Source organism: Plecotus auritus (genome assembly GCF_963455305.1).
Source record: "Plecotus auritus genome assembly, chromosome: 3".
NCBI classification, from domain to species: domain Eukaryota; kingdom Metazoa; phylum Chordata; class Mammalia; order Chiroptera; family Vespertilionidae; genus Plecotus; species Plecotus auritus.
This window is the reverse complement of record NC_137772.1, coordinates 114,858,219-115,146,576: the sequence shown is the minus strand read 5'-3', so window position 1 is coordinate 115,146,576 and position 288,358 is coordinate 114,858,219. Positions and strand designations below refer to the sequence as shown.

General features: G+C 42.1%; 1 protein-coding gene and 3 pseudogenes across 4 annotated transcripts; all 4 read left to right on the top strand.

Annotated features, from left to right (window-relative positions):
* The first annotated feature begins 5,912 nt into the window (after nucleotides 1–5,912).
* Nucleotides 5,913–6,369, top strand: LOC308243622 (ubiquitin-conjugating enzyme E2 L3-like; annotated as a pseudogene). The gene has a single exon. The product of its transcript is annotated as a ubiquitin-conjugating enzyme E2 L3-like (transcript).
* Nucleotides 6,370–24,921: 18,552 nt separating this feature from the next.
* On the top strand, nucleotides 24,922–25,549 carry LOC308243861 (receptor-binding cancer antigen expressed on SiSo cells-like; annotated as a pseudogene). The gene has a single exon. The product of its transcript is annotated as a receptor-binding cancer antigen expressed on SiSo cells-like (transcript).
* A 43,548-nt stretch (nucleotides 25,550–69,097) lies between these two features.
* Nucleotides 69,098–69,609, top strand: LOC308244144 (SNARE-associated protein Snapin-like; annotated as a pseudogene). The gene has a single exon. The product of its transcript is annotated as an SNARE-associated protein Snapin-like (transcript).
* A 21,998-nt stretch (nucleotides 69,610–91,607) lies between these two features.
* CECR2 (CECR2 histone acetyl-lysine reader) lies at nucleotides 91,608–279,240 on the top strand. The gene is made up of 18 exons (XM_080658754.1): nucleotides 91,608–91,831; nucleotides 212,370–212,464; nucleotides 216,204–216,387; nucleotides 218,285–218,424; nucleotides 219,077–219,181; nucleotides 221,750–221,799; nucleotides 222,557–222,717; nucleotides 249,154–249,307; nucleotides 264,673–264,802; nucleotides 265,243–265,280; nucleotides 265,362–265,453; nucleotides 265,679–265,805; nucleotides 266,932–267,236; nucleotides 268,484–268,612; nucleotides 268,783–269,623; nucleotides 271,210–272,626; nucleotides 273,682–273,793; nucleotides 274,631–279,240. The coding sequence occupies exons 1-18, from the start codon at nucleotides 91,706–91,708 to the stop codon at nucleotides 274,634–274,636; spliced, it is 4,212 nt and encodes a 1,403-aa protein (XP_080514880.1). The 5' UTR covers nucleotides 91,608–91,705; the 3' UTR covers nucleotides 274,637–279,240.
* Nucleotides 279,241–288,358: the final 9,118 nt, after the last annotated feature.

Here is a 288,358-nt window from a genome sequence, read left to right as displayed (position 1 = left end):
AGAAAGGGAGTGGACTGACAATCTTCGGGGGGGAAAGGTGTGGTGGGGGGGTGCGGGAAGAGACCGGACAAAAATCATACACCTATGAATGAGGACAGTGGGGGGGGGGTTTAAGGGCATGGGGTGGGGTGGGAACTGGGTGGAGGGGAGCTATGGGGGGGGAAAAAGAGGAACAACTGTAATAATCTGAGCAATAAAGATTTAATTTAAAAAAATCAGCAAAGAAACATCAATCCTAAATGACTCACTACATCAGATGGAATTAATTGACATCTTCAGAACATTTCACCCCAAAGCCACAGAATATACATTCTTCTCAAGTGCACATGGGTCATTTTCAAAGATAGACTGTATATTGGGTCACAGGCAAAGTCTCTTCAAATTCAAGAAGATAGAAATCCTATCAAGCAACTTCTCAAATCACAATGGCATAAAACTAGAAATTAACTACAATAAAAACAATTTAAAAAATCAAACACCTGGAGACTAAATAGCATGCTGTTAAATAATGACTGGGTTACCAGAGAGATCCAAGAAGAAATAAAAAGCATCATGGCAACAAACAACAATGAAAACACAACAATCCAAAATCTATGGGACACAGTGAAAGCAGTCTTGAGAGGGAAGTTCATAGCTCTACAAGCCTACCACAAAAAAAAACAAGAAACAATGGTAATAAATTACCTAACCCTACAACTCAAAGAGTTAGAAAGAGAGCAACAAGAAAAGCCCAGTGTAAGCAGAAGGAAGGAAATAATAAAGATCAGAGCAGAGATAAACAAAATAGAGAACAAAGAAAACAATACAAAATATCACCAAAACCAAGCGCTGGTTCTTTGAAAGGATAAACAATATTGATAAACCTCTAGCCAGGCTCAGCAAGAAGCAAAGAGAGAGGACCCAAATAAACAAAATCAGAAATGAAAGCGGTGAAATATAACAACTGATTCCACAGAAATACAAATGATTATGAAAAAATACTATGAACAATTCTATTCCAACAAAAAGGACAACCTACACAAAAAGGGTATATTCTTAGAAAAATACAAGCTCCCAAAATTCAACCAAGAAGAATCAAAAAACCTGAATAGACTGATAACTACCAAAGTATTTCAAACAGTGATCAAAAATCTTCCAGCAAACAAAAGCCCTAATCTGGATGGCTTTACAGAGGCGTTCTACCAAGAATTCAAAGAACTAAAACCTATCCTCCTCAGACTATTTCAAAAAATTCAAGAGGAAGGCACACTTCCAAGTTTTTTCTATGAAGCCAGCATTACCCTAATCCCAAAACCAGATAAGGACAACACAGAAAAGAGAACTACAGGCCAATATCCTTGATGAACATAGATGCTAAAATTCTCAACAAAATTCTAGCAAATCAGATCCAGCAATACATTAGAAAGATCATACACCATGACCAAGTGGGATTTATTCCAGGGATGCAAGGATGGTACAATATCTGCAAATCAATAAATGTGGTACATCACATAAACAAAATGAGAGACAAAAATCACATAAGCATATCAATTGATGCAGAAAAAGCATTTGGCAAAATCCAACACCCTTTCTTGATAAAAACACCCAGCAAAGTGGGAATAGAGGGATCATACCTCAACATAATGAAAGCCCTATATGACAAATCTACAGCCAACATTATACTCAATGGGCAAAAACTAAACCCATTTCCCCTAAGAACAGGAACAAGATAAGGATGCCCACTTTCACTACTCCTGTTTGACATAGTACTAGAAGTACTAGCCATAGCAATAAGACAAGAAGAAATAAAAGGCATCCAAATTGGAAAAGAAGAAGTAAAACTGTCCTTATTCACAGATGGCATGATACTATACATAGAAAACCCCAAAGACTCCATCAAAAAATTACTAGACCTAATAAATGAATTTGGCAATATATAAGGATGCAAAATTAACACCCAGAAATCCATGGCCTTTTTTTTTTCTCAACTGAAAATATATATTTATTTTAGGAACACTAAGCACTTAATTTAAGGAAATAGAGCAGAGTTCAAAACAGGTACCTGCCAAGTAAATCTGACTGCATACTCTACTGGTGTTCTCCATAACACTTTATTTGAAGGGTAACTTTACAAAGGAATGTCAATGATGACTGGTTCCTTAACTCACCAGCATTCTCAAATCACATTCATATTCTAAATTAATTGGAATGTTAGTCTTTTATCAGTGACAAAGGTAGAGAGAAAAGCAAAGTTTGAAGGTGTCTTCTTGACTTTCCAATTCATTAGGAATTCAGTAAGATTTTAAGTATGAATTGGTTTCACCTGTGGTATTAATAAAATGTTTCCACTTAACAAAAGAATGTATTTACAGTTAAAATCCTTACATAATCAATCTAGGTGAGTAATTCAAGAGAGATCTGTTTTACATCTATAATTTTAGCCTTGGCAGGTGTGGCTCAGCTGAATGACCGTAGTCCCGTGAACTGTGGTGTCTACGGTATGATTCCCAGTCGTGGCGCATGCTTGAGCTGCGGTATCGGTCCCTGGTCCGGGTGCGTGCACGATACTGCCTCTCATTTCTCTCTCGTGCTTCTCTCTCTTCTCTTCTCCTCTTCTCTCTCTCTGTATTTCTGAGATATATTTACAGCATAGGCATTTACACAGCCATCCAACCTTTTTCCTTTTGTTGAGTCAAAGGTGGAAAATCCCATTACCTTCATCATTTCTATTTCTTCTTCTGTTTTGCCCTCTAAATCTTCCTCTTCTTTGCTCTTTGTTTCTTTATTTTCCTCATCTCTTCTTTCTTTCGGTCGAGAAGGAGGAGATGTGGATCTATGCCGTCTTGGGGATCTGGAGTGTCTTCTGTGCGGGAATCCAGAGCAGCTCCTTCTCAGCTCTCTCTCCCTGCACGGAGACTTTTCCCCACTCCTTTGTTCTCTCTCTGGCGAAGTGAACTGGGACTGCTTATGTTCTAGTTCCCTATGCGGAGAGCGGGAGCGGGAGCAGCTGCCGCTGCGACTGCAGCTGTGGCTGGGGCTACGGCTGCGATCCATTTGGAAGGTTTCTCTCTCCATGGCCTTTTTGTACACCAATAATGAACTCACAGAAAGAGAAATGAAAAAAACAATCCCATTTACCATTGCACCAAAAAAATTAAGATACCTAGTAATTAACTTAGCCAAGGACATAAAAGACCTGTACTCAGAAAACTACAGGACATTGAAAAAAAAAGATGGAGGAAGACATAAACAAATGGAAGAACATACCATGTTCATGGATTGGTAGAATCAACATCATGAAAATTTCCATACTACCTAAAGCAATATATAGATTCAATGCAATACTTATTAAAATACCAATGGCATATTTCAGGCATCTAGAACCAACTACAAAAATTCATCTGGAATTAAAAAAGATCCCAAATAGCCACAACTATCCTGAGAAAGAACAAAGTTGGAGGGATCACAATACCAGACATCAAATTATATTATCAGGCCACGGTTCTCAAAAGTGCCTGGTACTGGCACAAGAACAGACAAATAGACCAATGGAACAGAATAGAGGACCCGGAAATTGACCCAAGCCATTATGCTCAATTAATATTTGACAAAGGAGGCAAGAGCATACAATGGAGTCAAAACAGCCTTTTTAATAAATAGTGCTGGGAAATTTGGTCAGATACATGCAAAAAAAAAAATGAAACTAGATCACCAACTTACACCATACACAAAAACAAACTCAAAATGGATAAAGGACTTGAATATAAGACGGGAAACCATAAAAATCCTACAAGACTCCATAGGCAGCAAAATTGCAGACATATGTCGTAGCAATATCTTTACAGACACAGATCCTAGGGCAAAAGAGATTAAGGAGAAAATAAACAAATGGGACTACATCAAAATAAAAAGCTTTTGCACAGCAAAAGAAACCATCAACAAAACAACAAGAAAACCCACTTCATGGGAGAACATATTTGCCAATGTTATCACTGATAAGGGTTTAATCTCCAACATTTACAGGGAACTCATACTGAAAGGGCAGAGACTCCATTTTTGTGCTAGGCCCTTCATCCTGTCCCCAGAATAACCTCCCTTCCGAGAAAAACTACAAGAAAGCAGCTAGGCCCAAATTGGGCTATACCATAGCATGCTCCTTCACCCATCAGGTGCCAGGGCCAGCCTGACAGGTTGAACCGGGCTAAGGTAGGGAGGTGGGAATTGAGAAAAGAAAGAAAGACAGGAGAGCGGGATCAGGGGGACTGCAGATCATCGAGAGACTGCAGCAAGTTTATTAACTGCATAATGCCTTTTATACACAAAACACTGAATAGGAGGTCTGTCAAGAGGAATGTATTCTTTGTTCCTCTTAATCTCTAAGGGAGAGACAGAGCAGGACAAATTCTCAGTACATCAAATCTCAGTAAATAGTTACAGACTTCTTGGTAAGCTATAAAAGGTTGCTCTCATTCTACTGATAACCGCCATCCAAACAAGCCTGGGAAAACTGTGTGGGTAGGGGACAGCCTTGCTAGCCCCTTCAGGTGCAAGGACAGTGTCAGCTTACACCTGGTCTCCAATAATCAGGAGGTAGCAGGGCATAGCTCAGACCCAGGAAGGTGTTAATCATTTCCTGTCCTTTGTGCCATAAGAACCTGCTGTAAAGCCCTGGTGTAAGTCCCTGCTGTAAAACCCTGAAATAAAACCCTGACCTGGAACTGACCAATCAGGGTCAGCCAACTCAGGGGACCCGCCCCCTGCCCCAGATCCCTATAAAACCTTTTCCCGTTGAAGCTCTCTCTCTCTCTCCACCTCGCCGCTCTGCTGGTGTGTGTGTATGGGACTGAGCTCGAGCTAGCTCGAATAAAGGCTCTTTGCTTTTGCATCGGACTCGGCTTCCTGGTGGTCTTTGGGGATCACGAAATCTGGGCATAACAATACAACTTAACAAAAGGAAGATAACAATCCAATCAAAAAATGGGCAAAGAACCTAAATAGACACTTTTCAAAAGAGGACATTCAGAAAGCCAAGAGACACATGAAAACATGCTCGAAGTCACTAATCATCCAAGAGATGCAAATCAAAACAACAATGAGGTACCATCTCACACCTGCCAGAATGGCTATTATCAACAAATCAACAAATGACAAGTGCTGGAGAGGATGCGAAGAAAAAGGAATCCTCCTTCACTGCTGTTGGGAATGCAGACTGGTGCAGTCACTGTGGAAAACAGTATGGAGTTTCCTCAAAAATTTTAAAATGGAACTGCCATTTGACCCAGTAATACCACTTCTAAGAATATATCCCAAGAAAACAGAAAAACCAATCAGAAAGGATATATGCACCCCTATGTTCATAAAAATTTACAATAGCTAAGATTTCAAAACAGCCTAGGTGCCCATCAGCAGATGAGTGGATTAGACAACTGTGGTACATCTGCACAATGGAATACTATGCTGCTGTAAAAAAGAAGGAATTCTTATCATTTGCAACAGGATGAATGGAACTGGAGAGCATTATGCTAAGCGAAATAAGCCAGTCAGAGAAAGATAAATATCACATGATCTCACTCATTTGTAGAATATAATGAACAACACAAACTGATGAACAAAAATAGAAGCAGAGACATAGAAGCATCGAACAGACTGGCCAACCTATGATGGAAGGCAGGAGGTGAGGTGGTAAGAGATCAACCAAAGAAATTGTATGCAGCATATGAGAATAACCAATGGACACAGACAGTACAGGGGTGAGGGCATGTGCTGGGGGGTGGGAGAGGTCATTGGGGTGAAAAGGAGACTCATGTAATACTTTAAACAATAAAGAATTTAAATTTTAAAAAAACTTATTCAATGTATTCCAATAAACAGTCACCCTCATAAAAAATAATCTTTATTGTTGACACTGGGAACGCAGCGGCACCAGAACCAAGATGGCAGCCAGCAGGAAGCTGAAGAAGGAGCTTTCAAAGAAATCTGCAGATGTGGTTTGAAAAACTTCCTTAACATCCAGGTTTGATGAAGCTAATTTATTGATTTGGCAAGGGCTTATTGTTCCTGACAATCCTCCGTATGATAAAAGGGCCTTCAGAATCTAAATGAAGTTTTCTGCAGAATACCCATTCAAACCACTGAAGATCACATTTAAAACAAAGATCTATCGCCCCAGCATTGATGAAAAGGGACAGGTCTGTCTGGCAGTAATTAGTGCTGAAAACTGGAAGTCAGCAACAAAAACCGACCAAGTAATTCAGTCTCTCATAGCACTGTGAACGATCCCAAGGCTGAGCATCCCCTTCAGGCTGACCTAGCTAAAGAACACTCGTAAGGTCCATTTTAAAAATCTGTAAGAATGCTGAAGAGTTTACAAAGAAATATGGGGAAAAGTGACCTGTGAACTAAAATCTGCTGCAATTGATTACAGCTAGTGTGAGCAGAGACCCTGAGCAATGCATTCAGACACCCCACAAAGCAGGACTCTGGAAAATTGAAACGGGCCACCACCTAGCATTTGCTTGTGGCAGTTACTAACTTTCTACAGTTTTCTTCATCAAAAGAGGTCTTAGGGCCCTAACCAGTTTGGCTCAGTGGATAGAGCGTCAGCCTTTGGACTGAAGGGTCCCAGGTTCGAGCCAGGTCAAGGGCTGGTTGCAGGCACATCCCTAGTAGGTGATGTGCAGGAGGCAGCTGATCAATGTTTCTAACTCTCTAAGCCTCTCCCTTCCTCTCTGTAAAAAAATCAATAAAATAAAAAAAAGAGGCCTTAGGTAATCTGTAAAGAAAGAATTAAAAATTTAAGATGTTCTAAAAAAAAATTTTTATTGTTGAGAATATTACAAATGCCCCCATTTTCCTCCATTGCCCCCTCCACCTGGTTCCCACCCCTCCCCAGGCCTTCACCACCCTATTGTCTGTGTCCATAGGTAAGATCCTTGTTTAATCTCTTCCCACACCACCCCCACCCCCTTCCCTCTGAGATTCATCAGTCTGTTCCATGTGTACTTGCCTCTGGTTCTATTTTATTCATTGTGGGCTTTTTTGTTGTTGTTAATCCTCACCCAAGAATATTTTTCCTTGAATTTTTAGAGAGAGTGGAAAGGAGAAGGAGAGAGAGAGAAACACCAATGTAAGAGAGACATATTGATTGATTGTCTCCTGTATGCACCCCAACCATGTCCTGGGAACCTGCAACCAAGGTACGTGCCCTTGACTGGAATTGAACCCAGGATCCTTCAGTCTGCAAGCCGATGCTCTATCCACTGAGCCAAATTGGCTAGGGATCTTTGGTTTATATTTTTCATTACATTTCTTATTCATTTATTTTGATTGTTAGATTCAATTGTTGATAGATATGTATTTATTGCCATGTTATCGTTCATATATTTTATTTCTCCTCCTCCTCCTTCTTCTTCTTCTTCTTCTTCTTCCTCCTCCTCCTCCTCTTTCTCCTCCTCTTCTTCTTCTTTTTCTTCTTCTTCTTCTTAAAGAATAACCTTCAACATTTCATGTAATACTGGTTTGGCGTTAATGAAGTCCTTTAGCATTTTCTTGTTTGTGAAGGTCTTTATATGACCTTCAATTCTAAATTGTACCTTTGCTGGGGAAGAGTAATCTTGGTTGTAGGTCCTTGCTATTCATCACTTTGAGCATTTCTTGCCACTCCCTTCTGGCCTGCAAAGTTTCTGTGGAGAAATCAGCTGGCAGTCATATGGGCTCTCCCTTGCAGGTAACTAACTGCTTTTCTCTTGCTGCTTTTAAAGGTTCTCTCTTTGTCTTTACCCTTGGCATTTTAATTATGATGTAACTTGGTGTGGGCCTGTTTGGGTTCCTCTTGTTTGGAATTCTCTGCGCTTCCTGGACTTGTAAGTCTATTTCTTTTACCAGGTAGGGGAAAGTTTTCTGTCTTTATTTCTTCAAATAAGTTTTCAATATCTTGCTCTCTCTCTTCTCCTCCTGGCACCCCCACAAAGTGAATGTTGGTTGCTTGAAGTTGTCCCAGAGGTTCTTACACTATCTTCATATTTTTGGATTCTTTTGTCTTTTGGTCTTCTGATTGGGTACTTTTTGCTTCCTTATATTCCAAATTGTTGATTTGATTATCAGAATCCTCTATTTTACTATTGAATCCCTGTAAATTATTCTTTATTTTAGTTAGTGTATGCTTAATTTCTAACTGGTCCTTTTTCATGTCTTTAAATTTCTGACTAAGATCCTTGAAAGTCTAACTAAATCCCTTGAAAGTCTCATTAAGGTCCTTGAGCAACCTTATAACCATTGTTTTGAACTCTATATCTAGCAGTTTACTTGCTTCCATTTCATTTAGATCTTTTTCTGGAGATTTTTTTTTTTTCTGTTCTTTCATTTGTGACATGTTTCTTTGTCTCCACATTTTGGCTGCTTCCCTGTGTTTGTTTCTATTTATTAGGTAGAGCTGCTATGTCTCCTGGAATTGGTAGAGTGGCCTTGTGTAGTAGGTGTCCTGTAGGGCCCAGTGGCTCAGCCTCCCTGGTCACCTGAGCTGGGCACTCTAGTTGTGCCCCTGAGTAGGCTGCGTGCACAGTTTTGCTTTAGTTGAGCCTTGATTGCTGTTAGCTTCTCTGGGAGGAATTAACCTCCAGGACAAGTGGCTGTGAGGACTAGCTGTGACAACAGTGAAAGAGCTGCTGTGCAGAAGACACTTCTATGGAGCAGGACTTGCTTTGCTGGGGCTTTGGTATTCACTGAGTCTGCCCCTTGAGTGTGTTGCTTCTGGATGTGTATAGCTGTAATCTGGTATGGTCTGAAGATGTCCCCTGGGTACAACCAGCTCTGGGGCCTCCTGGGAGGTGCAAAGTCAGCCACTGCCTGGTGCCACCTGCAGGAACTACAGAGCCATCTGCAGGTGGCTACTACGTGTATTGGGCTTGGACGTGCCCAAGTGAGGCCAAGCTGTGAAGCAAAGCAGGCTGCTGCTAGTGTTGGCTCTTGCTAATGCCACTGCTACTTGTTTAAGAGATTTTAGTAAAGTCTGAAGCCTGAACTAGGTCAGATTGCAAACAGCTTGGGAGGGGCTGCAAACTGGATGGGTCAGGGTCTCAGGGAGTCACCCAGGTGGAGCAAACAGTGTGAGCCACACTGATGGAAACACAGATATGGCTGCTAGTCAGCTCTGCAATGGGGGATGTCCCAGCACAGGAACAATGACCCTTGTAAGCACCCCAGTCTGGGAGAAAGCTGCCCATAAGTTTTTGTCCTGATGCCAGAAAATCTTTCCCAAATGTCCCAGGTTCCTTTCAAGTGGCCACCCCAGCGCTGGAGCCCAGAGGGATTGAGTCTAAGTAAGTCTGTGTGCCAGCCCTTTATGAAGAACTGCTGGGTCTCCAGTAGCCTCCATGTCATGCAGCCACAATCCCCGCTGGTATTTATAGCCCTAAGTTATGGGGACTTTTCTTCCCATCTCTGGAACCCTGGGCTGGAGTCTGGTGGGGCTGGGACCCCTTGCTCCTCACAGGGGGCCTCCACAGCCACGATATCCCTCCAGATTTTAAAAATGCCACACGTGGGTGTCAGACCAGCCCGTTCTGTGCCTTCACCCTTCTTACCAGTATCAATGTACTTTCTTCTTTACTTCTCTAGTAGTAGGACTTCAATTCAGCCAGATTTCGGACAGTTCTGAATGATGGTTGTTCTGTATTTTAGTTGTAATTTTGATGTAGTTGTGGGAGGCGGTGAGTATCGGCATTTACCTAAGCTACCATCATGTGTTCCAATTCCAGGTATCTTTTTTTAAAACAATTTTTTATTATTCAATTATAGTTTATGTATGATATATTAGAGGAATCCACAGGCAGCAAAATCTCAGACATAAGCTGAAGCAATTTCTTCACAAATACCGCTCCTAGGGCAATGGAAACTAGGGAGAAAATAAACAAATGGGATAACATCAAAATAAAAAGCTTTTGCACAGCAAAAGAAACCATCAACAAAACAACAAGAAACCCCACTGTATGGGAGAACATATTTGCAAATGTTATCACTGATAAAGGTTTAATCTCCAACATTTACAGGGAACTCATACAACTCAACAAAAGGAAGATAAATAATCCAGAAATGGGCAATGGACCTAAATAGAAACTTTTCTAAAGAAGACAGAAGGAAGGCCAAGAGACATATGAAAACATGCTCAAATTCACTAATTATCCGAGAGGTGCAAATCAAAATGACAATGCGATGCCATCTCACACCTGTCAGAATGGCTATCATCAACAAATCAACAAATGACAAGTGCTGGTGAGGATGCGGAGAAAAAGGAACCTTGGTGCACTGCTGGTGGGAATGCAGATTGGTGCAGCCACTGTGGAGAACAGTATGGTGTTTCCTCAAAAAAAACTAAAAATGGAACTCCCATTTGACCCAGTAATCTCACTTCTAGGAATATATCCCAAGAAACTAGAAACACCAATCAGAAAGGATATATGCACCCCTGTGTTCATAGCAGCACAATTCACCATAGCTAAGATTTGGAAACAGCCTAAATGCCCATCAGCAGATGAGTGGATTAGAAAACTGTGGTATATCTGCCGAAACCGGTTTGGCTCAGTGGATAGAGCGTCAGCCTGCGGACTGAAGGGTCCCAGGTTCGATTCCGGTGGAGGGCACGTACCTTGGTTGCGGGCACATCCCCAGTGGGAGGTGTGCAGGAGGCAGCTGATCGATGTTTCTCTCTCATCGATGTTTCTAACTCTCTAACCCTCTCCCTTCCTCTCTGTGAAAAATCAATAAAAAATATATTTAAAAAAAAAAAAAAAAAGAAAACTGTGGTATATCTACACAATGGAATACTACACCACTATAGAAAAGAAGGAATTCTTACCATTTGCAGCAGCATGGATGGATCTGGAGAGCATTATGTTTAGTGAAATAAGCCAGGCAATGAAAGAAAAATACCACATGATCTCACTCATTTATGGAAAATAAAGAACATTATAACCTGATGAACAAAAAGATTGATACAGAGTCAGTAAAACATCAAATAGACTATCAAATTACAGCAGGAAGACTGGGGAGTGTTGGGGTGGGGGGGAAAGAGATCAACCAAAGGACTTGTATGCATGCATATAAGCACAGCCAATGGACACAAGACACTGGGGGGGGGGGTGGGATGAGCACATGCGACAGGGGGTAGGGGAGGCTGGGGGAAGATCAATGGGGAAAAAAATGAGATATATGTACTACTATATGTAATATTTTAAGCAATAAAAAAATATTTCAGAATGCCACAAAAAAAGATTTCTTTTTCTTTTTTCTTTTTTAATATGTGGCTAAGTCATATTTCATTGTATATATGAACCATTTGTTCTTTATATATGTATTTCAAAGAGGAAGGGAGAGGGAAAGAGGGATAGAAAAATCAATGATGAGAGAGAAACATCAATAGGCTGCCTCCTGCACGTCCTCTACTGGGGATCAAGCCTGGAAGCTGGGCATGTGTCCTGACTGGGAATCAAACCATGATCTCCTGGTTCACAGGTTGAAGCTCAACTACTGAGCTCACTGGCCGGGCCTGCACCATTTGTTCTTTATCCATTCATTTTTTTTATTTTTTTTCTTCTTCTTTTCTTTTTATTAAGGTATTATATATGTACATATCTTACCATTGCCCCCCCACCCCACTCCCATACATGCCCTCACCCCCCAATGTTTTGCATCCATTGGTTACTCTTATATACATGCATATAAGTCCTTCAGTTGATCTCTTATTTCCCCCACTTCTCCCTAACCTTACCGCTGTAATTTGACAGTCTGTTTGATGCCTTACTGCCTCTGTATCTATCTTTTTGTTCATCAGTTTATAATGTTTTTCATTATCCCCAAATGAGTGAGATCATGTGGTATTTTTCTTTCATTGACTGGCTTATTTCACTTAGCATAATGTTCTATAATTCCATCCAGGTGCCTACAAATGGTAGTAATTCCTTCTTTTTTATGGCAGCATAGTATTCCATTGTGTAGATGTACCATAGTTTTCTGATCCAGTCATCTGCTGATGGGCACTTAGGCTGTTTCCAAATCTTAGCTATTGTAAATTGTGCTGCTATGAACATAGGGGTGCATATATCCTTTTTGATTGGTGTTTCTAGTTTCTTAGGATATATTCCCAAGAGTGGGATTACTGGGTCAAATGGGAGTTCCATTTTCAGTTTTTTGAGGAAACACCATACTGTTTTCCACAGTGGCTGCACCAGTCTGCATTCCCACCAGCAGTGCACGAGGGTTCCTTTTTCTCTGCATCCTCGCCAACACTTGTCGTTTGTTGATTTGTTGATGATAGCCATTCTGACAGGTGTGAGATGGCATCGCATTGTCATTTTGATTTGCATCTCTCGGATAATTAGTGACTTTGAGCATGTTTTCATGTGTCTCTTGGCCTTCCTTCTGTCTTCTTTCGAAAAGATTCTATTTAGGTCTGTTGCCCATTTTTTTATTGGATCATTTATCTTCCTTTTATTAAGTTGTATAAGCTGCCTGTAGATGTTGGAGATTAAACCTTTATCAGTGATAACATTTGCAAATATGTTCTCCCATACAGTGGGGTTTCTTGTTGTTTTGTTGATGGTTTCTTTTGCTGTGCAAAAGCTTTTTATTTTGATGTAGTCCCATTTGTTTATTTTCTCTTTGGCTTCCATTGCCCTAGGGGCAGTATCAGTGAAAAAGTTCTTTTGGCATATGTCTGAGATTTTGCTGCCTGTGGATTCCTCTAGTATTTTTATGGTTTCCCATCTTATATTTAAGTCCTGTAACCATTTTGAGTTTATTTTTGTGTATGGTGTAAGTTGGTGATCTAGTTTCATTTTTTTGCATGTACCTGTCCAATTTTCCCAACACCATTTATTGAAGAGACTGTCTTGACTCCATTGTATGCTCCTGCCTCCTTTGTCAAATATTAATTGTGCATAGTGGTTTGGGTCGATAACTGGATTCTCTATTCTGTTCCATTGATCTATATGTCTGTTCTTGTGCCAGTACCAGGCTGTTTTGAGGACAGTGGCTTTGTAATACAGCTTGAAATCTGGTATTGAGATCCCTCCTACTTTATTCTTCTTTCTCAGGATTGCTGTGCCTATTCGGGGTCTTTTTTTATTCCAGATGAATTTTTGGAGAGTTCTTTCTAGGTCTGTGAAAAATGCCATTGGTATTTTAATGGGGAGTGCATTGAATCTATAGATTGCTTTGGGTAGTATGGACATTTTAATGATGTTGATTCTACCAATCCATGAACATGGTATGTTCTTCCATCTGTTTACATCTTCCTCTATCTCTTTTTTCAGTGTCCTGTAGTTTTCCGCGTGTAGGTATTTTACCTCCTTGGTTAGGTTTATTCCTAAGTATCTTAATTTTTTTGGTGCGATGGAAAATGGGATGGCTTTTTTAGTCTCTCTTTCTGTAAGTTCACTGTTGGTGTATAGAAATGCCATGGATTTCTTGGCGTTAATTTTGTATCCTGCTACATTGCCGAATTCATTTATTAAGTCTGTTAGTTTTTTGATGGAGTCTTTAGTGTTTTTTATGTACAATATCATGTCATCTGCAAATAAGGACAGCTTTACTTCTTCTTTTCCAATTTGGATGCCTTTTATTTCTTCTTCTTGTCTAATTGCAATGGCTAATACTTCCAGTACTATGTCGAACAGGAGTGGTGAGATTGGGCATCCCTGTCTTGTTCCTGTTCTTAGGGGAAATGGTTTTAGTTTTTGCCCATTGAGTATGATGTTAGCTGTGGGTTTATCATATATAGCTTTTATGATGTTGAGGTATGATCCTTCTATTCCCACCTTGTTGAGAGTTTTTATCAAGAAAGGGTGTTGGATTTTGTCAAATGCTTTTTCTGCATCAATTGATATGAGTATGTGATTTTTATCTCTCAATTTGTTTATGTGATGTATCACATTTATTGATTTGCAGATATTGTACCATCCTTGCATTCCTGGGATAAACCCTACTTGGTCATGGTGTATGATCTTTCTGATGTACTGCTGGATCTGATTTGCTAGAATTTTGTTGAGGATTTTGGCATCTACATTCATGAGGGATATTGGCCTGTAATTCTCCTTCATTGTGTTTCTTTATCTGGTTTTGGTATTAGGGTGATGCTGGCTTCATAGAAGGAGCTTGGAAGTGTTCCTTCCTCTTGAATTTTTTGGAATAGTCTGAGGAGGATAGGTTTTAGTTCTTCCTTGAATGTTTGTTAAAACTCTCTTGTGAAGCCGTCTGGCCCCGGGCTTTTGTTTGCCGGAAGCTCTTTGATGACTGCTTCAATTTCTTCCATAGTTACTGGCATGTTCAACTGTTTAGATTCTTCCTGATTGAGTTTTGGAAGGTTATATTTTTCTAGGAATATGTCCATTTCCTCCAGGTTGTCCAGTTTGTTGCAATAGAGTTGTTCGTAGTATTTTTTAACAATCCTTTGTATTTCGGCGGGATCTGTTGTTATTTCACCTCTTTCATTTCTGATTTTGTTTATTTGGGTCCTCTCTCTTTTCTTCTTGGTGAGCCTGGCTAGAGGTTCATCAATCTTTTTAATCCTTTCAAAGAACCAGCTCTTGGTTTTGTTGATCTTTTGTATTGTTTCTTTGGTCTCTATGTCGTTTATCTCTACCCTGATCTTTATTATTTCCTTCCTTCTGTTTACACTGGGCTTTTCTTGATGCTCTTTTTTAACTCTTTGAGTTGTTGGGTTAGGTAATTTATTACCATTGTTTCTTGTGTTTTGCAGTAGGCTTGTAGAGCTATGAACTTCCCTCTCAAGACTGCTTTCGCTGTGTCCCATAGATTTTGGATTGTAGTGTTTTCATTGTCATTTGTTGCCATGATGTTTTTTATTTCTTCTTTGATCTCTCTGGTAACCCAGTCATGGTTTAATAGCATGCTGTTTAGTCTCCATGTGTTTGATTTCTTTGGGTTGTTTTTATTGTAGTTGATTTCCAGTTTTATGCAACTGTGGTCTGAGAAGATGCTTGATATGATTTCTATCTTCTTGAATTTGAAGAGACTTTGCCTATGTCCCAACATATGGTCTATCTTTGAAAATGACCCATATGCACTTGAGAAGAATGTATATTCTGTGGATTTGGGGTGAAATTTTTTGAAGATGTCAATTAATTCCATCTGGTCTAGTGAGTCATTTAGGATTGATGTTTCTTTGCTGATTTTTTGTTTAGAGGATTTGTCCAATGGTGATAGTGGGGTATTAAATCTCCTACTATGATTGTATTGCTGTCAATCTCTCCCTTGTTTTCCTCCAGGAGTTTTTTTTTTTTTTTTTTTTTTATGTATTTGGGTGCTCCTGTATTGGGTGCATATCTGTTTACCAGAGTTATTTCTTCTTGTTGGATTGCTCCCTTTAGTATTATGAAGTGGCCTTCCTTATCTCTTGTTACGTCCTTCACTTTGAGATCTAATTTGTCAGATATAAGTATTGCTACCCCAGCTTTTTTTTCAGTTCCATTTGCCTGGAAAACCTTTTTCCATCCCTTCACCCTCAGTCTGTGTGCGACTGTTTTTCTGTGGTGTGTTTCTTGTAGACAGCAGATATATGGGTCGTGTTTTCTTATCCAATCCATTACCCTATGACTTTTGATTGGGGCATTTAATCCATTTACATTTAAAAATATTATTGATAGGTGCTTATTTGTCGCCATTCCTATTCTTTACCCCTGTGTTCCTTCTTCACTTCCTATTTCTTTTTCTTTTTTTTTTTTTTTTTTACAACAGACCCTTTAGCATTTCTTGCATTGCTGGTTTGGTGGTAATAAATTCCCTTAGTCCTTTTTTGTCTGTGAAGCTCCTGATTTCACCTTCAATTTTGATTGACAGCCTTGCTGGGTACAGTATTCTTGGATTCAGTCCCTTCCTTTGCATGACTTTGTATATTTCATTCCATTCCCTTCTGGCCTGATGAGTTTCTGTTGAGAAATCAGTTGCTAGTCTGATGGGGGTTCCTTTGTATGTAACTTTCTGTCTCTCTCTTGCCGCTTTTAAGATTCTTACTTTGTCGTTGGTGTTTGCCAATTTAATTATAACGTGCCTTGGCGTCGGTCTTTTGGGGTTCATTTTGCTTGGGACTCTGTGAGCTTCTTGGATTTGTGTGGGTTTTTTCTTCCCTATATCAGGGAAATTTTCTGTCATTATTTCTTCAAAGAGGTTTTCTATTCCTTGCTCAGCTTCCTTTCCTTCTGGAACCCCTATTATGCGGATGTTGTTTTGTTTCGTGTTGTCCCAAAGTTCCCTTAGGCTCTCCTCCTGCCTTTTAATTTTCTTTTCTAGAAGTTGCTCTACTTGGGTATTTTTTCCCATCTTGTCTTCTAGCTCACTGATGCGGTCCTCTGCTTCTTCTAGTCTACTCTTGATGCATTCTATTGAGTTCTTTACAGCAGCGATGTCATTTTTCATTTCTTTTTGGTTCTTCTTCATTTCCTCTTGGTTCTTGCTCATATTGTCGAATTTGTCTTCCATTCTTTTCAGCCACCTTATGACCATTTCTCTGAATTCTTTCTCTGGAAGGTTGCTTGCCTCCATTTCATTTACTTCCTTTTCTGGTGATGCCTGCTTTTCTTTCATATGCGGGCTGTTTCGTTGTCTCCCCATGGTCTCTCTTCTCTGGGTGTCTGGTTATGTAGTTTTCTATCTTTTCATCCCAGGCGAAATCTGACCTTTCCGTGGTGGAGTGTAGAGCTCCTCTGAACCTGTGTGTTTGCGCCAATTGGGGAGTGGTGTTCTGGGGCTCGCAGCTGTTCTGTGGGTGCCGCAGTTGTGGATTCTCAGGCTTCCGATAAGCTCCACTTTCCGGTTCAAGATGGCACAGTCTCCACGTCCAAGCCCGCAGCTCCGGGAGGGGACCCAGCCTCAGTGGGGGCTGCCAGGTCAGGGGAACCCATCTAGCAGTCCCCCACCTTCTTCTGGAGTTCAGCTGTCCCTCAACTTGCCAACAAACACTCCTCGTGTGACCCTCAGCTCTTCTTTCTTTCTGCTCCGGGACAAGGCTCAGAACACGTCTGTCTATTCCGCCGCCATTTTTCCCTCTCCTGGAATATTTCTTGCCACTACCTTGTGGCCTGCATAGTTTCTGTTGAGAAATCAGCTGACAGTTGTGTGGGTGCTACCTTGTACGTAACTAACTACTTTTCTCTTGCTGCTTTTAATATTCACTCTTTGTCTTTTGCTCTTGGCATTTTGATTATAATGTGTCTTGGTATGGTCCTCTTTGCATTCCTTTTGTTCTGGGCTCTCTGCACTTCCTGGACTTGTAAGTATATTTCTTTCACCAGGTGGGGGAAGTTTTCTGTCATTATTTCTTCAAATAGGTTTTCAATATCTTGCTCTCTCTCTTTTTCTGGCACCCCCATAATTCGGATGTTGGTGCGCTTAAAGTTGTCCCAGAGGCTCCTTACACTATCTTCATATTTTTTGATTCTTTTGGCTTTTTGCTTTTCCAGTTGGGTGTTTTTTGCTTCTTCGTATTTCAAATCTTTGATTTGATTCTTGGGATCCTCTAGTCTGCTGTTGGATCTCTGCATATTATTCTTTATTTCAGTCAGGGTATGCTTAATTTCTAGTTGGTCTTTTTTTATATCCTCGAGGGTCTCACTAAATTTATTGGCCTTTTCTAGAAAATTCTTGAAAAACCTTATAACCATGGTTTTGAACTCTATATCCAGTAGTTTGCTTTCCTCCATTTCTTTCAATTGTGACCTGTTTCTTGTCTCCGCATTTTGTCTGCTACCCTGTGTTGATAGAGTGGCTTTATGTGCTAGGTGTCCTATAGGGCCCAGTGGCTCAGCCTCCCTAATTACCTGAGGTGGACACTCTTGGTGCACCCCTTTGTGGGCTGTGTGCACAGTCTTGTTGTAGTTAAGCCTTGATTGTTGTTGGTATCACTGGGAGGAATTGACCTCTGGGCCAGTTGGCTGTGAGGACCAGTTGTGGCTGCAATGGGAGAACTTCTGTGCTAGAGACAACCTTATGGGGCAGGACTTGCTTCAGTGGGGCTTTGCTGCCACTAAGTCTGCCCCCTGAGTGTGTCTCTTATGGATGTGAAGAGTTGTTATCTGGATGGTCTCACTCTGACCACTGGGTACACTGGCTCTTCGATCTCCAAGGAGGTGAAAAATTAGCCTCTGCCTAAGGCCACCCAGCAGGAGCTACAGAGAGATATGCAGATTCCTCCTCTTTGTTTGGGGTTTGGAGGTGCCCAAATGAGGCCCAGCTGTGAAGCAATGCAAGCTGCTGTGGAGCTTTTGGGCCTTCTTTTGGATGATCTGGGGTTCTCTGACACAGCTGCAGCTTGTTAGGCTTAAATTGCAAAAGGCCCAGCCATTTATATGCAAAAGCTTCTGCACACAGCTTTGGTGGGGTTGTAAATTGGGTGGGGTGAGGTCTTAGGGAATCACCAGGGCAGAGCAAACAGCAATGGCTGCCCATCAGCTTTGCCCCGAAGAGGTCCCCAGGTCTTGGTGTCCTGCAGCATCATGCAGGAACAATGATCACTGCAAGCACCTCTCAGAGAAAGCAGCCCTAATGTTCTGGACAGATGCCAGACAGTCCAGTTTCTCCCCGTATGAGTCTGGGTCCCCAGAGTCTCACCTGGAACTGGAGTTCAGAGCAGTCAGGAGCTTGTGTCTCCCTCCCGATTGAAAAAGACAACAGCGTACCCAGTGGCCAGCCTGTTTCTGCACGCGCCTCTGTACTTCCGCACTTCCACACCTCCGCACCTCCTCCCAGTCCCAGTGCACTTTTCTCTTTACTTCTAGTTGTATAACTTCCACTCAGCCAGCCTTCCCATGGTTCTGGATGATATCCATTTTGTCTTTTAGTTGTAGTTTTGATGTGGTTGTGCGTGGCAGCAAGTTCAGGTGTTTACCTATGCCGCCATCTTTGCTGGAAGTTTTTTGATTCCTGCTTCAATTTCCTCAGTTGTTATGGGCCTATTCAGGTTTTCTGATTCTTCCTGATACAGTTTTGGGAGATTGTATTTTTCTAGGAATTTGTCCATTTCATCCACATTGTTCAGCATGTTGGCATATAATTGTTCATATTATTTTCTTACAACCCTTTGTATTTCTGTGGTGTCAGTGTTTACTTCTCTGCTTTCATTTCTGATTTTATTTATTTGGGTCCTTTCTCTTTGTTTCTTGATGAATCTGGTTAATGGTTCATCAATTTCGTTGATGTTTTCAAAGAATCAGCTCTTGGTTTCATTGATTTTTTTATTGTTTGTTTCTATGTCATTTATTTCTGCTCTAATCTTTATTATTTCCTCCCTTTAACTTACTCTGGGCTTTTCTTGTTCTCTTCCTAATTCTTTAAGTTGTAGAGTTAAATAGTTTATTGTTGCTTTTTCTTATTTTTTTTTTTTTTAAGATAAGCCTGTAGTGCTATAAACATCCTTCTCACAACTGCTTTTGCTATATCCCAGAGATTTGGGGTTGTTTTGTGTTCATTTTCATTCCTCAAAAAACTAAAAATGGAACTCCCATTTGATCCAGTAATCCCACTTCTAGGACTATATCCCAAGAAACCAGAAACACCAATCAGAAAGGATATATGCACCCCTATGTTCATAGCAGCACAATTTACCACAGCTAAGATTTGGAAACAGCCTAAGTGCCCATCAGCAGATGAGTGGATTTAAAAACTGTGGTACATCTACACAATGGAATATTGTGCCGCTATAAAAAAGAAGGAACTTTTACCATTTGCAACAGCATAGATAGAACTGGGGAGCATTACGCTAAGTGAAATAAGCCAGTTGGAGAAAGATAAACATAACATGATCTCACTCATATGTGGGATATAATGATGAACATAATTTGATGAACAAGAATAGATCCAGAGACAAATTGTAGGGGGCGGGGGTTATAGATCAACCAAAGGACTTGTATGCATGCATATTAGCATTACCAATGGACACAGGCACTGGGGCAGAGGGGTCTTGCCTGGGGTGCGAATGGCTAAGGTGGGGGGTTCAAATGGAAAAAAAAGACATATATAAAGCATTAGAAAATTTTTTAAAAAGACAGCTGCTTTGACCCTTGCTGCTGCAACTAGACAAATTGTTAGGTAATGGAATTTGGTGGAAAGCTCTTATATAGTACAGAAGATCCTCTTGAAAGCTGGGTGGTCTATAAAACCCCTTGCACTCCACAGTTTCATAGCAAACACATTTGCATTAGAGAATTCTCTAGCATTTCTACAATAGAAATTAGGAACAGGAACAGCTAGAAATAAAAAACAACATGGAAGCAGAGAATCCATAAACAATTATGTCTCCACAATTAATACCAATACCGAGAAGTAACCAGACCAGTATGCGTTGTGGTCAGCACAAAACTGCAAAGGATGAGGGGTAGCAACTTGTACTGGTATGAGCAAATTACACTGACCAGAAACCTAGCCCTAGTGCCTCTGGCTAGGGGTTAATAACATCTCGATAAGAGGGTAACATGGCCATTTTTAACTATTATTTTCAAATATTTTATTTAAATTATTTATTGTAGAAAGTAATACATATGTTTCCTTTTCCACCCATTAACCTGTCCTGAACTGCTCCTGCGCCCCCCCCCCCCACCCCCAGCACAGGTCTTCACCTCCCTACTGTCTGTGTCTATTGATTATGCTAATATGCATGCATACAAATGCTCTGGTTGATCTCTTACTCCCCCCCCACACACACACACACCCTCCCCTGCATTCCCTCTGAGGTTTGACAGTCTGTTCGATGCTTCTATATCTCTGGATCTATTTTTGTTCATCAGTTTATGTTGTTAATCATATTCCACAAATAAGTAAGATCATGTGATACTTATCTTTCTTCGACTCGCTTATTTCACTGAGCATAATGCTCTCCAGGTTCATCCATACTGTTGCAAATGGCCAGAGTTCTAACCATTACTCTGTTGACTTTCTAAAGTTCTGAATGAAATGAACCTACTGGAATAGTTGAGAGGACTATTGAGTTCCTGAACAAGACTGTAAGCTCTTCAGCAGCTGGGTGAGCAGCCAGTTCCCCCATCTGAGGAACAACAACTATGCGAGCAGCTCACCCCATCCGAGGAGCAGCAGCTGCTTGAGCAGCCCACCCACTACTGAGGAGTGGCAGCCCCATGCAGCTGGCCCCCCTCTGAGGAGCAGCAGCTGCATGCAGCCCACACCCTGCACCTGTCCGAAGGGCAGCAGCTGTGCCACACGAGCAGCCAGCCCCCTTCCAAGGAGCAGCAGCTGTGCATGCACCATGCCCCCATCTGTGGAGCAACAGCTGTGTGAGTAGACCGCCCCCTTCCGAGGAGCAGCAGGCACACGAACTGCCTGCCCCCATCGGAGGAGCAGCAGCTGTGTGAGCTGCCTGCCCCCATCCAAGGAGCAGTACCTGTGTGAGCAGCCCACCGCCTTCTGAGGAGCAACAGATGCACGAGCGGCCTCAGGGCTGGGCTGTGCCCCAGCTGGTGGCCACTTCCGCTGGGGGCGCTCCCAGGCCATGCCTGACTAATTGTGACTATTAAGCACCTGACTGGTTGTGACTGCTAAGGCGTCTGGGCTAATTAGCATATCCCTCTATTATTATATAGGATAGTCACCAGGCTATACATCGATCCCCATGTAAAACTCTTTAGTTGACTTAAGCCAAATTTAATAATTTTTTAATGATTAAATTCTGTTTTAGATTTGTTACATTCAATTCAAAGGAAAGCTCTTACTGAATCACTAAGAAGTAACAGTACATCTTGGTTATGGGAAGGCCTTCCAATGCCTGATTCCAATCCCAGATTTCAAATGCATGGCTCACCTGCTCTTCCAAAGCCACCCTGCAGGTGAACACTGACATGCCACTTTTAGAGAACAGAAGCAGGCGAGACCATGAGGCAAAGAGGAAGCTTCTCTTTGCTCTGATTTAAGTTTCCTCCACCCTGTCATGTTGATATCTTGCCTGTTTCTAGCATTTGATCATCTCTTTGGAACCAGGTTAATTGACTTTTTTTCTTTTATCTTTGCTTGTTCAGATAATAGCCTGTATCATCTTCAAAGGGATTAAGTTATTTCTTTCTCTTTCACCTAGAAAAACTTTAATTGATGAATCTCTATGGAAGTTGCATGTATGCTTAACTTCATGATCAGCCTATGACCTCTGGGTTCACACAAAAGGTCATACAAATGAAGGTCTGGAAGAGAAACAAGATAACATCTAATAATTTACTGGCCTCTTATCTCTGACTAATAACTTCAAACACTTTAACGAATGCAGCTTGTTATTAGGAAGCTCAGAGTTTTAATTAGGGCAGGGCGACTTGTGTATTAAGAGGGGATTAGTAGTTACTCTTAATTTTCTCTTCAAATAATATGTAAGGAAAAAAAATAAAAAATAAAAAAAGGCTGAGAATTATCAGACCCACTGGGTATTTTGTTGTTTGTTTGTATCTTAAGTTATTTTATTTTAAATATGTTTTTAATAATTTGAGAGAGAGAGAGGAAGAAAGAGGGAGGGAGAGAGACAGAAAGAGAGAGAGGGAGGGAGATTGGTTGCCTCCCTTACATACCCCGGCTAGGGACCAACCCACAACCTGGACGGTAATAGAACCTGCGACCTTTTGATAAAGGACAACCCTCAACCAACTGAGCCACACTGTCCAGGGCATTAAGTTGTTTTATTTTTAAATCAAAGAGCAATTTCTGGGTGACAATACCATTACTTCCTTTTAAGAGTTACCTTATATAGCAAAGGAACCACCAAACTCACATAGCACAGCAAGCTGGTTTGAAATAGTCTTTTTGTTGAGCAGTAAAATATATCAGAAAACTTAGCTGAAGAATAAAGCAGTTGCTTTTCTAATACTTTCTCTGTGGTATTCCAGAAACTGGCACTGGAAATAATTTGGGGAGCTTATAAAACCTTACAAAAGTAAGAAGCCCAAATTTTGTTGATGAAATCCCACCTTGATTTTATAAAATATATTTTTATTGATTTCAGAGAGGAAGGGAGAGGGAGAGATAGAAACATCAGTGATGAGAATCACTGATTGGCTGCCTCTTGCATGCCCCCTACTGGGGATTGAGCTTGCAGCTCGGGCATGTGCCCTGACTGGAATCGAACCTGAGACCCTTCAGTCCACAGGCAGATGCTCTATCCACTGAGCCAAACTGGATAGGGCCCACCCTGATTTCTTGAGGATGTTTCCTGGTTTCTTTCCTCTACAATCAGCCAAAAATTGCTGTGTAACAAATTACCCAAAACTGCCTGGCCAGCGTGGCTCAGTGGTTGAGCAAGGACCTATGAACAGGGGCGGGGAGGAGAGGCCGGGAGGGTGTCACGGTTTGATTCCCAGTCAGGGCATATGCCTGGGTTGTGGGCTTGACCCCCCAATGTGTGACATACAACAGGCAGCCGATCAAGGATTCTCTCATTATTGATGTTTCTATCTCTTCCTCCCTCTCCCTTCTGAAATCAATAAAAAAATATATTTTTAAAAATTTACCCAACACCTAGCTGCATAAAACAATAAATGTTTATTTTCTCACATTTTCTAAGGGTCAGAAGTCCAAGCATGGCTTAGGTGGTGATTCTGGCTCAGGGTTACTCATTAGGTTGTAGTTAGGATGTGAGCTGGGTTATAGTCTAATCATAGAAGTGACATCCCATCATTTTTGTCCCTTTTGTGAATGAAGGATTGGAGGCCAAGGAAGATAAGTTAATTTACCTAATTGCCTCCATCTTGTCCTTGCAGACCTGCCCTGACCACTTTCTGGAGACTGTTCTGCAGGGTAGAGATAAAGTTTCTGGAGTTTGACATAGATTCCCCGTGCTCTGACTTGTTGGCTTAAGTCAGAAAACTCAAATCACTATTACCAGGCAGTGTGGTATAGTGGAAAGGGCAGGTGCTTTAGATTCAGGCAGCAATGGGTCCAAATATAGGCTTTACTATTTCTTACCTGTGTGACCTTCGTTACCTCACTTATAAATAGGGGATAAGAAAATCTGCCCTACAGTGTTGTTAACATTTAAAATGAGATCCATAATGGTGGCAGTAAAACTGTCACACCCAGTTCTATAGTTTCTTTCTTTTAAACCGCTTTCAGATTTTTCCTTCCTATTTATTCAGCCAGAGACATTCCCCTGGTCTGTTGCTCACCTGCTCAAGTCTGAGTCCCTGACACAGTCTTCCAACTGGACTCTGGCCTTAGGTTGGTTCTGTACCCTTAGCACTGCCTTTTCCTCTTCTCTCAGCTTTGCCTATGTGCTGCTAGGTTCATCTTCCTTTCTTTCACCAAGCCACTTTCCTGTTCTTATACTGCCCCCCAGGTGCCTGTGAGATTAAATGTAATTCCTCTGCAATTCATAGGTCTTAGTCTCTTTAATGACCCCCAGGGCCCACAGGATTCTCCACTCATGAAGGTCTCTTTACTGTTCTTCTACTCCTGGAGTCTTGCTTATTATTTCCCCAAACTGCAATGACCTCCCCACCCTGTCCGTTGATGAAAATCATGTCCCTACTTTAAGGCCCAGTCTAAATCCCACTCACCACAAAGGCTTCTTCTTCCACTCTAGCTTAACTAAATTTGACCTATATCTATTTTTTGATTTATTGATTTGAGAGAGAGAGAGAAAAAAAAAAACATCAATTTCTTGTTCACTTATTTATGCATTCATTGTTTGAATCTTATATGGGCCCTGACTGGGGATCAAACCTGCAACCTTGGTGTAGCTGGCTGAAACTCTAACCAACTGACCTACCTGGCCAGGGCCTCGTCTTATATTTATTGAGCAATTTTTATATGCAAAAAACTATAAAGGGGAAGTCATAAAGTTGGACAAAATATATAGCTTTTGTCTTTCTGGGGAGAAAATATCCAAAAAGTGGCATTCAGTTTAGAGCCTCTGCCAATGGGACAGGGGAGGGGCAGGTTTTGATTCTCATCATGGCTATCACACAGTTTCGGTTACTTAGTTTGTACCTGCTTAGCAACATTATTCTCATTTCTAAAGAGATTAATATGCAGATCTGGCAGAGGATGGAAATTAAGTGGAGACCAAATAACTTTGCCAACTACAGTTGATTATTCATCAGTTCCAAAACAGACAGATGTTGAAGAGTGGACTTCCTGGGATGAAGATGCTCCAAGTATAAACAGTGAAGGAGGGAATGGGAATGTCGCAACACAACAAAATGCTTTGGAACAACTGGAATCTGACTGTTTTAAGGACATGACACCAACTATAAGGAAAACTCAGAAAATCATTATTAAGAAGAGAGAACCATTAAACTTTGGCATCCCGGATGGTAGCACAGGTTTCTCTAGTAGATTAACAGCTATACAAGATATGCCATTTATTCATCAATCACCTGAATTAGGTGACTTGGATACCTGGCAGGAAAATACCAATGCATAGGAAGAAGAGGAAGATGCAGCCTGCAGAAGTTCTGAGGCAGCAGAAGATAGCAGACAGAGAAAAGAGAGCAGCAGAACAGCAAAGAAAGAAAATGGAAAAGGAGGCACAGTGGCTAATGAAAAAGGAGCAAACAAAATTGGTGTGAAACTTTCATAACAAATGTTCTTCAAATGTCATAGTGCCAGTGGAGAAATGTGCAATCCACAACCCAAGCAACATCTGTATGGATCTAAGAGTATTTTCCGAATAAAAACACACTGCTTGATTTTAATGTATTCATCAGGCCATTCAGGTCACTGGGATTCTGTCAAAGTACCTTGGACTTGTAGTGATTAAGACTCAAAAGAATACAAGAGACTTATGAGACAATATTTTCTTCAACATGTTCCATTAAAAGACAATTGTTTGTTGTAGAGAAGTTATTAAAAATGGAATATGCCGCCCTAGCCGATTGGCTCAGTGGATAGAGTGTTGGCCTGTGGACCTAAGGGTCTTGGGTTCAATTCCAGTCAAGGGCACATGACTGGGTTGTGGGCTTGATCCCCAGTAGGGGTGTGCAGGAGGCAGCCAATCAATGATTCTTTCTCTTTCCCTCTCTCTTCCTCTCTGAAATCAATAAAAAATATTTTTTAAACAATGGAATATACCAGTACCTCTTCAAGCTAGTATTTCTAGCTGAATAAATGGGTGTAAATAATTTTGTGGTGGGAAAGAACTCTGCTGTCTATAATGTTCTTCTTCATTGCACATAATGATAAAATAAATAATTTAAAATTTTTAAAAAGTGGCATTTAAGCTGGGATTGGAAAGGAGGATTAGGGATTTTATTTTTATTTTAGGGGGACGTGGGCAAGGTAGAATGCAATGGATCTGTTTGGTTGAATTCGTTTTTAGTTGCTTTTTATCTAGAAGTGCCCCTCCCCTACCACGTGCCCCACACATAGGGAAGAGTTGCAATAGCCATCTTTGCATGATGAGACCCTCCCCTCCCCCGTCATAGATCACATTTGACACAAGATGCCATTCGGTTTTTTTACCTTAAATTTGAAATGACGGTTCATAGGTGCTGGTTAGTCTCTACCTCTACAACAGAAGATTTTGAACTTGGAAATGTAGCACAGCAATCTTCTACCATGTACCCAACATGCAGAAGAGGGGGAATGAAACAAATACCTAGAGAAGAAGAGATATGGCCATAGGGCTGCTGGGAGGGCCACCTTCTCCCAGGTCCAGGTTCTAATTCCTCATGAAGCTTGACCAGATGTTATGTCTATGGGTTTTATGAGATTTCTTCATACCTTTATAATAAGCTTTCCTCCTTTTGCTTGTTTGTGTGTTTCAGTTACTTGCAACCAAAAATGTTAACTAAGTCACAGAGGCCTAACATTGGAATTTATTTAAAAAGATGTGGCTTGAGGTGTCCCCTTTGATCAGAATAGAAGGGAGAAAATACCTGGCCATCAGTCTGGAAGGGTACGTTACTGAAACACACTGTGGAGGGCCGTGAATGCCATATGTAGAAGTTGAGATAGTATTGCTTAAGTAAAGAACTAGTGAAGTTTTGTGCAAAAGAATAAGTCATAGTTTCAGAGGTGGGCTTTAGAAAGCTGAGTCCAGATGGAAGCAGTACAACATGGATTTGAAATGCAGCTAGTAAATGACAATATTTGCTATCTATGTTTCTAAAACTTGGGCAAATTGCCTAAATTCTTAACCTCAGTTTCTGCATTTATAAAATGAGAATATTGATTCTTAGCTCATAAGATATGAAATTATATGAAGTAATAATAATAGACAAATACTAAGTGCTCAAATAATAACTATTATTATTTTAATATTTCTTTTCTTGAAATTTCTGTGATACTTATTACTAATACCATACACATTACCCTTATTTATTTTTAAATTATTTCAAGTATGCTTATTTTGTCTCATAATCAGATCAAAAGCCTCCACGAAATGATGACATCTTTAACATTTTTATATCTCTCATAATTCCTATATGAGATTCTGGGCCCAGAGTATGAAACCACATACTCTGATGGATTGGTAGTTAGCAGCAGGAAAACCATTCTATTCTGACATTTAGTAGCTGATAAACATTTCCACATATTGACTCATCATGAACTTATGATCTATGTTTAGGGCTTAAGCAGAAAAATTATCGCATTACTGAGGCCACTCCCCAAATTTTGAGACTTAATGAGCCACGGAAATTTAATTCTTCTCCAAAGTGTACTTTCTGGTTTAGATTATCATTCAACAGCAGTTGTTACCACGAAATTGTTTGGAAAAATTACACACAGCTACAAATGCAATTGGGCTCAAAACACTATGATTTTGCCCAGCCAGCATGGCTCAGTGGTTGAATGTTGACCTATATGAACCAGAAGGCCACAGTTCTACTCCCAGTCAGGGCACATGCCTGGGTTGCAGGCTCAGTCCCCACTGGGGGGCATGCAGGAGGCAGACAATCAATGATTCTCATGACTGACGTTTCTATCTCTCTCCCCCTTCTTCTCTGAAATCAATAAAAATATATTTTTAAAAATGAAAGAAAGAATAGGATCTCTGCCCACAAACAGTTTGCAATCTATCAGGAGAGCCAAACCATGGAAATAAATAATTATAATAGGAGGCACTAAATGATAAGTATGATTTAAATTTAAAAAAAAAAAAACCATGAAAAATTTAATTAAATAAATAAAAGAGCTTAAGAGAACAGAGAAATCAGGAAAGGCCTCCTGGAAGAAGTGTTAGTACACTGGACTTTAAAGAATGAGTAGGATTTAAGATTTCAATAGCTGGGGTTGGGGAAAGAGCCATTTCAAGCTAAGTGATGTTAGTAAAGGCACAGAAATGAAAGAAGTCAAGGTGGCAGAAGCACAGGGAAAGAAGGGGTAGGCTCAGTTGGGAGCCAGATCCAGGAGAGTGTTAAAGGCTAAGTTACAAGTTTGGATTTATATATTAGACAAGAGGGAGGCCCTAAAAGTTTCCTAGTAGAAGAATCATGTGACATTTATTGTACAATTGTGATTAATTGATGGTGATGTGCAGGAAGGAAAAACTAGAATCAATTGGATTAGCCCAGGTGTGAAGAGAAAAAGGCTGAAATTAAGGGGCAGCACTGGAAATGAAAAGGAGAGAGATAAGCAAAGGATTATAAAGGATTTATTAACTATTTGGACAAGGACATTTGGAGACTCATCAAAGAATGTGTTTTCATGAGATGATGAGTTGGGATCCAGGAGTGTTGATTTTGGTGTTGTTAGGGTAAATGTCAGGTAGCACTAAAATAAAGCTGGAGCTCAGGAGAAAAATCAGAACTAGAGAGTGCACAGTCCTTCCCATACAAATTCTGAATGAGCTGTTAGAAGGACTACATATCTAAAAAAGAGAAAATGCACAGAAAAAAAAAAAGAAAAGAATTAGGCAAATTGGAGTCATCATCATGGAACTGGAAAGGAGCCAGAGAAGAAAACTGTAAGGGAATTAAAAGATAAAATAATAATAACTAGTGTTGATTAAGTCATTATTATGTTCCAGGTACTATTCTAAGTGTTTTACAAATATTAATTTATTTAACTTTCACAACAACATAATGAGGTAAGTACTATTACTTAAGGAAACTGAGAGTCAGAGAGCTTAAGCAATTTGCCGAAGCTCACCCAGCAAGGCTCAGAGCCGAGTCAAACACTGGCAGTTTAACTCCAACACCATGTTCTTAACCTACAATCTATTTTGCCTTGAAAGTAGTGGTATAGGAGATTAAAAATGGTGACAGAGTAAGTGGATGCTGCACAGATATGCCTCCTAGGACCAGACTGGACCTACAACTAAAATACAGAAAAACTTCCTGAATAATCAACAGAAGACTCACAGGCGAGAACCCTGACAACCGAGAACCAAAAGTGGAGACTGCATAGAGAATGATAAGAAGGGTGGAGGTATAAAAGGGCTGATTGGGATCCAACAAACAACAACTGAAGTTCTGGGGAAATAAATCAATTGTTGGGGGTTCACACTGAGAACTCTGGGGTCTAATCCCCAAGTTGGGCCCCCAAGCAGAGAGCACCAGACTGAGAATGATACCCACATAACATCTGGCTATGAAAAGCAGTGGAGTTGCTGTCTGCCAGGGAGACACAGCTGGAAATTCAGGCACCCTCTTAAAGGGCCAATGCACAAAATTCCCAGTTGAGCCACCCACTTTGTGCTCCAGCAAAAGGAGGGCAGAATGGACTAGAATTGTGTGAGCAGAAGCCAGGATCAGGGACTCTGCTGCTAGAGTTCAGAAAGCAGACACCTCGGTTTCCTGTGCTGAGTCATTCCCTGGTGCTACACAGACATTTGCAATACAGATGACCTTGCCTAGGGGGAACACAGTTGATCCCCCCTATTGGAAAACACCTTGCCCCACAGTGCAGAGTTGCTGAGGCCCATTAAGAGACTGAGAAATAACAATTAGCCTCCAGACAGAAGAAATTGCCCCACCCTGTTAGGTAAAACTCTCACCACACCTGTGGACCATTGCCTGAGGGCAATTCAAAACAAAATCCTATCAGTCTGTAGACAGAGGCATCCTCTGGAAGTTTTGAGTCTTCCCCTGATCTAATTAGTGAGAAACAGCATATGACACTGTCCTGCACTAAAGATTGAGAGGCATAGAAGATCTACTTAATATATACTCACAAACCAAACCAAGCAGCCAAAATGAGGAGACAAAGAAACAACCCTAAAATGAAAGAACAAGAGAATCCCCCAGAAGAAGAGATAAATGAAATGGAGATAAGAAATGTACCAGCTATAGAGTTCAGAATAATGATGATAAAGATGCTCAACAGCATGAGAAAAGATACAGTGACTGTGAAAACAAAAATAAAGAATGTCATACCACAAATAAAGAACACGTTGGAAGGAATACACAGCAAATTAGGGAAGCTGAGGATTAAATCTGTGAATTAGAAGACAGGGTGAAAAAAATCACTCAGAGAACCAAAAAGAAAAAACACAATTAAAAAACAGGAGGAAAGCTTAAAGGATCTGTGGGACAATGTGAAACATAAGAATATCTGAATAGTAGGTGTGCCAGAAGAGGCAGAAAGGGAGAAAGGAATAAAGAATGAGTTTGAAGAAATAATGGTAGAAAACTTCCCTAACCTGGTGAAGGAAACAGTATCACAAGTCCATGAGGCACAGAGAACCCCAAGCAAGAAGAACCCAAACAGGCCCACACCCAGACACATAATTAAAATGCCAAAAATTAAAGACAAAGAGAGAATCTTAAAGGTAGCAAGAGAGAAGCAAGTTGTTACCAACAAAGGAGCTCCCATAAGGCTGATACCTGATTTCTCATCAGAAACTCTACAGGCCAGAAGGGACTGTCATGAAGTACTCAAGGTAATGGTAAGCAAAGATTTGAAACCAATCTTACCTAATAATAGACAAACATGTAAATTGACCATACCAGCCAATCAGGAGTGATATGCAAATTAACCCAACAAAGATGGAAGTTAATTTGCATTCTCAGCCACCAAGTGACCGGGGCGGGACGCTTGCGATGACACAGGCGTTCTGCCCCAACCCCAGTCTCTCAGGGCCTCTGGTAGCATGGGAAGGAGGGGCCGGAGTGGAAAGAGGCAGCTCCCAGAGCGGAAAGAGGCGGCTCCAGGGCCTGAGCAGAAAGGGATTGGGCCGGAGTGGAAAGGCGGTGCCAGCAGCCAGGGAAAGGAAAGCCCATTCTAGCACAAATATTTGTGCATTGGGCTTCTAGTATTACTATATCCAGCAAGGCTGTCATTCAAAATAGATGGTCAAATAAAGACCTTCCTGGACAAGACAAGGCTAAAGGAGTTCATCACCACCAATACAGCATTACAAGAAATGCTAAAGGGACTGCTGTACTGAGAAGAAGAAATAGAGAGAGAAATGTAGGCATACAAAATGAAAATGGCAAAAATAAGTCCCTATCAACAATAACCATAAATGTAAATGGATTAAGTGCTCCAATCAAAAGGCACAGGGTAGCTGAATGGATACAAAAACATGACCCAACTATATGCTGTCTACAAGAGACCCACTTCAGAACAAAAGACTCACACAGGATGAGAGGGAATGGATGGAAAAACATTTTCCATGGAAATGGAAAAAAAAGCTGGAGTAGCAATATTCATATCTGACAAAATAGACTTCAAAATGAACTCCATCACAAGAGACAACAAAGGTCACTACATAATACTAAAGGGATCGATCCAAAAACAGGATATAACCCTGGTAAACATATATGCACCCAATACAAGAGCACCTAAATTAAAAAAAAAAAAACCTTCTAGAGGACTTTAACAGAGAGATCAACAACAATACAGTCATAGTAGGGAATTTTAATATCCACACTGACTTCCCTGGATAGATCTTCCAGACAAAAACCTAACAAGGAAACACTGACTCTAAAGGACACACTGGATCAGATGGATTTAATTGACATTTATAAACATTTCATCCCAAAACTGCAGAATATACATTCTACTCAAGAACACATGGATTATTCACAAAGATAGACTGCATGTTAGCACACAAAACAAGTCTCTACAAGTCCAAGAAGATTGAAATCATATCAAGCATCTACTCAGATCACAGTGGAATGAAATTAGAAATCAACTACAGTAAACACACCCAAAAACATTCAAACACATGGAGGCTAAATAGCATGTTATTAAACACCTAGAGGCCCAGTGCACAAAATTCATGCACGGGTGTGGGGGGGACCCTCAGCCAAGCCTGCACCCCCTCCAATCTGGGACATCCCTCTCACAATTCAGGACTGCTGGCTGCCAACCACTCGCCTGCCTGCCTGCCTGCCTGCCTGCCTGCCTGCCTGATTGCCCCTAACTGCTTCTGCCTGCTAGCCTGATCACCCCCTAGTCACTCCCCTGCCAACCTGATCAACGCCTCACTGCTCCCCTGCTGGCCCGATTGCCCCTAACTGCCCTCCCATGCTGGCCTGGTCACCCTTAAGTGTCCTCCCCTGCAGGCCTGATCACCCCCAACTGTCCTCCCCTGCTGGCCCAGTCACCCCTAACTTCCCTCTCTTGCCAGCCTGGTCACCCCAACTGCCCTTCCCTGCTGGTCTGGTCACCCCTAACTGTCCTCCCCTGCAGGGCTGGTCGCTCCCAACTGCCCTCCCCTGCCAGCCTGGTCCCCCCCACAACTGCCCTCCCCTTCAGGCCTGATTTCCCCCCAACTGTCCTCACCTGCAGGCCTGGTCACCCTTAACTGCTCTCCCCTGCTGACCTGGTTACCCCCAATTGCCCTCTCCTGCAGGCCTGGTTCCCCCCAACTGCCCTCCCCTGCAGGACTGGGTCCCCCCAACTGTCCTCCCCTGCAGGCCTGGTCATCCCCAACTGCCCTCCCCTGCAGGCCATCTTGTGGCAGCCATCTTGTGTCCACATGGGGGCAGCCATCTTTGACCACATGGTGGCAGCCATATTGTGTGTTGGAGTGATGGTCAATTTGCATATTACCTCTTTATTATATAGGATGAGATCAGGAAAGACATAAAAAACTTTGTGGAAACAAATGAAAATGAACACACAACAACCCAAATTTATGGGACACAGTGAAAGCATTCTGAGAGGAAGTTCATAACACTACAGGCCTACCTCAAAAACTACAATAAATTAATAATAAACTACTTAACCCTACAACTTAAAGAATTAGAAAGAGAACAATAAGAAATGACTAGAGTAAGTAGAAGGAAGGAAATAATAAAGATTGGAGCATAAATAAATGACATAGAAACTTAAAAAAAATACAAGAAGTCAATGAAACCAAGAGCTGGTTCTTTAAAAGGACAAACAAAATTGATGAACTATTAGCCAGCTTATCAAGAAACAAAGAGAGAGGACCCAAATAAATAAAATCAGAAACAAAAGCAGAGAAGTAAACACTGCACATAGGAATTTGTTCATAGTTTTTTTTTTAAACTATAGTCCGGTCCTCCAATGGTCTGAGGGACAGTGAACTGGCCCCCTGTTTAAAAAGTTTGAGGAGCCAAAACCGGTTTGGCTCAGTGGATAGAGCGTCAGCCTGCGGACTGAAAGGTCCCAGGTTCGATTCCGGTCAAGGGCATGTAACTTGGTTGCGGGCACATCCCCAGTGTGAGGTGTGCAGGAGGCAGCTGGTCGATGTTTCTCTCTCATCGATGTTTCTGACTATCTATCACTCTTCCTTCCTCTCTGTAAAAAATCAATAAAATATATTTTTAAAAAAATAAAATAAAAAAATAAAAATAAAAAGTTTGAGGACCCCTGGTGTAAGGAGCCTCTGGAACAACTTCAAGCATACCAACATCTGAATTATGGGGATGCCAGAAGAAGAGAGAGAGCAAGATACTGAAAACCTATTTAAAAAAATAATGACAGAAAACTTCCCCCACCTGGTGAAAGAAATAGACTTACAAGTCCAGGAAGCGCAGAGAACCCCAAACAAGAGGAATCCAAAGAGGACCACACCAAGGCACATCATAATTAAAATGCCAAGGGCAAAAGACAAAGAGAGAATGTTAAAAGCAGCAAGAGAAAAACAGTTAATTACCTACAAGGGAGTACCCATATGATTGTCAGCTGATTTCTCAAAAGAAACTATGCAGGCCAGAAGGGAGTGGCAAGAAATATTCAAAGTGATGAACAGCAAGAACCTACAACCAAGATTACTCTACCCAGCAAAGCTATCATTCAGAATTGAAGGTCAGATAAAAAGCTTCACAGACAAGAAAAAGCTAAACGAGTTCATCACCGCCAAACCAGTATTATATGAAATGCTGAAAGATATTCTGTAAGAAGAGGAAGAAGAAGAAAAAAGTAAAGATAAAAATTATGAACAACAAATACATGTCTATCAACAAGTGAATCTAAAAATCAAGTGAATAAAAAATCTGATGAACAGAAATAAACTGGTGAATATAATAGAATCAGGGGCATAGAAAGGGAGTGGACTGACAATTCTCAGAGGGAAAGGGGTGTGGAGGGTGCGGGAAGAGACTGGACAAAAATCTCTTGAATGAGGACAGTGGGGGGGAGGTAAGGGTAGTGGGTAGAGTGGGAACTGGGTGGACAGGAGCTATGGGGGAAAAAAAGAGGAACAATTGTAATAATCTGAACAAGACAGATTTATTAAATTAAAAAAAAAACAATGATTAGGTTACAGAACCATCAAAGAAAAAATTAAAAACATCCTGGAAACGAATGACAATGAAAACACAACAATCCAAAACTTATGGGACACAGTGAAAGCAGTCCTGAGAGGTAAGTTCATACAGGCCTCCAAAAGCTAGAAAAATGATAATAAATTATCTAACTCTACAACTTAAAGAATTAGAAAGGCAGCAACAAGAAAACCCAGAGTGAGCAGAAGGAAGGAGATAATAAAGATCAGAGTAGAAATAAATGACATAGAGACGAAAAAACAAAAACAATAAACAATACAAAAGATCAATGAAAGCAAGAGCTGGTTCTTTGAAAGGATAAACAAGATTGATGAACCTCCAGTCAGGCTCAATAAGAAGCAAAGAGAGGACCCAAATAAACAAAATCAGAAATGAAAGAGGCGAAATAACAACAGACTGCACAGAAATACAAAGGATACTAAAAAATACTATTCCAACAAATTAGACAACCTAGAGGAAATGGACATATTCCTAGAAAAATACAACCTTCCAAAACTCAATCAGGAAGAACCTAAAAATCTCAATAGGCCAATAACTATGGAAGAAATCGAAGCATCATCAAAAAACTTCCAGCAAACAAAAGTCCCAGGCCAGATAACTTCACAAGAGAGTTTTACCAAACATTCAAAGAAGAACTAAAACCTATTCTCCTCAGAATATTCCAAAAAATTCAGGAGGAAGGAACGCTTCCAAGCTCATTCTATGAAGCTAGCATTACCCTAATACCAAAACCAGATAAAGACAAAACAATGAAAGAGAATTACAGGCCAATATCCCTTTCGAACATAGATGCCAAAATCCTCAACAAAATTCTAGCAAATCGGATCCAGTATTACATCAGAAAGATCATACACCATACCAAGTAGGATTTATCCTGGAGCTGCAAAGATGTTACAACATCCACAAATAAACGTGATACATCACATAAACAAATTGAGAGGTAAAAATCACATAGCCATATCAATTGATGCAGAAAAAGCATTTGACAAAATCAAACACCCTTCCTTGATAAAAACCCTCAGCAAAGTGGGAATAGAGGGATCATACCTCAATATAATAAAAGCCTTATATGACAAACCTAGAGCCAACACCATACTCAATGAACAAAAACTAAAACCATTTCACCTAAGAACAGGAATGAGACACGGATGCCCACTTTCACCACTCCTGTTTGACATAGTACTGGAAGTACTAGCCACAGCAATCAGACAAGAAGCAGAAATAAAAGGCATCCAAATTGGAAAAGAAGACGTAAAACTGTCATTATTCGCCAAAGACATGATACTGTACATAGAAAACCCTAAAAACTCCATAAAAATTATTAGACTTAATAAATGAATTTGGCAATGTAGCAGGATACAAAATTAATGCCCAAAAATTTATGGCATTTTTATACACAAATAGTGAACTTACAGAAAGACAGATTAAAGAAACAATCCCATTTACCATTGCACCAAAAAATTAAGATACCTAGGAATAAACTTAACTAAGGAGGTAAAAGACCTGTACTTGGAAAACTATAGGACACTGAAAAAAGAGGTAGAGGAAGACATAAACAGATGGAAGAACATACTGTGTTCATGGATTGGTAGAATCAACATCATTAAAATGTCCATACTACCCAAAGCAATCTATAGATTCAATGCACTCCCCATTAAAATATCAAAGGCATATTTCACAGACCTAGAATGAACTCTCCAAAAATTCATCTGGAATAAAAAAGACCCAAATACTTTCAGCAATCCTGAGAAAGAAGAACAAAGTAGGTGGGATCTCAATACTAGATTTCAAGCTGTCTTACAAAGCCACTGTTCTCAAAACTGCCTGGTACTGCCACAAGAACACACATATCAAACAATGGAATAGAGTAGAGAACTCAGAAATCGACCCAAACTGCTATGCTCAATTAGTATTTGACAAAGGAGGCAAGAGCATACAATGGAGTCAATATAGTCTCTTCAATAAATGGTGTTGGGAAAATTGGACAGATACATGCAAAAAAATGAAACTAGACCACCAATTTACACATACACAAAAATAAACTCAAAATGGATAAAGGACTTAAACGTAAGATGGGAAACCATAAAAATACTAGAGGAATCCACAGGCAGAGAAATCTCAGACATATGCCAAAGCAATATCTTCACTGATACAACTCCTGGGCAATTGAAACTAAAGAGAAAAGAAACAAATGGCACTTCATCAAAATAAAAAGCTTCTGTACAGTAAAAGAAACCATCAACAAAACAACAAGAAAGCCCACTGCATGGGAGAACATATATGCCAATGTTATCACCAATAAGGATTTAATCTCCAACATTTACAGGGAACTCATACAACTTAACAAAAGAAGGATAAACAACCCAATCAAAATATGGGCAAAGGACCTAAATAGACACTTTTGGAAAGAGGACATAAGAAAGGCCAAGAGACATATGAATACATGCTCAAAGTCACTAATCATCTGAGAGATGCAAATCAAAATGACCATCTCACACTTGCCAGGATGGCTATCATCAACAAATCAACAAATGACAAGTGCTGGCGAGAATGTGGAGAAAAAGGAACTCTCGTGCACTGCTGGTGGGAATGCAGACTGGTGCAGCCACTGTGGAGAACAGTATGGAGTTTCCTCAAAAAAATAAAAGTGGAACTTCCATTTGACCCAGTGATCACACTTCTAGGAATATATCCCAAGAAGCTAGAAACACCAATCAGAAAGGATGTATGCACCCCTATGTTCATAGCAGCACAATTTACCATAGCTATGATTTGGAAGTTGCCTAAGTGCCCATCAGCAGATGAGTGGATTAAAAAACTGTGGTACCTCTACACAGTGGAATATTACCCTGCTGTAAAAATAAGGAATTCTTACCATTTGCAACAGCATGGATGGAACTGAAGAACATTATGCTAAGTGAAATAAGCCAGTCAGAGAAAGATAAGCATCACATGATCTCACTCATTTGGAATATAATGAACAACATAAACTAATGAACAAAAACAGATCCAGAGACAGAGAAGCATTGATCAGACTGCCAAACTTCAGTGGAAAGGTAGTTGAGGGTGAGGGGAAGGGGAAGAGATCAACCAAAGGACTTGTACGCATGCATATAAGCCTAACCAATGGACAGAGACACCAGAGGGTGAGGGCATGAGTGGGGGAGTGGGGGGCTAATGGGGGAAAGAGGACACACATGTAATACTTTAATCAGTAAAGAAAGGAAAAAAAAGCTGAAACGAGATAGAAATAAAATAGCTTTAAACTTCAAAAAGAAAAAAGAAAGAAAAGAAAAACATCTCTCAGGAAGGTGGGTGTAGAACGATCATACCTCAACATAATAAAAGCCATATATGACAAACCCACAGCCAACATCATACTCAATGGGCCAAAACTAAAACCATTTCCCCTATGAACAGTTTCAAGACAGGGATGCCCACTTTCAAACTCCTGTTTGACATGGTACTAGAAGTACTAGCCATGGCAATCAGACAAGAGGAAGAAATAAAAGGTATCCAAATTGGAAAAAAGAAGTAAAATTGTCATTATTCACAGATTACATGATACTGTACATAGAAAATGCTAAAGACTCCATCAAAAAACTACTAGACCTAAAAAATGAATTTGGCAATGTATCGGGTTACAAAATTAACACCCAGAAGTCTGTGGCTCTTTTCTACACCAATAATGAACTCACAAAAAGAGAAACTAAAAAAACAATTCCATTTACCATTGCAACAACAACAACAAAATTAAGATACCTAGGAATAAATTTAACCAAGGAGGTAAAGGACATGTTTTCAGAAAACTACAGGATGCTGGAAAAAGAGATAGAGGAAGAATTAAACAAATGGAAGAATATACCATGTTCATGGATTGGTAGAATCAACATCATTAAAATGTTCATAGTACCCAAAGCAATCTATAAATTCAATGCAATCCCCATTAAAATACCAATGGCATACTTCAAAGACCTAAAATTCTTCAAAAAGTCATCTGGAATAAAAAGAAAAGACCCCAAATAGCTGCAGCAATCTTGAGAAAGAACAAAGTTGGAGGGATCACAATACCAGATATCAAGCTATACTACAAAGCCACTGTTCTCAAAACTGCCTGATACTGGCCCAAGAACAGACATATGAACCAATGGGACAGAAGAGAGAACCCAGAAATCGACCCAAGCCATTATGCTCAATTAATATTTGGCAATAGCATACAATGGAGTCAAGACAGTCTCTTCAATAAATGGTGTTGGGAAAATTGGACAGATACATGCAAAAAAATGAAACTAGACCACCAACTTACACCATACACAAAAATAAACTCAAAATGGATAAAGGACTTAACTGTACTGTTAGACATTGAAATGGGGACTCAGAACTGTTGGACATTGAAATTGGGACTCAAACATTTTTTGTTATTATATGTTTATTTCTAGTCTGCAGAGGCAAGATTTTTTAAAGGAAAGAAATGGGGAAAAAATAGATACAGAGGCAAAGAAGCATTGAACAGACTGTCAGACTAGAGCGGGAAGGCAGGGGAGGTTGCGGGGCGGGGAAGAGGGGGCGCTGTAAGAGATCAAACGAAGAACTTGTAGGCATGCATATAAGCGTAACCAATGGATACAAGACACTGGTGCGGGGGGCAGGAAAAGACATGTACTGGGGGGTAGGGGAGGTCGGGGGGAGGTCAATGGGGAAAAAAAAGGAGACATATGTACTACTATTTGTAATACTTCAGACAATAAAAAAAAATAAATCCAAAATGGATAAAGGACTTAACTGTAAGACGCGAAACCATAAAAATCTTAGAAGAAGCTATAGGCAGCAAAATAGCAGACATTTGTTGTAGCAATATCTTTACCAATACAGCCTCTAAGGCAATGGAAACTAAGGAGAAACAAATAGGACTACATGAAAATAAAAGCTTCTGCACAGCAGAAGAAACCATCAACAAAACGACAAGAAAGCTCACTGCATGGAAGAACATATTTGCCAATGTTAATGTCCAAAACTTATAGGGAACTCATACAACTTAACAAAAGGAAGATAAACAATCCAATCAAAAATTGGCAATGGACCTAAATGAACACTTCTTTTATATATATATGTTTTACTGATTTTTTTACAGAGAGGAAGGGAGAAGGATGGAGAGTTAGAAACATCCATGAGAGAGAAACATCGATCAGCTGCCTCCTACACACCCCCTACTGGGGATGTGCCTGCAACCAAGGTACATGCCCTTGACCAGAATTGAACCTGGGACCCTTGAGTCCGCAGGCCAAGCTCTATCCACTGAGCCAAACCGGTTAGGGCTAAATAAACACTTCTTGAAAGAGGACATACAGAAGGCCAAGAGACATACGAAAACATGCTCAAAGTCACTAATCATCTGAGAGATGCAAATCAAAACAATAATGAGGTACCATCTCACACCTGTCAGAATAGCTATCATCAACAAATCAACAAACGACAGGTGCTGGAAAGGATTCGGAGAAAAGGAACCCTCTTGCACTGCTGGTGGGAATGCAGACTGTTGCATCCACTATGGAGAACAGTATGGAGTTTCCTCAAAAATTAAAAATGGAACTTCCATTTGACCCAGTAATCCCACTTCTAGGAATATATCCCAAGAAAACAGAAACACCAATCAGAAAGGATATATGCACCCCTATGTTCATAGCAGCACAATTTACCATAGCTAAGATTTGGAAACAGCCTAAGTGCCCATCAGCAGATGAGTGGATTAAAAAAACTGTGGTATATCTACACAATGGAATACTATGCTGCTGTAAAAAAGAAGGGATTCTTACCATTTGCAACAGCATGGATGGAAATGGAGAGCATTATGCTAAGTGAAATAAGCTAGTCAGAGAAAGATAAATATCACATGATCTCATTCATTTGTGGAATCTAATGAACAACAAACTGATACAAAAATAGATATAGAGACAGAGAAGCATCAAATAGATTGTCATATTTCAGCAGGAAGGCAGGGGAGGGGAGGGGGGCATAAGAGATCAACCAAAGGACTTGTATGCATGACTATTAGCATAATCAATGGACACATATACTAGTGGGGGGGTGAGGGCATGTGCCGGGGTGTGGAGGTGGTTGTGGGGAGGTCAATGGGGGGAAAAGGAGACATATGTACTATTTGTAATACTTTAAACAATTAAAAAAAATAAAAATTTAAAAAGAAAAATATCAAACAGAAAAATTGAAAAAATTATACAGTGAACATGTATATACCTGCTACATATATATATATATATATATATATATATATATATATATTCTAAAATTAACATTTTGTTCTATTTGCTTTACCACTCATCTATTCCACACAGCCATATATTAAAATTGATCTTATTTATGAATGCATTTTAAAGTAAGTTGCAGACATCAGTATAGCTCACTTATAAACTCTTAAATATGCATATTAATAACTTAAGTTCAGTAGCTGTTTATGGTTTGTTTTTTTTTCTTTAAAGGTTATCTTTTAAAAAATATATATATATATATATATATATATATATATATATATATATATATATATATATATTTGTTGATTTCAGAGAGGGAGAGAGAGATATACACATCAATGATGAGAGAATCATTGATAGGCTGCCACCTGAACATCCACCACTGGGGATCAAGCCCAAACGAGGCATGTGTCCTTAACTGGAATCGAACCAGGGACCCTTCAGTCTGCAGGCTGATGCCCTATCCACTGAGCTAAATCAGCTAGGGCATGGTTCTTTTTACTTAAGTAATTTTTTTTTTGTTAGTCCTCACTCGAGGACATTTTTTGTTGTTGTTAATCCTCACCAGAGGATACTTTTCCATTGATGTTCCATTGGAGAGAGTGGAAGGGAGAGGGAGACACAGAGAGAAAGAAACATCCATGTGAGAGAGACATTTAGATTGGTTGCCTCCCACACTTGCCCCGACCACAGTGGGGAATTGAGCCTGCAACCAAAGTACACGCCCTTGACTGGAACTGAACCTAGGACACTTCAGTCCATGGGCTGATGCTCTATCCACTGAGCCAAACCGGCCATGGCCTGAGGCCATTTTTAAAATACGTCAGAGAGAGGAAGGGAGAGGGAGAGAGTGTTAGAAACATTAATGATGAGAGAGATTCACGGATCAGCTTCCTCCTACATACTCTCTACTGCAGATGGAGCCCACAACGCAGGCATGTGCCCTGACTGGGAATTGAACCGCAATCTCCTGGTTCATGGGTTGACACTCAACCACTGAGCTACACAGGCCAGGCTGAAGACATTGACTTTTAGAGAGAGTAGAAGGGAGGGAGAGAGAAGGGGGAGAGAGAGAAACATCGATGTGAGACACGTCAATTGGTTGGCTCACACACGCACCCCAACCAAGGCCAGGGATCAAACCTGCAACCCAGGTATGCGCCCCAACCAAGAATCGAACCTGGGACTTTTTGGTACACGGGCCGGCACTCTATCCACTGAACCACACTGGCCAGGGCTCATAAGTAAAATTTACATACAGTGAAATAAACCTAAGTGTTCTAGCCAATGAGGCTTGACAGATGTATATACCTCTTTAACCCAAACTTCTATCAAAATATAAAATACTAGAGGCCCGATGCACAAATTTGTGCACCAGTGAGGTCCCTCAGCCTGCCCTGTGGTATTGGGCTGAAACTGGCTCTCTGACATCCCACAAGGGGTCCTGGATTGTGAGAGGGCGCAGGCCAGGCTGAGGGACCCCACTGGTGCACGATTGGGGCCGGGGAGGGATGCGGGAGGTTGGCCAGCCAGGGAGGGACCGCTGATGGGCTCCAGGGCATGTCCAGCCCATCTTGCTCAGTCCCAATCGGCCGGACCCCAGCAGCAAGCTAACCTACTGGTTGGAGCGTCTGCCCTCTGGCGGTCAGTGCACATAATAGCGAGTGGTTGAGCGGCCTTAGCATATTGTTAGCATATTACGCTTTGATTGGTTGAAAGGCTGACTGGACGACCAGACATATTAGGCTTTTTGAGAGAGTAGAAGGGAGGGAGAGAGCATATTAGGCTTTTATTATATAGGATTACCCTGGCCGCTGTGGTTGGGAGTCATCCCATGCACCAAAGGTTGCTGGTTCCATTCTCGGTCAGGTCACATACCCGGGTTGCAGGCTTGATCCTGGTTAAGGGGCATGTAGGAGGCAGCTGAACGAAATTTTGCTCTCACGTTGGTCTCTCTCTCTCTCTTTCTCTCTCTCTCTCTCTCTCTCTCTCACACACACACACACACACACACACACACACACACACACACAGTCAATAAAAGATATTTTTAAAAAAAAGATAGAATATTACATCCATCCCAGAAAGTTCTCTCCTCATATCCTTTCTAGTCAATTCAAATGCTCAGCCTCTCAGAAGGAACTGCTATGCTGATAATATTCCTTTAGATAAGTTTTGCTTGTTCTAGAACTTCATCTAAACAGAATCAGAAAAAAATAATTAATTAAATTTTAAATATTTTTTAAAGGGAATCAGACTGTACATATTTTTGAGTGTAAGTCTTTTACTCAGCATGTGTTTGAGATTCATCTATGTTGGTACATATTTGTTCTTTATATTACTGAATAGTATTTTGTTTTAATATTCCACATTTTGTATAGCCATTCTCCTGTTGATGGATATTTAGGTTATTTTTAGATTTTGGCCAGTATGAATAAAATTGCTATGAACATTCTGGTACAAGTCTTTTTGTAGGCATGGGCTTTCATTTCTTTTGGGATTATGGAAGAGGTATATGTTTAATTTTTAACTTTTCCCCATATAATTGTACCATTTTACACTCCCACTAATAATATTTGCGAGTTCCAGTTGTTCCATATTCTTGTCAACATTTAGTGTTCTCAATCATTTTAATTTAATGGGTGTAGAGTAGAATTACATTGTAGTTTTAATTTGCATTTCCTTAATGACTAATAATTTTCAGCATGTTTTCCTGTGTTTGTTTTTTTTATGTATTTTCTTTGTGATGTATCCCTTCAAATAATTTGTCCAGTTTTTAATTGGGTTGTTTTGATTGATTTATATACATTCTTTATCTATTCTGGAGGCAAATATTTTGTCATATATAATGTAAATATATATATATACATATATAGTTATCATATTTTAAAACTTTTTAACTTGAAATAATTTCAGACTTCCAAAATACTGCAAAAATAGCACTGAGAATTCCTATATAACCTTTACCTATATTCCCCACAGTTTAGCAGTTTACCCTACTTGTTTTATCAATTATTCTCTCGTCCCTCTCTCTCTCTCTCTCTCTCTCTCTCTCTCTCTCTATATATATATATATATATATATATATATATATATATATGTGTGTGTGTGTGTGTATATATATATATATACACATACACATACATATGTGTATATATATATATACACATATATATGTATATATATAAATAGATGGCTATCATTTTTTTTCTGATATGTTAGAAAGCAACTTGCAGACATGGTGTCCTATACTAGCAGTCAGCAGCTGTGCATCGCTGCAGGTTGCCCAGAACCAAACCAGAGGGGGTCGGACCTGCATTACCACCATTTGTCCACCATCCAGAACTGAAATATCATTGCTGACATGTACACATAAGGAACTGTTTGACATTGACTCAAAAGAACTGTTGGCCCAGAAAGAAACTCACTACAGACTGATTCATTTGCCTCTCAGCATAACCATTATTGCATGTCTCATTTTCGGTTCTTATAAGTGTATTTCTAGTATCACATGATCTCACTCATTTAGGGGAAATAATGAACAACATAAACTGATGAACAAAAATAGACCCGGAGACAGGGAAGCATCGATCAGGCTGTCAAACCTCAGAGGAAAGGTAGGGGAGGGTGGGGGTAAAGGGGAGAAATCAACCAAAGGACTTGTATGCATGCATATAAGCCTAACCAGTGGTCACGGACAACAGGGGGGTGGGGGCATGCGTGGGTAGGGGTTTGGGATGGGAATGGGGGGATGAGGACAAATATGTGATACCTTAATCAATAAAGAAATTAAAAAATAAATAAATAAATTCCTCAGTGTGTATTTCCTTTTTAAAAAAGTAAATTCTTTTACATAACAACAGTACAATTATCAAATTTAAGAAATTAACAATGGCATAATACTATTATCTAAACTTTGGCCTTACTAAAAGTTCACCAATCAACACATTAATATTGCTTATTTGGTCCAAGATTTTATCTGGGCTCACATATTTCATTCAGCTATTATATCTCTTTAGTCTCCTGTAATCCAGATCAATTTTTCAGCATTTCTTTCTTTTATAACCTTGAAACTTTTGAAAAGTATAGGACAGGTAATTTATAGAATTTTCCTCCATTTTGGTTTTGTCTGGTGTTTCCTCATGATTAGATTGAGGTTTTGCATTTTGTGGGCAGTATTACCACAGGTTAGATCCTTCTCAGTGCATCCTATCAAGAGGTCAGAGATGTTCATTTGTTCCATTGCTGGTGAAATTAACTTTAATCATTTAGTTAAGGTAGAATCTGCCAGATTTCTCCACTGCAAAGTTATTATTTTTCCCTTTGTAACTAATAGATATTAATTAGATATATGTTTTGCAGATTTATTTCTCAGTCTGTGGCTTGCTTTTCTTAATAGTATCTTTTGATGAGAAGTGTTTAATTTTCATGAAATCTAATTTGTCAATTTTTCTTGCTGCCTTTAAGATTCTCTCTTTGTATTTAATTTTTGACATTTTAATTATGATGTGCCTGGGTGTGGGCCTGTTTGGATTCTTCTTGCTTGGTACTCTGTGCCTCCTGGACTTGTGTGACTTTTTCCTTCACCAGGTTAGGGGAGTTTTCTGCCATTATTTCTTTAAACATGTTCTCTAACCCTTGCTCACGTTCTTCTCCTTCTGGCACACCTGTTATGTGAATACTATTAGGTTTCATGTTGTCCCACTGCTCCCTTTTTAAATTGTTTTTTCTTTTTGGTTCTCTGCATGATTTTTTCCTACCATATCTTCTAATTCATTGATCCTATCCTCAGCTTCCCCTAATCTGATGTGTATTTCTTCCATTGTGTTCTTTATTAGTGCGAAGTAATTCTTCATAGTTACTATATATTTTCTCATGCTGTTGAGCATCTTTGCTATCATTATTCTGAACTCTATATCTGATAAAGTTCTTATCTCCATTTCACTTAGCTCTTCTTCTGGAGAATTCTCTTGTTATTTCATTTGGGGGTTGTATTTTTATCTCCCCATTTTGGCTGCCTGTTTGGGTTTGTGACTATTTATTAGGTAGATCTGCTACACCTCCTAATCTCTAGTGCAGGACAGTTTCAAACACTGTTTCTGACTAATTAGATCAGGCAAAGATTCAAAGCCTCCAGAGACCCCGCTCTGCATGAAGACTGATTGGATTCAGCCTTGAGTAGCCTCAGGCAATCATCCACAGATGGGGTGGGAGGTTTTCCAATAGGGTAGGGCGATTGCTTCTGCCTGGAGGCTAAAGTAATTTAAGTAGGTATCTTTAATTAAAAAGCAAAGCAAGCAAATTCAGTAAACTTACAGGTCTGATTCACAAAGCACAAACGCTGCCCCACCCCCAGCCCATTCAAAATGCAGGCTGCTTGGGGCTTTTGTCTTTCTTGAAATTCTACTGCTGTTGAAAAATTTTGCTGTATTTAAGAAATATATTGTTACTTTATTTTGCCCTTCTTAGAGGCCAAAACCTTCATAATATTTAATATATGTATATAAGTAAAATACAATTATGAATTTTTATTTGATAAAGCTTTCCATGCGATTTTAAGTACCAATCGGTTTAATTAAAAATTATTTCTTTTAAGAGAGAACAGACTTTTGAAAACATTTCAGGGCCCATGAAATGTCCGAAAGTTATTCTCGATCAAAGTCTTGAAATAAACTTGGAAAGATCAAATATATATGATTTATATATATGATTTAAAGATTATATACTTAAATTATCTTAAAGAATATCAATTACATTTAAACTGGCTCACAGAATTAATCCTCTTTTTTAAATTAGACCAATAAGTAACATATTTTGAATTCCTAATTATCAGAGAAAACAAAACATTTTATTTCCTCAAAAACAAGTTTTATACTCTAGGCATTTAGTTACCACAATTTCTCCCAATTCAATCTGAACCTTAAACTTTCAGAGCTTCAAATTTTAGGTAGCAAATTAAATACTTAGCATTTCTCAAATCAATAATACTTTTACATTTTTAAGGATACATTTTGAATAAAATACAAGGCATATTCAATTAATAGATCAAATTCTATTCTCTAGACTTCATACCAGGATTATATCATTTCAATATATTTAGATATAAGTTTTTATCATTTGATTTAGTAAACTTCAAAGTTTTTTTAAGTTTCCAGCTGATAGGCCTGGCACAGCTGTTAACTTTTAAAAGAGCCACTTTTTTTCCTTTAGAGATTTGCCTTGGGAAGCCAGCCTGTATTTTTTCCGGGTCATATCTGCCATTTTTCTTAGCCTAAAACAGTCTTGGGTTTTTATTCTGTACATAGTAAAGAGTTAAGCTCAGCTCAAAAACTCTATCTAAAATGTCCAAATATTGGACAGTCCCGCTTTTGTTTTTAAACTGGCCTTTCCCTTTACACGTGCACAGAAATCCCCGATGCATTTATAATTTTGTAAGTTTTAACTCACTAGCCGGAAAAAGGCATGGCGAAGATGAGGCCTTTTAAAATGGCTTTCTCGGGGAGTGGCGTCCATATTGGATTGCCATGTGTCTCCCTTCCCCCACCTCCTTCTTGCTTTGGGGGAAAATTCAGTGATGGTCTGGCATCTACTGTTTTTATTTTATTTATTTTTTCAATTTTTATTTATTTTTATTTTTATATTTTTTAAGGAAAGAAAAGATTTTTTAAGATAAAGAAGCATAGGCAGTTGCTGAGAAATTCCTTTAATCCTTTCTACTTGTTCAGTCTAATACAAGTAGTTTGAGCCTCCAACAAAATGAAATATGAAGTCACTTTCAGCCAAGCGCCTGCATCCAGCCATAAAGGCTGGGCAGCTGCGAGCAAAACCTTTCTTATCCTGCTCACAGTGATGCTTGTCCCACTCTGCCTCAAACTCTAGCTCCCATTCATATTTAGGGGGTAAATCTTTGTCAGGCAGGCTCTTAACTACAGTTGCAGGAACAGCGGGCGAAGGCGGAGGAGGTGTGGAGAGGGGAGGTGGTATTCTTAGAGATTCGCACCCCTCCACTGCAGGCTGTCAGGCCTTGGCTACACCCTGCTTTGACATTCTTAAACTCTCCTGTGCTGGATCATGAATTAAAGTAGGAATAGGAATCTTCTCTGGACCTTCTGCTGAATATCGGTCATGCAACTTCTTTCTGACCTTTTCCCACGTTTCATCAACAAAACTTAAGAAATCAAGAATCTGACTACGCTTAACAGAGCATCCTTGAGCTTTGAGCATAGTTTTAAGCATTTGAGAATTACCCATATTTTACACCCAGCTAATTCATTCACAACAATCCACTCCTTACCTTACTCTTTAATCTGTGGTGCACACACTTCTGGAGTGACCCCCTCGCTTCTTGCCTCTGTACTCAGTCCCTGTCCCAGGGCGCCAAATGTAGGTGTTTCTCTCTTTCCGTGTCCAGCATGGAAAGAGACCGGGTCCAGTTCCTGAGAAGAGGAGCTGGGGATTGAAAAATAAAAGAAAGAAAAAGACAAGACACGAAGATAGAAGAAAAAAGCTGGGACCAGGTGGGACCACTGTCCTCTCCAATGGAGGGACAGGGACCCAGAGCCAATCCAGCGAGTTTATTTTATATCCCAAATACCAGGAAGTTTCATCAAAAGGTCAAGACAAAAGGAGATTATTTGCATTCTTGAATAGGCCCTGAGCATTCCTGGTGCTAGGCTGGATTTAGATATCAAACCTACTTCCCCACACCATGGGCTGATAAGAGTCAATATTGATAACACCCTTGCCCTTTTGGCAAGGCGTGTTCCCAGGGCATGGCTTTGCCTGTCACCTTGGGTTCAGCTGACAATAATTAAAGAATGCCCATATGCCTTCCCAGGGGGGCCTCTACGTTCCTAAAGTGTCCTTAAAAGGTGGGAGCATAACCATTTAATGCCTTCTCCTTCCTGCTCATTGGAACACAGAGGTGATGGCTGGGAGGATCATGAGATAGAAACTGTGTTGAGGATAGTGGAATCTTTTAGAACAGGGGTGGGCAAACTTTTTGACTCGAGGTCCACAATGGGTTCTTAAACTGGACCAGAGGGCCGGAACAAAAGCATGGATGTAGTCTTTGTGTAAACTAATATAAATTCAAAGTAAAGGAGCGGAGGGGAGAGCAAGAGAACCGGATAGAACAGCCAGATCCAGCCCGCGGGCCGTAGTTTGCCCAAGGCTGTTCTAGAAGGAGAACTAGAAGGATAGAGGGAGCCTGCATCCCTGACAATTGTTGAGTCTCTGAACCTATCTTCCTTTAAAGAAATAAATTTTATGTTGTTTAAGCTATTTTTGTTGTTATTGTTACTTACAATCATCTTACTCCTTAGCCTAATTTCACAACTGTACCGTCATGCCAACTTGCATATCTGTTCACAAGGACTACTTCTAGCTTATACCTAAGTACTAGATCTTGGCCAGCCAGTCTCTCTCCAATGGGGTGTGTGGGCCCTGCCTCTCTTGATTTTCTGTCCTCTATAATTCTATTATAGAATAAGACATAGTTGAGCTGATTGTTCTCTGATACCACCACCCCACTCTACCACTTTTTTTCTGACTCTTGTCCATCCTGTTAAGTAACCCAAGAGGCTGACCTCTAAATATCTATCACTTGGGCTCCCTTGCTAACTGGTTGGGTCTGGTCCCTTAGAGGCACCAGAAGATAGGAGCAGAGAGATGAGAACATTTCTTACTATGCTCTCTCCATGCTCTGGTACCTTAGCTCTTGGATGTGTTTTTCTATGGATATCACTCTGATAAGAAATTCCCTCCTTCCATTGCCCCTTCAGGCTAAAGGTGGTAATGGCTGCCTGTCACTGCTGGTTCCTGAGTGCCTCGGCATCCCTTGTTGGTTCCCCCAACCTTGACTATCCTTCTTTAAAAAGTGCTCAGTTCACCCTGGTGGTTTGCTAAGTGGTTAGAGCATCAATCCATGTATGGAAGGGTTGCTGATTTGATTCCCAGTCAAGGGCACATGCCTGGGTTGTAGGTTTGATCCCTGGACCCAATCAGGACTGTGTGGGAGGCAACTGATTAATGTGTCTCTCTCACATCGATGTTTCTCTCTCTCCCCCCTCTCCCTTCCTCCCTTCTACTTTCTCTCTGAAAAAAAAAAATTAATGGAAAAAATGTCCTTGGGTGAGGATTAACAAAATAATAATAATAATAATAATAATAATAATAATAATAATAATAATGAAAGTCCTCAGTTCATTCTCTTCTGAATTCCATCTGAATGTGCCTCTGTATCCTGCTGGAACCAGGGCTAATAAAATTACAGTATAATTGTTTCCCTACTTCTGTTTCTCCTCTCCTAGACTAGAAGTTTCCTGAAGATAGGGAACTTTATCTTTCTTTTCACAACTTACAGCATCATAACATGATTTTTGACAAATGAGTATTAGTTGAAGAATCTATATATATGAAAGATTAATATGCAAAGTGTCCCCATGGGAGTTCAACCGGGAGTTCTATCACTTGCTATGACCACCAGGGGTGGCACGGAATGAAAGAAGGCCCTGGCCAGCAGCTGGAAGGCCCCAATCAGCCCTGATCACCAGCTAGGCCTAGGGACCCTACCCATGCACAAATTTCATGCATTGGGCCTCTAGTGAATATATATTGATTAACAAATATAAGAAACCAACTAGTATGCTTTAATAGTTTAGACTTTCTTTTAGGTATTTTACTTGAAATAAATCATATGTCTTCTTTTACCTCTATCTAACCAACGACCCTGATGCCCTTCCTGAGGCAAACAATCTTTGGAATGGCATTTTAATAAAATCTGAATGTATAAAACCAATATTCATATTCCTTCATTTCTTTAAATTTGGATACCACTGATCTAATATACTTTTTAATTTATTTGGGAACTGGGGAACATTATATGGATTTTTTGACTCAGATAAAATTTGGAAATTTCAAGCCCAAAAGGACTTCAAAGCACACTAAAAAAATTTTTATTAAGCAGAAACAAGTTGTTCTTAGCAAAAGTCCCAGGAGTTTGGTGTGTAGAAGTGCAGAGTAGGCAGGCAGAACAGACTCCTGGGACAGGCCATTATCTCTCCTAGAGGCTTTGGAGCCTGGATTAGAACCTGGCTTATTCACTTTTTCTGGTTTAAAATTAAGGAGGTATCTTTGACTTATCCCTTTCCCTCAGACTGAATAGCCAAGCCAGCTTTCTGATTCTACCTTTAAAACTTCTCTTCAACCATTGCTCTGCCTTTCCACTGTTGCGAAGATAATTTTGGCAACTAATATCTTGGTGTGGTCTTTTGCAAGTATCCTAAAATAGCTTCACTGATTCCAGTGCATCTTTCTTAAGTCCTTCCTGGCCCTAGACAACTTACCCAAGCTGTTTCCCACCAGAGACAGCCTGGTGTAATCCACCTCACAAGCATGCCTGCTCAACCTGTCACTGCATGTCCCTTTGTTTATGTTGTTCCCCATCTATGAAATGCCTTTCTGCTTCTTCTCTGGCTGTCCAAATCTCACCCATAGTTCATGTTCAGTTCAGATTTCACCTTCACCATGAGCTCTCCTCCAATAACTCCAAACCACAATAATTGCTCCCTTTCCAGGCATCCCATAGTACTTAGTTATAGAATCAAAGAGCTGGAAGGAACCTTAGTGATCACAGATTAAAGCATTAATTTTACCAAATAAGAAAATAGAATCAGGGAGATAATGAATGATCTATCCAAGAATACACAGTTAGTAAGTAGTAGAGCAGTGAAAACCATCAAGACCCCCAACTGTTAGTCTAGTGCTATTTCCATTACTTGGTGCCATTTCCCTCCCACATGTTTCTACATTTAATAAGAATTTGCTTGCCGAAACCGGTTTGGCTCAGTGGATAGAGCGTCGGCCTGCGGACTGAAAGATCCCGGGTTCGATTCCGGTCAAGGGCATGTACCTTGGTTGCGGGCACATCCTCAGTGGGAGGTGTGCAGGAGGCAGCTGATCGATGTTTCTCTCTCATCGATGTTTCTAGCTCTCTATCCCTCTCCCTTCCTCTCTGTGAAATATCAATAAAATATATTTAAAAAAAAAAAAAGAATTTGCTTGTATTATTTATATTTGTTTCATGGAACAAAGTTGTATCTCCCTATGAAGATTAAAAGTCTCTCTTGAGATTAGAAACCATATATTTTACTTCTTTTCTATTTTCACAGAAAATAACAGTCACTTAAAATATCTTTGTTTTATCAAATTTTAAAAAATGTAAACTCAACAACTCCACAGTACCTTGCACATGATGAGCACGTAGTAGATAATTCAGAAATATTAGTTGATTAATTAGCTGAGTAAAAGATATACACACACTCAGGCATTTCTTTATTCATTCAACTAAAAATGATAGGCATTAATATCATCTAAAGTGCTAGAGGTACACAGATTATGACACATATGACAAAGTTTCAGAGAAGATGAATATGCACACAGCATTACCATAGAAAAAAATAAGAACCTACTAGAGGTGTGCACAGCATAATAAGTATTGGGAAGGCAGCAAAAAGAGATTATTTTTAAAATGAGTCTTGAAGGAGGAATACAATAACATCAAGTATAGAAAAGGAAGAAAAGTTTCAGGAATCAGGGTTAGCAGACACACAGAGGCAGACAAGTGTGCCACTCAGCTTCCCGTTTCTATCTTTGAAACTTTAAGGGATGAGTGGGTATGAGGGGTATGTTTGTTGGAGAAGATGAGAGTCTAGACCAGCCGTGGGCAAACTACAGCCCGCGGGCCGGATCCGGCCCGTTCGGCTGTTCTATCTGGCCCGCAGAGCCGAAAGAGCGGAGAGTTCTCTTGCTCTCCCCTCCGCTCCTTTACTTTGAATTTATATTAGTTCACACAAACACTCCATCCATGCTTTTGTTCCGGCCCTCCGGTCCAGTTTAAGAACCCATTGTGGCCCTCGAGTCAAAAAGTTTGCCCACCCCTGGCTAGACAGGTAGGTTGCCATCAGCTTGTAGAGAGTCTTGCAAGAAGTACTAAAGGGTTGAGACTTTACCCAGTAGGCAGTGGATAGTCAGGAAACTTTTTAAAGCAGGGAAATGACAGGATCAGCTACCTGGAAAGGAAGTGGGAAGATTGGCCTGGAGAGAAGAGCCTGGAGGCAAGGCAGCCAGTTAGGACACAATTCCAGGTATCCATGGAAGAAAGGTGAGCAGCAGGCAGTGAGGGTGGGGTGGGACAGAGAAGAGGCAGTGTAGTGGAGAGAGATTTTTTCCTCCCTGTAATGTTATATATGAGAAACAAGCCTAGAAGGATAAGTACAAAAATGTGAACAGTTATCTGTGGGTAACAGTATCACAGGCAGTTTTTCTTTTTTACATGGTGGTTTTTGGGTAGTATTTCTTAAGTTTTACACATTAACATATATTATATATTGTCATATTATTATTTATTATATTGTATATACTTGAGGCCCAGTGCACAGAATTTGTGCACTGGTGGGGGTGTGGCCTGCAGGGATCAGCCAGCTGTGGGAGCACCACTCATCCAGGTCAGCCAAGCGGAGCGTGCTCCCACTGTGGGAGCGCACTGACAACCAGGGAGCAGCTCCTTTATTGAACGTCTGCACCCTGGTGGTCAGTGCACATCATAGTGACTGGTCAACTGGTCATTCTGGTCTGTCTGCCCTTCAGTCACTGGTCTTTTATTATATAGGATTACTATGATTAGAAAAAGTAAATACTACTTTTTAAATGACACATGCTCAATATAGAAGACTTTAGAAATACAAAAATGTGGGGAAATTTTAAATCACCAATAAAAATGCTTACATTTTAACATTAAGGGGAAAAGGATACAAAATTATATATTTTTATTAAAATAACTTACGTTGAAACTGCTGAAAGGAAATATATCAACATGTTAACAGAGTTATTTCTGATAGTGGGATTATTGGCAATTTTATTTTATATATTTTGTTTAGTTTATTGCTAAAATTTCCACAATTAGTATATATTTCTTCTTTTTCTATTAAAATTTAAGTTTGTTGCCTTTTTTCTTAGAAAGAGAACACATGTCCTGGCCAAGTAGGTCAGTTGTTAGGGTATCCTCCTAATAGGCCAACATTCTGGGTTTTATCCCTGGTTAGGGCACATACAAGAATCAACCAATGAATGCATAAATAAGTGGAATAACTAATAGATCTCTCTCTCTCTCTCTTTCTCTCTCTCTCTCTCTCTCTCTCTCTCTCTCCCTCTCTCAAATCAATAAATCAAATTTTAAAAAAAATAAAGATAAGACAATCATAATAGTCTATTTGGGAAATGCATAAAAGTGAAAAGAAGGTTGGGCATTTGTTTTTACACAACCTAAAGAGACTCACAATATTTTTGTTATGTTTCCTTAAAAATTATAGTAACTTTAAAATTTTTTTACTTTTATTGATTTTAGAGAGAGAGGAAGGGAGGAAGGGGAAGAGAGAGAGAGAGAGAGAGAAACAAAATTTCTTGTTCCACTTATTTATGTATTCATTGGCTGCTTCTTGTATGTGCTCTGCTCAGGGATTGAACCCACAACCTTAGTGAATTGGGACAATGCTCTAACCAACTGAGCTACCTGGCCAAGGCAATATACTTACTTTAAAAAGAAGACAAAAACATTTACTGTGTATCAGGAATACTACACTTATTTAATCCTCACTACAAAACTTGAGATATAGAGAAATTAAGAAATTTGCCCAGCCGTTGTTGTTCAGTGGTTAAGCGTCGACCTATAAACCAGGAGGTCACAGTTCGATTCTCTGATTCCCAGTCAGGACACATGAGAGGCTTGCTGGCTCAATCCCCATGGTGGGGCATGCAGGAGGCAGCCGATTAATGATTCTTTCTCATTGTTGATGTTTCTATCTCTTTCTCCCCCTCTCCCTTCCTCTCTGAAATCAATAAAAATATATTAAGAAAAAGAAATTAGCCCAAGAGGAGAAAATTGTGAATGATAGAGCTGGGACCTTGTATTATTTATTTTTAAAGACAGCTTTAATATATCATTTTCATATCATTATATATTACTTTTAAAATGAAAAAAATACATTTGTTTATTTAAAAATCGCAAAACACTCCAGTTTCAAGAAAAAAAAAATCACTGTTAGCATTTGAGCTACTTTTGTGCTGTGAATGTTATCTTCCATAATTGAGATCTTCTTTCTGAGACCTCAAAGAAAGAGAAAGGCTCAGTCAGGTCCAGGCCTCAAAGACAGTGAAAATGGACTCAGAAGCACAGCAGAGTCCAGTGTAGAAGTGGGGAAGGAAAACTAGGGGAAGAACTGAACAGAATTCAAGGTCAGAGAAGAGGAGTCAGGGAAGTGACTACTGATGGCTCTCTTCTCTGTAGTACATGAGGTCATCTGCTGGGAGTGAGAAGGCAGACCAAGGTTGGACAGGGTCTTGAGGTATATGAGGGCAGGTTAGAACAGCTGTAATGGATATAGCTACTCCGTCAAGAAACAGCCAAACAGAAACTGTTTTCAGATGTGAGCCTCGACTGTAAACAACTGCAGAGAAACAGCTGTTTTGATCTCACACAGCTTGCGGAACATGTCCCTCTCCTCCCACATGCCCTGTTTTGCTGTTTTGTGTACTCTATATAACCTTTACTGTCAAAGTCTGGGTTGCAGTAAAATTTCACCAGCTGCCCGCCCTCCCCCCTACCTCCTGTGTAGCCAGTCTGCAGGCTGATGGTACTTGGCAAAAAACTTCACTGGTTGGCCACCACCAGGGTGCACGTCCTAATAAACCCATGTCTTTGGAATCTACAAACAATATGCGAAAGTATTTTCAGACCTCAGTACTCTTCATAACAAGCCTTTCAAGACCTGACTCCAGATATGCTTTTAGCCTTCTTCTTCAACAACCAACCGAATGTCCACTGTACGCACTCTGGACCACTTGGCTATTTTATGCCACTATGTCTTTGCTTTCCCCTTCTCCATCCAGCTGGCTCTACATCCTTCAAACTGCACTGAAGCAACCCCTCATTCAGAAAGAATTCTCTAGTGTCTTATTTTAGCTTGAAAATGCTTTATACCACATTGTGCCTACACTTAAAACTGTAATCCTTGATTTATTCGTTTGCCTTCCTCTCTAGACTTTGTCAAAGACCCTGGCTTATTGAACTTCATAAATCTAAATCTAAGTCGAATACTATGCATGGCACAGAAAAGGTATTATTAAATGACTAGAGGCCTGGTGCAAGAAATTTGTGCATGGGGGGTGGGAGGGTGTCCCTCAGTCCAGCCTGCACCCTCTCCAATCTGGGACATACCTCTCACAATCCAGGACTGCTGGCTCCCAACCACTCGCCTACCTGCCTGCCTGATTGCCCTTAACTGCTTCTGCCTGCCAGCCTGATCACCCCCTAACCACTCCCCTGCCAGCCTGATCGACGCCTAACTGCTCCCCGGCCAGCCTGATTGCCCCTAACTGCCCTCCCCTGCCGGCCTGGTCACCCCTAACTGCCCTCCCCTGCAGGCTTGATTGCCCCCAACTGCCCTCCCTTGCAGGCCTGGTCCCTCCCAACTGCCCTCCCTTGCTGGCCATCTTGTGGCGGCCATCTTGTGTCCACATGGGGGCAGCCATCTTTGACCACATGGGGGCAGCCATCTTGTGTGTTGGAGTGATGGTCAATTTGCATATTACTCTTTTACTAGATAGGAAATGAGATGGCTGAGATTTCACTGCCTATGTTTTCCTCTTAAGATTTTTAAGGTCCATGCCTTACATTTAAGTCTTTTATCTATCTTGAGTTTATTCTTGTGTATGGTGTAAGTTGGTAGTCTAATTTCATCTTTTTTGCATATGTCTGTCTAGTTTCCCCAGCACCATTTGTTGAAGAGACTGTCTTTACTCCATTGTATGTTCTTGCCTCCATTGTTAACTATTAATTGACCATAATGGTGTGAGTCGATTTCTAGGGTCTCTATTCTGATCCATTGGTCTATATGCCTGTTCTTGTGCCAGTACCAGGCTTTGTGTTATAGTTATAATGGCTGTGTAGTATAGTTTGATATCCAGTGTTGTGATCCCTCCTACTTCATTCTTCTTTCTCAAGATTGCTGCAGCTGAGAAAACAATATGGCGGCATAGGTAAACACCTAAACCGCTGCCTCGCACAACAATTTCAAAACTACAACTAAAAGACAGAACGGACACCATCCAGAACCACAGGAAAGCTGGCTGAGTGAAAATTCTACAACTAGAAGGAAAGAGGAAAGCTCACAGAGAATTGGAGGTACGGCAAAGGGTCTTTGTGCGCGCAGAGAGGAAGGGCGGCTGAGAGCCTGGCTGACTTTCTCTGGCGGAAGGGGGAAGGAAGCTTCCGACCGCACTGAACCCCAGTTCTGACAGCTCTGAACCCCAGTTCCGGGCGAACCCCTGGGGACCCACGCTCTTACGGGGGGAGTCTGGACTCTCAGGTGGAGACTCGGGAGCCGGGGAAGGCGAAGGACTGAAAGTGCCCGCGCGCGCCAGTGCGCACAAAGGCTGCGGAAGTTGCCACAGGCTTTCCCTAGTGAAAGGGAGTCAGAGGCTCCTTACGGCACTGAGCCCCAGTTCTGACTGCAGTGAACCCCAGTTCCAGGCGAGCCCCTGGGGACCCACGCTCTTGTGGGGGGAGTCTGGACTCTCGGGCGGAGACTCGGGAGCCGGGGAATGCGGAGGACTGAAAGTGCACGTGCGCGTGCCAGTGCGCACAAAGGCTGCGGAGGTTGCCACAGGCTTTCCCTAGTGAAAGGGAGTCAGAGGCTCCTGACGGCACTGAGCCCCAGTTCTGACCGCAGTGAACCCCAGTTCCAGGCGAGCCCCTGGGGACCCACGCTCTTGTGGGGGGAGTCTGGACTATCAGGCGGAGACTCGAGCTGGGGAAGGCGGAGGACTGAAAGCGCACATACGCGCAAGGGCAAGGCTGACAGGAAGCCAAAACTGAGACTCCACCCCATCCAAGCTGAGCACAGAGGCTATTGCAATTTGGCAAGTCTAATCCTATAAGGCTGTCTCCAGCACCGAACTTCTCCCAGCATAGACACAGCTGATCCTTACAGCCAACTGGCCCAGAGGTCAATTCTTCCCAGTGATACCAACAACAATAAAGACTTAATTACAACAAGGCTGTACACACAGTCCACAAAGGGGTGCACCGAGAGTGTCCACCTCAGGTTAACTGGGGAAGCAGACCCACTGGGCCATATTGGAAACCTAGCACAAATATCTACCTTACCAACTCAGGGAATCAGTGAAAATGCGGGGTCAAAGAATCAGATCACAGAGGAGAAACCAAGATGGCGGCATAGGTAAACACCTAAACTGCTGCCTCGCACAACAATTTCAAAACTACAACTAAAAGACAGAACGGACACCATCCAGAACCGCAGGAAAGCAGGCTGAGTGAAAATTCTACAACTAGAAGGAAGGAGAAAAGCTCACAGAGAATTGGAGGTACGGCAAAGGGTCTTTGTGCGCGCAGAGAGGAAGGGCGGCGGAGTGCCTGGCTGGCTTTCTCTGGCGGAAGGGGGAAGGGAGCCCCCGACCGCATTGAACCCCAGTTCTGACTGCAGTGAACCCCAGTTCCAGGCGAGCCCCCGGGGACCCACGCTCTTGTGGGGGGAGTCTGGACTCTTGGGCGGAGACTCGGGAGCCGGGGAAGGCGGAAGACTGAAAGTCCGCTCGCGCCAGTGCGCACAAAGGCTGCGGGGGCTGCCACAGGCTTTCCCTAGCGGAAGGGAGTGAGAGGCTCCTGACGGCACCGAACACCAGTTCTGACTGAAGTGAGCCCCAGTTCTGACTGCAGTGAACCCCAGTTCCAGGCGAGCCCCTGGAGACCCACGCTCTTGTGGGGGGAGTCTGGACTCTCGGGCGGAGACTAGGGAGCCGGGGAAGGCGGAAGACTGAAAGTCCGCTCGCGCCAGTGCACACAAAGGCTGCGGGGGCTGCCACAGGCTTTCCCTAGCAGAAGGGAGTCAGAGGCTCCTGACGGCACTGAACACCAGTTCTGACTGAAGTGAGCCCCAGTTCTGACTGCAGTGAACCCCAGTTCCAGGCGAGCCCCCGGAGACCCACGCTCTTGTGGGGGGAGTCTGGACTCTCGGGCGGAGACTCGGGAGCCGGGGAAGGCGGAAGACTGAAAGTCCGCTCGCGCCAGTGCGCACAAAGGCTGCGGGGGCTGCCGCAGGCTTTCCCTAGCGGAAGGGAGTGAGAGGCTCCTGACGGCACAAAACCCCAGTTCTGACTGAAGTGAGCCCCAGTTCTGACTGCAGTGAACCCCAGTTCCAGGCGAGCCCCCGGGGACCCACGCTCTTGTGGGGGGAGTCTGGACTCTCGGGCGGAGAATCGGGAGCCGGGAAGGCAGAGGACTGAAGGCACACACGTGCTAGCAAGGGCAAGGCTGATGGGAAGCCAAGACTGAGACTCCACCCCATCCAAGCTGAGCACAGAGGCTATTGCAATTTGGCAAGTCTAATCCTATAAGGCTGTCTCCAGCACCAAACTTCTCCCAGCATAGACACAGCTGATCCTTACAGCCAACTGGCCTGGAGGTCAATTCTTCCCAGTGATACCAACAACAATAAAGACTTAATTACAACAAGGCTGTACACACAGTCCACAAAGGTGTGAACCAAGAGTGTCCACCTCAGGTTAACTGGGGAGGCAGACCCACTGGGCCAAATTGGAAACCTAGCACACAAATCTACCAACTCAGGGAAGCAGTGAAAATGCGGCGTCTAAGAATCAGATCACAAACGAAAGAAATGGAGGAAAACAAACGACTGGATATAGAATTCAAAACCACGGTTATAAGGCTTTTTAAGAATATCCTAGAAAAGGCCGATAAATATAACGAGACCCTCGAAGAGATGAAAAAGGACCAACTAGCAATTAAACATACACTGACTGAAATAAAAAATATTATACAGAGACCCAAAAACAGACAAGAAGAACACAAAAATCAAGTCAAAGAATTGAAATACAAAGAAGCAAAAAACACTCAACCGAAAAAGCAAAAAGCAAAAAAAAAAATCCAAAAAGTTGAAGATAATGTAAGAAGACTCTGGGACAACTTCAAGCGTACCAACATCAGAATTATGGGGGTGCCAGAAGAAGAGAGAGAGCAAAATACTGAAAACCTATTTGAAGAAATAATGACCGAAAACTTCCCCCACCTGGTGAAAGAAATGGACTTACAAGTCCAGGAAGCCCACAGAACCCCAAACAAAAGGAATCCAAAGAGGACTACACCAAGACACATCATAATTAAAATGCCAAGAGCAAAAGACAAAGAGAGAATATTAAAAGCAGCAAGAGAAAAACAGTTAGTTACCTACAAGGGAGCACCCATACGACTGTCAGCTGACTTTTCAACAGAAACTATGCAGGCCAGATGGGAGTGGCAAGAAATTTTCAATGTGATGAATAGCAAGAACCTACAACCAAGATTACTCTACCCAGCAAAGCTATCATTCAGAATTGAAGGGCAGATAAAGAGTTTCACAGACAAGAAAAAGCTAAAGGAGTTCATCACCACCAAACCAGTATTATATGAAATGCTGAAAGGTATTCTTAAAGAAGAGGAAGAAGAAAAAAGGAAAGATAAAAATTGTGAACAACAAATACATATCTATCAACAAGTGAACCTAAAAATCAAGTGAATTAAAAACCTGAGGAACAGAATAATCTGGTGAATACAGTAGAATCGGGGGCATAGAAGGGGAGTGGACTGATAATTCTCAGGGGGAAAGGGGTATGGGGGGGTTCATGAAGAGACTGGACAAAAATCATACACCTATGGATGAGGACAGTGGGGGGTAGATAAGGGCAGAAGGTGGGGTGGGAAATGGCTGGAGGGGAGCTATGGGGGAAAAAAGGAGAAATAATTGTAATAATCTGAATAAAGATTTATTAAAAAAAAAAAAAAGAATCAGATCACAAACGAAAGAAATGGAGGAAAACAAATGACTGGATATAGAATTCAAAACCACGGTTATAAGACTTTTTAAGAATATCCTAGAAAAGGCCGATAAATATAAGGAGACCCTCGAAGATATGAAAAAGGACCAACTAGAAATTAAACATACACTGACTGAAATAAAAAATATTATACAGAGACCCAGAAACAGAATAGAGGAACGCAAGAATCAAGTCAAAGAATTGAAATACAAAGAAGCAAAAAACACTCAACCGAAAAAGCAAAAAGCAAAAAAAAAAAAAAAAATCCAAAAAGTTGAAGATAATGTAAGAAGACTCTGGGACAACTTCAAGCGTACCAACATCAGAATTATGGGGGTGCCAGAAGAAGAGAGAGAGCAAGATACTGAAAACCTATTTGAAGAAATAATGACCGAAAACTTCCCCCACCTGGTGAAAGAAATAGACTTACAAGTCCAGGAAGCCCACAGAACCCCAAACAAAAGGAATCCAAAGAGGACCACACCAAGACACATCATAATTAAAATGCCAAGAGCAAAAGACAAAGAGAGAATATTAAAAGCAGCAAGAGAAAAACAGTTAATTACCTACAAGGGAGCACCCATACAACTGTCAGCTGACTTCTCAACAGAAACTATGCAGGCCAGACGGGAGTGGCAAGAAATTTTCAATGTGATGAATAGCAAGAACCTACAACCAAGATTACTCTACCCAGCAAAGCTATCATTCAGAATTGAAGGGCAGATAAAGAGCTTCACAGATAAGAAAAAGCTGAAGGAGTTCATCACCACCAAACCAGTATTATATGAAATGCTGAAAGGTATTCTTAAAGAAGAGGAAGAAGAAAAAAGTAAAGAGAAAAATTATGAACAACAAATACATATCTATCAACAAGCGAACCTAAAAATCAAGTGAATTAAAAACCTGAGGAACAGAATAATCTGGTGAATATAATAGAATCAGGGGCATAGAAAGGGAGTGGACTGATTATTCTCAGGGGGAAAGGGGTATGGGGGGTTCATGAAGAGAATGGACAAAAATCATACACCTATGGATGAGGACAGTGGGGGGGAGGTAAGGGCAGAAGGTGGGGTGGGAAATGGGTGGAGGGGAGCTATGGGGGGAAAAAGGAGAAATAATTGTAATAATCTGAATAAAGATTTATTTTTTAAAAAAAAAGATTGCTGCAGCTATTTGGACTCTTTTATGGTTCCATATAAATTTTTGGAGTATTTGTTCTAGCTCTGTGAAGTATGTCATTGGTATTTTAAAAGGGATTGCATAGAATATATAGATTGTTTGGGGCAAGTATACACATTTAAATGATGTTAAGTCTTCCAATCCATGAACATGGTATATACTTCAGTTTGTTTGTATCTTCCTCTATTTGTTTTTTCAGTGTCCTATAGTTTTCCAAGTACAGGTCTTTTATCTTATTGGTTAAGTTTATTCTTCAGTATTTATTTTTTTGTTGTTGCAATGGTAATTGAGATTTTTTTCTTTTGATCTCTCTTTCTGAGAGTTAATTATCTATATATATAAAGAGCCAGGGTCCATCACATCCTAAACGACCAGACAGACGACCAAACAGCAGGCTCCATTGATCAGGGGATGGCTAATGGGGGAACCAGGGTCCCTCAGGCGCTAATGAATCCATGGCAGCAGCAACTGGTGAGATGAGTGGGCGGGTGGAAGGCAGACCGCTTGGTCCCTCCTCCTCCTCAGACTCCAATCAATTGGTGGTGGAGGTGGGGCGGAACTGGGGACTGGCTCCCTTAGTAGTCCTACAGAGTCAGTCTCTAGAAGACAGGCCAGGCACCAATGGACCAGCGCCACCGGCAGGATCCTGATAGTGCTGCCGGCCTCCTGGAACTTGGCTTCAGGCACTCTAGCCTCTTCCCTTCCCTAGATACTCCACAAGGAAGAAAGGATATCGCCAGCAGCACCAGGGGTGACCAGCGGTTACTGTCCTCCCTGTGCTTCCTCCAGGTCGCCCGCCCCGTTCCAGATGAAGTACAAACACTGCACACGGAAGATGTGAGTAGATAGCACACAGGAAACTAATTTCAAAAGATTTTGGACCAATCATTTCCCTCATTGGCCTGTTGGTTTGTTCCTCTCTAAGTATTTCCTCAACAACCTAACAAAAGGAGCAGATACTAATAGGAATAGTCCATTAAGGCTAATTAAAGCCATTAAAATTAATTTTGTTTGGTGATTTATTGGGAAATTTGGAACTCCCATTGAGACCATTGATGCATGCCGGGGAGTCACCCAGCGGAGCCCCTGAAACGACTGCTGCTGGGGGCTGTGATGCAGTGGCTGCCCCCCACCCCCCGCCCTGCAGGCCTGGCGCCGGCTCTGAGGAGCTCCAGTGCTTTCACTGCTCAGCTCATCATCACAGCTGCATCTCCAACCCCTTCAGGTTGTGAGAGGAAAATAAGAGGGTGTGAACTGTGAAGCCCAAATTGGAAGACGTTTTCACAAGAAGGCGGACCCAACCGTCATTTTTATGATGTGGTTTGTGAACCATTAAATGTCCCCCCTTAAAATATATCTTCAGGGTGTGCCCAGTGCCAGGGAGCCCACGGGGAGTGGAGCCCTTAGATGTGAGCATTCTGTGCGTTTCAGGGTCTCCTAAGGGTGTACGTCCCCTGGAGGGTGAACCCTAGGCTTCAGGGAGGCCTCAGACCATTGTTTGAACTTATAGCTCTCACAATGTGTGAAGGCAGGAAAACAAGCCGTGACATTTGCATCCCATCCCCAGGTGTTACAGGGCAACATGCAAAGCTGAATGGGTGGAATTGCTATGGCGCCTCAGCTGACTGAGGCGGGAGGGTGCCCTGAATCCCTGGACCTCTGTGATCGTGGGAGTCCTCGCACAGGGTGAGGTTGGCTGAAGGAGGACCTGAGGAAGTGTGAAGGGCTCGGCTGTTTTTGCTGAAGGAGGAGGCTGGACGCAGAGACAGTGGTTCTCCCGAGCCCCTGGGCAGAGACACGCCTGCCACACCCAGTGCTGCTGCTGTGTCCCCACCGACAGAACGACAGAACAGCAAGTCTATCAGCGTGCGCTGCTGTCAGCCCATGTGTGTGGTCCTTCGTTACAGGAGGAGGGAAACTGGCCCCCAGGGGGATGGGGTCAGAGGCTCTGTGGTCAATGAGCGATCAAGTGGAGAGTAAGTGGTGGGGAGGGTGAGGCCAACACTTCAGAAAGCGAGGTGCACTCAGTAATACACAGTGGGGGTGGGGTGGGGGGAGGAGGGAGACACTGAGCAGTACAGGAACTTGGGAGCTGGGCAGGCAGACAGCTGTGCTGCACAAGAGAGGAGGTGGTGGCAGAGGGCAGCGGGGGCAGTAAAAGCCCTGTGGACTCAGCTCACAGCAGGCCTGGGTCTCACAGTTCCTGTGGTCAGAGTGGGGCAGCTTAGCGGACCCTCTGCTCCAGCTCTCACACGCTGTGCAAGGCTGCGGCAAGCAGGGAGCCTTCTGGCCCACGCTGATGGGGACGCTGGCAGAACCCTTCCTGGGGACTGTCTGACTAGAGGCCCAGTTGTGTGCTGGCTGTGGACAAAGACCCCCTGAGGTCCTAGAGGCCATGGCTTCTCCAGTCCCCAAGGGGGCTTCTCCCCCCTCCCCCCCCCCCCCCCCGCCCCCTGCTGCTGCCACAACTGAGCAGGACAGGCCCCAGGGATCCACGGGAGCCACATCCCAGCTTCCTGGCTGTGCTGTTAGGAGCAGCCACAGCCTCTCCCACACTTGAGAGGAAACGTTCACACGAGGTTGGATACCGGGGCCACTGTGGTCTGCCCACCACAGACACCAGTCACCCTGGACACTGTCACAGTGTTGCCTGAATCCTAAATGTTGGGAAACGTGTGACTCCTGCCAACTGTTTGTCTGAGAAGATGAAGGGTCTATTCTCCATGGTCCCCACAGGCAGTTGTCAAATCTCCCAAGAGGCCTTGTAGAGGCTGTCTTGCTTGGGGGCCTAGAGACTCAGATCTTTTTGTCAATGTGAAACGGTCCAAGTCTAGCACGTCAGACACAGATTCCACTGTAAGAAATGTACAAATGAGCAAAACAAAACAAATCTGAGAGATAAGCCAGTGTGGTGTCTGTCGGCAGTGTCTCCTCAGAGGGGCACTTGGGGGTCATTGGTAGAAATTCCATCACCTGGGAACTCACAGAAAGACTGCTCAGGGCTAGAGAAAGCACTGGAGATGTTCACCAAATGACTGCATGACAATATGGTCCCCAATTTCTTTAATAGAGGGGACATCTTAGGCCTTACCATGCAGCCTCTGTTATGATATATTTACATCATCCTATATAATAAAAGCCTAATATGCTAAGTTTCCAGTCATTGGGTCAGCCATTCAACCAATCAAAGTATAATATGCTAATGATATGCAAAGGTTGCTCAACTGCTTACTATGACATGCACTGACCACCAGGGGACAGATGCTTTGACCAGTAGGTTAGCTTGCTGCTGGGGTCCGGTCGATCAGGACTGAGAAAGACGGGCCAGACACACCCTGCAGCCCTCCCATCATCCCTCCCCAGCTGGCCAATCTCCTGCATCCCTCCTCGGCCCCAATCAGGCACCAGTGAGGTCTCTCGGCCTGGCCTGCACCCTCTCGCAATCCAGAACTCATGGGGAATGTTGGAGAGCTGGTTTCGGCGCAACAGTAGAATGATCAGTCACTATGACACGCACTGACCACCAGGGGGCAGATGCTCAATGCAGGAGCTGCCCCCTGGTGGTCAGTGCAATCCCACAGGGAGAGCACTGTTCAGCCAGAAGCTGGGCTCGCTCGCAGCTGGCGAGTGCAGCGGCAGCAGTGGGAGCCTCCCCTGCCTCTGCGGCAACACTAAGGATGTCCAACTGATGGCATTGGCTCACTGCCTGTCGGGGGGACTGGGCCTAAGCCATCAGTTGGACATCCTCTGAGGGCTCCCAGACTGCGAGAGGGTGCAGGCCGGGCTGAGGGACACCCCCCCCCCCAGTGTATGAATTTTGTGTACCGGGCCTCTAGTCCTATCTAATAAAAGAGTAATACACAAATCGACTGTAACTCTGCTACACCCACAAGCCACACCCACCAGCCAATCAGGAGCAAGTATGCAAATTAACCCAACCAAGATGGCTGCAGCCACGGAGCGAACAGGAGGCTTGGGTTTCCCTGGCAATGGAGAAACCCAAGCTTTCCGCCTGCCCTGGCCTGCCTTAGCCTCTGCTTAAGGCTACAAAGTTTCAATTATAGAAGATAAATAAACCCCAACAAAAATGGTGGCAGCCACGGAGCTGGAGAGAGCAGGAGCCTTGAGTTGCCCCCAGCGATGGAGGAAGCCAAGTTTCCGCAGCCCTGGCCTGCCTTGGCCTCCACTTAAGGCCTCAAAGTTTCAATTATAGAAGCTAAATAAATCCCAGATACCAGGACCTCCGCTTGGGTCACTGGGGGGCATGGCCAACCTGCAAACCACCACAGGCCCCTCACACAGGCCGCCCTATGCCCCAAAGGAACCCCCATCCTGATCCAGGACACCCTTCAGGGCAAACCAGTTGGCCCCCACCCGTGCACCAGGCCTCTATCCTATCTAATAAAAGAATAATATGCAAATTGACTGTCACTCCAACACACAAGATGGCTACCCCCATGTGGTCAAAGATGACTGCCCCCATGTGGACACAAGATGGCCACCACAAGATGGCCAGCAGGGGAGGGAAGTTGGGGGCGACCGGGCCTGCAAAGGAGGGCAGTTGGGGGCAATCAAGCCTGCAGGGGAGGGCAGCTAGGGGTGACCAGGCCTGCAGGGGAGGGTAGTTAGGGGCAAACAGGCTGGCACAGGAGCAGTTAGGCATCAATCAGGCTGGCAGGGGAGTGGTTAGGGGGTGATCAGGCTGGTAGGCAGAATTGGCTAGCCCCTATCCAATCAGGCAGAGGCAGGTAAGCAGTTGGGAGCCAGCAGTCCTGGATTGTGAGAGGGATGTCCGACTGCCCGTTTAGGCCCGATCCCAGTAGGATCGGGCCTAAACGGGCAGTCGGACATCCCTCGAGGGTTCCCAGATTGGAGAGGGTGCAGGCTGGGCTGAGGGACACACCCCCCCCTGCACAAATTTCGTGCACCGGGCCTCTAGTCTATATATATAAAGAGCCAGGGTCGTAACATCCACAACGACTGGAGGCTCAACTGAATGCCAGGCTGTGCATGCAGCAGGCAAGTGGACTGAACTGCTGACCTCTTGAAGAGAGAGAGAGGCGGGTCTGATCAGCAGTGGCAGCAGCTGCTGGAGGGTGATCAGACCCTGCTTCTCTCTCCTGGCCTCGCCAGCAGCCAAGCCTCTCTCTCTCCCAGAGATCAGCAGTTCAGCCCACTGGCCAGCAGCCTGCGGTGGCTGCTGATCAGCCCTGCCTCTCTGATCAAGCCCAGAGATAGGCCTGGAGATGCTGACTGGCACAGAAACCAACCAATCAGAACCAAATCTGGGTGAACTGCGAGGAGCCAATGGCTGCCTAGGAGGCAGTGTTTTTGACACTGACTGGCGTAGAAACCAACTAATTAGAACCAAATCTGAGTGAATTGCGAGGAGTCAATGGCTGCCTAGGAGGCAGAGCTTTTGATGCTGACTGGCATAGAAACCGACCAATCAGAACCAAATCTGGGTGAACTGCGAAGGCAGAACCTAAGGTGAGGACTGATGAGGGGTTTTAAGGGCAACAGCTGTTTTGTGTAAGGTGTAAGAAAGTGATTCAATTTTTTAATGACCAGTTTGGCAGTATAGTGCATATGGCTGGCTATCAATCCAGATATAGGGATTATGTGTTTTTGTCTGCCAAGAGCATCTACTCCTGCTGAAAAGGCTTTTCCCCCTATTTAAGCAATCCTATCCTATATAATCTATCTATACCTCTAAAAGGGTAATATGCTAATTAGACCGGGTCAACCAGCCATCTTCCAGATGTCCGACTTTCTTCCGGACAAAGCCATGGTGGTGGGGGCGAGGCAGAGGCAGTTAGGGGCAATCAGGCTGGCAGGGGAGGGCAGTTGGGGGCAATCAGGCAGGAGGCAGAGAGGTTAGGGGCAATCAGACCAGCTGGGGGGCAAGGTAGGAGCGATCAGGCAGGCAGGCAGAGGGGTTAGGGCCAATCATGCAGGCAGACAGGTGAGTGATTAGGAGCCAGTTATCCCATATTGTGAGAGGGATGTCCAACTGCCAGTTTAGGCCCAATCCCTGTGGAATTGGGCCTAAACTGGCAGTTGGACATCCCCTGAAGTGTCCCAGATTGGAGAGGGTGCAGGTCGGGCTCAAGAACCCCCCTCCGTGCATGACTTTCATGCACTGGGCCTCTAGTTGGTGTATAAAAATGCCATTGATTTCTGGATGTTGATTTTGTATCCTTCTACCTTGCCAAATTCATTTATTTAATTTAGTACCTTCCTGGTGGAGTCTTCACAGCATAAACATGGACTAAGCAACCCAGAGCAACAAGAGAACTGGTTCATAGGTGAAGTTTCTAGAATAAAACTAAAGAAGAGTTCTTTAGTGGGCAATAAACTCTGGTGAGGTTGAGTCAGGTAGCAAAGAAAATGCCCATGGTAGAAAGATTCTGCTTCTTTTTATTTTCCCACTTGAGTACTAAATTAACTATGTGCAATAATCTTCTTTATGCCGAATACGGTGTTAGGATGCCACCCCAGCTGTGGTTCCTGGGCATTTAAGTCATTAAGTAGCTTCTCCACTTGGGAGTAGAGATCCAGGCCCACTTTCTGACCCCAAAGCCAGGCTAATTTAAATTTTTAGAAGTTGTAGAAAGTGATTAGCCTGGCTTTGGGAATAGGTGCATTATGGAACGCAGCTCTTTAATGAGAAAAGAAGGTTGTGTGTGAGTGTGTCAAGAATTTGTGGGGCACCTAAACTTCAGTTATACACAGGCAACTAAAGTGAGAAAACAAGGGTTATATTGTACTCCAGCTCCAATTTGATTCTGGGACTGAAACAAGGAGTATCCAGGTCAGGCTGGTAGGCAAAAAGAGAGAAGGGGCAATCTAACTAGAAGGGCAAAGCAGCATAATCTAGTAGAGAGAAAACTGGATGAATAATTAGATTTGGATTGTAGTCCTAGTTAGCAGTGGTTATGAAAGAAGTCACATTTTTATGTGTCCCATCCCTTCCAAGGTTCAAATAAATCAGGTTATGAATGTTTGTAGCTGATCATTTGAAACTTGCTATGTATTTTCCAAAGAACTGTGTTATAAAAAGCTGTTTACCTGGTGTTAGGGTAGTTCATGATGACGGGGCCTGGTTCCATCACTGTGTCTGGGACAGGGACCCCAGTGGCTGATGGGTGGTCCACAGGTTACAACGTCTTTGTTGAGGGACTCCTTGAGTTCCTGCAACTTGCCTTGCAGCAGCTTGACTCTCACTCTCACATCCATGGAGTCAGAGAAAGCCAGGTAGAGCTGCAGGAGCAAATTGACAACCTATGTACCAAACTGTGTCATATCAATGCGGGTCAGAAAGTGGCCCTGGATCTCTACTCCTATGTGGAGAAGCTACTTAATGACTTAAATGCCCAGGAAAAAGCTGTCTCCATCAACAACATTCTACAAAATGCTCAAGAACCACTGAGGCCTATAACCACAGTATTGCCAAGGAAACAGCCCAAAAAAGGGCAATGCTGGATTCAGAAGCTTACCATCTTAGTTTCCAAGCAACAGGCCAGAAGATAATCCCATGGCCTCAAACAGCGCAGGTACTATTTTTCCAGCTGCCTCATTTCCTCCAGGACACCCTATAAACCTTGGGACATCAAAACAGTCCTATGTTTTATGTTTGAAGCACTTAAAAGTCTTACCCATTTATGGGGAACCAAAGAAATGTATGTACAGCAGGACTCAGAGGCTTTATTATAGTTTTGCCTCCTTCCAAGAAAGCTACATACTCAAGGCCCACCTCTACCCTCAAGCCTAGTTAACAAGAGAGCGACTTTGTGTTGCATGGCCGGTTGTTGAGTCCTCAGCAGCATGTCCTTTACTTGTGACTTCTCATTTTCCTGTTTACATGGAGGATCTGGAAAGAGCAGGCAAAGCCAATGGGAATGACCCATATACCCTCTTTTGTGGATTTTACTGGCTTGAACACAGTAGCAATCTTGCTAGAACCTTTAATTCAATAAATGCTTAAACATTAAAAGAAAAAAAAAGTGGTTAGTTTCTCATATCCTCCAGAAACCTATATAAATCTCATCATAGCTGAAATTACTATATATTTTGCAAAGTACAGTTGACCCCTGAACAACCCTTGGGGATTAGGAGCATTGACCTTCTGCGCAGTAGAAAATTCGAATGTAACTTTTGACTCCACAAAAACTTAACTACTGATAGCCTTACCAATAACATGGTCAACACATGGTTTGTATGTTATATGTATTATATACTCTATTCTTTTTTAAAAAATATATTTTATTGCTTTTTTACAGAGAGGAAGGGAGAGGTATAGAGAGTTAGAAACATCGATGAGAGAGAAACATCGATCAGCTGCCTCCTGCACACCCCTTACTGGGGATGTGCCTGCAACCAAGGTACATGCTCTTGACCGGAATCGAACCTGGGACCTTTCAGTCCGCAGGCCGACGCTCTATCCACTGAGCCAAACTGGTAGGGCTATACTCTATTCTTATATTAAAGTTACCTAAAGGAAAAAAAGTTATTAAGAACATCATAAGGAAAAGAAAATTTATTTATAGTACTGTATATATTTATTGTAAAAAATCAACGTTTAAGTTGACCTGCTCAATTCAAAACTGTATTATTCCAGGGTCAACTGTATAAATATTTTTGCAACATTAATTAATAAGCAAAACTGATTAGCCAAACTATTTTTTATTTTAAAAATATTTTATTATATAAAGCTATACCCAAACTGTACTTTATTATTTCCTATACAATGCTAGATACTTTAACCTGAGGACATTTGTAAAAGCAATACATTTCAGAAATTCTGGGAAAAATTCCACTACTATAAGCTATTTAAGTACTGCTTACAAAAACTATCAAAAGATAGCCAGCATCGTGTAAACAGCATACACTTAAATAAGAGACAAAAGCGCATATAAGCACAACCAATGGACACAAGACACGGGGTGGGGGGCGGGATGAGGGCATGTGACAGGGGGTAGGGGAGGCTGGGGGAAGGTCAATGGGGAAAAAAAAGGAGATATATGTACTACTATATGTAATAACTTAAACAATAAAAAATTTTTTTAAAAAGAGACAGAAGCTTAAATTACAGAATGCTATGTTTTTTATTCACTGATAAGCTAAAATTCCATTTTCAGATGTTTTTTTGCCTCGTGCACTTCATTTGTTTTATTAATATGCAAAGCCCTATAAAGGGTTGCTTAACCTAGTCCTCAGACTCAGATCCATCCTCATGTTGACTAATCTGAAAGTAATGAAGTTCAGAAGTCTCTTTGTCAGATACAACTACATAAAACCAAGCACAAAGACTGTTCTTAAGGTATTTCTTGATAAGATATTTTAAATGTATTTTAGAGAACTGTTTCTCAGAAACAACCATGATTTTATTCTTGAAGCATTCAAAGTGAACAACATTCCCAAGATTTCTAGTTTTTCCATTGACTTTAATGGTTTCCTATAGAAACCGTTCAAAATTTCCAGAATAAAAAATTCCATATTTGGCCAAAACCGGTTTGGCTCAGTGGATAGAGCGTCGGCCTGCGGACTGAGGGGTCCTGGGTTCGATTCCGGTCGGGGGCATGTATCTTGGTTGCGGGCACATCCTCAGTGGGGGGTGTGCAGGAGGCAGCTGATCGATGTTTCTCTCTCATCGATGTTTCTGGCTCTCTGTCCCTCTCCCTTCCTCTCTGTGAAATATCAATAAAATATATTTAAAAAAAAAAATTCCATATTTGGCTCTGGCCAGGTAGCTCAGTTGGATAGATACACCAACTGATACACCAAGGTTGCCGGTTCAATCCTTGGTCAGGGAACATACAAGAATCAACCAATGAATGCATAAATAAGTGGAACAACAAACAAATGTTTGCCTCTCTCTGTCTCTCTCTTTCCCCCTTCCTCTCTCTCTCTAATCAATAAATTAAAAAATATTTTTAAAATTCTATCTTCTACTTGATAAGTAAGGTCCAAACCAAATCCAGATTGTCCTTTTAAGATTCTTGACAGATTATCTTCAAGATAATCTGTGAGATCAGAGAATTTATTGTGTATTTTTCAAATCGAAACCATTTAATTAGAAGAGAATATGGAACTGAAGGATGTATATATGAAAGAGAATTGCTTCTTGGCAATCTTTTTTTCCCCCAGAGTTCAAAATCTTTTTAATAAGAAGAAAAGAAGATTAAAAATGGCAGCAGAGCCCTAACCGGTTTGGCTCAGTGGATAGAGCGTTGGCCTGCAGACTGAAAGGTCCCAGGTTCGATTCCGGTCAAGGGCATGTACCTTGGTTGTGGGCACATCCCCAGTAGGGGATGTGCAGGAGGCAGCTGATCGATGTTTCTCTCTCATCGATGTTTCTGGCTCTCTATCCCTCTCCCTTCCTCTCTGTAAAAAATCAATAAAAATATATTTTTAAAAAAATGGCAGCAGAGTAAGTGGATGCTGCATGGACACCCTCACAGGACCAAACTAGAATTACAACTAAAAGACAGAAAAACTTCCTGAATTATCAACAGAAGACTCTCTAGAGAGCACCCAGATAACCAAAGACCAAAAGTGTAGACTGCATAGAGACTGGTAGGAGGGACAGAGGTGTGAAAGGGCTGCCAGGGATCCCACAGACAACCACTGAAATTCTGGAAAGATATATCAGCTGTGGGGGTTGTCACTGAGGACTCTGGAGTCTAACCCCCAACCTGGTTCCCCCAGCAGAGAGCACCAGAACTGAGAAGAATACCACATAACATCTGGCTGTGAAAAGAAGCAGGGTTGCTGTCTGTCAGGGACAGATGACTAGCAATGCAGGCACCCTCTTAAAGGGCCAATGCACAAAATTCCCTGTGCAGCCACCCACCTTGTGCTCAGGCAGAGGGAAGGCAGAATGAACTGGAGCTGTGTGAGCAGAGGCCAGGATTGGGGGCTCTGTGGTTAGAGCACAGAAGGCAGAAACCCCAAGGCAGACACCCAGTTTCCTGTGTTTAATCATTTCCTCATGCTGTGGAAGTCATCTTTCTCATGCAGACATTTGCTATACAGGCAACTTTGCCTGGGGGGGAAGACAATTGATCCACCCTATTGGAAAACACCTTGCCCCAAGGTGTGGAGTTGCTGAGGCCCATTAAGAGATTGAGAATAACAATTAGCATCCGGACAGAAGCATTTGCCCCAAGAGTTGAAAAAAAACTCTTGCCGAGGAGAAACCAAGATGACCGCATAGGTAATCACTTATACTTGCTGCCTCTCACAACCACATCAAATCCACAACTAAATGGCAGGACAACTACCACCCAGAACCACGGGAAAGCTGGCTTAGAGGAAGTTCCACAAATAGAGAGGTGAAGAAAGCTCATTGAGACTGGTAAGAGGTGTGGAGGCGCGGAAAGTGCTGGCACTTGGATGTGCTGCTCTTTAAACTGGGAGGGAAATACAATTTCTGAACTCCAGTTCCAGGCAATACTCTGGGGGACCCAGGCACACACAGGGAGAAACTGGACTGTCTGGCATCCGGACAGGAATGCGAGGGCGGCTTACTCTTAGAGGTGCTCACAGCAATCATTGTTCCTGCATGGGGGCACAGGACGTGGAAACCAGGGACTTCTCCAGTTCAGGGCAGCCATTGCTGTTTGCTCCGCCCTAGTGATTCCCAGACACCCCACCCCACCCAATTTACAACTCCACCCAAGTTGTGCGCAGAGGCTTTTGCATATGAATGACCTGTTCTTTCGCCTAAAAGGAACTGCAGCTGGGTCAGAGAGCCCCAGAGATTCCAAAAGAAGGCCCACTACCTGGCAGCAGCAGCAGCCTTGCTTCACAGCTGGGCCTCGTCTGGGCACTTCCAAACCCCAAACAAAGAGGAGGAATCTGCAGATCTCTCTGTAGCTCCTGCTGGGTGGCCCCAGACAGTGGCTGACCTTGCACCTCCTAGGAGATCCAAGAGCCAGTGTACCCAGTGGTCAGAGTGAGACCATACCAGATTACAAATCTCCACATCCATAAGAGACACACTCAAGGGGCAGACTCAGTGAGCACCAAAGCCCCACTGAAGCAAGTTCTGCCCCATAAGGGTGTCTCCGGCACAACAGATCTTCCAGTGTAGACACAGCTGGTCACCACAGCCAACTGGACTGGAGGTCAATGCCTCCCAGTGATACCAACAGCAATCAAGGGTTAACTACAACAAGACTGTGCAAACAGCCCACAAAGGGGTGCAACAAGAGAATCCACTTCAGGTGACTGGGGAGGCTGAGACACTGGACCCTATAGAACACCAACCACACAAGGCCACTCTATCAATTCAAGGAGACTTAGCAGCTACCCAGTACATAGAAACAAACACAGGGAAGCAGCCAAATGCGGAGACAAAGAAACAAGTCACAAATGAAAGAAATGGATGAAAGCAAAATACTGGATATAGAGTTCAAAACCACGGTTATAAGGTTACTCAAGAATCTTCTAGAAACCACCAAGAAATTTAGTGAGACCCTCAAGGATATGAAAAAGGACCAATCAGAAATTAAGCATACACTGACTGAAATAAAGAATAATATACAGAGATCCAACAGCAGACAAGAGGATCCCAAGAATCAAGTCAAAGATTTGAAATACGAAGAAGCAAAAAACACCCAACCAGAAAAGCAAAAAGAATCCAAAAATATGAAGATAGTGTAAGGAGCCTCTGGGACAACTTCAAGCATACCAACATCCAAATTATGGGGGTGCCAGAAGAAGAGAGAGAGCAAGATATTGAAAACCTATTTGAAGAAATAATGACAGAAAACTTCCCCTACCTGGTGAAAGAAATAGACTTACAAGTCCAGGAAGTGCAGAGAACTCCAAACAAGAGAAATCCAAAGAGGACCACACCAAGACACATCATAATTAAAAGGGTAAAAGACAAAGAGAGAATATTAAAAGCAGCAAGAGAAAAACAGTTAATTACCTACAAGGGAGTACCCATACAATTGTCAGCTGATTTCTCAACAGAAACTGTGCAGGCCAGAAGGGAGTGGCAAGATATATACAAAGTGATGAATAGCAAGAACCTACAAAGTGATGAATAGCAAGAATACCTAGCAAAGCTATCATTCAGAATTCAAGGGCAGATAAAAAACTTCACAGACAAGAAAAAACTAAAGGAGTTCATCACCATCAAAACAGGATTATATGAAATGCTGAAGGGTATTCTCTAAGAAGAGGAAGAAAAAGGTAAAGATAAAAATTATAAACAACAAAGTGACAACACATACATATTTATCAACAAGTGAATCTAAAAATCAAGTGAATAAAAAAATCTGAAGAAAAGAATAAACGGGTGAATATACTAGAATCAGGGGCAGAGAAAGGGGGTGGAATGACAACTCTTGGGGGGAAGGGGGTGTGGGGTGTGTGGGAAGAGATTGGACAAAAATCTTACACCTATGGATGAGGACAATGGGGGTAAGGGCATGGGATGGGGTGGGAACCGGGTGGAGGGGAGCTGGGGGAGAGGAACAACTGTAATAATCTGAACAATAAAGATTTATTTTTTAAAAAAGAAAACAAAACCAAAAAAAAGAAAAAAAAAACTCTTGCCAAGCCTGTGGATGATTGCCTGAGGCAATTGAAAACAAAATCCTATCTGTCTGTAGCTGAGGTGGTGTCTCGAGGTTTTGAGTCTTCACCTGCTCTAATTAGAAACAGCATCTGACACTGTCCTGCACTAGAGATTAACAGGTGTAGCAGATCTACTTAATACAAAGCCATAAACCAAAACAGGCAGCCAAAATGAAGAGACAATGAAACCACCCCCAAATGAAAGAACAAGAGAATTCTCCAGAAGAACAGATAAATGATATGGAGATAAGAAATTTATCTGATACAGAGATCAGAATAATGATGGTAAAGATGCTCAACAGCATTAGAAAAGATATAGTAACTATGAAAACAGAAATGACATAGCACAGATAAAGAACACATTGGAAGGAATACACAGCATATTAGGGAAGCTGAGGATCTCATCAGTGAATAAGAAGACAGGGTGGAAAAAAATCACTTAATCAGAGAACGAAAAAGAAAAAATAAATAAAAAAACAGGAGAACAGCTTAAGGGAGCTGTGGGACAATGTGAAATGTAACAATATTCGAATAGCAGGTGTGCCAGAAGATGCAAAAAGGTTCAAAGGGGCAGAGAAGGTGTTTGAAGAAATAATGGCAGAAAATTTCCTGAGCCTGGAAAAGGAAAAAGTCACACAAGTTCAGGAGGCCCCAAGCAAGAAGAACCCAAACAGGCCCATGGCCAGACACATCATAATTAAAATGCCAAAAATTAAAGACAAAGAGAGAATCTTAAAGGCAGCAAGAGAAAAGCAAACTGTTACCTAAAAGGAGTTCCCATAAGGCTGACACCTGATTTCTCATTAGAAACTCTATAGGCCAGAAGGGACTGTCATGAAGTACTCAAGGTAATGGAAAGCAAGGACCTGAACCCAATATTACTATATCCAGCAAGGCTACCCTTCAAAATAGATGGTGAAATAAAGAGCTTCCCAGACAAAAAAAAAGGGCTAAAGGAGTACATCACCGCCAAGCCAGCATTACAAGAAATACTAAAGGGACTGCTATAATGAGAAGAAATAGAGAGAAAAACGTAGGGATACAGAATTAAAATGGCAATTAATGAGTCCCTATCAATAATAACCTTAAATATTAATGGATTAAATGCTTCCACCAAAAGGCATAGGGTAGCTGAATCGATATAAAAACATGAACCAACTATATGCTGTCTACAGGAGACCCACTCACAGGATGAGAGTGAAGGGATGGAAAAACATTTTCCATGCAAATGGAAATGGAACAAAAGCTGGATTAGCAATACACATAAATGACAAAATAGACTTCAAAATGAACTCCATCACAAGAGACAACAAAGGCCACTACATAATACTAACAGGATCTATCTTACAAGAGGATATAACTCTCGTAAACATATATGCACCCAATACAAGAGCACCTCTGTGTGTGTGTGTGTGTGTGTGTGTGTCTGTATATATATATATATATATATATATATATATATATATATATATATATATATATATATCTAGAGGACTTTAAGGGACAGATCAATAACAACACAATCATAGTAGGAGATTTTAACACTCTGCTGACTTCGCTGCATAGATCTTTCAGACATAAATTAACAAGGAAACAGTGACTCTAAAGAAAACACTGGATTAGATGGATTTAATTGACAGTTATAGAACATTTGACCCAAAAACTGCAGAATATACATTATTCTCAAGTGCATATGGATCATTCACAAAGATAGACTACATGTTAGGACGTGAAACAAGTCCCTATAAGTTCAAGATGATTGAAATCATATGAAGCATCTTCTCAGACCAGAGTGGAAAGAAATTAGAAATCAACAACAGTAAAAACACCCAAAAAACATTCAAACACATGGAGGCTAAATATCATGTTATTAAACAATGAATGGGTTACCAAAAAGATCAAGAAAGACATAAAAAAAAACTTCCTAGAAACACAACTTCCTAGAAATGAATATACAACAACCCCAAATTTATGGGACACAGCAAAAGCAGTCCTGAGAGGAAAGTTCATAGCACTATAGGCTTACCTAAAAAAAAAAAAAAAAAAAAAAAAAAAAAAATCAACAATAAATCATTTAACCCTACAACATAAAGAACTAGAAAGAGAATGTTGAGGAGAAATCAAGATGGCAGCATAGGTAAACACCTAAACTGCTGCCTCGCACAACAATTTCAAAACTACAACTAAAAGACAAAACGTCTATCACCCAGAACCACAGGAAAGCTGGCTGAGTGGAAGTTCTACAACTAGAAGGAAAGAGAAAAGAGCATTGAGACGTGCATAAGCACTGAAAAGCTGAGGTAAGGAGGTGCGCGAATCGGGCTGGCGGCGGGCGACTGGGTGCGCTGCTTCTTTCAACCCAAAGGGAGACAAGCTCCCGATTACTCTGAACTCCAGTTTCTGGGGAGACGCTGGGGACCCAAACTCCTACGAGGAGAAGCTGGAATGTCTGCCATCGGGTCGGACAGTGAGGATGACTTTCTTGCAGAGGTGTGCACAGCAATCATTGTTTACTGCGCTGGGGCACGAGACGCGGGGACGTGGAAACGCAGAAAGCAGATATGGCTGACTGGCAGTCATCGCTCTTTGCCTCGCCCTAGCTTAGTGACTCCCTGAGACCCCACCCTGCACAATCTACAAACCCACCCAAGCTCCACACAGCGGCTTTTGCATATAAATGGTCTGCCCTATCGCAGCTTAACCAAACAAACTGCAGCTCTGGTCAGGCAGCTCCAAAATCTCCAAACCCCGAGCAAAGAGGAGAAAACTGTAGTTCTCGCTGTACCTCCTGCTGGGTGGCCTCAGACAGTAGCTGACCAGCACCCCATTGGAGATCCAGAAGCTAGTGTATCTAGTGGTTAGTGTGAGACGATACCAGATTTCAACTACTCACATCCATAAGTGACACATTCAAGAGGCAGACTCAGTGAGCACCAAAGCCCCACTGAAACAAGTCCTTCCCCATAAGCATGTCTCCAGTGCAGCAGTTCTTCCATTATAGACACAGCGGGTCCTCACAGCCAATTGGCCTGGAGGTCAATTCCTCCCAGTGACACCAACAACAATCAAGACTTAATTACAACAAGGCTGTACACACAGTCCACAAAGGGGTGCACCAAGAGTGTCCACCTCAGGTAACTGGGAGGCTGACCCACTGGCCTATATAGGACACTTAGCACACAAAGCCACCCTACCAACTCAGGGAAGCAGCAAAAATGCGGAGACAAAGAAACAGATCACAAACGAAAGATATGGAGGAAAAGAAATGACTGGATATAGAGTTCAAAAGCACAGTTATATGGTTTTTCAAGAATATCCTAGAAAAAGCTGATAAATTCAATGAGACCCTCGAGGATATGAAAAGGGACCAACTAGAAATTAAACATATACTGACTGAAATAAAAAATATTATACAGAGACCCAACAGCAGACTAGAGGAACGCAAGCATCAAGTCAAAGATTTGAAATACAAAGAAGCAAAAAACACTCAGCCGGGAAAGCAAAAAGAAAAATGAATCCAATAATTTGAAGATAGTGTAAGAAGCCTCTGGGACAACTTCAAGCATACCAACATCAGAATTATGGGGGTGCCAGAAGAAGAGAGAGAGCAAGATACTGAAAACCTATTTGAAAAAATAATGACTGAAAACTTCCCCACCTGGTGAAAGAAATAGACTTACAAGTCCAGGAAGCACACAGAACCCCAAACAAGAGGAATCCAAAGAGGACCACACCAAGACACATCATAATTAAAATGCCAAGAGTAAAAGACAAAGAGAGAATATTAAAAGCAGCAAGAGAAAATCAGTTAGTTACCTACAAGGGAGTACCCATATGACTGTCAGCTGATTTCTCAACAGAAACTATGCAGGCCAGAAGGGAGTGGCAAGAAATATTCAAAGTGTTGAACAGGAAGAACCTACAACCAAGATTACTCTACCCAGCAAAGCTATCATTCAGAATTGAAGGTCAGATAAAGAGCTTCACAGACAAGAAAAAGCTAAAGGAGTTCATCACCACCAAACCAGTATTATATGAAATGCTGAAAGTTATTCTTTAAGTAGAGGAAGAAGAAGAAAAAAAGTAAAGATAAAAATTATGAACAACAAATACATATCTATCAACAAGTGAATCTAAAAATCAAGTGAATTATAAATCTGAGGAATATAATAAACTGGTGAATATAATAGAATCAGGGGCATAGAATGGGAGTGGATTGATAATTCTCAGGGAGAAAGGGGTGTAGGGGGTATGGGAAGAGACTGGACAAAAATCATACACCTATATATGAGGACAGTGGGAGGGAGGTAAGGGCAGAGGGTGGGGTGGGAACCAAGTGGAGGGGAGCTATGGGGGGGGGGAAGGAGAAACAATTGTAATAATCTGAACAATAAAGATTTATTAAATTTAAAAAAATAAAAAATGTATTAAAAAATAAAATATATTAAAATAAAAAATAAAAAAAGGAAAAAAAGAACTAGAAAGACAACAACAAGGAAAGCCCAGAGTAAGTAAAAGAAAGGAAATAATAAAGATATAAATATTAGAGCAGAAATAAACAAAAACAATACAAAAAACCCACAACAATACAAAAATCAATGAAGCCAAGAGTTGGTTTTTTGAAAGGATAAACAAAATTGATGAACCATTAGCTAGACTCATCAAGAAACAAAGAGAGAGAACCAAAATCCAATATAATAAAAGGCTAATATGCCAATTGTCCCTTCAGGAGTTCAACCTACCGGGAGTTCGACTGCTCACTGTGACCTGTGCTGACCACCAGGGCATGGCATGAAACTAAGGAAGGCCCTGGCCGGCCCTGGTTGCCAGCCAGGCCTAGGGACCCTATCCGTGCATGAATTTCATGCACTGGGCCTCTAGTAATTAAAATAAAAAAGGAAAATGAAGTAGTAAATACTGATACCACAGAAATACAAATGATTATAAGAAAATACTATGAAAAATTATATGCCAATAAGCTGGACAATGTGGATGAAATGGACAAATTCCTCGAAAAATACAATCTTCTAAAACTGAATCAGGAAGAGTCAAAAAACCTGAATAGGCCCATAACTACTGAGGATATAGAAGCAGAAATCAAAAAACTCCCAGCAAACAAAAGCCCAGGTCCAGATGGATTCATAGGGGAGTTTTACCAAACTTTCAAAGAAGAATTAACACCTATATTTCTCAAACTATTCCAAAATATCCATAGGAAGGAACACTTCCAAGCTCTTTTTATGAGACTAGCATTATCCTAATTTCAGAACCAGATAAAGACACTACAAAGAAAGAGAACTACAGGCCAATATCCCTGATGAACATAGATGCTAAAAACCTCAAAAAATATTAGCAAATCGGATCCAGCAATATATTAAAAAGATCATAAACCATGACCAAGCTGGATTTATTCCAGGGATTCAAGGCTGGTACAATATTCACAAATCAATAAACACGATACATCACATAAACAAATTGAAAGGCAAAAATTACATGATCATATCAATAGATGCAGAAAAAGCGTTCGACAAAATCTAAAACCCATTTTTGATAAAAACTCTCAGCAAAGTTGTAATAGAGGGAGCATATCTCAACATGATAAAGGCCATGTGTGACAAACCTACAGTGAACATCATACTCAATGGGCAAAAATTAAAATCATTTTCCCTAAGAACAGGAGCAAGACAGAGATGTCCACTTTCACCACTCTTATTCAACATAGTACTGGAAGTCCTGGCCACAGCAATCAGACAAAATGAAGAAATAAAAGGCATCTAAATTGGAAAGGAGGAAGTAAAACTCTCATTATTTGCAGATGACATGATACTGTACATAGAAAACCCTAACGACTCCATCAAAAGACTACTGGGTTTAATAAATAAATTTGGCAATGTTGCAGGATACAAAATAAAATACCCAAAAATCAATGGCTTTTTTATACACCAATAATGAATTCTCAGAAAGATAAACTAAACAAACAATCCCATTTATCATTGGAACAAAAAATTAAAATACTTAGAAATAAACTTAAGCAAGGAGGTAAAAGACCTGTACTTGGAAAAGTACAGGACATTGAAAAAATAGACAGAAGAAGATATAAACAAGGGGAAGAATATACCATGTTCGTGGATTGGTAGAATCTACATCATTAAAATGTTCATAATACCGAAGGAAATATACAGATTCAATGCAATCCCTATTAAAATACCAATAGCATATTTCACAGAACTAGAGCAAATACTCCAAAAATTTATATAGGATGAAAAAAGACCCTGAATAGCTCTAGCAATCTTGAGAAACAAAAACAAAATTGGAGGAATTACAATACCAGATTTCAAATTATACTATAAAGCCACCATATTCAAAACAGCCTGGTACTGGCACAAGAACAGGTACATAAATCAATGTAACAGAAATTGACCCAAGTCATTACGCTAAATTAATATTTGACAAAGGAGGCAAGAGATTCAAAATATTCTCTTCAATAAATGGTTTGGGAAACCAGACCACCAACTTACACCATACACAAGAATAAACTCAAAATGGATAAAAGAATGGACTTACATGTAAATGTAAGTTGTGAAACCATAAAAATCCTAGAAGAAACCATATACAGCAAAATCTCAGACATCTCTTGTAGCAATATATTTACGGATACACTAGAGGCCCGGTGCACGAAACTCGTGCACAACGGGGTGTGTCCCTCAGCACAGCCTACACCTTCTTCAATCTGGGACCCCTTGAGGGATGTCCAACCTCCCATTTAGGCCCGATGCTACTGGGATCGGGCCTAAACGGGCAGTCAGACATCCCTCTCACAATTCAGGACTGCTAGCTCCCAACTGCTCGCCTGCCTGCCTTCCTGATTGCCCCTAACTGCTTCTGCCTGCCAGCCTGATCACCCCCTAACCACTCCCCTGCCAGCCTGATAGATGCCTAACTGCTCCCCTGCCAGCCCGATTGCCCCTAACTGCTCTCCTCTGCAGGCCTGGTCACCCCTAACTGCCCTCCCCTGCTAGCCTGGTCATCCCTAACTCCCGTCCCCTGCAGGCTTGATCACCCCCAACTGCCCTCCCTTGCAGGCCTGGTCCCTCCCAACTGTCCTCCCTGCTGGCCATCTTGTGGCAGCCATCTTGTGTCCACATGGGGGCAGCCAACTTGTGTGTTGGAGTGACAGTCAATTTGCATATTACTCTTTTATTAGATAGGATAGAGGCCTGGTGCACAGGTGGGGGCTGGCTGGTTTTCCCTGAAGGGTGTCCCAGATCAGGGTGGGTATTTTCTTGGGGCGTGGGTGGCCTGTGTGAGAGGCCTGTGGTGGTTTGCAGGCCGGCCATGCCCCCCGGCAACCCAAGCATAGGCCAGGGCTGGCTGGAAGCAGGTATCTGCGATTTATTTATCTTCTATAATTGAAACTTTGTAGCCCTGAGTGGAGGCCAGGGCAGGCCAGGACGGGCGGGAAGCTTGGCTACCTCCATCACCAGGGGAAACCCAAGAACCTGCTTGCTCCAGCTCCGTGGCCACCGCCATCTTGGTTGTGTTAATTTGCATACTCACTCCTGATTGGCTGGAGGGCGTGGCTTGTGGGAATAGCGGAGGTACAGTCAACTTGCATGTTTCTCTCTTATTAGATAGGATTTCCTAGGACAAAGAAAACTGAGGAGAAAATAAACAAATGGGACTAGATCAAAAGAAAAAGCTTCTGAGATCCAAACCAAGATGGTGGCATAGGTAAACACCTAAACTGCTGCCTCGCACAACAATTTCAAAACTACAATTAAAAGACAAAACGTCTATCACCCAGAACCACAGGAAAGCTGGCTGAGTGGAAGTTCTACAACTAGAAGGAAAGAGAAAAGAGCATTGAGACGTGCACAAGCGCTGAAAAGCTGAGGTAAGGAGGCGTGCGAATCAGGCTGGCGGCGGGCGACTGGGTGCACTGCTTCTTTCAACCCGGAGGGAGACAAGCTCTAGATTACTCTGAACTCCAGTTTCTGGGGAGACGCTGGGGACCCAAACTCCTATGAGGAGAAGCTGGAATGTCTGCCATCGGGTCGGAAAGTGAGGGTGACTTTCTTGCAGAGATGTGCGCAGCATTCATTGTTTACTGCGCTGGGGCATGGGATGCGGGGACTTGGAAATGCGGAGATGTAGAGACGGCTGACTGGCAGCCATCACTCTTTGCCACGCCCTAGCTTAGTGACTCCCTGAGACCCCGCCCCGCACAATCTACAAACCCACCCAAGCTCCACACAGCGGCTTTAGCATATGAATGGGCCTGCCCTATCGCAGCTTAACCAAACAAACTGCAGCTCTGGTCAGACAGCTCCAAAACCTCCAAACCCCAAGCAAAGAGGAGAAAACTGTAGTTCTTGCTGTACCTCCTGCTGGGTGGCCTCAGACAGTAGCTGACCGGCACCCATTGGAAACCCAGAAGCTAGTGTATCTAGAGGTCAGTGTGAGACGACACCAGATTTCAACTACTCACATCCATAAGTGACACATTCAAGAGGCAGACTCAGTGAACACCAAAGCCCCACTGAAGCAAGTCCTGCCCCATAAGCATGTCTCCAGCACAGCAGTTCTTCCATTATAGACACAGCGGGTCCTCACAGCCAATTGGCCTGGAGGTCAATTCCTCCCAGTGTACCAACAGCAATCAAGGGAGTCTTTACACCAAGACTTTGCACTCAGCCCACAAAGGGTTACACCAAGAGTGTCCACCTCAGGTGATAGGCTGAACCACTGGTCACCTATTACAGAAAACCACACCATCAACACAGGGAAGCAGCAAAATGCGGAGACAAAGAAACATGTCACGAATGAAAGAAATGGAGGAAAGCAAACTACTGGGTATAGAGTTCAAAACCACATTTATAAGGTTACTCAAGAATCTTCTAAAAACCTCTGAGGAACTTAGTGAGACCTTTAAGGATATTAATGAGAATTCCAAAAAAATGGAAAAGGACCTGTCAGAAATTAAGCATACACTGTCTGAAATAAAGAATATATAGAAATTCAACTGTAGATCAAAGGACCCCAAGAATCAAACCAAAGATCTGAAATATGAGGAAACAAAAAACACCCAACCAGAAAAACAAAAAGAAAGAAGAATCCAAAAATATGAAGATAGTGTAAGGATCCTTTGGGACAACTTTAAGCGTACCAACATCCGAATTATTGGGGTACCAGAAGGAGAGAGAGAGCAAAATATTGAAAACCTATTAGAAGAAATAATGACAGAAAACTTTCCCTACCTGGTGAAAGAAATAGACTTATAAGTCCAGGAAGTGCAGAGAACCCCAAACAAGAGGAATCCAAAAAGGACCACACCAAGACACATCATAATTAAAATGCCAAGGGCAAAAGACAAAGAGAGAATCTTGAAAGCAGCAAGAGAAAAACAGTTAGTTACCTACAAGGGAGTACCCATACGACTGTCAGCTGATTTCTCAACAGAAACTATGCAGGCCAGAAGGGAGTGGCAAGAAATATTCAAAGTGTTGAATAGCAAGAACCTACAACCAAGATTACTCTACCCAGCAAAGCTATCATTCAGAATTGTAGGTCAGATAAAGAGCTTCACAGACAAGAAAAAGCTAAAGGAGTTCATCACCACCAAACCAGGATTATATGAAATGTTGAAGGGTATTCTTTAAGAAGAGGAAGAAGAAGAAAAAGGTAAAGATAAAAAGTATGAACAACAAAATGACAAATACATACCTACCAACAAGTGAATATAAAAATCAAGTGAATAAAAAATCTGATGAACAGAATGGACTGATGAATATAATAGAATCGGGGACATAGAAAGGGAGTGGACTGACTATTCTCAGGGGGAAGGGGGTGTGAGGGGTGCGGGAAGAGATTGGACAAAAATCTTACTCCTATGGATGAAGACAGTGGCGGTGGGGTAAGGGCATGGGGTGGGGTGGGGAATCAGGTGGAGGGGAGCTATGGGGGGAAAAAAGAGGAAAACCTGTAATAATCTGAACAATAAATATTTATTTAAAAAAAAAGAAAAAGAAAAAGCTTCTGCACAGCAAAAGAAACCATCAACAAAATGAAAAGGGAGCCCACTGTATGGGAGAATATATTTGCTAATGATACATCTGATAAAGGATTAATATTCAAAATATATAAGAAACTCATACAGCTTAACAAAAAGAGACAAACAATCCAATTAAAAAATGGGCAACGGACCTAAAGAGACACTTCTCTAAAGTGAGTGGACATACAGTTGGAACAGAGTGCAGAATCTCAGAGGGAAGGTGAGGGAGGGTGGGTGTGTGGGAGGTAATCAACCAAGGACCTTATATGCATATATGAGTGGCCCATGGACACAGAGAGTGGGGCAGTGAGGGCCTGGGGCAGGAGGCGGGGACAGGATGGAGGGGACTAATGGGGGGGAAAGGGAGACATGTGTAATACTTTCAACAATAATTATTTTTTTTTTAAAGTAGTAAGAAGAAAGGATCGCCTGGCTGGCATGGTTCAGTGGTTAAGCGTTGAACTATGAACCTGGAGGTCATGGTTCAATTCCTAGTCAGCGCACATGCCTAGGTTGTGGGCTTGATCCCATGTGGGGTGTGCAGAGGCAGCTGATAGATGATTCTCTTTCATCATTGATGTTTCTATCTCTTTCTCCTTCTCCCTTCTTCTCTGAAGTCAATAAAAATACATTAAAAAAAAAAAAAAGAAGACAGGATTTACGGTTAGTTTTTGTAGTCAAGGCTGGCCAATACCTCTGGCACAACTGGAACTCTTGGCCCTCAGAGCACACACTGGGTTCGAACTTGGTGTTCCTTGGCCCTTTCCCAAATGCCTATACATCTCTTGGCACTGGAGAACCAGAGAGCATGATGGTGCCACAGTCTTTGAGGGAGTCCAGGGCTAGCTAGTCCAAGGTGAGGATCTTGCCCCTGGTTTTGAAGAGTGGGTTCCCAGCGTTGCTCACACACTGTGCACACACCTTCAGTTTGAGCACTTCCTGTACATACATATCCTGGGTTATCACCCCTACAACCACAGTGGTTTTGGTGTCCTGGCCAGGAAGCTTCATTCTTCGGATCATCAGGGGAAGAAACAGAGGTGACTGGGTGGTGCTACTTATGAATAACTTCTTCAGCACCACTTGGTTGAACATGGAATTGGTTCATATGGTCATAAACCTGTACAGCTTGATCAACAGCCTTAGGTAGATGTCCTTGCTCTTGGTCTACCTGTGCCCAACCTTTCAGTCAGTTGTGGCTGACATGGACTCCCAGGACCAGAAAGAGAGAACTGCTTCATGGCACTTTCAGTGGCAGTAGCTCACAAACAGAAAAGAAGTAAGAGAGAGAAAGGGAAGAAAGGAAGAGCTGTGTATGTTTTTAAGGAATATGATACAACTAATGTTTAGAGGGTGAAAAAATTGGCCAGGCTGGAAAAAACTAGGAGTGAGACACCAGTTTGAATCAAAGGAAGAAAGGAAGCAGGGAGGTGCGAGTGTCTAACATCTAGGTACAGGGGTCAGTAATCTAGATTCCAGGAGAATAGGCCAGAAACACAGTCAGAAAATAGATCTGAGGCTGTTAAGTCCCAAGGGGAAGGTGGGACAAATGTTCAAAGCAGGGTCAAAGATTTAGGATATCAGCTCCAATAGAGGCAGAGGCAGGGGTCAAATTGTGAGATTCTAGTTAGAACCCAAACTCAGGGAACATGGAGGCCACACTTTCAGCCAGACTCAAGACATGTAACACTCATTAGCTGCTCGGACCAGAATTGGTTCCAGACTGTGGATGAAAGCTGGGGTGAGTGGAGAGCAAAGTGAGGAAACCAAGCAAAAACTATAGAAACTGAACCAGAGTTAGAGATATATAGAAAGAAAGAAGTCTAAAGTTGATGTGCCTATCCATATGAACACTGAGAAGTGGCCCTTAGAAGAAAAAAGTAGAAGGCAAATCACTCACAGGGGAAGAAGGTGCACAGGAAGAGACAGGGAGAAGTCTGTGACCACCAGTCCAAGGGGGGCACCTGCAGTTCCAAGACAGATTTGTTGATTTACAGCAGTACAGGGGCACTCTGGTGTGCCACCAGAATTCTTACAACATGCTATACCTGACTACATAGGCACTACTCTCTTGTCCCTTAGATTGTCAAAGAAAATGACAACAGCCAACACAATGATAGCTGTCTGGTGTGAATGCCCTGTCTTGAGCCATAAATATATCCTACATAATAAAAGGCTAATATGCAAGTAGACCAAACAGCAGAACAACTGGAACAACTGGTCGCTATGACATGTGCTGACCACTAGGGGGCGTGTGCGGAACATGGTGGGCGTTGGCCGTGGCGGGATGGTGGAGGTGAGTGGGGGCACCAGACCAAGGTGGGGCTCCGGTCGCTGTCATCAGGGCAAGCCTCTGGTGGTTACTGAAAATTCTTTGCTCCCATGCGCCATGATCCCGCCAGGCACTTGCACCCACTGCCAGCGCTGGCCCCGCTCCTACCTGCAGTTGGCGCCGCCACTCGCACCCGCTGCCGGTGCCCAGCGCCAGTCCTGATCACTTGGTGCCATCAGCGGGTGTGAGCGGCGGCTGCTGGCCCTGATTGCCCATGAGGGCTTCTCCACCTCCCCCTGCTCCTGAGGGGTGATCGGGGTAGCAGCCACTGCTCACACCCACTGATAGCACCGGACCTGCTCACACCCGCTGCTGGTGCTGGCCCCAATCGCTCTGCGCCGTCAGTGGGTGCGAGCGGGGCCAGCACTATCAGTGTGTGGGAGCAGTGGCAGCGGGAGTGGGGCTGCTGGCAGACAGGGGACCAGGGGCCGTGGCAGGAGGGGCTGGGCGGGAGCATGGAGGATGGGCCGAAACCTACCACTGTGCCTACCTCAGCTTCTTGGCCCACAGTTCCTTTCAAGGTGCACGAATTCGTGCACTGGGCCCCTAGTAGGTCATATAATAGAGTTGCATCTTATTGGTCACATCACATAATAAAGTTGCATATGATTGGTTAATTCTTGGTACCAAAAATCCTTTTACACAAGTATAGACACCTGATTTATTTTATTTTATTTTTTTAATCCTCACCTAAGGACACTTTTTCCATTGATTTTGAGAGTGGAAGAGAGAGAGAAAGACAGAGAGAAACATCGATGTAAAACACATGGACTGGTTGCCTCCTGTATGCACCCCGACCAGGGCCCAGGTTAGGGAGGAGCCTGCAACCGAGGTACATGCCCTTGACTGAAATCTAACCCGGGACCTTTCGGTCCACAGGCTGACACTCTATCCACTAAGCCAGTGGTCGGCAAACTCATTAGTCAACAGAGCCAAATATCAACAGTACAACGATTGAAATTTCTTTTGAAAGCCGAAAACCAACTTCTGCGCATGGGCCACGAAGTTTCAATCACACTGTACGTGCACAACCGCACGTGGTATTTTGTGGAAGAGCCACACTCAAGGGGCCAAAGAGCCCCATGTGGCTTGCGATCTGCAGTTTGCCGACCACTGCACTAAGCCAAACCAGCCAAGCTAGACACCTGATTTTTTAAAGTCACTTTGGAGCAAAAAGGGTAGGTAATTACTATTACTATTATTTTTGTAAATAAGTCAAAATTAAATATTTTTTTTGTCAGATAGGCAAAAAATATATTTCTTGGTTTCCGCAGAATTTTAGTAATTAGTTTATGTGTGCTATGAGATGAAAAAGATGTAAATCGCTGATTTACAGGATTGTGGAGGAGGGAAGAGGACAACAGAGTAGCCTTCAAGTGGAGGTGGGAGGATTGTAACCAACATTCAAACATACTAGAGTAACCAAAACATGCTTTCTAGTATTGTGAACTGTTTGAGGCACTATTACGAAGCTGGCTAGTGACAAGAGGCCAGGTAAAAGGTTAAACAATGATGAGATAAAGGCAAGAATGAAAAGACGAGGAAAACCAGGAAAAAGAAGGTGGGGAAAGAACAGTCAGGATATAATGGATTCAAAACAAATGTTAAAGGAAAGCAGTAACCCTTTAATAAAAGAGAGACAAGTGTGGAAAGTCAAACTGATATGTGAGGAAATGAAGAAAAACAGGGGAAAATGTCCAATTCAGGTTATGTGATTAATTCCACAGTGGCTTGTCACCCTTTCACATCTTATCTATTAATAGAATATCTACATAATAGCTGTGCTTTAGAAACACACCAAAATGTACCCTCTGCTCTTTAAAATATATGGTAGAATTTGAGGATGAATTTTAAATCAATAGTTCCAGGTGATAAAAGAGCAAAACTACAAACCTTGGGGCTGTTTCTATGCAGAGGTGGGGTGAGGTGGGGGAATATTAGAAGATGAAGTATTTTGAAGTAGTTGATTAATAAAAGATACACTGAAATACACATTTTAAGAAGTTGGATTAAAAAAAAAAATGCTGCCTTATAAAAAGAAAACAGGTTATTAAAACTACCAGAATAAAGGGAGGGAGAGAAGTACCCAGACTCCAAAATCTATCACATAATGTTCATCACGTTTGCCATTCTCTCCAGACTTTACACTGCTCAAAGGTAGAAGAGGATCTTTGATTTCACCACCATACACTTTGTAATTGTACCTGTCACTCAATTAAGTACTTGATTAATCTGGGAGAAGCACCAGGAGCAGTGCTTCCTGTGAGAGGTCCTTTGAGACTTGAGTAGAATGCAATAAATACGAAATTGCAGTGATCAGTACAAATATCTGGGCATTCATTGTAGTTTTTCCGAATTTCTGGTCAGTTTTGGAGGTGATTTCCCCTTCCGCCTCCCCCAAGCTTAGAATTCTAACATACTGTAGAATGTAACATTTCTGAAGTGGAGGCCTCAACTCCTAGTCTTCTCTTAGCCTAAGGCGTACAGGTCTCCACTCCCAACACAACACACTCCTCAGACTATCTCCCTTTTCCCACCCACCACCTTTCTCATTACACTGTGACGGCAGCTTTTCTGCCGCCAGAGTAGTTGTAGGACTCCAGGCGCGTCTTTTTTTAAAAGCTTGTCTTCTTTAGGGCGGTCATACATGTCCATTTCCGGGGATGATGGGAGGGGGTCGCTCTTTCCACACCTCTGCTGATTGGTGCCTCCCCTACCCAACCCTTCCCGCTGCCTCCATCCTACTGAGTTCCACCTTAATCAGCACCTTCCACCTTCTTCCCTTGGAGAAAGGCAGCTCCTTAGGGTTTCTTGTATGGAATAAAAGTGTTAAATAACACGTGGAAACCACTTAATTTCTCTAGGCCTTAGATATCTGCTGAGCACAGTCCACTGGTTCTCCGCACCACCATCAGCACAAATAACATCTGACCTCCACGTGCGTCTTTCAGGATCTAGCCTCAGAAAGAACCACCCAGCGGGCCCTTTAAAAGGATGTAACCACTAAGGCCAAGTTGGGGGGTGGGAGAGAGACCCTTATTGTCCTTATTCATCAAAGTCATTAAACTCCTCAGCCCCAGACAAGCGGAGTGCTTCTCAGAGCAGTTCACAGGGTGCACCTCGCTCCCTTCTACTTACACTTCTTTCTTGGGGCGCTCAGTTCCCTCTCCCCTCCCCCTCTCTTCCCGTGCAGCTGTTCGGGGCCCGGGGTGGGGGCGGGGTTGTTGTTGTGGTGGGGCAGCCCCGCCCCCTCCTCGTGGCGGCCCCTCCCCCGGCCCTCTCCCCGCCCCCAGCCCCATCTGTTTTTGCTGGCTGTGAGATGATTACATTGTACGGGGCTGGGGGCGGCTACAGCCGCAGCCGCAGCCGCAGCCGCAGCCGCAGCCGCAGCCGCAGCCGCAGCCGCAGCCGCAGCCGCAGCCGCAGCCGCAGCCGCGGGATGGGGCGAGGGCGCGGAACCCGCGGACAGCGGGATCATCCGCCGCCTCAGTGACTGAGTCCGAGCCGCCGCCCCCCGCGCGCTCGTCCGCCCTCAGCTCATGCACCCGCCGAGCGGCGGCAGCAGCGGGAGAAGCAGCCGCCCCCGCCCCCGCCCCCGCCCTCGCCCCCGCCCCCGCCCCCGCCCGAGGAGCTGAGGCGGGAGTCCGGGCGGGCGGGCAGCGTGGGGCCGCAAAGAGCGCGTCGAGCACGGGGCCGGCGCTCCCGCCGCCACCGTCGGGAGATGTGCCCAGAGGAAGGCGGTGCGGCCGGGCTGGGCGAGCTCCGCTCCTGGTGGGAAGTCCCGGCCATAGCGCACTTCTGCTCGCTCTTTCGCACGGCGTTCCGCCTTCCCGACTTCGAGATCGAGGTGAGTGGCCGCGCGCGGCGCCCCTTTACCCTGCCCCACGGGTCGTCCGGAATTCCACGCGGAAGGGAGCGGCGCCGGAGACGCGGCCAGGCGTCCGCCCTCAGTAGAGGGCTCGGCGGGGGCGTGCGGCGCGGACTGGCCGGAGGGCACGAGTCCGGGCTCCGGACGTTGCCGGCGGCCTCCGCGCGCACCGCGCCTGTTCCTGCGAGTCGAAGCGGGAGGCGGTAGGGCGGGGGGGGAACTCGCTTTTGTGGGAGTGGGACCGCTGCTCTCCTCGGGCTTCAGGAGCTCCCTCTTGGGGCGGTGGAAGCGGCGAGCCAGCTGCTGTGGCCGGATGGGGTGCCGGGCGAGGCTCGCCCCCACCTCAGGGGCGCCTTGGGCTAACTCGGGCGGCGGGGACTAGGGCCTGGCTCGGCGCTGCGGCGCTGCGGAGGGAAAGTTTAGGACTCCGCTATTATTTGATAGTGCCCTTCCTCTCGGAACAGACGGCCCTCTTTATGTAGGGACCTCGAGAGCTCTTGGAGTCGATTTCGCCATTATCCCAACCGGCGATCGTGGAGGAGGAGGATGGCTCCGGCCAGGCCGAAGGTGCTTTCACACCCGAGGCTTTGTGATAGCCGCACTCAGACCAGGGGTCCTATCAGCAGGGCTGGTGGCGGGAGTGTGAGGAACCGGAGGTACAGGATCGCCAAAACGGGCAGCTGGCCTACCGGCATCCTCCTTTCTTTTTATTTTTGGAAGGGGGTGTGAAATATGTGATTGGTTGGCAGATTGAATTGCTTGCTCGCCTGTAGCAATATGCGTAGTGACTTACCACCTTTTGCCTTTGGAAAAAGATAAGTGGAAACTTGATCAGTTTTTTTTTTCAGTTTTGCCATTGAGTTCGCCGGTGGAGTAATCAAAATAAGAATCACCTATTTGGAGGAGCAAATCGTGGTTGTTGCCTCCCCACCCCCACTCATCTTACTTTCTGCCGTTTTCAGATTGATTTTAATTCGTTTACTCCTAAGGTTTTTGTCTCATCTTTAGTTTAAGATTCTTTGCGCAGATATCATTTGCTTCCCATATGAATAAAGTGTGGGAACTTGCTCTTGTTGCAGAGTTAATGAAATCGGGAAATAAAACGATCAAAAAGGGTAGGGTGGAAGATGAAGAGGAATGTAGGCTAATAAACTAGTACCATTCACTGGCTTTTGGCGTTTCTTAGTTCCTTAAACTGATGAAAATAATGTGATTAAAATGTTAGGAAGATATAATAACTTGGGTATTTTAGGTAGCACCATAGTGTTTATTTTCAAAGTTTGAACGTAACTGTAGAAAGCATGCTTTTTACTGAAAAATTTAGTGGCACAACTGTTTATATTGACTGAAGAGGAGAAACAGGGCTACAAAAATGAAAGGTTGGGGAATGCTAAAAGTCAAGGGATTTAACAATTACTCTGGTAATCCTGTGCTTTCTTTTAGTTGGCATAAAATTGTGAGTAGTTTATATCCTGATCCTCAAAATGGTGGCTATTGTGGGAGGTGTTGCCTGCAACGATGCCATCTTGGGTGCTGGTAAACGTGCCTCCAGCCCCAGGTAATGAAACTGAGGTGATTTTAAGGACCTGTTGTAAAGTACTGTGGAAAAACTCATCTTTCAAAATCTATATATTCCCAGTTTATTGATGGAAAAATAGAGGTAAATAATTTTGCCTTAAGTTGTTACAGATATCTAGAGTATTCTATAAATTACTTGTATTATGTTCTAAGAAATAAATTTGTGGTTTCTAAGTATTAGCTAGTTTAATTCCTAAAGGAAATGTAAGCTGATCAAAGAGATCAAATTTGTATGTAAAACAAATGAAAAGATCAGTTACAGGTGAGTAATGGGGCCATTTGAGATGTCTGTTTCTGGGCAGTGACACTTTTTTGTTGGTAAAGTGTATGCTATTTGAAATACATGTCACAGGAATGAATATTTGGACTCCATTTTGGTAACTACTCATACCTGTTTTTATTTGGAGATGTTCAGTAGATGGATAACAAGTGATAGAGATATTTTTACTTTGCAGTTCTTGTATAATTTTTCTCATTTCTCATGTAAAGTGTGTTTTGAAATGCTTAATGTGAAATTTAACTTAAAATTTTCAGTAGTTATCAGAAATTAAACATTTTAAATTTATTTTAGGCTTCTAATAAATTCAACTCAGTGACAGTGCAGAGCTCATCAGAAACAATATCAGTTTTTATTCTCTAAGTATAAGTAAATTTATTTTTATTTTGCTTAGATGATGTTTTAATCGAATAGTTTATTGTCTTGACAGTTTGAGAAACATTTCCTTGGTTAGAGTTTATGATGCAGTGGAAGACCCTTTAAAAAATCCCAAAACAGTTCTAATGCTGAGTAGTACTTTGTTAGGCCAGCTAAAAAGGCCCTACAATTTTAATTTATGGCAATCTTAAAAGATAAAATTGATGAATAATACCAAGTGGTAGAAGTTGGATATCAGATTTTAGGTAGCCAGTTTTCACCTGTGGGAAAAATCTCATTTTTACCCTGGACCACCAAGCTGAATCCATGGATTTAAAAAAAATTTAGGAAGCAGAATCCTCAAGGACTTGGCTTCTATTTAAAGTGAAGCAGTCTTTTAGAGAGTGAAGGGTTGTAAAGATTCATGATGCAATTCTGCCAGAGGTCAAGACCTCCTACTTATAGAACTGGTCCCCAAAGCACAGATATTATTTTTGCATGTAAAAAAAAAAACACCTTTGTTCTCTCTTCACCTTGAATGTACAGGATTTCTTCAGGAAGAGTCAATATACTTGCGTCTTACTTTGGGGATATGTTTAAGGCCTTATATGTTGTAGCCCACCCCCCAGATTGGTGTTCTCTAAACATCAGATAAAAAATCTGAATGTATAGGTCAGGAGTGGGGAACCTTTTCTCTCCCAAGGGCCATATTTATAACAACCCTTGCAGGCCATACAAAATTATCAACTTAAAAATTAGCCTGCTATATTTGGTCAAACATTTAATTAACTCACCCCTAATGCCTTGGCAGGGCCAGACCAAATGAGTTCTCAGGCCTCATATGGCCCATGGGCTGAACATTCCTTACCCTAGTTAGGTAATGCTGTAAGTTGTTCATAATTTCTGGTTTTAAAAATAATAAATAAGCATTATATAAAACTTAAAAATTAAAGCAAAATATAGGTAAGAGAATTAAAGTCACCATAATCCCACCACTCAAAGATAAAAGCAGTTAACTGTTAACATTGGGTCCCACCACTCAGGGATAACAGCTATTAAATTGTTAACAAATTAAGAGATTACCAAATATTCTCACAATGTATTTGCACCATAGATTGGGTGTTCTTTTTATTTTTCAGATGAGGCTATTGAAGTATAGCTGGACAACAGCGGATTAATGACACTGCATTCAGTACTTGGTATTGATTGATCTGCCCAAAGATTTCATACTGATTGTTCTTTTTCCTAGCCAAATTATTTTTACAGTGAATATAGTATGTTACTTGACCAAGGTAAAGTAGAGGAAGATAGAATCATTTTAGATAATCTGGTCTGGAGTTAGTCATGATGGGTGTGGGGTTGAGAACAGAAATTTCATCACAAACATTTCTGCATGTTTTCTCTAAAGAATTTGAGACCTTGATGTCTTTAGGTGACTATTTGAAAATGGTCATGTAAAATTATCTGAATGGTTTCTATATAGTATAGCAGCATGATAAAAAGAATCTATTAGTCCTGTCTACTGCTTTTTTCCCCTGAGCTTCCTGCTTTTGAGTACTGAAACCATTGCCTTCTTTGTAGCTCCTTTCTGGTTGTGATTGTATGTGGTTAATTAAAGTCCTCACCTAATCAGCATGATGATCTGGGGGCAGTACCTTTAATTCAGATTCCTGAATTCTACTCTTGGTGTTTTCTTGGATCCAGCCTCTTAGTTAAGACCACCAAGGCATGACTTATTCAGGAAAATAAGAAATAAAAATTGCTGAGGGTACATCAGTATATCAGTGGTTCCTACCCTGGGGCCTGTGGATGGGCTGTGGGAGTTTAATGTTGGTGTATATATATGCATTTCGCTGGAGGAGAGGGAATATCGCTCTCATCAAATTCTAGAAGTGATCCCCAACTATATAATGTTAAGTAAGAAGCCTTGAACTAGATGAAAGAATAAGTTGGCCCTGAATAGGGGAATCGGAAGCCTAGTTTCATGACACAAGATGCATTGGACTAGGAGTTAGGAAACTTGAACTCTGATTCTAACTGTGCCATTAACTAGCTCTTGTGACTTGGGGCAGGTTAAAATAACCTAGTGATAAATGCCACTTGTATAGTAGCACTTTATACATTTTCCAAATGTTGTTTTGTTTTATCCTTAGTCATCCTTAACCATCACCATGAGGTAGAAGGCATCCTCATTTTACAGATGAGGAAATTGAAAGTTAAGAGAGGCTAGGTTGCTTGCACACAGGCTTTCATTTGGATTTCAGGTTCTTTGATACCAAATTCTATGCTGTTGCTACTACCTCACACTGTTTCTACATCAGTTTTCATTATCTATAAAATGAAGGGCTAGACCTAAGTAATGACCAAGATTCCACAATGCAAATCTAGAGTTCTTTGGTTTTTAATAATGTAGAATGCCGAAGATCATTTTAAAACTTACGCTTAATTTAGTACAGAAGAACAACTTCATAATTTCATTTGTTTCTTTCAGTAAATATTTTTTGAGCATCTACTATGTGTGCTAGGCACAGTGTGTACTAGGTGCTGGAAATACAGATGTGAACGTAACACAGAAATACCTGCTCTCTTTTTAGCAGAAGGAGACAGACATTAAACTGTCTCAGAGGATGACAGGAAATCAAGTAGGGTAGAGGCTAGCCAAGTTGATCAGGTGGGTTGTTGCAATTTAAAATAGGGTGATTAGATATTGCCTCAATGTGAGAAGATGGTATTTGAACATGCCTGGAGATAATTTATCTAAAATGATTTAAAAATAAGTGGCTATTTAGTGTAAGATAACACATGATAAATGTCTTCTAAAGGTTCAGAATCTGCTCCTTCTCTGACAAGGAAAGCCCAAGAACAGGATGTGAATTATAGAGGGGCAAATGTATATGCCGTTTGAAATCCTGAAAGGGGAGAGAATGTTCTGTCAGAGTGTATCTCTCTAAAAGTGAATACTAGATCCTTTTCTGTTTATACCAACATCCTGAAAGGGCAGTCTTTTATTGTTTCTTTGTTTTTCAGTTTTTGCCTGCTATATGAACCTTCAAAGAGGTAGTTGGGAGCTTCTACAGTTGTAGAAAGGGCAGTACCCTCTCATCTCTCTCTGAAGGACAGTCTGTATTTGGCATCAGACTTGCTTTATGACAGAAGTTCAGTTGGGTCTTAATTTTCTGGAACACAGTTAGGATAGCCTAAAATAAAACTTGGCTGCATTCTGTACAACCAACCGTCTGCCCTTTGATCAGGAGAGTGCTGGGTTCTTGCAATTTGTTATAGGTAAGAATGAGGAGCATTACCAGAATGCTGGAAAATCCAACTGCAAAAACTGGTTTATGTGAAAATTCAGTGTGAACAGAGCCAAGATGGACAGAACTGCATGGCTTCCAACTATATGGTCTTAGATCTAGTTGATGGATTTTCAGACCTGGCCAGTGTTGCTCAGTGGTTAAGTATATCGGCCCTGAAGGGTCCTGGGTTCCATTCCCAGTCAAGGGAACATACCTGGGTTGCAGGTTTGCTCCTATCCTGGTTGGGGAGCATGCAGGAGGCAACCAATCGATGTGTTCCTCTCACATTGATTTTTTTTTCTCTCTCTCCCTGCCTCCTCCCCTTCCACTTTCTAAAAAAATAAATGGAAAAAATAACCTTGGGTGAGGATTAATTAAAAAGGAGGAGAAGGAGAAGGGGAGAAGAAGGAGAAGGAGAGAAGGAGGAAGGAAGAAGGAAGAAGGAAAAAGGAGAAATACATTTTCAGAGGGACCAAAGGGAGTTTGTCATTGAATTGTGATCTTAGATCACTTTTGGTTTCAAATGCCCCATTTTTAAAATGGAAATTTTAAACTAGGTGATTTCTACATTTTTCCTAGAACTAAATGTCTATGATTTTAGGAATGTTTCTCACTGGTTATGAGCTATATGAGAATCTGTGTTTTACAAATTAAATTTATACCAAATGAGAACTGCATAACCATACTTGTGTGTTTGTAGTTTATATGAATTTGTCTTTCTCTGGAAATCTTATCTGCAAACTAGAAGCCCAGTGCACGAAATTCATACATGGGTAGGGTCCCTAGGCCTGGCTGGCGATCAGGACCGATTGGGGCCTGCCAGCTGCCGGCTGGGACCTCCCTTCCACACTGCCTCCTGGTGGTCAGCCCACATCCTAGTGAGCGATCGAACTCCTGGTCAAACTCCTGAGGGGGACACTTTGCATATTAGGCTTTTATATATATAGAAATACGCTTTGAAAGGCGCTTTCAAGGCTTGAAGATTGACATTCTCACTCTTTCCAATGTCTTCAATCTGAGCTAATATTTTGAGGTTATGCAGAATTTTGGAGGATGAAAGTCTTGAATTATGTTATGGTCCCTTCACTTTTGTTTCTTATATTGAGCATGATTTTATACTTAGAACTTGGAATGAAATCCAGTATAGCTTCTAACTTGTAGTTTGTCTTTCATTTGATACTGCACCCTCTTCAGAGATCTGTTTTACCCTTCCCCTGAATTTTCATAGTTCATTGGATGCTGTTCTTTGGATGCTTATATTATATCTTCTTTATATTAGTCTCTAACACTAATCAGCTTATACTGGAAAACTTGGGAAAGTCTTTTTTTCAGTAGTTTTTATGATTGAGAAAGGAATTGCTGGATGTTTGAGCTCAGGATTCTGTGGGTTTCTTTAGTGCTCAGGGTTTCTGAGCCTCAGCACTATTGATGTTTTTGAACCAGATAACTCTTTGCTGTGGGAAGCAGTCATATGTATTTTAAGATATTTAGCAGCATCCCTGACCTCTAGGTGCCAGTAGCAACCCCAGTTATGACAAATAAGAATGTCTCCAGACATTGCCAAATATCTCTTGGGGGGACCAAGATTATCCTGCTTAAGAATCATTTCTTTAGCCCAGCCAGTGTGGCTCAGTTGGTTGAGTCTCATCCCATGCAACAGGAGGTCACAGGTTCGATTACGGTTCAGAGCACATGCCCATGTTGCTCTTGTGGGCTCGAACCCCAGTAGCAGGAGACAGCTGATGGATGTTTTTATCTCTCCCTCTCCCTTCCTCTTTCTGAAATCAATAAAAACATTAAAAACAAACAAAAACAAACAAGAATCACTCCTATAGAGTATAAGTAGGGAAGACTTAAGTGTTGGCCATTGTATAGAAGGAACACTATATGAAGTACTTGAGTTTTTCCTTCTGATAGTGATTCTTTTTCATAAATGCAAATGTTTAATATTTCTGTTAATAGAAATAGAAAGAAATCAAAGTTGCTTCCAGATATGCATGTCATTAGCAGTTGCACATGCTGGGAAACGTAATTTTTTTCTTGTGTAGTCATTTAAAGAGAGTGGTTTGGGGGTAGTGGAGAAGAGGGTGTGAAGCTGACTGGGCCCTATAAAAGCCCTCCCTCAGGCAGGGGCTAGTTGCTTGATGCTCTTGTGAAAGAAGGTGTGTTGTGATGCAGCCTCAGGCTGGCTTGCCCTGCTGCCATTGCCTGTCAGGGCTTAGGCTCTTCTTGACAAATCTCTTGAACATTGTGTAGTGGTGGACTGTTGTGGGTGGATGAGGGCGAGGATTAGTCATAACCAGTTCAGAAGCTCAATGAGGCCCAAGCTCTGTGTTTGTGTGTGTGTCCCAGTCCTGGCATGCACATTTGGGACATATGCAGATACCAAGCTATATAAAGTTTATTTTTCCAAAGACTTTTCAATTTAGAACATACCAACCACAGAATCTTTTTTTTTTTTTTAATATATTTTATTGATTTTTTTACAGAGAGGAAGGGAGAGGGATGATAGAGAGTCAGAAACATCGACGAGAGAGAAACATCGATCAGCTGCCTCCTGCACACCTCCCACTGGGGATGTGCCCACAACCAAGGCACATGCCCTTGACTGGAATCGAACCTGGGACCCTTCAGTCCGCAGGCCGACGCTCTATCCACTGAGCCAAACCGGTCAGGGCCAGAATCTTTCTTGATGTTACTCTAAATATTTTTATGGTTTCTCCCATTGGATTTTCCTCTTAGTATGGCAAAATATTTATGGATTTAAATAAATTTTCGTTTGGGTTTGGAGAAAAAAATGTGATGATGACTTAAGCAGTTATAAATAGTACACTGTGAAGGGCTTTGAGTCTTGGAAGAATAACTGTAGAACTTCAATGGGATGTTATCATTTACCTGTGGCTTCTGAAGGTGTGTTTTTACAAAAGAGTGTCCATTTTTGCCACCTTGGGGTATCTGGTCCCAGTGCCTTATTTTTCGTTCTTTATCTTTTTGGCTGGGAAGTAAGACTTGGATACACTTTTTTTTTTCTCTCTTGCTCCATTGTTGTGCTACTCTACCTATGCCCTAGGGTTTGTTTGGGCTATGGTGGAGGAGCGGTTAAATTTCTGGCCTGCGTCAGGGTATAAATCCCAGAATTTGTATAAATAGTGTGAAGTCGGTCACTTTTGCAGCCAAAAGAAGTTTTCTTTTGGAGAGTAATTGATCCTTCAAAGTAATTCTCTCATATGCTCTGTTTTGTACTTAATGATCCCCACACCCATTTAAAATGTAATATGGTTTATGTAAAATTACATGGAAGATAATTTTTCATTTTCCTGTTTAAAGTCCCTGATCTCAGGTGATGTTTGTGATAGATATTTGGCTAGTTTAAGTGATGTCATGTTCTTGTAAGTTTCACACTGTAATGGTCAGCTCTTAGCTCGGGTGGGGTCCTGCCGGCTCAGCCCCAATCGGGACGAATTGGGGCCGGGCCTGTCAGGAGAAGGAGATGGCAAGAGGGAGGTTGCATCAGGGCCGTGCTGGCTGGGGGAGGGGCAAAGGGTGATTGGCCCACAGGCCCCTCCCCCAATTGGGGTGGGTGGCCAGTTGGGGTCAGGGCCAGCTGTGGGGAGGGGTGAGTGGCTGATTGGGGGTCAGCAGCCGGGGGAGGGGCCATGGAAGGTTGGCCATCCACCTCCACCCTTGATTGGTATGGAAGGGGCAGATTAGGGGGAGTGGCCACAGGCCAATCAGGGTAGTGGGGCCCCTCAGGGGTGGGGCTGGCCAGGGGGAGGGGCTGCAGGCTGTTGGCTGGCTGGCCACACCCATGATTGGGGGAATCAGGGGTGCGGTTGGCTGTGGGGGAGGGCCTCAGGGGTTTGCAGGCCAGCACCAACCCCCATCGGGCCGGTTCTCTGGCCTCAGTGGGTGTCATAGCGGCCAGTGGTTACGGCATTTCAGTCGCTGGCTTTTTATATATGTACTAGAGGCCCAGTGCACGAAATTCGTGCATGGGGGTGTGTGTCTCTCAGCTCAGCCTGCACCCTCTCCAATCTGGGACCCTTTGAGGAATGTCCGACTGCCCGCTTAGGCCCGATCCAGGTAGGATTGGGCCTAAATGGGCAGTCGGACATCCCTCTCACAATCCAGGACTGCTGGCTCCTAATTGCTCACTTGCTTGCCTTCCTGATTGCCCCTAACTGCTTCTGCCTGCCAGCCTGATCACCCCCTAACCACTCCCCTGCCAGCCTGTTTGCCCCTAACTGCCCTCCCCTGCAGGCTTGATCGCCCACAACTGCCCTCACTTGCAGACCTGGTCCCTCCCAACTACCCTCCCCTGCTGACCATCTTGTGGCAGCCATCTTGTGTCCACATGGGGGCAGCCATCTTTGATCACATGGGGGCGGCCATCTTGTGTCTTAGAGTGACGGTCAATTTGCTTATTACTCTTTTATTAGATAGGACTAGAGGCCCGGTGCACAAAATTCGTGCACTGGGGGTGGGTGTCCCTCAGCCCAGCCTGCATCCTCTCTAATCCGGGACTGCTGGCTCCCAATAGCTCATCTACCTGCTTTCCTGATTGCTACCTAACAGCATCTGCCTGCCAGCCTGATTGACACTTAACTGCTCCCCTGCCAGCCTCATCGACGCCTAACTGCTCCCCTGCCGGTCCGATTGCCCCCAACTACCCTCCCCTGCTGGCCTGCTCGCCCCCAACAGCCCTCCCCTGCCAGCCTGGTCCCCCCTAACTGCCCTCCCAAGCAGGTCCGGTCGCTCCCAACTGCCCTCCCATGCAGGCCTGGTCCCCCCCAACTCCCCGCCCTCCCCTGCAGGCCAGGCCTGGTTACCCCCAACTGCCCTCCCCTGTTGGCCTGATCACCCACAACTACCCTCCACTGCCGGTCATCTTGTGGCAGCCATCTTTGACCACATGGGGGTGGCCATCTTGTGCGAGGGTGTGAGGGTCAATTTGCATATTACCTCTTTATTATATAGGATTTTAAAAAAATAAATCTTTATTCAGATTATTACAATTGTTTCTCCTTTTCCCCCCCATAGCTCCCCTCCACCCAGTTCCCACCCCACCTTCTGCCCTTACCTCCCCCCCACTGTCCTCGTCCATAGGTGTATGATTTTTGTCCAGTCTCTTCCTGAACCCCCCATACCCCTTTCCCCCTGAGAATTATCAGTCCACTCCCTTTCTATGCCCCTGATTCTATTATATTCACCAGATTATTCTGTTCCTCAGGTTTTTAATTCACTTGATTTTTAGGTTCACTTGTTAATGGATATGTATTTGTTGTTCATAATTTGTATCTTTACTTTTTTCTTCTTCCTCTTCTTTTTTTTTTTTTAAATACATTTTATTGATATTTTACAGAGAGGAAGGGAGAGGGATAGAGAGCTAGAAACATCGATCAGCTGCCTCCTGCACACCTCCCACTGGGGATGTGCCCGCAACCAAGGTACATGCCCTTGACCGGAATCGAACCCGGGACCCTTCAGTCCGCAGGCCGACGCTCTATCCACTGAGCCAAACCGGTTTCGGCCTTCTTCCTCTTCTTTAAGAATACCTTTCAGCATTTCATATAATACTGGTTTGGTGGTGATGAACTCCTTTAGCTTTTTCTTATCTGTGAAACTCTTTATCTGCCCTTCAATTCTGAATAATAGCTTTGCTGGGTAGAGTAGTCTTGGTTATAGGTTCTTGCTATTCATCACTTTGAAAATTTCTTGCCACTCCCGTCTGGCCTGCATAGTTTCTGTTGAGAAATCAGCTGACAGTCGTATGGGTGCTCCCTTGTAGGTAATTAACTGTTTTTCTCTTGCTGCTTTTAATATTCTCTCTTTGTCTTTTGCTCTTGGCATTTTAATTATGATGTGTCTTGGTGTGGTCCTCTTTGGATTCCTTTTGTTTGGGGTTCTCTGTGCTTCCTGGACTTGTAAGTCTATTTCTTTCACCAGGTGGGGGGAGTTTTCAGTCATTATTTTTTCAAATAGGTTTTCAGTATCTTGCTCTTTCTCTTCTTCTGGCACCCCCATAATTCTGATGTTGGTACTCTTGAAGTTGTCCCAGAGGCTCCTTACATTATCTTCAGCTTTTTGGATTTTTTTTTCTTTTTGCTTTTTCCGTTGAGTGTTTTTTGCTTCTTTGTATTTCAATTCTTTGACTTGATTCTTGTGTTCCTCTAGTCTGTTGTTGGGTCTCTGTATAATATTTTTTATTTCAGTCAGTGTATGTTTAATTTCTAGTTGGTCCTTTTTCATATCTTCGAGGGTCTCGTTATATTTATCGGCCTTTTCTAGGATATTCTTGAAAAGCCTTATAACCGTGGTTTTGAATTCTTTATCCAGTTGTTTGTTTTCCTCCATTTCTTTCATTAGTGATCTGTTTCTTTGTCGCCGCATTTTCACTGCTTCCCTGAGTTGGTAGGGTAGCTTTGTGTGCTAGGTTTCCTATATGGCCCAGTGGGTCGGCCTCCCCAGTTAACCTGAGGTGGATACTCTCGGTGCACTCCTTTGTGGACTGTGTGTACAGCCTTGTTGTAATTAAGTCTTGATTGTTGTTGGTATCACTGGGAGGAATTGACCTGCAGGCCAGTTGGCTGTGAGGATCAGCTGTGTCTACGCTGGGAAAAGTTCGGTGCTGGAGACAGCCTTATAGGATTAGACTTGCCAAATTGCAATAGCCTCTGTGCTCAGCTTGGATGGGGTGGAGTCTCAGGGCAGAGCAGACAGTCTTGGTTTCCCGTCAGCGTTGCCCTTGCGCGTGCACACCTCCAGATCTCTGCCTTCCCCGCCTCCTGAGTCTCCGCCCGAGAGTCCAGATTCCCCCCCGTAAGAGCGTGGGTCCCCAGGGGCTCGCCTGGAACTGGGGTTCAGTGCAGTCAGAACTGGGGTTCAGTGCAGTCAGGAGCTTCTGACTCCCTTCTGCTAGGGAAAGCCTGTGGCAACCTCCGCAGTCTTTGTGCGCACTGGCGCGCGCGCCTCCAGACCCCTGCCCGCCGGGGCTCCCCCGGGTCTCCCCCCAGATCTCTGAGTCTCCGGGTGCCTTTCTCTCTACCTGACAGACCAGACTCCCCCTGTATGAGCCTGGGTCCACGGGGTTTCGCTCGGAACTGGGGTTCAGTGCAGTCGGAACTGGGGTTCAGTGCAGTCGGAACTGGGGTTCAGTGGGTTGGGGGCTTCCTTCCCCCTTCCGCCAGCGAAAGTCAGCCAGGCTCTCAGCCGCCCTTCCTCTCTGCGCGCACAAAGACCCTTTGCCGTACCTCCAATTCTCTGTGAGCTTTTCTCTTTCCTTCTAGTTGTAGAATTTCCACTCAGCCAGCTTTCCTGTGGTTCTGGATGGGGTCCATTCTGTGTTTTAGTTGTAGTTTTGAAATTGTTTTGCGAGGCAGCAGTTTAGGTGCTTACCTACGCTGCCATCTTGGTTTCTCCTATTATATAGGATTTTTAATTGATCCTTGATTCTTTGCCGGAGTCTATTATTACATCATAGTTGCTAGTTATTTTCAAATTCCATCATTCCTTTTACATTTATAAGTTGGCATACATAGTGTTTATTTGTAAACTTTAAGTGTTTGATTAAAAACTTTTTAGTATATGATAAGAATGTAATTTTATAAGAAGTTTTTGTTGGAAATTTTTTCAAGTGGACTATGACAGTATTCACAAAGTGAAATCATTTTTGAAAACTTTCAATATCATTTTTTTATTTTACTTTTATTTAAATATTTCAAACTTACGGTTAGGTTCACCAGTTAACATTTCACTGAGTTAGCTTTGTTTTTTTGTTTTTTTTTTTTTTTTTTTTTTGTTAGTTTGTTTTTGTTTATTCTGAATCCTTTGAAAGTAAGTTGGCAATGTGATGATACTTGATCCAAAAATACTTTATACAAAGGAATACGTGCATTCCTTTGACTAGGGACCTTCTCCCAAAGACCACAATAGCATGCTCACATAATTCTCTAATAACGTGTAACCAGTCCATATTCAAATACCCTTGTCTCCACAATGACTTTTTTTTTTTTTGAGAGAGAGAAACATTGACTTGTCATTCCTCTTATAGATGCATTCATTGTATGCTTCTTGTTTTTGCCCTGACTGGAGATGGAACCTACATCCTTGGCATTTTGCCCACCAACTGAGCTATCAGCTAGGGCCCACAATAACTTATAGATGCTGTTCCACACCTCTATCCAGGTTCATACATTGTGATTGGTTGTTAAGGGGATTAGTTTTTAAGCTGGTTGAAGCCAATCCATTTATCCTAGTAATAGGGAAAAAATGGTAAAATGATTTAAGTTTTAAGCTGTAAGTATATTAGGTGAAATAATAAGGGGAAAAAAGAGAGTTTATTGGAAAAATGTGGTTCCAATCCAGGCTGTACTCAAGGTCTGGACAAGCCACTTAACCTCTCTGAGCCGCAGCTTCTTCATTGGCAAGTTTATCACTTACTCTGTAGAGTTATAATGAGATTCAAATGAGTTAAAGTATATGAGGTCCTGGCATAAGTTTTTGATAGCTTTATTGAGGTATAATTGATATACCATACAATTCACCCATTTAAAGTATATAGTTTAGTGCTTTTTAGTATAGTATTCACAAATTAGTGCAACCATCACCACAGCCAATTTGAGAACATTTTCATTACCTCAAAAAGAGCCCCCACCCTTTTGCAGTCACTGCTACCTCCCATCTCCCCCTTTACCCCAGTTGTAAGCAACCACTAAACTATTTTCTATAGCTATAGGTACCCCTTTTCTAAGTTTTCATAATGAATGGAATCATACAGTATGTGGTTTTCTGTGACTGGCTTTTACCTAGCATAATTTTTTCAAGGCTCATCCATGTTGTGGTGAGTATCAGTACTTCATTCCTTTTTATAGCTGGATAATAATATTTCACTATATGGTTATATTATTTTATTTACCTACTAGAGGCCCAGTGCACAGATTTGTGCACTGATGAGGGGCGTGGCCTGCGGGAATTGCCTGCTGCAGGAGTGCTGCTCATCTTGGTCAGTGGGAGCACACTGACCACCAGGGGGCAGCTCTTGCGTTGAGCATCTGCCCCCTGGTGGTCAGTCCATGTCATAGTGACTGGTCGACCGGTGGTTCTGGTTGTTCCTCTGTCAGTCACTGGGCTTTTATATATATAGATTGATGGACATTTAGATTATTTCCACCTTTGGCTATTATGAATAATACTGCTATAAACATTGGTGTGCAAGTTTTTGTGTGGTCATATGTTTTGATTTTCTTTGGGTATATACTCAGGTTGGATATTGCTGGGTCATATGGTAACTATGTTTGATATTTGGAGAAACTACTTGATTGTTTACCAAAGAGGCTGCACTATTTTCTGTTCCCACCGCTCCTTTACAAGGACTCGAGTTTCTCCACATCCTTGCCAACACTTAACTGACTCTTTGGGTCTCATCTTGTTTTGCATTTTCCTGATGACTAATGATGTTAAGCATCCTTTCATTTACTTACTGGCCATTTGTATATCTTTCTTGAAGAATTATCCAGATCCTTTGTCCACTTTAAAATTGGGATGTCTTTTTATTTTTGAATTATAATAATTCTTTAAATATTCTAGATATAAGTCTCTCATAAGATAAATGATTTGCAAATATTTTCTCCCATTCTATGGGTTGTCTTTTCATTTTCTTGACGGTATCTTTTGAAGAACAAGTGTTTTAAATTTCTTTTTTCTTTTCTTTAGAGTCATTATCTTTGCTTTTTTAGTATTTTTAGTATCATTTGTTATTGCTTACCTATTTTATGTATTTCCATAATGTTTTTGTTTCGTATTTTGCTACTACGTTTGTTATCAATATCCATAGCTCTGTAAGATGTTTTGTGGCACTTGAGAAAAATGTGTATTCCTCTATTGTTAGATGGGATGTTTGGTATATACAGTTGTCTGCTTGTTCTAAAGCAGCAATTTTCTTTTTTTTTTCTTTAATTGTTTGAAATATTACAAATAGTACATATGTCTCCTTTTTTTCCCCCCCATTGACCTCCCCCCGGCCTCCCCTTCCCCCCAGTACATGCCTTTACCTGCCCGCTCCCCGCCCCCCCCCCCCCCCCCAGTGTCTTTTATCCATTGGTTATGCTTATATGCATGCATACAAGTCCTTCGGTTGATCTCTTACAGCCCCCCCACCCCCCATCCTCCTCTGCCTTCCTGCTGTAGTTTGACAGTCTGTTCAATGCTTCTTTGCCTCTGTATCTATTTTTTCCCCCATTTCTTTCTTTTAAAAAATCTTGCCTCTGCAGACTAGTAATAAACATATAATAACAAAAAATGTTTGAGTCCCAATTTCAATGTCCAACAGTTCTGAGTCCCCGTTTCAATGTCAAACAGTTGCTTAAGTGTACATGTCAGCAATGATATCTGGATGGTGGGCACATGGTGGCAATGCAGGTCCGACCCTCTCTGGTTTGGTCCTAGGCAACCTGCTGCGTCGCACAGCTGCTGACTGCTAGCGTGGCAAGGCGTCATCAGCGTCTTCCATCTCTGGACTGTTTCTCCTCTTGTCTTCGTGGTTGGAGCAGACCTGTCAATTCCTCTCTGTTGCAGGAATCCACATGGTCTTGGAGTTGTTTTCTGAAAATATACAAACATGTTCTCGACCAAAAGTTAATAAAGGAATCTTTTCTATATAATTGATTTGGGATCCTTTTTATTTTGGCCCAAACGATTTTCCTTTGTCTTATTTAGACACCATGTGTGTTTTTCATGGGTGTCTTGCTGTTAGCATTACAAATAAAAACTAATTTTGTAAAGTAAAAGTTTTCTAGATGTAATTTACTTATAGGATATTTTTCCTTACATGATATTACCCTACTATCCCCCCTTTTTTGATTAATGTAGGCTTTCGTAAATTTTATAATGCAGTCTTGATAACTTTAATTTTAATTTTTTGCACAAAAAATATGACTGCTTTAGTTTCATTGCATGTTCAGGAATTTTACCGTGAGATGAACTACCAATAGAAATTTTAGTTACCACATTAGGAACAGCTTGTTGTCCAGTACAATTAAATTTTCTTGAATATTCACTTATTTCAATTAGCCTATTTAAATTAATCTGAAAACTTGATTATTATTTTACTGTCAAATTTAATACTCTACCAACAATCTTAGTTTACCCTGTAAATATTAGTGGAAAGGATTATTTGCATTCTTGAGTAGGCCCTGAGCATTCCTGGTGCTAGGCTGGATTTAGATATAGGGCAGCTGCTGTCTGCCAAGTCTCTGTCTGTTGCCGGGGTCCCAATCTGAGCTGAGCCAAGTCACTGTCACCTGTGTCCCGATCTGAGCTGGGCGTGGGAAGCAAAGCAGCCATGGGAGCAGGAGACCTCCCTCAGACGGGGTGGGGGTTCAGGCCCCTGCAAGGTTTGGGGGGTGAGGGTCTGTGCCCCACTTCTCTTGCCCCCAAGTTCTCTCCTGATGCCCCCTCTGCGACTGTGCTTGTCTTAGGTTGTTCCTTCCCTGAGGAATCTTACCCGTCTCTGGCTAACCAGTCATTCTCCAGGGCCAAGCAGGGTGATGTGAGGTTCAGTTCTATCTCCTTGGTAGCCTATGCCCCCGTGGCCTCCACGCCCAGCACCTGCCTTGGGATCCCCTGGCCTGCTGGCGGGGCCCCAGCACTGATCACATATCTCGGGGAACTCAGGTTTCTTCTCCAGGGAGGGCCCACTAAAGCAGCAATTTTCAAGCCATGGCACACCAGTGTGCCACAAGAATTTTTAAAACTTGCAGTACCTGACTAGTCAGGGGAGCATTGACCTCTTTTCCTTTGCATTGTCAAATTAAAAAAATGATAACAGCCAACACAACCATAGCTGTCTGGTGTGAATGACCTGTCTTGGACCATACATATATGGGTCATATGATAGAGTTGAATTTTATTGGTTGTGTCGCATAATAAGGTTATGTCTGGTTGGTTCTTTTTCTTTTTTTTTTTGTTTGTTAATCCTCCCCTGAGGATATTTTTCCATTGATTTTTAGGGAGAGTGGAAGAGAGAGGAAAGACAGAGAGAAACATCAATGTGAGAGAAACACCTCGACTGGTTTCCTCCTGCAGGAGCCCTGACCAGGGCCCAGGAAGGGAGGAACCTGCAACCTAAGTATGTGTACCCTTGACTGGAATCGAACCTGGGACCCTTTGGTCTGTAGGCCAACACTCTTTCCATTGAGCCAAACCTGCTAGGGCTGATTGGTTAATTCTTGGTACCAGAAATCCTTACATGCAAGTATAAGCACCTGATTTTTTTTTTTTTTAATATATATTTTATTGATATTTTACAGAGAGGAAGGGAGAGGGATAGAGAGCTAGAAACATCGATGAGAGAGAAACATCAATCAGCTGCCTCCTGCACACCTCCTACTGGGGATGTGTCTGCAACCAAGGTACATGCCCCCGACCGGAATTGAACCCGGGACCCTTCAGTCCGCAGGCCGACACTCTATCCACTGAGCCAAACCGGTTTCGGCAGCACCTGATTTTTTAAAAATCACTTTGGAGCAAAAAGGTAATAACTGTTATTTTTTTTTTTTTGGTGTGCTATAGAATTTTAGTAATTAGTTTATGTATGTCATGAGATGAAAAAGGTTGAAAATAGTTGTTCTAATGTATGGTTAAATTTATCACTTTTGATTTTTTTTTTGTCTCGACAATCCCTTGCTAATAGTAGGGTATTAAGTCCTCTACTGTTACTATGTCTATTCCTCCCATAGGATCTATTATATTTTTTCTTTTGTTGCTCATGCTTTTGGTCTCATATCTAAGAATCCTTTGCCAAAATAAGGTCATAAAGATTTATCCTCATGCTTTCTTTTAGAATTTTGTAGTATACTAGTGGCCGGGTGCACAAATTTCATGCAAGGGGGTTGTGTGTGGGGGTGGGGACCCTCAGCCCGGCCTGCACCCTCTCCAATCCAGGATCCCTCTGGCAATCCAGGCCTGCTGGCTTCTAACCGCTCACCTGCCTGCCTACCTGATCACCCCTAACTGCTCTCCCTTCCTGGCCTGATCTCACTAACTGCTCTCCCCTCCTGGCCTGATCACCCTAACTGCCTAACTTTTCTTCCCCTCCTGGCCTGATTCCCCTAACTGCCACCTTCTCCCTTCTCCCGCAGCGCCGGTCTTCTCACCTTCTCCCTTCTTGCACGGTGCTGGCCTTCTCCCTTCTGCCTTCTCCCACAGCCTCTGCAAAAGGGACCGTGGCGCTGGACCGGCCCTCACAGCTGCCGTGGCTGCCGGCCCTTGGCCCTTGCAGCCACTGTGGCTTTGTCTGGAAGGATGTCTTGTCTAATTAGCATATTACCCTTTTATTAGTATAGATAGTATAATTTTCTAGTATTTAGGTCTTTGATCTATTTTACATTAATTTTTGTGTGTCATGTCAGTAAAGGTTCAATCAAGTTTATTCTTTTTCATGAGGCTATCCAGTTGTCCCAGTACCATTTGTTTAAGACTATTCTTTTCTCATTGAATGATCTTGGCATCCTTGTCGAAAATCAGTTGACCATGGATATAATTATGTTTCAGTGATCTGTGTGTCTTCTTGTGCCAGTACTACACTGTCTTGATTAGTGATGCTTTGTAGTGAGTTTGGAAATCCTGGAAGTTTGAGTCTTCCTTTGTTCTTTTTCAGGATTGTGTTGAATTTGTAGATTTGCTTTGGGGCTATTAGCATTTTAACAACTTTAAGTCTTCTAATTCTTCAATATGGGATTTTTTCCATTTATTTGGGCTTTCAACAATGTTATGTAGTTTTCTGAGTGTTTTTGGTGCTTATGTTAAATTTATTGTGAAGTTTTTTAAAATTTTTGTTACTATTGTGAATGGAATTGTATTTTTTCATTTTCAGAATGTTCATTGACAAATTGTTTTTTTCAAATCAATTTCATTGACCTTTGATACAATGCAGTGCATCCTGTTTAGATATATAGCTTGACTTTTAACAAATACCTGCATCCTTGTAACTATCACCACTTCAGTTAATATATAGAACATGTTTATCATCTTCAAATTTTTCCTTGTGCCCCTTGGCAGTTGACCCTCATCTCTACTCTGGTCTAAAGCAATCACTGATCTGCTGTCACTGTAGATTACTTGCCTTTTCTAGAGTTTCATATAGTCTTATAGTTTGTGTTCTTTGTATCTCCCTTCTTTCAGTCAGCATACATGCTCCCTACTGGGGATGGAGTCCACAACCTGAACAGGACAGCTCGCAACCTTTTGTTACACAGGACAGCACCCATCGAATCATTATGCTGACTGCCCTGGTAGAGCCACACCTGCCAGGGCAGTCAGCATAATGATTTTAAGATGCAGCATGTTGTGTGTATCAGTGGTTAATTGTTTAAATTAGTAAATAGTATACCATTGTAAGGCTATTCTACAGTCTATCCATTGATAGACATTTCAGTTCTTTCCAGGTTTTGACAGTCCTATATAATAAAAGTCTAATATGCAAATCGACTGAACAGCGGAACAACTGGTCACTATGATGCACACTGATCACCAGGGAGCAGATGCTCAATGCAGGAGTTGCCCCCTGGTGGTCACAGCGCTCCCACAGGGGGAGTGCTGCTCAGCCAGAAGCCAGGCTCATGGCTGGTGAGCGCAGTGGTGGTGGTGGGAGCCTCTTCTGCCTCTGCGGCAGCACTAAGGATGTCCGACTGATGGCTTAGGCTCTTGGACTGCGAGAGGCTGCAGGCCCGGCTGAGGTGGACCCCGCCCCCCCCCCCTGCTGAGTGCACCAATTTCATGCACTGGGCCTCTATTTTTGAATAAAAGCATTGAGTATATTAACATATAAGTCTTTGTGTGGACATATGATTTCAATCCTCATAATACCTAGCAACTTAATTACTGGGTCATATCTAAGTGTTTAACTTTATAAGCTACAACCAAGTTGTTTTACAAATTGCTTCTTTAAATTGATGTGTAACTTATATATACAAATCCTTCTTTCACCCCCATTTTTGATATACATTTTTATGACTTTTGCTATATAATCACTGCCACAGTCAAGTTATATAACAGCTTCATCACCCAAGAAATTTTCCTCATGTCTCTTTGTAATCATCCCTTTAGCTTTTTGCAACCACTTACTTGTTTTCTATCCCAATAATTTTGGATATGCCATATAAATGGAATCATATAGCTTTTTAAATCTGCCATCTTTAACTTCGCATAATATATTTGCGATTCATCCATTTTGTTGCTTGTATTAGCACTTCATTTCTTTTTATCGCCAAATAACATTCCGTTGTTGGTACAAACTAGTTTGTTTATCCATTTACCTGTGGAAGAATGTTTGAGTTATTTCTAATTTTGACAGTCATGAATAAATTTGCTTCCATATGTTTGTGTGAATACTTAGAATTATTGAGTCATATAGTAAATGAGTATTTTTTTAAAAAAATATATTTTATTGATTTTTCAAAGAATGGAAGGGAGAGGAATAGAGAGTTAGAAACATCGCTGAGAGAGAAACATCGATCAGCTGCCTCCTGCACACCCCTTACTGGGGATGTGCCTGCAACCAAAGTACATGCCCTTGACCGGAATCAAACCTGGGACTCTTTAGTCCACAGGCCGACGCTCTATCCATTGAGCCAAACTGGTCAGGGCTAAATGTGTATTTTGGAATACAGTCTTGTTATTTCTGGTATTCCGACAAGTAGTATGAGTTTCAGTTCTTCTGCTTCCAGTGTTTGTTACTGTCAGTGGTTTTGTTTTTATTTTCTAAAGCTAGCTTAATGGGAGTGTACTGGTATCTCATTGTGATTTAAATTTACATTTACCTAATGACTAATACTGAAGTATCTTTTGCCCATTTCTAAAATTGGGTTTCCTTTAATACTATTGCAGTTTGTGAATTCTTTATGTATTTGCAATAAGTTCTTTATCAGGTATATGCTTAGCAAATATTTTCTCTTCATTCTCTCTCTCTCTCTCTTTTTAAAAAATATATTTTTATTGATCTCAGAGAGGAAGAGGGAGAGAGAGATAGAAACATCAATAACGAGAGCGAATCATTGATTGGCTGCCTCCTGCACACCCCCCACTGGGGATCGAGCCCGCAACCAGGGCATGTGCCCTTGACCGGAATTGAACCTGGGACCCTTCAGTCTGCAGGCTGACGCTCTATCCACCAAGCCAAACCGGCTAGGGCTCTTCATTCCCTTAACAGTGTTTCTTGAAGAACAGAAATTTTTAAATTTCAAAAATCCAATTTATCTAGTTTTTCCTTTTTGGATTATGTTATTAAAGCTTTGTTTAATCTGAGATTGAAAAGGTCTCTTATGTTTTCTTTCATAAGTTTTACAGTTGCTTTTAAAATGTTTTTATTAATAGTGTGTAAGGAAAAAAATTGCTCTTCATTTAATCTTTAAAACATTTGCATGGATTATTTTATCTGGGACGGTCTAGTGGACTAACCCTTAGAAGCAAAGTTCTGACTTCTTTTTACAGCTCAATTTTGTGGCAGAGAGAATCATTCTACACTGGAAAAGACAAATCTCCCTTTTAGGTTGATGAAAGGGGATTTTCCTCACGTTGGTTGCAGTGGTGTTATAGAAGTATAAACATTAATGTGTTTTACATCAGTTTGCTCTGGGATTTCCAACTGGAATTCTCTGATGAAAATAGAATAGATTATTTAAATACATGGTATAGGATAATTTAAAAAGCAAACACAATCTTTCTTGTTTATTTTATATTTTATTTTTCAAGTACTTAGTGGTTTACCCTTGTAGATTAATGGGATAAGAAGTTAAGAGTGAACAATCTTATGCAAATTAATAAAACTAAAATGGGAAACAGAATAAGATCAGTGGATGGGCCCTGGCTTAGTGGTTCATTTGGTTGGAGCATAGTCTCGTACACCAAAAGGTTGCGGGTTCATTCCCCAGGCACATACGCTAGGCAGCCAGTTGATGTTTATCTCTCACATAGATGTTTCTTCCTCTCTCTCTTGGCCTCCTTCGTTTCTCCCTAAAAAACATAATAAATCAATAAGCATATCCTTGAGTGAGGATTAAAAAAAAATCAGTGGATGGTATCAATGTCAGTGTCCTAGTTGTAAATTGCAGTTTTGCAAAATGTATTACCATTGGGGAAAACTAAGCAAAGTTTACAAATATCTCTGTATTATTTCTTAGAACTGCTTATGAATCTGCAATTAATGAAGATTTCAGTGAAGAAAGTGTTCATTAGGATGGTAAGACAATTCATTAACTCAAAAGATTTCAGAGCTAGAAGCTAATTTGGTGGTCATCTCTCAAATGAGTGATGCAGAAGAGATATTTTGCATTAAATAATTTGCCCAGGGTTACATGGCTAGTTAATGACAGAGCTAGATGAAAGGAATAGTTCTTTTGACTGTCCAAGTTGTTTATGCTGCCTTGTTGCAAACACGTGCATAGTAATACAAAACCAACTTATGAAGGAGAAGCAGAACTTGAAGCAAGCCAAACAGTAAGAAGCAGAGGCATTGCTGCCTTGAGAGCAGTAGGTGTGTAGAGGAGCAAGCCGTAGACTTCCCTGGCCTCACAATGTCTCACCTGTACTTCATTGTGTGATCGTGATTTTTTCAATGTGTATATTGAACACTTCATCTAAAGCTGTTTAGATTAAAATCTGCCTGAATTATATCAAAAAGTCTGTATAGCGGAGAAGAGGAACTAGTAAGTCAATGATTTTGATGTAACAGACATCATTTTGATTATATGATTTTTTTACTTTTTTATTTTGAAAGATTTCAAACCTAGAGAAAATTTGAAAGAATGGGAAACAACCACATACTCTTCACTTAAATTCCACAGTTGTTATTACTTTACCACATTTATCTTCTCTCTCTCTGAATATATATGTGTGCATGTGTATATAAACACAAATATCCACTTTTTTGTCACACATATTTCATTTTAAAATACTTTAGTATATATTGCCTAAGAATGATATAAAAATAAGAACATTCTCCTTACAACCACAATACCATTGTGGTTTTAAGTACTTTTAAGAAAAAAATTATTTTTTGTTTTTAAATGTTTTTATTGAGTTTTAGAGAGAGAGGAATGGAGATGGAGAGATAGAAACTGTTGAGAAAGAAACATCAATGTAGATCCACTGCCTTCTGCAAGCCCCCTGCTGGAAACCAAGCCCTCAGCCTGGGCATATGCCTGGGCATGGAATGAAACCTGCAAACGCCTGGTGCATCGGTCGATGTGCAACCACTTAGCCACACCAGCCGGCCAGGAAAACTTTTAGGTTTTATAATAATATCTAATAAAAGCCTATATACTAGTAATAAAAACCTAATATGCTAAGTGTCTGGTTGACAGGTCCGCCGTTCAACAAATCAAAGCGTAATATGTTAATGATATGCTAAGGCCGCTCAACCGCTTGCTATGATGTGCACTGACCACCAGGGGGCAGACGCTCTGACCGGTGGGTCAGCTTGCTTCTGGGGTCCGGCCTATCAGGACTGAGTGAGACGGGCCGGACACACCCTGGAGCCCTCGCACGGTCCCTCCCTAACTGGCCAACCTCACGCATCCCTCCCTAGCCCTGATCATGCACTGGTGGGGTCTCTTGGCCTGACCTGCGCCCTCTCGCAATCTGGGACCCCTTAGGGGATGTCAGAGATCCAGTTTCAGCCCGATCCCACAGGCCAGGCTGAGGGACCCCACTGGTGCACACATTTGTAGCTTTTATAATATCTAATATGAATCTCATGATCGCACCCAATAATCATAATATCTAATATTCACATCCCCTTCATCACAAAAATATCTCATTGTCGTTGGTCAAGGGTCTCATCAAGGTTTCATACTTTGCACTTGGTAATTTTATTTAATTTCTTTTTATCTAGAAGTCTCCTTGACTTTTTGCTTTTTATAACACTTTGAAAAGTCTGGGGCAGTTGTCTTATAGAATATTTCATGTTTTGGATTTTGTTACTGTTTCCTTAAGGTTAGATTTAAGTTAAACATCTTTGGTAAGACTGTTTCATGCGGTATTGTTGGGTACGTTCTGTTTCACATCGGAAGCTTCATAATTTCAAGTTTACTGATAGACTTATTCTCATCACTTGGTTAAGGAGATTTTAAAATACTATATATAATTCTCATCGTTGGCAGTATTATAGATGTCCCCTGTCCCTCCCCCCCCACCTTACTAACCTCCATTCAACCCACCCCCCCCCGCCCCCCGCCAGGCAGGAATTTTTTTTAATTGAGTGATATCAGTAGGTTTCTTAATCAAGTTACCCCTGAGGATAGCTCTGTATAGTGATCACCCTTATCTATTGTTCTGCTTCCCATGGTTTCATTTACCTGTAGTCAGCTATGGTCTAAAAATATTACATGGAAAATTCCAAAAATAAACAATTCATAAGTTTTAAATCGCCTACTGTTCTGAGTAGTGTAGTGAAATCTTGCATTGTCCTGTCCAATTCTTTTGTCCAGTGGATTCACTCTATACACCCCCACTTAGTAGCTGTCTAGGTTATCACATCAAATGTTTCTGTATCACAGTGCTGTGTTCAAGTAACCTTGATTTTACTTAATAATGACTCCAAAGTGCAGGACTAGTGATGCTTGCAATTCAGATATGCCAGTGAAGAGCCATAAAGTGCTTCCTTTAAGTGAAAAGGTAAAAATTCTCCATTTAAGGAGAGAGAAAAAATTGGTTGCTGAGATTGCTAAGATCTACAGTAATAATGAATCTTATATGAAATTGTGAAGAAGGAAAAAGAAATATGTGCTGGTTTTCCTGCTGCACCTCAAACTGCAAAAATTAGGATCACAGGGCATGATTAAGTGGAATGGGCATTAAATTTGTGAGTGGAATTCCTGAGTAGAAAATGTGTTCCAGTTGACAATTTGTGTCAGAAAGCATTGAGCCTGCATGAATAATTTCTGCAAGGGATTCCCTGAAATGAGATACCACATTCACATAACTTATTACAGTTTATTGTTATAATTGTTCTATTTTATTATTAGTTGTTGTTCATCTCTTACAGCGCCTAATTTGTAATTAAACTTTATCATAAGTAAGTATGTATAGGAAGAAAATGGTATACAGTTAAGTCCTCACTTAACATTGTGGACAGGTTTTGGTGATTTTAAGCAAAATGGTGTGTAATAAAAACAATCGTACATAATCTCATCAGCATTGTATTACAAGGACATTATTTGAGGGCCTGCAGTATATAGAATCTGGTGTTGTCTGCAGTTTCAGGCATTCAGGTATATGTCTTGAAATGTATCCCCTGCAGATAAGGTGGGGGGTCTACTGTTCACTGACAGGTGCCAGAAAGTGAGGCAAAGAGATAAAAAAATTATAGGAAGAAAAAAGGGGGCCGAATAGGTAGACATGTTGTGCACCTCTTCCCAGGGCCATACTGGAAATACAACTAAATCAGAGAACATCCACACGGAATTAACACATTAGGCACAGCTGAGGAGACAACTTACAAGGAAGGGCAGAAAAAGCCTGGAGATCAGTAGGAACAGTGGTGTGGGCTTGAGAGGGGTGGTGGGCCAGCGGGCTTAGAGGGAGAGGAGGAAGCTGCATTGCACCAAAGCCGTGTCCCGTGGTGGCATGCGTAACATCCAACTGTGAAAAGGAAAAGCCACAGGTTTGCTAGCTGCCAGGGAGTCTGGATCCAAGACCACAGCTGCAAAAGGCGGCCCCATGAAAGGGGAGGTGTTGGGAAGAGAAAGCCACGGTTTTGTCATTTTGGTTTTGTTTATATTCTCTAAACACAGAACACAGGCCTTTGCAATTGCAGTCACTCACCTGAGGCTTTGGTGCAAGGAAGGAGGCACAGACTTCAAGTGCCTGGGGAGGGAAGCAGGACAGGGAGACATGGCCAGGGGTCTTGCATTGGGACGTCCTTACGCTTCCAAACCTAAGCGGCCATTTCTCCCCAGAAGAGCTTGCCCCTCCCAGTAGCCTCAGGGTAGGTGATACAGCCTGTCATACCCTGCATTTTGAACTTTAAAGAGGAAAAAAAGGCAGAGGCCAAGCTTATGGGTCTAAATAGTCTCAAGGAGCCCTCAGTGATTGGATTGGAAGAGGGGCCACCCTGTTATTCTGGGAACCAGAATGATAAAAACTCCAGGTTGCCAGCCAAGCCCATTATTCTCCATACAAGGATATCTGACCAACCAAGGCCAGAGTAATATTTTGGGCCACTCTAGGAGGAGTAGCTCTGGGTCAGGAAAAAAAAAAAAATACCCATCTTATTCCCTAAAAGCCAAATAGCACCAACCTCACTTAAAGTCCTATCCGAAACTGACGCCTCAGTGATTAAGGTTGACAGCTGGCAGAAAGGCAAAGAGGGCAGTTTGGCCCTGCCTTCTTGCAGCCAGTGTCTCTGGAAACAGAAAAGCAGGGTACTGGTGGATCACATGGAGCTTCAAGCAAGGTTCTAAAAGCCAAAAGACAGTGACTGACAGTGATCAGTACCTAACTATCTAACAGGAAGTCCAGAATTGGCAGACAGAGTAGAAGAGAGGGGTCCTAAAATAGCTCCTAAGGGGCATTAAAAACTGCTGAAGCAAACGACACTTTGCCTTTTTTTAAATTTTTATTTAAAAAAATTTTTTTTGCGCCTTTTTTTTCTTCTCCTGATTTTCTTCTCCTTTCCCCATTTTAGTTTTTCTTTTTACCCCTTTTAAAAATTGATCTTTATCTGCTTGATTGATGTGTTATTATTCTATTCTCTATTGGTTTATTCATATATCTAATTTCCTCTTCCTTGCTTCTGCATTTCCCTTTCTTTTTCTTTACTACATTTTTCCTCTCCTCTCTTGCTCTTTTTTTCTAATTACTTCACTTGTATCACTTTCTAAATTTAGGCCTATCTGCAATCTCCTCTTCACCTTTTTGAAAAAATTTATTTTTTTTCTTGTATTTTATTTCTTTTCTCTCTCTTCTATTCTAAACCCTAGTCATTCCCCTATTCATCCAATTCCTTAACCTTACTTTCTTTATTTAAGCTCTGCATGTACAGATTCTGACACACACACACACACACACACACACACACACACACACACACACCTCTTTTTCTGGGTGTTTTTTGTTTGTGCTTTTTGGTTTATTTGTTGGTTTTGTTGTGTTTTATACCCATATATTTTTTTCTCTTGCTATCATTTTTGGTCGCTTTTTCCTAATTCTCTTTTCTCTAATGATCACTTTTATTGGGGTTATAGGTGTCTTCTGTACATCATGTTCTATTCCTTCTGTGTCGTGTTGTGTTTTGTGCTGTTCAGTCAATGCCTCCACAATGGTTGGCATGACGTGATTAGGGAGTGAACCACATAATCAGACACCCTGAGAGGAGACTCCATCCACGAACAAGACAATAGCATTCAAGATCCAACTACATCAGGAGAACCCAAATATCTCAAGTAGAGGGCCTCCCTAGAACACCCAGCCCAGGAGACCTGAGAGAGTGCACCACCGGGTCCCACAAAATATCTAGTACTTAAGACCAATTCAAAAAATCTGGGTGGCATAGCAGTTTGATCTAATACATAAAAACAATTACAAAGGAACAGCATAAATGGGGAGACATAAAAACAACCCCAAATGTAAGAAAAGAGAAGTCGCTAGAACAGGAAATAAGTGAAATGGAGGAGAGCAATTTGTCAGAGAAAGATTACAGAGTAATGGTTATAGGAATGCTCTGACATCTGGATGAGAAATTTACCAATATGTGTGAGAATGAAGAGGAAATGCAGAATGATGTAGATGGAATAATAAACACAATGGAAGGTTTCAACAGTAGACTAGAAGCTGAGGACCGAATCAGTAAGTTAGAAGACAAGGTAGAAAAAAATACCCAATCAGAGCACCAATGTGGGAAAAAAAATAAAAAGCAGGAGGAGGATCTATGGGAGCTCTGGGACAAAATGAAACATCTGCATAATAGAGGTATCAAAAGAAGAGGAAGCCGAGCAAGGAATAGAATACCTGTCTGAAGAAATAATAATGGAAAACTTAACTGACTTGGGGAAGAAAAAAGGCACACAAATTCAAGAAGCAGAGTCACAAACAACATGAACTCAAAAAGACCAACATGAAGCTACATCCTACCTAAATTGGCAAATGTCAACGACAAAGTAAGAATCTTACAGGCTGTCAGAGAAAGAGAGTTACTACAAGAGATCTCCCATTAGACTATCAACAGATTTCTCAACAGAAACACATCAAGCCAGAAGGGAATGGGATGAAGTATACAAAGTGATGCAAATCAAGGGACTAAACCCAATATCCAGCAAGACTATCATTCAAAATTGAAGAGGAAATCAGGAGCTTCACAGACAAAAAAAGGCTAAGGGAGTTTATTACCACCAAGCCAGCAATACAAGAAATGCTAAAGAGATTGCTGTAAAAAGAAGAAACAGAAAGGGAAGAAGGAACACAGGCATAAAGAATAAAAATGGCAAGAAACAAGTACCTGTCAATAATAATCTTAAATGTAAATGTATTAAATGCTCCAATAAAAATACATAGCATAGCTGAATGGATAAGAAAACATGACCCAATTTAGAACAAAGGACTCACACAGACTGAAAGTGAAGGGATGGGGGAAAAATTTTCAAGCAAATTAAAAAGAAACAAAACAGCTGGGGTAGCAATACTTATATCTGACAAAATAGACCTCAAAGTGAAGGCCATAACAAGAGATAAAGAAGGCCACTTCATAATACCAAAGGAATCAATACAACAAGAGGCTATAACTCTGGTAAACATATATGTACCTAATATAGGACCATCTAAATATATTAAAAATCTTCTGGAGGATATCAAGGGAGAGATCGACAGCAATACAATCATAGTAGGGGATTTTAATATCCCACTGACATCACTGGATAAATCTTCTAAATAAAAAAAAATCAACAAAGAAACAGCAGTCCTAAAAAACACTCTACAACAGAGGGAACTAATTGACTTCTTCAAAACATTCCACCCGAAAGCTATGGAATACACATTTTTCTCAAAGTGCACATGGGACCTTTTCAAATATAGACCATATGTTAAGTCACAAGCTAAGTCTCTACAAATTCAAGAAGATTGAAATCATGTCCGTCATCTCAGACCACAATGACATGAAATTAGAAATAAGCTACATTAAAAATGCTCAAAAATATTCAAATACATGCAGGCGAAATAGCATGCTGTTAAACAATGAATGGTTTACCAAAGAGATCAAAGAAGAATAACTCCTGGAAAAAAATGAGAATGAACACACAACAATCCAAAACTTTTGAAACAGTGAAAGCAGTCCTGTGAGGGAAGTTCATAGCACTACAAGTCAAAAAGCAAAACAAAAAAAAAAACTACAAGATAATAAGTTATCTTACCCTACAACTTAAAAAAAAAACTAAAAAGGGAGCAACAAGAGAAACCGGGAGTAAGTAAAAGAAAGTAAATAAAAATTAGCAAAATAAATGTCATAGAGACAAAATAACAACAACAATACATAGATCAATAAAGCCAAGTGCTCGTTCTTTAAAAGGATAAACAGGATTGATGGGCCTCCTAGCCAGGCACACCAGGAAACAAAAAGAGAGTACCCAAATAAACAAAATCTGAAGTGAAAGAGGTAAAGTAACAACTGACCTCACAGAAATACAAAGGATTGTAATAAAATATTGTGAATGAATTTATTTCATCAAACAGGACAACCTGGAAGAAATGGACATATTCCCTGAAAAATACAAGCTTCCAAAATTCAATCGGGAAAAATCAGAAAACTTGAATCTGGCCATAATTATTGATGAAATTGAAGCAGTAATTTAAAAAAGCTCCCAGCAAACAAAAGCCCTGGTCCAGATGGATTCACTGGGCAGTTTTACCACGTTTTCAAAAGAAGAAATAACACCTATCCTCCTTAAACTATTCAAAAATTTCAAGAGGAAGGAACAATTATAAACTCTTTCGATAAGGTTAGCATGACCGGAATTCCAAAACCAGACAAAGAAAACAAAGAGAACTGCAGGCCAAGATCCCTGATGGATATAGGTGCTAAAATCCTCAACAATATTTTTGCAAACTGGATACAGCAGTACATTAAAAAGATCATGACAGCATGACCAAGTGGGATTTATTCTGGAGATGCAAGGCTAGTACAATCAATATGTGCAATTGAATATATGTTATACAGAACATAGATTGCAAGACAAATCTTATGACCAATAGATGCAGAAGAACATTTGACAAAAAACCTACACAATTTTAAAAAATACCAATGGCATATTTCACAGAGGTAGAGGACACACTCCAGAAATTTATGTGGAACTAAATAGCTGCACCTATCTTGAGGAAGAAGAGAAAAGTTGGAGGAATCACAATACCAGATGTCAAGTTATACTAAAAATCCACTGTACTCAAAGTAGCATATAACATGGATTGGTAGAATCAACATCATTAAAATGTCCATACTATCCAAAGCAATCTGTGGATTCAGTGCACTCCCCATTAAAATACCAATGGCATATTTCACCGACCTAGAATGATCTCTCCAAAAATTCATCTGGAATTTTAAAAAGACCCTGATTAGCCACAGCAATCCTGAGAAAGAACAAAGTAGGAGGTATCTCAATACAAGATATCAAGCTCTATTACAAAGCCACTGTTCTCAAAACTGCCTGGTACTGGCACAAGAACAGACATATAGACCAATGGAGTAGAATAGAGAACCCAGAAATTGTCCCAAACTACTATGCTCAATTAATATTTGACAAAGAAGGGAAGAGCATACAATGGAGTCAAGACAGTTTTTCCATAAATGGTGTTGGGAAAATTGGACAGATACATGCAAAAAATGAAACTAGACCACCATACACAAAAATAAACTCAAAATGGATAAAGGGCCTAAACATAAGACAGGAAACCATAACAATCTTAGAGGAATCCACAGACAGCAAAATCTCAGACATATGCCAAAGCAATTTCTTATTGATACAGCTGCTAGGGCAATGGAGACTAAGGAGAAAATAAATGGTATTACATCAAAATGCAAAGCTTCTGCACAGCAAAAGAAACCATCAACAAAACAAGCCCACTGCATGGGAGAACATATTTGTTAATGATATCTACGATAAGGATTTAATCTCCAACATTTATAGGGAACACATAAAACTTAAAAAAAGGAAGATAAACAATCCAATCAAAAAATGGGCAAAGGACCTAAATAGGCAATTTTCAAAGAGGACATACAGAAGAACAGGAGACAGATGAAAATACGCTCAAAGTTACTAATCATTTGAGAGATGCAAATCAAAACGACAATTAGGTACCATTTCACACCTGTCAGAATGGCTATCATCAACAAATCAAATGACAAGTGCTGGTGAGGATTTGGAGAAAAAGGAACCGTCTTGCACTGCTGGTGGGAATGCGGACTGGTGCAGCCACTATGGAGAACAGTATGGAGTTTCCTCAAAAAACTAAAAATGGAACTCACATTTGACCCATTGACCCCACTTCTAGTAATATATCCCAAGAAACTAGAAACACGAATCAGAAAGGATGTATGCACCCCTATGTTCATAGCAGCACAATTTACACTAGCTAAGATTTGGAAACAGCCTAAGTGCCCATCAGCAGATGAGTGGATTAAAAAACAGTAGTACATCTACACAATGGAAGATTACGCTGTGGTAAAAAAGAAGGAATTCCTACCATTTGCAAAAGCATGGATGGACCTGGAAGGCGTTATGCTAAGTCAGTTGGAGAAAGATAAATATCACATGATCTCTCTCCTTTGTGGACTATAATGAACAACATAAACTGATGAACAAAAACAGATTCAGAGACAGAGAAGCATCGATCAGATCGTCAAACCTCAGAGGCAAGGCAGGTGAGGTTGGGGGTAAGGGGGAGAGACCAATCAAAGGACATGTATGCATGTATATAAACATAACCAATGGACACAGACTCCATAGGGGGAGGGCATGAGCCAGGAGGTTGGGAGGGCAATGGTGGGATAAGGACACATATGTAATACCTTTATCAATAAAGAAAATTAAAAAAAAATTAAAAGGACAGTGAGATATCACCTCACACGTGTCAGAATGGCTATCTTAAACCAATGACAAGTATTGGTTAGGTTGTGGATAGAAGGCAACCCTGGTACACTACTGGTAGAGATGCAGATATTTGCAGCCACTGTGGAAAACAGTATGGAGTTTCCTCAAAAAAGTGAAAATGGAACTACCATTTGACCCATTCATTCCACTTTTGGGAGTATATCCTAAGAAACCAGAACCACTCATCAGAAAGAATATATGCACCCCTATGTTCATAGTTGTGCAATTTACAATAGCTAAGACTTGGAAACAGCCTAAGTGCCCATCGGTAGATGGGCGGGTAAAAAAAACTATGGTACATTTACATAATGGAATACTACCCAGCAATAAAAAAGAAAGAACCTTTTACCATTTGCAATAGCATATATGGTCCTGGAGATTATTATGCTGAGCAAAATAAGCAAGTCATATAAAGGTAAGTATGACGTGATCTCACTCATGTGGAAACTAATGAACCAAGTAAACTGTTGATCAAAAATAGACCCAGAGTCTTAGAAGCATGAATAGACTGTTGAACCTCAGTAGGAAAGCAGGAAAGAGGGTGAGTGGGAAGAGAACAACCAATGAACTTGTATGCATATATGCATAACCTGTGGATACAGACAATGGGGTGGTGAGGGCCTGGGAAGGGGAGGATGGGAGGGAGCTCGAAGAGGTTGGCGGGGGGGGGGAGAACCTATGTAATACTTGCAACAATAAAGATTTATCGGATGTTTTTTATAATGATTTCAGAGAGGAAGGGATAGGGAGAGAGATAGAAACATCAATGTTGAGAGAGAATCATTGATTGGCTGCCTCCTAGATACCCCCTAAACGGGATCAAACCTGCAATCCAGGTATGTGCCCTTGACTGGAATCGAACCTGGGACCCTCCAGTCCGCAGACAGACGCTCTATATCAGCTGTGGGAAAACTACGGCCCGCAGGCCAGATCCGGTCCGTTCCGCTGTTCTATCCGGCCCGCGGAGCCGAAAGAGCGGAGGGTTCTCTTGCTCTCCCCTCCGCTCCTTTACTTTGAATTTATATTAGTTCACACAAACACTCCATCCATGCTTTTGTTCCGGCCCTCCAGTCCAGTTTAAGAACCCATTGTGGCCCTCGAATCAAAAAGTTTGCCCACCCCTGCTCTATATCTGCTGAGCCAGACTGGCTAGGTCAACCATAAAGATTTGGGGGAAAAAAACAAAACTATAGGGATGGATGTTTGATGTTTGCTTTAATGGAACTGTGCAAATTACAGTGGAAGAAATAGTTAAGCCCGTTTAAGGGAATTGGGGAATGTTTTACATCTTGAAGAGCCTGGAGGGCTGGGTACAAATCAACACCTGCATAGGTAGAGAAAGGGTCACTTGGTAGAGATAACAGGTTGTGTAGAAACTTGGAAGAGAGAGACTGGGGAGTATCAGGTATTTTTTTTTAATTATTTTATTTTTTGTTAAATCTTTATTGTTGAGATTATTACAGTTGTTCCTCTTTTTTCCTCCCCAAGCTTCACTCCACCTGGTTCCCACCCCACTTTAACCCCGCCTCTACTGTCCTCATCCATAGGTGTATGATTTTTGTCCAGTCTCTTCCCCCACCCCCACACCCTTTTCCCCCCAAGGATTGTCAATCCACTCTCTTTCTATGCCCCTGATTCTGTTATATTCACCCGTTTATTCTGTTCATCAGATTTTTTATTCACTTGATTTTTAGATTCACTTGTTGATAGATATGTATTTGTTGTTCATAATTTTTATCTTTAACTTTTTCTTCTTCCTCTTCTTAAAGAATACCTTTCAGCATTTCATATAATACTGGTTTGGCGGTGATGAACACCTTTAGCTTTCTCTTATCTATGAAGCTCTTTATCTGCCCTTCAATTCTGAATGATAGCTTTGCTGGGTAGAGTAATCTTGGTTGTAAGTTCTTGCTATTCATCACTTTGAGTATTTCTTGCCACTCCCTCTGGCCTGCATAGTTTCTGTTGAGAAATCAGCTAACAGTCGTATGGGTACTCCCTTGTAGGTAACTAACTGTTTTTCTCTCGTTGCTTTCAAGATTCTCTGTCTTATGCTCTTGGCATTTTTATTATGATGTGTCTTGGTGTGACCCTCTTTGGGTCCCTATTGTTCGGGGTTTTCTGCACTTCCTGGACTTGTAAGTCTATTTCTTTCACCAGGTGGGGGAAGTTTTCAGTCATTTTTTCTTCAAATAGGTTTTCAATATCTTGCTCTCTCTCTTCTTCTGGCACCCCCATAATTCTGATGTTGGTACGCTTGAAGTTGTCCCAGAGGCTCCTTACACTATCTTCATATTTTTGGATTCTCTTTTCTTTTCTGGTTGGGTGTTTTTTTGCTTCTTTGTAGTTAAAATCTTTGACTTGATTCTTGGGATCCTCTAGTCTGCTGTTGGATCTCTGTATATTATTCTTTATTTCAGTCGGTGTATGCTTAATTTCTAGTTGGTCCTTTTTCATATCCTCGAGGGTCTCACTAAATTTATCGGCCTTTTTTAGAAAATTCTTGAAAAACCTTATAACCCTGGTTTTGAACTCTATATCCAGTCGTTTGCTTTCCTCCATTTCTGTCATTTGTGACCTGTTTGTTTGTCTCCGCATTTTGGCTGCTTCCCTGTGTTGATAGAGTGGCTTTGTGTGCTAGGTGTCCTATAGGGCCCAGTGGCTCAGCCTCCCATGTTACCTGACGTGGACACTCTTGGTGCACCCCTTTGTGGGCTGTGTGCACAGTCTTGTTGTAGTTAAGCCTTGATTGTTGTTGGTATCACTGGGAGGAACTGACTCCAGGCCAATTGGCTGTGAGGATCAGTTGTGTCTTTGCTGGGAGAACTTCTTTGCTGGAGACACCCTTATGAGGCAAGATTTGCTTCAGTGAGCCCTAACCGGTTTGGCTCAGTGGATAGAGCATCGGCCTGCAGACTTAAGGGTCCCAGGTTCGATTCCGATCCAGGGCATGTACCTTGGTTGCGGGCACATCCCCAGTAGGAGGTGTTGCAGGAGGCAGCTGATCGATGTTTCTCTCTCATCAATGTTTCTAACTCTCTATCCCTCTCCTTTCCTCTCTGTAAAAAATCAATAAAATATATTAAAAAAAAAATTTGCTTCAGTGGGGCTTTGGTCCTCACTGAGTCTGCCCCCTGAGTGTGTCCCTTATGGATCTGAGGAGTTGTAATCTGGATGGTCCCACTCTGACCACTTGGTACATTGGCTCTTGGATCTCCAAGGAGGTGCAAATTTAGCCTCTGCCTGAGGCCACCCAGCAGGACCTATGGAGAGATCTGCAGATTCCTCTTTGTCGTTTGGAGGTGCCCAGATGAGGCCCAGCTGTGAAGCAATGCAAGCTGCTGCGGGGCCTTGGGCCTTCTTTTGGATTTTCAGGATCTCTCTGACCAAGCTGCAGTTTTTTAGGTAATTTTAGATTGCAAAGGGCCAGGCCATTCATATGCAAAAGCCGCTGCACACAGCTTGGGTGGGGTGGGGTCTCAGGGAATCAACAGGGTGGAGTAAACAGCAATGGCTGATCCTCAGCCATGCCCTAAGAGGCACCCCCCCACCCCCCCACCCCCGCTCTCAGTGTCCTGCGGTAATCGCTGCAAGCACTCTGAGAGAAAGGCGCCCTCGAGTTCCGCCTGATGCCAGACAGTCCAGTTTCTCCCCGTATGAGTATGGGTCCCCAGCGTCTCACCCGGAACTGGAGTTCAGAGCAGTCGGGAGCTTGTGTCTCCCACCTGAAAAAGACAACCGCATACGCAGTTGCCAGCCTTTTCCGCATGCGCGCCTCTGTACCTCTGAACTTTACTTCCACAGCTTCTCTGAGTCTCAGTGTGCTTTTCTCTTTCCTTCTAGTTATAGAATTTCCACTCAGCCAGCCTTCTTGTGGTTCTAGATGATGTCCGTTTTGTGTTTTAGTTGTAGTTTTGAAGTGGTTGTGCGAGTCAACAAGTTCTGGTGTTTACCTATGCCGCCATCTTGGTTTCTCCAGGAGTATCAGGTACTGCAGGAGTATATTTCGGTGGCTTATAAGAGTTCTAAACGATGAGGCACTGTCATTAGTTAGTAGATATTTAGATAAGAAGACTAATTAAGTTGGATTTTATCTTGAAGGTTGGGGTTTTCAGACTTGTAAAGCGGTGACTAGCTTTGTTTAAAGGAAATCTTATGTTTAAACTCTGTATAAAACACAGGTTGCCCTGTCCTGTGCTCACAGAGTGTTGGCCTGTGCACTGTAGGGTTGTGGATTTGATTTCCAGTCAAGGTCACATATCTAGGTTGCAGGTTCGATCCCCCATCCTAGTTGGGGCATGTGTGGGAGGCAACAACAAAAAAGACATAAAAGTGAAGCACTGCGTAAAAATTGCTTTAGAAACTGTTGAAGTTTGAGCAGGGGAGAGCGATATGATTTAGTGGTTAGAATTTGCCCGGTAGATAATCTGTATGCCATGAATATTTGTTGATTGAATGGGTAAATCTTTTTTTTTTTTAATCAAAAGTTTTACATATGTCTCCTTTTTCCCCAGTTAATCCCCCCGACCTCCCCCCCCCCCCCAGCCATTCCCACCCTGGACAAGCCTCCACCACCCCAGTGTCTGTGTCCATTGGTTATGCTAATATGCATGCATACAAAGTTCTTTGGTTGCTCTCTAAACCCCTCCACCCCCCCAGTAATCTTTGTAGAATAGAAGTTTCACTTCAGTGTTAGTGTAGAATGAGCAGACTGGAACCATAAAGACAAGTTAAAGACAATTGCAGTAGCCTAGCTGCGGGGTGACAAGACCTGAATTAGAGAAAGGATAACAGATTGAATGATACTGGGTATGAGAATAGGAGATGGAATTAATGACATGGCTGGACAATGGCTTGTTTAGAGAGGAATAATCTAACACAGTGGTACCATCCACAGGGCCACATCCTCCCCAAGGAGTGCTCTAGGATTGTGAAGGAATTTTTGTGGTCTCAGAGATTGAAAGACAGTGCTGGCATTTATTTATTTAGTGGATGCAGCAGGCAAGCTAGATGTTAAATAGTGTGTAGGACATTCCCTAGCAATGAAGAATTGACCCTCACTCTAGGAACTTTCATGTATGTGAAAAAAAAAATTTTTTTTGTATTTGAATCTAAATCTAAACTTCATTTTACATATGAATAAAAAGTAATTTTTGGAGTGTTCTAACATACTAAAAATTTTAGGCATTTGACTTCATGTGAATTAATAGGTTACTGTTTTGTTTGGACCATTACTAGCTTTTCACCATTTTGAAAAATTCTGTATCATATCTTCATCAGTGGACATATTTCAATTGCTTATACTACAGCACTGTGTCAAGTCTGGATTTGTGCCTTTAAGTTCTGTGTTTAATAACAAGCATCTGACTGAAATCTTCTAGTGAGGTCATGCTTAAGCATTTACATCATCTGTGAATTTCACATTAGGAGAATAAAAGTGGACATTACAATATTTTGTTATAAAGAAAGGAAACAATCAGTCTAATAGAGGTGAAGAATCTAGTGTAAGTCCCAGTATTCTGGCTTGATGATTACCTAGGTGTGTTACTCTTCATTTCATACAGGGAAACTTGAAAGAGGATTGAGTCTGGGATGAAGGTAATAAGAGCAGGGCATGCTGAGTTTGAAGTTCATATGGGACATTAAAGTATTGTGGATGGGGATTTGGAGTTCAGGAGCAAGATCTTGACTATGGGAAAATAAGTTAACATGTACTGAGAATGGTTAACATTTATTGAAATGTGCAAATTATTCAAGTTATCTATAACCAATAACTTAACTGGGTAAGCATGATCTGGATTGTGCACATTTCCCCAGCCTACATTGTAAGCCCTTGCAATTTCCTAGAGCCCTAAGGCAAATAGAACCCAGTGTGTGATGGTTATTAAGACAGCTCAGAGTTTTTAGCATTAATTTCAAGGGATTATGTCCTGGTATGGCCATCTAAGTTGAGGCGTGTCCACCTTTAACCCATGTGTGATGGGTCCAACCTTGCTCTGCAGTCCGATCAGCAGTCTCTCTGTGGTACGCAAGACAAGGTAGGGTCCTTCCCAGGAAGGTTCCAACTTGTTTCCCTTCCAAGTCTTGATTAGAGCGAACGTATCAGGTAGATGATGAACTGGAAACTCTAGAGGAGAGCTTTGAGCCAGGAGGCCTTCTAACCTGAGAGACAGTAAAGTAGAAAAGATACCCAGTACATAGTTCTTAAGAAATTATATGAAGGTCTTGAGGTATTGCAGTGCCTGTTGGAAGCACCTAAAGCCAACTCTAGGTTCAGTTTAACTCCATTTGCCCTTGGGTGTGGTCAGCAAATGACACTAATTGGATTTCTGCTATCTCCCTGAGTATGTTGATATAAGCTATTTGCCCTCTGGTTAGTAAATGGCTGAGTATCCTCAGAAGCTGCACTGTCGTTACCCTGTGCTGATGTCTGGTAGAATTGTGGGGGATCCTTATTTGTGGCGTTTCCTAGCTGTTGGAGGGGAACTTGCACTCTGATACAACTGGCTATACCTTTCACTTTGGCATATTGTAAACTTTTTCAATGAACAGACAGACTAGGGAAAAGAGAGAGAGAGTCTAGGGGGCTCCTTTGACATATATATATATATATATATATATATATATATATATACACATATATATATATATATATATACACACACACACACACATATACACACACACACACATACAGATCCCATTGGAGTACCAGGAGGAGTCCCTAATGAATTGAAAATTAGGAATCAGATAGCAGGATTTGTATTCTTCTGGTGGTCAACTATGAATAAGAATGTAGATGGGATAAACTAGCCTATCTAATAAAGAGAGAATATGCTAATTGACCCTCATGCTGTCGCAAAGATGGCGGCACCCACAGCCAATAAGGAGGAAATATAGTAATTGACTGCCACGCCCTCAAAGATGGTGGTGCCCACAGCCACAAGATGGCGGCACCCAGTCCCCTCAGCCCCGCCGGGGTGGCAGGTGTGCAGCAAGGCCGGGCCCGACCCGCGCGCCTGCCTCCAAAGCCCCCCAGTCCCCTCAGCTTCCCAGCCGCCCAGGGCCAGCCCGAGGCGCAGGCAAGCCTCGGGTGGCGGCTGCCCATCTGCCCAGGGCCGGCCGAGGCTTGTGCTGCCAGCAGTGGCAGCAGCATAGGTATGATGGGGCATCACCTTCCGCACCTGAGGGCTCCCGGACTGTGAGAGGGGGCAGGCCGGGCTGAGGAGACATCCCCCCTTCCAGTGCATGAATTTTCATGCACCGGGCCTCTAGTATTTGTTATAATCAGTGGAGGTTTGTCACTTACACTAGAGATGTTATCAAGAGAATGAATTGGGGAAACCAATTATCCCTAGATATGATTTTAGCAGGAAGGGGCGGAGTATGTGTCAGTGCTGTACTTTCATCCCTAACAATATGGTACCTGATGGCCCCATAACCAAAGCGCTTAGCGTTTAACAACCCTAGCCAATGGATTAGCAGAGAACTTGGGTATAGATGACCCCTTCTCTAGTCTAAAGGAGCAGTGGTTTGGGAAATGGAAAGGAATAATGACTTCAGCCTTAACCTATCTTATTGTGGTAATTGGGGTAATGACAGTAATAGGATGTTGCATAATTCCATGTATGAGAGGCCTTATCCAAAGGTTGAGACTGTATTAACCAAACAAACCCCAGTAACATATCAGCAGAATAATCTAGATACTGCAGAACATGAAAATCAGACTGTTAGCCAAATTTGGAGAAAAGAGTCAAATAAAAAAAATGGGGGGGGGGGTACTGTCAGAGTGAACGAGCAATCTTTTCTGCCAAAGAAAGGAGCTTGCTGCCATCTTAGGTTCCTCCATTTTGATATGACCTTCAGATTCTTAGGCGCCGTCAATTTGGGTTCTGCCGTACCCCTCCCCTTCCTCTGAGTTACCAATCACGCAATAATGGGAACCCAAGCTCTGAGCCCTGGCAAGTTAAGTCAGAGTCAGAGTGAGGGGCAGGGCAGACCCTGAACAGATTTCAGGATAGGTGTGCTTTGTGGATTTCCAGCTGGCAAAAGCACCCTTCTGTGCTGGAGTAAATTTGCCTTGCCGATCCAAAAAAAAAAATTATTGAGATAGTTAAGAATACAGATTGTAGAATCAGATTGGGTTCATTTTTCTTCTCATACTCAGTATGTGTATGACATTTTACAACTTACATAACTGCTCTTAAACCCCGTTTATCTTTAAAAATGGGGCTAATAGTACCTACCCATTGAGTTAATGTGAAAATTAAATGCCTTAAAACAGGCGTCCTCAAACAATGGCCCATGGGCCACATGCGGCCCGCTGAGGACATTTACCGGCCCGCCAGGTGCCCGCTGCCTGTCCTGCTTAGCAGCCGACTTGTCCCGGGCCCGCAGTGCACATAGGAATTTGTTCATAGTTTTTTTTTAAAAACTATAGTCCGGCCCTCCAACGATCTGAGGGTCAGTGAACTGGCCCCCTATTTAAAAAGTTTGAGGACCCCTGCCTTAAAACATGTAACAAAAGTTGTATACAAGTTAGTCATTGATATTCACCAAACATTCACTAAGTGTCAAGAATTGTGAGTTAATATGTGAATTATTTCATTTGGTATTTATAAAACAACTAGAGGCCCATTGCATGAAATCAGTGCACCGGAGGGGGGGTGTCCCTTAGCCTGGCCTGCGCCCTCTCGCAATCTGGGACCCCTCAGGTAGGGTCCCTAGGCCTGGTCAGAGATCAGGGCCTATTGGGGCTTTCCTTCCCCCTGCTCCTGGCAGCTAGCCCCACCACACTGCTGCCACTGCTTGCCATCTGTGTGGTGCTGCCCCCTCTGCGGGCGACAGGCGTGGGGTGCAATCGCATGGCTAGCCTGGACCTCTCTCTGCAGGGCAATTGCTGGCTGGCCCCGCACACCCGCCACAGAGTCACTGGCTGATGGCCTGGGCCTCCCTCTGTGGGGTGATTCATCATGGGGCCTCCAGATAAATCGCCCCACAGAGGGAGGCCCCACCCACCTGCCGGGCCCCACCCACCTGCCGCAGCGCTGCCACCTGGGCCTTTCTCTTTGGGGCAATCAATCAGGGGCCTCCGCGATCGATTGCCCAGAGAGGGAGCCCCCCCCCCCCCCCCCACCTGGCCGGGGCTCCAAGATCGATCACTGCACAGAGGATGGCCTGCGCTTCCTTCTGTGGGGCGATCGTGGGGCGATGGCGGGACCCCCGACCAATCGCATTGCACTGCCTTGGCGGGTGTCATAGCATGGTTGTCCAGACCGTTGTTCTGCTGTTTGGTCATTCATCGATTTACATATTATGCTTTTATTATTATAGATACTTTTATGAGAAAACTGAGGCTTAGGGAGATTTCATACAGATTTGGAAGTTATAAGTAATACAGTAAGTAATAAGCCTAAATTGGATAGGCTAGAATCAAATGCTATCAGAATATTCCTACTCCATCTGTGATCCTGAGCCCAGCAGCTCCAGCATCATGTGGGAGCTTATTAGAAATGGAGAATCTCAAGCTTCACCCTAGATCAGTGGTCGGCAAACTGCGGCTTGCGAGCCACATGCGGCTCTTTGGCCCCTTGAGTGTGGCTCTTCCACAAAATACCATGTGCAGTCGCGCACATACATTGCGATTGAAACTTAGTAGCCATTTTGCAGAAGTCGGTTTTTCGGCTCTCAAAAGAAATTTCAATCGTTGTACTGTTGATATTTGGCTCTATTGACTAATGAGTTTGCCGACCACTGCCCTAGATCTACTGAATTTAATAAAATGTATTAAAATAAATACATTTTACTATAATTTTATTCTTAATTTTCAGTGTTGGCATTTAAGGAAATAAATTCAGACAATTTTAAATTAAGGAAATACATTCTTTGAGTATGTCTTCAAATTTTGGGCCCACCCCACACTTAATGCTGGCATGCTAATGCTGTTATGGTAATGTTTTATCCTCACCTGAGGATATGTTTTTTTGTTGTTGTTAATGTTCGCCCGAGGATACTTTTTCCATTTATTTGTTTACTTATTTTCTTATTTACATAGAGTGGAATGGAAGCGGGGGAGAGAGAAACACGGATGTGAGATAGACACATTGATTTGGTTGTCTCCGCCCCAATTGGGGCTGGGGATCGAACTGCACCCAGGTATGTGCCCTTGACTGGGAATTAAACCTGTGACCCTTTAGTCCACAGGTTGACGCTCTAACCTGGCCAGGGCTAAGGTTATGTTTTATATTGATTTTTTTTTTTTTTTTAGAGAGGAAGGGAAAGAGAAGCATCGATGGGCAAGAAAAACTGATCAGTTGCCTCATGTATGTGCCCTGACCAGGAATTGAATTCACAATCTTTTGGTGTCTGAGATGACACCAGCTGAGCTACCCAGCCAGGTCTGATATATTTTAAGTTATTATTAGGCTTATTGTAATTCTAACTTCACATATCATAGTTGGGTATATTTTAAATCCTTTAACAGTATTACTTTTTTAAAAATCTAAAAACTAGGATTTGACTTCCACATTTGTCTGAGAGTCTCCTTTTCCTTTAAACTTTCTGAGGGTGTTGACAATGTCTACTACTTCTTTGTACAAGCAGGGATGATGTCTAAAACATTTTAGTGTCAATTAGGTTTCAGATAATATATTTCATTTGTGTTTTATATACATGATTTTGCTTAAAAATGTATTCTCTATAAATGAAAAATTCACATCTTTCCCCCTTGAATGTAGTTTCAAAATAATCTTTAGGAGAACGCACAATATTTATGCTAAAGTCAGGTTTAATTCATTTCTCTTGGGTAAATACCTAGAAGTAGATGGCTGAGTAATATGGTATGTGAGCGTTGAACTTTGAAAAAAAAAATAACTTTTTACTTTAGAATCATTTTAGCTTTATAGAAAAGTTACAGTGACAGTACAGAAAATTCATGTGTATTGGATTGGCAAACTTCCTGCAAAGGGCCAGATATAGTAAATATTTTAGGTTTTGTAGACCAGTTGGCCTTTCTTGGAACTACTTAATGTTGCCAATGTAGGGCAAAAGCAGCCATAGATAATGAATAAATGAATGGGTGTTTAATAACATTTAATAGTTTTTTTAAAGATTAAAAAAATAATTTTATTGATTTTTAGAGAGGAAGGGAGAAGGAGAGGGAGACACGGATGTGAGCTTGAAACATCAAGCTGCTGCCTCCTGCAGGCCCCCTACCGGGGATCGAGCCTGAAACCTGGGCATATTCCCTGACCAGGAATCAAACTGGCAACCTTTCAGTGCCTGGGACGATGCCCATCAACTGCGCCACACCAGCCATAGCTGAAATCTTTTTATAAAGTTTTATAGAAAACTTTTATGAAAACAGATAAGTTGGATTTGACCCGTGGGCTGTAGTTTGCTAAACCCAGCTGTATACTCTTTACCCAGCTTCCCTGATGTTTAATCTTATACAACCATGGCACATTAGTGAAAACGAAGGAATACATTTTGGTACAATACTATTAACTACAGGCTTTATTTGGATAGCAACAGTTTTCCCCCAATATCTTTTTTCATTTCAGTTGTTGTTGTTTTTTATATATACATTTTTTATTGATTTTAAAGAGGAAGGGATAGATAGAAACATCAATGATGAGAGAGAACCATTGATGAGCTGCCTCCTGTATGCCCCCCACTGGGGATCAGGCTCACAATCTGGGCATATGCTCTGACTGGAAGTCGAACCGTAACCTCCTGGCTCAAACACTGAGCCACGCCAGTAGTGCTCATTTCAGGTTTTAATTCTACTTACCACATTACATTTTGTTACCATGTCTCCTTAGTCTGTTATTGCCATCAGTTTGGACTCATAGATGATACTCATTTTATTTTGTGGATTTTAATCTAATACTAGCGTTGGCCACTGGAAATTCTTTCAGGTTGGCTCCTGTGTCCTTTAGACATGTCCTCATTTTTTGTTTTGGGAATACTTGCTTTCTGAATGATAGTATTTCATTATATGGATATATTCTTTTTTCTTATCCATTCATCAGATGGCTGGCATTTGGATGATTTTCACTCTTTTTAACTATTATGAATAATAGCTGTGTGTATTTGATTATAGTAGGTATTTCTGTGGACATGTATTTTCTTTTCTCTTGGAATTATGTTTAACTTTTTAATAAACTGCCAAACTTGTTTACTGAAATGGCTGTACCAACTTATATTCTCAGCAGCAGTGTATAAGAGTCCTGGTTGTTCCACGTCATCATCAATACTTATTATTGTCTGTTTTCTAATTATAAATATCCTAGTGGGTATAAAGTAGTATTAGATATGGTTTTGATTTGTATCTCTATAATGTTAATGATGCTTGGCATCTTTTTTATGTTTATTAAGCTATTCACATATTTTTGATGAAATTTCCATTAAGATCTTTGCCATTTAGAAAAATTGTTATTTTATCTGTTTGTATATTCTGGATACAAGTCCTTCATCAGAAATATGATTATTACAAATATTTTCTTTTATGGGTTGTCTTTTCACAAGTTAAAAATTTTGATGAATTTTAATTTATCAAATTGTTCTTATATGTTTGTGCTTTATTATCATTTTCTTACTGAGGGTCACAGAGGTGTTTTCTTTTAGAAGTTTTATTGTTTTAGATTTTATATTTGGGTCTGTGATCCATTTTGATTAATTTTTGCCTATGGTTTGAGATATTGATCAAAGGTGTTTTATTTTTTTAATTTCTTTATTGATTAAGGTATTACATGTGTGTCCTTATTTCCCCATTAACCCCCACCTCCCATTGATGCCCCCACCACGCTGTTCTCTATGTCCATTGATTAGGCTGATATGCATGCATATCAGTCCTTTGATTGATCTCTCCCCCTTACCCGCACCGTCCCCTACCTTCCCTGAGGTTTGACGTTCTAATTCATGTTTCTCTGTCTCTGGATCTATTTTTGTTCATCAGTTTATGTTGTTCATTCTATTCCACAAATGAGTGAGATCATGTGATATTTATCTTTCTCTGCCTGGCTTATTTCACTTAGCATAAAGCTCTCCAGTTCCATCCACGCTGTTGCAAATGGTAAGAACTCCTTTTTTACCGCACCATAGTATGCAATTGTGCAGATGTACCACAGTTTTTTTAATCCACTCATCTGCTCATGGGCACTTAGGCTGTTTCCAAATCTTAGCTATGGTGAATTGTGCTGCTATGAACATTGGGGTGCATATATCCTTTGTGATTGGTGTTTCTAGTTTCTTGGGATATATTCCTAGAAGTGGGATCACTGGGTCAAATGGGAGTTCCATTTTTAGTTTTTTGAGGAAACTCCATACTGTTCTCCACAGTGGCTGCACCAGTCTGCATTCCCACCAGCAGTGCACGAGGGTTCCTTTTTCTGTGCATCCTCGCCAGCACTTGTCATTTGTTGATTTGTTGATAATAGCCATTCTGACAGGTGGGAGATGGTACCTCATTGTTGTTTTGATTTGCATCTCTCTGATGATTAGTGACTTTGAGCATGTTTTCATATGTCTATTGGCCTTCTGTCTTCTTTTGAAAAGTGTCTATTTAAATCAGTTGCCCATTATTTGATTGTGTTGTTTATCTTCTTTTTGATAAGCTGCATGAGTTCCCTCTAAATGTTGGAGATTAAACCTTTATCGTTGATATCATTGGCAAATATGTTCTCCCATGCAGTGGACTTTCTTGTTGTTTTATTGATGGTCTCCTTTGCTATGCAAAAGCTTTTTATTTTGATGTCCCATTTGTTTATTTTCTCTTTAGTTTCCATTGCCCTAGGAGCAGTATCAGTGGAGAAATTGCTTCAGCATATGTCAGAGATTTTTCTGGCTGTGGATTCCTCTACTATTATTATGGTTTCTCGTCATATGTTTAAGTCCTTGATCCATTTTGAGTTTATTTTCATGCATGGTGTAAGTTGGTGGTCTAGTTTCATTTTTTTGCATGTATCTGTCCAATTTTCCCAACACCATTTATTGAAGAGACTGTATTGACTCCATTGTATGCCTCCTTTGTCAAATATTAATTGAACATAGTAATTTGGGTCGATTTCTGATTTCTGGGTTCTCTATTCCATTGATCTATATGTCTGTTCTTGTTCCAGTACCAGGCCGTTTTGAGAACAGTGGCTTTGTAATACAGCTTGAAATCTAGTATTGAGATCCCACCTACTTTGTTCTTCTTTCTCAGGATTGCTGTGGCTATTCGGAGTCTTTTTTTTATTTGAGATGAATTTTTGGAGAGTTCTTTCTAGGTCTGTGAAATATGCTGTTGGTATTTTAATGGGGAGTGCATTGAATCTATAGATTGCTTTGAGTAGTATAGACATTTTAATGATGTTGATTCTTCCAATCCATGAACATGGTACGTTCTTCCATCTGTTAATGTCTTCCTCTATCTCTTTTTTCAGTGTCATGTAGTTGTCCGCATATAGGTCTTTTACCTCCTTAGTTAAGTTTATTCCTAGGTATCTTAATTTTTTTGGTGCGATGGTAAATGGGATTGCTTTTTTTAGTCTCTCTGTAAGTTCACTATTGGTGTATAGAAATGCCATAGATTTCTTGGCGTTAATTTTATATCCTGCTACTTTGCCGAATTCATTTATTAAGTCTATTAGTTTTTTGATGGAGTCTTTCGGGTTTTTTATGTACAATATCATGTCATCTACAAATAAGGACAGCTTTACTTCTTCTTTTCCAATTTGGATGCCTTTTATTTCTTCTTCTTGTCTAATTGCAATGGCTAATACTTCCAGTACTATGTCGAACAGGAGTGGTGAGAGGGGCATCCCTGTCTTCTTCCTGTTTTTAGCGGAAATGGTTTCAGTTTTTGCCCATTGAGTATGATGTTAGCTGTGGGTTTATCATATATAGCTTTTATGATGTTGAGGTATGATCCTTCTATTCCCACCTTGTTGAGAGTTTTTATCAAGAAAGGGTGTTGGATTTTGTCAAGTGCTTTTTCTGCATCAATTGATATGTCTATGTGATTTTTATCTCTCAATTTGTTTATGTGATGTATCATGTTTATTGATTTGCGGATATTGTACCATCCTTGCATACCTGGGATAAGTTCTACTTGGTCATGGTGTATGATCTTTCTGATGTAGTGCTGGATCCGATTTGCTAGAATTTTGTTGAGGATTTTGGCATCTATGTTCATGAGGGATATTGGCCTGTAATTCTCTTTCATTGTGTTGTCTTTATCTGGTTTTGGTATTAGGGTGATGTTGGCTTCATAGAATGAGCTTGGAAGTGTTCCTTCCTCTTGAATTTTTTGGAATAGTCTGAGGAGGATAGGTTTTTAGTTTTTCCTTGAATGTTTGGTAAAACTCCCCTGTGAAGCCATCTGGCCTGGGCTTTTGTTTGCTGGAAACTTTTTGATGACTGCTTCTATTTCTTCCATAGTTATTGACCTATTGAGATGTTTATATTCTTCCTGATTGAGTTTTGGAAGGGTATATTTTTCTAGGTATATGTCCATTTCCTCCAGTTTGTCCAGTTTGTTGGAATAGAGTTGTTCATAGTATTTTTTAACAATCCTTTGTATTTCTGTGGGGTCTGTTGTTATTTCACCTCTTTCATTTCTGATTTTGTTTACTTGGGTCCTCTCTCTTTGCTTCTTGGTGAGCCTAGCTAGAGGTTCATCAATCTTGTTTATCCTTTCAAAGAACCAGCTCTTGGTTTTGTTGATCTTTTGTATTGTGTTTTTGCTCTCAGTGTCATTTATGTCCGCTCGGATCTTTATTATTTTCTTCCTTCTGCTTACACTGGGCTTTTCTTGTTGCTCTCTTTCTAACTCTTTGAGTTGTAGTGTTAGGTTTTATTACCATTGTTTCTTGTTTTTTGCAGTAGGCTTGTAGAGCTATGAACTTCCCTCTCAAGAGTGCTTTCGCTGTGGTCCATAGATTTTGGATTGTTGTGTTTTCATTGTCATTTGTTGCCATGATGTTTTTTAATTCTTCCTTGATCTCTTTGGTAACCCAGTCATTGTTTAATAGCATGCTGTTTAGTCTCCATGTGTTTGATTTTTTTGGATTGTTTTTATTCTAGTTGATTTCCAGTTTTATGCCACTGTGATCTGAGAAGATGCTTGATATGATTTCTGTCTTCTTGAATTTGAAGAGACTTTGCCTATGACCCAACATACGGTCTATCTTTGAAAATGACCCATGTGCATTTGAGAAGACTGTATATTCTGTGGCATTGCGGTGAAATGTTCTGAAGATGTCAATTAATTCCATCTGGTCTAGTGAGACATTTAGGATTGATGTTTCTTTGCTTGCTTTTTATTAGAGGATTTGTCCAATGGTGATAGTGGGGTATTAAAGTCTCCTACTATGATTGTATTGCTGTCAATCTCTCCTTTGATATCCTCCAGGAGTTTATGTATTTGGGTGCTCCTGTATTGGGTCCGTATATGTTTACTAGAGTTATTTCTTCTTGTTGGATTGCTCCCTTTAGTATTATGAAGTAGCCTTCCTTATCTCTTGTTATGTCCTTCTCTTTGAGATCTAATTTGTCAGATATAAGTGTTGCTACCCCAGCTTTTTTTTTCATTTCCATTCGCCTGAAAAACCCTTTTCCATCCCTTCACCCTCGTCTGTGTGTTTCTTTTTTTTCTGAGGTGGGTTTCTTACATACAGCAGATATGGGTCGTGTTTTTTTTATCCAATCTGTTACCCTATGTCTTTTGATTGGGGCATTTAATCCATTTACATTTAAAGTTATTATTGATAGGTACTTATTTGTCACCATTTTTATTCTTTACCCCTGTGTTCCTTCTTCGCTTCCTATTTCTTTTTTTTACAGCAGACCCTTTAGCATTTCTTACATCGGTGGTTTGGTGGTAATTAATTCCCTTAGTTCTTTTTTGTCTGTGAAGCTCCAGATTTCACCTTCAATTTTGATTGATTGCCTTGCTGGGTACAGTGTTCTTGGATTCAGACCCTTCCTTTGCATGACTTTGTATATTTCATTCCATTCCCTTCTGGCCTGATGAGTTTCTGTTGAGAAATCAGTTGCTAGTCTGATGGGGATTCCTTTGTAGGTAACTTTCTGTCTCTCTCTCTGGCCACTTTTAAGATTCTTACTTTGTCGTTGGTGTTTGCCAATTTAATTATAATGTGCCTTGGCGTCGGTCTTTTGGGGTTCATTTTGCTTGGGACTCTGAGCTTCTTGGATTTGTGTGGGGTTTTTCTTCCCTATATCAGGGAAGTTTTCTGTCATTTATTTCTTCAAACAGGTTTTCTGTTTCTTGCTCAGTTTCCTCTTCTTCTACCACCCCTATTATGCGGATGTTGTTTTGTTTCGTGTTGTCCCAAAGTTCCCTTAGGCCAGGGGTGGGCAAACTTTTTGACTCGAGGGCCACAATAGGTTCTTAAACGGGACCAGACAAGCCGGAACAAAAGCATGGATGGAGTGTGTGTGTGAACTAATATAAATTCAAAATAAAGGAGCGGAGGGGAGAGCAAGAGAACCCTCCGTTCTTTCCGCTCCGCGGGCCTAATAGAACAGCCGAACAGGCCGGATCCGGCCCGCGGGCTGTAGTTTGCCTACGGCTTCCTTAGGCTCTCCTGCTGATTTTAATGTTTTTTCCTAGAAGCTGCTCTTTTTGGGTATTTTTCCTACCTTGTCTTCTAGCTCACCGATGCGGTCCTCTGCTTCTTCTAGTCTACTCTTGATGCTTTCTGTTGAGTTCTTTACAGCAGCGATGTCATTTTTCATTTCGTCTTGGTTCTTCTTCATTTGCTCTTTGTTCTTATTCATATTGTCCAATTTGTCTTCCATTCTTTTCAGCCATCTGTGACCATTTCTCTGAATTCTTTCTCTGACCGGTTGCTTGCCTCCATTTCGTTTACTTCCTTTTCTGGTGATGCCTGCTTTTCTTTCATATGCGGGCTGTTTCTTTGTCTCCCCATGGTCTCTCTTCTCTGAGTGTCTGGTTATGTAGTTCTCTTCGTTATAGGACCAGCCATTATCTTCAACAAGTTTTCTCTGTTGTCTATAGTATACATAAGACCAATCTTAAGAAAGCTTTTTCCCATGCTTCCATGTCTCTGGCAACATGGAACTGAGGGTGAACAAAGTGTTTTAAGTGTTGTGTTTTTTTTGCATTCGTTGTAGCACCATTTGTAAAGGCCATCCTTTATCCACTGATGAATTGCCTTTATACTTTGACAAAAATTAGTTGTCTAACCCTGGCTGGTTTTGGCAGTGGATAGAGCGTCGACCTCGGGACTGAAGTGTCTCGAGTTCAGTTCCGGTCAGGGGCACATGCTGGGATTGTGGGCACGATCCCCAGTTGGGGGTGTGCAGGAGGCAGCCAATCAATGATTCTCTCGTATCATTGATGTTTCTATCTCTCCCTCTCCCTTCTTCTCACTTATCAATAAAAATATATTTAAAAAATTAGTTGTCTATGTGTGTGTGGGTTTACTTTATGGACTGTTTGTTCTAATTCATTGTTCCGTCTTCTGACCCATGAAAATGTTATCTCTCTTTGTTTAGTTTTCCTTTGATTCCTCATAGAAAACTTAGTATTTTTCATTGTTTAGGTCTCATCTATTTTTTTGTTAGAATTAATCCTGAAGCACTTCATACTATTTATTTATTGTTAGTCTTCACCTGAGGATATTTTTCCATTGATTTTTAGAGAGAGAGAGGGAGGGATAAAGGGAGGGAAGGAGGGAGAGAGAGATAGGGGGAACGGGAGGGAGGGAAGGAGGGAGAGAAAGAGAGAAACATCATTGTGCGAGGAACAAATTGATTGGTTGCCTTCCACACATACCCCTATTAGGGCTGGGGTTCAATCCTGCAACCAAGGTACATACCCTTTACTGAAATTGAACCTGGGCCCTTTAAGTCTGCACACTGACACTGTATCCCAGCCGTGGGTAAACTACGGCCCGTGGGCCGGATCCGGCTGTTCTATCTGGTTCTCTTGCTCTCCCCTCCGCTCCTTTACTTTGAATTTATATTAGTTTACACAAACACTCCATCCATGCTTTTGTTCCGGCCCTCCGGTCCAGTTTAAGAACCCATTGTGGCCCTCGAGTCAAAAAGTTTGCCCACCCCTGCCATAGAATGTGGTCTTTCTTGCAGTGGTTCATGTGTACTTCCAAAGAATATGTATTCTGCTATTGTTAGCTGGAATGTTCTGTAAATGTCAATTCCGGGACTTTTAGAAATCTTTTAATACAAAAGGGATGAAATATGAAATGCATTTATTTTCCTTTTCCCAAATTCATAGTGTGAGTCCTTGGAAATGCTGCCAGCTCCTCTTTTTTTTTTTTAGCAGCTTCAGAGCAGTCTTCTGATTGGAATGACAGCTTTTAACTGGAAGACATTATTTCATTAATACACTAATCAGCCACAGAGATTACCTGATTGGCTACTTAATAATTAAATGAAGTTGGCTTGTAATTCATTGAGCCTACACAAAACTCATTAAATTAAGTCTTTACTATTCAGTATGCCTGGATATTCTTATGTGCAACTGGAGAAGCCTAAATCCATGAAATTTCTGGTGAGATAAAGAAGCAGATGCTTCATTCGGTTTCAAGAGAAAGTACCTTATTTAAGAAGCAGAGTAAGTACAAGTAAAACAAAAACTACAGGTTCAAAAATCAGTTCTTAACTTGAGTATTCCTTTATTAATAATGTTCTTGGTATCTTAATGGAAAAACTTTTATACCAACACTTCTTTTGGATAGGAATTTGAGATGAACCCTCTTCATAGAACCTTCTTGCAGTAGCCTGGTGAGACACAGCAAGGTTGTTGAAAGAGAAGGCCACCCTGGATGGATTATAAATCATAGATGTTGAACAAAAAATAAGAGCTAGAATTTCAGAATTGGAAGAGACCTTGAATAAGATGACCTTATTTAAGTCTCTCATTTTATATATGGGCAAAGTGATGGTTGATAAAATTAAGATACAGAAAAGTCAGGCATTTGTTAACAGTGGTTCGTTACAGGTGTGATTTGCCCCCAAGATAGCTTGGCAGGGGCTGGAGACATTTTTGGTTGCCACAACTTGGGGCTGGGGTAGGGGACTACTAATATTGACTCGGTAGAGACACAGATATTGCCACATATGCTACAATGCATAGGACAGCTCCCCAGAACAAAACAATCATCTGGCTCAAAATGTCAATACTGTGGAGCCTAAGAAACCCTGTTCAAAATCTAACTTAGCTTGAGATTTTATTAGAACATGAATCTCCAAAACTCTACTTCAATGACTCACATTATCTTGTCATCAGAGAAAACAAATCTATGGCCTCTTGGTAACCACCTCTAAACTATTTTTTTGAAGTTCGTTTACATTAAGATAAAACTAACCCTTAACCGTTTTAAAGTGTACAATTTAATGGTATTTAGTAAATTCATATTATGCAGCTATTATTTACCTAGTTCCAAGACATTTTTATCACCCCAAAAGGAAATTAAAACAGTCACTTTCCATTTTCATGCTGCTTCCAGCCCCTGGCAACCACTAGTATGCTTTTTGTCTCTATTAGTTCTAAATTCTTTTTTTTTTTAATTTTACCTCTCATTTATTTCAGAGTAGATGAACAGCCTAAATGTATTTCTTTTTTTAATTATTATTATTTATAGTATTACAAATAGTAGTACATATGTCCCCTTTTTCCCCTCATTGACCTTCCCCCGGCCTCCCCTACACCCCCCCCCCCAGGCCCTGTGTCCATTGTTTATGCCCCTTAGTTAATCTCTTACTCCCCACCCCCCAATCTTCCCGCTGTAATTTGGCAGTCTGTTCGATGCTTCCTTGCCTCTGAATCTATCTTTTTGTTCATCAGGTTATAATGTTCTTTATAATCCATAAATGAGTGAGATCATGTGTTATTTTTTTCTTTCACTGACTGGCTTATTTCACTTAGTATAATGCTTTCCAATTCCATCCATGCTGCTGCAAATGGTAAGAATTCTTTCTTTTTTATAGTAGCATAGTATTTCATTGTGTAGATGTACCATAGTTTTCTAATCCACTCATCTGCTGATGGGCATTTAGGCTGTTTCCAAATCTTAGCTATTGTAAATTGTGCTGGTAAGTGCCATACTGTCTTCTACAATGGCTGCACCAGTCTGCATTCCCACCAGCAGTGAAGGAGGGTTCCTTTTTCTGTGCATCCTCTCCAGCACTTGTCATATTTGATTTGTTTTTTTTTTTTGTGTGTGTGTGTGTGTTTTAAATTTCTTTATTGATTAAGGTGTTACATATGTGCCCTATTCCCCCATTACCCTCTCATTCCCCCCACTCATGCCCTCACCCCTTGTTGTCTGTGTCCATTGTTTAGGCTTATATGCATGCATACAAGTCCTTTGGTTGATCTCTCCCCCTTATCCCCACCCTTCCCTACCTTCCCTCTGAGATTTGATGATCTGATAATGCTTGTCTGTCTCTGGATCTATTTTTGTTCATAGTTTATGTTGTTCATTATATTCCATAAATGAGTGAGATCATGTGACATTTATCTTTCTCTGACTGGCTTATTTCACTTAGCATAATGTTCTCCAGTTCCATCCATGCTGTTGCAAATGGTAAGAACTCCTTTTTTACCGCAGCGTAGTATTCCATTGTGTAGACATACCACAGTTTTTTAATCCACTCATCTGCTGATGGGCACTTAGGCTGTTTCCAAATCTTAGCTATGGTGAATTGTGCTGCTATGAACATAGGGGTGCATATATCCTTTCTAATTGGTGTTTCTAGTTTCATGGGATATATTCCTAAAAGTGGGATCACTGGGTCAAATGGGAGTTCCATGTTTAGTTTTTTGGGGAAAGAACATACTGTTCTCCCTAGTACCTTAGACATATTGTTCAATTTGTCTTCCAACCTTTTCATTGTCCTTATGATCATTTCTCTGAATTCTTTCTCTGAAATATTGCTTGCCTCCATTTCATTTACTTCTTTCTGGTGATGCCTTTTCTTTCATATTTGGGCTGTTTCTTTGTCTCCCCATGATATCTCTTCTCCGGGTGTCTGGTTATATAGCCCTCTCTCCTGTGTTGACAAAATACAACACAACAAGGCACAACGCACAAGGCACTGAACACAAATGTATTCTTGATAGTAATAACTCCAAATAAAGGTGACCACCAGAGAAAAGAGAATTAGGGCATTAAAAAACAAAACAAAGAGTGCAGGAATGATATTGAGAAAAGGAAAAAAAGAGAAAAAAGAAGGGTGAAAAACTATTTATATGGGGAGAAAACTACAATAGAACAACAACTAGTCAAAAAAATGCACACAACTAACACCCAGATATGAATGCAAACTACAAAGGACAACTAATAACAAGTGAGGAGAGGAAAAACAGAAGCAAAAAAAAAAGGGAGAATCACACAAACAAACCAATCTAACAGTCAAACTAACAGCAACAATAGGACAGAGAGAAAGAAGGGGAAAACAAAACAAAATTAAACAAAAAAACAAAGGGAAGAGAGGGTAAAAATTTGAATGGTGAAGAAAGAGAAGAGAGAAGTGTGTATGGACTTGGAGCAGGGGATCGGAAATTAGATACATAAGTAGGATGAATTTTTAACGGGATAAAAAGAAGGAATAGGAAAAATCTAAAGCAGGAATAGGGTAAGAGAAACAGGACAACAAAAGGGGAAAAATGAGGAAGAGAGTTTTGGCATAAAGGTAACGTTGAGATAGAGTAATATAATACTAAAGGAAAAATGAAAATTGAATATAGAACACTAATCCCCATAATAAAATAAAATTAGAGAAAATAAAGTGAAACTTAAGGTAAATAAAGTAGTAGTAATAATATTGATTAAAAATTAAAATATTGTAATTAAAAATGCAAAATCAAGTGAGAAAAAAATTTAGTTTCTTAAGTAAAAGATAAAAAATAAAAATGTGCAGTAGTGAAGGTCATTCACTTCCTCTACTGTTCTGTTTGGCATGCCTGTTTCCTGTCAGGGAGTCCGGACAGTATTGAAGTTCCCTGTGTTCCACAGCTCCTCTGTGTCATAAGCCACGATCTTATTTTCAAGCAGGCTGTATTTCTTTGTTACTCAGCCTGCCTGTGGTTGTATTTACACAAGAGTCAGTTTGTGATTTAACCCCTGGGTGGCAGTGTTTCTGTGTTGACATCCAGGGCTATAAGTCCTCTCTACTCAGTATTTAGAATTTGTTTTCCCTGCTGGACTTAATACTGGTTTGGGGGTCTGGACTGCCCCAGAGCTGGTTTTCTGATCTCTTCCCACTCTGATCCCCAGCTTCTACAAAAACAACTTTCCCCTGCAGTCTCTGAGAGTTTTTAATTGGGTGATCCTATGTACTGGGCTTAGTAATCAAAAGCAATGATTTAAAGATTAAAAAGAGCCAGAGTAAGTGCGAGTACTGGCGACTTTTTCACCAAGGCACTGTGCGACTCTGCTCATGTCTCTGTGCTCGGCTTTTTCCCCTGGCACAGCGCAGCTGGTTTACTGGGAAAGCTTCAGGCTGCCTTTTTGTGCCCAGCCCAGCTATCGGTTGATTTCTAGAGTTACCTTCTGTCATCAGCCCTGTGGACCCCCTTCCACATTCGAGGACTACGCTGCCCCCAACATCCGTGGATTTTGTGGGGCCCAGACTTCCTCTGAACCTCTAGATCCCGCTGTGCATGTTTTCCCATTCAGCTTGGATTGCAGACCTCACCTTTCTCTGGGCAAAATCTTACCTCACATTTTGTTCACTCAGAATTTTTGTTGGACATCTGTAACAAAATTTTTATTTAAAAAAATTTTTTACCAGTTTGAGGACAGAAACAACGATTTATTGTTCCACTTAATTTATGCATTCATTGGTTGCTTCTTATATGTGCCCTGACAGAGATTGATCCCGCAGTCTTGGTGTATTGGCATAACACTAACCATCTGAGCTACCTGACCAGGGCTGTAACAGAATTTTTAATTCTGCAATAATTTATTTCTCATCCAGGATGCTTCTGAGCCACCTTTCCAGATACTGAATTAAGTGTCCTTGGATTGATGTGCTTGGAATTAGAAACTAATTTTAGTTTAAGTTAAAATAAAGTGATTAGGGAGATTAAGATACCTCCAAAATATAAATCCATCCCATTACTAAATAAATATATTTTGGGTTACCCAATTTAGCACCTGTATTTGCGTTCTTGCTTAAAACCCTCCAGTGGTCCTGGATGGTGTTGTTCAGTGGTTAGAGTGTCGGCTCTCAGATCAAAAGATCTCCGCTCAATTCCTGTTCAAGAGCAGGTACCTGGGTTGCGGGTGCTCTTCCTGCCCCCAATAAAGGCGTGTGTGGGAGGCAACCAGTTAACGTGGCTCTCTCACATCGATGTATTCTCTTTCTTCCCCTTCCACTTGCCCTGAAAAACCAATGGGAAAAAAATATCTCGGGTGAGGATTAAACAAAAAAATAACCCTCCAGTGGCTTCTTGCATTTAGAATAAGTCTCTGGGCCCCTCAGGGTCTTTGTACCAGCTGTTTCCTCTGTTTGAAAGGCATGGGGGCCCTGTTCCTAGTTGTCAAATCTCAGCCCAGATGTCATTTCAGTGAAATCTTCCATGATTATCCTATCTTCTATGTGGCTTGTTTTAGTAATTTAAAATGAAGTAAAGAAAACAGTACATTGAATTTCCATCACCCAGCTTTAACAATTGTTAATATTTTATGTTCATAATCAACCAGTTTAAAGTAGTGCCCCACAACTCTTCAATTTTTTTTTTCTGCAGTTACCTTATTTAATGTATCTGTACCTCCCTAGCCCTGCACACTGTAAATTTCATGGATTTAGGTATACATTCACTCTTGACTCCCGAGTACCTGGAATTGTCCATGTACATAGTAGATGCTCAATTAATATTTACTGAATGAATGAAATAAACTTCCTAAAAGCAGGGACAATGTTTATTCATATTTGTGTTCTTTTTTAAAAGCCAGTACTGACTCTCTTTTTAAATTTTTTTCATCACCATTTATTCCCCCTATATTCTCTTCCACCTTCACTCACCCCTACCACCAATCACCACATCTGTGTCAAGTTCTTTCTCTTTTTTTTTTTTGTCCTTTTTGCTGAATCTGCATATTTGTATTCCTAACTGTGTCTAGTAAAGAACAACTTCACACATACTGGATATTCGGTAAATATTCAATCTGATATTTTTTATTTTTCTAAGTCAGTGCTTCTCTCTATTGACAAGAGATTTGTTTACATAACCCTCTTCAGGATTTCTCTAATAGAAGGGAGGAGAATATACTTTCCTTTTATTTACTTTCTGATCACCCTGCTTATGTAAGAACAGGCTTCTTACTGATCGGTGATTTTTTTTTTTTCCCCTTACCAGATTCACTTTTTTTTCTTAATCTTCCTTGTTGTCTGCTCATAGGTAATTCCTAATACATTATGGAAGCCTGCCTTTATATTTCCTTTCCCTAATCTCTTGTTTCTAGAACTATAGAACATGAGATGTGGAAAGGATGTTTGAGATCATTTAGGTTTAATTCATAGTTTTACAGGTGAGGAGATTGCCCAAGGTCATACAATATGCAGTGGGTTGAATTGGGATTAGGCCCAAGAGAGCCAAACCTACCAGTTAATAGTAGGCAAAATCTTAATCTTTTTTTCCCGTTGTTTTCTATTTATGAGTTCTGTTTATCAATTAAATTCCTTGTAATCTGTGATCATGTTTTTTCTTTTTTATTACCTTCTATAGGTTTTAGTACTAGCCACAGAGTAGTATTTATTTGGGGGTTAAGAGAGTAATGAGAAGGCATTGCGTTTTTGCATTATTGGAAAATGAATTTATATGATATTTCTACCTGCCTTATGGAAAGAGATACCTGGCGGGCAAATCTTGATTACTTTTGTAATGGACATATAAAAAGAATTGGAAATTGAACAGATGACATAAAGAGGATTACCAGAAAGTTGCAGATGGTGTCTTTGCACTTTGGAACGAGTCCCTCAGTTCCTACTGTCCAAGCCAGCGTGAAAGCTCCATCTGGGTCTCTACTGAGTACAATAATGTGATATAATGGACATAGGATGTAAAAGCTGGGTTTTGACGAAAGTAATTGTCAGGTTGGATAGACTTGAAAATGTTAGAGACAAGATGTAAGGAAATGAAAACTGGGTTTAGGTAGGTCCTAATGTATGACTTCTCTTTCCATTTATTTAGTAAAATCCAGACTGTTGGCACCTTGGTTCCTGTCTTTTTTTTTTTTAATATTTTTTTTAATATATTTTATTGATTTTTCTACTGAGAGGAAGGGAGAGGGATAGAGAGCCAGAAACATCGATGAGAGAGAAACATCGATCAGCTGCCTCCTGCACACTCCCCACTGGGGATGTGCCCGCAACCAAGGCACATGCCCCTGACCGGAATCGAACCCGGGACCCTTCAGTCCGCAGGCCGACGCTCTATCCACTGAGCCAAACCGGTCAGGGCTCCTGTCTTCTTTTTTATCAAAAAGAAAACTTAAGCCCTGGCCAGTGTTGCTCATTTGGTTGGAATGTTGTCCCATGCATCAAAGGATCTTAGGTTTGATTCTGGATAAGGACACATACCTAGGTTGCAGGTTTGATCCCTGGTTGGGGTGCATATGGGAGGCAACTGATCCATGTTTCTCTCTCACCTCGGTGTTTCTCTTCCTCTCCCTTCCTCTCTCTCTAAATTCAATGAAAAACATCCTCTGGTGAGTATTAAAGAAAAAGAAAAGTTAAGTATAAATGTAAAATAATCCTTTTTCTCTCAAAAAAAAAAAGTTGATTGTAGCTCTTTCCCATCTCACAAAATAGTGAGTGGGAAAGCCGAGAAGCTGGATACTAAGGAGAAGAAACCTAAAGCCGACAAGGCTAATGCTGGTGGCAAGGTTAAGAAGGGTAACCTCAAGGCCAAGATGGCTAAAAAGGGAAAGCCCCAAGGCAGCCAAAACTGTCCTAGTCAGAGGAATTTGTTTGATATTACTGATCAATTGTGTATTCCTGAAAGTCCATGCACACGAGGAAGTATTCAAAAGCTAAATCTAGAATTGAAAAGAAAAAGAAGTTCTTGCTACTGTCACAATACCAGTTTGTGGTGGGTGATAAGAATGGTGGTACCCGAGTGGCCAAACTTTGCAAAATGCCTAGATATTATCCTACTGCAGATGTGCCTTGAAAGCTATTGAACTGTGGCAAGAAACCCTTAAATCATCGTGTGAGAAAATAGGGACCAGCATCACTCCCATGAAGCATGGTAGCAATCATCTCGGGTAAAAACTGCTGTTTAATTTTTCACCCTGCTGTTCTGGCTTCTGTAATTGTTTGCTTGCTAAAACAATAGAGAAGTTATTTTGATTTCCTGAACTTATATAAATCACCCCATTCAATTGTATACCCCATTGATTGTGGTTTTGCTGGTCTTTCAAAATCCATTCCTCTGCACCCGGAGACCAGGACAGCACAATTGCTGTAATTGCTTCAGTGGCTCCAGAAAATGTGTTTTCCATTAACTCAGTGACTCCAAGACCTAAAACTATAATTAATCTTTGTAGATAACTAACTTGCTCAATTTAGCTTCTGTAAATTGCTTTTGCAAACCGGTTCCTCATTCCAAGCCTAGAGATGTAATCCATACCTTTGTGATTTTTGTCTTTTATAAGCCAGATGTTACTGCCATTCGGGGCTGCAAGATTTGGAGTGCTATGATGCCCCCTTGTAGCCACCAGCTTATGAAATAAATGTAGCTCCTTAATTTGACTTCTTGAGGTGTCCTTGTGTAATTCGCAGGGCACACTACAACACCGGGGACCATTCCTTATTGAGTACCACAGAGGCAAGAGGGGTAATTTTCCTGAACTAGCTGAGCAGTGGCTTGCTACTTGAGACTGGACCTCTGTCCCTTAATTGAGTTCATCTGCATAGAACACACCAGAAATTTGTCATTGCCACCTCTACCAAAATTTGATATCAGTGGTGTGAAAATCCCCAAACATCATACAGATGATTACTTCAAGAAGAAGATGCACAAGCCCAGACACCAGAGGTTGAGATGTTCAACACAGAAAGAGAAATACAAGATTACAGAGCAGTCCAAGGCTGTTCAAAAAGACATGGATTTGCAAATTCTGTCAAAAATCAAAGCAGTTCCTTAGCTCCAGGGCAATGTTGGCTTTCACAAATGTGATTTATTGTCACAAACTGTTGTTCTAAATTTCTTAAGAAGAACCTAATTAAACACCTGATCTGTTTTGTTTAAAAAGTTGATTAAAACTTTAGAAAATTGAGATAAGAAAAAATAAAATAAAATGGTTATTTATAATTAGTTACTTTGAGCCTATATAGACCTATTTATATATGCAGACACAATTTAAAAATATGTGGTATTGTAATAACATATGTTTTATTTCCTTTTAAAAGTAATATATGCACTGGCCGGTTTTACTCAGTGACTTAAAGGTCTCAGGTTCGATTCCCGGTCAAGGGCACGTACCTTAGTTGCAGGTTCAGTCCCCGGTCCCAGTCAGGGTGAGAGTGGGAGGCAATTAATCCATGGGTCTCTAACACATTGATGTTTCTCTTTTCTCTCTCTCTCTCCCCTTCCTTCTCTCCCCTTCCTTTCTCTCTGAAAATCAGTGGGGAAAATATCCTCACTACTCATGTGAGTATTTTAAAAAGAAAGTAGTATATGATGAACATTTTTTCATCTTATGTGGATCTATACTATCATTATAATCAGATACAGCTATGCCATTGCTTATTTAACCACTTTCCTATTGGGCATCCAGGTGTTTCTCAATCAGTCTTATTTACATAAACTAACAGTGCTAAGATAACATCTTTGTGTGTATGTGTACAAGAAAAAATTCATGATAAATTTTTGTGATCAAGGTTATGTAGCAGATTTTTAAATTATATATATGTATATATATATAATTGATTCCAGAGAGGAAGGGAAAGGGAGAGAGAGAAATAGAAACATCAATGATGAAACTAGATCACCAACTTACACCATACACAAAAACAAACTCAAAATGGCTAAAGGAATTAAATGTAAGAAGCAAAACCATAAAAATCTTTGAAGAATCCATAGGCAGCAAAATAACAGACATATGTCGTAGCAATATCTTTACTGATACAGCTCCTAGGGCAATGGAGACTAAAGAGAAAATAAACAAATGGGACTACATCAGAATACAAAGCTTCTGCACAGCAAAAGAAACCATCAACAAAACAACAAGAAAGCCCCCTGCATCGGAGAACATATTTGCAAATGTTATCTCCAATAAGGGTTTAATCTCCAAAATTTACAGGAAACTCATACAACTTAACAAAAGGAAGATAAACAGTCTAATCAAAAAGTAGGCAAAGGACCTAAAGAGGACATACAGAAGGCCAAGAGATATAGGAAAACATGCTCAAAGTCACCAATCATGCAAATCAAAATAATAATGCAAATCAAAACAACAGTGAGATACCATCTCACACTGGTCTGAATGGCTATCACCATCAAATCAACAATGACAAGTACTGGCGAGGATTTGGAGAAAAAGGAACCCTCGTGCACTGCTGGTGGGAATGCAGACTGGTGCAGCCACTGTGGAAGACAGTATGGAGTTTCCTCAAAAATTTAAAAATGGAAATCTCATTTGACCCAGTAATCCCACTTCTAGGAATATATCACAAGAAACTAGAAACACCAGTCAGAAAGAAAGGATATATGCGCCCCTATGTTCATAGCAGCACAATTTACTATAGCTAAGATTTGGAAACAGCTTAAATGCCCATCAGCAGATGAGTGGATTAAAAAACTATGGTACATCTACACAATGGAATACTACACTGCTATAGAAAAGAAGGAACTTTTACCATTTGCAACAGCATGGATTGAACTGGAGAGCATTATGCTAAGCAAAATAAGCCAGTTGGAAAAAGATAAATATTACATGATCTCACTCATATGTGGGATATAATGATCAACATAAACTGATGAACAAGAATAGATCCAGAGACAAATGACAGGGGAGGGGGGAATAGAGATCAATCCAAGGATTTGTCTGCATGCAGATTAGCTTAACAAATGGACACGGACACTGGGGTGGTGGGGGCTTACCCTCAGGGGTGGGAGTGGCTGGGGGGTCAATCGGGGGAAAAAGACAACATATGTAATACTTTAAACAATTTTTCAAAAAAGAAAAGGAACAACAATGATGAGAGAGAATCATTGGTTGGCTGCCTCCTGCAGACCGCCCCCTCACCCCCCCACCCCCCCATTGAGGTTTGAGCCCGCAATCTGGGCATGTGCCCTGGTCGGGAATTGAACTGTGACCACTTAGTTCATAGGTCAATACTCAACCACTGAGCCTTGCCAACCGGGTTTAAGTTTTTGATTGTCATGGCTAATATTCTAATAACTTGCCTCATTTATTTTGTGTGTCAAGTAAAAGATCCATAGCAGTGGCTGTGGTTCTGGTGTTCTATCCTTCATTTTCTGTTTCTAGCATTCCTTTCCTTTATTTATTTATTTTTCTTAATCCTCACCTGAAGATACTTTTTCCATTGATTTCTGGAGAGTGGAAGGGAAGAGGGAGGGAGGGAGGGAGGGAGGGAGAGAGAGAGAGAGAGAGAGAGAGAGGGGGACATGGATTGGTTGTCTCCCACAGGTGCCCCTCCCAGGACTGGGGAACCTGCAACTGAGGTACATGCACTTGACCCGGAATTGAACCTGAACCCTTTGATCTGTGGGTTGATGCTCTAACCACTGAGAAAAACTAGCCAGGATTCATTTCCATTTTTTAAATTCCCTGTCCTACCTCCCATACTCTTTTAGGTACTTTTCTTGTTTGTGTGTCTACATCAGGCCTGGGTTTGTCTTAGCTCCCATGCTTAAAACGATAGATACTGTTTTGGGGTCAGAGAAAAGGTGGAGAACCTTTTTCTAGAGGCTTTGCTAAAGGAAAAGTAGGACTTCTGAGGTTGTGGAAATTGTTTCTGGAAATTCCTCAAGATGGCTATCTAGAAAAGATCTCTGAAGTGATTTGTGAAACCTAGACCTGATTTGAGTCTCCATTAGTGTGTGCTGTGCCTTTATATGGAGACAGATGGTAGGCTTCCTTGGGGAAGGGGAAAATGGAATTTTCAGGAGACATTTAGAGCTGCCCCCCTTTCTTGTGGGCATAAGAATCTATCTGTTTGTGCCTCCGCATTCTGTCTAGTGAGGAGGATGTTCCATTTTTGCAGATAGGCTGCAGTCTGACTTTTATTACCCATTGTTTCAATTTTCTTCAGGAAATGCCTGACACCCCTGTCTGAAGTGGAGAGTGTGTAACCTCAACCTCCACGCCCTCTTGGGTCACACAGACCTTTATTTGACCATGTTGGACCTTAAATACACCTTTTGTAGAGCCTGTAGTTAGTTGTGAGGCTGATTTTAAATGAAGGAAATCTGTGATGATTGTGGACCTCCTATAAAGAGATAATCAAAAATTATTCTTGTGGTGATCAAGTTTATACTTCTGACCTTAGAAGCTAGAGTGTGAAGGAAAACAGGGCCAATTTGTGTACTCACAGCATCAGAAGGTGTGACTTATCTACACTAATAAAAGAGAAAGATGCAAATTGACCATCACTCCGCTACGCTACCAGCCAATAGGAGTATGCAAATTACCCAACAAAGATGGCCACGCCCATAGTGGCCAGGCGGCAGCACCCAGCAGCCCCAAGCCGGACAGACGACCGGACACTTAGCACATTAGGCTTTTATTATATAGGATAATATTAATATTTGTGGGTAATTCTTAATATAACATAATTTAGTCACATCTATTTTCAATAGAGTGGTACTTGAGTATATTGTTCTGTTATAGTTCATTTAAATTACTGTACCCTTTTTTAAAAAACAATCTTCATTGTTGAGAGTTTTACAGATGTCCCTCTTCCCCCCCCTCTCCTATTGCCACCCTCCACCCAGTTCCGACCCCATCCCAGGCCTTCAACGCCCTGTCTGTTTCCATGGGTATAATAATAAAGGGATAATATGCTAATTAGACCAGACAACCTTCCGGGCAAAGCTGGGCCTGCGAGAGAAGCCCAGGTTTCGATTGCCAGAGGGAAGCCGGTGCCGGCAGCCGAGGGAAGGACGGCCTACTCTTGCATGGATTTCATGCATCAGGCCTCTAGTATATATACACTGAGTGGCCAGATTATTATGATCTCTGAACGCATAATGATCTGGCCACTCAGTGTTTGTGTGTGTGTGTATTTATATATTAGAGGCCCAGTGCATGAATTCGTGCATGGGTGGGGTCCGGGAGGGGACATGGGCGGTTGGCCGCCCTGCCTGCTGGTTGAACTCCTGGTTGAGAGGACAATTTGCATATTAGCCTTTTATTATATAGGATATACACTGAGTGGCCAGATTATTATGTGTTCAGAGATCATAATAATCTGGCCACTCATTGTATAATTTTATTTTGTTCATTAGATTTCTTATTTATTTTGATCTTTAGATTCAATTGTTGATATGTATTTATTGGCTTTTTATTGTTCATATTTTTTATCTTCTTCTGTCTCTTCTTAAAGAATACCCTTCAACATTTCATGTAATACTGGTTTGGTGGTGATTGAACTCTGTTAGGTTTTTCTTGTCTGTAAAGTTCTTTATCTGACCTTCAGTCCTAGAAAACAAAAGGCTAATATGCAAATAGACCGAATGGTGGAAGAACTGAACAACTGGTTCCTATGATGTGCACTGACCACCAGGGGGAGTGTGCGGAACATGGTGGGTGTTGAGCACGGTGGGATGGTGCAGCAGGAGAGCAGGGGTGCCAGACCAAGGCCGGGCACCAGTTGCTGTCATTGGGGCAAGCCTCTGGTAATTACTGAAAATTCTTTGATCCTGCGAGCCATAGTCCTGCCCGTTGCTCGCACCTGCTGCCAGCGCTGAAGCTGCCACTCGTACCCACTGCCAGTGCCAGCCCCACTTGCACCCACTGCCGGCACACAGTGCCGGGTGCCGTCAGCGGGTGCAAGCGGCAACTGCCGGCCCCGATCATCCCTGAGGGCTTCTCCACCTCCCCCTGCTCCTGAGGGGCTTATTGGGACAGCAGCCGCCACTGTACCCATTGATGACGCAGGCCCCACTTGCTCCACGCAGTCAGCAGGTGGGAGCGGGGCTGGTGTCATCAGTGCATGGGAGTGGGGCTGCTGGCAGACGAAATCAGAGACCGGGGAGGATGGTCCGAGACCCACCCCTGTTCCCACCACACATGGCCCACAGTTCCTTTCAAGGTGCACGAATTCGTGCACTGAGCCCCTAGTTCTAAATAAGAGCTTTGATGGGTAATCTTGGTTGTAGGTCCTTTCTATTCATTGCTTTGGATATTTTTTGCCACTCCCTCTGGCCTACAAAGTTCTGTTCAGAATTTGGCTGAGAGTCATATGGGTGCTCCCTTATAGGTAACTAAATGCTTTTCTTTTGCTGCTTTTTAAGATTCTCTCTTTGTCTTTAACTCTTGGTATTTTAATTATGATGTATTTTGGTGTGGGCCTCTTGGGGTTCCTCGTTTGGGACTCTCTGCGCTTCCTGGACATGTAAGTCTATTTCTTTAACCAGGGAGGGGAAATTTTTCTGTCATTATTTCCTTAAATAGGTCTTCTTTTTTTTTTTATTTCAAGAACAACGATTTTAAATATAATGTTACATTCAATAAACATTAATATCTCACGAAAAATGATTTTAAATATGAAAATGTTACATGTAATAAACACCAATTATTCAAGAAAATGATCTCACATATAATATTACATGCAATAAACATTAATATTTCAAGAGTAAAAGGATTTTAAGTATAATAATATTACCAAAACTGTACTAACATGGTATATCACAAACGTTATAGGCAATATTAAAAATCTGCAAATAACAGGATTGCTTCTATTATATTCTAGAATATTTCCCCCCCCTCTGGCTGTATTTTTTTTTCCCTCAGTTTATGTTGTTCATTTTATTTCACTTAGCATGATGCTCTCCAGTTCCATCCATGCTGTTGCAAATGGTAAGAATTCCTTCTTTTTTAAAGCAGCATGGTATTCCATTGTGTAGATGTACCACAGTTTTCTAATCCTCTCATCTGCTAACGGGCACCTAGGCTGTTTCCAAATCTTAGCTATAGTAAATTGTGCTGTTATGAACATAGAGGTGCATATATCCTTTCTGATAGGTGTTTCTGATTTCTTGGGATATATTCCTAGAAGTGGGATTACTGGGTCAAATGGGAGTTCCATTTTTAGTTTTCTGAGGAAACTCCACAGTGGCTGCACCAATTTGCATTCCCACCAGCAGTGCACGAGGGTTCCTTTTTCTGTGCATCCTTGCCAGCACTTGTCCTTTGTTGATGATATATCCTTTCTGAGAAGTGTGGGATGGTACCTCATTGTTGTTTTGATTTCCATCTCTCGGATGATTAGTGTCTTTGAGCATGTTTTCCTATATCTCTTGGCTTTCTGTATGTCCTCTTTCGAAAAGTGTCTATTTAGGTCCTTTGCCTACTTTTTGATTGGGTTGTTTATCTTCCTTTTGTTAAGTTGTATGAGTTCCCTGTAAATTTCAGAGATTACACCCTTATCGGAGATGTCATTAACAAATATGTTCTCCCATGCAATGGGCTTTCTTGTTATTTTCTGATGGTTTCTTTTGCTGTGCAGAAGCTTTCTATTTTGATGCAGTTCCATTTGTTTATTTTCTCTTTAGTTTCCATTGCCCTAGAAGTTGTATCAGTGAAGATACTGCTTCAGCATATGTCTGTTATTTTGCTGCCTGTGGATTCCTCTAAGATTTTTATGGTTTCCCGTCTTAACGTTTAAGTCCTTTATCCATTTTGACTTTATTTTTGTGTGTGGTGTAAGTTGGTGGTCTAGTTCATTTTTTTTTTTTTTTTTGCATGTATCCAGTTTTCCCAGCCCCATTTATTGAAAAGACTGTCTTGACTCCATTGTATGCTCTTTCCTCCTTTGTCAAATATTAATTGACCATAATGGCTTGAGTTGATTTTTGGGTTCTCTGTTTAGTTCCATTGCTCTGTATGTCTTTTCTTGTGCCAACACCTGGCAGTTTTGAGAACAGTGGCTTTGTAATATAGCTTGATATCTGGTGTTTTGATCCCGCCAATTTTTTTTCTTCTTTCTTAGGGTTGCTGCAGCTGTTTGGGGTCTTTTTTATTCCAGATGAATTTTTGGAGAGTTCGTTCTAGGTCTGTGAAATATTCTTTTGGTATCTTAATGGGGATTGCATTGAATGTATAGATTGCTTTGGGTAGTATGCACATTTTAATGATGTTGATTCTACCAATCATGAACAAGCTGTATTCTTCCATTTGTTTATGTCTTCTTCTATCTTTTTTTCAATGCCCTGTAGGTTTCCGAGTATAGGTCTTTTACCTCCTTAGTTAAGTTTATTCCTAGGTTTCTTAATTTTTTCGGTGCAATGGTAAATGGGGTTGTGTTTTTTTCAGTTTTTCTTTTTGTGAGTTCATTATTGGTGTATAAAAAAGCCATAGATTTCTGGGTGTTAATTTTGTATCCTGATACATTGCCGAATTCATTTATTACATCTACTAGTTTTTTGATGGAGTCTTTGGGGTTTTCTATGTATAATATCATGTCATCTGCAAATAATAACAATTTTATTTCTCCTTTTTCACTTTGGATGCCTTTTATTTTTTCTTGTCTCTTTGCTATGGCTAGCACTTCCCAGTACTATGTCGAATAGGAGTGGTTGAAAGTGGGTATCCTGTCTTGTTCCTCTTTTTAGGGGAAATGGTTTTAATTTTTGCCCATTGAGTATGATGTTGGCTGTAGGTTTGTCATATATAGCCTTTATCATGTTGAGATATGCTCCCTCTATTCAAACTTTGTTGAGAATTTTTATCAAAAATGGGTGTTGGATATTGTCGAATGCTTTTTCTGCATCTTTTGATCTGATCATGTGATTTTTGTCTTTCAATATGTTTATGTGATGTATCACGGTTATTGTTTCATGAATATTGTACCAGCCTTGCATCCCTGGAATAAATCCCACTTGATCTTTTTAATATATTGCTGGATCCGATTTGCTAATATTTTTTTGAGCATTTTAGCATTTATGTAAATGAGGGATATTGGCCTGTAATTCTCTTTCTTTGTAGTGTTTTTACCTGGTTTGGAAATTAGGATAATGCTGGACTAATAAAAAAAAACTTGGGAAGTGTTTCTTCCTTTTGAATTTTCTGATATAGTTTGAGGAGTATAGGTGTTATTTCTTCTTTGAATGTTTGGGAAAACTCCCCTATGAAGCCATCCAGATCTTGGTGGGAGTTTTTTGAGTACTGCTTCTATTTCATAGGTTGTTATTGGTCTATTCAGGTTTTTTTATTCTTCATGATTCAGTTTTGGGAAATTGTATTTTTTTTTTTTAGGAATTTGTCTATTTCATCACATTGTCCAGCTTTTAGCACATAGTTGTTCATAGTATTTTCTTGCAATCCTTTGTATTTCTATGGTGTCCGTGGTTACTTCTGCACTTTCGCTTCTGATTTTATTTATTTGGGTCCTCTATCTTTGTTTCTTGATGAATCTGGCTAATATTTTATCAATTTTGATTATCCTTTCAAAGAACCAGCTCTTGGTTTCTTTTTTTAAATGTTGTTTATTTTAGTCTCTATGTTTTTATTTCTGCTCTAATCTTTATTATTTCTGTCCTTCTACTGACTCTGGGCTTTTCTTGTTCTCTTTCTAGTTGTAGGGTTAAATAGTTTATTGCTGATTTTTATTGTTTATTGAGATATGCCTCTAGTGCTATGAACTTTCCTCTGAGGACTGCTTTTTCTGTATCTCAGAGATTTTGAGTTGTTGTGTGTTCATTTTCATTTGTTTCCAGGAAGTTTTTGATTTCTTTCTTGATCTCATTGGTAATCCATTCATTGTTTAATAACGTGCTATTTAGTCTCCATGTATTAGAAGTTTTGGGTTGTTATTACTGTAGTTGATTTCTAATTTCATTCCACTGTGATCTGAGAAGATGCTTGATAGGATTTCAATCATCTTGAACTTGTAGAGAATTGTTTTGTGTGCTAACATGTCATCTGTATTTGTGAATGATTCATGTGCACTTAAGAAGAATGTATAGTCTGATGCGTTGGGGTGAAATTTTGTATAAATGTCTATTAAGTCCATCTGATCCAGTGTGTCCTTTAGAGTCTCTGTTTCTTTGTTAAGTTTTTGTCTGGAAGATCTTTCCAGGGAAGTCAGAGGGGTGTTAAAATCCCCTTCTGTGACTGTATTGTTGTCAGTCTCTCTGTTAAAAGTCCTCTAGAAAATTTAAAATATATTTAGGTGCAACTGTATAGTATTATATCCTCTTGTTGGATCAATCCCTTTTGTATTATGTAGTGACCTTTGTTGTCTCTTGTGATGGCCTTCATTTTAAAATCTATGTTGTCGAATATGAGTATTGTTACTCCAGGTTTTTTTTCTTTTCCATTTGCATGGAAAATATTTTTCCATCCCTTCACTTTGATCCTGTGAGTTTGTTTTGGCATGGGTCTCTTGTAGATAGCATATAGTTGGGTCATGTTTTTGTATCCTTCCAGCTACCCTACACCTTTTGATTGGAGCATTTAATCCATTTACATTTAGGTTATTGAGAGGTACTTATTTATAGCCATTTTAATTTTGTATGTCTAGGTTTCTCTCTGCTGCTGCTTCTCAGCAATTCTTTACCTTACAGTAAACCCTTTAGTATTTCTTATGATGCTTGCTTGTTGGTGACAACTCCTTTAGCCTTTTTGTTTGTTTGTTTGTTTGTTTGGGAAGCTCTTTATGTCGCAATCTATTTTGAAGGGTAGCCTTGCTGGATATAGTAATCTTGGTCTCAGATCCTTGATTTCCATTACCTTGAGTACTTCATGCCATTCACTTCTGGAGAGTTTCTGATGAGAAATCAGGTGTCAGCCTTATGGGAACTCCTTTATAGGTAACAGTTTGATTTTCTCTTGCTGCCTTTAAGATTCTTTGTCTTTAATTTTTGGCATTTTAATTATGATATGTCTGGGCAGGGGTCTCTTGGGTTCTTGTTGTTTGGGGTTCTCTGTGCCTCCTGAACTTGTGTGACTTTTTCCTTTACCAGGTTAGGAAAGTTTTCTGCCATTCTTTCTTCAAACACCTTCTCTATTCTTTTCTCTCTTTCTCCCACTTCTAGCATACCTGCTATTCTAATATTGTTACCTTTCACATTTTCCCACAACTCCCTTAAGCTGCCCTCCTGTTTTTTTAGTTTTTTTTTTTCTTTTTGGTTCTTTAATTGAGTGACATTTTCAACTCTTTCTTCTAATTCACAGATTCAGTCCTTAGCTTCCCCTAATCTGCTGCGTATTCCTTCAAATGTGTTCTTTAGATATGTTATGTCATTCTTTATCTCAGACTGTTTTTTTTTTTCATAGTTACTATTAAAGGCCTGGTGCACAAAATTGTGCATAGTTGGGCCTTTCTGGGTGCCCTGCCGGGATTGGGCTGAAACCCGCAGTCCAACACCGCCTGCAGCTCCTACCTGACACTCCCGCTCATCCCAGCCCTACTGCACCTGCCGCGGGCTTGTGCCCTATCAGTCCCAATTGGAGAGGCTTGTGCTGCCGCAGCAGTGTTCACCAGACTTGAACCCTGTATCTGGCGCCCTCCTGATTGAAGTGGCATGTGGGGTCAGGCTGAAACAGGCTCTCTGACATCCCACAAGGGTCCTGGATTGTGAGAGGGCGCAGGCCAGGCCCAGGGACCCCACCAGTGCACAATCTGGCTGGGGAGGGCTCCAGAGAGTACCTGGCCCATCTCGCTCAGTCCCAATGGGCCAGACCCTAGCAGCAAATTACCTTTCCAGTTGGAGCATCTGCCCCCTGGTGGGCAGTGCATGTCATAGTGAGCGGTTTAGTGGCCTTAGCATATCATTAGCATATTACGCTTTGATTGGTTGAACAGTCAACCGGACAACTGGAAACTTAGCCTATTAGGCTTTTATTACATAGGGTATCTTTTTTCATACTGTTGAGCATTTTTAACATCATTACTCTGAATCTCTGTTTTAGGTAACTTTCTTATCTCTGCTTCATTTATCTCTTCTTCAGAATTCACTAGTTCTTTTATTTGGTGGTTGTTTCTTTGTTTTCTGATTTTGGTTGTCTGTTTGGGTTTGTGACTATGTATTAGGTAGATCCTCTACACCTCTTAATTTCTAGTGCAGGACATTGTTAAAGGCTGTTTCTGACTAATTGGATCAGGCAAAGACTCAAAGCCCCTAGAGACCACCTCTTTCTACAGACTAATAGGATTCCACCTTGAATTGCCCCCAGGCAATCGTCCTCAGGTGTAGGAAGGTCTTTTTCAACAGGTTGGGACAGTTTTTTCTGCCTGGGGCCTAATTGTTACTTTTAATCTCTAAAGTGGCTTCAAGACAAGGTATTTACCAATAGGGTGTGTCGACTGTCCTTTGCCCAGGCAAGGCAGATGTCTATGTCAGAAAGATGTCCTACGCTGCATGAGGGAATGACTCAGCCCAGGAAACTTGGGGTGTTTGCCTTCTGAGCTCTATCCCCCCTTCTGTGCTTGTAAGAGCAGAACTCAGTCCTGGGTTCTGCTCTCACAGCTCCAGTCCACTTTGCCAGAGCACAAGGCGGGTGGCTCCACAGGTAATTTTTGTGTGTTCACCTTTCAGTAGGGTGCCCGAACTTTCAGCTGCCACTCCCTGTTAGACAGCACCCCACTGCTTTCACAGCTAGATATTATGTGGATACCCTCCTCAGTTTGGTGCTCTCTGCTGGGGAGCCCAGCTTCAGGATTAGATCCCAGAGTTCTCAATGGCACCCCCCCACACACAGCTGAGATATCTTTCTGGGACTTCAGTTTCTATCTGTGGGTACTGGGCCAGCCCTTCACGCCTCTGCCCCTCCTACCAGTCTCTATGCAGTCTCCACCTGTGGTCCTTAGGTATCAAGATTCTCTCTTGTGCATTTTCCGTTGATTATTCAGGAAGACTTTTTGCATTTCAGTTGTAATTCCAGCTTGTTCCTGGGAACATGTCCATGCAGCATCCACCTACTCTGCCACCATTTTTAGTCCCAAATAGGTTTTCACTATCTTGCTCTTTCTCTCTGCTCTTTCTGGCATCTCCATAATGCGAATGTTCGTATACTTGATGTCCCAGAGGCCCCTTACACTAGCTTCATATTTTTGGGTTCTTTTTTCTTTTTGGTCTTCTGATTGGGTGTTTTCTGCTTCCTCATATCCCAGATCCTTGATTTGATTTTTGGAATCCTCTACTCTACTGTTGAATCCCTGTGTATTATTCTTCATTTCAGTCAGTGTTTGCTTAATTTCTCACTGGTCATTTTCCATTTTACTTGGCAATATCCCAGAAAGTCTCATTAAGTTCTTTGGAGGTCTCAGGAAGATTCTTGAGTAACCTTATAACTATTGTTTTGAACTCTATTTACCATAGTTTGCTTTCTTCTATTTCTTTCATTTGTCACCTGTTTCTTTGTTTCCGTGTTTTGGCTTCTTCCCTGTGTTTGTTTTTATGCATTAGATCAAGCTGCTATGTCTCCTTGAGTTGGTAGAGTGGCCTTGTGTATTAGGTGTCCTGTAGGGCCCAGTGGCTCAGTCTCAGCCTCCCCAGTCACCTGAGCTCAGCACTCTATGTGTGTGTGGAGTGTGTGCACAGTCTTTTAGTTGAGACTTGATTGCTGTTTACTGGGAGGAATTGACCTCCAGGTCAATTGGCTATGAGGACCATCTTTGACTACAGTAGGAGAGCTGCTGTGCAGGATATACCCCTATGGAACAGAACTTGCTTCAGTGGGGCTTCATTGCTCACTGATTCTGCCCTTTGTGTGTGTCGTTTATGGATGTGTAGAGTTATAATTTGGTATGGTCTGATGCTGACCACAGGCTTCACTGGTTGTTGGGTCTCCAGGTAGGTTCAAAGTCAGCTACTGCCTGGGGCATCCTGGCAGGAGCTACAGAGAGATCTCCAGATTCCTCCTATTTGTATGGGGTTTGGAAGTGCCCACGGGAGGCCTAGCTCTGAAGCAAGGCAGGCTGGTGCTAGTGCCAGGTCTTGGGCCTTTTATTGACAGGTTTGGGGTTCCCTGACTGAGCTGCAGCTTGTTTGAGAGATTTAGCAGTCTGAAGCCTAAGGAAGAACAGGCCATCCATATGCAAAAGCTGCTGCAAACAGGTGTCACAGGGCTATAAATTGGATGAGGCAGGTTTAAGGGAATCATCAGGGTGGAGCAAACAGAAATGGCTGCCAGTCAGCCCTGCCACTGGGGATATCCCAGCATAGAAACAATTACCCCTGTGAGCTCCTCAATCTGAGAGAAAGCCGCCCCCAAGTTCATTGCCAGACAATCCAGTTCCTCCTAGTATGTGTCTGGGTCCCCCAGATCCTTGTCCTGGCGCTGATTCTCAGAGGAAGGCGAGACCTTGTAAGTTCAGTTTGTCAGCCAGCCCTTTAAAAGGAATACCTGGGTCTTCACCAGCCTCCATGTCACTGAGCCCCAATCCCTGCTGGTTTTTACAGCCTGTAGTTGTGGGGACTTCCCAGCTCTGGGATCCTGGGCTGGGGATCTGGTTTGGGGCTGGGATCCCTTGCTCCTCACAGGGGAATTAGGGCCTCCGCAGAGACAATCTTCCCGATTAAAAAAGAGGTAAACGTGAGTGCTTGTTCAGTCTGTTCAGCACTTCTGCCCCTCCTACCAGCCTTAGTGTACTGTCTTCTTTACTTAGTTGTAGAACTTTCATTCAGCCAGCTTTCAGGGGGTTCTGGATGATGGTTTTTCTGTATTTTTAGTTGTAATTTTGATGTGGTTGTGGGAGGCTGTGAGTACAGGCGTTTACCTACGCTGCCATCTTGGTTCTCTAAATTACTATGTCTTTTAACAGTTGAAATGTGTGCTGTAGGATAAAATGAGGTGATGTCATAAAATTGTGTAGAATAGTCTGGAAAATCTGTGTCTGGGCCATGGTGGATTAACAGTTATTCTGACTTTTACTGTAGGCCTTCTTGGTAGCTTATCTTCATAAAATGGAGGGTGGGTGTTTATAAATGAGTTGGAATTTGAAATTTGAAGATGTTGGTCTTAGCAATTTCTGTTTATGTAATTAGTACTTATTTTATTCTGCAAATAACTTAAAGTTTATTACCTTTTAAAAAATATTTTTTATTTACTTTTTTTTTTTTTACAGAGAGGAAGGGAGAGGGATAGAGAGAGAGAAACATCGATCAGCTGTCTCTTGCATACCCCCCACTGGGGATGTCCCTGCAACCAAGGTACATGCCCTTCTCTGGAATCGAACCCGGGACCCTTCAGTCCGCAGGCCGACGCTTTATCCACTGAGCCAAACTGGTTAGGCACCTTTCTTTTTTTTTAATATATATATATATTTTTTTCAAATTTTTATTAAGGTATTATATGTGTACATATCTTACCATTGCCCCCCCCCCCCACCTTTAATATATATTTTTTTATTTCAGAGAGGAAGGGAGAGGGAGAGAGAGATAGAAACATCAATGATGAGAGAGAATCACTGATCGACTGCCTTCTGCACAACCCCTTCTGGGGATCGATCCTGCAACCTGGGCATGTGCCCTTGACTGGAACTGAACCAGGGACCTTGTAGTCCGCAGGCTGACTTTCTATCCACTGAACCAAACTAGCTAGAGCAAAGATTTTTATCTTTTGATAAATCATCCATCTATTTGATGATTTCTGTGAAGAAAATGTTTTTACAGTTGCTTTTAATGTTTCATACCTTTTCCATTATGTGTTTGAGAAGTTGAAATGGTGAAATTATGAAGCCAGCAATTAGTGTTAAGGGAATTGAGTGACCTGTTTACTGAAATACCTTTGAATACAGTTCCCTTAACAGATATCAATTTCACATAAAGTATTTGAACCTAGGCAGCTAAAGATTTAAAAGGTAAGCTAGAGAAATAAGTAGTGATGTATACAGGGTAGGACAAAAGTAGTCTTATAGTTTGTATGGAAAATAATAGAATTATTAATCTTATATAATAAGAGAGGAATATGCTAATTTGCTGGGATGCCCTCACGGGTAAAATCCGTCAGGAGCAGGTGGGCGTGGCTGCGTGCAGAAGGAGGCTGGGCACGTGAGCTGCATCAAATGAAAAAAAAATGCGTTCACATGTCCGAAGACGACAGGGTTCCAGGAAGAAGGGCTCTAGTTTCGTTCCTCACACCCAGCTAGGAGAACTCCCTGGGGCGGCTCTCCCTTCCAAGCCCTGAGCAGGACAGGCGCTCCACTCTGGCCCAGGAGCCCTGAAGGGAGGTGGAGTGAAGTGCTTTCCCTCTGGGACCCTGCTCTCCCTGGGAGTCCAGCGTGGAGGGTGCTTGCTCTCCCTGGGAACCCGGAAATCCGCCTCCCGGGGTGACTGCGCAGCAGCCAGGCCTGGCGAGCCACAGAGGGGGCGACCTACCTACCTACCTGGAGGCCATTCAGCTGTCATAGTTGAAGTCACCCTCGATGGAAGAGCGGGGTAGCGAGGATCAGAGTCAGCCACGTCAGCAATGGAACCCCAGCTCCACGCCGAATAATTAGAGCACACGGACCTCAACGGTCTTCGGTCACTTCCTGAGCAGCAGTCAGCCCGGACCAGGGATCAAACCCGAAACCTAAGTAGGTGCCCTGACAGAATGGAACCCAAGCCTTTACTGTGGCAGAGGAGCTCCATCTCACAGCAGGGGCCAGGGCACGCTAGAGGGGTTTTGTTGAGAGGCCCTGACAGGCAGCCTGCAGCACAGTGGGTTAGAACCTCCTCCTGATACAGCAAGGTTGCAGGTTGGATCCCTGGTCCGGGCACAGACAAGAAGCAACCAAAGAGAACATAATAAGTGGAACAACACACTGGTTTTTCTCTCGCTCCATTCCTCTCTCTAAAATAATCAATAAAAATTAAAAGAAAAAATAAACCCTCTGGCCCTAACCAGTTTGGCTCATTGGATAAAGCGTCGACCTGTGGACTGAGGGTTCCCGGAATCAATTCCGGTCAAGGGCATGTACCTTGGTTGCGGGCACATCCCCAGTGGGGGGGGGGGGGTGTGTGTGCAGGAGGCAGCTGATTGATGTTTCTAACACTCTATCCCTCTCCCTTCCTCTCTTTAAAAAATCAATAAAATAGATTTTTTTTTAAATGAAAATAAACCCCCTGGCTTGCAGAGTTGCTAAAACAGAAAACTAAGTCCCATCCCTTCCTGTTCATTCAACAAATACTTCATATGCTCCTTCAGTAATTACACTGGGAATGGGTGTTTGTTTTGGTTAATCCTCACTGGAGGACATTTTTGCATTGCCTTTTTTTTGTTTTTATAGAGAGTGGAAGGGAGGGAGAAAGACAGAAACTAATGTGAGAAACATCAATTGGTTGCCTCTGGCTGAATCCGTGACCAGGGCCCTGGATTAAGCCTGCAACCCAGGTACATGCCCTTGATCGGAATCCAACCCGGTACCCTTCAGTCTGCCTGCAGAAGCACTGAACCAAACCAGCCTTTTTTTTTTTATTTTTAAGTCCTCCTCTAAGGATTTGTTCTTTTCATTGATTCTAGAGAGAGAGGAAGGGAGAGGGAAAGAGAAAGAGAAACATTGATCAGTTGCCCAAGCAATCTGACAGGGATGGAACCCCCAACCTGTGTATGTGCCCTCACCTGGAATCGAACCCATGACCGTTTGGTGCATGGGAGGACACTCTAACTACTTATCCACACCGACCAGGGCCTGGAGGTTCATTTAAACATTTTTTATTCAGATCTGCCCTGGCCAGGTGGCTCAATTGGTTGGAGTCTCAACCTGTACACCAAAGGATTTCCTGTTGGATTCTAGGTTAGGGTACATACTTAGGTTTAGGTTAGATCCCGCTGGGTCAGCAGGTAAAGAGGCAGCCTACTGGTATTTCTCTGTCACATGAATGTTTCTCTAAAAATCAATTTTTAAAACATCCTCAGGTGAGAATTAAAAATCTACACTAATAAAAGAGTAAGATGCAAATTGACCATACCTTTGCAACGCCCACCAGCCAATCAGGAGTGGGCATGCAAATTAACCCAACAAAGATGTTGGGTTAATTTGCATATGCAGGTGCCGAGTGGCCGGGGACAGGGCGGGGCGCAGGCGTTCCGCACCACCCCAGCCTCTCCAGGCCTCTGGGCAGCGTGGGAAGGCTGAATGGCGGCTCCGGCCAGAGCAAAGGCGGTGCTGACAGCCAGGGGAAGGAAGGCCCATTCTTGCACTAATCTTAGTACGTCAGGCCTCTAATATATATATTAAAAAATTTTCAGATCTAAAATTTTATTTGGTTCTTTTTTAAATTTTATTTTTTATTTACAGTTCACATTCAATATCCTATCCTATATAATAAAACCCTAATATGCAAACAAACCGAATGGTGGAGTGACTGGTCACTATGAACTGACCACCAGGGGGCAGATGCTCAATGTAGGAGCTGTCCCCTGGTGGTCAGTGCGCTCCCACGGGGGAGCGCTGCTCAGCCAGAAGCCGGGCTCACTGCTGGCGAGTGCAGTGGAGGTGGTGGGAACCTCCATGGCAGCACTAAGGACAAGCGAACCAAGTGGTAGGGAGCAGCAAAACGGCAGGCAGTAAGGAGCAAGGGTCCCGGACTGTGAGAGGGCACAGGCCGGGCTGAGGGAACCCCCCATGCCCCCATGCACGAATTTAATGCACCAGGCCTCTAGTAATTAATAATACAAAAATAAACTATTTTGTGTGCTCACAACTACGAACCTACTTTTGCCCCACCTTGTATATGTGATTACTAATGATTACTAATACCAAGCTTAGAATTTTTTAATTTGTGGGTCAAGAAGATGGAATATATAATCCTTTTTCATTGTTTTCTCTTCCTAGATCTTTATTGTCCCTTATATTTTTTTGTTATTTCCTTGGCTGTCAAATGTTGTTAAATTCCTTCTTTCTTATTCATGCTCTGAATGATAAAATGGGTAAAGCCAGTATAGGATGTTAGTTAAGAGTTAAGGCTCTAGCCAAAACCGGTTTGGCTCAGTGGATAGAGTGTCGGCCTGCGGACTGAAGGGTCCCGGGTTCGATTCCGGTCAAGGGCATGTACCTTGGTTGCGGGCACATCCCCAGTGGGAGGTGTGCAGGAGGCAGCTGATTGATGTTTCTCTCTCATCGATGTTTCTAGCTCTCTATCCCTCTCCCTTCCTCTCTGTAAAATATCAATAAAATATATTTTAAAAAAAAGAGTTTAGGCTCTAAATCTAAGTAAGCTGCCTCCAGTTTGGAGCCTTCAATTGATTTAATGCTTTTTATATATATGTATTTATAAAAGTACCAGTGGATATCAAATGTGCACATTTGTGATTATTTTCATCTGATAAATTCCTAAAAGTTTCAAAGTTATTAATCTTTTTATACTCTCTTGCTACATATGTCACATTGACATTGTTGTCAAATGTGTTCTCTCACAATAGATAAATTCTTAATCTTTGAAAAATTTAAAATAGCCCTGGCTGGGTATCTCAGTAGGTTAGAGCACCATCCTGATATGCCACGGTTGTGGATTTGATCCCCTATCAGGGCACATACAATGAATGCATATATAAGTAGAACAACAAATCTATGTGTGTGTCTCCCAAAAAAATCAATTAAAATATTTTTAGATAAGAATTTAAAATAACATTATCAGATAGATAGCAGTTTATTGAATGTTTTACTTTTGCTAATTATTGAAGAAGAGACTTAATTTTTTTTTAATTGATATTTTTTACAGAGAGGAAGGGAGAGGGATAGAGAGCTAGAAACATCGATGAGAGAGAAACATCGATCAGCTGCCTCCTGCACACCTCCCACTGGGGATGTGCCCGCAACCAAGGTACATGCCCTTGACCGGAATCAAACCCGGGACCCTTCAGTCTGCAGGCCGACGCTCCATCCACTGAGCCAAACCGGTTTCGGCGAGACTTAATTTTTAATGGGTTTTATTACATTCATTCAACAAGTTTCTGTGGTATGTATTTTAGTAGAAATAGCATTTAGAACGATTTAAATATAGGTCTAGTGTTACCAAAGGTCTTTGGTGTCAATTCAACAGCAATAGGATTCCCCAGTTTGGGGTGTGGTGAAGAAGGAAACTATTCTGTGTAGACAGCTCACTTGTGATACCTCATGGCTGTGAAAAACAATACAGCTATTAGGATGCCCTGGGGCCAGGTCCATCCCTAGCTAGACAGCTCTGCTCTGCATTGCTCCACCAAGGTTTCCGTGGAAATCTCTTCCATGGAAAGGGAAAGTGCCCTCTCAGGGGGAGGTGACTTACATAGGCAGAAGTCACTGTCCCTGGTCCCTGATTGGTCTGTCTTCATGCAAATAAAGACTCTAGATGATCAAAATTTGATTAGTCCAAAAGGCACTGCCCTAATTGGTCAAAAGGGAGCTGTTCTGACAAGTAGGTGAAGAAGTTGAATTGAGGGGGGAGGGTAATACACCTGCATAGCTCAGATTGGACAGGGAATTTGTCAATTCTTTGCTTGAAATAGGACTCCAGGAACTCCCTTGTAAGGGCTGATTTGGATGGCAGAAACACAGTGCAGTACCAGCTTCTCCCTGAAGTGCAATTTAGTGTAGAAATGGCTGCTAGGCTTTGTTTTCTTAAATTTGAGCTGTTAGCCATCTGGAGCCCTTCTTAGTAGGTGTTTTCTTCCTCAGGGTCCACACTAGCAACAGCCATTAACTGGCTTTTTGTTTTCTTTGAGGGTCACCTCTTCTTTTTTAAAAAATATACTTTTATTGATTTCAGAGAGGAAAGGAGAGGAGTGCACCCTATGCCTACACTGCATCTGACATGACCCAGTTAGAAATGATGAGAGAGAATCATTGGTCGGCTGCCTCCTGCACACCCCATGGGGATCGAGCCTGGCATGTGCCTTTGACTGGAATTGAACTTGGGACCCTTCAGTCCACAGGCTGATGCTCTATCCACTAGCCAAACTAGCTAGGGATGAGGATCACCTCTTTATAATTCAGTATTGCCTTATAAAATGGGAAATTTTCTGTACTGTATTTGCTTCTTGGAGAGGCAATAATTATTTATAGTTCTACTAGAGGCCTGGTGCATGAAATTTGTGCATGGGGGTGGGATCCCTCAGCCTGGCAGGACCCTTCGGGGGATGTCTGACTGCCGGTTTAGGCCCAATCCCTCTCACAATCTGGGACCGCTGGCTCCTAATTGCTCACCTGCCTGCTAGCCTGATGCCCCTAACTGCTCCCCTACCTGCCTGATCACCCCCTAACCGCCTTGCCTGCCACTTGGTTGCCCCTAACTGCCCTCCCCTGCTGTCCTGGTGTCCCCTAACCGCCTCTGCCTCGGCCCCCGCCACCGTGGCTTTGTCCAGAAGGACATCCAGATGGATGTATGGAAGAAGTCTTGTCTAATTAGCATATTACCCTTTTATTAGTATAGATGGAAGGAAAAAAATAAAGCAACTTTAAGTTGTAGTTAGTGAAAGTAATATTGAAGAATTCCCTGTTCCAGTTTTGCAAATAGTAAGGGAAAAAATGTCAGGATGCAAAGTGTTACTTGCTGCAATCTGTGGCTTAAGGTGAAAGGTAAAATTGTGGCTCTTTGGCATTTCCTTGGAGGCAGGCTTCTGGGTAGTGCAGATTTCTATACATTGCAGAGTTACCACTATTTACCACTTGATGGCCTAAACTTTTAATTGACTCATTTTGAGACGTAATCTTGATGGGAAATGCATTCTACTTCCCAGTCTTTAAAAAAAACAACAACAAAAAAAAACGCTTTATCCTATATAATAAAGATGGGGATATGCAAATTGACCGTCACTCCGCCGCAAAGATGGCAGCACCCACAGTGGAGCCAGGGGTTTCCGAAACACAAGATGGCTGAACCCACACAGTGGAGGCCGAGTTCCCGTAATTCGCCTTAATAAGCAATCGGCAGGGACCTGAGGGTGTGCCCCACCCCCACGGGGCTTGAAAGGGGACTTCAGATCGGGCCAGGGGGCCTGAGGCTGCGCCTCCCGCCCGGCGGGGCTTGACAAGGGTGGGACCAGCCAGATCTGGATGTAGCCCAATAGGGGGGGCCCGGCCGGGTCTGGACCCCGGTTCTGCGCGATTTTGAGGCGCACTTGGTGGGTAGGGACTTGACTCTGGGTCCCGTAGTGCACCCCAGACTCTGACAGGAGGAAGATTTTCATATACATTTTACTAATTTTCTTTCATCTCTGACACTTCTATTATAGAGAAAGGGCAAATAGCAATATTAAAATATTTCCTCTAATTAATCCCCTTTTAATGTGCACTAATTTCGTGCACCGGGCCACTAGTTGAAGTATAATCTGCATACAAAAAAGTGCACAGACTATAGGTATGCTGTTGAGTTTCAACCACTCTGTACACCTTTGTAACCACCACCCCAAACAAAATACAGATAATGTTCATTCCTCCAGAAACTTATCATGCTCTTTAAGTCATATCTGCCCCATTCCCCATATACACATACCTGGCCCCATTCAGTTGCTGATCTGTTTTTGTTGTTAGGGATTAGATTTGCATGTCTTGAGAAAATACATAGAATTATACAATATGTATCCTTTTATATCCTTCCTGGCCTAAAATAGTGTATGGGATATACTTTTATCTAGTCCCAGTAATTGTGCACTCTATGCCTACGTTGCACTGCAGCACATTGATTAATTTGATTTCTGTTGATCTTTGTATGTCTTTGCCCCTAACTTTATTAACTCCACATTTAGGTTTGGGAGTAGTTTCTTGTGCTAGCTTTTAAAAGATTGTTTCTGGCTATTCACTTCATGTCAGACAACTACTAAGATACTGCTATGTTTCTTGGCATTTTATCTGCATTAAATCTTTTACTGATTGGGCTATTTAACTGGTCAGACTACCTAGTATGGTGCTACATGATAAATGCACATAATCTGTGTTCACATTTATGTGGCAAATTGTGCACACAGACAGGTTCCTGATAAACATTGCAGATATGCGGAGTGGTCCTACCTTTCTTGCCATATGTCCTTTGGCTATTGTTCCATCTGTCACTCTTATTTTGTATCCTAATTCTCCAAGATGTTACATCAGCCAATTTATCCTACATCAGCCCTTGTAGTTCATCACACTCAATTATCTCTAACCCTCCCCCACTTCTATCCCTAACACACACCCCTCGGCTCCTGTCTCTTAGGCCTTGATTGATTTCTTTTCCTCTCCTACCAGCTTTCTCTCAAGGCTAGGTTGCCTGTCAGGTTTTAATGCTGGGGAAAGAACTGTTTCACCCTAAGCTTAAATTGTACTTTGTGTAGTCTGACTTGATTCTCAACTTCCAGCCAAGGCTTCTTTGAAAACATCCATTGGGGAGAAGTGCAAAATTGCATCATTCCTTTGAGTTGTAGCTGCATTGTTTTTGCTGGTTTTAAAAACAGCTCAGTGCTGGGCTCTCAGATGACCCTGGAAATAATTACTTTGCTTATGTAAGTCATAATGACTGTCAATATAATTTACTTATTTAGCAAAATTATGGCAATGCATATCATAAAATATATGCTAGATTAACTGTTCATTTATTTGACTAATACAATAATCTCTATTTGTAAATGCTGTTTCCATAATTTGTTGCTCGTGTGGCATGATTAAGTGGTCACAACTTAAGGAGAACCCGGTGAATGTAACAGTATTGATAATCTTTGAGTATTAGTCATAACTCTGGTCATTTATAGACATTTTGCTAGCTATCTGAATGCTGCATCTGTTTTTGCTGAAGCTGCAGTAATAAAACACAGAAACTTAAGTGACTTTAATATTAGACTCTTAATATAACATTTCACTTGGCTCCACATCAACTCTTGATACAGGTTGCATTATCTCTTTCACAGATCAGGAAACTGAAGCTTAGATTAATTAATTGAACTGTTCTCTTCTGGTCTTGAGGATATTTGGTTTTGAGTTATTTCAAAGGAAGACAGTAATGCCTACCTTGCAAGGTTGTTGGGAGGATTACAAATAGTGTGTATGCAAAGCCTATATACTATCAAATATAGTGCCTGACACTGAAATTATTAAATCGACATCTTTCCTGTTTCAGTAAATTTATGGTCTAGAACCGTGGTCGGCAAACTGCGGCTCGCGAGCCACATGCGGCTCTTTGGCCCCTTGAGTGTGGCTCTTCCACAAAATACCACGGCCTGGGGGAGTCTATTTTGAAGAAGTGGCGTTAGAAGAAGTTTAAGTTTAAAAAATTTGGCTCTCAAAAGAAATTTCAATCATCGTACTATTGATATTTGGCTCTGTTGACTAATGAGTTTGCCGACCACTGGTCTAGAACATCTTCCAAAACATCCTAGCTTTTGCTTGAATTTGTTCATCTCTAAGAGTAATCCATTCCATCTGAAGCATAAAATTATTTGTATATGGATTTTTAAAAATATATCTTTATTGTTAAAAGTATTACAGTTGTTTCCTTCTTTTCCCCATTAATCTCCCCCCCCCCCCACTTTCCCCACTCCTGCCTCTTCCCCAAGCCTTCACCTCACTATTGTCTGCGTCCATGGGTCATGCATATATACATATAAGTTCTTTAGTTAACTCTTCCTCCACTTCCCTCTGAGAATTGTCAGTCTGTTTTTAATAACTGCCTTCAGTAATTTGATTCTATGTACTACTGTTCAACCTGAATTCAATAAATTAAACTTGATCATTTAAAAATATATATATCCATGTTGAAATGGTATCATTGGAGCATTACTTTATTTATTTTTATTTTTTTTTTAAATATATTTTATTGATATTTTACAGAGAGAAAGAGAGAGGGATAGAGAGTTAGAAACATCGATGAGAGAGAGACATCGATCAGCTGCCTCCTGCACGCCCCCTACTGGGGATGTGCCCGCAACCCAGGTACATGCCCTTGACCGGAATCGAACCTGGGACCCTTGAGTCCGCAGGCCGACGCTCTATCCACTGAGCCAAACCGGTTTCGGCTGGAGCATTACTTTAAAATGAAAACCAACCACAACCACAAAACTACATTTACTGGTATTTTTCAAAGACTCTCTCCCCAACTCCACCCAGTAACAATTCATTGAGATATTAACAGACCATACAATTTACCATTTAAAGTATACAGTTCAGTGGTTTTAGTATATTCATAGAGCTGTGCAACCATCACCACAATCAATTTTAGAACTTTTTTTTTATCATCCCTAAAAGAAACCCCAAATCTTTTGGCAGTCACACTTTGTACTCCTCTCTCCTTTTCCGTTGTTTGGAAACCATTAATCTACTTTCTGCCTCTGGATTTGCCTGTTGTGGACATTGTCTGTAAATAGAATTAACGAACTATGACCTTTTGTTATTGCCTTCTTTCACTTAGTATAATGTTCTTAAGGTCTATCCATGTGTGCAGGTATTAGTACTTTATTTCTTGATTTCCAAGTAATATTCCATTTAATGAATAATACCACATTTTGCTTATTTATTAGTTGATGTAGTTGTTTCCACATTGGCTATTATGAATAAAGCTACTGTGAACATTTCATATATCAGTTTTTGTGTGCACATAGTTTTTCATCTCTCTTGAAGAGATAATTTTCATACTTTTTTGCACCATTTTCTGTTCCCACTAGTAGTGTATGAGGGTTCCAATCTCTTCATATCCTCACAAACACTTGTTTTTAATCTGTCTTTTTTCTTACAGCTTTCATAAACCTGGATGAGCATCAGATAATTGGGTGATGTTAGTCAGTGTGACATTTCTGCCTGGGTTTTTTTTTCTGGTACTTCTGATTGTCCAAATGCTGCACTGTTTTGGGGGCTGGGACACTTACATCCCTGGCAAACTGGAGGGTTAATTCTTTGAACTGATACAAGTGATATTAACTGGTAAAAGTCAATGTGTATGTGAAAGCCTAGTATTACTGTATCTAAAAAAAACTTTAAAAACACAACAGTCAATAGATTTTAATAGGAATACTTATTAGTGCAATACCCAGTTTGGGGAAAGTATATACGTGGAATAGATGAAGGTATTTTAAACTTTGTTAGCAATACATATCAACTCTAATCATGTGTTGATTTGGTAAAAGTTAAAAATAACTGTAGTTAAGCACTAAACTGGCATTCTCCCTCTGTCATTTTACTGTTATTGTTAACTACTTATACTATTGAATGAATTCTCAAGGGGGTTATATTGCCCCAAAGGGGGTGGAAATTGTTTCTTTTGTGTATAGGGTGAAAAAAAAAAAAAGATCTTTAAGCTATTGTGGTTTGTGGCCTTCTAAAAGGCCACACTACATAAACTGATATTTTTTTTAAATATATTTTATTGATTTTTTACAGAGAGGAAGGGAGAGGGAGAGAGTTAGAAACATCAATGAGAGAGAAACATCAATCAGCTGCCTCCTGCACACCCCACACTGGGGATGTACCCGCAACCAAGGTACATGCCCTTGACCAGAATCGAACCTGGGACCCTTGAGTCCACAGGCCGACGCTCTATCCACTGAGCCAAACCAGTTAGGGCTGATACTTATTTTTTTAATTGAGTTTATTGGGGTGACATTGGTTAATAAAATTACAGATTTCTGGGGTACAATTCTGTAAAAATCATCTGTATATTGTGTTTTGTATTCACCACCCCAGGTCAACACTGTGACACTAAAATTTCATAGTTTGAGACAATTAGGAGGAAAGACTTAAAAAGTTTCCTTAAAGGTGTGATAGTGCAAAAAAGGTTGAGAAACACTTGTCTACTGCATAAAAACATAAGCTAGAATATTAAATACTAGAGAGGCCCCGTGCATGAAATGTGTGCACGGGTGTGGTCCCTAGGCCTGGCCAACGATCAAAGCACGAGCTTCTGGCGTGGAAGGGCAGGTCCCAGCTGACCTCTGGGGCCTGGGCAGCACCTGGGACCCCTGGCGCCCCCCTCCACCTGAGTCATCAGCGCCCACCACTGCTGGTCACTGTCCGTTCACACCCGCCTTGGCCTGCCACCGCCCACTTACCTGCTCCACCATCACGCCGTGGGCCCGCTCTTATCGGGGTCAGCAGCACCTCCACTGCCGCCCGCTGCCAGCCATGTTCTGCGCCACCCCCTGGTGGTCACGTCATAGCGAGTAGTCGAACTCTGGTTGAGGGGCCAATTTGCATATTAGGCTTTTACTATATAGGAGGGATTAGTTCATTAGAGATTGTTTAGTAAGACTGTCTCATTGTACAGTCTTAAAATAAGAAACTGAAGTAAAACAACTGATTTCCTTAATAAATGAGTGCCTGCTATGTGCCAAGGAGTCTACTATTCAGAGGGATAAAGAAACTACTGTTGGGAGAACTCTACATATAGTTAAACAGGGAGTGATTATTGCTTTATAGAAGATAAGATGTATTCAAGGTGAGTAGGGAAGTACAGAGGAAGGGCCATATAAATCACCTTGGGAGAGACAGAAGGGCTCAGAGAAGTACTGTGTATAAGTTCTAAGTCTTCGCCCACCCTTACAGACAGCTGTAATAGAACTTGGTTATTTTTCAAAATTTAGTGTCTTTTAGAATCACTGGATTGGATTGCTTGTTTAAAATATAGCTTCGATAACCGCACCCCAAATAATATGATTTGAGGTTGGATTCTGGAGTTCTGATGCAGGTCCTTTAAGGAAACACTGCTTTATGTAAATGGTGGCAGTAATAATTTTTCAGGGTCATACACGAGACTACCCTTGCTTTGTGGGCATTAATCCATTATGCTGTCGCCTTTTATCTCTTTTCCAGCAGCCTAGAAATAAATATTCCTCAACTATGGATTAGAACTCTTTTGCTAGCCAAGCTGTCACTGTTTCTTGCCTTCCTGGTTTACTTATGTTCTGGCTGTATGTATATTTTTTTAGCAGTTCGTTTTGTAGCCATTAAGGGTGATGAGATTCCTTATCTACTACTTTTCAAAATAAAGGCAATATTAGCCCTGTCTTCTTAACTAGTCAGAGAATACTGTGTTAAATCCTAGATGGCACAGGTGAAAGGATAGTGTCAAGTCAAGGGGATCTTGAAGAGGAGACCAGCAATATCTGGAACTGATTTGGGCGGTGGGGGGGGGGGGGCGGTGGAGAACAATGAATATTTAACTTTAAAAAGAGCACGTACTGGGCATTGGCTAAATCAGCACTAAATGGAGTTGTAGAAAACTCAGATACCTACAGTGCCAGACAAGTAATTTAATGAGGGGTGGACCTGATGTACAGTCGTTGAACCGGAGGGTACATGTCCATTCTAAAAGGGGATAGTCCAGGGGTGGGCAAACTTTTTGACTCGAGGGCCACAATGGCAGGGCCGGAACAAAAGCATGGATGGAGTGTTTGTGTGAACTAATATAAATTCAAAGTAAAAGAGCGGAGTGGGGAGAGCAAGAGAACCGGATAGAACAGCCGGATCCGGCCCGCGGGCCGTAGTTTGCCCACAGCTGGGATAGTCCCACTCAGTAGCTCTAGTTGAATCTTGTCATGAAGAACCATCACTTAGTATCAGATCTCTGATTTTTCAAGAGAAGTAAAATGTCCAGATGTTTATGTAAGCTCTCCCAGATTAAAAACATCACACAACCAATTAAATAAAAGCAAACTACAGGCCAGAACAAATATTTCTGCATGCCACCAGTTTGCAATCTCTTATGTATCAGATACAACTTTGACTAGTTGACCTAAAAAAATCTTTTCAAATTATATGATTGAAGTAGATAGCCCACAAACAGACCATGGCAGCAAGATTATAAGGCAAGGAATAATTTAGAGATAGGGTTGTGTATAGTTGCAAGACTGTATTTTTGTGAACTGTCTTAGTAAGATTTGTGGTGCAGTGCATTTTCTCTCATCTCTAAATTTAGGAAGCCCTAGTATCCTTTTAGATCTATGTAGCCTAATAAGGCAGATTTGGGGGGGAATTAGCAAGTGAGATTAGTCACAGAACATCTATTTTTCTTTAATGCAGTGAAAATTCTGGACAGGCTATACATTTAGCTTAGAATAGACCACTGGCTCTCCTTTTACACCACCACCCCCCCTCCCAAATTAAACTTAATAGGGCAGGACTCTCCAATTTAACCCACTTAAATGGTGTTTTCTAATGGTTGTCCTCTCCCCTTAAACACAGTACTGTGTCATTCTGACCTTTTATTAATATGTCAGATGTTCTGAAATACAATATAGTAATAAATTAGATTCTGGGCCATAGAATATGAATTGTCAATAATCCCCCACTAATTATTTTTCTGGTACTGTGCAGCAGAAAAGACAAATTCCCTAACTTCTTAACTTTCTTGGGATACAATTTGCCGTTAATTATGCTTAATTACAATCCAAGCTGAATTTGGCCTTTAGAAAAGGTTTTATATACAATAAATTCTATATACAATACTTAGACATTAACTGTTTCCAGTTCATCACATTAAAAATTGGAGAGGCTTAAGGAAGATTTTGTCAGTTAATACTTCTTTATATGCTGCTTGCTTATCCCTGCCTTTGTCATGCATTTTAGTAAACTTGCTTAATGATCTTTCATGAGATGCTTGGGCTATGTCCCTTTTGAATAACTAATGTTCCTTTTGAATTAATTGAAAAACCTATGTTTTTACCACTACTAATTTCAACAAACCTTTTCTCAAATTGAGATACTTTATCTGCTTACTTCTCAGTGTTGACTGAGTTTGTCACCACTGAGTTTTCCCCAAACAGGGAAGTCCTATGGGACCAATATCAATTCTCAGGAAGAGGTCGTATAAATAGCTGTGCACACACTCTAGAGGAGGGGAAAGAGAATTTGTGCTGGACCCCACATGTGAACTACTCTTGTTTTTGTTTTAGGGTAATTCATGTTTCCTTGGATTGAGCAAAATTTTGGGCTCTTGTACTTCTGGCTTTTACTTCTGAATCATCAACCTGAATGGAGTTTTATTTCATGTCATCCCAAGTAAATGAAGTAACAGAGAGCAGTGTTTTTTTAAGTTTAGACTTGAGGCTAGAAAACGGATTATAGAAGGTGAAAATTTCTACCCTAGAATGCTTGTGACTTGGGAGGAAATGGACTGTGAGAAGTCTCTTGTTATACTCTGACTTCATTTCTTATAGAATCTGTTTGGGTTTGTGGGGTTTGCTTCTCGGTTCTTTGGTTGTTAATGTTATAAGGTGGTCTTTCTCCTGTCTGTAATTCGGCCTTCCTGTTCTCTCCCCCTCCCCCACCAAGGCCTTCTAAATTAGATACATTCCTTCCTCTGTTCCCAGATGTCTCCATCCACAGTCCCTTGACATAGCAATCATTTATCAAGTTGTTTCACGCATTGTCTTCCTTTTGTTGGAGCTCCCCAGGATCATCCAGCTTAGTCTCCAGCCAACTGCTGGGAATTGCTGGACTCTAGGAGCAAAAGTTAAAGGGGTCGCCTTTCATCTACTTGCTGCTACTTCAATCTTTTATTTTAAATTCCAGCTTATTGGAACTGTAATCACCCTGTACTTGCACACATACACTTTCTGGATATGTATGTAATCCTAACGGGGCGGGGGGAGTGTTTTGGTTTGGTTTTTCATTGTTTTCTTTCCCTATCCTAGTCACTGAAGATCTGAAAATAAATTTTTATTCACTCTCTTTGTTATTCCTCTCTTGTCTTCAATTCTTACAGAACCTGTTGGTGTTTGTGGTGTTTGCTTCTAGGTTCTTTAGTTGTTAGTGTTATACGGTGGTCTTACTCCTGTCTCTCCTTCCTTTATTACTACCCCACCTCTTTCCTAGGTAGAGTATTATGAATAGATTTAGTACATGGAAGTCCTTGCTTTTATAACACATCTTTTGGATATGTTTTAACCTACAAAGGTATTCTTTTTCGTGATGTCACTTCACTATGAATAGATATTTCTATTCAAAGTATAGAGATAAAAAAATACTTTAAAGGTATATCAAACTTTAGTTCAAGGGGAATATTATTGCTTGTTACTAGGAGTTACACAAGTTATCCAAAGTGTCTAAAAAGGTAAAGGGAAAAATGTACTTAGACATAAGGATGTAGCATGAGTGTTAACCAGTGTTCATTGACCATGAATGTGAAAGATGAATGTTACTTACTGTAATTCATTTAGAAGGACATTTATTTTGTGAAGTAATAGAAGAAGCTCAGAGGCCCCAGCAACCACAGACACTGCCTCCTTCTCTGGCGGTTTCTGATATAGCCTCCATTCCCCTCTTCTTGCCAGCCCCAGCACCTCCCCCTCCAAGGCTAAGGCCACTTCCAACAGGCATTTCCCCTGCCTTGGTTCTGCTGGCTGCCAGCTGCACCCCCAGCCCAGCCCTTCATGCAAATATATTACCTCACCATTTCTGTGGATCAGGAGCCCAGCCATGGGTAGTCTGCTCCTGGTCTCATGTAAATGAAATCCAAGATAACCTGGACTGTGTTCTCATTTGCAGGCCTGACTGAGGAAGAAACCACTTTAAACCACTTTAAAATTCATTTAAGTTGTTCCCAGAATTAAATACCTTTGCATGAATGAAGTCCCCATTTCCATGCTAGCTATCAACTGAGAGTGGCTATCAGCTGGGGGCCACTCTCAACTCTTAAGAGGCTGTCTGCAATTCCTTGCTATGCATCTGTCTCCATAGGTGCACTCATAATATGGAGACACACTCCTTTCAAAGCCACCAAGTGATTCTTTTGGTCCAGCCTGCTAAAATGGAATTCTACATAATATGACATAATGATACCGGAACTGGTGAGCAGAAATGCAGGGCTTTTTCTCGGGGTCTTGTCTCACGGATTCAAAGAATGACGCTGCAAACAAACACAGGCTCCCCGCTTGGGAGGGAGATTCAACTGGGTTACCCCAGAAGCATTCTGCTCTTCCCCTTATATCTGCTAAAGGCCCGCTCTTTGTCTATCTGTGCCATTCTCTGATTGGTTCCTGGCCTTTGTGCAACATTTTGTTTTTCACTTGCAAGAAAAGCATCCTTGTTTCTAAACACCCTGTTTTTCTGCTATCCATCTTGTTTTTCTGCCATCTTGCTTCCTGCAAAACACACTTTTTGTTTCAGCTAACTCCACAATTCCTCCTTCTTCCACCCCTTACCCTATCTACTAATTCTGCTTTAACTCCTTTCAATAATCATAGAAATGACAACCTTTCAGTTTCTGTCTGCACTCAGAAGGGGGGATTATGCAAAGGCATGGACACCAGGAGGCAGAAAATCAGGGGGGCCACCTTGGAGTCTATCTGCCACAGTCAGCCTCAGGAAAGGTCACCTGACACTGCTTACAGCCAGGATCCCCAAGGCAAGATTAGTAACTTACATATGGACCTGAGCTGGGCTCCAACTTATCTCAAAATAGAGAGGTCAGGTCTGAAATAGACACCTTTCTGGGCATAATCAGACCTAGTGCATTGCTTCCACCAAACCTCATTCCCACCCTGGCCACACACATACTCGTCCCTAGTAGGACTCATTCAAATTTATTCAGTCCTCACTGGAGACTCAAGTGAGGTAGCGAGACTGGGCTCATACCTAGGAGCATGGGGAATCTGCCCTGCAGGTTCTGCTGAGGGTTTCCTGTGCAGAAAAATGATCTCCTTTTTATTTACAACTAAAGGTGCGTGGAGGAGGCAAGAGCATAAGTCATTCAATCCCCTCTGGCTCTTTACAACTCATTGTTGTAAGACAATGGAAACTCATCCTGATGTAAACATAACTGGAAAAATGAAGTAGCAAGTTCAGTGTCACAGGCTTCTGGTGAGGACCAAATTAGATGACAGCATTTTTGAAACAACAATAAAATGTTGTCAAGTGTGTTCCATCCACCCCACAGTTAGACAACCTGACAGCCAGAGAGAGAAAACAAGAACAACAGATGTTTATTTTATAAAGGAGGAAAGCTAAGAAGATTTACGGAAGGAGGCCCTCCCTCAGACACAATATTTAAAGGAACACAAACTTCCAACTGTGAAGGAGGAAAGGCTCTCAGAACTTCCAAATATCATTCAAACAGAAACTTAGCACTTGAATGCCCCTTTAACAGATAATGATGGATACTATACATGAAGAAACCGGAGCAGAAGAGGATGATCATGAAGGACAAGGTGATGAGGGTGTAGATGGACATCCGCTTCTCCATGGTTCCCCTGATCAGGCAGAGGTAGGGTCCATGGCAGCTATCAGTTCTGCAGCGGATAATGGCTTGGCTCACCAATGGCAGGTGTTGGTTCATGAGAAGGAACAAAAGCACGCACTGCGTGCCAACCTGCAGAAGGAAGTAAAGGAGGTACAAAAGCAAAAGCATCTTCTCCTGGTGGAAATTCAGGATGGACTTCTTCGGAGAGGGAACATGCTCCTGGATTCCCACCATGGAGCCCTCCTCCACTTCACCTGCTAATGACTCCACTGACTTGACCTTGATTTGCTTATGCCGAATCTGAGCCATGAAGAATTCCATGAGGAAGAAGAGAGCTAGGAAGATAAAGAAAAAAAAGTACCAAATTCCCACTACAGGACTGCTAAAACTTTTTTCAAAGCACTCAATCAAGCAAGGATAGGTGATGTTGCCATGGCACCAGAAATCTTCATGGATTGAGGACCAGGGCATGCGGACCACATACACCACCACTCCATACACGGCAATGAAGCCAAACCACAGCTGACGCCCGAGATAGTAGCCAGATTTGTCACCGGCCACGGAGTGTAGCACAGGAATCAGTCCTGCCACTGCTGCTGCAGCCATCTGCTCAGCTTCTCAGGGGACCTTGTAATCTGAGACCAGGAGAGCTCCAACCACACCTCAGGAAGGGAAGGAGAGAGATAGCAGGGTCAGAACATGAGAGCAGGTACGAGGAATCCTAAACACATCTGAAAAGCCTGCTCAAGTTTTAGATCTGCCATCAGCACACAGTTTTAGACCTTTACACACAGGCAATATTTGTACACTCATGGGATGGTTTTTCCTTTCTCTAGGTCTCAGGCTGTTCACCTGTGGACATGCCCAACCACATTATATGTGTATATCTCATCTCTCCTACTAGATTATAAGTTTCTGGAGGTCAGGATTCAAACTTTGCTCACATTTACAATGCCCATATCATCCAGGATAGACCATTACATGTAATAAGGACCTAATTAGACTTTATATGAAAAAAAATGAGTAAATGAATTTAATATTGCGTCTGGTTGATCGAGAAGCTCTGCATCGATCTCTATAACTTTGTATCTTTGCTACAAAATTTCCTAAGACTCCAGAGAAAAGGAGTATACTTTTTCTTTCTTGCACATACTTCATCATCTATACTAATAAGAGAAAAACATGGTAATTGACCGTCACTCTGCGACGCCCACGGCCAATCAGGAGGGAATATGCAAATTAGCAGGACAAAGATGGTGGCGACCATGGAGCCAGCCGGAGTGGGCAGGAGTCTTGGGTTGCCCCCAGCAACAGAGGAAGCCAAGCTTCCCGCCCATCTGGGCTGGCCACTGAAGGAGGGGCCTGTGGGCGGCCGCTATGGATTAGGCCGGAGCGGGTGGGAGGCTTGGGTCACCCTGGTCGGCCGCCAAGGGAGGGACCTGCAAATGGCCCTCAGCCCCTCACCCAGGCTGGCCACGCCACCATCGAAGGGTCCCTGCTGGGGGGCGTGGTCAGCCTGCAAACAGTCATCAGCCCCTCATCCAGGCTGGCCAGGCACCCCAGCGGGGACCCCCACCCCAATGGGGGCGTGGCCAGCCTTCAAGCCACCACAAGCCCCTTGCCCAGGCTGCCCCACCCCTCAAGGGAGCCCCCACCCATGCATCAGGCCTCTATACTAATAAAAGGGTAATATGCTAATTATATTGGGAGACCTTTCAGGAGACCTTCCAGACGTTTTTCTGGACAAAGCCATGGTGGCAGGGCCAAGGTAGAGGCAGTTAATGGCCAAGAGGGGAGGGCAGTTGGGGGTAATCAGGCCGGCGGGGTGGGGGCGGTTGGGGGTGAGCAGGCTGGCAGGCAGAGTGGTTAGGGGCAATCAGGAAGGCAGGCAGGTGAGTGATTAGGAGCCAGCAGTCCCGGATTGCAAGAGGGATATCCGAGTGCTGGTTTCAGGCCTAAACCGGCAGTAGGACAATCCCCTGAAGGGTCCCAGATAGGAGAGGGTGCTGGGCTGAGGGACACCCCAGCCCCCGTGCACTAGTAATAATAATAAAAACGCTGACTACTTATTGACTGCCTATATACGGCAAGCCCTGTGTTGGTAGTTTAAATACATTTACAGAAGGGTTAAACAATTTAAATCTTTTTACTAGCTTAATTTGAGTAATTGTGTTTACCCTCTCTTATAAATGACTAGAGGCCCAGTGCACGAAATTTGTGTACAGGTAGGGTCCCTAGGCCTGTCCAGCAATCAGGCCCGATCAGGGCCTTCTGGCTGCCAGCTGGCGCCTCCCTTCCCTGGCTGAAGGCTGCTGACCGGGGCCTTCCTTCGTTCCATGCAACCCCCTGGTGGTCAGCACACATCATAGTAAGCAATCGAACTCCTGAGGGGACAATTCGCATATTAAGTTTGTGTGTGTGTGTGTGTGTGTGTGTGTGTGTGTGTGAGTGTGTGTACCACACACACATACTAGGGGCCTGGTGCACGAAATTTGTGCACATTAAAAGGGAATTAATTAGAGGAGATATTTTAATATTGCTGTTTGCCCTTTCTCTATAATAGAAGTGTCAGAGATGAAAGAGAATTAGTAAAATGTATGTGAAAATTTCCCTCCTGTCAGAGTCTGGGGCGCACTACGGGACCCAGAGGCAAGTCCCCGCCCACCACATGCACCTCAAAATTGCTCCAGACCCAGCTGGCCCTACCACCATCAAGCCCTGCCAAGCAGGGTGCGCAGCCTCAGGTCCCCTGGCCCGGCAGGGATCACGGCCTGAGGTCCCCCGGCCTGGTGCCACGCAGCTTCAGGTCCCTGCTGATCAGTTGTCACAGCACGATGACCATTTTGCATATTAGCCTTTTATTATTATGACTAGAGGCCCGTTGCACAAAGGGATACGTGCAATAGGCCTTCCTTCCCTTGGCTTCCAGCACCAGTTTTCATCCGGGACCCAGGCCTTCGCTCCAGTCAGAGTCTGCCTTCTTCGCCTTTGCTGCAGACTCCGGAGTCTGCAGTCTTGTCTTTGCTGCGGCAGTCTGCTCCTGTAGATCCCTTTGCCACCCACCCTCCCTCTCATAGCAGGCATCCTGCCCCACCTGGCCACTCAGCGCCTGGAGCAGCTGGGTGGCCGCCGTCTTTGGTCTTCTAATTTGCATATTCACTCTGATTGGCTGTGGGCATAGCGGAGGTATGGTCAATAGGGGCCCAGTGCACAAATTCATGCACCTTGAAAGTAATTGTGGGCCGTAAGACTGCAGTGGCCACAGGGGTGGGTCTCGGCCCATCCTCCATGACCCCTCCCAGCACGGTTCCCGGTCCCCTATCTGCTGGCAGCCCCGTTCCCACCGCCTCCACTCCCACATGCTGACGGTGCCGGCCCCGCTTGTACCCACTGACAGCACAGAGCAATTGGGACCGGCGCCAGCAGCGGGTGCAAGCACCAGGCTTGAACACAGCACATGGGAGCAAAGAATTTTTAGTAGCCACCAGAGGCTCGCCCCGATGACAGCAACTGGCACCCTACCTTGGTCTGCTGCCCCGTTCACCTGCCCCACCATCCTGCCATGGCCGATGCCCGCCATGTTCCGTGCATTCCCCCTGGTGGTCAGCACATGTTATAGCGACCTGTTGTTCTGCCATTCGGTCTATTTGCATATTAGCCTTTTATTATATAGGATAAATAGCTACCAATCACTTATCTTGAGGTTTAGAGTACTTAATAAAAGTTTTGGGTATTTTATGTGGTAAATTATAAGTAGCATAGCATTATCATCTTAAGTATATTTACCTGTACAATTATATGCCATAAATACATTCACACTGCTGTGCAGCCATCTCTACCATCATATCCAGAACATTTTTATCATCCTAAATTAAAACTCTGCACCCATCCTATGTAATAAAAGGCTAATATGCGAATTGTCCCCTCAACCGGGAGTTCAACCAACCACCCACAGCCTCTCCCCCCGGCCTGCCAACCTCCCATGTCCCCTCCCCAAGGCCATGCACAAATTTGTGCACCAGGCCTCTAGTTAAACAATAACTGCTCATCTCCTCCTTCTGTCCAGTCCCCAACAGCCATCATTCTACTTCTTGCCTTTATGAATTTGACAACTCTGAGAGGAATCATACCATATTTGTCCTTTTGTGTCTGGCTTATGTCATTTAGCATAGTGTCTTCAAGTTTCATGCAATCTGTAGCATGTGTCAAAATTTTCCTTTTTTAAAAAAATATATTTGTATTGATTTCAGAGAGAAAGGGATAGGGAGAGAGAGAGATAGAAACATCAATAATGAGAGAGAATCATTGATTGGCTACCTTCTGAATGCCCCCCACTGGGGATCAAGCCCACAACCCAGACGTGTGCCCTTGACCAGAATTGAACCCAGGACCGTTCAGTCCACAGGCCGACGCTCTATCCACTGAACCAAACCAGCTTGGGTGAAAATTTTTCCTCTTTATATAGCTGAATAATATTCCATTATATGGATATACCACATTTTGGTTAGCCATTCATTCGTTGATGGACATTTGGATTTTTTCGCCTTTTGGAGATTGTGAAAAAAGCTGCTATGAACATGTGTGTACAAATATGTTGGAGTCACTGTGAGTATGTTTGAATCAATTTCTTTAGAGTACATAATCAAAGTAGAATTACTGGATAATATTGGGAAATCCATGTTTAATTTTCGGAATCACCACACTGTTTTCCACAGTGACTATGCTGTTTTACATTCCTATCAGCAATGTACAAGGGTTCTAATTTCTCCACACCTTTGCCAACATGTTATTTTCTGGGTTTTCTTTAAAATGCCATGGGTTTTATTTGGATTTTTATTGCATAATTATCAGATCTAGTGCTTAAAATTCTCTTTACGAGATACCTGAGATGCCTTAGCTGGTTTGGCTTGGTGGATAGAGCATCAGCCTGCGGACTGCAGGGTTCTGTGTTCGATTCCGGTCAAGGGCACATGCCTGGGTTGCATGCAGGCTAGATCCCCAGTAGGGGGCGTGCAAGAGGCAGCCAATCAGTGATTCTCTCTCATCATTGATGTGTCTATCTCTCTCACTCCCTCTCCTATCCTCTCTGAAATCAATAAAAATAAAAAATATATTTTTTTAAAAAAAGATACCTGAGACTTGGCAATATTTGTAACTTTCCCTAAGTTATCAGGTCATATTTGAATAGAGCATACATAGGAATCAGGAGAGCCAGCCTCCATGATGAGCTGGCAGATGTAGAACTGCCCAGTCAGCCTGCCAAGGAGGGTGGATGATCAAGCCCAAGAGCCAAGGGGGCAGGTGGGGACGATGGAGAAGCAATGCATGTCATGAGCATTCTTCTATCAACGAACAAGTATGCATTGATTATTTCATTTCTTAGAATAATCTTGTGAGATAAATATTCTCAATTTCCAGATAAGAAAACTGAGATTTAGAATAATTAAGTAGCTCCCCCACAGTTATATAGCCAAGTAAATGGAAGCACTACACTTAACAGTTGTCTGAATAGACACCCTGAACTTTGGACTTTACCTGCTTCCAAGCTGATGCCCTGGAGATGACAGGCAAGAAAGTTGGAAAGCCACGGTAGGTCCCCCACTCTTACCTGTGAACTCCCTGGAAAATGAAATGGCTGGTGTCTAAGCTCACCACTCTTGCTTTTCTTCCTTTTATGTAACAGCTGTTTGGCCAAATCCCAGTTAGCTCAAATTAAAGAGCCAAATCTACAATAACACTACTGAATAGTGACCAGCAGCCTAGGTTCTCACTGCCGCAGCTGAGTTTTCCAGGAATGGATCCTGTGTGGACAACCTATGTCCCTGCATCTTGTTGCCACAGCTCTGAAGTCCCACTTTTTCTCCCCTCCTACTTAAGGCCTCTGCTCATGGAGAAACCTCCCTTTCCCACCAACTGCTCCAAATGAAACCTCCATTTTTCACCATTTGCTTCAACTCCTTAGAATCTTCCAGCCAGCTGCCCCATTGGCTCTGCTACCTGTCTGTTACACAGTCTCTCTCCATGAATCATCACTCTTGGAAAAACAGGTTTAAAGGAGAATCTTCAGATCAGGTTTGACCTCTTTTTTTCTCCTCCTTCTTGAAGAAGACCCTTTCATGTTTTTTGTAATACTGGTTTGGTGGTGATGAATTTCTTTAGCTTTTAATTCTCTGTGAAGCTCTTTATTTGTTCTTTGAATTAAATTCCAAATGATAGCTTTGCTGGGTAGAGTAATCTTGGTTTTAGGTACTTGCTTTTTATAACTTTGAATATTTTGTGCCTATCCCTACTGTCCTACCAAACATCTGTTGAGAACTCTTCTGATTTTTATGGGAGCTCACTTGTAGGTACTAACTGCTTTTTTCTTACTACTTCTAAGTTTCTCTTTGTCTTTAACCTTTGCCATTTTAATTATTTTGTTCCTTGGTGTGGGCCTCTTTGAGTGCATCTTGTTTGGGACTTTCTGCTGCTCCTGCTCTTGAATGACTTTCCTTAATAAAGTTAGGGCAGGTGTTTTTGTTGTTGTTGTTTCTTTGTTTTTTCAAATATGTGTTCAATTTCTTATTCTTTTTTTTCTCCTTCTAGCTCCCTCATGTTGGGAATGTTGGAGTGCTTTAAGTTGTCCCACTGGTTCCTTACACTATGCTCATATTTTTTGCTATTTTGATTGTGTATTTATTGCTTCCTTATCTTCCAAATTGCTGATTTGATCCTTTCCCTTATTCTACTATTGTTATCCTATAATATATTCTTCATTTCAGTTCGTGTATTTTTCATTTTCAACTGGTTCTTTGTATTTTCTATCTACATTTTTTTTTCTATCTCGCTGTTGAAGTTCTCACTAAGTTCCTCTACTCTTCCCCAAGGTCATTGAGCAATCATATAATCAGTGTTTTGAACTCTATCTGGTAGATTGTTTCACACCATATTGTTTAGTTCTTTTTCTGGAGTTTTGTTCTATTCTTTCCTTAGGACATTTTTCTTTCTCTTCTCATTTTGGCTACCTCTCTGTGTTTGTTTCTATTTATTAGGTAGAGCTGCTGTGTCTCCCTGGTTTGCTGTAGAGTAGCCTTATGTAGTAGGTATCCTGCAGTGTTCAGTGGCACAGCCTTCTCAATTACCCAACTCCCAAGCTGGGCACTCCAGGTGCTCCTCCCCAACCCCTGTGTGGGTTGTGTACACCCTCCTGTTGTAGTTGAACCTTGCTTGCTGTTGTCACTTCTTGGACATGGAAGTCTATTCTTTCACCAGGTAGGGGGAAGCTTTCTGTCATTATTTCTTCAAATAGATTTTCAATATCTTGCACTCTCTCTTCTTCTGGCATCCCCATAATGTGAATGTTGGTACGTTTGAAGATGTCCCAGAGGCTCCTTACACTATCTTCATATTTTTGGATTCTTTTTTTCTTTTTGCTCTTCTGATTGGGTGTTTTCTGCTTCCTCATATTCTCCAAATCGTTTTTTGATTTGATTCCTCTACTGTTGAATCCCTGTAACTTATTCTTTATTTCAATTAGTGCATGCTTAATTTCTGACTGTTTTATGTCTTTGAAATTCTTGCTAAGATCCTTGAAAGTCTCACTAAGTCCCTTGAAGCTCTCATTAATATCCTTGAGCAAACTTATAACCATTGTTTTGAACTCTGTATCTATTAGTTTGTTTGCTTCCATTTTATTTAGGTGGGTTTTTTTGGGGGGCGGGGGGGATTTCTTCACTTGCATCATGTTTGTCTCCACATTTTGGCTGCTTCCCTATGTTTGTTACTATGTATTAGGTATAGTGGCTATGTTTCCTGGAATTGGTAGAATGACCTTGTGTAGTAGGTGTCCTTTAGGGCCCAGTGCAGCCGTGGGCAAACTACGGATCTGGCCCGTTTGGCTGTTCTATCCAGCCCGCGGAGCCGAAAGAGTGGAGGGTTCTCTTGCTCTCTCCTCCGCTCCTTCACCAGCAGCAGTGTTAACATGGCAACATCGGGAAACACGGCCCGCAGCTCCTTCTTCTGAGTGGGCGGACTTATATCCGCCCATTCAGTAGAAGGAACAACCTCTCAATCTTCCAGAGGCTCCTTGTAATGCTCACGGACGTGTCCCCCGACATCACCCTGGGAATGGGTAGACACGTTACCGTGGTGATGTAGCGAGACACGCCCCTGGAGAGCACAGTATGAGAGCATTAGCTAAAAAGGAGACCAACAACAGTTCCCACTGAAGTTGATGTTTTAAAGACCAAAAACCTTTCAACCCAGTCTACATTGCCATCTATATCTACGTCCCGGGCATAATTTGGAAGTTGCACTAAAGAAAATGTTTAATTTACTGTTTACACATTTTGTTCTTTTCTATTTGTTTTAGTTTTAAAATATTTTATTATATTTAAGTTTAATTAGAAAGGCTTTTGTACCTTTCCTTTGTTAGGCAATTTTATTTTGCCTTTGCCATCTTCAATATAAGGTATGATTCCTCCATTTTTTGAAGTTTCAAATTATAATAATTAGTGTTTACATTCTTCTTGTTAAAATGTTTGAAATGAATAAAACTATTGAAATAAAAAAAAAAGACCGTACCCTTTTATGTAATGATGTTTACTTTGAATTTATATTAGTTCACACAAACACTCCATCCATGCTTTTGTTCCGGCCCTCCGGTCCAGTTTAAGAACCCATTGTGGCCCTCGAGTCAAAAAGTTTGCCCACCCCTGGCCCAGTGGCTTAGCTTCCCCAGTCACATGAACTAGGCACTCTAGATGTGCCCCTGTGTGGGCTATGTAGCACAGTTTTGTTGTCGTTGAGCCTTGATTGTTGTTGGTGTCACTGGGAGGAGTTGACCTCCAGGCCAGTGGCTGTGAGGACCCGTTGCAACTGCAATGGAAGAGCTGCTGTGCAGGAGACACCCCAATGGAGCAGGACTTGCTTCTGTGGGACTTTGGTGTTCACTATGTCTGCCCCTTGAGTGTGTCACTCGTGGGTATGTGGAGTTATAATCTGGTATGGTGTGAAGCTGTCCCCTGGGTGCACTGGCTCTGGGGCCTCCAGAGAGGTGCAAAGTCAGCCACTGCCTGGGGTTACCAGGCAGGAGCTACAAAGCCATCTGCAGATGGCTGATAACCTATGTTGGGCTTGGAAGTGCCCTTATGACTCTAAGCTGTGAATCAAGGCAGGCTGCTGCTAGTGCCAGGTCTAGCTGATGCCAGCTTATGCTTGTTTGAGAGATATTAGGAAAGTTGAAGCCTGAGCCAGGACAGGCCATTCATATGGAAAAGCCGCTGCAAACAGCTTGGGTTGGGCTGCAAGTTGTATGGGGTAGGGGTCTCAGGGAATTGCCTGAGTGGAATGAACAATGTAAATCAGGCTGATGGGAACTCAGATATGGCTACTAGTCAGTTCTGTGATGTGGGCAGTCTTAGCATAGGAACACTGATCCCTCAGATCACTTCCTGTCTTGGAGAAAGCTGCTCCCAAGTTTTTGCTCTGATGCCAGACAATCCAGTTCCTTCCTATATTTCCCTCCATTCCCCCAATCTGATGTCCCAGCACTGGAGCTCAGAGGGAACAAGTCCATGTCAAGTTCATGAATCGGCACTTTAAGAGGAACTGCCTGGGTTTCCAGCAACCTCTGTCACTCAGCCACAATCTCCGCTGGTATTTGCAGCCCGAAGTTATGGGGAATTCTCTTCCCAACTCTGAATTTGGGCTCGGGGTCTCGTGTGCGTCTGAGATCCCCTGCTCCTCACGGAAGGCCTCCGACGCCGAGATATCCATCCTGCTACATGTGGGTGTTGGCCCATCTCAGTTAGTGCCTCCACCCCTCCTACTAGTTTCAGTGTGCTTTCTTCTTTATCTACTTTGTAGTTGTAGCACTTCCATTCAGCCAGCTTTTAGGCGGTTCTGAATGGTGGTTGTTTTGTATTTTAGTTGTAATTTTGAAGTGGTTGTGAGAGGCCATGAGTATAGGTGTTTACCTACACCGCCATCTTGGTTCCCTAAAGTAACCCTTTCTTCAAATAGGTTTTCAATATCTAAAGCAAATTCTTGAGAAGCATATCACCCTTTTAGCTTTTGTAAGTAGTCTCTATGAAGGGCCACATGTATTATATCAGTAACAACTTAGTTTATGATATTCAGGTATTTACCTAGGGCAGCCGTGGGTAAACTACGGCCCGCGGGCCGGATCTGGCTGTTCTATCCGGTTCTCTTGCTCTCCCCTCCGCTCCTTTACTTTGAATTTATATTAGTTCACACAAACACTCCATCCATGCTTTTATTCCGGCCCTCCAGTCCAGTTTAAGAACCCATTGTGGCCCTCGAGTCAAAAAGTTGCCCACCCCTGACCTAGGGGGACATTAGTTTACAGATAACAAATTTTCCCCAAATAAACCAGAACAAACCTCTACTACTATGTCCCAATCCCTTTATAATCTCCATGTTTCATGTAAATCACCGACTCTTTCACTCCAAGTTCATAGTCAAAATCCCATGCCTTGCTAAGACCTGCTCCTTAGATGCCTTTCCTGTAAGAGGTATGCACCCCGAGCACCCCTCTACTCTGCTTGCTCATTTCTCTTTTCTAATTCAGAGGGGAGAAAGGGGAATAACTTTTTCTCTTCCACAGTATACTTCATCAAACCACAAATTATGCCCTAGCAATACAGTTTTATATTTGCCTCATTTATTTAAAATTTTTTCAGTATGGATCCATTAATGTTTGTTTTATACTACCACTAGAGGCACGGTGCACGAAATTCGAGCAAGTGGGGGGGTGTCCCTCAGCCCAACCTGCACCCTCTCCAATAGGGGACCCCTCGAGGGATGTCTGACTGTTCATTTAGGCCCGATCCCGGTAGGCTCCCAACTGCTCACCTGCCTGCCTTCCTGATTGCCCCTAACCGCTTCTGCCTGCCAGCCTGATCACCCCCTAACCACTCCCCTGCCAGCCTGTTTGCCCCTAACTGCCCTTCCCTGCAGGCCTGGTCGCCCCCAGCATCCCTCCTCTGCCGGCCTGGTCACCCATAACTGCACTCCCCTGCAGGCTTGATCTACCCCAACTGCCCTCCCCTGCTGGCCTGATCACCCATAACTGCCCTCCCTTGCAGGCCTGGTCCCTCCCAACTGCCCTCCGCTGCTGGCCTTCTTGTGGTGGCCATCTTGTGTCCACATGGGGCAAGCCATCTTTGACCACATGGGGGCAGCCATCTTGTGTGTTGGAGTGATGGTCAATCTGCATATTACTCATTTATTAGATAGGATAGAGGCCTGGTGCATGGGTGGGGGCCAGCTGGTTTGCCCTGAAGGGTGTCCCAGATCAGGGTGGGGGTTCCTTGGGGCGGCCTGGGCGAGGGGCCTATGTTGGTTTGCAGGCCGGCAACACCCCCCGGCGACCCAAGCATAGGCCCTGGATCTGGGATTTATTTATCTTCTATAATTGAAACTTTGTAGCCTGAAGCGGAGCCAAGCCTCCTGCTCAGTCCGTGGTGGCAGCCATCTTTGTTGGGATTCATTTATCTTCTATAATTGAAACTTTGTAGCAGAGGTCAGGGTAGGCCAGGGCTGTGGGAGGTTGCTTCCTCCATCACTGGTGGCAACCTTCTGCTCTCTCCAGCTCCGTGGCTACCGCCATTTTTGTTGGGATTTATTTATCTTCTGTAATTGAAACTTTGTAGCCTTGAGTGGAGGCCTGGGCCCGCCAGGGTGTGTGGAAAGCTTGGCTTCCTCCGTTGCCGGGGAAACGCAAGCCTCCTGCTCACTCTGTGGCCGCAGCCATCTTGGTTGGGTTAATTTGCATACTCGCTCCTGATTGGCTGGGGGGCATAGCTGTGGGTGTAGCAGAGTGATCGTTAATTTGCATATTACTCTTTTATTAGATAAGATAATTACTATGTGTGTTAATTTTGTTATTAAAATTATTCCAGTTTTGGCCATTGGGAGATCTTTGAGTTGGCTATGGGGTGGTTTTGTTTTGTGTTTTGTTTTTTGTTTGTTATTTTTTAGCACTTCTAGAATAACCCATGGAGTAAGGAGCTCTGTTTCCTTACTCCATGGGTTATTCTAGCCTCCTCCCTCAATTTTTCTAAAAACTCCTACTCCAGTTGTGAGAAAAGTGGCTGTTCAGTTGAAGTATACATGCATACTATATAGCAGTATAAGAACTATTAACCCATATCCTGCGAATATGATCCCCCCCACATTCCACGTAGGGTTCAGGTTTCAAGTTCAAGGTTCGGGTTCTGGAGGAGGCTGCACACAAGTGAAAGAGGCTAGACAAGAAAATATTAATTTGGGAATTGGGGGCTGGGCAGAAGCCCAAGAGAGGACTATGCTTTGCTCTGGCCTTGCCATCCTTTTTATTCAGGTCTGGGTACACCCATACCCCTTAGGCAGGTAATTCCAATAATAGCTCGATGATAGCCCATCAACAAGGATTTACATAAGGTTGACCAGCCTTCCGGGTTCCTTGCCCACATCTCTCTTCTAGTGAAGGCAATGGGCAGCTTCCAACAATATCCTCCTAGGAAACAACTTTGTCAACGAGAATACAGTTCTTTTGTACAGTGTCTTTTGCCTTTTAACCCATTGTATGCCATCAGCATCTGTAGACACAAGAGGCGGACCTTTCCCACGTGCCATGTGTGTCTAAAAAATGTTTTCCCTAAGTGGCAGCCCTAACCAACTTTAAAATCATTTTTCATGAGAAATTTTAGCTGAAAATACTCAAGAACACCCAAATTGTAATGTATTTATTTTTATAACATTCATTTCAAATTTATTTTTTTTAATTCAAATTATCATGGCATGTGGGGATGGTTTCCATCTTGGACGCGTGGCAGTTAACTGGTTAATCTCTAAGATTTAACTCTTTTCCAAAGTTACTTATTAGTTCAGCAACATTTATTTTATGGACACTCCTTCTTCCTACAGCCCAGAAGGCAAATCTAGTTTCTTCAGTAACTCTTTACCTATGACGCTTATCTGTTTACACTTGTAACTTCGAGTCACCATTGATAGTTCTTCCCTCATTTAGGACCCTTGAGAAGAGGGAGTGAAGGTTGTTAATGCATGATTCATGACTCAGTTTCTTGCCCAGAATCTGTCTCTAATCATATTCTCCATTTTTTTATTTATTTTATTTTTATGACAAATTCACCATCATAGGTGACGATTTCTTAAAAATACTTTTCATTGATTTTAGAGAGGAAGGGAGAGAGACATAGAAACATCATTGATGAGAGAGAATCATTGATCAGCTGTCTCCTGCCCGCCCCACACCTGGGGATCCAGCCCACAACTCAGGCATGTGCCCTGACCGGGTATTGAACAGTGACCTCCTGGTTCATAGGTTAACGCTCAACCACTGAGCCACACTGGCCAGGCCACTCCTAATATCTTAATCTATGGTCTCATAGTAGAATCATTGTCTTAAACACTATCTGATGAAAGTTTAGAAGGTCCACCGGCTCTTAATATCTACCGGCAAGGATAGTAGCAGGAAGTTCAGTTAGGAAGGTATTAAATATTTTATGCTTAGACAGTGGGTAGTTGAGAGGGTAGTGAGAAGATATGTTAGTTTCTTTATGTGGTTTGAAGTTAGAATAAACAAGATTTGTTAATGGTTTGGATGTGAAATGAGATGGAAAGAAAAGTCAACAATGATTAAAAAGTGTGCTGATGAAGCAACTGAAAGAAGATGCCATTTATTGATACTGGGTAAGTGTGAGTAGAAGCAAGTATAAGGAGGTGAAATTAGAAATTCACGTTTGGTTATGTTACATTTATTATGCCTGTTTGACACTCAGTGGTGAGGTAAGCAGTTCAGTAAACCAACCTTAGAATTCTAAGAAGTCTGGAGGTACAAACGAGAGTTAATTCATCATAGCAGGAGATGTAGATCTGCAAGGACAGTTAATAGAGGAAGTTCAAGGACTGAGCCCAGAGGTATTCTCTCACATTGAGAATTAGAAGAAAAGGACACAAGATGGCAGCTAGGTAAATGCATGTCCTAACCACTCGCACAACTATATCAGAATTACAACTGAAATACAGAACAACCATCATTCAGAATCTCCTAAAATCTGGCTGAATGAAAGTCCTACAACTAAAGAAGAAAGTAAGCCTCCTGAGAGAAGCAGGTGATCCTAGCCACATACCAGACCCCTAGCACAGCATTCCCGAGCTGGGAAGAAAAGTCCCCTTAACTTCAGGCTGGAAATACCAGCGGGATTGTGGCTGCTGGCATCCCAGGTGTTCCTCTTAAAGGGCCTGTGCACAAACTAACAGGATCTCACTTCCTCTATGTTCCAGTGCTGGGAGGCAGCTTTGGGGAAATCCAGGGAAATAGGGGAGTAACTGTACTGTCTGGCATCATGGCAAGAACTGAGGGACAGCTTTCTCCCAGATAAGGTGCTCAAGAGGTCATTGTTCTTGTGCTGGGCCCTCCCTGCATCACAGAGCTGAATGGCAGCCATATCTAAGTTTTTATCAGCATGACCCACACTGTTGACTCCTCCCTGGTGATTCCCTGAGACCCTGCAACATCCAATTTGCAGCCCCACCAAAGCTGTTTGCAATGGCTTTTCCATATGCATGGCCTGTCCTGATTCAGGCTTCAGAATTTCTAAAATCTCTCAAACAATCAACAGCTGGTGACAGTGTGCCCACACTTAGCAATGAAAGGCCCAAGACCTGGCACTAGTACCAACCTGCCTTGCTTCACAGCTGGGCCTCATCTGGGCACTTCCTAGCCCAATTCAAGTAGCAACTATCTGCAGATATCTCTGTAGCTCCAGCATAGTTTCCCTAGGCAGTGGCTTACCTTGCACCTCCTGGGAGACCCCAGAGCCAGTGCACCCAGTGGACAGCTTCAGACCATACCACTTTACAACTCTACACATCCACAAGCAACACATTCAAGGGGCAGACTCAGTGAGCACCAAAGCCTCACTGAAGCAAGTCCTGTCCCATAAGGGTGCTTCTGCACAGCAGCTGTGCCATTGTAGATGCAGCTGGTCCTCACATCCAATTGGCCTGGAGCTCAATTCCTCCCAGTGATGCCAACAGCAATCAAGTCTCAACTACAAGACTGTGCACACAAACCACACAAGTGCACACGTTGAGTGTCCCGCTCAGGTGACTAGAGAGGCTGAGCCACTGAGTCCTACAGGAGGACACCTAATACACAAGGCCACCCTACCAATTCCAGGAGACATAGCAGTTCTACTTAATACATAGAAACAAACATAGGGAAGCAGCCAAAATGTGAAGACAAAAAAAAGAAAACATGTTACAAATGAAAGAAATTGAAGCAAGCAAACTACTGGATACAGAGTTCAAAACAATGATTTTAAGGTTACTCTATGATCTTAATGAGAGCATCAAGGGAATTAGTGAGACTTTCAAGGATCTTAGTGAGAATATCAAAGACATGAAAAAGGACCAGTCAGAAATTAAGCATATACTAACTGAAATAAAGAATAATTTACAGGGATCCACCAGTAGAATAGGGGCTTACAAGAATTAAATCAACAATTTGGAATATGAGGAAGCAAAAGAACACCCAATCAGAAGTGCAAAAAGAAAAAAAAAAGAAAAAAATATGAAGATATTGTAAGGAGCTTCTGGGACGACTTCAAACATACCAACATTCACATTATGGGGTGCCAGAAGGAGCAGAGAGAGAGAGCAAGATATTGAAAACCTATTTGAAGAAATAAGGACAGAAAGCTTTCCCTACCTAGTGAAAGAAATAGACTTACCTGGTACATGTCCAGGAAGCACAGAGAGTCCCAAATGAGGAAACCAAAGAGGACCACACCAAGATACATCATAATTAAAATACCAAGGTTTAAAGACAAAGAGAGAATCTTAAAAGCAACAAGAGAAAAGCAGTTAGTACCTACAAGGCAGTCACACACATGACTGTCAGCTGATTTCTCTACAGAAACTTTGCATGCCAGAAGGGAGTGGCAAGAAGTACTCAAAGTGATGAATAGCAAGGAACTACAATCAAGATTACTCTACCCAGCAAAGCTCTCATTTAGAATCGAAGGTCAGATAAAGATCTTCACAGAGAAGAAAAAGCTAAAGGAGTTCATCACCACCAAACCAGTATTACATGAAATGTTAAAGGCTATTCTTTAAAAAGAAGAAAAGATCATAAATATGAACAATGAAATGGCAATAAACACTTATCTATCAACAATAGAATTTAAGAAACCAAGATGGCGGCATCGGTAAACCTGAAATTTCTGCCTCGCACAACCACTTCAAAACTACAACTAAAACACAAAACGGACATCATCCAGAACCACAAGAAGGCTGGCTTAGTGGAAATTCTACAACGAGAAGGAAAGAGAAAAGCACACTGAGACTCAGAGGAGCTGCGGAAGTAAAGTTCAGAGGTACAGAGGCGCACGTGCGGAAAGGGCTGGCAACTGCGTATGCCGTTGTCTTTTTCAATTGGGAGGGAGACACAAGCTCCCAACTGCTCTGAACTCCAATTCCGGGTGAGACTCTGGGGACCCATACTCATACGGGGAGAGACTGGACTGTCTGGCATCAGGCGGAACTCGAGGGCGCCTTTCTCTCAGAGGTGCATGCAGCGATTACCGCAGGACACTGAGAGCGGGGTTGGGGGGTGCCTCTTAGGGCATGGCTGAGGATCAGCCATTGCTGTTTACTCCACCCTGTTGATTCCCTGAGACCCCACCCCACCCAAGCTGTGCGCAGCGGCTTTTGCATATGAATGGCCTGGCCCTTTGCAATCTAAACTTACCTAAAAAACTGCATCTTGGTCAGAGAGACCCGGAAAATCCAAAAGAAGGCCCAAGGCCCCGCAGCAGCTTGCATTGTTTCACAGCTGGGCCTCATCTGGGCACCTCCAAACGACAAACAAAGAAGAGGAATCTGCAGATCTCTCCATAGGTCCTGCTGGGTGGCCTCAGGCAGAGGCTAAATTTGCACCTCCTTGGAGATCCAAGAGCCAATGTACCAAGTGGTCAGAGTGGGACCATCCAGATTACAACTCCTCAGATCCATAACGGACACACTCAGGGGGCAGACTCAGTGAGGACCAAAGCCCCACTTAAGCAAATCTTGCCTCATAAGGGTGTCTCCAGCAAAGAAGTTCTCCCAGCAAAGACACAACTGATCCTCACAGCCAATTGGCCTGGAGGTCAATTCCTCCCAGTGATACCAACAACAATCAAGGCTTAACTACAACAAGACTGTGCACACAGCCCACAAAGGGGTGCACCAAGAGTGTCCACCTCAGGTAACACGGGAGGCTGAGCCACTGGGCCCTATAGGACACCTAGCACACAAAGCCACTCTATCAACACAGGGAAGCAGCCAAAATGCAGAGACAATGAAACAGGTCACAAATGACAGAAATGGAGGAAAGCAAACGACTGGATATGGAGTTCAAAACCAGGGTTATAATGTTTTTCAAGAATTTTCTAAAAAAGGCCGGTAAATTTAGTGAGACCCTCGAGGATATGAAAAAGGACCAACTACAAATTAAGCATACACTGACTGAAATAAAGAATAATATACAGAGATCCAACAGCAGACTACAGGATCCCAAGAATCAAGTCAAAGATTTGAACTACAAAGAAGCAAAAAAACACCCAACCAGAAAAGAAAAGAGAATCCAAAAATATGAAGATAGTGTAAGGAGCCTCTGGGACAACTTCAAGCGTACCAACATCAGAATTATGGGGGTGCCAGAAGAAGAGAGAGAGCAAGATATTTGAAAACCTATTTGAAGAAATAATGACTGAAAACTTCCCCCACCTGGTGAAAGAAATAGACTTACAAGTCCAGGAAGTGCAGAAAACCCCGAACAATAGGGACCCAAAGAGGGCCACACCAAGACACATCATAATAAAAATGCCAAGAGCAAAAGACAAAGAGATAATCTTGAAAGCAGCAAGAGAAAAACGGTTAGTTACCTACAAGGGAGTACCCATATGACTGTCAGCTGATTTCTCAACAGAAACTATGCAGGCCAGAAGGGAGTGGCAAGAAATATTCAAAGTGATGAATAGCAAGAACCTACAACCAAGATTACTCTACCCAGCAAAGCTATCATTCAGAATTGAAGGGCAGATAAAGAGCTTCACAGATAAGAAAAAGCTAAAGGAGTTCATCACCACCAAACCAGTATTATATGAAATGCTAAAAGGTATTCTTTAAGAAGAGGAAGAAGAAGAAAAAGGTAAAGATAAAAATTATGAACAACAAATACATATCTATCAACAAGTGAATCTAAAAATCAAGTGAATAAAAAATCTGAGGAACAGAATAAACTGGTGAATATAATAGAATCAGGGGCATAGAAAGGGAGTGGACTGACAATTCTTGGGGGGAAAGTTGTGTGGGGGATGCGGAAAGAGACTGGACAAAAATTGTACACCTATGGATGAGGACAGTGAGGGAGGGGGTTAAGGGTAGAGGGTGGAAACCAGGTGGAGGGAAGCTATGGGGGGAAGAAAGAGCAACAATTGTAATAATCTGAGCAATAAAGATTTAGTAAAATTTTTTTAAAAATCTACATTCTTTAGAGTGGTTTCAGAGAAGATTCTCAAGAAATAGGCCTGTCTTGCTATCATTCTCTAGTCACCATCTTCACTTTTGGAAGAGCAATTGGTAATTAATTCACATGCCATGAACTTTAACTCTTTTTACTCTTCCTCACTGTGCATCTGCCACGTAAGAGTCTCCTTGTCAAAGTTCTGTGCAAATCTTACCTCTTTGGCAAAGTTTTATTCCACTATCCTCAGTTTCTTTCGTTTGTCCCATACCACTTTATACATTCAATATAGTATTTATTACATTGTTTCATAATTCTTTGCTATAAAGTCAAGAAAATATTTAAATGTCTACTCTGCATCATGCGCTATTCTAGTTGCTGAGGGGATAGCGGTGAACACAATAAAAATAAATAAGTAAAAATGTCCCATTTGATTTAAATTTTTAGCCCTTCCTCATTCCCTTCTTATCTTTCTCCATTCCTCCTATTAGTCTGTAACAATACTGAGTCTTTCTTATTCATCTTTGTATCTCTGTTGTCTGGCATATACTAGGAGAATTGTGTGTGTGTGTGTGTGTGTGTGTGTGTGTGTGTGTGTGTGTGTGTGTGTTTAGTTAATTTGACCATCTACTGTTTGCTAACTGCTTTGCTAATTATATGTAGGGTCCCAGAGAAGAAAACAGGAATGTTTGTTTCCCATAAGCAGCTTATGGAAAAGGAGGTGAATGAAAAATAACACTAAGGTGTTACTTTTAAGGAGCAGAAAAAAGGGCATTCAGTGACACTATAGTTGCAACATTTTATTTTTGCATCTTCAGAGGGACAATATTATAGGCAGAAACTGAACAACTAGAACTGGCCCCTGGTGAAAGCAATACTGGTAAGAAGGGAATCGTCCTTGTCAAGAATTTCCACCTAAACCAGAAGAGAATGTCTGTGGGTCGGAAGCAGGAGATGGAAAAGGAATTAGTAGTATAGTTTGAATTTGTGCCTACAAGATTGACTTTTTTTTTTTTAAGGAATCTCAGGTAAAAAAAAAATTAATGTAGATTTTGCATTTTGCTCTGCAGTGTGGATTATTTTGTAAACTTAATGTTTTAAATTATTTACTACACAATAAAAGTGATCCATATGTATCCTATGGCTTCTAGGAATCGTGGCATACCTCCACACTAATGTGTGGTAAACATCTTGCTGTGCCCTCCCTGGTAAAGCCATTTAAGTTTTTATCTGTTCAAATGTGCCTTTATCATAGCTCATTTTGGTCTGTTCTTTAAAAACAATCAAGAATGACATAATCTTGATTTACAACGATTGCGGGGAAAGGTCAGAACACCAGTCGAAATGTGAACATATTCACTGCCAAAGGAATTGCTGGAGGAACCAGCAAAGTGGAATTCAGCTAGGAAGATTTTGTAGATAAGTTTTTCATGTTAAAGGACTACAGGTAGTATGGCTTGGTAGAAGGAAGGACAAAAGGGATTTCTTTCTATAACGAGAATGATACCTATGAAGGCTTGGAGAAAAGAGTGGTGAGGTGGTTATTGTAGCTATTAAAACTATCAGGCTTTTCCAGTGGCAAAGGCACTGAACTGGGTAATCCTGGTTTCACTTGGCTGTGATTTGCTGAGTGCAATTGGAGAAGTCACTTTAATCTTGCTAGACCTAGTTTCTTTATCTTTAAACTAGAGGCCCAGTGCACAAAATTCGTACATGGGTAGGGTCCCTAGGCCTGGCCAGCGATCAGAGACGATTGGGGTTTTCCTTCTCCCAGCTGCTGGCTGGGGCCTTCCTTCGTTCCGCGCTTACCCCCTGGTGATCAGCACACGTCACAGCGAGAGGTCAAACCCCCAAAGGAACAGTTTGCATATAGCCTTTTATTATATACGAGGATTGAGGGAGTTGAAATAATATGATCTGTGATTTACCTTCCAGCCCTAGCATTAAGTAATTCTGGCTTACCTGTTAGATGAGATGGCCTGGAATATTTTGCTTCAAAGTTCAGTTTCATTACAATTGCAGTTTTATATTTGCATTTTGAGTGTCTTGCTTGCATAGCGACCATGCTTAAAATATGAGCCATTCAAATCTTCCCCTTTGCTTCACATTTACTTCAGTTAGATCTTAAATTCATGTTTCTCCCTTTTCCTGCTGTTTCTCTCATTTAGTAAGTCCTTCAGAACCTTTCTCTTGGACTGTTGCTGTGTTTAACATTACATCACCTCCCACCCTATGCACTAGAATTTATCTCTTATACTTATCAGCTAGATTAATCTCAATGTGCTTCTCCTCTAATTGTGGTGGATCTCCACTGTCTTCCAAAGAAAGGCCAGACTCATTAACTCAGTATTAAGTATTGGCTATTAGTCTTGGCTCTCATTACTCCCCTCACATAATCTACAGAATAGTTAACCTGAACCTAATATCCTCGTGGTGCTTTTGCTCATGTTGTTCCTACACCTGGTTATAACCTGCCTCTTCCCCATTGTCAAACACATCACAGGTTTTCCATCTCAGTTGTCACCCACTGTCTTCATGAAATCCCTCAGGCTTCCCACAGGCAGAAATATTCTTTTTCTTCTCAACTCCCATAGCACCTTTGCTGTATCTAATTACTTTGTTTGGTTGTCTTTTTCTTTTTTTTTTTTTTGTACTATCTTATCTCTCCTAACTAAACGAAGCTCCCCTATGCAAGGTGGATGATCAATAAATATTTGTGTGTTTTTTTTAATAAATCTTTATTCAGATTATTACAATTGTTTCTCCTTTTTCCCCCATAGCTCCCCTCCACCCGGTTCCCAACCCACCTTCTGCCCTTACCTCCCCCCCACTGTCCTCATCCATAGGTGTATGATTTTTGTCCAGTCTCTTCCTGAACCCCCCATACCCCTTTCCCCCTGAGAATTATCAGTCCACTCCCTTTCTATGCCCCTGATTCTATTATATTCACCAGATTATTCTGTTCCTCAGGTTTTTAATTCACTTGATTTTTAGGTTCACTTGTTGATAGATATGTATTTGTTGTTCATAATTTTTCTCTTTACTTTTTTCTTCTTCCTCTTCTTTTAAGAATACCTTTCAGCATTTCATATAATACTGGTTTGGTGGTGATGAACTCCTTCAGCTTTTTCTTATCTGTGAAGCTCTTTATCTGCCCTTCAATTCTGAATGATAGCTTTGCTGGGTAGAGTAATCTTGGTTGTAGGTTCTTGCTATTCATCACATTGAAAATTTCTTGCCACTCCCGTCTGGCCTGCATAGTTTCTGTTGAGAAATCAGCTGACAGTCGTATGGGTGCTCCCTTGCAGGTAATTAATTGTTTTTCTCTTGCTGCTTTTAATATTATCTTTTTGTCTTTTGCTCTTGGCATTTTAATTATGATGTGTCTTGGTGTGGTCCTCTTTGGATTCCTTTTGTTTGGGGTTCTGTGCGCTTCCTGGACTTGTAAGTCTATTTCTTTCACCAGGTGGGGGAAGTTTTCGGTCATTATTTCTTCAAATAGGTTTTCAGTATCTTGCTCTCTCTCTTCTTCTGGCACCCCCATAATTCTGATGTTGGTACGCTTGAAGTTGTCCCAGAGTCTTCTTACACTGTCTTCAACTTTTTGGATTTTTTTTTTTTTGCTTTTTGCTTTTTCGGTTGAGTGTTTTTTGCTTCTTTGTATTTCAATTCTTTGACTTGATTCTTGCGTTCCTCTAGTCTGTTTTTGGGTCTCTGTATAATATTTTTTATTTCAGTCAGCGTATGTTTAATTTCTAGTTGGTCCTTTTTCATATCTTCGAGGGTCTCGTTATATTTATCAGCCTTTTCTAGGATATTCTTGAAAAGCCTTATAACCGTGGTTTTGAATTCTATATCCAGTCGTTTGTTTTCCTCCATTTCTTTCGTTTGTGATCTGTTTCTTTGTCTCCGCATTTTTACTGCTTCCCTGAGTTGGTAGGGTAAATTTGTGTGCTAGGTTTCCTATATGGCCCTTGGGTCGGCCTCCCCAGTTAACCTGAGGTGGACACTCATGGTGCACCCCTTTGTGGACTGTGTGTACAGCCTTGTTGTAATTAAGTCTTGATTGTTGTTGGTATCACTGGGAGGAATTGACCTCCAGGCCAGTTTGCTGTAAGGATCAGCTGTGTCTACGCTGGGAGAAGTTCGGTGCTGGAGACAGCCTTATAGGATTAGACTTGCCAAATTGCAATAGCCTCTGTGCTCAGCTTGGATGGTGTGGAGTCTCAGGGCGGAGCAGACAGTCTTGGCTTCCCGGCAGCCTTGCCCTTGCGCGCACTCGTAGACCTCTGCCTTCCCCAGCTCCCCTTTCTCCGCCCAAGAGTCCAGACTCCCCCCACAAGAGCGTAGGTCCCCAGGGGCACGCCTGGAACTGGGGTTCAGTGCAGTCAGAACTGGGGCCCAGTGCAGTCAGGAGCCTCCCACTCCCTTCCACCAGGGAAAGCCTGTGGCAACCTCCGCAGCCTTTGTGCGCACTGGCACGCGTGCTCCTTCAGACCTCTGCCTTCCCCGGCTCCCGAGTCTCCGCCCGAGAGTCCAGACTCCCCCCGTAAGAGCGTGGGTCCCCAGAGGCTCGCCCAGAACTGGGGTTCAGTGCGGTCGGGGCTTCCTTCCCCCTTCCGCCAGCGAAAGTCAGCCAGGCTCTCAGCCGCCCTTCCTCTCTGCGCGCACAAAGACCCTTTGCCGTACCTCCAATTCTCTGTGAGCTTTTCTCTTTCCTTCTAGTTGTAGAATTTTCACTCAGCCAGCTTTCCTGTGGTTCTGGATGGTGTCCATTCTGTATTTTTGTTGTAGTTTTGAAATTGTTGTGCGAGGCAGCAGTTTAGGTGCTGACCTATGCTGCCATCTTGGTTTCTCCAATAAATATTTGTTGAATGAATGAATTATAGTTCAGGTCCTTGTTATCTTTGGTTGGTAGTGTTTTTTATTATTCTACACAATCACTAAAAAGAAATAGAAAAGAACCATGCACAAAGGAACTAATAAGCTAATATATAAGAATAAGAATTATTGCTTTAGATGTGTTAATAATTCCCAAGTTTATACTTAAGGCAAAGAAAGCGTTTTGAAGCTTCAGCCTTGTCTTTCATTCACCTGGGCTTTCAAGGCACTATAGAATCCTTTTCAGTTGAACTGCTACCTCAAAGTAGTTTGTGTTTTGTTTATTTATATCAATTAAAGTATGCTTAACAATTTTTTGTCCTATGAAGTTTTTAGGGTGTTTACAAACTTTGGATTTTTTTTTAAATAAAGTAATAAATGGAACAATTAAAATAGTTTATGAAAGAAATGTACTGTTTTTATAGTTGAAGCAGACTGTCCTCTTTAGTACATACTGCCATGTAATGGGTGTTAACACCTTGCTGACCTGTCACAAGTTAACTTGTGTCTTTTTCTCAACCTGTGAGTCTAGTATTTCCAGAGATGTGACAAGCAGTACATCCTAATCCTTTCCATCCATCTTATATTATGGTAAAAGGTTTTTAAAAGATGCATCGCAGCAGAGAAGAATATCATAGCAAATTATGTGCAGACACTTTGTCTGATTGACCGAGTGACTTTGTAGTCAGCTGGAAGATAGTAATGAGTCTTAACATTAGACCATCAGGAAGGCAAAGGAGAAATGTGATGGTATCTTGACAGTGAAAGTGATTCTGAAGAATGGACAGAAAAAAAATATATATTTTACCAGCCTTGGGAGATTATACAAATATTTCAGCTATAACTGTTTAATTTAAAGACGCGCAAAGTGTAAGTGAAGTAACCAATTTATTATTTGACTAGAGGCCCGATGGACGAAATTCTTGCACGGGGGCAGCAGGGTTCCTCAGCCCAGCCTGTGCCCTCTCACAATCCTGGACCCTTCAGGGTATGTCCAACTGCTGGTTTAGGCCCTATCCTGCAGGGATTCCTGCAGGATAGGGCCTAAACAGGCAGTCAGACATTGCTCTCCCAATCCGGGACTGCTGGCTAACCTTTTGCCTGCCTGGTCACCCCCTACCCACTCAGCCTGCCTACCTCATCGCCCCTAAACACGCGGGGCCTCCCTGATCGCTCCTAACCTTTCTGCCTACCTGCCTGATCACCCCTAACCACTCTGTCTGCCTGCCTGATCGCTCCTAACCGCCTTGGCCTCAGCCCCTACTGCCGAAGATTCATGCGGAAGGACATCCGGAGGTCATTCTGCTGTCCTGTGTAATTAGCATATTATGCTTTTATTATTATAGATGAGAATTTTTTCTATCTCATTACTTCTCAAACCAATTTACACCATCACCAAATGGAAAAATACCACGAAACCTCTGCTAAGACTTCACCATGGATGGACGTTACTTATAAAGAAGTTGCTTGGTTTGATTATATTGATGGGACTAACAAAGAAGCCAGAATGGAAAGATTACTGGCCAACTGACCCTTTACTTGGATCACACATATTTCCATAAACTATGACTGGAAAAAGGTTCAAGCAGATACTTATTACATTCTTTCATCAGAACAATAATTCATAAGCAACATGTAACACAGACCATCTTTATAAAGTAAGGCCTCTTTTGGATCACTTTATCTCAAAATTTATATCTTGCCCTGACCGGTTTACTCAGTGGATAGAGCGTCGGCCTGCAGACCGAAGGGTCCCAGGTTCGATTCCGGTCAAGGGCATCTATCTTGGTTGCAGGCACATCCCCAGTGGGGAGTGTGCAGGAGGCAGCTCATCGATGTTTCTAGCTCTCTATCTCTCTCCCTTCCTCTCTATAAAAAATCAATAAAATATATATAAAAAATTTATATCTTTATAGTATATCAAAACAGCAGTTTTTACTCAATGAAACTGATTCCAAGTAGAGGATATATCAGATTGAAGACATATAATCCAGCAAAAATTATAAAATACGGAATTTTAGTAAGGATACTTTATGAAAGTGAGAGTGACTATATTTGCAACTTCAAGATATACATGGGTGAAAGTTACAACAGACTGTATTACCTGTCTTATTTATTACCTTTTCTTGATTCTTGGTTTCATATTTACCAAGATAATTACTGCAACATTGTGTCTACACCTGAACTATTATTGAAGAACAAAATACTGGTCTGTGGAACAATAAGGGAGACTGGGAGTTGCCAAAGCTGCTAAAAGAAAAGTAGCCAGCCGCACAAGCGAGTTCTGGCTCAAAATAGTCAGCAAGGTCTAAGGTCAGAATTTTCATCTTACACATACCTGTGCTTTCAGAACTATTAATAAGATCCTTGAAAGTTTGGTAAATAAATATGGATAAAGATCTGATTATGAGCTAGTCAAACCATAAGCATAGTGGACCCTGTTTAAAAGAAAACTTTGCATGACTTAGAACATATTCCATCACCTCAGAAAATACTGGTTTATTGGGAGATTGAGAAGAGAAAAAGGATGTCCTAATTATTCCCCCTGTCACTTTTTTGACCTTGTAGCTTCAAAGCACTCAACTAATCTTTGTTTAGAATACTGTGCCGAAACAGGATTTGGCATTGTCTGCCTGAACCCCAGTGAAAGCAAATACATCTCACCTAGGATTAGACCATTAATACAGACATTACCGCACTTCTCTCCAGATGATGTAAGATTAATCTCAGTTCTGGCAATCTATCATCAGTCTTGTAGGTGTAGTGTACTTAAAATATAAAAAATGCCATATTACTTACTACCAATGCTTTTTTCAAAATATAGTGGTTCTTTTAAGCTGTTGCTAATGGTTTACCTATTGAAAGTGTTAAGTAAATGAAGAAAAGTTTCTAGCCCTAGCTGGTTTGGCTCAGTGGATGGAGCGTTGGCCTGCGGATCGAGGGGTCCCAGGTTCGATTCCGGTCAAGGGCACATGCCCGGGGTTGCAGGCTCAATTCCCAGTGGGGGGCATGCAGGAGGCAGCCAGTCAATGATTCTCATCATTGATGTTTCTATCTCTCTCTCCCTCTCCCTTCCTCTCTGAAATCAATAAAAATACATTTTTTAAAAAAAGAAAAGTTTCTAATTACATATTTGCTCCTTTAGTCTCTTGCCACTAAAAATAGAAAGCAGCCCTAACTGGTTTGGCTCAGTGGATAGGGCGTCAGCCTGCGGACTCAAGGGTCCCAGGTTCGATTCCGGTCAAGGGCATGTACCTTGGTTGCAGGCACATCCCCAGTAGGGGGTGTGCAGGAGGCAGCTGATCAATGTTTCTCTCTCATCGATGTTTCTAACTTTCTATCCCTCTCCCTTCCTCTCTGTAAAAAATCAATAAATATATTTTTTAAAAAAATAGCAGCCCTAGCTGATTTGGCTCAGTGGATAGAGGATCGGCCTGCAGACTGAAAGGTCTCAGGTTCGATTCCGGTCAAGGGCACATGCCCAAGTTGCGGGGTTGATCCCCAGTAGGGGGCATGCAGGAGGCAGCCGATCAGTGATTCTCTCTCATCATTGATGTTTCTATCTCTTTCCTTTCTTCCTCTCTAAAAGCAATGAAACTATGTATTTTTTAAAAAATAGAAAGCAGTACAGCATATTTATGTAAGTTAAACTCTGATAATTACCTATACTAATAAAAGGGTAATATGCTAATTAGACTGGGAGACCTTCTGGACAAATCCATGGTGGCAGGGCCGAGGCAGAGGCGGTTAGTGGCGATCAGGCCAGCAAGAGTGGGGGCAGTTGGGGGCGAGCAGGCCTCTGACAGAGTGGTTGGGTCAGGCAGGCAGGTGAGTGGTTAGGAGCCAGCAGTCCTGGATTTTGAGAGGCATGTCCCAAATTGGAGAGGGTTTAGTCCGAGCTGAGAGACACACACACACACACTCTCTGCACAAATTTTGTGCACCGGGCCACTAGTTGATTTATAAAAAGCGGTATATGTGTACATATTTCTTTTAGTGTGCTGATAAAAGGAATGGAGCTTGTGAATGAGCAAGGTGAGAAATAAACCCCATGGAAAAACAGGAAGTTGAACTCGAGTTGCTCCTTTAGCAGTAATTGTGGGGAAGATGGTCAGAGTTGATCCATGACTAGCATTTCTGCTGCACTGACTATTAAGTTGCGTGGGGGAGGCATCAGGGGGTGGGGAGGCAAGGCAGATGGATTTTAAGAAATCTCTGTGTTTGATCTCTCAACTCTCTCTTCCTTCTCAGGAGTTAGAAGCAGCTCTTCACAGAGATGATGCAGAGTTTATTAGTGACCTGATCGCCTGCTTGCTTCAGGGCTGCTATCAACGAAGGGACATCACGTGAGTAATTCTGATCTTAACTAAATTTTTTGCAGAGAAAATCAACCAATCAACCAGTCACCAAGATGTTTCATGTCTCCTAACAAACCAGTACTGATCATTAGCCAAAATGACATAACAGTGTAAACTGAGTATTTACAAATGGATTCCCAAATGCTATGTTTGATTCTTTCTGTAGTTGACTTTTTAAAAATGTTTTTACTGATTTTAGAGAGAGAAGAAGGGAGAGGGGGAGAAAGAGATAAAGAAACATCAAGGTGAGAGAAACATCGATCGGTTGCCTCCTGTATGCCTCCTGACCAGGAATTGAAACAGTGACCTCTTGGTTCCTGGGTGTACACTCAACTGCTGAACCATACCGGCAAGACAACATTTCTTTTACTTCGGTGTTTCTCTCTTCCTCTCTCTAAAATCAATAAAAACATTTTTTTTTTTTTTTTTTTTTTTTTTTTTTTTTTTTTTTTTTTAGTTGTTTTTGGTGAGCTGGTATATCCCAGTGGTTGAGTGTCAACACATGCACCCAGAGATCACCAGTTTGATGCCCGGGTTGTGGGTTTGATTCCCTGTAGGGGTCATGTAGGAGGCAGCCAATCGATGTTTCTCTCTCATCAATGTTTCTGTCTCTCTCTTCCTTCCTCTCTGTAAAAATCAATGAAAATATTTTGTTTTTAGTTTTCTTTTCTTCTTGAATTTCATATGTTTTAAAGAAAGGGATTTACACACACACACACACACACACACACACACACACACACACACACACGGCTAAGTGTCCGTCTGTCGACTGTTAGCTATGTTGCACTCTGATCACCAGAGGGCAGACACTCAACACAGGAGTTGCCATGATGCACACTGGCCATTTAAAAATAAACAGCAACATGGTCCTGGTGCTGACAAACCAACACTCGGCTTCTGCCAAGTGGGACACAGACCCTGCCACCACCCCGGCACTACACCCCACCAAATTGCAGCTAATGCTGCCAAGAACCCATGGTGCAAAATGTGGGCGCTGGGTAATGACATCATGTAGCAATGCCCAACTTCCTCTCCCTAGCGACTAGCCTCCCTGGAGTTTCTTCAGCCCAGGAACACGACTTGCTTTATAGCCAGGTGCAAACATTTTACACTTTAACCAAATGTTTGTGAAGCGTTTTCCCGTGCCTCATCTCATTTGATCCTCACAGAAGTCCTGCAGTAGGTAGATAGGAGACTCTGTAGAATCCTATTTTCTTTTCATTAGCCGGAAAACAGAGATTTAGAAAATTTAGAAACTTGACCTGACTGAAAAGAAGTTAAGAAATGTTGGACCTTGAAAATGACTTCAGGGTTTCTCACTGAACAGAATATAGTCAAACACTGCTGCAGTTAAATATTTCACCCTTTGTTCTCCCTGCGTGATCTACAATAATAACCTGCTTCGTGTTGATATTTACTGCTGTGTTGCTGACAATCACCTGAAAGAGAAGTTGGGGTGCTTCACTGGGCTGGAAAAAGTTTAGCTAAATCAGGAAGCAGGTCTAATTAAGCAAGTTTATTCTATATCTATAAAAGGCTTAAGTTGACTCGCGCATGCATGATACATATAAAGCTATGGCTGGCGCTAGTCACATGCATGTGTTTCCATCTGTCTTTGTCGATAGTGAATTTGGTTGACACTTTTATTATAGAGAAAGGGTGAATAGCAATATTGAAGTATTCCTTCTAATTAATTTCCTTTCACTGTGCACAAATCTGTGCACCAGGACACTAGTAGATTTATATAAGAAGGTATATTTATATACAAGGAGAATGATCGCTTCTTGGCTTTTTGGCTAAGATCAAGTGTATATACAAGGAAAATGAATTGTCTTAAATTATAAACTGCCAAGTATCTCGTGGTAAGGTGGTATGGAGATGCCAAGAAAACTGTTAGCAAAAGTGATACAATTGAAACTGAGTAGGATAAAGGTACTATTGGAAAGGAATATCAAACATGCTATTCTTTGGGACAGGTAGAGGCTTTCAGGCAGATTGTAGGCACAAAGAACAACACAACATTTACAGTGTTTGTTGGATTAGTACATTTGTGCTTCCATTGCCTCACACTGGAATATGGAAGTTCTCCCTGGTCTGGCCCAGCCTGTCTCCTGCCACATCCTCCAGTGAAGCTATGATTCTGGTGAAATGATCTTAATGTCGTAGATTCCACATTTTATTTTACTCTAGGAAAAACATGCCTTATTGTTTGAGGTGCTTGTTGTGCATTAGAAATTCTAGAAAGTATGTGGTAGATAAACGAATTTATTACCAAAGAGATATTGTCTTCTTCATACTCCTCACTACCAAAAAAATACTCCATTTTATTTTCAAATTCATCATTGCCACACTATCAGCTTTTTACCACCAATTTGAACTGCACTTTGTCCAGCTCCTCCCTCTTGAAGGGGCATCATCAGCTTCACAGGCACTGGAGAGAGAAAGCCAGTCTAAACCCACTAAGGTTCAAGCAGTTATGCATATGCCAGTGCCCATGCTATGAATGTGAATGCTGCAATTGAATCAGATTCTGAGAACCTTGATATTTAGAGGGATTACACTGTATTGTGATAAAGTAACGCATATTACATTTTCCCCAGTTAAGGTATCTATTGTAAAGAAATAGTTTCTTCTCTCTTTGAAAAAGGAAAATGTTTAATTTATTTGCCTAAGCTCCTTTGCTTTTTTCACATGAATATTTCCTCTCATTTTTTTCTACTAATATAACTACCATAGATTACAAGTCAATGTGGTAGTATGCCTCTATGTTTTTAATTATTTTTAGAGAGCGAGGGAAACATGGATTGGCTGCCTCCTGCAAACCCCCTACTGAGGATTGAGCCCACAACCCAGGCATGTGCCCTGACCAGGAATAGAACTGGTGACCTTTTGGTACTTGGTATGACACTCAACCAATTGGGCCACACTGGCTAGGGCTGACATATAATTCTTGTAATACATCTTTGCTTAGTGAGAAAAAAAATTTTAAATCAAGCATTGAAGTGTAGGATAACCATGTGACAATTAAACACTTTATTAGGTACTTATCAAAATACAGAGAATTGCTGATCAAACTCTTAACTGAAAAAATTTAGATTGCCATCAAGCTGCCTTAAATGTTTCCTATTGTTTTTCTAAGCCATTTTCAGAATTTAGAATATAGTATTTTATAATATGCCCTAAAATTTAGGTATAACAGAATATAAAATTATAGTTGCACATTGGAGTGGATACTTGTATTCTAGAAAAGTTTTTTTCATCTTTGCATTTTAACCTGAAATACAATTAATGAGTTTCTTTTTTGATTGCCATCTAAGTCATGGACCTAATTTTGAAGTGGCATCCAAACTCTGTAGTCTCTTTATCTGTACAAGCGAAGGTAAGACTGCTGGCCTCGGTTTCACAATTCATACCATTGATTAGTAAACTTTTACCTATTTTACCAGAATGTGCTCTTAGTGGTTTAAAATAAAACAACCTACTCTGGGAGAAACTCTTAACATACTTCTTTTCTTTGAAATTTGACAATATAAAGTCCAGATAGATAGTATAATAACATGAGGCTTCAGAGAGGGACTTTCAGACCCTTCCTGTTACTGCCTCTTCATTTTCTGCTTTCGATTTAAGATTTGTCAGCTCTCGAACCACCAGCTCTCTCTCCCCTGTCACACTCACTCTCTATATTTTATATTAATGTATTTTTGTATTGTGGCCATCTGGCTAGGCCTCAGACATTCCACAGCTACCTGGAGGACATCATAAACTACCGCTGGGAGCTGGAGGAAGGGAAGCCCAACCCGCTGAGAGAAGCCAGTTTCCAAGACCTGCCTCTTCGTACGCGTGTGGAGATCCTACACCGCCTCTGTGATTACCGGCTAGATGCAGATGATGTCTTCGATCTTCTCAAGGTGCTTAACTGGCAAGCCCTTGCCCTAGAGCAGCAATTTTCAATCTTTTCATCTCTTGGCACACTAAAATTTTGCTGCACACCAAAAAATATATTTTTGTCCGATCTGACCAAAAAATAGGTATAATTTTGATAAATTCACATAGAATGGGTATTGTTAGCTGTTGTTATTTATTTTATTTTTTTTTAATGACCTAAGGGAAAAGAGGTCAGTGCCCCTGACTAAATAGTCAGGTATTTCGTGTTTTAAAATTCTTGCAACACCAGTTGAAAATTGCTGCTCTAGAGAAAAAAGCACACCAACATGTTTCCTAAAGTCTGAAATTTGATTTAACGTAATTAAAATATTTATTGAAAGTCAAAGACTTTAACCCGTTTATGCAAGTGAAGTTTGTCCCTACATGTTTATACACATTATAAAAAAAGTGCTAGAGAAGGAAGGTATATAGTTCTTCGCTCCCCCTTATTCTATTGTTATCTAGTTAGAAGTCTGTCTCAGAGTGGGAAGGTATAGGCTATTGCTTTTCATTCATAGGAAGGTCAGTTTCTAATCCTGTTCAGTTAGAAATGGTCGAATATATTGATGACTTCTCAGTTCAGCCCTACTCATGTACATGATATAAAAATCATTGTGCAATTTAGCACAGTCTTTACTGAAAGCTCAAGGACTTTAATAGCAATGAGAAGGCCAAAATAGGTCAGACCCTGGGGTAAAGTGGGTACTGTAGCTTATGATAGATCTACATAGAGGATCATGTGAGACAGCTTTCATACAGCAGATTCTGCTCTATTGTAATTGCCTTTTCTTTTATGGATGCACACACAAAATAAGTCAAGCCAATGCTAGAGGCCCGATGCATGAAATTTGTGCAAGAGTGGGCCTTCCTTCCCCCAGCTGCCGGGACCCAGGCTTCCCTCTGGCCGCCGGCACCCGGGACCTGGGCTTTCCTCTGGCCGCTGGCACCCTAGACCCAGGCTTCCCTCGCAGAGGGAGGCCCTACCCACCTGCCACAGCCCACCCGTCGGTAGCCTGGGCCTAACCTCTGCAGGGTGATCATAGGGTGATGGCCGGGCCCCCGACAAATTGCATAGCACTGACCTTGGCTGGCCTGGTGCCAGTGAGTGTCATAGCATGGTCCCGGATGATCGTTCTACTGTTGGGCCATTTGGTCGATTTGCATATTATGCTTTTATTATTAGGACTAGAGGCCCAGTGCACGAAATTCGTGCATGGGGGGCAGGGGGTCCCTCAGCCCAGCCTGCACCCTCTCCAATCTGGGACCCCTCAAGGGATGGCCGACTGCCCTCTCACAATCCAGGACTGCTGGCTCCCAACTGCTCGCCTGTCTGACTTCCTGATTGCCCCTAACCACTTCTGCCTGCCAGCCTGATCACCCCCTAACCACTCCCCCTGACAGCCTTATTCATGCCGAACTGCTCCCCTGATTGCCCCTAACTGCCCTCCCCTGCAGGCCTAGTCACCCCTAACTGCACTCCCCTGCAGGCCTGGTCACCCCTAACTGCCCTCCCTTGTAGGCCTGGTCCCTCCCCACTGCCCTCCCGTGCTGGCCATCTTGTGGTGGCCATCTTGTGTACACATGGGGCAGCAATCTTGTGTGTTGGAGTGACAGTCAATTTGCATATTACTCTTTTATTAGATAGGATAGGATGTTCATCAAAATTCCTTTTGATTTCTTTTTTCTAGGTGAAATGGGAGCATTGATGGGGATGGCAAGCATTTTATATCTGTTTCATATGCCCTGATTGAATATTACTTAAGTACTTGGGCATTTTTAAATATAAGGTATATCTGAGTATAAATTTGGTATCCTCATTTTAGTTTTCTCCTCTTTTGTTCCCCATGTCCCCAAACCTCTTTTTCCTGTTCTTGAAACTAGGGTCTAGATGCAGACAGTCTCCGCGTGGAGCCATTAGGTGAAGATAATTCTGGGGCACTATATTGGTATTTCTATGGAACTCGAATGTACAAGGAGGACCCAGTACAAGGAAAATCCAACAGAGAACTCTCTTTGAGCAGGTACATTGTTTAAGATCAGAACTGTGGTAGTTACATGTACAGAAATGTCATTAAAACTAAATGCATCAGCAGCACTATTTTTTTTCCTTATTAAGGACCTAATTATGACAGCACACCTGCAAAGAGATGGAAAGGGAGTTGTTTCATACAGAAATAAAAAAGGAAGTAAACTGTGGCCACTAATAGCAAGTGGTGAAAGGTACTATTTTGCTGTGAGGTTTCTGAGGAGCACCACTTCCCTTATCAGAGACTATTCTATACAGCAGGTTCTTAGCAGTACAATCATTTCACTGCCATTGTTTTCCTCTTTTGTACTCAATGTCTGAACCATAGCCTTACTAACTGCTCTTAAATGAGGAAGAATCCTTTACATAGCATCCTGTAATGATGCTACCATCTTGTTTTATGTAGGTTTTCTTATTGCTGGGAGCATTGCTCACTATTAGGAAAGTGTTAGGTCTTACTCAGATTTTAATATTGTAAAATGTCAGTTTTCCTTGGTTCAACATTCTAATAATGGAAGATAGGAAGTTACTCTTTCCCTATGATAGCTATATTTAATCCATTTCAGTAGCCTCATGGCTAGGAAAGCTGTACTTTTAATACATCAGTACTATGACAAAACATTTCTATTTAATATGCTGTTTCTTAGGGAAAGTGAAGGACAGAAAAATGGCTCAGGCATTCTTGGGAAAACAGGAAAAAGAAGAGGAAGACCCCCCAAACGGAAGAAACTACAGGAGGAGATTATAGTGAGGTAAGACATTCTTGTTAGTCCTTGACGGTTATAGATCCTCTTGCTGAAAGGAACCTATTTTCACTTGTTTCTCATGCCATGGGAAGGACATGGGACCTAGATTATGAAGACCTGGATCAGAATCCTCATGAAATTACAAGTGTGTACTAGAAAATCAGGAAGCCCTAGCTGCATGACCTTTAGCAAGTTACCTATTCCCTCTCTAAGCCTATTGTTTTATTGGACAGTGGACATACTAATAGGATGATTAACTTGAAGTAGACAATGTGACAGTGTAACAGATTAAAAACCATGCTCACTCAGTATGTATTCACTTCTAAAAATTTGTTGTGTCACACATTTTTATAGGAACATGGAGCAAGTTAATTCTGTGATTGTGTTGATTAATAATCAGCATTTTAATAGACTATTATACTAGTAGCCTATCACGCGCAGTAGGCCTCTCACCGCTTCTGCGGCAGCCGGAGGGATCCGCGCTGCTTCCGTGGGAAGCGGGCCCGCCTTCTCCTCTCCCAGCCTGCGCTCGGCTATGGAGGCTGCAGGCAGGCCCCCCTGTCTCCGGCAAGGCTGAGGGGACTGGGTGCCGCCATCTTGTGGCTGTGGGCGTCACCATCTTTGTGACAGAGTGATGGTTAATTTGCATATTACCCTTTTATTAGATAGGCTAAGTTTAGGGGTTAGTTCTTTACCATTAGGGAGATTATCAGAATTTGATTTTATTTTACATTTAAGAACCATTATTCTGCTTAACTTTCCAGAAATTAGACCACAGATTGCAGCTTTCCTTCCACAGTGTTTCTGAGAAATGTCTTATAATTATGTTCTGTACACACAACATCTGTTTCTGGATTTTGTTAGCAATCTATATCTCCTTAAGTATTCAAAAAGCTGCTTCATATCTATCTCCATTCCACTATAAGTGAAATTAAAGTACCTTAGTGTTAAGAATACAGTAAGCCCTCAATTTTGTACACCTCAATTTAATGGACTTGGATTTAATGGACAAAATTTCCAATCCATATGTCATATGTGAAAATTAACACCTTGTGAATTTTAAAATGCTTTTAACCAAGACTTGCTACAGGTTATTTTTGTCGTTGTTAATTCACTAGGTTTTTGTGTGTGTGCTTTTTTAATTGATTTCACAGAGAAGAAGGGAGAGGGGGAGAAAGAGAAACTTCAATGAGAGAGAATCATCAATTGGCTGCGTCCTACATGCCCTTCACTGGGAATACACCCCGAAATCTGGGCTTGTGCCCTGGTTTGGAATTGGACTGTGACCTCCTGTTTCACAGGTCCATACTCAATCACGGAGCCAGGGTTTCACTGTTATTTTTAACATATTTTCACGAATAGGCCATATTTTTAAAAAACACTTTAGTAATTTTGCCAACATAAGTAAGTATTACATATCTACAACTATAGTCTACATTGAAATCCAAGAGTCACTTCATATAAACAATGTTCAGCAAATGAATAGCACGTGGTCACACCACATCTCGCGGGTAATTGGTTCTTTTGTCACTTGGTGTGACTTTCTGCAGCAGTTTCTACTTGTACCATAGATGTTCCCACATGCGCTAAGCCACTCCCCAGCCATGTGCATTTGTTTACTCACAGTGACTGGTCAATACAGCGCTTCAGTATAAATTTAAAATTACAGTAATACATATAGAAAACTGAAATTAAACTTTTCATACATAGTTAATTTTAATTATACAAATGTGTCTACATTAGTTAAAACAGGTAAACTAAACTAATTTGTCAATTTTTAACATACACATTCAGAAAACCTACTTTATTTATATAATGGACTTTCGGCTTTAATGAACAGTCCTCACCCAAATTAGTCCATTATATTGAGGTTTTTACTGTTTAGAATCTTTTATCAAGCATACATAGACTTGTGCCTCTAATGGTGATTTTATTCTTGATAACTCTGTATTTAAATATTTTTATATTAAGTAAAATTTTAAATTCAGTTCCTCAGTCACATCAACCACAGCACATTTCAACTGCTCAGTGGCCACATGTGGCTCATGGCTACCAGATTGACAGCAACAATATAGCACATTTTCATTCTCACAGAAAGTTCTGTGGAACAATATGTCTAGTATGACTCAGGTCACAAATAATTATAATCCTTAACACTCATGCTGAGCATTTTTGTATTTTATAATTTAATGCCCATCATCCCTGTAAGGTCAGCATTATTAATAACTCCATTTTATAGAAACATTAATTAACTTTTACAAGGTCATGGTTAGTGGCAAGCCTTGTTCTTAACCTGTGTTCTTAACCTCTACCTTATATGAAGCTAAATTTAAATATAGGGTTAAAAAATTAATATTTTCCTGTGATTGATGTTACCATAACAATTGGTTCCTATGTCAGTTTTTCCCCTCTATTCCAATACATTTCCATCTTAGTGTTCATTTTTTCAGTAGTCATTTTTTATAACCTTACCCTCTTGATACACACACACACTCATATTTAGTTGGATCTACCTGATAGGGAAAATAACAGTTTTGAACATGTCTGTGTTTTAATTGTTAATCTCTTTTTCAGTGAGAAGCAGGACAAAAATTCCATGGTATCTGAGCCACAGACAAGAAATGGTAATGACCTCTGCTGGAGTTTTTAGAAAGGATTAAGTAAATGCAATTGATTTGTATTATGATGGGGATTCTCATTTTCCAGAGTCATACACCGCAGTTAAGATTGTTGCAGTGCCATCTAACTAGCCTTGTTGCCCTTCAGTTCTCTCTTCCTTGTACTTTATTCTGTACCCATCTCTCCTGAAGGATAACTTTATATCAGGAGTAGTTCTTTTCACTTTTGCCCTATTACCTTGCCTCAGTATAATATCTACCCAAACTTTTAGATGAATGAGCAACTTCTGAAAGAGCAAGCAATCTTTTTAATGTAAAATGCTTTATTACATAAGAGAGTATACTGGTTTCCTATTGAGATTTCAATTTTGTAATCCAAATTGCATAATTTGGAGGAGAATATAAATTTAATAGTAGTATCTTAATGTCTGTGAACTGGGGAAGACTACAAAAGGTCAAGTCAAAACTATTTGCATAAAAAAATGTACATTTAAGCATTTCTACTATATTCACATCTACCCTATGAAGGTCATAAAAGTTATATTTATATTGCTTTTGGTCAATATTCACTTTTAGCTGTAAACTGTGATAGTAACAGGAAAATCAAAAGTATACATTATCAACCTTCAAATTAAAAAGGAATAGGTCTTTTTTGCTGATTCCCTGCTTTTGTTCATGAGCCAGAGTAAAAACAAAATTGAGAGTAAGTAGGAAAAGAGGATTTATTTAATGAATCCATCCCTTTCTTTTTTGGGGTCCCAAGGGCCAGGTCAAGGCACTTGGTGGCTCCTGTGCCAAACAGAAGAAGAATGGAGACAGGTCACTGAGAGTTTTCGAGAGAGGACCTCCCTTCGAGAAAGGCAGCTCTATAAGCTCCTCAGCGAGGATTTCCTACCTGAGATCTGCAACATGATTGCCCAGAAGGTACGCAACGGGAGTATTCCTCCCCTCTGGATTAGGTATAAAGCTTCATTGTTTAAGGATTATTCATTAGAGCTTTTAATACATTCCATTGTCTCCTGGACCTTTATCCTTTCTCCTACAGTATTATAATGGGACCTCATGTCACTCATGGGCCTTGACTGTGGGCCACATAATTTAATTCTCCTTATCCAAGAAGTCCTCCATCCCCACCCCTTACCTCATTACTTAGAGTGGCTTTTCACAATCAGGAAACATTCCCTGAACCCTCGGGTGTGTCTCATATCACCCTGTGCATAACTATATGTATGCATTTTTTTCCCATCATCAGCTTATTGTCTGTCTCTTTTCTACTAAGCAGCAAGCTCTAACAAGTATTTGTCTTTGTATGTCCAATGCCAGCTCTTTTTCCCAGCTCCATCTGAGCTGTATGCCCTCTTCTCCAACTTCAGGGCAAGTTGTAGTTTCATAAACCATACAGCCTATGTTTTCATGTATATGCATCCTAATTTGTGACTTTTGCAAACATCTTTTCCCCTCTACTTCCCTATCCATTCAAATACTTGCCTCCCAAAAACTCCACTTAAAAGTCATTATTTCCTTGAGCTGTCCATTGCTCCTAGTCTTAGGATTGTCCTCCCTAACATGTTAATTCTTCCCTTACTTAATTCCATTGTGAATTTAAGCTTCTTTAGATTAGGGACTATGTCCTACTCATCATTTCAACCCCAACAGCACCTAATGTAATGTCTTTCCATAGTGGGTGGTCAGTAATAATTTACTTTGCTTGTTTCATTGCCATAATTCTCTAATACATGTTAATAGAAGGCAGAAAAAATTTGGCAACCTGCCAATAAAATATAAAAATATTTATAAATTACTAGGGCCCAGTGCACGAATTCGTGCATCTTGAAAGGAACTGTGGGCCACGAGGCTGCAGTGGCACAGGGGTAGGTCTCAGCCCATCCTCCGCACTCCCGCCGCTTCACTCCCACGCACTGACAGCGCCAGCAGCGGGTGCAAGTGGCAGCAGGGGGAGGTGGAGAAGCCCTCAGGGGCGATCAGGGCCAAAAGCTGCCACTTGCACCTGCTGGTGGCACCAAGCAGTCAGGACCGGTGCCAGGTGCTGGCAGCAGCTGTGGGTGCAAGCGGGGCAGGCACTGGCAGTGGTTGCAAGCGGCGGCAGCGGGTGTGAGAGGTTGCTGCTGGCCCCAATCGCCCTTCAGGAGCAGGGGGAGGTGGAAAAGCCCTGAGGGGTGATCAGGGCTGGCAGCCACTGCTTGGCATCTGCTGATGGTGCCAAGCAATTGAGGCCAATGCCGGCAGCGGGTGCAAGCACTGGGCAGGTCCACGGCGCATGGGAGCAAAATGTTCAGTTACCACCAGAGGCTCCCCCTGATGACAGCGACCGGCGCCCCGCCTTGGTCTGGCACCCCCGCTCACCTGCTGCCGATGCCCACCATGTTCCGTGTGCGCCCCCTAGTGGTCAGCACACATCATAGCAACCGGTTGTTCTGTTGTTCCACCGTTCGGTCTGTTTGCATATTAGGGTTTTATATCTATAGATTGCTGCAATATCTCCAGGAAAGTACAAAATGACAAGTATATTACTTAATTTGTTGTGAATTTAATGCTATTTCTAACCCTGAAGCAGGTTGATGATCTGGAGAAAATTCCATAAAGTTGCCTTTTGCTAGTAGCAGGAACTAATAGTTTCTCAAGCTTTGCAATCTTATGGGTAAACAAAAGAATATGCATTTCACCGTCAATATACCTAATTCCATATACTATCATTACACTTGGTTTTTGTGATCTGCAACTCACTCTGACAATTGTTTCAGGAATTGAAATACATAGTCTTAATTTCCTTAAAATAGCTATAATGCAGTGACAGTTTTATAACTCTGTATCACCTTGAATGTGACTTTATTGATAATGGCTAATGGTGGTACATTAAATCATCTATAAGTCATATACCTAATTAGCTTTTATAATTTCTGCGTTTTTACTGCAATATTCAACCTAAGATTTTTGGGAGGATAATCTCCAAACATTTCAAAAATGGAGAAGGAAATGTGTAGGTACTCTATTTATTCAAATGTAAATATTTTAGATCCCTGTTCCTGATAAAATTAATCAAACCTCACTCTCTTCATTCAGTAATATAAATGTTATATTTAATACCAACACACAAATATCTCTTCATCAAAAAAATAACACATTGTAAACCATCAGGTTTAAGCCTAAATTTGTAATATTGTCTTCTTATATGTCTTGTATAGTATGATATAACAAAAAGAAGGGTAAGAGACAAAAATCTTTAAATGTCTTGCCTGGATGAATATAAATCTACTTATAAAGTCTGTTAATTAGAACTTACTGATAATGCTGGGTAACTAGACTTCTTGCATCACAGTCACCTGGCATGCTTATAAAAAGCTCAGATACCTGCCAGTGTACCATTCCCAATCCCCATCAGAATTATTAGAGGTAATTCTTATGCATAGTAAAGTTTAAAAACCACTGAAAATAAACCCACTTACAGTAGCAACAAAACCAATTTTGTTGTGAACCTAATTATAGTTATATATAGCAGTAGGGGGGGGAAACTACAAAATGAATAGTAGATAGGATATTTTTTAAAGTTTCATGTAAATATGTTAAGATCTCTTTATTTCAGAAAGGAAAGAGTAATTTTACATGTCAGCATTCACCAATATAAACTGAGATTTATTGTATCCTTAGCCAAATCCTGGCATAGTAAACATTTCTTCAAAGTAACACGTGAATGTAAATATTGTAAGGCAGGAACATGGGTATGTCCTGCCCTGCCATGTATTATCACATAAATCAGCACATTAGAAGCATTCTCAAGGAGCCTTGATTTACTAGACCAGCTGTCATAAATGATTTACTCCAGGCAGTACAGATGTATCAGCTCTTCACAATCTTTGCTCAACTTTGGCATTCAGCAGTTGAGTTACATGTTCATCAATGGTTAATTGCAATATTTTTACCACACTGTTTTTTCCATTGCACTTTTTATTGAATTTATGCTATTAAATATTAGGAAACCAATAAAATGAGCATAAAAATGTCTATTAAGTTCTATTAAATCATTCAAGATGAGTTGCTTCTAAAAAGTTGAGTGTCAAATTAGGGTAAGGTTTCTATATTTGGATTGCAAGTGTCCATCACATTTCACTTAAAAAATAAATCAATAACTGGAAGAACAGATAAAGGTTTAAGGGGTTATATGAAAGAATCATAGAAAACCCTTCTTGATGGGGCCCTGGATCAACTGATTGGTGAATGGCAATACATTTATACATTAAGTGCTTGCAGTACATACATTTTTTAAATTCCTTGCTTTGATCAACTATGTTAAACTACCACTAATTGTATTGGCCAAAAGGGACTTATTATTATAATAAAAAATGCTTATGATTCAAATGTGAAATTGAAACATATATCAGTAAAACAGAATATGATGCTCACAAATAGACATCATTCATTATTAAAATACTAGAGGCCCGGTGCACAGGTTTGTGCACTGGTGGAATCCCTCAGCCTGGCCTGCGGGGATTGGGCCAAAACCGGCTCTCCAACATCCCCCAAGGGTTCCCAGATTACAAGAGGGCACAGGCCAGGCTGAGGGACCCCAACTGGTATACGATTGGGGCCAGGGAGGGCTCCAGGGCGTGTCTGGCCCGTCTCACTCATTCCCAATCATCCGGACCCCAGCAGCAAGCTAACCTACCAGTCGAAGTTTCTGCCCCCTGGTGGTCAGTGCACGTCATAGAGACTGGTAGAACAGTCGAAAGAATGGTCAGACACTTAGCATATTAGGCTTTTATTATATAGGATAGTGTGTAAAGGAGGTACAGGGAACAAGTCGGGCAGTGGACAAAGGATTATTGTAGAATAGTGGAAGTCATAAGCATTTCATTTAAACTTCTTTGAATTATGGTGCTGCACTCTGCTAGATATCCCTTTGGATAAATTACTTGATATCTCTGAGTTTCAAATTTCTTATTAGTAAAATATAGTTATATAACTTTACAGAAGTTTTTGTGGAAATAAAACAAAAGGACCTGTAGTGTAGATAGCTAGCATAGTACTTAACAATCAATAGGATCTTGGTCTCTTTCATTGTTTATGGTGATGGATAACTGATGGGAAATTTTGGTAGAAAACTAAATCCACATTTCTTAAGCAAATAAATGCACATCAGAAGAGAGATAAAGCAGGTGGGAAGTATTTTTTCTAATGTTATAGACAGTGATATTTAGACGACTTATGAACATTAGGTCTTTAACAAATAAATTGACTAAGGGTATATATAATGCACACAAAAGATGATAGCAAAATATGTAGGGAGCCCTGATCAGGTTACTCAGTTGGCTGGAGCGTTGTCCTGTATACCAAAAAGTGTGGGTTCGATTCCCAGTCAAGGCATTATACCTAGGTTGTGGTTTCGATCCCCTGTTGAGGTGTGTATAAGAAGCAACTGATAAGTGTTTCACTGTTTCCCTCTCTCTCAAATCAAACATATCTTTGGTAAGGGTTTAAAAAAATAGTTTGCAGAAAAAAACAGTTCACCGTCTCTGTATCAAGAATATAATTTTTCTTGTTAGTGTCTTTTATCTAATTTGGCATCAAACTGGCATTGGCCTCTGTTGCTACTATCATGGTAAACTAGCACAGTCCCTTTGAAACAGAGTTCCATGGTAGGTTTTTACCTGTATATAAAGTTCAAGAGTTCTTCCTATCAAGGTCTTGAAGCTTATAAAGGAGTTGCTCATAGGCATAGTTAAGGCAACTGCTAAGGGTAATTTCTGTTGGCAGTTGGGATTGCACTTACTGAGGCGACATAGCCATTCTCCTAACAGAAAAGCTTCCATCTCATTAAATCTGCTGCCACTGTTTGCATTGTGTTTAAGTTGTATAAACCACCCCTTACTGTCACTGAGTTTATTCTCTCCTTTGTTCTTTTGCCTTGTTAATGCTTCAGGTCTCAAGATTTTCGATTAAGTGGTGCTAAAAGCAAACCTGGATAATACTGATAATGAAATTACTGGTTTTAGCTTTAGTAAGGCCCTGGCTTATCACCTCTTACTAATATAACAGTGACACTGTGGGGCTCATCCCACAGAAATTCCAACTTACGTTGGCTTTCAGAATAATCACCTCGCTTCAGAGTTCTCAAAACTCCTTTGAAATTCCCTGTAGCAGTCACTCTCAAGCCTCTTCAGTTTTCTCCAAGTTCTCATTTTCTCAACAAGCTCTCTTGATTCCTAGTCCAAGTCTTTTCCTCACACTGTCTTATTCCTGTGGTTCCAAGCCCACACAGCTGCTTCTCAGTACTACCACTGAGCTGCTGCCTCAAAGGGGCGGTCTGCCCTCAGCTGTGCATAATGCCCTCTTCAGAGCCAGTCCTGCCAGCTAAAGATGATAAAACATGACTTTCTCATCTTAATTTGAAAGAAAACACTTTTTTAAATGTTTAAACAGTTAAGGGAGTTTCTTGCCCATGATAAACATTGACAAAGGAGGCACTTGATATCTGGGTTTTTGTTGTTGTTTTAAGAGAATAAACTGGTTTGGTATCTTTTGGAGTTGAATGGTCTTTTTTACTGACTACCATTCGTTCTCATCATAGTAAATCCATCTTGTGTGCCTTAAAGGCCACTCTTCTACTGGCAGCAGCAGCAGTAGCTGAGAACACCCAAATCTATCTTTTCTTCACTCCAGCCTTAGGGAAAGCGTCCACAGCACACAAAGGCAGAGTTACAACTTAGGTGGGTGTCTGACCACCTGTCCATAAAGTCCATCAAGCAGGAGTGAGTGTATGTGAGAGTGGAGAGAAGGAATTTTAAGTGTTCACGAGGATTGTACCATCTTATATTCCCTTCTATTCTGAACTCTTCATTTACCTTTATATCATTTTTTAAAATTTCAAACTTTTATGGAGCATTCTTGATTTTTTAAAAAGTATATTTTATTGATATTTTAGAGAGGGGACGGGAGAAAGAAAGAGAGAAACATCGATGTGAGAGAGAAACATTAATCAGATCAAACCCACAATCCAGGCATGCGCCCTGACCAGGAATCAAACCCACCACTTTCTGGTGTACAGGATGGTGCTCCAACCAACTGAGCCACACTGGCCAGGACTGGGATATTCTTATGCATAGGATACATTTCTAGAAAGAGAAGGGCTTAAGAAATAAGACGTGAGGTCAGACTCTTGGGTCTTAATAATTTCCTGGGATAAGCACATCCATATTTAATGTAGATGAGAATTAAAATGCTACAGTAATAGATATGTGTGTAATAGAAATTTATGAATACAAAGTTGGAAGAATCAATGCTGGGCAAAGAAGGGAGCATTGGGGCAGGCAGAATTGTTTCTCCTGCAACTTTTAGGTGCCTAATATTTTAATATGGACAGTGGGGGTGGAGGAGTAATATAAACAAAAGTACAGAGGCAGGATAGTATGTAATATGGCCAAAGAACAGTGTATATTTGGATGTGTCTGGCATGTAAGATATGTTGTAATATACAGTGGGAGCAAATGTTGGAACAGTCAGATTTTAGAGTCCCCTATCATGCTTATATCTTCAATGGTCAGGCAGTAGGAAGGTTTGTTATCTCATTAGATCTTTGTTTTGAGAAGATACCTCTCTGGTCACACTATGATGAACAATTTTGTAAGGAAGAACTGGAAGGTGAGAAATCAGCTACTGCGAAATACTTCCAGCAGGAAAATGGAGTAGGCTCCCTGCTGTATGTTTAGAAAGAGAAGATGAAAAAACCCTGAGGCGAAGTTTCATTAGAGGTAGGTATGAGAGTCAAGTTGCAAGAGATTGAGTAGTTTGTAAAATATTAATTCTTATTATCATTTATTTGTTTTGAGACATGATGATGAAAACAAAGATCATAAAAAAATAAAAGTAAGCAGGGTTGAGAAGAGCTTATGACAGGTTCCTGTTTGGGGGATTTTTTAATTAGAGATACAGCATGGACGTGAATAAGAAAAATGGATGTAGCTGACTCTGAGAAGACAAAATACCTTCAAGACAGGTCTCACCATGGAGTAGAGCTGCTCCCATCTATCCTAAGTTAAAGAGACAAACTATTGAGGGGGCAGAAAATTGTTAGGAGTTTATATTAAATGCTTCTCTGTCTCTGAAGACAGGTGAACATCAAGTGCAAGTTAAGGCAGAATGTTTGATGAAGAGAGAGTGTTTGGCACAACAACTATGTTTAATGAAAGGGTTTTCCAAGCAGCATTCAGGAGACAACTATGTTTTGGTATTTTCATTTTGTAATATGGTTTAGAGTAGTTAAATGACTTTATCTAGCATCACACTTGTAGGAAGGGACAAAATTGATGTTTTTATTTACTGAGATTTAAAAATTGGTAGGTGGGAATAGAATGAGGCCTAAGAAACCTCAATCCCAGGTAAAGATATATTTGACAAAGGAGATCAAATAGTGAAAAGGAAGGAGGACTATAGGAATAAGGAGGAAGCAGTGCAAATGTCCAAAGAGCGATGTCTCCTTACACACTTCTCATTCTGCCCACATCTCCAAGACCACCATCAGTTCACTCATTTCTTTCCCCTAAGGTTTTTCTCCTTTGTCTGCTAATCTGTCTCTCAAGTTAGACTAAGGGTTGGCCACTTCTCATGTTCTGTCTACTTTTTAACCATTTATCTCCCCTTTTAGCATAATGTTTCATGGAATATTTAAACAGTTCAGTGGTTATAGAAATTTGTACCTTAGGAGACAGTAGGTTACTTCAGACCCTGTCTTTGGCTGGCCTATTACAGTATGGGGGCTTCTTACTGCCTTGCCAGTAATGTTTTCATGACTCCAAAATTGAAGTGTGACAACATGATAGAATATTACAGAGATCTTGTCATTAAGTATATTCTACCTTGAGCCCTGAAAGGGGAAAAAGAAAATTTATAAGTTTTTATGTACTTCAGTATATTTGGGTTTATCCTTCACCCTTTGTTTTATTTTCCTAGCTCAAAGATGTGTTCTTGCTAGGAGTTAAATTGCCTAGCATTTAATTAGCTTTGAGTCAGCAATTCTATGACTGACTTAGCCATAGTTCTCAAATGGTTTTCTAGCTCATTTTGCCTTCCTGGGTCCTCTCCACTGTCTTTATTACCTTAACTTCCTTGCAAGTTCTCTTTCCAATTTTCTGTTCACTGCCCTGTTTTGAGTCCCAAATGTCTTCATTTACATTTCAGATTGCTTGGTATTACAGACTAATAGCTTCTACATTACTGCAAGCAAAATCTTAACTTCAAATGCTAAAATTTCTTTTAGTGTTTCTTGGCAGTGGGTTGCTTTGTTTTGTTTCATTTTTTAATTTTGCCCTTTAGTTTTAGATACAAGTAACCATGGTACTATAAGCAATTCTGAATATCTATTATGGTACCAAATGTACTGGAGAAAGCTTAATTGTGGCATGAGTTTTGTGATTCTGTTTAAATAGCAGGAAACTGTTCAGGCCATTAAAGCCTTACAGGCTGGCTTTATGACCTCTATTGGTCACCCAGAAGTCCAATCTTACTGCCTTAAAAAGTCTTATTAATTTTGACTCCTTGAGAAAATATCAGCAATGGGAAACTGTCGCTGAATTCTAGGGTTAGTGCTACGAAGGTATTTTTGTCAGGAAACTCTGGACATTGCCATTGCTAGGGACTCCTTGTTGTGGTCTAGTCTCAAGTGTGCTACTAAAGTTGGCAAAGTTTGCCAGGGAGTCTGATAACCTGCACTTGGGAATAGGGAGCTTGGAAGGAGAGTCCTGGGCACCACTTAACCAGAGATTCTACTTATAATTCTTCAGCGGACTGCTAAGTGGTGCTTGTAATTAGCTTCTCATTAAAATCCCTTTGCCCTAACCGGTTTGGCTCAGTGGATAGAGGGTCGGCCTGCAGATTGAAGGGTCCCAGATTCGATTCCTGTCAAGGGCACATGCCCAGTGGGGGGTGTGCAGGAGGCAGCTGATCGGTGTTTCTCTCTCATCGATGTTTCTAACTCTCTATCCCTCTCCCTTCCTCTCTGTAAAAAATCAATAAAATATACTTTTTTTAAAATCCCTTTAAGCACAACCTTCACACCATTTGCAAATGACCACTTTTTACACTATTCAGTTTTGGTTTTGTCCATTAATTGTACTTGTTTTTAAAATATTAAAGTTAATAATTTTTTAATTTTATTAAATTTATCGCGGTGTGTAAAGTTTAGACTATTAAATGTCTAAAGTATAGAGCACTACCAAAGTATCTTCGGGAAGTGAGTCCTGTCCTTTAGTGATGTTTTCATTAGCATTTGCTTTACTTTAGGGTAGTATACTGTTGAAAATCAGCACAGAAATTTTAAAACAGACTGTTGGAACACAGCAGAATTGTTTTTTTCAGATGTATATGCTACAGTTTCTAAAAAATAATATCGTTGGGAATTTAGTGGGAAATGCTGAATTATAACACATGATGAAAGAGAAAGAGGCATGAGAAATGTGAGGAAAAGAGGTACATAACTAAGCAGAGGGGGTTCAAGTGACAGGGTAATGCTGAGTGTGACGGAGCGTCTGGAAAAGGGACCAGAGAACAGATGGGAGGAAAAATACAGGTAGGGGTTAAAACACTAGAAGAAAGGGCCACAGTGGGCAAAGGTAGTCAAACCAGTGCCCGTGTAGGTTCTTGACTTTTTTACTTGCTCCCTCAACAAAAATGGGCATTCTGGGACCTTTAAGTTATTGTATGGTTGTTGTTTGGGGTTTTTTAATTCTTTAAATCTTGTTTTTTTCTTCACTTTTTTGTATAATTAACACATAGCATATTTAGTTTCAGGTACACAACATAATACTTTGATGTTTGTATATATAGTATATTTGTGTTTCTACATTAATAAAAGCATAACATGCAAATTGACCATCACTCCGCTATACCCATCAGCCAATCAGTGAGTATGCAAATTAAACCAACCAAGATGGCGGCCGCAATGGAGCTAGAGCGAACAGGAGGCTTGGGTTGCCCCTGGCGATGGAGGAAGCCAAGCTTCCCGCCTGCCCTGGCCGGCTCTGGTCTCCGCTCAAGGCTACAAAGTTTCAATTATAAAAAATAAATAAATCCCAGATACCAGGGCCTCCACTTGGGTCGCCAGGGGGTGTGGCCGGCCTGCAAACCACCATAGGCCCCTCGCCCAGGCCACCCCACACCCCAAGGGAACCCACACCCTGATATGGGACCCCCTTCAGGGAAAACCAGATGGCCCCCACCCATGCACCAGGCCTCTATCTTATCTAATAAAAGAGTAATATGCAGATTGACCATCACTCCAACACACAAGATGGCTACGCCCATGTGGTCAAAGATGGCTGGCCCCATGTGGACACAAGATGGCCACCACAAGATGGCCAGCAAAGGAGGGCAGTTGGGGGGGACCAGGCCTGCAAGGGAGGGCAGTTGTGGGTGATCAAGCCTGCAGGATAGGGCAGTTAGGGGTGACCAGGCCTGCAGAGGAGGGAAGTTGGGGTCGACCGGGCCTGCAGGGAAGGGCAGTTGGGGGTGATCAGGCTGGCAGGCAGAAGCAGTTAGGGGCATTCAGGAAGGCAGGCAGGCAAGCCGTTGGGAGCCAGCAATCCTGGATTGTGAGAGGGATGTCCCAGATTGGAGAGGGTGCAGGCTGGGCTGAGGGACACACACCCCGTGCACAAATTTCGTGCACCGGGCCTCTCGTTCCTATTATAATACCAAAGACATTTTTCACAGATCTAGAACAAATACTCCAAAATTTATATGGAATCATAAAGACCCTGAATAGCATCAGCAATCTTGAGAAAGAACAGCATTGAGGAATCCCAATACCAGATGTCAAGTTATACTTACAAAGCCACTATACTCAAAACCGCCTGGCACAAGAATGGGCATATAGATCAATGGGACAGTACAGGAGAACTCATTATGTTCACTTATATTTGACAAAGGAGTCAAGACAGTCTCTTCAATAAATGGCATTGAGAAAATTGAACAGATACATGCAAAAAAAATGCAACTAGACCACCAAATTATACCATACACAAGAATAAAAGCGGACAAATGATTTAAATGTAAGTTGTGAAACAATGGAAATCCTAGAAGAAACTATAAGCAGCAAATTCTCAGACATCTCTTGTAGCCATATGTTTACAGATGCATCTCATAAAGCAAAGAAAACTAAGGAAAAAATAAATAGGACAACATCAAAATAAAAAGCTTTTGCACAGCAAAAGAAACCATTAACAAAATAAAAAGGGAGCCCACGGTATGGAAGAATATATTTGGCAATGATACATCTAATAAAGGGTTAATATCTAAAATACATAAGGAACTCATGTAACTTAACAAAAGGAAGACAATCCAATCAAAAATGGGAAAAGGACCTAAATTGACACTTCTCCAAAGGGGACATACAGAAGGCCAAGAGACATGTGAAAAAATGCTCAAAGTCACTGATCATCAGAGAGATGCAAATTAAAACAACAATGAGGTATCACCTCACACCTGTCAGAATGACTACCATTAACAAATCAACAAATGAGCCCTAGCTGGTTTGGGTCAGTGGATCGAATGTTGGCCTGGGGCCTGAAAGGTTTAATTCTGGCCAAGGGCACATGCCCCACTTGCGGTCTTGATCCCCAGTGGGGGGCGTGCAGGAGGCAGCTGATCAATGATTCTCATCATTGATGTTTCTATCTCTCCCTCTCCCTGCCTCTCAATAAAAATATATTAAAAAAATAAATCAACAAATGACAAGCGCTGGTGAGGATGTAAAGAAAAGGGAACTGTAGTACACTGCTGGTGGGAATGCAGACTGGTGCAGCCACTGTGGAAAACAGTATGGAGTTTCCTCAAAATTTTAAAAATGGAACTCCCATTTGACCCAGTGATCCCACTTCTAGGAATATATCCTATGAAACCCAAAACACCAATCAGAAATAATGTATGTACCCCTATCTTCATAGCAGCACAATTTACAATAGCTAAGATCTGGAAACAGCGCAAGTGTTGTATCAGTAGGTAAGTGGATTAAAAGCTGTGGCACATTTACAACATGGAATACTTTGCAGCAGTAAAAAAGAAGGATCTCTTATATTTTGAGACAGTGTGGAGGGACCTGGAGAGTATTATGCTAAGTGAAATATGCCAGTTAGAGAAAGACAGGTATTACATGATTTCACTCGTATGTGGAATGTAATGAACAAAATAAAATGGTGAACAAAATAGATCCAGAGACATAGAAGCATAGAACAGATTGTGGAATCTTAAAGGGAAAACAGGGGAAGGGGAGAAAAGATCAACCAAAGAACTCAACAATAAAGATTTTAAAAAGAAACAAATTTTAAAAAATCAATGGAAAAATATGCTTTGGTGAGGATTAACAATAAATCTCTCTCTAAAAAGATGTAATATGCAAATTGTCTGGGACACTGTAACGTCATGAACGCTCAGGAGGAGGCTGTGTATGCAGGTGAGCAGGAGGGGACTGCATGCGTGGTGAGGCAAGCCACGGATGGTGTAGGCCCACAGAGAACTGGGCCTGCCAGCCACAGCATCCCGGCAGTCCCTCCTCTGCACATGAGCTGCAACGGAAACACGCTCATTGGCTAAGTTCCCCGTACGCCACTTTCAGTGTTCTTGGTAACTTGGGTAATAAGAATCCAATAAGGTGATCTAGGGTTTTTCCACCTCATTCCTGGAAGAAAAACTGAAGGTCCGCTGCTGGATGAGCTAAGAAATGTCATATCCTGCCCTAGCCGGTTTGCCTCAGTGGAAAGAGCCTCAGCCTGCCGACCGCAGGATCCGGGTTTGATTCTGATCAAGGGCATGTACCTAGATTGAAGGCTCCTCCCTGAATGGGGCCCAGGTCAGGGCTCATGCAGTAGGCAACCAATTGAAGTGTCCATCTCACATTGATGTTCTCTCCATCTTTCCCTTTCTCTTCTACACTCTCTAAAAACCAATGGAAAAATATCCTCATGCAAAGATAAAAAAAAAAAGAAAGAAAGAAATGTCATATCCTATGAAAGAGATCTTGAAAATGCCTAAAGAACATCATTTTTTTGTGGTGAAGGGACTGGAGTTTGTGTTGATGAAAACACCTTGGTGACTGTAGCGGCTGTCAGTGGCAGCAGCAGCGGGGTGATGGGGCCGCTGCCTTCCCCTGATCAGCCCGGTCGCCTCCTGTAGAGGGAGGCCAGACTGCAGTGAGTGGGCCGATGCGGTCAGTAGGACATCCCCTGAGGGCTCCCAGTTTGGAGAGGGTGCAGGTCGGGCTGAGAGTCCCCCCCTCCCCGTGCACAAATTGCGTGCACCAGGCCTCTAGTAAACAAACAAACAAATAAATAAATAAATTATTTCTGAGGATTATTTGATGAAACACATTCCTTTCAATGTTAGGAAAAACACAGGTCACAGATTAATATTTACTACTAAATGCCCGATGCACGAAGATTTGTGCTAGAATGGGCCTTCCTTTCCCTGGCTGCCGGCACCGCCTTCCCACTGCAGCCCAGCCCGGGAGCCACCTCTTTCTGCTCTGGTCCCGCCTTCCCATGCTGCCCAGAGCCCTTAGAGACGGGGTGAGGCGAAACGCCTGTGTTGTCACCTGTGTATGCAAATTAATCGTCAACTTCGTTGGGTTAATTTGCATATCACTCCTGATTGGCTGGTGGGCGTAGCGGAGGTACAATCAGTTTACATGATTGTCTATTATTAGGTAAGATAATTCCAGTTCTGTAATAAATGCGTTGAGAAGGGACCTTAAGCAAAGACATATAAACAGTGATTCTGTGGAATCTAATGAACAACATAAACTGATGAAGAAATATAGACCCAGAGACACAGAAGCATTGAGCAGACTGTCAAACCTCAGCGGGAAGGCAGGGAAGAGTGAGGGTAAGGGGGCAAGAGATCATCCAATGAACTCATATGCATATATCCATAACATATGGACACAGACAATAGGGGTGGTGAAGGTCTGGGGTGTGGTGTGGGGGCAGAGTGTGAGAGGACAATGGGGGGAAAAAGGGACATATGTAATACTTTTAACAATAAGGATTAAAAATAAATAAAAATAAAAGTACCAAAAACAGAAAACAAACTAACAGTGATGATTTCTTAATTGTGAGACTACTATGTCTTCTATAGTTTTCCACATGCAGTCTCACAAGTTTTTTTGTACAGGGATGGATATTATTTTGGACATAGAACTTCCCAAATAAACTGGGAAATCCAACTACTATTATATGTTGTAAAATGATTTACTTTTTAGGTACTTTTTACTTTCTCCAGTGTGAGAACCCTGTTAAAAGTATAAAAGTAAATTGTTAAAGTACAAAAAGGTTAGAATTGAAGATTTTTTAAAATAAGTTTAACTTTTATTTAACTTTTTATTTTATGTTTTTATTGACTTTACAGACAGGAGCAGAAAGGGAGAGAGAGAAAAATCAATTGGTTGTTCCTGTATACTCCCTCATACTGGAGATCAATTCCCATATGCCCTGACTGGGAATCAAACCTGTGACTTCTTGGTGCATGGGACCAAAGTCACACAGGCCTGACAGAATATGTAGATTTCTAAGGTGAGATATTAAAAATCAACTATATACAGTTTAAGATATTTTGGCAACAATGAAGCAGGAATTTTAAAACATAGGAACATTCCCTGGCCATTGTGAGTATGGTTGAGTCTTTACCGTATTTTGAAGAAAAAAAAAAAAAAGAGCCCTAACCTGTTACATCAGCCTGTGGACTGAAGGGTCCCAGTTTCGATTCCAGTCAAGGGCACATGCCCACATTGTGGGCTTGATCCCCAGCAGGGGGCATGCAGGAGACAGCTGATCAATGTTTCTCATCATTGATGTTTCTATCTCTTTCCCTCTCCCTTTCTCTCTGAAATCAATAAAAATAAATAAATAAATGGATTGGGTGCTAACTTAAAAAAAAACAAAACTTGGGAAAATTATAGATGTAAATGATTACTGCTAAATCAGGGGCTCTACATCATTTGAAAAAATATGTACACTCTATTTTTTACTAAAGTGAAATCCACATAAAATAAAGGTATACAATTCAGTGATGTTTAATACACTCACAGTGTTATGCAGCCACCACCTATATTAAGTTGCAAAACACTGTTAGCACCCCAAAGGAAAACCCTGTATCCATTAAGCAGCCACTCTCTATTCTATACTACCCCAGCCCCTGACAACCGCCAATGTGCTCTGCACCTCTATGGATTTACTTACTCTGGATATTTCACAAACACAGAATCATACAGTATGTCTACTTAGTTATTTTAGATACATTAATAAATACAGTCAATCTATATATATAAAAGCCTAAGCGACCATTCGCTATGATGTGCATTAACCACCAGGGGGCAGATGCTCAATGCAGGAGCTGACCCCTGGTGGTCAGTGAGCTCTCACAGTGAGACCATGCTGCTCAGCTGACTAATGGGTGCCAGTTATGGGCTCACAGCTGGCAAGTGCAGCTTTGGTGGCGTGAGCCTTGCCCACAAACACTCCCCCTGTGTGCCCCTCACCCATCTGGACCAGGAATGGGATCGGAACCGGCATTGGGACTGCCTGGGTGCGAGCCCACAGCCACTTTTCAGTCATGGGTGCACCAGTATCAACCTAGGATGGGCTCACGGAGACAAGTGGCAGCGAGCCTACCGAATGGCAGTGGCAGGCACAGCATGGCCAAGATGAGCAGGAGCGGCAGGCAGGAGTGACAGGGATTGCCAATTTCGGCCCGATCCCTGCAGGCCATGCCGAGGGACCCCACCGGTGCACCCGGCCTCTAGTAATCTATATATATAAAAGCCTAATATGCAAACTGTCCCCTTGGGAATTTGACCGGAAGTTCGATCGCTTGCTATGATGTGCGCTGACCAACAGGGGGCAGCATGGAACGAAGGGAGGCCCTGGCCAGCAGCCAGGGGAGGAGGCCCCAGCTGGCAGCCAGAAGGTCCTGATTGGCCCTGATCGCTGACCAGGCCTAGGGACCCTACCTATGCACGAATTTCATGCACCGGGCCTCTGGTATTATAATAACTTAGTATGGTGAAGGGTGGGTACTAGATTTATTGAGGGGAACACTTCGTAAGTTAGATAAACAATACTGTATCCTGAAACTTATAGAATAACTCCCCCAAAACAAAGAAAACCACAGTGAGATATTACTTCACATTGGACAAAATGGCTTTTATTAAAAAGACAAGTTGCACATGTTGGAGAGGATGTGGAAAAAAGGGAACCCTTTTGCACTATTGGTGGAATATAAATTGGTGCAGCCACTATGGAAAACAGTATGGAGGTTCCTTAAAAAATTAAAAATAGAACTGCCATAGCATACAACAATCCCATTTCTGGTAATCAAGTAAACAAAAACACTCATCAAAAAGATACCTGCACCCCCATATTCAGTGCAGCATTATTTACAAGAGCCAAGATATGGAAGTGTAAGTGTTCATCAATAGATGAATGGATCAAGAAAATGTAGCACGTGCATGCGCACATGGGCACCCACACATATAATTCAGCATTAAAAAAAGAAATTTTGCCATATGTGATGACATGGATGGACTCTGAGAATATTAGGCTAAGTGAAATAAAGGAGACAGAGAAAGACAAATGGTGTATGATCTCACTTAAATGAGAAATCTTAAAAACAAACAAAATAAAACAAAACCAGAAAACACCAAACACATTAATGTCATGGGGATCTTAAAAGTTACCATTATAAAAACCCCCATAAACTTGTAATTGTGCAGTGACCAATGTTAAGACTGAATTGTGTTGAGCATTTATATATATACACTAGAGACCCAGTGCACGAAATTCGTGCACAGGGTGTGTATCCCTTAGTCCAGCCTTGCACCCTCTCCAATCTGGGACATCCCTCTTACAATCCAGGACTGCTGGCTCCCAACTGCTCACCTGCCTGCCTTCCTGATTGCCCCTAACCACTTCTGCCTGCCAGCCTGATCACCCCTAACTACCCTCTCCTGCAGGCTTGATCGCCCACAACTGCCCTCCCTTGCAGGCCTGATCCCTCCCAACTGCCCTCCCCTGCTGGCCATCTTGTGTCCACATGGGGGCAGTCATTTGTGTATTGGAGTGATGGTCAATCTGCATATTACTCTTTTATTAGATAAGATAGAGGCCTGGTGCACAGGTGGGGGCCGCTGGTTTTCCCTTAAGGGTGTCCTGGATCAGGGTGGGGGTTCCCTTGGGGCATGGGGCGGCCTGGGCGAGGGGCCTGTGGTGGTTTGCAGGCCAGTCACGCCCCCTGGCGACCCAAGCGGAGGCCCTGGTATCTGGGATTTATTTATTTTCTATAATTGAAACTTTTTAGCCTTGAGCGGAGGCCAGGGCCGGCCAGAGTGGGCAAGAAGCTGGGCTTACTCCATCGCCGGGGGCAACCCAAGCCTCCAGCTCACCCTAGCTCCGGGGCCACCGCCATCTTGGTTGATTTAATTTGCATACTCACTCTGATTGGCTGGTGGGTGTAGTGGAGTGATGGTCAATTTGCATGTTACTCTTTTATTAGTGTAGATTGCATTGAATCTGTACATTGCTTTATGTAGTATGGAAATTTTAATGATGTTAATTCTACCAGTCAATGAACACAGTATTTTCTTCCACTTGTTTGTCTTCCTCTATCTCTTTTTCCACGTCCTGCAGTTTCCCAAGTACCAGCCTTTTACCTACTTGGTTAATTTTATTTGTAAGTTTCCCAATTTTTTTCTGTTGCAGTGGTAAATGGAATTATTTATTTAGTTTCTCTTTCTGAGAATTTATTATTGGTGTATAAAAATGCCATAGATTCTGGGTCTTAATTTGTATCCTGCTATACTGCCAAATTCATTTTATTAAATCTAGTAATTTTTTGATGGAGTCTTTAGGGTTTTCTATGTACAGAATTCTGTCATCTACAAATAATGACAGTTTTACTTCCTCCTTTCCAATTTGGATGCCTTTTATGTTTTCCTCTTTTCTGATCACTGTGACTAGGACTTCCAGTACCGTGTTGAATAAGAGTGGTGAACATAGACATCCCTGTCTTGTTCTTGTTCTTAGGGGAAAAGATTTTAGTTTTTGCCCATTTAGTATAATGTTTGCTATAAGTTTGTCATATGTTGCCTTTATTATGTTGATATAATCGTGCTATTCCCATTTTTTTTCGGAGAGTTTTTATCAAAACTGGGTGTTGGGTTTTGTTGAATACTTTTTCTGCATCTATTGATATGCTCATGTGATTGTTGTCTTTGTTTATGTGATGTATCACATTTATTGATTTATGATATTGTACCAGGCTTGCATCCCTGGAATAAACCCCACTTGGTCATGGTGTATGGTCTTTTTAATAGATTGCTGGATGTGATTTGCTAATATTTTGTTGAGGATTTTAGCATCTATGTTCATCAGGGATATTGGCCTGTAATCCTCTTTCTTTGTAGTGTATGTGGTTTTGGAATTAGGATAATGCTGGCCTCATAAAAAGAGTTTGGAAGTGTTCCTTGGACTTTTTGGAATAGTTTGAGGAGTATACATGTTAATTCTTTCAATGTTTGGTAAAACTCCTATGAGAAACCATCCAGACCAGGGTTTTTGTTTGATGGGAGGTTTTAATTATTATTATTAGAGGCCCGGTGCACAAAATTTGTGCACAGGGGAGGGGGGTGTCCCTCAGCCCAGCCTGCACCCTCTCCAACCTCGGATCCCTCTCATAATCCAGGACTGCTAGCTCCCAACTGCTCCCCTGCCAGCCTGTTTGCCCCTAACTGCCCTCCCCTGCAGGCCTGGTCACCCCTAACTACCCTCCCCTGCAGGCTTGATCGCCCCAAACTGCCCTGCCCTGCAGGCTTGATCACCCCCACCTGCCCTCCCTTGCAGGCCTGACTCCCCCACCCAACTGCCCTCTCTTGCAGGCCTGGTCCCTCCCAACTGCCCTCCCTTGCTGGCCAGCTTGTGGGGGCTATCTTGTGTCCACATGGGGGCAGGATCTTTGACCACATGGAGGCAGCCATCTTGTGTGTTGGAGTGATGGTCAATCTGCATATTACTCTTTTATTAGATAGGATAGAGGCCTGGTGCATGGGTGGGGGCCAGCTGGTTTGCCCTGAAGGGTGTCCCGGATCAGGGTGAGGGTTCCGTTGGGGCATGAGGCGGCCTGGGCAAGGGGCCTGTGGTGGTTTGCAGGCTGGCAACACCCCCTGGCGACCCAAGCGGAGGCCCTGGTATCTAGGATTTATTTATCTTCTACAATTGAATCTTCGTAGCCTGGAGCGGAGCCAAGCCTTCTGCTTGCTCCGTGGTGGCAGCCATTTCTATGGGATTTATGTATCTTCTCAAATTGAAACTTTGTAGCCTTAAGCAAGACCTGGGCTGGCCAGGGTGTGCAGAAAGCTTGGCTTCCTCCATCTCCAGGGGCAACCCTATCCTCCTGCTCTTTCCCGCTCTGTGGCTGCCGCCATTTCTGTTTGGGTTTATATATCTTCTATCATTGAAACTTTGTAGCCTTGAGTGGAGGCCTAGGTCGGCAAGGGCAGGTGGAAATCTTGGCTTCCTCCATTGCCGGGGAAACCCAAGACTCCCTCCTGCTCTCTGTGGCCGTAGCCATCTTGGTTGGGTTTATTTGCCTATTCACTCCTGATTGGTTGGTGGGTGTGGCTTATGGGTGTAGCAGAGTGATCGTTAATTTGCATATTACTCTTTTATTAGATAGGATTATTATTATTGCTTCTACTTCATCAATTGTTATTGGCCTATTCTGTTTTTTTTTTATTCTTCCTGATTGAATTTTGGAAGATTCTATAGATTATATTTTTCAGTAATTTGTCAATTTCTCCACATTGTCCACCTTGTGGCATGTTCACAGTATTTTCTTACAATTCTTTGTATTTCTCTGGGGTCAGTTTTTACCTCACTGCTTTCATTTCTAATTTTATTTATTTGGGTCCTCTTTGTTTCTTGATTAGTATGGTTCATGGTTCATCAATCTTGTTTATATTTTCAGAAAGAGCTCTTGTTTTCATTGATTTTGTTTTTGTTTTTGTTTTTGTTTTTTGTCTCTATGTCACTTATTCTGCTCTAATCTTTATTATTTCCTTCGTTCTACTTATTCTGGTCTTTTCTTTTTGTTCTCTTTCTAATTCTTTAAATTGTGGGGTTAAATAATTTAATTTTTTGAGTTATGCCTCTAATGCTATGAACTTCCTCTCAGAACTGCTTTCACTGTGTCCCATAAATTTTGGGTTGTTGTATATTCACTTTCATTTATTTCCATGAAGTTTTTTGTCTTTCTTGACCTTGTTGGTAACCTATTCATTGTTTAATAGCATGCTATTTAGCCTCCATGTGTTTGAATGTTTGGGAATGTTTTTGCTGTCGTTGATTTCTAATTTAATTCCATTGTGATCTAAGAAAATGCTTGATATGATTTCAATCTTCTTGAGTGACTTGATTTGTGTCTTAACGTGTGGTCTATCTTTGAGAATGACCCATGTTCACTTGATTTATATTCTGTAGCTTTGGGGTGAAATGTCCTATAAATGTCATTTACATCATCATTTAGAGTCTCTTGTTTTCCTGTTATTATTTTGTCTAGAAGATCTATTCAGTGATGTCAGTGGGGTGTTAAGGTCCCCTACTATATCTGTATTGCTGTTGACCTCTTCCTTAAAGCCCTCTAGATTTTTTTTTTTTTTTCGATATTTAGGTGCTCCTGTATTGGGTGCATATATGTTTACCAGGATTATATCTTCTTATTCAATTGGTCCCTTAAGTATTATGTAGTGACCTTTATAGTCTCTTGTGATGGCCTTCATTTTTAAGTCTTATTTTGTCACTTATGACTATTACTACCCCAGCTTTTGTTGGGTTTTTTTTTTTCATGTCTATTTACATGGAAAAACTTTTTACCATGCCTTCACTCTCATCCTGTGTGAGTCTTTTATTCTGAGGTAGGTCTCTTATAGTCAGCATATAAATGGGTCATGTGTGTTTTTTTCATCCATTCACCTACCCTATGTCTTTAGATTGCAGTATTTAATGTTACTATTGATAGGTACTTATTTATTGCCACTTTAATTCTTTATGCCTGTGTTTCTATTTCTTCTCCTTGTTACAGCTGTTCCTTTTGCATTTCTTGCAGTGCTGGTTTAGTGGTGATAAACTCCTTTAGCTTTTTTGTCTCGGAAGCTCTTTATTTCACCAGCTGTTTTGAATGATAGCATTTCTGAGTATAATAATCTTCATTTCAGATCCTTGCTTTTAATTACCTTGAATATTTCATGCCATTCCCTTATGGTCTATAGAGTTTCTGATGAGAAATCAGCTGATGGTTTTAGAGTTTTTTGGTAAGTAACAAATTGCTTTCCTCTTACTGCCTTTAAGATTCTCTCATCTTTAATTTTGGGCATTTTAATTATGATGTGTCTGGCCAAGGGCCTGTTTAGGTTCTTCTTGCTTGGGACTCTCTGTGCCTACTGAACTTGTGTGATTTTTTTCCTTCACCAGGGTAGAGAAGTTTTCTGCCATTTTTTTTTTCAGACACATTCTCTATTCCTCGCTCATTTTCTTCCCCTTCTGATGTGAATATTGTTGCATTTCATGTTGTCCCACAGCTCCCTTAAGCTGTCCTCCTATGGTTTTGTTTTGTTTTGTTAATCCTCAAACGAGGATTTTTTCCATTGACTTTTAGGGAGAGTGGGAAAGACAAAGAAAATCATCGATGTGAGAGAAACACATCGATTGGTTGCCTCCTGCACGAGCCTGGGCCAGGGAGGAGCCTGCAACCAACTGAGGTATGTGCCCTTGATTGGTATTGAACCCGGGACCCTTTGTTCCTCAGGCCAATGTTCTATCCACTGAGCCAAATCAGCTAAGGCTGTCCTCCTGGTTTTTTTAGTTGTTTTTCTTTTTTGTTCTCTGAGTGATTTCATTGATCCTATCCTCAGCTTCCCCTAATCTGTTTTGTATTCTTCCCACTGTTTTCTTTATTAGTGCTATGTTATTCTTCATAGTTACTATATCTTTTCTAATGCTGTTGACCATCCTTGCCATCATTATTCTGAACTCTATTTCTGATAAATTTCTTATCTCCATTTCGTTTAGCTCTTCTTCTGGAGAATTCTCTTGTTCTTTGGTTTGGTGGTTGTTGTTTTTGTCTCCCCGTTATGGCTGCTTCTTTGGGTTTGTGTCTATGTATTAGTTAGTTCTGCTATGACTCCCAATCTCTAGTGCAGGACAATCGCGGATGCTGTTTGTGACTGGCCCTGAGTACCCTGTTTGTGGATAACAGCAATCCACAGCTTGTGGCTCCCTCTGCTGGGGCTAGGTGTTTTTGGCAAGGACCAAGATGTGCACCAGAGTCTGCTTTTCCTAGTCCTGGGTCCAGACGGAGATCAGGCTAAGACTCATAGCCTCTAGAGATCCTCCTCTGCCTGCAGTCCAATGGACACTCAGTTTTGATTAGCCTCAGGCTATAGACCACAGGTGGGGTGAGAGTCTTCCAACAGGGTGGGGCAACTGCCTTACCCTCAGACAAAACCACCTGGATAGCAAAGGTCCACCAGCAAAGAAAACTTGGGTGGCTGCCCTCCAATCTCCAACCCCAGGCCCCCAATATTGGAGTCTCTTCAGAGAACTCCAGTCTTTTCTGCCAGAACCCAAGGTGAATGGCTGCACATGAAATTTTTGCATTGACCCTTTAAGAGGGTGCCTACATTTCCAACCGTTTCTCACTGGCAGACAGCAATCCTGCTGCTGTTCACAGCCAGATGTTAGGTGGTCACCTTTCTCAGTTTTGGTGCTTTGGGCTGGTGAGCTCAGCTTGGGTTTAGACCACAGAGTTTTCTGTGGGAGCTCTTCTAGCCCTTCCGTGCCTCTGCACTTCCTACCAGTCTGTGCTTTCCCCACTTTCCCTCCTTGGTTATCAGGGTTCTCTCCAGCTAGTCTTCAATTCATTTTTCAGGATGGTTTTTCTGTATTTTAGCTGTATTCCAGTTTAGTCCTGAGAAAGTGTCAGTGTAGTTTCCACCTACTACCACCATTTTTTAATCCTCCATTGATTATTAGAGACTGGAAGGGAGAAAGACAGAAACATCGATGTGAGAGAGACACATCAATTGGTTGCCTCCTGCACTTGCCCCAACGGGGCCAGGGATCAAACCTGCAACCCAGGTACTTGCGCTTGACTGGGAATTGAACCCATGATCCTTCCATGCATGGGCAGACACTAACTCTTGAACCACATTGGCCAGGGCAGAAATTAAATTTTTGTTGGTTGTGTTGAGTATATAATATCACCTATTAATCTACCACAAAAACATTTTTGCCTATCTCATTTTTAAGAAGTGTAAGTACTCTTTATAGATTCCTGATACATATGTCCAGATTGTCCTCCAGAAAACATGTTTACCAGTCTTTAAAATGTGTCACTTTTAACTATTGTATCATTTTTAACAATTTTAGCCTTATCTGGTTTGGCTTAATCGATAGAGCATCAGCCTGCAGACTGAAAGGTCCCAGGCTCGATTCTGGCCAAGGGCACATGCCTGGGTTGCGGGCTCAATCCCCAGTAGGGGGCATGCAGGAGGCAGCCAATCAATGATTCTCTTTCATCATTGATGTTTCTCTCCCTCTCCTTTCCTCTCTAAAATCAATAAAATATATTTTTTAAAAAAACACAATTTTATATAAGTGAAAAAGCTATTATATTGTGTTCTCCCTTTTGATCATTGATGTGGATGGTTTAGTTATCTTATATATGTTTTGTACTTGTGTTCTGTTTGTTTTGGGCATGGCTACTGTTTGTAAGACATCGTTACATACTAAGAATAATAAATCATATTTGCTATAAAAATATTTATATATTGTAAAGATTTATGTAATTAACTATTCTTTCCCTTTTTCCCCTGCCATTGACTTAATGCTTGAAATGTCTTCATATAGTTTTCCAGGTGACTCTGGTGATTTGATATATATTCATGAGTCATTGGCTTGCATCCCTTTAGTCTTTATTAAAATTCTTGGTCCTATTAATATCCTGTTTTACTCTTGGAATGAAGAATCTGTTTTCACCATCTGTCCTTTTGTCATAGAGGGACAGAATGCACACACATTATTGTTACATGTAAATATGTGCCCATTTTTCCTTTTTATGTGTCTCATTTATAGAAAGTAGTACAGTTTTCTTTGAATGAAGTAATTCCTTTGACACGACTTAGTTTTCCTCTGTCTCCTCCTTTTCCCCCCATCATATGAATTTATATATTAACTAGAAGCCCGGTGCATGAAATTCGTGCATGGGGATTGGGGTCCCCTCAGCCCAGCCTGCACCGTCTCCAATCCGGGACCCCTCAGGTGATGTCCAACTGCCGATTTAGGCCCAATCCTGGGGATCGGGCCTAAACGGGCAGTCAGACATCCCTCTCACAATCCTGGACCACTGGCTCCTAATTGCTCACCTGCCAGCCTGGTCGCCCCTAACTGCCCCCTGCAGCCAGCCTAGTTGCCCCTAACTGCCCTTCCTGCTGGCCTGGTCACCCCCCACTGCCCCCACTGCCTGCCTGGTCACCCCTCACAGCGTCCCCGCCGACCTGGTTGCCCCATGCAACCTGCTGTTTGATCATCCCTCACTAACCCCCCTGACCGCCTGGTCGTAGGCAGCTACCTTGTGAGGGCATGGGGGTTAATTTGCATATCAGCTTGGAGTCTCTATATGACTGAAAGTAGCAAAAGTAATTATTTTGGTTTGCTTTGGTTTATTAACTATAATTCCATCATAACTTCTCAGCTGAGGAAACATGTTGCCTAAAAGTTGAACTAAATAAGGACCTGGAGAGATGGGGTAAAGGGAATGGTACTCATGCATTGCAGCAAAGGTACTTTTCTGACCTTTAGGAACCAGTAACTAGAGGGACACATTCTTCAGAAGAATTGTCCTTGCTTAATGCCAGGACCATCCTCATTTCAGAAACAGTATTTAGCCTATCTACTCTGGTTATAGGATAAAGATTTGGGGGAACTTTAATTCTATTTAGGTTTTGAGGTTCCTTATGAGTACAGTATTATGTGTGCAATAATAATGGTTAATTTTTTTTGTTTATTTCATTTTTATCTCTCCTCTCATTCCAGATTTTACATTTGGATAGCAAACTCCTTTTAAGTCAGGCTTACAGAATTTAAATGATAAAAATGACTTTATGAAAGGCTGTCTAGGCATGACAACTTTCAAAATCTGAATCAAATGGAGAATCAAAATTAGTTTTAAGGCCTATAAAGAAAATGATAAAAAATTTTAATCAGCAGTTTTAGTGTTTAATTATGACATATGTAAATGGCAATCTGTATTCACTTTTTTTCCCTACATTAAAATCACTTGAACAGTTTCCATAGCATGAAACTTTCAAATATTTATCTGCATGAAGTGTCTTACATCTGCTTCCTATTGAAAAGATCTTTAAAAATAAAAAAATAAAACCTTCACAGTGCTCTCCCTCCCAGGAGCATGCCTGCCTTTCCCTCCCCTCATTTCCCCCCAGGTATGCACCTCCTAAACTTGAGACACCCAGGAGGCTTACAACTAGGGAGCAGTGGACAGCAGCATCTGGTCCCCAGTTAACCCCCTGAACCTGTCCCCTAAACCCCTTTTCTCTGACTTAGTGAGCCAAAGCAGATTATTTATTTTGGGAAATATACAGAGTAAATCTTCAGTAAAGTATAGTTGTCCTGTTTTTACCTTTTCTTTTATTAGATTCCTTAGGCAAAGTCTCAGTGTATTTAAGGCAAAACAGTGGTCCTTACTACCATCCCCCTAATTTTATTTTGTTTTACTACTAAAGAAAAGTATAAAAGTTAAGGGTTTCAGAGTGATGCACATTGTTGAAATTGTGAGTTTGTTTTCTGTCTAGTGAATATTTTTCATCCTTTTCCTTAGGTGACGGTACTTTTTAAGGTCTCACTTTTATCAAATATTAAAGCTGTAAGAAAGGTCTCTGAACTGTGTCAATTTGTTCTTCTCCAGTTCCGTGTATTCGTTATAGTATTACCTCCCAAAGACTACAAATTAAGTAAACCATTGGGCCCAAAATTTGTACCCTTTTTAAAATCTCCGGTGTGTTTTAACGTTAGTGTGTTTACATATATATTATATATATTCTTTAGGTATAGAAACTAAGCCACAAAAATAAATTTTGGACCTGTCTACATAAATTAACATATAAATTTCTATACCTGCAATATATACATTCTCTAACTAATATTATTTATTGAGTAGATTGAATTTCATAAAAATCAGAGTGAAGAACTGATCTTACATTATTGTATATTGACTCTACACTTACTGGCTCCCTCACAGGAGACTCCTATGATTACCAGAATAGAAAAACAGAAGCGCAAAGAGGAGGAAGAAGAACGTCAGCTTCTTATAGCAGTACAGAAGAAGGAGCAAGAGCAGATGCTAAAGGAAGAGAAGAAAAGAGAGTTGGAGGAAAAGGTCAAGGCAGTGGAAGGTATGTGGGCTTTCTGTGTAGTCTGGAAGGAACATGTGGCATGATAATAGCAATCCTGTAGCCAAAACCACATCAAATTGGGTTCTGTCATTTAAGCTGTTTCTGGCAACTTCTAACTTGTAAATTCTAGTCTGTTTTCTTTATTCATCTAGATTCCGTCTCATTGCCATTGCATTCCTGCTAAAACACTGGTATTTTTTCATTGTGTGTCTTCCTTTCATTCTCTTGCCTGTTCTCATTTCTGCTAAGTTTCTTACATAGAATAGAGAAAAACTTAAAGTATTGATGACAACTATTTTCACAGAAATTATTTTGAACACAAATGAAATGTGCTCAGGAAAAGCCTTAGAGATTTTTTTTTTTAGCTCTATGAAACTATACACATGTAGAATATTATGAAAGCAAAGTGTTTTCTCAAGCTTGGGTTCTAGTCATAGTTTTAGTTTAATGAAATTATAGCAATGGATAACAACTGTCTTTAGATGTGTTATGTAGCAGTTATATTTATAAGCTGAGCCTGTTGTGTCATGTGATAACATCATTTGGCTTGTTTGAATACTGACCAATATTTATTTTCTTTTAAATAAATGTATTTTTAAAGCTTTCTTTATTATTTTTTTTAAAGCTTTCTTTTAAATATCTTATAATTGATTTCAGAAAGGAAGGGAGAAGACAGAAACATCAATGATGAGAGAGAATCATTGACCAGCTGCCTCCCGCACACACACTAGGGATTGAGCCCACAACCTGGGCATTTGCCCTGACAGGGAACTGAACTGTGACCTCCTGGTTAATGGGTCGACACTCAACCACTGAGGCACACTGGCTGGGCCCAATGTGCATGTTTACTCCCATTCCTCTGTAGTGCCTTCTGTTTCTTAAAAGGTTAACCCAATTCCTACCTTGATTGTTTCTTCATTCTAAAACCCTTAGTGCATTTATTTTGCAGATTTAGCCTTTGTCTTAGCCTATGTAGTATATTCAACTTGTAAGATTTAGCATGTTTTAATTCCAGTGCTAGATTTAAATTCCTCTAGATGGTAACTGTGGCTTTTATTTCTTTTTTTTTTTTTAGTGGGATTATTATATCACCCCACTGTAATTTTCAGTGGGGTTATTATTGGGTACACTATTGTCAGTTTGGGTTTTAATTTATATAGACAGGTCCAAAATTTATTTTTGTGGCTTAGTTTCTATACCTGCAAGATTAGTAATAATATCTGTTATAGATTGTTCTTTAAATCAACATATTTTTTGAGCAACCATTCTCTGCCAGGCACTGTTGTGGGAATATAGTGGTAAATAAAATAAGATACTTCTTTCATAGAGTTTACGTTGTAATAGTGGGTAAACAGTAAACAAATATTGAAAAACCATAGATAGTGGTGAGTAATCTCAAGAAAAATAAAACTGGTTTAGTGATATAAAGAGTAACGTAAGTAGCATTTTAAAAAGATTAAGAGAGCCTTCTCTGAAAATGTGGCATTTAATAATGAAATGAGTGTCATAGATGACATGATATTGTACATAAAAAACCCTAACACTCCATGAAAAAACTACTAGATTTAATTAATGAATTTGGCAACGTTAACAGGATACAAAGTTAACACCCAGAAATCTATGGCATTTTTATGCACCAATAATGACCTCTCAGAAAGAGAACCTTAAAAAATCAAAACTACCTGAGTCTGTTTGGGTCAGTGCAAAGAGCATCAGCCAGTGGTCTAAAGGGTCCAAGGTTCAATTCCGATCAAGGGTATGTATCTCAGTCGCAGACCCAATCGCTGGCCCTGGTCCAGGTGTGTACGAAGGCAATAAATCAGTGTGTGTGTCTCTCTCTCCCTTCACTCTAAAAATAAAGAAAATAAATTTCCATTAATCATTACCAAATAAATAAATAAATAAATAAATAAATAAATAAATAAGATACTTATTAATAAACTTAACCAAGGAAGTAAAAGACCTGTACTTAGAAAACTACAGGACATGGGGGAAAAAGATAGAGGACGATATAAACAATTGGAAGAATATGCCATGTTCATGGATTCGTAGAATCAACATCATTAAAATATCCATACTACCCAAAGCAATCTATAGATTCAATGCAATCCCTATCAGAATGCCAATGGCCTATTTCACAGATCTAAAACAAATAATCCAAAAATGAATATGGAACCAACAAAGACCCTGAGTAGATGCAGTAATCTTGAGAATGAAGAATAAAGTTGGAGGAATCACAATATCAATTTATACTACAAAGCCACCGTAATCAAAACAGCCTGGTACTAGCATAAGAACAGGCATATAGATCAAATGGAACAGAACAGAGAACCCAGAAATTGACCCAAGCCATTACACTTGATTAATATTTGACAAAGGAGGCAAGAGCATACAATGGACTCAAGATAGTCTCTTCAATAAATGGTGTTGGGAGAAACCAAGATGGCGGCATACGTAAACACCTAAACTGCTGCCTCACACAACAATTTCAAAACTACAACTAAAAGACAAAACGGACATCATCCAGAACCACAGGAAGGCTGGCTGAGTGGAAATTATACAACTAGAAGGAAAGAGAAAAGCACACTGAGATTCACATGAGCTGCAGAAGGCAGAGGTACAGAGGCACACACGGAGAGGGCTGGCAACTGAGTATGCAGCTGGCTTTCTCAATCCGGAGGGAAACAAAAGCTCCCGACTGCTCTGAACTCCAGTTCTGGGCGAGACTCTGTGGACCCAGAATCATTCGGGGAGAAACTGGACTGGCTGGCAGTGGGAAAAACTCAAGGGCGGCTTTCTCTCAGAGGTGCTTGCAGCGATTACCGCAGGACACTGAGACCCAGGGGCCTCTCAGGGCAGTGCTGACGGGAAGCCAAGGCTGTCTGCTCAGCCCTGAGACTCCGCCCCATCCAAGCTGAGCACAGAGGCTTTTGCAAGACTTGTCTCATAAGGGTGTTTGCAGCACAGAAGTTCTCCCAGCATGGACAGAGCTGATCCTCACAGGCAGTTGGCCTGGAGGTCAAGTCCTCCCAGTGATGCCAACAACAATCAAGGCTTAACTACAACAAGACTGTGCACACAGCCCACAAAGGGGTGCACCAAGAGTGTCCACCTCAGGTAACTGGGGAGGCTGAGCCACTGGGCCCTATAGGACACCTAGCACATAAAGCCACTCTATCAACACAGGGAAGTAGCCAAAATGCAGAGACAAAGAAACAGGTCACAAATGAAAGAAATGGAGGAAAGCAAATGACTGGATATAGAGTTCAAAACCAGGGTTATAAGGTTTTTCAAGAATTTTCTAGAAAAGGCTGATAAATTTAGTGAGACCCTCGAGGATATGAAAAAGGACCAACTAGAAATTAAGCATACACTGACTGAAATAAAAAATAATATACAGAGATCCAACAGCAGACTAGAGGATCACAGGAATCAAGTCAAAGATTTGAAATACAAAGAAGCAAAAAACACCCAACCAGAAAAGCAAAAAGAAAAAATAATCCAAAAATATGAACATAGTATAAGGATCCTCTGGGACAACTTCAAGTGTACCATCATCTGAATTATAGGGGTGCCAGAAGAAGAGAGAGAGCAAGATACTGAAAACCTATCAGAAGAAATAATGACCGAAAACTTCCCCCACCTGGTGAAAGAAATAGACTTACAAGTCCAGGAAGCGCAGAGAACCCCAAACAAAAGGAATCCAAAGAGGACCACACCAAGACACATCATAATTGAAATGCCAAGAGCAAAAGACACAGAATATTAAAAGCAGCAAGAGAAAAACAGTTAATTACCTACAAGGGAGCACCCATACGATTGTCAGCTGATTTCTCAACAGAAACTATGCAGGCCACATGGGAGTGGCAAGAAATATTCAAAGTGATGAACAGCAAGAACCTACAACCAAGATTACTCTACCCAGCAAAGCTATCATTCAGAATTGAAGGGCAGATAAAGAGCTTCACAGATAAGAAAAAGCTAAGGGAGTTCATCACCACCAAACCAGTATTATATGAAATGCTGAAAGGTATTCTTTAAGAAGAGGAAGAAGAAGAAAAAGGTAAAGATAAAAATTATGAACAACAAATACATATCTATCAACAAGTGAATGTAAAAATCAAGTGACTAAAAAATCTGAGGAACAGAATAAACTGGTGAATATAATATAATCAGGGGCATAGAAAGGGAGTGGACTGAAAATTCTCGAGGGGAAAGGGATGTAGGGGGTGCAGGAAGAGACTGGACAAAAATCGTACACCTATGGATGAGGACAGTGGGGGAGGGGTGTAAGGGCAGAGGGTGGGGTGGGAACTGGGTGGAGGGGAGCTATGGGGGGGAAAATGAGGAACAATTGAAATCTGAACAATAAAGATTTCTTTTTAAAAAAATGGTGTTAGGAATATTGGATAGGTGCATGCAAAAGAATGAAATTAGACAACCAACATACACCATACACAAGAATAAACTTAAAACGGATAAAAGACTTAAATGTAAGCCGTGAAACCAAAAAAATCCTAGAAGAAACCATACGCAGCAAAATCTCAGGCATCTATCATGGCAATATGTTTACAGATACATCTCCAAAGGCAATGGAAACTAATGAGAAAATAAACAAATGGGACTACATTGAAATAAAAGGCTTCTGCACAGCAAAAGAAACCATCAACAAAATGAAAAGGTAGCCCACTGTATGGGAGAATATATTTTACAGTGACACATCTGATAAAGGGTTAATATCCAAAATATAAGGAACTCATAAAACTTAACCAAAGGAAGACAAACAATGCAATCAAAAAATGGACAAAGGACCTAAATAGACACTTATTCAAAGTGGACATACAGATGGCCAGGGGATGCATCAAAAAATGCTCAAAGATCATTAGAGAGATGCAAATTAAAATGACAATGAGGTATCACCTCACACCTGTGAGAATTGCTACCATCAACATATCAACAAATGACAAGTCCTGACAACAATGTGAAGGAAAGGGAACCCTACTACACTGCTGGTGGGAATGCAGACTGGTGCAGACATGATGGGAAACAGTATGGAGTTTCCTGGAAAAATTAAATATGAAAATGCCATTTAACCCAGTAATCCCACTTCTAGGAATATAGTCTCAGAAACCCGAAATACAAATCAGAAAGAATGTATGCCCCCCTTTGTTTATAGCAACACAATTTGTAATAGCTAAGATGTGGAAATAGCCCACGTGCCCATCAGCAGATGAGTGGATAAAAAAAGCTGTGGTACATTTACACCATGGAATACTTTGCAGCCGTAAAAAAGAAGAATCTCTTACCTTTGAGACAGCATGGAGGGATCTGAATGGTATCATGCTAAGTGAATTAAGTCAGTCAGAGAAAGACAATTATCATATGATCACACTCATGTGGAATCTATAATAATAAAAGCATAATATGCAAATCAACTGACCAGCAGGACAACCTTCTGGATGGCGGCACTATGACACCCACTGCCACCAGGTCAGCCAAGGCAGGTGTGATGCGATTGGTCGGCGGCCCAGCCATCGCCCCACAATCACCCCCAATAGGGAGGTCCATGACACCAACTGGCGGGGTGTGGTGGGTGGCCCGGGCCTCCCTCTGTGGGGCACGATTGATTGCATGATCGCCCTGTAGAGGGAGGCCCTAGCCATCAGCCAGCCGGGCTATCATTAAATCTGGGTGCTCCACAATCACCCCAAAGAGGGAAGCCCAGGCCACCAACCAGTGGGCTGCAGTGGATGGGCAGGGCCTCCCTCTCCGGGGGGCAATCCATCGTGGAGCCCTGGCTAGGTGGGCGGGGCCTATATCTTTGGGTCAATCAATTGCCTCAAGGAGGGAGGCCCAGTCTACCATCAGTGGTGCTACAGTGGGAAGGCAGTGCCTGCGGGACAATCCATTGAGGAGCCCGGGTTGGGTGGGCGGGGCCTACCTCTGTGGGGCAATCAATCCCAGGGCTCCCAGACTATGAGAGGGCATAGGCCAGGCTGAGGGACCCACTCCCCACCCCCGTGCATGAATTTTGTGCACTAGGCCTCTAGTCTAAGTAATAAAATAAACTGATGAATGGAGTGGATCCAGAGACATAGAAATATGGAAAAGACTGGGGAATCTCAGAGGGAAGGTGGGGGAGTGTTGGTGCGTGGGAGGTAATCATCCAAGGACCTTGTATGCATATATGTATAGCCTATGGACACAAACAATGGGCAGTGAGGGCCTAGGGGGGGCTGGCTGGAGGGGGAAGTGGGGTAAAAACGGGGACATACGTAATACTCTCAACAATAAATTATTTTTTTAAATAACTGTGGTACATTTACATAATGGAATACTACGCAGCTGTAAAAAAGAAAGAACTCTTACCATTTGCAACAGCATGTATGGACTTGAAGAGTATTATGCTAAGCAAAATAAGCCAGTCAGAGAAAGATAATTATCACATGATCTCACTCATCCTTGTGGAATCTAATGAGCAAAATAAACTGGTGAATAAAATAGAACCAACAACATAGATGCATGGAACAGGCGGATGTATTTTAAAGAGAAGGCAGTGTGAAGGGCTGCAAGGGGAACTTATATGCATTCGTGCACTCAGGGGTTCCCTCAGCCCAGCCTGCGCCCTCTTGCAGTCTGGGAGCCCTCGGGAAGTGGGCCTATGCTGACTTTCTGACATCCTTAGCGCTGCTGCAGAGGCAGGAGAGGCTCCCACCAACACCACTGTGCTCGTCAGCCATGAGTCCAGCTTAGGGCTTCTGGCTGAGTGGCGCTCCCCCTGTGGGAGCGCACTGACCACCAGGGGGCAGCTCCTGCATTGAGCGTCTGCCCCCTGGTGGTCAGTGCATGTCATAGTGACCGGTCATTCCATCATTCGGTCAATTTGCATATTAGCTTTTCATTATCCTACTAGAGGCCTGGTGCATGAAAATTCATGCACTGGTGGGGGGTCCCTCAGCCCAGCCTGCCCCCCTCTCACAGTCGGGGAGCCCTCAGGGGCGGGAGGCGACCCAGCGATCAGGGCACGGAGATGCCCCCATCACACCTCTGCTGCTGCCACTGCCGGCAGTGCAAGCCTTGGCCAGCGGCCGGGCAGCCGCCATCCAAGGCTTGCCTGTCCTTGGGCCGGCCCTGGGCAGCTGGGCAGCCGACATCCTAGGCTTTCCTGAGCCTCGGGCCAAAGCTTGCCTGCACCTCAGGCTGTCCCTGGGCAGCTGTGGGGCTGAAGGGACTGGGGGACTCGGAAGGCATGCACGGGGAGTGGCCAGACCCACCTGGGGGCGGGCCCAACCATGCCGTGCACCTGCCACCCCAGCATGGCTGAGGGGACTGGACGCTGCCATCTTCTGGCTGTGGGCACCGCCATCTTTGAGGGTGTGACGGTCAATTAGCATATTCCTTCTTTATTAAATAGGATATAATAAAGAGGTGATATGCAAATTGACCATCACTCCAACACGTAAGATGGCCATCACAAGATGGGCAGTTGGGGGTGACCAGGCCAGTACAGGAGGGCAGTTCGGGGTGATCGGGCCAGCAGGGGAACAGTTAGGTGTCGATCAGGCTGGCAGGCTGGCAGCGGCATGGTGAGGGGGTGATCAGGCTGGAACGCAGAAGCGGTTAGGGGCAATCAGGCAGGCAGGTGAACAGTTACAACAATAAACTTCTCCTGTTTTCTTGGCAGCTAAGTTTTTAAAAAGGGAAATAGTAGATTATTTACTGATAGGATGAGTTAGAACATATTTCACATTTATGTTTAAGTTCTGTTTATAAAGGGAACAAACAACTTACCAACTACTTTGGTTGTGTTGTATGCTTTCACCCAGTGTTATAAGTCAGTTACTACTATAGGGCTCTCCTGAAATTGCTGGCAAAACTAATGTGATGTGACATGTAAGCACATATTTCAAAGGGGAGGGCTCATAGCTTTCATTTCTTTAAATAAATTTGAAAGGAGGGAAGTGGATTAAGGTAGAAAGAAGCAACCCAAATGCAAACAACCCAAATGCCCATCAATGGATGAATGGATAAACAAAATGTGGCATAATCACCTTAAGTATAGTGGTTATTGTGTTCACCTCACAAAATGTGGTTTATACTGAAAATAAATTGTTATTTAGCCTTATAAAGACTGGAAATTCAGCCTTAGCTGGTGTTACTCAGTTGTTAGAGTGACAGCCCCCTGAACCAATGGGTTGTGGGTTCAATTCCTGGTCAAAGGCACTTACCAAAGTCCCTGGCCCCATCAGCGTATGTGCAGAAGGAAAGCAATTCATGTGTCTCTCACGTAAATATTTCTCTCTTTCTCCTCCCCCCTGCTTTCTATATTTTTTAAAAGGCAATGGAAATTTTCTCCTTAGTTTGCATTACCCTAGGAGCTTTATCAGTAAATATTTTGCTACAACATATGTCTGATATTTTGCTGCCTGTGGATTGTTCTAAGATTTTTATGGTTTCCTGTCTTATATTTAAGTCCTTTATCCATTTTGAGTTTATTTTTGTGTATAGTGTAAGTTGTTGTTCTAGTTTCATTATTTTACATGTATCTGTTCAATTTTCCCAACACCATTTATTGAAGAGACTGTCTTGATTCCATTGTATGCTCTTGCCTCCTTTGTCAAATATTAATTGAGCAAATGGCTTGAATCATTTTCTGGGTTCTCTGTTCTGTTCCATTGATCTGTATGTCTGTTCTTGTGCCAGTACCAGGCAGTTTTGAGAGCAGTGGCTTTGTAAAACAGCTTAATATCTCGTATTCTGATTCCTCCAACATTGTTCTTTCTCTCAAGATTGCTACAGCTATTTAGGGTCTTTTTAAAAATATATATTTTTATTGATATCAGAGAGGAAGGGAGAGGGAGAGAGAGATAGAAACATCAATGATTGGAGAGAATCATTGATTGGCTGCCTCCTAGACGCTCCCAACTGGGGAGCAAGCCCACAACCCGGGCATGTGCCCCTGACCGTAATTGAACCTGGGACCCTTCAGGTTGCAGTCCGACACTTTTACCACTGAGCCAAACCAGCTAGGGCTATTCAGGGTCTTTTTTTATTCCATATGAATTTTTGGAGCGTTTGTTCTATGTCTGTGAAATATGCTGTTGGTATTTTAATGGGGATTGCATTGAATCTATAAATTGCTTTGGGTAGTATAGACATTTTAATGATTTTGATTCTACCAATCCATGAACACGGTATATTCTTCCATTGGTTTGTCTTCCTCTAACTCTTTTTTTAATGTCCTGTAGTTTTCTAAGTATAGGTCTTTTACCTCAGTTAAGATTATTCCTAGGTATCTTAATTTTTTTGGTGCACTGATAAATGGGATTGTTTTTGTTATTTCTCTTTCTCTGAGTTCATTATCCTCTTATATAATAAAAGCCTAATATGCTAAGTGTCCGGTCATCTGGTCGTCAGTTCAACCAATCAAAGTGTAATCTATCTATATAATAAAAGCCTAAGCAACCCTTACAGTGCAACAACCAGAATGACCGGTCAGTATGATGCGCACTGACCACCAGGGGGCAGACGCTCAATGCAGGAGCTTCCCCCTGTGGTCAGTGCACTCCCACGGAGAGCGCTGCTCAGCCAGAATCTGGGCTTATGGTTGGCGAGTGCAGCGGCAGTGGTGGGAGCCTCTCCCACCTCTGTGGAAGCACTAAGGAGCAGTGAGCTGGTGGGTAGTAAGGAGTGCGGGGTCCCAGACTGCGAGAGGGATGTGCACTGAGGGTTCCCGGACTGTGAGAGGATGCAGGCCGGGCTGAGGGACACGCCCCCCCCTCAGTGCATGAATTTCGTGCACCGGGCCTCTAGTCCTATCTAATAAAATAGTAATATGCAAATTGACCGTGCCACCACTACACCCACAAGCCACGCCCACCAGCCAATCAGGAGTGAATATGCAAATAAACCCAACCAAGATGGCTGCGGCCACAGAAAGCAGGAGGGAGGCTTGGGTTTCCCCAGCAATGGAGGAAGCCAAGCTTTCCGCCTGCCCTTGCTAGCCCAGGCCTCCACTCCAGGCTACAAAGTTTCAATTATAAAAGATAAATAAATCCCAACAAAAATGGCGGCAGCCACGGAGCTGGAGAGAGCAGGAGGCTAGGGTTGCCCCCTAGCCTGCCTTGGCCTCCGCTTAAGGCTACAGAGTTTCAATTATAGAAGATAAATAAATCCCAACAGAAATGGCGGCAGTCACGGAGCTAGAGAAAGCATGAGGCTAGGGTTGCCCTTGGCGATGGAGGAAGCCAAGCTTCTGCAGCCCTGGCCTGCCTTGGCCTCCGCTTAAGGCTGCAGAGTTTCAATTATAGAAGATATATAAATCTCAACAGAAATGGCTGCCACCACGGAGCGAGCAGAAGGCTTGGCTCCGCTCCAGGCTACAAACTTTCAATTATAGAAGATAAATAAATCCCAGATCCCAGGGCCTCCGCTTGGGTCACCAGGGGGCGTGTCCGGCGTGCACACCACCATAGGCCCCTCGCCCAGGCCACCCCACGCCACAAGGGAACCCCCACTCTGATCCAGGACACCCTTCGGGGCAAACCAGCCGGCCCCCACCCATGCACCAGACCTCTTTCCTATCTAATAAAAGAGTAATATGCAGATTGACCATCACTCCAACACACAAGATGGCTGCCCCCATGTGGTCAAAGATCCTGCCCCCATGTGGATACAAGATGGCCACCACAAGATGGCCAGCAGGGGAGGGCAGTTGGGAGGGACCAGGTCTGCAAGGGAGGTCAGTTAGGGATGACCAGGCCTGCCGGGGAGGGCAGTTAGCAGCAAACAGGCTGGCAGGGGAGCAGTTAGGCATCAATCAGGCGGGCAGGGGAGTGGTTAGGGCAGGGATGGGCAAACTTTTTGACTCGAGGGCCACAATGGGTTCTTAAACTGGACCAGAGGGCCGGAACAAAAGCATGGATGGAGTGTTTGGGTGAACTAATATAAATTCAAAGTAAAGGAGCGGAGGGGAGAGCAAGAGAACCCTCTGCTCTCTTGGCTCCGCGGGCTGGATAGAACAGCCGAACGGGCTGGATCCAGCCCGTGGGCCGTAGTTTGCCCACGGCTGGGTTAGGGGGTGATCAGGCTGGCAGTCAGAAGCAGGGGCAATCAGGCAGGCAAACAATTGGGAGCCAGCAGTGCTGGATTGTGAGAGGGATGTCTGACCGACCTTGAGGGGTCCCAGATTGCAGAGAGTGTAGGCTGGGCTGAGGGACACCCCCCCCCCAGTGCACGAATTTCATGCACCAGGCCTCTAGTATATATATAAAAGACCAGCGACCTGAACGGCAGAATGACCAGAAAGACTGGTGGCTATGATGCGCACTGCGGCAGCCAACCAGCCTGGTTCCAGCCCTAATCAGCTCCCCCCCCCCCCCCCCCGCAGCTGGCCCGACCCCCAATTGCCACCTCCCCTCCCCGGTCAGGGCCAGGGCCTGCTGACCATCCACCCGTGGTCCCTCCCCAAGGCTGGCCCCAATTGGGGCAGGCTGGCCGGACCCCACTTGTGCATGAATTTGTGCACTTGGCCTCTATTATGCTATAGATATGCTAAGGCCACTCACCCGCTCACTATGACGTGCACTGACCACCAGGGGGCAGATGATTTATCTGGTAGGTTAGCTTGTTGCTGGTGTCCAGCTGATCCGGCCTGAGTAACATAGGCCCAACATGCCCTGGATCTATCCTGCAGTCTCTCCCCAGCTGGTCAACCTCCTGCAACCCTACCCGGTTCTGATTGTGCACCAGTGGGGTCCTCAACTTGGCCTCTGCCCTCTCCCAATCCAGGACTCCTTAGGGGATATTGGAGAGCCACTTTCGGCCTGATCCCAAAGGCCAGGCTGAGGGACCCCACTGGTTTATGAATTCATGCACCGGGCCTCTAATTGGTTTATAAAAGAGCTGTAGATTTCCAGGTATTAATTTTATATCCTGCTACATTGCCAAGTTCATTTATTAAATCTAGTAGTTTTTTTATGGAGTCTAGAGGGTTTTCTATGTACAATATCATGTCATCTGAAAATAGTGACAGTTTTACTCCTTTTCCAATTTGGATGCCTTTTATTTTTTGTCTGATTGCTATGGGAACTAAGGAGAAAATAAATGAAAATAAAAAGCTCTGCACAGCAAAAGAAACCATCAACAAAACAACAAGAAAGCCACTGCATGGGAGAACATATTTGCCAATGTTATATCCGATTAGAGCCTAATCTCCAAAACTTATAGGGAACTCATACAACTTAACAAAAGGAAGACGATCCAATCAAAAAATGGGCAAGGGACTTAAATAGACAGTTTTCAAAAGTGGACATACAGAAGGCCAAGAGACATAAGAAAATATGCTCAAATTCACTAATCATCCAAGAGATGCAAATCAAAACAACAACAAGGTACCACCTCACACCTGTCAGAATGGCTATCATCAACAAAAGACAAGTGCTGGCAAGGATGTGGAGAAAAAGGAACCCTTATGCACTGCTGGTGGGAATGCATACTGGTACAGCCACTGTGGAAAACAGTATACACTGAGTGGCCAGATTATTATGATCTCTGAATGCATAATAATCTGGCCACTCAGTGTATAGTTTCCTCAAAAAATTAAAAATGGAACTCGCATTTGACCCAGAAATCCCACTTCTAGGACTATATCCCAGGAAACCGTAAACACCAATCAGAAAGGATATATGCACCCCTATGTTCATAGCAGCACAATTTACAATAGCTAAGATTTGGAAACAGCCTAAGTGTCCATCAGCAGATGAGTGGATTATTAAAAGATACATTTTACAATACTAGTGTCACCCGGTGCACAATATTCATGCGTGGGTTGGGGTGGGGGGAGTTCCCTCAGCCCAGCCTGTGCTCTCTCCAATTGGTCACCCCTTGGGATCGGGCCTAAACCGGCAGTTGGACATCCCTCTCACAATCTGAGACTGCTGGCTCTTAACCGCTCACCTGCATGCTTGCCTCATCGCCCCTAACTGCCTCTGCCTGATTGCCCCTAACCCCTCTTGCTGCCTGCCCAATCGTCCCTAACTGCCTGTGCCTGCCTGCCTGCCTGGTCGCCCCTAACTGCCCTCTCCTGCCGGCCTGATCTCGCCTCCAACTGCCCTCCCCTGCCAGCCTGATCTCGCCCCAACTGCCTTAAAACCCTTCCTCAGCCCCCACCTTAGGTTCTGTCTTGGCAATTCACCCAGATTAGGTTCTGATTGATCAGTTTCTATGCCAGTCAGCGTCAAAAGCTCTGCCTCCTAGGCAGCCATTAGCTCCTCAGAGTTCACCCAGATTTGGTTCTGATTGGTCAGTTTCTATGCCAGTCAGCGTCTCTGGGCCTATCACAGGCCTGATCAGAGAGGCGGGGCTGAACAGCAGCCACCTTGGAGGCCTGGAGAGAAAGAGACTTACTGCTGGCCAGGCCCGGAGACAAAGAGAGAGGCAAGGGCTGATCAACAGCTGCCATGGAGACTGTGGATCAGACTCTGCTTCTCTCTCCAGGCCTCTCTCCTAGCCTGATCTGCACCCCCCTCAGCAGTCAATGCTGGGTCGCCACACCTGCAGCACCAGTGGTCAGGGCTGGGTCGCCACAGCAACCCAGCCCTGACTTCAGAACTGACTTCCGATGTTCAGTTGAGCCTTGTGTCATTACGGTCACTGCCTTTTTATATATATAGATTAGAAATCTTACCTAAGGAAAGAAATTTCTCAGGAACTGTTTTTTGGGGAAATAAAGAACAGCAGTAAGTTAGTGGGCATACTATTAGGTTGAATTGTGGGTGTGAAGTAATCAGTCTAGAGAACCTCTATTTCTCTCCAGGGAGAATAACCACAGCTAAAATCCCTGTAAAAGATGAATAGAAATTAGATTTCTAAAGCACAATGGGAAACATCATTTTGAATAATAGTTGGTATATGCAATAGACCAAAAAATATATATTTAGCACAAGATGGTCACCCCCATGTTGACACAAGAGGGCCGTCAGGGGAGGGCCGTTGGGAGGGACAAGGCCAGCAGGTAAGGACAGTTTGGGGGGACCAGGCCTGCAGGGGAGGACAGTTAGGAGCGACCAGGCCGGCAGGGGAGAGCAGTTAGGGGCAATAGGTCTGGTAGGAGAGGGCAGTTAGGGGCGACCAGCCTGGCAAGGGAGGGCAGTTGGGGACAACCGGGCCTGAAGGGGAGGGCAGTTAGGGGCAATCGGGCCGGCAGGGGAGCAGTTTGGTGTCAATATGGCTGGCAGTAGAGAGGTTAGGGGGTGATCAGGCAGGCAGGCAGGCAAGCAGATGGGAGCCAGCAGTCCTGGATTGTGAGAGGGATGTCCGACTGCCCTCAAGGGGTCTCAGATTGGAGAGGGTGCAGGCTGGGCTGAGGGACACACACGCACATGCACACGCACACGCACGCATGAATTTCGTGCACCAGGCCTCTAGTCAAATATAAAAATGGATTGTAAATATAAGGGGCAAATAATCTTGATGAAAATATAGGCAGATTCAAAGGAAACAAATAGAACTCTTACAAATGTAAAATATGATTATTGGAATAATAACTTAAAACCAGGTTAGAGTTTAGGTACACATCAATAAGAATCAGCAGACTGGGGGATGGGAACAACCGAGGAGAGGTCAATGGGGTAAAAAGAAGACGTGTAATACTTTAAACAATAAAGAATTTAAATTATTTAAAAAGAAATCAGTGGGCTGCGATATGTATCCAGGGAATTAGATGAACTCCAGCACTGAGCGTTCAGTCATGGAAACTATAGGGGGATACAGATTGATATATTAATTGTATAAAACTTACATATGGCAGAAACACCATAAACAAAGAGAAAAGACAAACCATGGAGTAGAAAAAGAAAATTTCCATGCATAATCAAAAAGATTATTTAAAGCACTTATCCAAATCAGTAAGAATTCCAAAACCCACCCTAGACAGGCTCAGTGGATAGAATGTCAGTATGTGAACTGAAGGGTTCAGAGTTCGATTCTGATCATGGGCACATGCCCGGGTGTTGGGCTCGATCCCCAGTGTAAATTTGGGGGAGCAGGCTGTCGGGGGTGGTAATGCACACCGGGCAGGCAAACGCATGAGGAAAGCTTTTCCCTTCCCACTTTCAAGTGCTTGCCTTACCACCCTCATCACTCAACTTGAACTCAGTATGACTAAGATGAAACAGTATTCCATCTATAGAATCATCATAATTACCAAAAAGAGACTGGCAAAGGAAGCACAGGTGGCTTCATGATACTACTTAGTGATCTTTATTTCTTCCTTTTCTCACAATGATAAAGATATTTAATCAACATCTTAAGTAGAGAGTACTTACTTAACTCACTTGTACCATGATGCTTTGTGTCCATTATAGACCGAGCTAAGAGGAGAAAGCTCAGGGAAGAAAGGGCATGGCTGCTGGCTCAAGGCAAGGAGCTCCCCCCAGAGCTTTCCCACCTGGACCCTAATTCCCCCATGAGGGAAGAAAAAAAGACTAAAGACCTGTGAGTATTTAATGATACCTACAGTAGCAACCTGTAACATTTATTAAGCACTTGGGGATTGTGCTAAGTACTCTCCCATTTAATCCTTAAAACAACACTCTTTGGTAGGTAATATTCCATCTTCATGAGCTTCTCATTCTATTTTATGCTTTTTTGGATTATTCTTTATACACAAATATTCATTAGAGTTAAATAAGACCTGGGAAAGAATGTGCTATTAAATAACTAACATAATGATAATAAAATAAGTTTTGTGTCATCTGTGCTAACCCTCATCTTCATAATTATTTTCTGGAGTATTACCACTGTTATAAACTTACCATTAATAAAAATTATTGGATCTATTCCAAAACTTGTTGCAACCAACTATGTCTGTGTTTGAATTAAGAAAGTTAAAGAGAGATCAAAGTTACTATTAATTTTTTATTTATGATTTACAGCTTTGAGTTGGATGATGATTTCACTGCCATGTATAAAGGTCAGTTCCATTCTCAACTATTGTGTTTCTGATAAAAGTACTTCTATGTGAGTTTATTAAGCTCTCTTCTTTGGCTCTCAGTTCTAGATGTGGTAAAGGCTCACAAGGATTCCTGGCCCTTTTTAGAACCTGTGGATGAATCATATGCCCCAAACTATTATCAGATTATTAAGGTAGCTAAACCTACTGTGCAGTTACACCTATCGTGATGTTTGTTTTTTGCTCTTGCTTTTTGTTGTTGTGTTTTGCTTGAGTTTATTTATTGTTCCTTGAGGGTCAGGGTTGCTGATCGTATACACCAGGCTTTTGAGCAACTCAAAACAGCATGATCCCTTTGCCTTATATTGGTTATGAGATGTTTTCTCCAGCATATTGTAATTAAATGTGTCCTGTTTTAGGTCCCAATGGATATTTCAAGCATGGAAAAGAAACTAAATGGAGGCTTATACTGTACCAAGGAGGAATTTGTAAATGACATGAAGACAATGTTCAGGAATTGTCGAAAATATAATGGGGAAAGTAGTGGTAAGTGGGGGCAGAGGTTTGCTCTGGGTGCACATTGGCTGAATTATTGTAACCAAGAATAAAATGCCTTTTAGAAATATACATTCTGGCCCTAGCCGGTTTGGCTCAGTGGATAGAGCATCAGCCTGCGGACTGAGGGGTCCCGGATTTGATTTGGTCAAGGGCACATGCCTGGGTTGTGGGCTCGATCCCTAGTGTGGGGCATGCAAAAGGCAGCCAATCAATGATTCTCTCTCATCATTGATGTTTCTGTCTCTCTCCCTCTCCCTTCCTCTCTGAAATCAATAAAAATATATTTTTTTAAAAAGAGAGAGAGCCCTAGCTGGTTTGGCTCAGTGGATAGAGCATCAACCTGTGGACTGAAGGGTCCCAGGTTCAATTCCAGTCAAGAGCACATGCCTGCCCTAACTGGTTTGGCTCAGTGGATACAGTGTTGGCCTGTGGACTGAAAGGTCACAGGCTCGATTCCAGTCAAGGGCATGTACCTTGGTTGCGGGCACATCCCCAGTAGGGAGTGTGCAGGAGGCAGCTGATCGATGTTTCTCTCTCATCGATGTTTCTAACTCTCTATTCCTCTCCCTCCCTCTCTGTAAAAAATCAATAAAATATATTTTAAAAATAAATAAATAAAAGCGCTGGGATTGGCCATTCTAACCACTTACACATTATGTGTCAGGAATTCTCTCCTATCTCACACAATCGGAGAGTGCAGCTAGTGGCAACTAGGCTCAGGTTATTTCTCATTCTCCTACAGGCCAGTCTAGGTCCAGTTTGTATTGTGCCTCCTAACTGATGATAACTCCACCCAGATAGAGCTGATTCTTAAATCATCTTGAGAAGCATACTTGATTAGCTGTCTATGGGTCAGGTATGGAAACTTGGAGTCATTTGTGCAGTGGCTCAGAGTGCCTTAGTTTAAAACATAAACAGATTCAGTGATTATATTTAGTATTTTTAACTGGTTTAGTCTAATGGTTTCTAGAGCCACTATCAGCCATGCAGCCTAGAGCCTCTTAGGACAGAAACTCAGTTTGCCCCAATAGCATCTTTTGTTTATCAGTAGGACAATTGTCTTTGTGGCCTATAAAAACTGTAGCTGGAGGGCAATTCTTGTATCTTCCTGTAGAGTATACCAAGATGTCGGATAATTTAGAGAGGTGTTTCCATCGGGCAATGATGAAGCATTTTCCTGGTGAAGATGGAGACACAGATGAAGAATTTTGGATCAGAGAGGATGAAAAGCGGGAGAAGAGACGGAGTCGGGCTGGGCGAAGTGGTGGAAGCTACATTTGCACCCGCTCCAGGGACTCTGAAGGGCCCAGCAGGAAACAGCAGCCTGTGGAGAATGGAGGAAAATCATTGCCACCTGCACGCAGAGCTCCCTCCTCTGGGGCTGGTCAGAGTGTCAGCTCTACACAGCTCCCTCCGAAGGTGGGCACACCAAGTAACCAAGGCCTTCCTCATCCCCTGCATTATGGTGGGATGCCCAACCAGGCACCCCTTTTAAACCAGATGGTAAGAAATAGCAGAAATTCTGCTGAGGTTTCTACTAATTGGTGAATTCAGAGGAAAGTAAAGCCTTTTCAATTGGCTCCTCTTCCATGATACATGATAATTTTGCTGTATATGGATGCTTTTTCCCCCCTCATCTGTCCTTCCTTTATTCTTCCTTTATTTTAAACTAGAGGCCTGATGCATGAAAATTCATGCACTGGAGGGGGGGTGTCCTTCAGCCCAGCCTGTCCCCTCTCACAGCCCAGGAGCCCTCAGGGGCAGGAGGCGGCCCTAGGCAGCTGGGCAGCTGCCATCCAAGGTTTGCCTGCACCTCGGGCCGGCCCTGAGGGGACTGGGGGACTCCAGAGGTAGGCGTGCAGAGCGGCCGGACCCACCTGGGGGCGGGACTGGGTGCCGCATTCCTTTGGCTGTGGGCGTTGCCATCTTTGAGGGTGTGGCATTCAATTAGCATATTTCCTCCTTATTGGCTTGGGCACCATCTTTGTGAGGGTATGACGGTCAGTTAGCATATTCCCTCTTTATTAGATAGGATCCTGTCTCTTAATCATTTGAACCGCACATTATCAACATGGAGGGGAAATTGAGTAAAAATGTCTCAAGTCTTATTATAAATAAAGCATGGAGGTACAGCCCCAACCCTGTACACCAACAAAAGGTCATGTGTTCAATTCCCAGTCAGGGCACATAACTGGTAGGTTGTGGGTTCGATCCTTAGGGTATATACAGGAGGCAACCAATCCATGTTTCTCCCCCTCCCTCTACCTCTCTCTAAAATCAACAAATATATCCTTGGGTGAGGATTTATTTAAAAAAAAAAACAACACAGAGTAACATATAATACATAGGATATACAGCCTATCTGTGATATTAAAATTTCATGGTGGGGGACACTTAGGGGGGGATATTAGCTAAAAAGGCTCTTGGCAGTGAGGGGGTAATAATGGAAAAGATAAACACAAGTTTGTCTCTCCTAGAGAGGAAAAGTGCTTTGGGCTCTGGAACTAGTCCTGCTCTGGGTGAGCCCATGTGCCACCATTCTTCTCTTCCTTGGCACTCTGTGCTGGGTCTATTATGTTCATCTTCAGGAAAGTCCTTATTTTCTTTCTAATGTCTATGCTTCCTTTCCCCACCCCCATTCCTTGCCTTTACTCAATACCCTCCAGAGGCCAGCAGTACCAGGAACATTTGGCCATCTTCGAGGGTCAGATCCTGCCAGTGTATATGTCTCCTCCAGAGTCCCAGAACCACACCCTGGGGAGCCTGTGCAGCAGCATCCACCTTTTGCCTTGCAGGTAAGCAACCTTCTCATTACCTCCAAGGTAACTTTTAGAAATGCAGTGTCTAACCAGGTTAAATTTAATTATTTCCTATTCTATAGAGTCTGTAGATGAAGCACATTACAAGGGATACCTGATTCTATGGGTCTGGTGAATGCCGCTGTCTTCTCTTTTCTTGTTGCCAGCCTCCAGTTGGAATTAACAAGCATCGAGGACCCAGGCTGGGCACTCCTGAAGAGAAGCAAATGTGTGGGGGGTTGAGGCACCTTTCTAACATGGGATCACATCCTGGTTCCTTGCCTCTTGGGCAGATGAGTGGCCCCAGTCAGGATAGAAATATGTATCCCCCAACTCAATTCCAGCCAGGATTTATTCCTCCCAGGCCTGGAGGGGTTCCAGCCCAACCCCCAGACTTTCCTGAAAGCTCAGAAATTCCTCCCAGCCACATATACCGATCATACAAATACCTGAATCGAGTATTCCCTGCTGTCTGGAATGGGAACCACAGTGCTGCAAACCCAAGACCCTTAGGGCCAGATGAAAAGCCCCTCATTGGGCCAGGACCATCCCACCTGCCTCACACTCTTGGTCACATGATGGATTCCCGAGTGATGAAACCACCTCTTCCTCCAAACCAGTGGACTGAACCATCAAGCTTTCTACCTCATGGTGTTCCTTCTTCAGGGTACATGCGACCACACTGTAAATCTGGTGGGCATCGGTTACAGCCACCTCTAGCACCCAGTCCCCTGTTTGGAGCACCTTCCCAGGTTCTGAGAGGGGTGCAAGGAGGGGACTCCATGATGGACAGCCCAGAGATGATCGCCATGCAGCAGCTTTCCTCACGCGTTTGCCTGCCCGGTGTGCCTTACCACCCCCAACAGCCTGCTCCCCCACATTTACCTGGCCCTTTTCCACAGGGAGCTCACTCAGCATCAGTTAGTGTGTCAGCCCCCAAGCCTGCCTTGGGGAACCCTGGGAGGACACAGGATAACAGTGAAATAGAAGAGCCTGAAAATGACCGAGGTAATTCAGTCACTTTTATCCTACTTCTGGCCCTCTACACTGTTCATTCGTGAATAATCTTTTTACACAATATCAAGCCAAATATAAACTGATTTTCAGCCTCTTTTTCTTGAACTACTCATGGTTGGGCCAATCGTGGTATTGTTTTTGATCCAAAGATCCAAAAAGATTACTGGCAATAGTGATCACTACACAAATGAGTGTCAGGCACTCTTTTTGAGGCTTTTAGGTATATTAACTCATTTCATTCTCAGAACAAGCCTTCCAGATAGCTGCTATTATTAGTCTTGTTTTTACAGATGGGAAATCCAAGATACAAAGATAGTGGATGATTTGTTCTGATCTACCTAGTAAGTGGTGGAACTGAGATTTGAACCCAGACAGACTGGATCCAGCATGCACAGTTTTGTTGTTGTTGTTGTTGTTATTTAATGTATTTTTTATTGATTTCAAAGAGGAAGGGAGAGGGAGAGATAGAAACATCAATGGTGAAAGAGAATCATTGATTGGCTGCCTCATGCATGCCCCCGACTGGGGATCAAGTCCACAACCCTGGCATGTGCCCTTGATTAGATTCGAACCCGGGACCCTTCAGTGCCCAGGCCGATGCTCTATCCACTGAGCCAAACCAGCTAGGGCTGCATCCACGTTTTTAATCATGACATCAAACTGCCTTTAAATTTTCTTGTCCTGGAAGTTTATCATTATATGAAATAAGTTTTCAATATTTTACTTAAAGTCTAATTATTTCTATCCTTTTATTCCCTGGACACATACCAGTATCTACTCAGAATGAAGAATAGTGAGATTTCCCCTGGCCAGAGTGGCTTAGCTGGTTGAGTATTGTCTCGTGCACCAAAAGGCCTGCGGGGTTTGATCACCAGTCGGGGTATGTGGAGGAGGCAAACGATCAATGTTTCTCTCTCACATTGATGTTCCTCTCTCTCCCTCTCCCTTCCTCTCTCTTTAAAATCAACTTTTTAAATGTTTTTTAGTAAGATATTTTCATTTCATTCAATAAATATTGATTCCCGTTTTGTGCAAATACTGAGGGTATGGTGGGGAACAAAATAAAGTCACTGTGGAGCTTATGCTCTGATAGGCCACAAGTTGGGGACTGGCCTCCTGTGAGCCATCATTCCCTGGTCTTCTCACTGTGTCAAGTTTTAGAGCTTCCCAGCCTGGTCTACAATTCTTCTAGTAACAGCTATACCCTCCTGCCGTACTCCACGTGCATCTAGTTGGAGTCCATGAGCCATGAGCCATCTCACACCCATCCACTAATCTGTCGGTGACAACACAGGAAGAGGAAGAACATCTCCATTACTTGGCAAACCTTTTGAGTAGCTGTAGAGTTGCTAGATCTTGCCTCCTGGTCTACGAAAGGGAGTGTATAAGGGTCTCAACATTGTGACTCCTTTCAGGGATTCTCAAATTTTCTAGCTGAGGCTTGAATGACCACACATCCACCTCAGCCCCTGACTCCCCTTATCTGACTGCTTATCATGTTCTTTTCATTATTACCTCCATTGGTATTGTCATTTCATCTATTGAATTGTACTTTTGTTCTCCATTTTCTTATGCAGATCCCTTACCTGGCCTTGAGAAGCCACCAAGCGTTGGTGCCTCAGAGGGGGTGTACCTCAAACAACTACCTCACACTACACCGCCCTTACCGACCAACTGTACCAGGCAGAGTTCGCCACAAGAAAGGGAAGCAGAGGGCTCAGAGCTCAAAAATGACTCCTCAGCATCTGAAAACAACTGTCAGACAACAAAGGGCAAAAATACCTGGCCCTCGGAGAGTGGCTACATCAGCCCAGCAGCCCAGGGATGTGTGGGGGACCTCTCCACTCTGGCAAATAGAGGAGCTCTGCCTGAAAATGGAGTGGTGGTTGAAGTACCCACTTGTGGATCAGAAGGGAAGGGCTTTGGTGGTAGTGGTACAGAAAAGCCACTCTGCCCCAGAGGTAAAACATTGCAGGAAACCATTTCGTGTTCAGGACAGAACCCAGCTACACCTCCCAATGGAGACCCCAATTTGATGGAAAGCACTGTCAGTCAGTTTTCTCCCTTGTACATGCCTGGCCTGGAATACCCAAATTCAGCTACACATTATCACATCAGTTCAGGCCTGCAAGGTCTTGGCCCTGTGATGGGAGGTAAACCCTCAGTATCACATCTTCAGCATTTTTCCCCTAGGGGCTTTCATACTAACAACCCTCATTCTGGAGTCTTTCCCCGTTATCGCCCCCACCAAGGAATGAGGTATTCCTACCAGCCACCTCCTCAGCCTTCCTACCATCACTATCAGCGAACTCCTTATTACACATGTCCACAGGGCTTTTCTGATTGGCAGAGACACCTTCATCCCCCGGGAAGCCCAAGTGGGCTCCCACCTAGCCAGCCTCCCCCTCCAAGACCCCTCTTCTCAGATAAGAATGCCATGGTTAATCTACAAGGCTGTGAGACACTGAATGCTGCCTTAACTTCCCCAACCTGCATGGACGCAGTGGCTGCTAAGGTCATTGCAACTGACGGGCAGAATTCTGGTCCAGAGGAAGAGAAGCCAGATGAATCTATGGAGAGGCCAGAGAGTCCCAAAGAATTTTTAGACCTGGACAACCACAATGCAGCTACCAAGCAACAGAGTTCGTTGTCAGCCAGCGAGTATCTTTATGGGACTCCTCCTTCACCTCTGAGTTCAGGGATGGGGTTTGGTTCATCTGCTTTTCCACCTCAGGGTGTGATGCTACAAACAAGGCCTTCCTATACACCTCACCGGCCAGCCAGTCATCTCCAGCCCAGGGCATATTCTTCCCCTGTGGCTGCTCACCCACCTCACCATCCAGTGGCTGCCCAGCCCAATGGCCTCTCTCAGGAGGGCCCCATCTACCACTGTCAGGAAGAGGGCCTGGGCCACTTTCAGGCTGTAATGATGGAACAAATAGTCACTGGAAGTGGAATAAGGGGACCTTTTCAAGAAACGTACAGACCATCAGGGTAAGATTGCATTTGATTTATTTTTCCCTGAAAAAAAGTAGATGATAGTTTTTAAAAGAAAAATGGCCTTAGGAATGAAGATAAACTTTAGTGGTCATTTAAATGACTGTTTAGTTAGATTTTAATACTGGAAACATGATGGCCACAGTTTGTGAGCTGTAAGCAAGGGCTTCAGCGTTGTTTCTGAGTTCATATACTCTGACTAAGGCAAAAGAGGTCCCTCAAACCCTGCAGGGCGACGGGACATCATATTCAGGTTTTATTCCTCATAACAGTTTAAAGGTTATGAGGCCTAATCATAAAAACAATGTTATCCAACTTAAAAACCTACATTCCCCTCCCTAGCACCAACCTAAGAAAACCTTACCTTCAAACCCTCCTGCATTTACCATTTTGTCATATTTTCTACCTTTCTAAATATGTTTGGGGTTTTTTTGTTTTGTTTTGTTTCTTGCCTTTTTTCCTAAACCATCCTAAAGTAAGTTTTAGATATCATGACCATTTATCCCTAAATACTTCCACGTGCATATCCTAAGAATAAGAATCATTGTCCTGGACCACAATCTTAAACTATTCATCACACCCAAGGAAAAGGATATTAATAGTATCTAATATAGAGTCCTAATTGCTCCAGTTGTTCCCAGAATGTCTTTTATAGCTATGTTTCTTTGTTTTGATTTTTTTTTTCATTCAAGATCCAATCAAGGTTTATGTTATTTACATTTGGTTATAATGTCTATTTAGTCTCTTTTACAGCATTCACCCTATCATTGTATTGGGGGTTTTTTTGTCTTCAAAGAGCCGTGGCCAGTTCTCATGTGGTGTCCCAAATTCTGAATTCTTACTGTTTGTGTTTACAGTCTAGTTAAACACTAAATAAGTGGTCATGTACTTACTACATCATAACCGAGATGCACATAATGCCAGTTTTGTCCCAGTATTGATGATTTCCAGTTTAATCACCTTGATAATTAAGGCAGTAGCTGCCTGAGATTTTCATGATTAAAGAATCTTTTTTCCTTCAATTCTTAACTGTTCCTCTCTCATGGCTATAGAATGCAAATGCATCCAGTCCAGTCACAGTCCTCTTTCCCAAAGACCCCAGCACCAGCAACATTGCAGGAAGAGCTGCCACCACATAAGCCCCAAACACTCTCTCTTGATCAGGTAAGAGGCGCCAAATATTAGAGCTTTCTTTATTCCTGCAGGTAGTAGTAGGAGAGAAGTACATAGTCCCCATCCGCATTGGGAATATCCACTGATGCGGAGAGCTGACTTAAGTTATACATGGATTTTCAACTGCACGGTGGGTCGGCACCTCTAACCCCACATTTTTCATGACTTCATTGCTATTCTGAAAAAAATATATATTTTAAGGTGTCCTGTTGATACAGATACTTTTCCCAGAAAGTGCTGCAGGCCCTGTGCTCGAGGTTGACTCAGCAGTGGGAAGATCAAGAGAAGGCCTCTGGAAGTAGCTTCTCTACTATTGCCACATGTTCCTTTTTCCTTTACTTAGGTAACCAGCTACCAGCTATTTGGAGATTATTTAAACTTTATTTTTCCAAACTGGCCACCAGCATGTATTTTGATATAATCCCTTGCCTATTTCATCCTTTCTACCTATTTGATTTTTGAGGGACTAGGCAATCAGATTTTTAAATAATATTAGCTACTTTTGAGTGCTGCTTCGGTACCTGGCACTGTGCTAAGAACTCCTACGTGCAGTCTTCTCTCACTTATAGTCTTTCGCTTGGCCTCCGCAAAGTAGTTGTCAGTAGCCGCAGCATTGTCATTCCTGGTGTATAAGAAGTCTATAGATACTGGTAGGGTTTGAGTGGGAGGTCCAGCACTTCTGAGCCCCCTCTGGAAGTAAAATGGATGGGGAAACAAAATCCAGCCATTTTCCCAGATTACAAGAACAGGTCTTTGGCTTATTTAATTTTTTTTTTAACAACACAAATGTAAATTTTGTTTAAAACATCCTTGTTTTGCTTTTCCCAGAGCTAGTCCAAGAAGGAAATAACCCCTAAGAAAACAGAAAGCTGCACATGAATACTGGAACATGGAGAATTTCGGGGAACAGTCCTCGCCCATCTTTATTCATGCCATCCAGGAGCTGGAGCCATGCCCACAGCCCTAGAACCACTCTGCTCAAATAATTTTATACACAGCTTGCAAGAGTCCTGGTCAGGGATCTCTTGCATGGCTGGTAGTCAAGAACAAATGAATTGTAGTTAGTGATGGCTTCCAGGTCCTGAGACTTGTTCAGGAAAGTCATCTAAAACTTGGGAGGGGCATGGAATGGAGTGGTGCTTGTAAACTTTCATGAGCAGCTAAACTCAGGTATATATTTGGGAAAGGAACTACTCATGGTATTGTCTTTGGAGCTGGGTCCAGTTTACAGAATTTTCACGTTGCCTTTTAAAATAATTTTTGTTGTTGGTGGTGAATGTATGTACATAAACTGGGAAGATGGGTAGAAATCTGGAAAAAATGGAAGTCCTAACTATGGTGGGCACAACACACTGGAGTGATCCTTATTTGTTTACAGTCACATCACACTGAATATATCAGCCCAAGTGAGTTTTATTCCACTGCCCCCTAACTGTTCAGTTTCTCAGTTCAGAGGCAGAGTCTCTCATGGCCTTCCAGAAGTTTCCGTCCAGAAGGGAAGACAGGCTGCCCTTTTGTCTGGTGGCCCAGGTCTTAGACTGGGAGATCAGTGCCCTTCCTGGTTTGCCACCAGCTCTATCAGAGCTGTAAACCAATTTCTGGAATTGGGATCACTAGAGTATTTTCTTCTTAGAAGAGACAATGATTTATCCTCTTCACAGACCTGCTGGGACTGTGATCTGGAAGGCATCACACAAAGCTTTCTGGCACAAATCAAATTTTGTGGAAGTGACTACTCAGGTTTGTATATGTTAGTATCAATAAAGAAATTGCACAGTTTTGAATAGGGAAAATGTATTTTATAGGTTTACAGTTTAAATTTAGTAATATTTCACTATAGTCCTTATTTTAAATGTAAAATAAGTCATGGTGTTTTAAAATAGCTATCAAGAACATGTTCTTGGGAATGTTTGTCGTATATGTGATAGGAAACAATTTTACAGTATTAAATTACTTTATTACAGTTTTAGAAGTGAATTACACTGGATTCTCCCTGTTTAGCATTCTGTATTTGATTTTAGTTGAGATGCCACCAAAGTTAGGGCTTATATAAATATCCCACAAAGAAAGAACTAAGGAAAATGCCCTGAAATTAATAGATTTTTTTTTTTTTTTTAAGAATAGCATATTTTTAAGCATGCCTTTGGGATAATGGAAAAGCTACCGAGGTATATTAATCTGTCCTATTTACTTATAAATTTATCTGTAAAGTGCCAATAGAACCTTTCACTCCACCATCCTTGATGAAATGTGAAACTATCATATTTAAAGTTTGCTAAACATATGCTATCCTTAGGAAAAGAAACAGATTGGAAACATTTATGTTATACAAATGGACCCCAAGACACAGCTCCAGTATAAGGGAAATTCATACACATAAAGGCATTCTTTTGACCTGGCAGTGTGGCTCATGGCTCAGGCAGCACTGAATTGAGTAGAGAACACAGGTGCCTGCCTCTAAGATACAATGGACAACATGAATTTTTCTCTTAACAGACTTAATTTTAAATTTGGTGTGCTTTTAAGTGGAATGAGTCTGGAGGCTTTGTTCTCATTTTATCCTAATTTTTGTTAGAAACATATTGTGGGCATAATCTGGTTTAGAGAAATGCAGAGGTCAGCATTCTCTGCAGGAAGAGCAGATTAGAAGGTTTGTGGGCGGGTCTCAGCCAGCCCTTAAGCTAGTTAGTGTGGAAGATAGCATGGTGGAAGTATTACTACTTCTGTTTCTGTGTGTGTGCAAAAGCAGGAAGGGAAAGACCAATTGGTCTTTACAGCTAGCATAGGTCTGGCTAGACCTGGTCGTGGCCCAGAGCATTCTCTCACTGACAGCCTTTCTTTTTTTACATTAAAGCTGATTTGAGAGGCTTTTTCTCCTTCCTGAACTAGGAACACACTAACCATAGGTCCTCTTCCCTGATGCTAACGCTGTAGGGATTGTTTTGTGCTGAACTCCCTGGAGCATGGATAGGAGAAGAATGGAAGCAATAGTTGGCTGATATGTAACCTTTCTTACTGCCCTGGTTGCATTTGAGCAGCTGTGTACACACTGCTTAAGGTAACTGTAACCCTTTCTTCTCCCAGTCCTTTATCCCCTATTGTTAGAAGCTGTGAACAATATAGGGAAAAAATCAGTGAATTCTTTTATCCTTAATCTTCCTTGGTATGTAGAAAAGTGAGGAAATAATTAAGGCAGATGATAGGAAATTGAACTATTGTATTATATTATCACACTGTGAAAAGGGGCAACAGAAACACGTCAGCCCTGCTGCATCCTGTGTGGAATTTTGGTTGTGTGTTACAGGTACTTCATCCCTGTCTGGTATATCCTGGGCTTTAACTGGCCTTTGAAGTGCAGATATTCTAGAAGCCATCAAGAGCTGTAGGATTGCAAGAGTGCCCATGATAAACTGCTATAGGCTGCTCGTCCACACATTCCCCTAGCAGGCTTTTTTTCTCACCTGTTCTTTCTCCTCTGGCACTCTTTCCAAGTGTCTTAAGCAGATGCATTTGCCATCTTCTCCATTAGGGAATGAATGGTGATATGTAACATGCATACTAGACAGTAGAGTGTAAGGAGATCCTAAGAAGTCCTGCTCTCAGGCTAGGACTTACACACCGGATCACTGCAGCCTTGTCAGGGTGCTGGCGCTCAGTGGTCCCTCAGAAGGTCAGCTGCACTCTGATGGATGAGTCTCACACCTATTTGATTTTACATTAATGGCTAACCTTTATTGGAGTTGATAATATTTCCCCAAGACACAAAAGAAATAAAACATCCAGAACGAAAAGGAGAGCCTTTTTTAAGATTTCTGGTTTGGATTTTTTTTTTCCCCCTTAGAGTCTGTTCATTAAAAAAAATTAGCTATTGGCTAAAATTTATTATGGTAAGCATTTGGAGAATACAGAAGGACAAAATATGCAGATTCTTGTTCATATAATTTTTCCATCACCGTTTTCAAAAAATAAAATGTGAGGTCACTCCATCTCTCCTTAGTCATGTTGTTTAGTTCTTATCATTTATATGAGCTTATTATTAACAGTGAGCCCAACAGCTCTCAAAAGGCAAACTTTTCCATGCTCATCTTCATTTTTTGTGGTAGTTTGTACCTTTTAGTCCAGTCAAACCTCAGCTTGTGAGTGTCAACTTGCCCCAGCCTAGTCCTCAGACCTTGGAAGTGCTTGTCCTGACTAACCATTTGGTGTCTGTGGCACTTATCTGCTGTATCTTTATTTATACTAACTGCTACTGTCCAAAACACAAAATTCCTTTGTTGGTTGAACTTTTTTCCTGCTTTTTTTTAATGGACTTTCAAATCTATACATAAAATACTGCTCTTAAGACCTGCTTTGAAACTTCACAGGAAGTCTTAATCCAGCAGTCCCAAAGCAAGGACAATTACATAGTGTCAGAGTCCTGACATGCTTTCAGAGAAACTGTTATTAAGGAAATGAAAGGCTTAGTTTTCTAGCATTATTGCTCCCCTTTGTGTCAGTCCATTTGCTCTCCCCTCCCCCCTACCGGTTTCTACATGGAGTCCAGTTGTAAGAATTGGTTCTGTGTATGAGAGTGAAGGACTGTTCAACCCTGGGGCTTTCTGGGATGCAGTATTCCTGCAGACAGCACTCTGTTCAACACTACAGTGAGAAGATACTTGGAATTTTGGTTGAGCATGCAGGGGCTCACATCACTGTTTAGGAAGCAAGACTGTGATTGAGGCTTTCTGTGTGAGAAGAAACCAGACCCCCTTGTTCTTTTTTGGTGGGTTGGAATCTACCATGCATCCTTAGGACACTGAGCCATGTCTTCTCTCATATGAATCTGTGCACAAGCTTTGTCTGCAGGATGAGTGTTTATCCTTCTCTGCTTTGTAGGACCTTTGTTAAACAGACTTTTGGAGAAGCTGTCTCCTGGCTAGTCTCTTTAATTCTGCACCAGGGATTTACTGAACCTTTATGTAGAGATGCCTGATAACCAACTAATTTTCCTGTGCATTGGGGTTGGAAACGGGTATGGATATTTAATAAGTTACTGAAAATGCTGAGCCCCTGTTCAGACACTTGTGGGACCCCTTTTCCATAGCTGGGATCAGGCACCTCACCGTCCTGCCTTGCACACAGCTCCTGGGAGCCCAGGCCAGTGTCCACTAGCCTGTGGCACACAGGGTCAGGGATTCTTTGTGCCTGCTGCAAAGGCTCTGTGAACTTTGCTGGCCAATACTGGAAAGGGGAATGGTATTTATTTTTATATTGTGTATATTTTGTCATGCTCTGCTGACTCCCTGTTTAAGAGCGACACTTACCTCAATAGTTAGTTCAATATTGTGTGTTGGATAATTTTTTGAAAGAACTTTTTAAAAAGCTTTTTGATCTTTGGAGATCTGTAGATTTATTTCCATATGAACTGGTTATTTTGTATAAAGTACATTCTTAAAATAGCAAGTCTCTGATATGTGTGCGTTGTGTGTGTCCATGTGTCACTTTTATTATCAGGGCAAATTCCCATCAAAACAGAGGTTTATTCTAGGTCCCAGATGCCATTACTTCAAAAATTCCATCCCAGTCCTAGCTGGTGTGGTTCAGTGGTTAGTGTGTCAGCCCTTGCACCAAGGGGTCATGTGTTCAATTTCCAGTCAAGGACACATACCTGGGTTACAAGTTTGATCCACAGCCTGCAGTCAGGGCATGTGTGGGAAGCAACCAATCAATGTCTGTCTCTTATCTTTTTCCCCTTCTTCCTGCCTCCCTCCCACTCTTTCTAAAAATCAATGGAAAAAATATCCTCCAGTGAGGATTAACAAAAAAGAAAATGTCATCCCAGCCCTGGCTGGTGTGGCTCATTTGGTTGGAGCATAGTCCTGTGTACCAAAGGGTCACAAATTCGATTCCTGGTCAGGGCACATACCCTGGATGCAGGTTTGATTCTTGATCAGAGTGTGTATGGAAGGCAATTGGTTGATGTTTCTCACATCAGTCTTTCTTTCTCTGAAATGAATAAGAACATATCCTCAGGCCCAGCCAGCGTGGCTCAGTGGTTGAGCATCGACCTATGAACCAAGTATTGATCAGGGCACAGGCCCAGGTTGTAGGCTCGATCCCCAGTGTAGGGCATGCAGGAAGCAGCTGATCAATTATTCTCTCTCATCATTGATGTTTCTATCTCTCTCTCTCCTCCCTTCTGCTCTGAAATCAATAAAAATGTTTTTTTTAATATGTTTTATTGATTTTTTCACAGAGAGGAAGGGAGAGGGATAGAGAGTTAGAAACATCGATGAGAGAGAAACATCAATCAGCTGCCTCCTGCACACTCCCCTACTGGGGATGTGCCCGCAACCAATGTACATGCCCTTGACCAGAATCGAACCCAGGACCCTTCAGTCCGCAGGCCGAAGCTCTATCCACGGAGCCAAACCGGTTACGGCAATAAAAATGTTTTTTAAAAAAGAAGAACGTATCCTCGGGTGAGAATTTTTTTAAAAAGTCAAGCCAAGATGGTGGCATAGGCAAATGTCAGTACTCCATCACCTCCCACAACCACATCAAAATTATAACTAAAATACAGAAGAAACATCATTCAGAACCACCTGAAATCTGATTTAATGGAAGTCCCACAACTAGAGAAGTAAAGGAGAAAGCACATTGAGACTGGTAGGAGAGATGGAATGGGCTGGTCCAACACCCCATGTGGCTTCTTCCTCAGGAGGGATATCTTGGCTACAGAGGCCTCCTGTGAGGAGTAAGGGGTTCCAGTCCCACACCAGACTCCCAGCCAACGTTTCCAGAGCTCAGAAGAGAAGTTTCTGTAAATTGGGGCTGTGAAAACCAATAGGAATTGTGGCTGTGTGACAAGGAGACTGCTGGAGACCCAGACAGTTCCTCTTAAAGGACCAACACACAAACTTAATGGACCCACTGGCAGCAGCTTGGAGAAATCTGGGACAAGGAGGGATTGTCATTGTTCCTGTGCTGGCCACCACCTCCCCTCACAGAGCTGTCTGGCAGCCATATCTGGCTCACACATTCACTTGCCCTGGTGATTCCATGAGGTCATCTCCCCATCTAATTTGCAGTCCAATCCAAACTATTTGTAGCTGCTTTTCCATATGAATAGCCTGTCCTGGCTTAGATTTAAGACTTTCCTAAAATCTCTCAAGCAGTTGCTGGTGTCAGCAAGACCTGACACTAGCAGCAGCCTATCTTCAAAGCTCTGGCCTGGTGGCCCCAGTCATTGACTGACTGCACTTCCCAGGATGCCCCAAAGCCAGTGCACCTGGTGGACAGCTTCAGACCATACCAGGTTACAACTCTACACATCCACAAGCAACACACTCAAGAGACAGACTCAGTGAGCACCAAAGCCCCAATGAAGCAAGTCCTGCTCCATAGAGGAATCTCCTGCACAGCACCTCTTCCATTGTAGATGCAGCAGGTCCTCACAGCCAAAGGGCCTGGAGGCCAAATTCTCCCAGTGATGCCAACAGAAATCAAGGGTCAACTATAACACTGCTACACAGCCCACATAGAGGTGAACCTAGAATGCCATCTGAGGTGATTGGGAAGATCCACTGGGCCCTACAAGACACCTACTACACAAGACCACTCTACCAATTCCCGGAGACAGCAGGTCTACCTAATACATAGAAACAAACACAGGGAAGCAGCCAAAGTGCAGAGACAAACATTTCACAAATGAAAGAACAGCCTGTCTGGCCCAGTTGAGCATCCACCTATGAACCCGGAGGTCATGTTTGATTCCTGGTCAGGGTATGTGCCCGGGTTGTGGGCTCAATCCCCAGTGGGGCCATTCAGGAGGCAGCCAACCAATGATTCTCATTATTCATGTTTCTACCTCTCCCTCTCTCAAATCAATATAAACACACACACCAGAGGGGTCTGGTGCATGAAATTTGTGCACGAGGGAGGGGGGTGCCTCAACCCAGCCTGCACCCTCTCCAATCTGGGATCCCTCTCACAATCGGACCACTGGCTCCTAACTGCTCGCCTGCCTGATCACCCCTAACTGCTCCCCTGTTGGCCTGATCGCCCCTAACTGCCTCTGCCTAATTGCCCCTAACTGCCCTTCCCTGCCGGCCAGGTCACCCCTAACCACCTCTGCCTCGGCCCCTGCCACTGTGGTTTTGTCCGGAAGTATAGTATGTCTGGAATAAGTTTGGTCTAATTAGCATATTACCCTTTTATTAGTGTGTGTGTGTGTGTGTGTGTGTGTGTGTGTGTGTGTGTGTGTATATATATATATATATATATATATATATATATATATATATATATATTTAAGAACAAGAAATCCCCAGGGGGGGAAACTAGAAGAAATGGAAGAAAACTATTAGATACAGAGTTCAAAACAATGACTATAAGGATGCTCAAGGATCTTACTGAGAGAGAGCTTCAAGGGACTTAGACTTTCAAGGATCTTAGAATTTCAGAGTCAGAAAATAAACATACATTAACTGCAATAATAATTTACAGGGATTCAACAGTAGAGAGAGGATTCTGAGAAATCAATGATTTGGAATATGAGGAAGCAAAAAAGCACCCAAGCAGAAAAGCAAAAAAATCCAAAAATATGAAGGTAGTGGGACAACTTCAAGCCTACCACATTATGGGGGTGCCAGAAGTAGAATTGAGAACAAGATATTAAAAATCTATTTGAAGAAATAATAACAGAAAGCTTCCCCTAACTGATAAAGAAGTAGACTTACCAGTCCAGGAAGCACAGAGTCCCAAACAAGAGGAACCCAAAGTGGCACACATCATAATTAAAATGCCAAGGCTTAAAGACAGTCTTAAAAGCAGCAAGAGAAAAGCAATTAGTTACCTACAAGGGAGCACCCATATGACTGTCAGCTGATCTCTCAACAAAAACTTTGTAGGCTGGAAGGGAATGGCAAGAAATACTCAAAAGTGATGAAGGACCTGCAACCAAGATTACCCAGCAAAGCTCTCATTTAGAATTGAAGGTTGGCCTGGCCAGCGTGGCTCAGCAGTTCAGCATTGACCTGTGAACCAGGAGGTCAATGGATCAGGGCACATACCTGGGTTTCTGGCTTGGTCCCCATTGGGGAGTGTGCAGGAGGCAGCCGATCAATGATTCCATCTCATCATTGATGTTTCTATCTACTCTTTCCCTTCCTCGGAAATCAATTAAAAAAAATTTTTTTTAATTGAAGGTCAGATAAAGATCTTCACATACAATTAAAAGCTAAAGGAGTTCACCACCAAACCAGTATTACTTGAAATGTTGAAAGGTATTCTTTAAGAAGAAGGGGGAGGGATAGGAGGAAGAAGAAAGATAAAAAATATGAACAATAAAATGTCAATGAATACATATCAACAACTCAATCTAAAAATCAAAATAAATGAACAAGGAATCTAATGAATAAAATAAAACCCGATGCAAGGGAACATGGGACAGACCTGAATCTCAGAGGGAAGGGGAGGGGGGGTAAGAGATCAACCAAAAAACATGCATATATGCATCACCTATGGTCACAATAGGGTGATGAAGGCCTGCGATGGGGCAGGAACTGGGTGGAGTGGGGGAAGAGGGGATATCTGTAATACTCTCAACAATAAAGATTTTTTTTTAAAGTCATCCCATCCTAGCCTCACTTAGTCAAGGTAAGTGGTGTTGGTTGGCATTCTGTGTGCTCCAGAGAACTTAACAATAGTAATAAAATGCTGGCAATTCTACACAATGTCATACATTCACCACCACCCCTCGCCCCCATACTGCTCACACATTCCCAGCCCTTGATACATCATCTTAAACACACCTGTAATGCACTAATTTTGATCTCCTTCCAAAATCTAGGGCCTGGTAAGTAAAGTTGATAATGGGGTAATGGTAGGCAGCTCTAGCCTGGAGCCATCTGAATTACAAATGGCCAGAGTGGGGGCTACAAGTTAAGTAAGCAGGTACTTTTCTACCTGCCCATTTTATTTATTTATTCTTTCCATGGGAGGGTTTTAATTGGGGTAGGAAGAGAATAGCTATAGCCTTGAGACACCAAAATTCCTGGCCTTGTTTAGCCTTAAATAATTCACCTTGCAAAATAGTTGCATTCAGTAAAAAGTCTATCATAGGCAATACCAATTTCTTAATCTATTGTTCATTCCTAGGGCAATGGCAGATCTTTCCATCTTGACCTCCAGTTGTTTGGTATCAAATTATCCCACATTATTTTTCAGATTTTTCTCCTGTTGCTATTTTTAAAACCGTGTTCCATTTCATTCTCCCCTGAAAAACATGTTTCCTATAAAATATTATGTCTATCTCATTTCCTAGTTTTGTAGTTGTATTGCCATATAATTTTTCTAAGTAAGAGAAAATTTAAAGAAAAAAATCATTAGCAAACCCCAGATTTGAAATGGTACTGGTCAGATTGTTTATCTCACTTGACTGTCCTCTTTTCTCCTGATGGAGCAAGATGGGTGGGGCACTGCTTTGGCCTAGCTTTCTTTGCTATGCTGACACTGGCATGGTCACCATCAATTCCTCTCTCTGCATAATAGTATCACACCCTTAAAATTTATGTAAAGTTGATTTCTAACTTGGGTTCCCAACTGAAACCTCTTCTGCAACATGAATTTCTTATCAAAGGCTAAATTTTGACAGTTTTAGCTAATAGTAGGGCTTGACTTTACTTTTAATAGGAATTTAGCTCTTAGCAGAGTGCCTGGGTATTGCCAGAAATATCTGCTCAGTACCAAAACTATTACAGAAAACCGGAGAAGAACCAAGCAACGCTTAGAGAGATGGAGTTACATTTATTATTGTTATTATTACTAGAGGCCCGGTGCATGAAATTCATGCACGGGGAGGAGGGGTGTCCCTCAGCCCAGCCTGCAACCTCTCCAATCTGGGACCCCTCGAGGGATGTCCGACTGCCTGTTTAAGCCCGATCCCACCGGGCTAAAACGGGCAGTCGGACATCCCTCTCACAATCCAGGACTGCTGGCTCCCAACTGCTCGCCTGCCTGCCTTCCTGATTGCCCCTAACCGCTTCTGCCTGCCAGCCTGTTTTCCCCTAACTGCCCTCCTCTGCAGGCCTGGTACCCCCTAACTGCCCTCCCCTGCAGGCCTGATCACCCCTAACTGCCCTCCCCTGCAGGCCTGGTCCCCCCAACTGCTCTCCCCTGCAGGCCTGGGTCCCTCCCAACTGCCCTCCCTTGCAGGCCTGGTCCCTCCCGACTGCCCTCCCCTGCTGGCCATCTTGTGTCCACATTGGGGCAGGATCTTTGACCACATGGGGGCAGCCATCTTGTGTGTTGGAGTGATGGTCAATATGCATATTACTTTTTTATTAGATAGGATAGAGACCTGGTGCACGGGTGGGGGCCAGCTGGTTTGCCCTGAAGGGTGTCCCGGATCAGGGTGGGGGTTCCCGTGGGGCGGCCTGGGCGAGGGGCCTGTGGTGGTTTGCAGGCCGGCCACGCCCCCTGGCAACCCAAGCAGAGGCCCTGGTATCTGGGATTTATTTATCTTCTACAATTGAAACTTTGTAGCCTGGAGTGGAGCCAAGCCTTCTGCTTGCTCCGTGGTGGCAGCCATTTTTGGGGGGATTTATGTATCTTTAATTGAAACTTTGTAGCCTTAAGCGGAGGCCTGGGCATGCCAGGGCTGCAGAAGCTTGGCTTCCTCCATTGCCACGGGCAACCCTAGCCTCCTGCTCTTTCCAGCTCCGTGGCTGCCGCCATTTCTGTTTGGGTTTACGTATCTTCTATCATTGAAACTTTGTAGCCTTGAGTGGAGGTCTAGGTCTGCAAGGGCAGGCGGAAAGCTTGGCTTCCTCCATTGCCGGGGAAACCCAAGCCTCCCTCCTGCTCTCTGGGTTTATTTGCATATTCGCTCCTGATTGGCTGGTGGGCGTGGCTTGTGGGTGTAGTGGAGTGATGGTTAATTTGCATATTACTTTTTATTAGATAGGATTATTATGCGTGGGCCCAGAGGAAAATATCTCTCAAATTCTGGGCAACCGTCACACAGAAAGTTTTCTGTATTTATACGTTTTTACCCTGTTTGTCTCTCAAATATGGGGTTTTCCAGTCCCCTTTGCTAGTTCTTAAAAAGCCCCTATGTGCTGGGGCTTTGAGACCTCAACCAAAGGCTTGGCCTGGCGCCAGCACTGATAACTTCATCCGGGGAAGGTTTAATGGCCTCTCTGAAATGGGAGTAGTCTTATTTTCCTTATTATTTAAGCAAGCAAGCATTTACAGAAGCCAAAATAGCAGGGTTAAAATTTTAAACAGCAGTTTTTATATAAGATGATGCTTCAAAACAAAGCATTTTCCACTGGTCAACTCTGTTTCAAAACTGGGTACAGTTTGGAAGCCAACTTTCACCCTGAAATCTCTTCCTAAGATAGGTGAATGACCTCTCTCATTAAACTGTTAGGCAAGAGTTGCCTTTGGAAGAAATGCCATTGGACCTTTCCTCCTGAGTGTCCAGTCTATTAATCGTCTTCACTGCCCCCTCCCTCACTGGGTTCTCTGTAAATGGGCCAGCAGATGTTTCCCTGGTGTCATGATTTTCCCTTGGGTGTTTTTAAAGAATATCTGCAAATATATTGTAGTCCCCTCTCTATTACCAAGGCTCAGTCTAATTTTAGCTAAAACCTTTAGTGTATAATGGATTCTGAAATGCTAGCCAAGAAAGCAGCTGGAAAATCCCCAGACTGAGTGGAATCATAAATATTTATCCTTCTGTGACTGGCTTATTTCACTTAGCATAATGTTTTCAAGGTTTCTCCATGTTGTAGTATGTATCAGAATATCCTTTTTTTTAAAATATATTTTTTATTGATTTTACAGAGGAAGGGAGAGAGATAGAAACATCAATGATGAGAGAGAATCATTGAGTGGCTGTCTCCTGCACAGCCCCCACTGGTGATCAAGCCCACAACCCAGGCATGTGTCCTGACCGGGAATCAAACTGTGACCTCCTGGTTCATGGGTCGATGAATATCCTTTTTTTTTTTTTTTAAATATATTTTATTGATTTTTTTACAGAGAGGAAGGAAGAGGGATAGAGAGTTAGAAACATCAATGAGAGAGAAACATCGATCAGCTGCCTCTTGCACACCTCCCACCGGGGATGTGCCCGCAACCAAGTCACATGCCCCTGACCGGAATCGAACCTGGGACCTTTCAGTCCGCAGGCTGATGCTCTATCCACTGAGCCAAACCGGTTTTGGCAATATCCTTACTTTTTGAGGCTGAATAATGCATTGTATAGATATACCATACCACCTTTTATTTATCTTTTGATCAATCAATGAACATTTGGGTTGTTTCCTTCTTTGGGCTATCTTCAATAATGTTAATGAACATGGTGTAAAATGTCTGTGTAAGACCCTCTTTTCAATTCTGGGTATATGCCCTAAAGTGGAGTTGCTGGATTGTAATGTAATCCTATTTTTAATTTTTTTTTGTTTTTTAGGAACTGCCATGCCACTGTACCATTCATTCCACAGTAGCTGCACTATTGTATGTTCCCAACAACAATGCACAGAGTTCCAGTTTTTCACATCCTCCGCAGCATGTTTTCTGGGTTTTTTTATTATACCACCCTCACTGGTGTGAGGTGATAGCACTCCAGCACCCTTTCTTATACACATTGCTATTCCCTCTTTTGCAGCTGCCGCTTTAAAATCATGTCAACAGCCAAACTTGTCTTCCCTCCTCTCTCCTCACCCAATACCAATACCAGTGCTCCTGCTGATCCATGTCGCATCCCTGGTAATTGTCCTTGGCATGTTCAACCAGTTGCCAGGCCCTATTGATTCTTTACAGAAATCATATCTCTTCCCTCCTGCACTCAGGTTCTCAGTTTTATGTCTTGCTTGGATTATTGTAATAACCCTGGCCTGTTCAAACCACTTTGCTGCCATAAACCTGAACTGTGCCCTCTAAGTTCCTATTCTCCATCCCATAGTAACTTCCCATTGCCCACAGGAAAGGGAGGGGAAAAAATTAGTGAACACCTTTTATGTGTGGATACTGTACTAAGTGCTCTACATCTAAGTGTAAATCTCATTTCACATATAAGGAAGCAGGCAAAGAGAAGTAACTTGTTTAATGTTAAACAGATTGTAAGTTGTAAACAAATTCAAATCAGCTCAAAAGCAGTCTTACCCAAAGCCTATGAGCCACTCTGCTCTCCTGCCTTGTCAATCCCCTTGTGATGTAGAAAAAACACTAAATTAAGTAGCTTGCCTGTTAATGTAAAAAAAACATTGAAACCTGTAAAGAATTTTGTGAGTTTATTTGAGCCAAACTGTCAACATATGCCGGGAAGCGGAACCTCAACAAATTGAGATAATGCTCCGGAGAATGGCGGGTTACATTTGTATTTATACATTGCAATCAAAGGAGGGACATAGGTGGGTTACATGAAATTCATTGGTGATAGATTAAGGAGGTGGGATAAAGCAAAGCCGTGGGAAACCCCTGGGATTGGATAAAAAGTAAAATGATGGACATATACTTAGGTGAGGGCAGAAACAATTAACATGATAATGAAGGAATCTGTGGTAT

Bases quoted from the DNA above. Each gene is read 5' to 3' on its own strand.
- CECR2 (XM_080658754.1), top strand. From the start codon at position 91,706: ATGTGCCCAGAGGAAGGCGGTGCGGCCGGGCTGGGCGAGCTCCGCTCC. The intron at 249,308-264,672 runs GTATGTGGGCTT...TGTCCATTATAG, and splicing joins AAAGGTCAAGGCAGTGGAAG to ACCGAGCTAAGAGGAGAAAG. The intron at 264,803-265,242 runs GTGAGTATTTAA...TATGATTTACAG, and splicing joins GAAAAAAAGACTAAAGACCT to CTTTGAGTTGGATGATGATT.